Genomic DNA, 288,358 nt, shown 5'->3' on the forward strand with positions numbered 1-288,358 from the left:
AGCATTATTAGCCTCATTTAACGTGAAAGGGCTAAGTCACAAATATTATAAAATATCTGGCCCAAAGTATCCCTTGCGTTTTTTATTTCCTGCTGATAGCAGCTCTTTCCGTATACAGTTCCATTCAACTAGCAGAAAGTTCTTTTGAGGCTGCCCTTTTGCCTTTACTCAGAATGCCAATCATGAAATTTTAAAAAGTGTGTTTCAACCAAATTCACACCAATCTAAGGTAGGACATCAAAAAAGTAATTTAAGTGTTCAAGGACTTTTACAGTCTATTATACAAATTTGAGGTAATTGTATATGACACATGACAAACCACATTTAGCCAGTTCTTGTTCATACTTCCTAATGCACAACTGTAGGCACCTTTATAAAGCTGTTGTTTTTGGTATGTCTGGGAATTCTCGCAAACTTCTCACAAAATTCCAAACATAATTTTATTCCACCAGGTTGCAAGCCTAGTTATAAAGAGGCCAAATGTATGGGGGCATTTCTGTAGGCACTGGGATTTTCAAAATGAAAAAATAGATCAGGATGCTTCAGAACATAATAATAACAACAACAATTACAAGTGCCAATAATACAATAGTAATAGTGAGGAGGGGAAGGAGGAGTAGCAAGAGGGACAGACATTCTCCCTCTGTGTTTGGCACTCTGTTATGCTTTTTACATTCTTCATTGCCTCACTGTACTTTATAATAACATTAATGGGGGAGACTTATTCATACCCACTTTTAATGGATCCAGAGCAAGAGGTTTAGGGAAATTTACTGAAAATAACTTTTTTCTTGCCTATGAACTATTGCTCCAATAACCAGTATTCATCTGAAGCTAATGTCTTAAAAACTTTATTGTAGGTTCTAGGAGACTATTGAGAACTTACTACTTTTAGCAGAGACAGCTAATGGCTCTGCAGTATTGGTCTCCCTTTAATTATAATACTATTAAAACTCCAGATTTAAGTTGGGCCATTGCTGGCCTATTTCAGTTCTCTTAAGCAGTTGACAACTGTCATGCAGACCTTAAATGGATGTTTATAATAGATATTCATAATGTTCCAAAGGTAAAATAACCTCCGTGTCCATCCACAGGTGAAAGCATAAATAAGTCATGTATGTTTTAAAATAAATTAGGTCTAGCCAAACCATGGTGTCTCAGTGGTTGAGTGTGGACCCATGAAGCAGGAGGTCATGGTTTGATTCCCCTAAGGGGCACATGCTCAGGTTGCAGGTTCTACCCCTGGTGGTGGGCATGCAAGAGGCAGCCAATCCATGATTCTCTCTCATCATTGGTGCTTCTATCTCTTTCTCCCCTCCCTTCCTCTCTGAAAATCAATAAAAAATATATTTAGAAAAGAAATAAGAAGTTAGGTCTATAAAAAAACACTATGACAACACAAACATGTTGGCCTTGGTATTGCTATTTTGCAGTCAAATGCTCTACCACTGAGCTATACCCCCCGTATTGCTATTTTGAAGAAAAAATAAAGTTAAATTCTTTGTCAAGAGAAAACAAATGGGATTTGCTGACATGATGAGAAAAGAAAAATTAATAAAGAGTTCAAGATCTTGAGATTGTTGATTGGGTGAGTGATGATACCATTAAACAAAACAGGAAGCATGAAGATGGATCAGGACTACTGGGAGGACAGTGATGAGTTTAGTTTTTGTTGAATTAGATTGAATTGCTGATGAAACATTTAAACTGGGTTGCCCCATGTAAGGAGAAGATTGAGTCTGTTCAGCAACTGAAACAGATTCTTTATGAGCATAATATCTTTTCTCTAAAATTTTCTACAACCATTAGAGAAAGTTATGCATGTGAAATAAAGTCATAATGCAGTATTTAGGGTTCCCATTTGTAATGGATGATGGTTTTGTTTTTTGTTTGTTTGTTTTCTTTGGTTTTTCCTTTACCACATATGGAAAATATCTCTGGGTAATGAAATGATACTTCTTTGTTGTTGTTTTTTTGTACATTTTCAAGTTTAACCATTATAAGCCAAGTATCATAGTGACTCATGTGCTTTTTCATATAGTATCTATATCCAGAGAAAATGAAATACTTTGCACCTAACTATCATCTACTCATCCATTAGGAAAATGCAAAAATTTTTTATGTTAAACATAAATTATATGTTCTTCTCTTTTTATTCTTACTTTTGACAGGCAATCTATTAAGGAACTTCCTAAATATATATATATATATATATATATATATATATATATATATATGTAAATATATATTAAAATTGATTAATTTGAATCAAAATTATAAAAATGTTTGATTCAAGTTGTTTTGTATTTTAAGTTATGAAATAGCATTCAAATATTTTTACATTCTGATTTTATACCATAGGGTTATATAAAGTAAACCTCACAATGCCCTTTGTTTATATTTATGGATATGAACATTTCACTGGTTAAAAACCAAAAACTGAGCATCTGTATTCATTATCCAACTTCCTTACTTTTTGTTGTTGTTGTTACTTTTTAAGTCTCTTGTTCTCATTGCTGTTGGGATTTTTACCCCAGGTATAAATAAATAGGTGTGAATCCCGCCAATTCTGGGTGATTGATCTCTGCATTACCAGACAGCTCACAACATTATCTAGTAATTATACCATTCAGACACAGAGATTGTATTATTTCAAATTGCCTGGAAGGATAACAATTTATCAAACTTGCTGAAAGAAGAGCCTCTTTGCCTTAAAGTGATCACTTTTCTCTCTGTTCAGTTGCTTTATCTAATAGAATGAGTCCAGAAGGCTTTCATCTACTGTCTTTTCCTACTCCTTTCATTTTTATTCTCTTTGGTCATTAAGCAGTTGAAAGAAGATAGACAATGTTTCCTGTCATATTTTTATCTTACTCTCTGTCAGGACAACAGAGCTTCAGATTCTATAATTTGATACCAAAGCACAAGACAGGTTAAGCAATAGGATTTCAGAGTGCCTCGACCAAACTCATAGCTGTTCTATACCATTGAGTTTTCCAAGACACATTTAATTATGAAAAGAATGCTATAAAAATAAAAATACTATAAATCAGAGAGGTTAGTTTCTAATTGAATCCTGCTAAATTTTTAATGAGAAAAACATTATATATTTCTGAGATCTAGGAAAAGGAATAAAACCTAAATTACAAATTATGACCATGACTTGTCAGTACGAACACACTCTTGCTTCTCAAGGATAGTTATTTACTCTTCTTTTAGTTACAGTATAACTGACAGTGATGTTATGCACAGATATTTCACGTTGAATATTGGGACATTGAGAGATGGGAAAGAAATGGCCAAAACTTTGGAAAACCATGACCTAAAAAGAAAGGTTACAGATTATTATGAACCTCGTTTTCCAAAGGAAGGAATCATTGCCATATGATAAAGCAGAATGTTACTGGTTAATGTTTCAACTTGACTGAGCTAATGGGATGCCCAAGAAGCTGGTAAAACATCATTCCTGAGTGTTTGTTTGAGGGTGATTCTGGCGGAGATTAGCATTTAAATGAGTAGGACTGGTTAAAGAAGAGCGCCTTGAGGAATGCAGGTGGACATCACCCAACCTGTTGAGAAACTAAATAGAACAAAAAGGTAGAGAAAGGAAGAATTTGAATTTTGTTGGAACTAGGACACCCATCTTCTCCTGCCCTCAGACAAAGGCACTCTGGTTCTTGGCCCTCAGACTTGGATGGGGACTTACACCATCAGCCTTCCCCACAATATTCCAGCCTTTGGACTCAGACCCAGACTTAAACCACTGGCACCCCTGGTTCCAGGCCTTTGGACTGGGACTAAATTACATCACTGGCTTTCCTGGATCTCTGGTTGCTGACAGCGGATCATTGGACTTGGCCTCCACGACAACCACATGAGCCAGTTCCCGTAATAAATCCCTTCTTATATATCTACGTGTATTGGTTCTGTTTCTCTGGGGAACCCTGACTAATCCTGAGGGCTTTTCAAGTGTATCTTAAAACAGATGGGTTAAGGTAACTCAAGAGCTTTCTGACATTGAAAAGCTGTGAAGAGAGATAAAGGCAGCAAAGAATATTGAGAAGGAACATATAATATTAGAATGAAGGTTGCCCAACTCTGTAAATGTACCATAAACCATTGAATTGTACTCTTTAAGTGGGTGAGCTGTGGGATACGTATACATCATTTTTCAGTAAAGGTGTCTTTAAAAATATGTGAATTTATCACTTTCATTTAAAAATAAATTCTACAAATTCACTTTTCAAATATATGTTACCTTTTATTGCTATTTTAATCCCCCCAAAAGTTAAAATGGGAGGTAAAATATATAACTAGTATTGCCCAAAGGACTCTTAAGAAAATATGATGTGTAGCCATGGGATCTCCAACTGCACTCGAGAGCAACCTGGAGAGACTGTGACAGCTCAGCTCAGGTCAACTGCCTCTGCCACTCACCTTTTTTATAAGATATATATATATATATATTAAATTATTTTTCATGTTTGATATTGGCAGATCTAGCTTTAAATAAATTGCAGCTATTTATAAACACATTCTAATTAATGTACATTAATTAAGCATCATTATGTTTAAAATATAGCACTATTTTTTTCTTCCCTGATGACAAAGATCACTCTATTATATAGCTCTCTCTCTCTCTCTCTCTCTCTCTCTCTCTCTCTCTCTCTATATATATATATATATATATATATATATATATATAGACTTTTTAGTCTTGTTTCCCACTTTTGTCCTTACATGATATTATTTTACTTTCCCTCTTATATTCCCTGTGAGATGTCAATTATTAACAAGAGATGTGGTCCTACAAACAAAACTCAAGAAAGAAACAAACAAATAAAATAAGCAGCTGTTGTCATCACATATCTGTTGTGTCCATTGTCTAAGCTCAAGCTGCCTTATTTGTTACTGCAAAACAAAGTTATTTCTAAATTTCCCCAATTGCTCTACAGTATAAGAAATATTTTTGCATAATAAAGAAATAGTGGAGTTTCATACAGCACAAAATGTTGCTAGAGTCCATATCATAACAGTTAATAATTAAGATGCATTCCTAAATTATAAAATATATTATAGTAATCTCCATAACACCAAGATCAAACTGATTACATTGAAATTAAAAACACCTGGTGTTCCATTTGTCCTCCTAAGGAGGGTTTAAACCCAGACCTCCTCACAGGTTCTAGGAGGCCATGCCAAGAGGAAGGGCCCCCTTGGTGCAATTCAATGCCACTATGTATTTTTATTTTTTTAACTCTGACAGTGGCACTTGGGAGCATGCTGTTCCACAGCAGGTGGGATTTTTAATGCTCAGTCATCTTGTGACAGTGGATGGATCCAGCAAAAGCAGTCCCTCTGAGGTATATTTAATGTGAGAAAAAATCCTGGCTTAAGGCCTATAATTGTTGTAAGTGAGGGAGATAAAAGTCAATTTACAGAGTTAAATCAAAATGAGTTAAATAGCAGGCTGAGGCACTCACACTGAAATATATTTACACCCTTCCAATTTTGTTTGTGTTTCTAAACTTCACTTATAATCTTACTCTGTTATACATGCACTTTTATCTATCACTTTTCTTCCAAGGAATACAGAATGCCGTACCATCAGTCATCAAAATAGGCTTGGAAGACACAAAAAGTTATTGCCATTTTCCTTTTGCAGATAAAAAAGAAAATTGAAGGGAAGGCTAAGTGATTTTTCCTCCTAGATCTCTTCAAGAAGTCACTGGTAAAATCAAGAAGGGTTTTATGGTCTCTTGAGACCCACATCCACAAGAGTGAGATGAAACTGTGGGATAACAATATAAACAGAATTCAAATGAGCTGTCAATGATGTCCAAATTTCTCTGGCTCCTCTGTCAGGCACAAAGAAAAAAAAAAAAAAAGCTGACACTATTTATCAAAATGTGCCCTTTTGTGTTTATACTAATACATTTTTGAAACTGCAAGAGCTAGAACGAGTACATTTATCTATGGTTTATACATAATCATATTTTTAATTATTTATTCTCAAATGTACTGTTTTCCCCCATAAATTTCCATTCTGATTTCTCTTTTTGAATATTCACAATTCTGAATTCATAATTCTATCATTTTTAATATCTTTTCTGATTATGTTAAAATTACAGGGGGACTTTACTCTTTTCAGAAATGTAGAAAGACTCAATATGTAAAACTACATTTTACAAACATATATAGTTACCTTTGAAGTGAATTGACTATTTTTTGAATACCTATCTTTCTTTTAACAAAACAAAATGGGCCAAAACCAGTTTGGCTCAGTGGATAGAGCGTCGGCCTGCGGACTGAAGGGTCCCAGGTTCGATTCCGGTCAAGGGCATGTACCTGGTTTGCGGGCACATCCCCAGTAGGAGATGTGCAGGAGGCAGCTGATGGATGTTTCTCTCTCATCGATGTTTCTAACTCTCTATCTCTCTCCCTTCCTCTCTGTAAAAAATCAATAAAAATATATATAAAAAAAAACAAAACAAAACAAAACAAAACAAAATGGACTTCTGGTTTCAGATAAGAGATGTGGAGTTGGAATGAGTGTTGCTCCTACCTTTATAATAGGGGAAGTACTGGGCAAACTGAAAATTATCTTTCCTTAAAGCCATGAGAAAAAAATGACATCACAGGACAAGCAACTAACCTTAAATCTGAAGGGAGACGGGCATTTGCTGGGAGAAACAAAGTCCCAACATTTGTTTACTGGGGCAAATGCTGTGAAATGCCATCTAAGCCAGCAAAATGATTAAGCTAGAATGTTTAATAAATTGCTAAAGGCCAAGTGTTGAAAAGTGTAATAGTGTGACGACCCTGAAGTCTGCAGACATGTGTGGATGGCAACCTCCTGCAGGTTTCTCTCTTTGATGACCACCTGGTGCTCACAGAGAAGATGAAGAGAGGTTATTAAGCCAGAAAAGAGTAAAATTAAGTCAAAACTTGGATCCCTGCATAGAAATGATGAGCTTCAGAAATGAAATCTGTAATGATAAAATATACATCTTTTAATTTTAACTGCTCTAAAATAAAACCTTTGCAGCAAAAGTTATAACATGTATTATGTGTATAGCATTTGAAAAGTGAAAGGCTTCACTATCATGGCACAAAAATTGTGAGGGAATTATTTGGAATATACTATTACAAATCTCTTACAAATACTACTATTTAAGGTTGAATTCAGAATATTTCAAAATGTCTGTTGCAAACCAAGGTAACCATTTTAAAAACTTGAGGAGAAATAGGGATATATTGTCAGGGTAAATAGCGATATTGCATGATGGTCAATTCTCAGAACGTTTCAATCCTAATTATATATCCTATATAATAAAGAGCTAATATGCTAATTAGACCAAAGGTAGAACGACCTTCTGGAACAACCAACAGAGGGACCGGACAGGGCTGCAGCCCAGGTGGCCAGGGCTGCGAGGCAGCAGCCGAGGCGTCCAGGGCTGCGAGGACCTACCCTTGCATGAATTTCATGCATCGGGCCTCTAATGTGATATATAATTGAACTTAAAGTACATGGAATAAAAACAGATATGAAAGGAGGAACAGATAAATCCATAATTAGAGTTGAAGACTTCAACACTCCCCTTTCAGTAATTAATAGATCAATTAGGCAAAAGATCAGTTCAGATATAGGTGACCTGAACAACACTTTTGGCCAATGTGATCTATTTGACACTTGAACCCAACACCCAACAACAGAATATACATTCCTCTCCAGTGCACAGGGAGCATTCCCCAGGAAGGACCATCTTCTGTTCACAACTCAAATTTAACAAATTTAAAATAATTGAATCATACAATTTGCATTCTGAAAACATAACATAATTAAACCTGAAACATTAATTAAAAAAATCCCAAATATTTGGAAATTAAGAAAATATACCTAAATAACCTAAAGGAAAAATGGAAGTTTAAAGGAAAATTTAAAATATTTTGAAATAAAAATAAATTAATACAACACGTTAAAATGTTGTATGGGGTACAGGTAAAGCAGTGATCAGAAAAAAACTTACAGCATTAAATTCTTATATTAGAAAATAATATGTAAAATCTGTAACAAAAGTCTCTTATGTTACTATAAACTTGAGAAAGATAACCACGTTAAATACAAAGCAAGCAAAAAGTCAAGGAATAATGAAGACCAGAACAGAAATCAATAAAATCAAAAACAGAAAAATAGAGAAAATTCAATGAAAACAAAGTCTATCTCTTTGAAAAGACAATGCTATTGATACATTTCTAGCCAGGATGGCACTGAATAAATATACAGTTGACATTATACTTACGGTGAGAGACTTCCCAAAGAGAGAAGAGACCAAGAATGTCCCCACTTAGGACTTCTACATAATGTGATAAAGGTAGAGCTAGCCAGTGTAAAAGGAAAGAAAACACAGGCATATGGATTGGAAAGAAAATGTAATCTATATATAAAATATAATCTAGAAAGACATTGCTAGAATTAATGAATGAATTGAACAACACAACAGCATTCAAGATCAACATACAAATTTCAACCCTATTTCTGCATGTCGGCAGTATACATTAAGAGTACACTTTTATTACCAGGTAGGAAAACACAGAACTGTGCAACTAGTTGCAAAATGAGTTTAGATGAAGATTTTGAAAATGGTTTGTTGGAATAAAATTTATGCAGAGTAAACATTGTGAAAAAAATCAATACTTGTTTCCAGAGAAGGAAATGTCTCTTGTCATATCTGTTTACATCTCATTGCACTACATTATGTGGTTTGAAATGACTTAACATACAAAAAAATAAGACATTTTAGAAAACAAACACAAGTCATAATATTCAAGAAACACTTTTGTCACAGTGTTTTTATTTGAGAAATAAATGGATAAACACAGGTTTTTATCACTGCAATGATCAAAATAATATGAACTTAGCAAAGTCTTTTCAAGAATAATTATAAAATTTGGACAGACTTAAAATGACTAAAGAAGTTGATAATATTATCTGAAAACAGCATTGCATTCCGAAGGACCTATTCAGGTTCCCCAGAATAATCAACTTTCTAAAAGTCAACTGTGCCCTATAATATACCCTAAACATGGGAGTGACATCTATCATAGTTGCTGCCATGAGGAATTGGGTGTGGATGCCAAGGGGTGGGAGACCTTGGGAGTCAGTTTATAATTGTGCCTGCCATTATGCAAGGGAGAGAGTAACCTGGTTTACAGGTTTGGCTTAGTATTCAGAAATTTAAAGAAAAAGCCCAGTGCAGGAAAATGAAATGTATTATAATCATGAGTAAGCAATATTATAGGAGGGGACTCCAAATAAGAGGGATACGAAAAAATCTAGTATGAATTGCTCTGAGAAGAACGAGGGGAAAAGGTGATAAAAATGAAGCATATTAAGTAAAGAACAGACTAAAATTGATACACATAAATTCTTCTCTTTTACCCTTCCTTACATTTCAAGGACAGTGGATCATACCATAGTGCTTGGAATAAATAGTCAATAAATAGTTTCAGTATTTCTGTCTGCTCCATTCCTAACTGAGATACCAAATCAACATCATTATACTTTCACTTTCCACTATTTACATAATAAAACATTAGCTATTAAAAGGTCCCAAGTTATACTAAACAAGAATCTAACATTTTCAATTTTAAAAGAAAGGAAATGAAGGCCCAGACAATCTGGTACTCAGGTAATCTGTTACTCATATTCACTCATAAACTTAATTAGTCAGCTGTTTCCATGGTTCCTATATCAGGGATCTTTTAGCACTCCATGGTTACCACCAGAGTCACTGTATATGCATCTCATGGTTCATTTGATCTGTATATGTAAATACACGAACATATACACTACTTATGTGACTGTACATGGAATATACATGCAAATATATTCCATGCATCAGAAATTTATTTTAATACTTGTTACTATTTATCTCTTTATTTCAAGGTATTAAGTAAATGTACCATCTAATCCTATCTAATAAAAGAGAAACATGGTAATTAGCCATACCTCCACTACCCTTCCCATTGACTAATAAGGGCGATATGCAAATTAACTGCCAGCCAAGATGGTGGCCGGCAGCCAGGCAACTTGAAGCGAACATGAGGCTTGCTTGCTTCAGTGACGGAGGACTTCAACGTTCCCTGCCTGCTGCTGCTAGCCTCTGAGCTTGCAGTTTGAAACATTGTTACAAATATAGAAGCTAAACAAAACCCAAGAAACCTGCTTTCAGCGAGCCGGGATCTCAGAGCTGGAGTTGAAACAGTGTTTCGATTATAGAACCCAAACAAACCAGATACCTGCTTTCAGCAGCAGAGGCCTAAGAGTTGGAGCCAAGCCTCAGAGCTAAAGATGGCCCAGAATTAAAAAAGAAAAGAAAAAAGAAAAAAAGGAGCGTTTGGGAGCTTCAGTCACCCGCCAGCCTGAAAACAGCCCTCAGCCCCTCACCCAGACTGGCCAGGCACCCCAGTGGGGACCCCCACCCTGAAGGGTGTGTGATCAGCTGCAAACAGCCATCATCCCCTCACCCAGGCTGGCCAGGCACTCCAGTGGGGGCCCCTACCCTGATCCAGGACACCCTTCAGGGCAAACCAGCCGGCCCCTACCTGTGCACCAGGCCTCTATCCTATATAGTAAAAGGGTAATATGCCTCCCAGCACCGGGATCAGCGGAGCCACGAGACCTCCTGGCACCGGGATCAGCATGACAGGGGGCAGCGCCCAAACCCCCTGATTGCCCTGCGGCTCTGTGTGTGACAGGGGGCGGGGCCACAACCTCCCTATCCACCCTGCTCTGTTCGTGACAGGGGAAGGCACCCCAACCCCCTGATCGGCCCTGCTCTGTGCATGACAGGGGTGAGCTCCTCAACCCCCTGATTGGCCCTGCTCTGTGCGTGACAGGGTATGGAGCCCCAACCCCCTGATGGGCCCTGCTCTTTGAGTGACAGGGGGGAGCTCCCCAACCCCCTGATTGACCCTGCTCTGTGCATGACAGGAGGCAGCGCCCCAACCTCCCCATCAACCCTGCCTGAGTGTGACAGGGGGCGGTGCCCCAACCCCCCAATCGGCCCTACCCTGAGCGTGACTGAGGTTGGCATCGCAACCTCCCTATCCGCCCTGCTCTGTGCATGACAGGGGGTGGCGCCCCAACTCCCTAATCAGCCCTGCTCTGAGCCCGACCAGGGGCTACACCTAGGGATTAGACCTGCCCTTTGCCACCCGGGAGCAGGCCTAAGCCAGCTGGTCGTTTTCTCCTGAGGGGTCACAGACTGTGAGAGGGCACAGGCCGGGATGAGGGGCCACCCCTCCCCCCTGAGTGCACAAATTTTTGTGCACCGGGCTTCTAGTTGTACTATAATTGCAAAAATTATTTATGTCATTTCACATAACGAGTACATTTTTGTTATTGTTGTATGCTTTTTTTTTAATCTTTATTGTTGAAAGTATTACAGATGTCCCCTTTTCCCCCCATTGATACCTTCTAGCCTACACCTACCCCTTGCCTAAGGCATTCACCACACTATTGTTTGTGTCCATGAATTATGCATATAAGCATACTAGTACTAGTTCTTTGGTTAATCTTTTCCCACCCACCCAAACCCCTACCCTCAACCCCCTTAAGTCCTAAAGTCTGTTCCATTCTCCTATGTCTTTGGATCTATTTTGTTCATCCATTTATTTTGTTCTTTAGATACCACATATGAGTGAGATCATGTGATACTTGTCTTTCTCTGACTGGCTTATTTCACTTAGCATAATACTTTCCAGGTCACTCCATGCTGTCTCAAAGGATATGAAATTCTTCTTTTTTACACTTGCATAGCTTTCCATGGCATAATTATAGCACAGCTTTTTTATCCATTCATCTACTGATAGGCACTTGGGCTGTTTCCACATCTTAGCTATGGTAAATTGTGCTGCTATGGACATAGGGATGCATATCTTCTTTCTGACTGGTGTTTTGGGTTTCTTTGATATATTCCAAGAAGTAGGATCACTGTACTTTTTATATAGAGTATCAGTGAAAAATATGTTGATATATAAAAAGAAACACACAAAATTTTTAAAAATCTGGGATAAGTTAAACAACTAATGAACATCAATTGGTACTTCTTAAAAATTATTAAATTCATTAGTTTTTTTCATATTGCCCCTCATTTTCTTAGTCCAACATTAAATTTCAATTGCTGGCATCTCTTAACATATATCAGAAACCTGATTTTCCTAAGTTAGTGGTTGACATCAAACATTTTCATTATTTTGAAATTACAAATGAGGAATGCACTTATAATAAAATCTGAATTAAAGAAACTTACAAACTGGCCTATATTGAAATATCACACATAGCCTCAGAGACAATATAAAGATGCTCCTGTCAGTTGATCCGCCAAAATGCTTCTTACAAGATTTCTGCCTTTTAGACTCATCTACTCCTGATCTACTCCAGCAACATGCCATCAACTACCCAAGTGCAGGTCAGGGCTTTGCTACATATCTGTGTCTAGGCACCTTCCACATGCTTTTAGAACAGCATATATTTAGCTTTTCATAACAAGCATCACAATATATCCTCTCTAATAAAAGTATAATATGCAAATTGACTGAACAGTGGAACGACCATCTGGATGACCATCCGGGACCACGCTATGACACCATTGGTGCCACGCCAGCCAAGGTGGGTGTGATGAGATTGGTTGGGGGCCCGGACATCACCCCATGATCACCCTGCAGAGGAAGGCCCAGGCCACTGGCCTGCAGGACAATCAATTGGGGGGCTCCATGATTGCCCCAAAGAGGGAGGCCCAGACCACCGACCAGCGGGCTGCGGCAGGTGAGCAGGGCCTCCCTCTGTGAGGTAAGCCCGGGTCTCGGGTGCCAGAGGGAAGCTGGTGCCAGCAGTCAGGGGAAGGAAGGCCTACCCTTGCATGAATTTCGTGCATTGGGCCTCTAGTATATATATAAAAGGCTAATATGCTAAGTGTCCTTCCCACCTTTCGACTGGTCGCTATGATGCACACTGACCAACAGGCAGCAGAAGTTCAATGCAGGAGCTGCAGTGACGTGCACAGAGAAATGGCACCGCAGACCTGGCACCCAGAAAGAAACATCCAGCTTCCCCCAAGTGGGACACCACCCTGGAATGACACCCCACCAAATCTCAGCCCATGCTGCCAAAATCCAATGGTGCAAAATGCAACCCATCGCCCAGCCTTGAAACTGTAGCTTTGGGTACTGGGTAATGACATCACGTAGCAACATCCAGCTTCCTCTCCTTAGTGACTAGCCTTCTTGGAGTTCCAGGAACACAGGTGGAAACATTTTACACTTTAACCAAATGTCTGTGAAGCATTTTCCTGTGCCTCATCTCATTTGATCCTCACAGAAGTCCTGGAGTAGGTAGATAGGAGACTCAATGGAATCCTATTTTCTTTTTATTAGCTGGAAAATGGAGATTTAGAAAGCTTAGAAACTTGACCCGACTGAAAAGAAGTAAGAAATGGTGGACCTTGAAAATTACCTCAGGTTTTCTCACTGTGCAGAATATAGTCAAACACTGCTATAGTTAAATAGTTTACCCTTTGTTTTCCCTGCATGATCTACAATAATGATCTGCTTCATATTGATATTTACTGATGTGTTGCTGCCAGTTACCTGAAAGAGAAGTTGGGGTGCTTCACTGGGCTAGAAAAAGTTTAGCTACATCAGAAAGCAGGTCTAATTAAACAAATTTATTCTATATCTATAAAAAGCTAAGTTGACTCACACATGTACGATACATATAAAGCTCTCCCTGATGCCAATCATACGCGTGTGTTTCCTTCTGTCATTGTGAATCATGAATTTGGTTGCCACTTCTATTATAGAGAAAGGGTGAATAGCAATATTAAACTATTTCTTCTAATTAATTTCCTTTCTATGTGCACAAATTCATGCACCAGGCCACTAGTGTATGTGTGTGTGTGTGTGTGTGTGTGTGTGTGTGTGTGTGTGTGTGTGTGTATGGTGTCATTGTCCTGTTATTCACTGCTCCTTATGTGGGAGGAGCTACATCCTCAACTCCTGGCTATAAGCTTGTTCAAATTATTTGATTAAAGTAAAGGAATGTGAGCCAAAGTGATACTATCCCAGGTATTAGTTGAAACTTTAAAGTTTGTGTTTGTCTATCAGCCATCTTGCTCTGCCATGAGAGAAACCTGTTCCAAGTAGAAGCTGCTTTGTAAGTCTAGGTTCTAGACTGGGAAACCACAGGCAGCAAAATGATTGCAGGCTGACAGAGCTCAGCAGAACTGCAGCAGGCCAAGCTGACTTACAGCCATGAAAAAATGATGTGACTGAGAAGTAAATTCTGCTCTTGTAAGCCATTAAGATTTGTGTGCTCCTTTGTTACTGCAGCAAATTTGACTGATATGCAAGGCAACCAAATTTTTGGTGAAATTGATATGCTATTCTCTGTGAATTCAAATAATATTTACTTAGCCTCAGTGTTGCAAGCACAAGTATAACTCTGTGGATATAAAGATTTTTTAAAGAGACATCCTTTTTTATTGCTTATAATAAAATGGATATTGCTGTAGTAGAGAAACATTTACAATAGAATGTGATAAATGCCACAGTATAATTATATCCTGCTTTACATTTATGTGGAGTCAGAGGCTCACCTAACTCTACCTAAGACAGAAATACGGAATTTGGAGAAAGATTTGCAGAACAGGTAATAACTAACCTGAATTTTGAAGGTAAACAAAGGTTCATTGAAAGGACGAATCAAGGAAATATATTAGAGACATATGGTGACATAGGAATAAGAGTGAAGAATGGGATGTACATGGCGATTGTAAATCAGTCCTAGAAACCTGGGTTGTTGGTAGTTACTGTGCAAAAATGTCGGTCAGTGCCAAATTAAAATAGGCCTTTCTCATTGCACTAACGATCTTGCAATTTACCCATAAGATGAAAAATGGATTATAGATCCAGGGAGAAAGAGATAAGCGGATTCTAAAAGTGCATACAAGAATGGGAACTAAAACACTGTCATTGGGCAATTAGAGAAATAAGTTTCCTGCTTGCTTTGGAGAAGAAAGACCAGTGAGAATTTAGTTTCACTCAGATGCACAAATGTTAGTGTTAGCCAAGGAGCAGAGATGATATTGATGTCATTGCATCCACCCTGGGAGGCTAACCGGAGGCCCCACCATACTTCCCAAGTTCTTGCTAAGACACAAAATTTAGAAATCTGCACAGCTGAGCCAAGGTCAAAGTTCAGGAAAAAAGAGCAACACTGCAGCTTCTCTAAGTCACATTTTCCCAAGGGTAACCCTGAATCTAAGCCTAGGTCCTGTGATCAAGATAAAGGGAAGGTGACAGATACTTGCCAGGGGTGAGGGTGAGTGGAGGGAGGTTAGGAAGGAATTTTAGATATGGACATTTTTTCATCTTTGCATTATTTTTGTCCACATATCCAACACATTTCCCTCATAGATTTTTAACTCCACAAGGTTCATTCTAAATTTGTTTGAACCAAACAGGCACTATGGAAGCACCAATTGTATCTTGTTCTGGAAATATGGAATAAGCCAGAGGCTTGCACGATATTAATCATTAGGAAATAAAACATTTTATCTTACGTTTTCTCTAAATAAGATGGAGGAAAGGAGATAGGACATCTATGAGAATTGAGATCTGCCAATGGTTGTAGTGGTGAAGTGGGTAATTTATTATATAAAGAGAAAGGCTTAAACCTTTCTTAAGCAATACACATATTCAAAAGTATATATATTTTATGTCCTATTTCACAGAATAGGAGAAAGATAACATCATGAAGCTATAACAATCAGAGTAACAATAAAGTGACTTTGTCATCTCAAGGACTTGAAAAATATGGAGAACAGCCCAGAAGATTTTCTTGAACAACAGAAATCCTATGAATCCAGCCTTTAATGTATAACCAGACTTCCCTCGACACCAGGGTTGCTTACAAAAAGATGCACAAAATATTTCCTTTTTTTTGCCACCATCAAGGAAAAAAATTGATTTTTATAGAAACTGCTAGATCCAAGTTTACCAATAATGAGAATAATGACAAACTAACAATGTTGCAAGTTTTAAAATAGGAATTTATTACTGCTCCAACTTTCAAGTAAAAATAAAAGAAATAAGTGTTTCCATTTCCTATTTCCAAAGGATGACAAATTAATCCTGTTTCTGTCAGTGAAAATAAAGAAATGATTTAACTTTTCTGAGAGTCACTTGTTTAAAATGTCAGGAAAGAGAACTCAAGGAGGAGAAGGTCTTGAAATCAAGAAGACAGAAAGGGTTGAAGAGGAAAGACTCGCAAATCCACAAAGCATACAGCTGTCTTAGGAGGAACATTGACAGGAGAATTAGAAAATAATAATGATAAAAAAGAACCAGCGTGACTGGCTTGGCTCAGTGGATAGAGCTTCAGCCTGTGGACTGAAAGGTCGCAGGTTCGATTCCAGTCAAGGGCATGTACATGGGTTGCGGGCACATCCCCAGTGGGGGGTGTGCAGGAGGCATCCGACCAATGTTTCTCTCTCACCGATGTTTCTAACTCTCTATCCCTCTCCCTTCCTCTCTGTAAAAAATCAATAAAGTATATTTAAAAAAAAAAAAACCCAACAAAGTAAGCAGAGCTTTGATGAAGAGACATCTAATTCCAATTGTGAGCGGGGGCTCTGAGCTCCCCAAAAAGAATGGTGATAAAAACCAAGGCAGATCGATCAAAAATAGGAGACAGGGGAATGGCTAGCACATCGATTTGAGAGACAACCTTAACTCAGAAAGTGTGTGAGATCAGTACAGTACTGTCTGCATAAAGCATTGTGTGTGGGAGAAGGCATGGCCCATGGCTGAGCCTGGTACCCAAAACTTAAAGTTTTCTGAGTATAAAATTTCAGGCTATTCAGAGGTAACCACCACAACTTCAAAACAAGAACCAAAGGAAGTGTTTAATTATAATAAATTTTATAGAGATGTCTCTGTGTATGTGGGGGTAAGGTCTGCGTAGTTGACCCACATTTGCCTGTATAAACAGGGTGTGGAATTTTAAAAAAATTACATTTTATGCTCATAAATCAAATGAGATTAGAGAACTGCCAAAGATACAATAAATGGATGGAAGGATGTGATAAAAAGACGAGCATGTCCGTTATAACTAGTTTTATTTTTTTTCCTGCGCATGTCTTATTTTCTGCTTCACATCCAAAACTCCATGACAAAGAACACCTTCTGAACTGAGTCCTTTCTTTGGTTTTGCCTGTCAATTACTTTCTATAGCAGCTACTCGTTCTCTTCCCTTCCACAGTAATATTTACGGCTCATGAGTCTGGAGGTTAAGGAAGCAAGTACTTGTCTGCATGCCATGAATTAATGCTGTCTGGAGAAAATTCATTACCCTGTCTTCACACCCTGGAAAGAAATAATAATAACAAAATCGCTGTCATTTTCGGTGTCCTTTGCCAGCCGAGGCTGATGTGTAACAGCAGGTGCTTTAGAAAGAAGCAATGTCGGCACTTGGAAAGGCTGGCCAGCACAGCTCTGTCCTTTTTTGCTTAAGGAAACGGCATCGTTTCCTTCAATGTTGGACTGTCAAAAGGAATTTTTCCGGCATAGCTCAGGCAAACAAAGTGGCACAACATGAAAACAATTTCAGAACCAGGAATTGAAGAATTTGAGAACATCACAGGAGAAGCATGTTTAATGATCTGTCTTTGAATAAACTTGCCAATCATAAAATTCCCTGGCCTTTTATTATTTCTACTTGTTAGGGTTAAGGTTGTATATATCAAAGGCTGAGTTTATAGGATTTCTGTTGCTCAGAAGTCTTCTGGGCTGTTTTTCACTTTCTTCGAGTTCTTTTTGAAATGGCAATCACTTTACTGTTGCTCTGATTGCTATAGCATCATGATGTTATCCACCTTGTGACTTTTCCGTGAAATAGGAAATCAAATATGAATACATTACTTTTGAATGTGTGTATCTGCTTAAGGAGGGTTTAAGGCTTTCTCTTTATAAGATAAATTACCCACTTCACCACTACAACTATTGGCAGAGTATTTACTCCCAATTCTTGTAAATGTCCTGTCTCCTTTTCTCAATATTGTTTAGAGAAAACTTAACATAAACTATTTTATTTTCTTATGTTTAATACTGTGGCAAGTCTTCAGAGACAAGGCATGGAGGTGTGAAATATACACAGGTATACCATTGATAAATGTAAAAATGGAAGTTAAAAAGAGGAGATCTGATGCTAGACATTCTTTTCTTGATAAATTTTTATCTACACTAATAAAAGAGAAAAATGGTAATTGGCGTACGGCGATACCGTTTTCATTGGCTAATCAGGGCTATATGCAAATTAACTGCCAACTAAGATTGGCAGTTAACTGCCAACAAGATGGCGGTTAATTTGCATATGTAGGCACAATGCAGGGAGGCGAAAGGGAAAGCAGGAAGAAGCCCCCTGCCACTGACAGTGATCAGAAACCCAGGGGGGAGCTAAGAGCTGGGGGCGCCTTTGCCCTGCCCCCCAGCCATGATCGGAGAATCAGGCGCCTTTGCCGCCCTGGCCAGTGATAGCAGGAAGTAGGGGTGGAGCCAGCGATGGGAGCTGGGCACGGTCGAAGCTGGCAGTCCCGGGAGCTAGGGGTCCCTTGCCTGGGCCTAAAGCGAAGCCCACGATCGCGGCGCCCCCCGCTGCCACTGCAGGTCCCCGCTGCCCGGGCCGGACGCCTAGGCCAGAGGCGTTAGGCTTGGGCAGGGGCGGAGCCTGCAACCGCGGGGAGCTGGGGGTCCCCTGCCCAGGCCTGACACCTCTGCCGGAGGCCTCAGGCCTGGTCAAGGGGCCGATCCGGTGATTGGTGATCGGAGGGTGATGAGGGTCAACTCCTCTGGCCAAGGCATCAGGCCTGGGTGGGGGGCGGAGCCGGGGATTGGGGGGATATGATGGTCCCCTTGCCCAGGCCTGAAGCCTGGGTCAGAGGCGTCAGGCTTGGGCGGGGGGTGGAGCAAGCGATCAGAGGGAGATGGGGGTCCCCTGCCCAGGCATGATTCCTGGGTCAGAGGCCTCAGGCCTGGGCGGGGGCCAGAGCCAGTGATCGGGAGGAGATGGGAGTCCCCTGTCCAAGCCTGACACCTCTGGCGGAAGCGTCAGGCCTGGACAAGGGGCCGATCAGGCGATCGGAGGGTGATGGGTGTCAACGCCTGAGGGCTCCCAGTATGTGAGAGGGGGCAGGCTGGGCTGAGGGACACTCCCCCCCACCCCACACACCCAGTGCACGAATTTTGTGCACCGGGCCCCTAGTAACTATATAATTGCAGTGTGTTTCTTTGTTTGAAATTGTATATCTGTTGCATTGGGAATGATTCTTTTTCTCATTTAGCTCAAAGCTTGCCAGGTAACAAGAAGAAGCACCGAGTCTGTCTTGAGGACCAGCGGAGGAGAAACAGGGGCTACAGATAGCTAGCATTATTCACTTATCCACCCTCAATACTAGACATTTGGGTTGTTTCCAGTTTGAGATTATAATGATTAACGTTGTCATTAAAAACATGTGTGTACATGTATGTGTGTATAAATGAATGCACACACACATGCATTTAGGTTGAGTATATGCCTAGAAGGCTATACTTCAAAGTATACCTTGAAAGTGTGTAGGTTAGGCTTTAATAGATAATGACAGTTTTCAAAATAGTTGTTCCAGTTTACACTTCTACTGGCTATATTTGGCAGTTTCAGTTGGTCCATATCCTCACCAATACTCCCAATCGTCTGTCTTTCTCATTAGGGCCCTTTCGGCTCTACTCTACTGCTGATTTCTCTATTTTCAATCTGCACCAATTACCTTATGAGACTAAGATCCCCACGGAGCAAAGAGAATTAATTATCTTTCTTATTATGCCTGAATGTCTGTCTGTCTCTCCGTTGGCTCTGTCTATCAAAGCAAGCAATCTTTCCAAATCTTCAAAAATCATAATGTGAAGGAAATAAAGGAAACGGTATACATCCGACACCTCTTAGTATGGCTGCAGCTGTACTTTGAATATAAGAACTGCTTTGACAGAACACATTTTTACTCTTAGTTCTGGGACAAAGTATTTTTTCATGTGATGAATTAGATTTAGAGTTTCTGACTTACCTGTTCTTGAAATATTTTTAGCATTATGTTTATAGTCCCAGCTTTCCTCACTCACTCTGGTGGAGAAGGAAGGGATCCCTCACACCAACACTGTAATCGATTTACTCAAATATAACAGGTTTATTTTTATGGAGAATTGCATTATTTCATTTCAGAAAATATTCATTTACAAGAACTCTGCCACTTAAAAAAAATAACAGATTATAATTCAAATCTAAGCTATTTCTCTTTCAGATGTATGCGTGTTATACGCTTGATGAGAATTTTGTGCCCTCAACGACAAAATACAATAACTTATGAAATCTCTGTCATTGCTTTCTGAAGTTACTCCTCATTCTGAGTATATCTAGGGGTCACACCCTTAGGGGCTTTATGACCATAAACCCAGCAATGCACAAAAAGGAGCTCTTGAGCGGTGATAAAAGGGACTCCTATCACTCAGGAAATTCCTAGGGTTTTAGGAGTTTTGTGCCAGGGACCCAAAACAAAGACCACATATGTTTTCATTATACCCCAATTATATAAAATATTCTTATTATTTTACTACTAGAGGCTTGATGCATAAAATTCCTGCAAGGGGCTCAGCCCTCACAGCCCCAGCTTCATCTGGAAGTTTTTCTGGAAGGATGTCCAGAGGTCGTTTAACTGTCTGGTCTAATTAGCATATTATGCTTTTAGTATTATAGATACTTTCTTGGAATGTAGGCACCCACCATACTGTCAGGACAGCCAAGTATCTGTGTGGAGAGACTTATATGACGATAAACCAGGCTCTCTGCTGATTGCCTTAGCTCAGATAGCAGCTACCATGCAACACAGACTTTCAGCCATGTGAGTGAGGATATTTTGGATTTTCCAGTTATTCTTGCACTCCTTCCATACCTTATGAACCTGAAGAATGAGATCAACCTACAGATTTATGAACGAATACAGTGAAGGTTGGTTTAAACCACTAAACATTGGAGTGTATTTTCATGCAGTAATAAATTATTGAAACAGACTCTAATCAAATGTAAGTATGTGCCAATTTCTTCCTGGCCTCTTAGTTATGTACCATTACTCACATTTTCAATATCTGTTTCACTATATATTTCAATATTCATCTTGGTATGAAATTCATCTTAGACACCCCTATGCTTTTTTGTCTGGAAGGGGAATTTTTAATATGACCTTGTATAATAATGATCTGTGTACTTTATTATATTTCTGCCTCTAAAGTTATATCATTTTAGGGTACTTCTGGGTCTAGTTCATCTGAGAAGACTCCACCCACCCCCAGTAATGCCCTGCTCCCACACATCCCAGGACATTGCCCTCTATGTGACAGAAGCCAATAGATAGTTGTGTTGAATAGGATTAAAAGCTGATTCTGTTGTAGTAAACTAAGTAGACATCTTATGGATAATAGTTTTTACTCTATGTTACCACTGCTTCTGATAGTCACCTAGAAATAAAACCAGATTGCTGTGTTCTTTGGATAATCTGACCCGGGGAAATATGTCAGCTCAACAGCTGCTCTAATATTAAAGCTTAATGTCCTTTTCATCTTCTCTTGTATTGAATTAATTCAGGTGACATTGGTTAATAAAATTATATAGGTTTCAGGGGTACAATTCTATAATACATCATCTTTATATTGTATTGTAGGTTCACCATCTGGAACAGGTATTTTTGACCTTTGATCCTTGATATAAATCTAGCCAGAGTATCAAGTCACTTTAAAAATAAGGAATTTGTAGTCCAGGAAATTTAGAAAAGTGTTTAAAGTCATTCAATTACTAATAAAATAAACTAACTGGAACTTAGAATGTTATAACTCAATGCCTATGTAGTTGCACTGAAAGTCCATGATAAACCACCTCCAAAATGCATAAAAAAACTCCGAAAATGTTTGGAGGAGAGAAGAGCCAGATATTATGTTTTTAACTAAATATAGTACATAGATTCCTTCCAACCCTCAATTACTACTGTCCTCAAAGTAATTCCTCTCAATAGTCACAGATTTTCCATTTATTTTTCTTAGAACCCTTTTCCTGGCTGCAGACAGCTCAATTCTCCTTTTATCCTCATACTAGAAGCCTGGTGCACGAATTTGTGAATGCTGGGATCCAACCCCAGCAGGTCCAGGGGTTCCCAAAGGCGTAGACGAAGTCGGCGAAGAAGGGAGGACATGGAGACAGTGTTCAGTTGATCAGCAGCCTAGCCAGGATCTCCAGCCAGGATCTCCAGCCAAGTTCTGGTCTGGATCTCCAGAGAGGTTCTGCTGTTTATTGTCTTGTTACATCCGTATTTATACCAGTTGATTTTAATCCTGTCAATTTCTATTACAAAGGTTAGGGCGTTTCTTATCTCCATTCCAGAGAGTAAAGATTATGTAGCTTAAGCATGATTGTTTGTAGTTAAAGTGATTAACTACCCGCCTGGCACTTAGTTAAGGAGTTTCATCCCCTCCCTAACTTCAGGGAAAAATCCCTACCTGGGGAAACAACCTTTCTCGGAGAGGTGGCCTTGGTTAAAACACACAGCGCTAAGGGGAGCAAACATATTAAGAACACTATGCTATATACGCCAGGTCCCTTGAAACATATGCTGTGCAGATGTTTCTTTCCTGCAACGACTGTGTCAAGCAGCAAGGATGGACCGGCTTCTGGCATGTGAACCAGTGGGGTCCCTCAGACTGGCCTGCGAGATCAGGCCGAAACTGGCTCTCTGACATCCCCCAAGTGGTCCCGGATTGCCAGAGGGCACAGGCCAGGCAGAGGGACCCCATGGGTGCACAATCGGGGCCTAGCAGGGATGCAGAAGATTGGCCAGCCAGGGAGGGACCGCAAGAAGGCTCCAGGGCATGCCAGCTCATATCCCTCAGTCCTGATTGGCCAGACCCCAGCAACAAGCTAACCTACCAGTCAAAGCATCTGCCCTGGTGGTCAGTGCACACCATAGTGAGCGGTTGAGCAGCCTTAGCATATCATTAGCATATTATGCTTTGATTAGTTGAATGGATGATTGGACATTTAGCATATTAGGCTTTTATTATATAGGATGGTGGAAAGAGTGAATGAGCTCTCTGGGGTCTCCTAGATAAGGACACTAATCCCTTTCCTGAGAGCTCCACCCTTAGGTTAATACCATCCCAAAAGCCCCAGGTCCAAATAACATCACCTTTGGGTGTTAGGATTTCAACACAGGAGTTTTGGTGGGATACAAACAATCTGTCAGTAAATGAATAACTGTACATAAACTGAAGCAACATTTCTCATACTATGTGATATGTGCTATGATACCCAGAGAGACCTTGCAAAATGTTTCTTGGTTTTTCAGTAGATATTGAAGATGATGACTATCATTTAAACAGTTGAAAAAACTCCACAACTTTAGTATAGTCATCTTTATTTGAAGAAAAGATGTCGTCAGGCCTATCATGTTTGAAAACTTTAATAAAATTGCAGAAATATTTAATGACAAAATGACAAAAACTTTATAAACATATTTAAAAGAATATATTTGACTTTAAAGTAGATGAAATTTAAAAAAATAAATTATTTCCATAATCTACCCTCCAATATTTTTGGAGCCATTCATTGACTTCAAAATATTATTGAAAATATCAGTAGTGAATATACTTTCTTGAATTCAAAGACAGCTAGCGGCATTAACAATTGTAATAAAATTGATTTAAGCAAGATTTGAGAGATTCTCAAGTTCTCAAAAGCCTCTAAAATTATATTGATTAATAGTTTTAAATTTCTTCGCTTTTATAATTAAGCTTGACATTTAGCAAAATTTCTCAAAAGTAGTACCTTTGAGTATATAGGAACTTAAATATATGTTATCTTTTAACTCACATTATATATGTCCTAGCATTTTTTGCCTTCTTCTTACTCCATTATTTTCCTAAATAAGAAACCCAAATTTTTAAATTATAACACATGTTTTAACTTTATTTAATAATGTTTTATATTGTTATATAATCTATTTTTCAAGCTAAAGTGTTTTAAGAACCTGATGCTTTGCTATTTTTATTAATACAATCTTCAATTTAGCAATATTTTATGAATGGATACTGGTATTAATCTGATATACATAGCCAACTTTCTGAATTAATTAATCTCTAATAAACAAATTATTTGATACATGAATTTTTTGCTCATTATATAACTGAGCATACAATTATATTATAGTAACACATTTCAAAAATAGATTTTATAAAACACTTTGAAGTCACTAAAATTCTGCACATAAGGTTTCTATACGATACAAATATTTATCACAATCTTTACTTCAACTATGTGGGACTCGGAGTATGGTGGGGGAGTAAATATAATAATATCTGCTAGGGGCCTGGTATAGTGATATACACCATTCACACTTAATACAGAAAAGAGTCACATGAATAATGAATATTTGATTAATTCTGTAAGTCTCAAATCTGTGTTTTTCCCATCCCTTCCTTCCTCAGATCTACCTGGCCATCCTGCCTTGTGCCATGATTTATTGACCCATAGAACTTGTCAATATTGTAATTAGCTGAAACGTATTGTAGGAGATGAAAATTTTTCCCTTCTTCCCTTCTGTGTTCTATGGTTGGCCTAATAATTAAGTTGACATAAAAGAGATTAATAGGAGAAAAGCAAATTTCATTTCATACATATTGGAACTCATAGAAATATGTGATCAAGAAGTGAACAAAGCAGGAACCTTTTATACACATTAGACAAAGAAAGAATAAATTTGTGAAGAATTGACAAGACAACTGGATTTAGGCTTGGGGTAATAAATTATTGTAGAAGTAACATGGCTTGTTTATACAGCCTTCTCAGCTCTTTTTTATTTTTAAATGTTTATGTATATATATTTTATTGATTTCAGAGAGGAAAAGAGAGAGACAGAGAGAGAGAGAGAGATCAATGATGAGAGAGAATCATTGATTGGCTGCCTCCTGCATGCCCCCTAATGGGGATCGAGCCCACAACCAAGGTATGTGCTCTTGACCAGAATCAAACCTAGGGCCCTTCAGTCTGCAGGCCAACACTCTATCCACTGAGCCAAACAAGCTAGGATGCCTTCTCAGCTCTTAATCCCTTATTTGTGGAATCATTGAGGAATAGGGGCTTGAAAACAATTTTTTTTTTTTCTTTTTGTATTAGAGATAGAAAACCTACTAATTTTTCCTATTTAGGAAAATTCTCTACTTACTCCTTAAATGGTATCATCTCCTACTTAAGAAAGGTACTTTAAAATAAAAGAGAAATGTAAGTTATGCCGATTAGTATCACAAAGAAACACTACTAGTAGCTGTCTAGTCAAGTAAGTTATCCTGCTTGATACCCTGTGCCACCCACACTCATGCCCTCGGAAGATGAACACCTAAAGACTTTAATAAAACAAAATGTTATCATGAAGGATTTCAAGGCAAGAGAGAGGATAAGGACAAGACCCTTAGGATTCAATGTTTCACACACAGTAATATTAGTTTTCCTTTTTACAAAGCCAAGTAGTTCTAAAAGAGTTATAAATAGTGCCTCATAGCAGTTGTAGCTTGCATATGAAAGAACAGCTTTGAAAATATGTGCGTACTTTACAAAGGCCCCTTGGTTATAAATCAGAAACACCCATGTATCACAGACAGAAGAATCCTGTTGATGTCTGTGCTCATTTATCACCACACACAGAGTGGTCTACTCGGTACAGAGAAATCGGAATCTTAAGTTCTATGACCTGGATTCAAGAATCCTTTCTTCCATTTACCAAGTTTGAGAATTTAGAAAATTTATTTCATTAACTTAATTAGTTGGAGGGGCATAACTGCAATAACAAATAAAAACAAATATAGGATCCCAGCCCAGAAATACTTTAATTATTACCTCGTCTGAGTAAGTAAATGTGTGGCGCTTTAGGTCCCCTCCACGCAGTCATTCAGATAGCCTGGCTGACCAACGTGCTGTCATTTTCAAAAAAGGGCTTTCTGATTTCTGATTTCTTTAAAAGTTTCTATTCCAACCATAATAATAACAACAAAACATCATGGACAAGGGCTTATGGGATAGTTATAAAACTGCACTGGAAATAACACACAGTACCTCTACACCTATATGAAAATTCCGCTGGTCCAATTTAGTCATGTGGACACAATGAATTTTATAGGAAAGATAGTCCCAAGACCAAATCAAAAAAGCAAACAAAAACAAAACACAAATTTGAGTAAACTGCTATTACACTGCCACACCACCCAGACTCATTTTTCTCACAAGTATATTTAGAAAATTAATTCCCCATGAGCATTAAACTCAGTTAATCTACCTAGGAGTTTGGTACCTTGTTGGTGTCAAATATAGTTATTTTTTCCTCTAGTATGTCCTTAAATATACAAATGAGGAAGACCCAGGTTTTGAGTCCTCAGATTGTATTCTGAGCATATTCATAATTCTCTTTTGATTGAAGTGCTTTTGGAAAAGATATATAAATTGGGTCTCTGTTTAGTTTATACACTATTGTATCTTACTTAGGGTAACATGGAAAGAACAATTTGTAGGCAGAATGAATTCATTCTTCCAAATTTCTGGAGAAGTAGGGTCTATGTTTCACATTAAGTTTATCTTTACAAGGACCTAAAGTTCTCAGACTCATTGCCTTCGGTCCCAGAGAATCACGTCATACCTGGATATTTTAAACTTTCAAGTAAGCTTCTCCACATAGATAACCGAAAACTAGTCATATATGATACAGCCCAAGCCAGTGAAGAGCCGGCATGCTATTCCAATATTTTGGTAGACTTGTCCAAAATATATTCTGTAAATCACAACAGTTAGGGTCATTGCCTATGGATATCCTAAAATATTGTTTCATCCAATGCAATCATTTTAAATCACTTAATCTTGAAAAGGGATTATTACTAAAAATTCATATTATAATTAAATATGGCAAAAACATTTCTACAGTTAAAAGTTACAGGATTTAGCAGCTAATACACCAAATTCCTCTCTGAAATTCATAGAACTCCAAAAAAATAAACATTCATTTTGAGCAAATAGAAGTTCTGTAATCATTAGGTAATATATTTTGGGAAGGAACACACTAGAGCCATATTGCTTTCTATATTTTATCATCAGATTTATGTTTTTGAGAGAGTAGTATTAAAGTTTGAAGAGGACATTAAATTAGGTGGGTCAATTTTGACAGGATAATCCAAATCTTTATATAGTGAGATATGCTCAATGAGTATTTGAAATTGCTTTTGCTCATAATTTGTCCTGGCAGTTCTATAACTGAACCCTTTTGGGTATCTAATATCCAAAATTAAATTAGAGCCCATTGAGCAAGTAGACATGCCAGAAAATCAAGTGAATAAATCATGTTTCATAAAATAATCACTTAGGCCTCAAATGGAATAAAAATATATTGTTATAATTTCCTTAGAAATGACATTTCATTTCAAACTGTTGAATATACTTCCTTACCTCAATTTAATCCTTATATACTAGTGCAACTAATGATCATTGTATTAGTCAGTATCAGTTAAGCAAATAGAAACCAATCTAGATATACCAAGTAAGAAAGTTTTAATATGTGGACTTAGAGGCAAATAAAATTGTTGGAAGGACTGGAGGATTAAGATAAGGAAAGGTTTCGCTGGGTCTCCAGGAGTCAGGAAACAGTATAAAACCAAACCTCGTCCTTGGGGTGATCCCAGCTCCTGGTGCACTGAGGAAGAGTTTTAGGTAAGAAAGCCAGGGGCCCTGGGGCATTTTCACGCCTGCTGAATGCCAACATTGCCAGGAGGGCAATTACAGCTATTGCTTTCCTCACACCTTTAAAATATCAAGCTGGAATAATATGACTCAGAAATCCTCTGTAGTATTAGCAAAGTATGCAACAATTCTTTCTTCTTAAAGGGAGTTTAATCCACCTATGAATTTGTCAATAAATACTAAGCTATGTGGCTCCACTTTGATACTTCCTTTTCCAAAATTAGTCAATTTTTCTACACATCGTTTATTTAATAATCAGTTTCCTCCTAAATATTCATGATGCATTTGTTTTGACATATTACATTGTTTTTAAAAATGTTTCGACATGTTTTTGAGCTGTTTGTTCGAGTCTATTATTAAGTGGATAGTCAATTGATACACAAATAACACACCATTAACATTATTGTAGTCCATAAGAAAACCTAAGGAACTCTTTAAATTTTGTCATTCCATTTCTCCTGTTTCATTTTTTATGCAGACATTTTTAAAGCTTTTATTTAAACTATAATAAATATTTACTAATTTAATAGCTTCTCAGTTGTTTTTCTTTCTGTAACTAGAAAATTGTGCATCTTATTTTATAATGGTAATATTTAAGTTTAATACCTTATTGCATTTTTTAGAACTTAACAAGTTATATATTTAATGTAAAAGTAAAAATGATCAAAAAAGCATAATTATTATTAGAACCATAAAGGCTTGATTTAAAAACACTTAAATATTGACATATTTCATTTTATTTCTGTCAATATTAAGGAAAATATGTGTACTAAAATGCAATAGAAATATTGTTTCTATATTTTCTCTAATATTTTATAATTTACAGTTAAATATACATTTCAATTTCAATTATTAAAAGTCTCAGTAGAGAAATTATGGTACAATATAAAAATGTTCCATATTTAAATGCAATATTAATTAATTACCAAAGTTCCTCTTTTATAAAAACACTAGAGGCCCGGTGCACAAAAATTTGTGCACCCGGGGGAAGGGGGGGGTACCTCAGACCAGCCTGTGCCCTCTTGCAGTCTGGGACCCCTCGGGAGATAACGACCTGCTGGCTTAGGCCTGCTCCCGGGTGGCAGAGAGCAGGCCCAATCCCTAGGTGCAGCCCCTGGTCAGGTTCAGAGCAGGGCCGATTGGGGAGTTGGGGCTCCGCCCCCTGTCATGCACAGAGCAGGGCAGATTGGGAGGTTGCAATGCCACCATCAGTCACTCTCAGGGTAGGACCGATTGGGGGGTTGGGGCACTGCCCCATCACACTCAAGGCAGGGTCGATGGTGAGGTTGCGGCGCCACCCTGTCACGCACAGAGCAGGGCCCATCAGGGGTGTTGGGGCTCCATACCCTGTCATGCACAGAGCAGGGCCCATCAGGGGGTTGAGGAGCTCCCCCCTGTCACACACAGAGCAGGGCCGATCAGGGGGTTGGGGTGTTGCCACTGTCACACTCAGGGCAGGGCCAATGGGGAGGTTATGGTTCTACCCTGTCACACACAGAACAGGGCCCGTGGGGGACGGAGGGGTTGGGGCCCCGCCCCCTGTCACACACAGAGCTGCAGGGCGATCAGGGGGTTAGGGCGCTGCTCCCTGTCATGCTGATCCCGGTGCCGGGAGGCATATTATCCTTTTACTATATAGAATAGAGGCCTGGTGCATGGGTGGGGCTGTCTGGTTTGCTCTGAAGGGTGTCCTGGATCAGGGTGGGGGTCCCCACTGGGGTGCCTGGCCAGTCTGGGTGAGGGGCTGAGGGCTGTTTTCAGGCTGGGACTGAAGCTCCCAACCGCTCCTTTTTTTCTTTTTTTTTTCTTTTTATTCTGGGCCAGCTTTAGCTCTGAGGCCTTGGCTGCTGAAAACAGGTTTCTGGCCTTTGTTTACCATCTGTATTTGATACAATGTTGCGGTCTGGCTGGCTGAAGCTCAGCTGAGTAAAGCAGATTTCTGGGTTTTTTTTAGCTTCTTTATTCGCAACATAGTTGCTGAGAGTTGCAACTGAGAGGCGGGCAAGTCAGGCGGGGAACATTGGAGTTCTCCGTCACTGAAGCAAGCAAGCCTCCCTGTTCTCATCAGCTGCCTGGCTGCCGGCCGCCATCTTGGCTGCCAGTTAATTTGCATATCTCGGCCCTACTCTGTGAGTGACAGGGGGATTAGCCAATGGGAAGGGTAGCAGAGTGACACTAATTACCATGTTTCTCTTTTATTAGTGTAGATTATTAACTTCACATGTTGGGATAACCCTCAAGAATACTATAGCCATGCTGATTTAAAAGCAAACAAACAAAACCTAAACAGGAGAAAAAGAAATCTAAACAGTCCTAATAACCATCCCCATATTTCCCTATATTTTTTAAAATAAATTTAATGTTCTATAACATGATATTTAGCTATTAAATAAATTCTTAAATATTGACAGAGGGTTTGAACACCTTTGGTTCAGATAATATAATAAAATAAAAAATAGAAAAAATTCAGTAACATTAAAATTGTATAACCTTGAAAAATAATAGCTTTTATTCATTTATATAAGACTGATAATGTAATTTGAAATTTAAAGGCAGATTTTCTTCATTTCATTAAAGTAATATAAAGTGTCATAAATAAGTTAATGCTATTAAATGCAGTGTTCTCATTTATAATATATCAACTTCATAGTGTAATTGCTAGTGTTTTAAATATATTTATTAAATTACATATTTGTAATTTACTGAAATTATTTATTGTTAGTTTAATTTTTCTTGAATTTTGATAAGTAGAGGCCCTATATATTCCTATGAAAGAACATAAAATGTGGTTTTAAAATGTCTACTCTGCAATCCATTTAATAATTCAATTGTTTACCTTTTAACTTAATATCTTGAAATAATTACAGACTCACAGGAATTGGAAACATAGTCCAGAGCAGCCCTGTGTACTCTTGACCCAACTTCCCCCAAAGATAACATATTACATTACTGTAGGTACTATATCAAAGCCTGGATATTACACTGGTCAATCTAAATTGGAGTTCACCAATTTTTATATACATTGATATTGCCTCTGTGTGTGCGTGTGTGTATGTAGTTCTATGCCATTTTACCACATTTATAGACTAACATAACCACCACTGCAATCAAGGTTATAAATTATTCCATCAGTACAAAGAAATTCCCTAGTGCTAACATTTTCAAACCTACTACCGTGCCTACCACCATAGTCTGTGGCAACCATTAATCTGTTCTTTATCTATACAGTTTTGTAATTTTGAGAATGTTCCATGAATGAAATAGTGCAATATATAAAAACTTTTGAGGTTTTTAAATTTTTTAATTTATTTTTATTTAGAATAATTCCCAGGATATCATCCAACCAAGTTTTGAGTATACCAATAGTTTATGCCTTCTATGGGATTGGGGACCTGAGATGCTAAAAGGAAGCTGGGAGCATGATGTAATTCAAATCCCAGGTAGCTCCTGAATGGAAAGCTATTTTGTGTTTAAATTTTACTATCTTAGCATTTATAAAATAGACACCTTTTATTTAAAATATAATAACACCGATTACCTTCAGTGTTCTTAAACCAAAATATTTCCACACCTATACACATAACATGATTTATGTCAATTTTCTTTTAAAGTGCTTATTATGTTGGAAAAGGAAATCAATTGCTCATAAAAATGGCAGCTGCTTTTAAAAAGCTACGCTTCATGAGCTCTAAAGCAAACCCTTGGGGACCATCTAAATGCATATGACCAGGAGGGAAATCAGCCTGTATCTAATATTTATATTGGATGCCAGTTTATATTATCATTGACTCTTGTGAAAACTGTGCAGAAATTCTAACTCTAAAAAGGCTTGGCTTTTTTGATAGCTGCCATGCATTTTATCCTTAAAAATTAATAATGCTCTGAAAATAAACTATCATTAATAAAAAGGAAAAAGATCTGTCCATTAAATTCAATGACCTTAAAATGAGTCACTGCAGCTCATTGGATGTCTTCAGTGCCAGACATTCTGCTACAAGAGAAATTTGAGTAAGTGTGAGAATGTCCTGCTTTGAAATTTACCAAAAAAAACCAAAACACAAAAACTTTGGTGTTGCTGCTTAAGATCTAAAAATATTTCAGCTTTACTCAGTGTGGTAAGAAGCCTGCAAATCAACCCCCAATGATCTCCTTCTAATGCTCACATTTTCCCAAGTTCTACCGAGGTTGTTAGTCTCAGCCTGAGAGCATAAGGCGAAGTGATGGTGTATCACATGTGACTTTAAAGATTAGGTCACAAAAGACTGCAGCTTCTGCTTAGGCTTGCTCTTTCACTCCAGGTGACAGACATATCATGAGAACCGTCTGGGAGCCTATGATGAGGCTAATAGGCAAGAAACTGAAGTCTCCTGCCCACAGCCAGGGAGAAATTAAAACCTACCAACAACCACGTGACTGAGCTTGAAGAAGCTTTTGCAAGGCCTGAATGACCACAAGTGCAACATCGCAAGGGATCTTGAGCCAAAACCATCCATCCAGCTGTCCTCAGATTCATGACACACAGGGATTATTGTATGATTAATGTTTGTAGTCTTAAACTGCTAAATTGGGGAGTAATTTGATACATAGCTAATACATAGTCAATACAGATTGTTGTACCAGTGGAATGTCCCCATAGCAAACCCCAAGTTGTAGAGGTGACTGGAAATGGCAATGGGCAGAAATTAAGTCTGTAAGAACTCCGAGGAAAGACATAGTGAAAAATTTAGCCTTGCGTACACTATTCATAGAATTTGTACCGGTGAGGCTTTTTTAAAAAGTGAAAAAATTGTTGTTAGGAACTACATAAATGAAAAAAAAAGATCCATATTAGCAAGTGGCAGAACATTCAGCAATATATTTCCTGTAGTAATGTGAAAGGTGGAAAATGTACCTGAAAGGACTAGAAGATCTAGCTAAGATCACCAAGCAGAGTGTTAAAAAAAATGGCCTTTTTAAAAATTACATTTTTTTTTATAATTTTTTTTTAAATATATTTTATTGGTTTTTTACAGAGAGGAAGGGAGAGGGATAGAGAGTTAGAAACATCGATGAGAGAGAAACATCGACCAGCCGCCTCCTGCACACCTCCTACTGGGGATGTGCCCGCAACCGAGGTACGTGCCCTTGACCGGAATCGAACCTGGGACCTTTCAGTCCGCAGGCAGACGCTCTATCCACTGAGCCAAACCGGTTTGGCAAAAAAATTACATATTTTTATTGATTTCAGAGAGGGAGGGTGAGGGAGGGAGAGATAGAAACATCAGTGGTGAAGGAGAATCATTGAACGGCTGCTTCCTGCTTGCCCCACACTAGGGATCGAGCCCACAACCTAGGCATATGGCCTGACCAGAAATCCAACCACAACCTCCTGGTTCAGAGGTCAATACTCAACCACTGAGCCATGCCAGCTGGGCCAGAACTGCCTTTTTTATTCTTGCTGCTTATAGTAAAATGTAAGAGCAGAGTGATAAGATAAAGAAATGACTGCTAAACTTAAAGGACTTGGGACTTGGCTGGTTTTGAAGTTCCGCAGCCTCTCCAAGTGGCTAACAAGACCAAAATTAAGAAATGTTTTCCAATCAACTATATCCAGGCCATTCACATAAAGTCATGATCTAAAGTGATCTATGTAATAAGTCTTTAAATTCAAAGGGTCAATCTAGTACTCAGCATAACTTTAAAAAGTGACCTCCACCAAAGTATATACTAATGAAATATCAAAACACCAGTGATAGTGAAAAATCTTAAAATTATATACCAAGAAATAGAAATCTGCAGAGCATCAAACTGCTCTATAGGAACTCTAAAGATGTGTAAGGACAAGAAAACAACGCCTTTAGAATTCTGAAGGAAAAATAAGTGCAAAATAGGACTCAAAATGTTAGCTCCATGGAATCATTCTTACGACCACTATTGGAGAATTAGCTTAAAGAAAACATGTAAAACAAGAGTCATCTGAGAAATCATTAAATGGGGGATTCAGGAAAAGTAGGAGGGAAAGAAAGTCCCAGTGCAGCAGCTGTGGGGCAGTCTGAGAGCATTCCAGATTGAAGAGGGAGGCTGGAGAGATGGGGCAGATATATTTCTCAGAAAAAAAATTAAAAACCTGTCATTTATTTCCTTTGTTTAGAATATTGGTGAATAGATTGAATATTGATAATTACTTGAAACGTTGGGAAAGTCTTTTTTTTTTCCAAACTAACAAACTAAGTAAATGATAAATGAAGTACCTTTGAATTGGAGGGAAACTTTAAACAAATTATCTAAATTTATTGGTGGTGCTTTGATATCTATGTAATAGGTTACAAAACTTTGCAGCAACTCTCATCAACCACAGAGTCTACATTCCTTCCCACATTGACTCTGGTCTTAAGCATGTGACCAGCTTTGCCCAATGAAATGAAATAGCAAAGCTAACCAAGCAGTCCCAGAAGAACCATCAACTGATTCCAGACAAACTGCCAGTGGGCGAAATTATGAACTAAGTAAATAATTGTTGTTTTAAGATTCTAAGTTTGTGGGTGGCCTCTTATGCAGCAAAAGAACTAATACAAATGCTTTATTAAATGTAGATTCTTTAAAAATGGAGGAGTTCAGACACTTACTAGTAGTATCTTAATAGAACTTCCATTCCCTGGAGTTAACTATTTCCATGTAAGAACTAGACTGAATCTCCTCATATTACTTCAACTGCTTTCAGATTTTGAAAAAAATTTAAGGTTGAGAATTAGTAATTTGAGAAAATGGAGTGATGGGTAAAAGGAATCATGGGTCCTGATCTTTAAGAAATTTTGATTATTGGCTATATGAATTCACTTTGGCAGGAAAACTGATATTTCATATAATAATTCCTTTGGACTTTATGTGTCTGGACATTAATTTATAAATATATTTAAATTTCAAACTTTAATTATCCTGGGGATTTGAACATAACATGTATTTAATATTTAAAATCAAATATTGGTAATAGTATATTATTATTGGAGTGACTATTCATTGGAGTATCATAATGTCAGTCTCCCTACAAGTTACTGGTTACCTTTCGTAATGAATGCTGATCTGACCAGGAGGCCTGATTAGGCCCAGCAATGCCTATGACTGGTGATTCATCAACCTAGTTTGGGGCAAAGTTAAAAGGCCTATTTTCACTTTTTCCCCCCAAAGTTTAACCTCTATCAGCAATAAATTTAACCTTTTGACCTCTATCTCACATTTGCTATATTCAGACTATAAGTACTATATTGGTCATAGTAATCTAAGACTAACTACACACACACATACACACATACACACACACATACACACACGTATACACACACGCACACACACATCACTCATGCCACATATTCACTGCAAATTGGCAAGGTGTATCAGCTCTTCATAGAAATTCAGGACCCATAATGACTACGGGTTATGATCTTGTAACTCTATCATCAGAATAACAAAGTCTTTTCAACCATCATCTGACAGTAAGAGACAGCTGGAGAGCCCAGCACCAGTGGTAGACTGATTTGGTCTTTAAAGTGACACAGATCATTTATGCTCCTGTTTTATCATCCAGAAAAGTCACATGGTTACACCTAATTTCAACGTGGTGAGGAAAAATCCACAATCTCATTCTCAAGCTCTTCTTCCTTTAAATATCTTTATCCTCCTGCATCCTAAATTTTGCAACATCTTCAGGTATTCAACATCCTGATTGCAGAGAGGTCAGCCTGTGCAACAATGTGAAGTAGTCTTCTTTGTCTTGTCCACTGCTGTTGACACCATAGCTTAGGCTATAGTACTTGCTGGAACCAGGTGGTGGAAGAATTCATTTCATGTGGCACACTGGTATACAAATCCGGGTGTGGGGTGGGTTGGGGACGGGGGAGGGAGGGTTGAGTAGTAAATAGTCTCCAGGCCCCTTGAGTCAGGAATTTGTTACGCTAGAAACTTACTTGGGGGGGGGGGTGCAGCAAGTTGCTGCTTATACCCTTGTCAGCAACCTGGGAGAAGGGAAGCTTAGGACTCCAGAAGCCCGCCTTCATGTGCCTGTGGGAACTTGGTGAAATAATCATGGTAGTGACAATGATGGTGAAGATGGGGGATCATCTTGATATTTGCTCCTGTCAACTTGATGTGCCCTTCACTAACTTTTGTGTCATCTCTTCTTTGTCCCAGCAGTTGCATGTGCCTTTGAACTCAGGCTCAGGGAACTCTGATAATGAGTGTTTGTCTCCTTGTTAACAGTCACGCTGCTTGACAGGCTCCCTCTTCACACAGGCCCCTCCCTCTCCCAGAACTGCTTTGTATGATGGTTATGACCACTTAGATGAATCTTGAGGAACTGGGCATTTTTGTTTTCATCTTTGAGATCTCTCACATAAATTCTTGTACTGTTCTGTTGAGCTGCCTGGTGGAGTCACTAAACTCTGAGAGTAAGAGGAGTTTCTAGCGCTGATAAGAATCTGAAAACTCAATACATCTTTCTAAGCACAGCCTTAGTGTAAAAATATTTTTTTTTTAAATTGGAAATATTTTCATTAGGCTGTAAATCTACATCATTTAGTAGTTTAAAACAGTAATTGTGTGTCTCAGTACATTGTCAGTATAAATAGCAGATACATTCATTTTTAGGAAATAACAAAAGCATATAAATTCTGCTGCTTATGGGGCTTTCCAAATGCATTTTTAATGTACAATATTTATATTTTAAAGCAACAAAGCATCTCTGTAAGAAATACTGAAATGTATTAAATCACCATGCATATCCATAATTTAACTGACATTAAGCTGATGAATATATTTCTAAGATAATAGAAAAAATGTTTGGCAACCTTTTCTCATTTTGTTATACAGGACCGACACACTATTTTGAGGGTCAAAATTCTATCACATGTTAAAATGTTTCTAAAAATACATTAGAAAGCTTAAAGTGACAGAAGCAGAGAGGAAGAGAGGAAAGAAAGCTAGAAAAAAAGTATGACGGAGGAGTATACATGAAAGATAAAAATAATTAGCTTTATTTTATTGCAGTACCCTGATAAAGGGATTGGACCCATGTCATCATTTCACCAAAGAGGTTTATGAAAGTAATTCTGTTTGCTTCACTTGGTGTTTATTAAAGAGGAAAGAAAGTGATCACACTCTACTGTCAGCAAAAATTTAATTGTAGCAAAGCACTGAAGCTTAGAAGCACTCATTTTCATTGTTCAAGTTATCTTCCAACGTGTGAGGGAAGTAATCTGAGTTTGTTGGAAGTCTTTGAATGTCTATAAAGTAAGGACTATTTGATTTGTCACAGAGACAGTTCTCATCTGGAATATGATTGCATTTCTTTGTGTTTTGATCAGTAAATCTTGAAACCAGTCCATGTTTCTCAAAACTGTAAAGCTGGGCTTTTGTTGACTATAAATCAGTTATGCAGAGTATGATCCTCCTACTGGTATTGTCAGTTTGATTTAAAAATATCCAACATGTGCTGGTCTACCCTTCCCCCATAAATGGAAGCTACAGAACACTTTAATGGAGCTCCAACAAAAAAGTAGAAAAAGACGCATGTTTTCTTATTTCTGACCCCCATTCGGCTCCTTATCTTCACAGACACCCACACACAGACACAGGAGCATACATGGACATAAATACAATTAAAATCTGGCCACCAATTCAATGGTTTACTTATGGGAGAAGAGTGACTCCTGATTAAGTGGTTTTGTTGGTTAACAAACTAAGGTCATCTAAGCTCATTCTCTAAAAACCTGTATTAGCTTCCCATGGCCGTCATAATTCAAAACTGGGTGTGGCTTAAAAAACAACAACAACAGCAGCTTATCCCCTCATAGTTCTTGATGTTAGAAGTCCCAAATCAAGGTGTCATCGGAGCCGTGCTCCCTCTGAGACTTTGGAAAAAAACCCTTCTTTGTCTCCTTAGCTTCTGGAGTGATTGTCAGTCCTTGCCATTCTGAAGCTTGCAGATACATCACTCCACTCTCTACCTCTGTCATCAGGTGGTGTTCACCCCTTACATGTCTGTGTGTGTGCTCTCTTCCATCTGTACATGTGGGTCTTTGTATAAGAACACCCATCATATTGGATAAAGGGCTCAGCCCACTTCATCCAGTATGATCTCATCTCAACTTCTGTCAATACATCTACATCCACCCTATTTTCAGAGAAGGCTATATTCTGGAGTTCTGCGGGTTTCAACATACACTTTTAGTGGACACAATTCTACCCATAACAATACACCACAATTTTAGTAATTGGAACCAGCACCATTCATGACATGTAATCATCTTATAATATTATGTCCATCCCACTCTTCTGTAATGTTAAAGTTATTCTTTTGCTTAGGTTGAAAAACAGTCAATTTTGTAACTAAATATTCACTTAGCAACTGAGAAACTTTAATCTGTGGAGTTGGGATGACAACTTCTTTCTAAATTGGCAATTTCTTTATAAAAACTGCTGTAGTTCTCTCTCTCTCTCTCTCTCTCTCTCTCTCTCTCTCTCTCTCTCTCTCTCTCTCTCTCTCTCGTTGATGATGCCTAAAGGTACAGTAGGAAGTAAGGAAGTAAAACTTTCTTTTTTTTAAAAAAAAATATATATTTTATTGATTTTTCACAGAGAGGAAGGGAGAGAGATAGAGAGTTAGAAACATGGATGAGAGAGAAACATCGATCAGCTGCCTCTTGCACATCTCCTACTGGGGATGTGCCCGCAACCCAGGTACATGCCCTTGACCGGAATCGAACCTGGGACCTTTCAGTCCGCAGGCCGACGCTCTATCCACTGAGCCAAACCGGTTCCAGCAAGAACTTTCTGACTTTATGAGACCTGTTGGAAGGCAGCATTGTATGCTCTGGGCCTACTGGAGATTAAAGATTAAAGTTGAGCCTTTCCCCTGTGAGAGTTTTCCTGCTGTTCTTCAGAGGAGTCCCCACTGCGTGTGCCCTTCTGACAACTCCCAGACTTAAAAGGCAACTGCCCCCTCATCCTCTACCACATTACTGGTGAACACCTAGCTTCTGACCAGTGAGGATGGACAGGAGAGTGGTTTGTGAGTCATGATATGACTCCTCAGCATTCTTTTTAAGGGAAGCATCTTTGTCTGAAGCTTCATTTTGTAATGTTATTTTCTACTGAATTTGATGTGGCAGTTCTAATTTCCAACTTAACTCCATTTCACACACACACACACACACACACACACACACACACAACTAATTACACACACATGAATAATCGAGTTTTTCTCTTTTGCTGGTATTTTAGTACTTCCTGGACATTTTAAGGTTTTGAATTACATCTTTTTTATTGAAGAAATTTTATTTGTTCTATATGCTAACTTTAATCTCATACCTCATGTGAGCATTCTTCCTTTCCCCACACTCAGGCCTGCTCCATCGCCTAAAGATGACAGTGGGAAAATAGAAAACATCTGTTTTGCATGTGTCTCCTCCCATTCTAAATTCTGGCTCGTTAGAGTCAGAGCTGAAGAAGAAGGAATAAGAATAACAAGAGTAACATGATTACACTTAGTCGGTGCGATTTGCAGTTCCCTTTTGTCAATAGCCATCCACTGTCAGGTGCCCAAATGATATAAATTCTACTGATTACTTTAGTGAATCTGCGATCCCCACCATGTCCACACATCGCTCCCTGGCAAGGGCTCTGAATCCATCAATGCCGAAAGTTCTCTCCTAGGTCTCATTATCCCAACAGGCAGTTACCTTAGCCATGTCAAACTCTATAAAAGCAGGCTGCTCCTACTGCCAACCCTCTCTTCTGGCCCAACTATTCCAGGCTGTTTCAGATGACAACCCATGTTCTGGTTTCTCTTCAAAAGAAGCAAGGGCCCCATGTTAGCACTGTGGGCCACCCCCAGGAAACTCCTAGAACACATACCATGCTTTCCTAAGGAATATTTTGACTCCTGATGCCAGCATTTGCTGAGCCCATGATATCCTGCAGCTCAGCAAGCATCAGCAAAGGAGAGAGACCAGTTGTTCCAATTTGTGGAAAATAGTTCTTTGACATCTACCTTTGGGACCATAGAGCAAGAGAAATGCCTCAGAGAGGGGAGATTAAAAGTCAGAGTTCACTCTACTTTCTTGGAATTCTCCCCAAAAGACATAATATGTCTACTAAGGAATCTTCTGGAAGTATGTAATGAGATTAGCTGGTACCAGCCCAATTTTGTAACATTTTGCATATTTTTTGAACATCAAAAGAGCCAGTGAAACCTAAAAATTCAATTTTCTTCTGTTTACATATGGAAAACTACTAAGAGAAAAAGTGAATGTTCAGTCTTTCCTCTTTAAAATGCAATTGATCTAGGAAGATTATCTTCTAGGATTTAGTACTGTGGAGAATAACTGGAAGATCATTAAAGGATAATTCTGAGGCCAAGTTGGCTTTTATCTCTTTACATATGCATTTATTTAATGGCAGTCTTTGATTTTGCTGGGTTTGAATAAAAATTTCATCTACATATTGAAATCTGGTATGTTTTCATACATTTTTTCTGGGATGTAATGAATCTTTAGCAAGATAAATGTGGAAGTAATAAAGAAAAATAATACGAAAAGGTCTAACATTACAAATAGATGAATATGAAAGTCTGCCTTCTATTCTTTCCCAACTATGGTAATATTGCTGTCTATACTAGGTTCTCTCGACAATGGCAGTGCTGACATTTGGAGTGGACAACTCTTTTTGCAGAGAACTGTCCTGTGCATTTCAGGCTGTTTTGCAGGATCCCCTGCTCAATAGATGTGAATAGCATCACTCCTCTTCGTCAAGATGTGACAACTAAAATTATCTCCAGGAATTCTCAAACATTATTTGTCCCCTGGGGGCAAATTTGTTCTACAACTAAGAATCATTGTTCTCAGAGGGAACCATTTTATGAGTTTTATTTTCTAAGATCACAAAGTGATTCCTTTTATAACTAAAACATGCTTCTAACTCTATTTCAGACATACCAACCCCCACTTTCCTTTACTCTCCTTCCTGTATTTTATTATGTTACTAGAAAGTATTTCATTGTTACTGGCCTACGGGATCGGGCCCAAACTGACTCTCCAACATTCCCTGAGGGGCCTCAGATTGCGAGAGGGCACAAGCCAGGCCGAGGGACCCCACAGGTGCACAATCGGGGCAGAGGAGGGACACTGGCAGTTGGCCAGCGGGGAAGGGACCACAGGAGGGCTCCAGCAGGGAGTTTCTGGCCCATCTCACTCAGTCCCAATTGGCTGGACCCCAGCAGAGAGCTAGCCTACTGGTTGGAGCATCTGCCCCCTGGTGGGCAGTGTACATCATAGAGCAAGGTTGAGCAGCCTTAGCATATCATTAGCATATTATGCTTTGATTGGTTGAACGGCCTACTGGATGACTGGGCACTTAGCATATTATGCTTTTATTATATAGGGTAATTTTAGTTATAGTCCTACATTTTAAAGCTTATATAAAATAGCTGTCTTCCTTGATTCATTTTATACAGCATCCATGATGCCTCCATTATCTTCACCTTGCCTACATTTTTCTTCCAAAATTATTTCTACAGAATTACTCTTGCATTAGTTTATTTTAATAACATTTCAGGATTTTTTGGTACCAAGAATAATGAAGAACATATTTAGAATAGTTTAAAAAACACCATTCATGTAACTGCTATTGACATGAAGAAATGAATATTTGTAGCTAGAAAATCAAAGAGTACAGATACATACATAAAAGAAAGTAAAAACCTTCATCTCCACAAAAGCTCACAACAGAAACCAGTCACCCTGGATGACAAAGTTATCACAACAGAAGTAAACAGATAAAATAAAATACATACAGAAGGAAATACAATTGAATTTCTATTTCTTGAAAGAGAAGTCCCAACACTGAGGCCACATGAATAATCTATTGAGTCCCCAAATCCTATTACATTACTGTTTGTTTCATTTTCTGGCTAAGAAATCTGCAACTACTTCTACGAGGTACAGCAGCCTACTTGCAATTGGCTCAGCAAAGGGATTTCTGAATGGGTTTAGGTAGCTTCCTTCTCACTCAGTCTTCACAGGGACACCCTGTGAAAGCAGCAGGCTGAGCTTGCAGGACTCTGTGGCAGGACCTGGTGTGCTCATAGTGGAAGGTCTCAGGTATTGTCCTCTAAGCTTTCTGTGTTTGAATTGCTTTAGGATGTGTCTATATTTATAAAAGGCCTGAAACTACAGATGTCTTCAGTATCCTCCAAAGCCTAGTGCAAACAGGAACTATTTTCCTAAAAGAGAACAGTTATATCCTGAAAGCCCTTCATCTTTAAAATGCAATGCTTTGTGAGTTTTTATTGGTTCTTTTATTTTATTTGAGAGAGGCATGGAATACACAAAAATCATGAGATTCCACCAAATTCTACAATGAGTTTTGGATCTTTAGGCTCTCCATGATACAATGATGAAGAGAGCAGTACCTCACACTGGACCACATGATAGCAATACTATGCTCTGGTCTTCATCCAAATCTGGAATTTTTAAAATCAATAAATTTAAATCAATACTTTTATTTCCCAGGCAGCAAAGCAGATGTGTCAACTCAAATAAACATATCAAACATTATTCAGCTGTTTTTTGTGTGTTTTTTTTTTTTTTTTTTCTAATTGATGGAGTAATCAGGTCAATCAATGTGTCTTTAACTAAGGAGAGAATACCTTGGCATGGTCTTTACTCTAACACAACACCTCACACCCCAAAACTTCCCTGAGGTGGTAGAATCTGCTCTTTTCATAGAATCAATCTTTTACTCTCTAGTACACATGTGAATTAGCATTGTGTTTAGGGCATCAGCTAGTGTTTGTTTTGCAAAAAAAAAAAAAAAAAAAAAAATACCAGGGAGGATCTCTTTAATAAACAGTGGCAGCAACCCAGTCTGCAAGGCCTAGTGGTTGAGTATCAACCTATGAACCAGGAGGTCAAGGTTCAATTCCCAGTCAGGGCACATGCCCCGATTGTGGATTTGATCCCCAGTGGCGAGTGTGTGGAAAGCAGCCTATCAATGATTTTCTCTTATCATTGATGTTTCTATCTCTCTCTCTCCATCTTCTTTCCTCTCTGAGCAAAATCAATAAAAATATATTTAAAAAAAACAGTGGCATACCTGTGAACTGGCTAGATGCTTAAGATCCTGTTCACTAACTGAGGTGTAGAAATAGAGAGCTGACTTATTCCAGTGGTGGGAATGATCTACTGAGGTTAATCCTGCTACCACCTCTGCAACTTCTATTTTTCCATTCTCACTGAGATCAGGAAGCCCATATAAACTGAAGTTCTCCTGAGCATCCCCAGTCAAGAGACAAATCAGTCAGCAAAGAGCATTTCAACATGCTGGTGCTTTCCACACACATGTATTGGTCACACATGCTGAAAAAGAGACCAGAGTTCTTTAAAGAGATGTTCCTTGAGGGTGACACTAGAGCATACCCATAACAGAGTGTCAATTCCCTAGTTATTTTCTCCATATTTATCCAAGACTATCTGGCCCTTCAATTTACTTAAAATAGAGTCAGTGATTAATTAGTCCATGTTTTTGTATGAGCAGCAAGACAAAATGGAAGCACATTACTCACTCTTCATTTAAACATTTCAAATGCAGATGTTCTCATATATGGAATCATATTACTAGATTCAGATTATTTTGAAACATTCCTTAGAATTTCAGTTGTTAGTTTTGCTCACATATACTCAAACCCCTATGTTTTTATGAATATAATGTAGCTTTTTAATATTTCATTCTTCTATTCTTGAATTTTACTCTAGTCAGTATTTGACTTCAGGGACATGGTAGAATTTGATTCCAGTTGTTGGTTTGATGTCAGTAAGATATGGGACATGAAGAGACTATTAGCTCCCTGTTTTGAGAAATTACCTTTATAAGAAGAATGGTATAGCAAGATGAGGGTACCAGCTCCCTTTGATGGATAGAGCGTTATTTTGGTAGAGAAAATATATTCCAGAAAGAATAACAACATTTTTTCAAGCATCAAGTTAGACAATCATGAAGCTGTTGTGGCAACAACTAACTTTGCTAGGGTGCATTATATGAATAGAAATACAGGGCCAATAAACTGAAAGTACTGATGTAAAGTTGGCCTTAACTTTTGAATAACATTTGTATTTTAGTTACTAGGCAAGATATTGAACAGGACAGTGCCTGAAATAGAATTCTTATTTAGGGAAATTAATTTGACAAGAATGTGTAGGATGGATTAGAAAAGTAAGAAAATCCAGACAGGAACACCAATTAGGTAACTAAAACAATAGTGCTAGTGAGTGATATTGAGGTTTTAACAAAAATAATTGCAGTAGGATTGGAGAAGGTTGGAAGTTTAACACTTGACTTTTTACAGATAGGTGTAATTGATAAGTAATTGACCACTAAATGCTGGGAGTGTTACTTTATATTAATCCACTTAATATAGCACATTTACCAGAATGCTTTATTTAAACTTAGCATGGGAATAAGAATTAAATATGTAGCGGAAGATGCTCACCTAGGTCAAGACATGGCAGAAATGAACGTGGGAGAGGACATGTGTCAGAAAAGCATGGAGACTATGTGAAAAAGGGACTTACTAAGGGCTTCTCAAATTTATAGGGACATCGTGGTCACATGGGGTATTTTTAAAAATAAAAATGCAGATGACTGAATCTTATCCTAGACATTTAGATTCAGCAATTCTGAAGTGGTGCCATGGCATTCATATTTGTAAAAGGTCTACCTGTGATTAGGATGCACAGTCAAGGCTTCACTAATCTATGGAGAGGAGCAGCTAATGAGGAGGAATCCCAGTGGAGCACACAGACGAATCAGGCCTCTGTGCCAACCTGCTTTCCAGCTGAAGATCTGTCTCTACAGGTCTGCTGTGTTTCTATACGCAGGTCTGTTCCATAGTGTTTACTTGGCGGCTCCAGATGATTGCTCTAGCTTGACAGATTGAACTTCATGTTTCTGTGTGCATCTTGCTAACCTAATCCTGAGCCTCTGAACTGATAACATTAGCTTTGTAGCCAAGTGTCTAATTAGCCCAAGAGTCTTCCCTCTGTTATCAGGAATCTCAGGTTTAGTAACTTTATGCTGACTAATTTAAAAATGTTCTCGTAAGACTGACACAAGATTACTTCTACTACAGTTAACTCAGAAGATCCAAGTCTTTTGAGCTTATTTTCCAAGAGTTTCACCAGCTAAATTGAATTTTGGCAGCTTAATGTTTTTCTCAAAAGGCCATACATGTGTTCTTGATGTGATAGTATATATATCCCCCCCTGCACACACATACACACACACACACACACACACACTTTTTAAATTTGATTCTGGAATAATTAATTTGCCTAGCATGGGCTGGCAATATCTTTGCAGAGAATTGTTTATGCTTTTGGATTCACCATTAATCTTATTAGGTCAATTTATAGCAGAACTATTTCACAGAAGAAATGCCAAAAGGTAAATTTACCTTTTTCATTATAATAAATTATAAATCATTATAATCAATTCTCTATGTAATTTTTCCCCCTTTCAGCATGATCTTGGAAAAACTATTATTTTTATCTACTGTAGTAGTTGCCGATTAATGACCATAGACTGACTCTAACAAGGAGTTATGTTTTTCTTTTGCTGGAGGAATCCTATATAATAAAAGGCTAGTATACAAATTGTCTCCTCCGAGGGGAGTTTAACCAAAGGGGGCTGAACTGGCCAGCCAATGGCCCGCAGCCCCTCCCCCTGGCCAGCCTCAACCCCAATCAGCCCCTCCTCGCACTGGCCTGGTCTGATCGGTCCAAATTGGGGTGGGCCTGCCAGACCCCACCTGTGCATGGATTTGTGCACTGGGCCTCTAGTATTTAATAATATTTAATTTTTAACGTTTTTAGATACAGCATAAAACTTTCAGTTTAACACAATTCTTTTTTTTAAAATATATTTTATTGATTTTTTACAGAGAGGAAGGGAAAGGGATTGAGAGTTAGAAACATTGATGAGAGAGAAACATCAATCAGCTGCCTCCTGCACACTCCCTACTGGGTATGTGCCCACAACCAAGGTACATGCCCTTGACCAGAATTGAACCTGGGACCTTTGAGTCCATAGACAGACGCTCTATCCACTGAGCCAAACCAGTTAGGGCTTACCACAATTTTGAAGATTTCATATTGCCTTTCACCTAATCTCCATGCATGTATCTTATCTTTATGGAATTTGAGCTTGATCTAAAGCTAGGTTTAAATATGAACCATAAACAAAAGCAATTTATAATTTACAGAAAATAAAATGCATCCATTTTACGTGCATAGTTCCTTGAGTTTGACAGGTAAATACATCTATGTAATTACCACCCAAATCAAGGTAGAGAATATTTAGATCATCCTGAAAATGTTCCTTATGCCCCTTTGTATTAGAGTTTAATATAGACAAAAGCATAGAACATACATTATTCTATTACTAGCTTCTTTATCACCATCATTTTTTTTGAGATGGACCTATTTTGCATTTATCAATAGTTCATTCCTCTGTATTTCTGAGAAACAATTGCATCATAGGGATATGTTACATGTTTTTGGACATATTTATTATTTCTGATTTTTATTTTTTTAAAAATATATTTTATTGATTTTTTTTACAGAGAGGTAGGGAGAGGGATAGAGAGTTAGAAACATTGATTAGAGAGAAACATCGATCAGCTGCCTCCTGCACACCCCCCTACTGGGGATGTGCCCACAACCAAGGTGCATGCCCTTGACCAGAATCGAACCCGGGATCCTTGAGTCTGCAGGCCACTGAGCCAAACGGGTTAGGGCTTATTTCTGATTTTTAATTGTGACTAAAAACTTTTATGAACATTTGCATTGTCTTTATGTTGATATATGTATTTATTTCTCTTGGATATCTTAGGCAATTGTGTTGTTGTCTCTTTCATTTTTAAATGGTTCTATATGCTATCTCATATAATCTGAGTTCATTTCAATAAGAATATATTGAACAACTATTGCGTACCAGGCAATCTACTAGACACTAGATATAGAAAGCATACAAGTCAAAATTCTTGACATTAGAAAACAAATTCAGGAAAATGATCCAACTTTTAAAAATTACCAAATGTTGTGATATTTTCTAAAGAAGACTTAAAATATATATTTTTGAGGAAGGGAGTAAACTTTTCAAGAGAAAATGTCAATGTAGCTAACACAAGAATGTAAGAAGTACAAATTGGCACTGATACCATTACGAATAAAAAGTAACACATCTTTGGGCAACTGAAACTAAATTAGTAGCTGAGGATGCACACTCTACTAGGAGAAACAGTAAGGTTAGAATACAAGCAGAAGTTCTAAATCTTATTTAGAGGGAGAGATGATAGGAACGATTTTTCACAGTGGAGTAAAACAATCAGAGTTTTGTCTCAGAATGTTTGCACTGCCAACAGTATAGATTTGAGGACACTGATGATAGGAACCAAAGTCCTCTAAGAATTGATGCAATATCAGGAAGGTTTGTTGACTGATTACATGCACAGGAGAGTGAAACTCTTAAATTTCTTCTGCAGAACTCATTATATGGAGATGTTTTTTTTTTTCTTTTTTCTTTTTAATATATTTTATTGATTTTTTACAGAGAGGAAGGGAGAAGGATAGAGAGTTAGAAACATCGATGAGAGAGAAACATTGATCAGCTGCCTCCTGCACACCCCCTATTGGGGATGTGCCCGCAACCAAGGTACATGCCCCCGATGAGAATTGAACCCAGGACCCTTCAGTCCGCAGGCTGACCCTCTATCCACTGAGCCAAACCAGTTAGGGCTATGGAGGTGTTTTTAATAAATATTTTACAATATAAAGATAAAATTACCATCTTCTTATATTCACATGGAGTATGAGGTTTCTGGGGTACACCTGGCTGGTTATGTCTAGTAGCAATGTGGTTGTGTAGACTTGAATCTCAGCAGAAGGCTGTAGGCTCCAAAGGTGGATTTTAGACTCACAAGAATGTAAGTGTCTGATAAACCTAAATGTAAATGATTTAATACACCTACTGTGTGTGTGTGTGTGTGTGTGTGTGTGTGTGTGTGTGTGTGTGTGTGTGTAAAGATTGCCAGGGTGTTATCTGCATCTAGAAGGGTTCAGGAATCTGGAGAAAGCTGTGACATAAATTAATAAAGAGACTAGACATGAAATATAAATTTTGGAGGCATTTTTGGGGGAGCCAGGGGAGGCTTAGCTTTAGTAACTAAGTTTTTTGAATCTCTGGTCCCCTAGCTTTTTATTAACACATTTTGCCCTGTAGCAAAGCAGATATACATAGCAAAGGTAAGGTTTGGTAAACAGTAAGATTATCAGGTTGGGGGAACTGCCTTCAGCTGTTCCAGCAGCAGGTAATAACATGCAGATTTTCAGCCCTGCTGAAAGAGTCCTTTCAACCTTTTGAGGACTTCTCGCATTTATTATGACATGCTGGAATTAGCCTCCAGCAAACATGGTAAAAATAATAATGAGAGAAGCTTGGTTAATGATAGCAGAAAGGAGGCAAAGGAGCTTCAATGGACTGAATGTTTACATCCCTCCAAAATTCATGTTAAAATCTTAATGTTCAATGTAATGCTATGAAGAGGTGAATAGATCATTAGGATGGAGCCCTCATAAATGAGATTAGGCCACTTGTGACAGAGGACCCAAAGAGTTCTCCCTTCAACAATATGAGGACAGAGAGAGGAGATGGCCATTTGTGAACTAGGAATCATGGTCCCACCAAACACTAAATGATCTGGTGTCTTGATCTTAGACGTCCCAGCCTCCAGAACTGGAAGAAAAATTGTGTTACTTCTAAGCCACCCATTCTATCATATTCTGTTATAGCCATTTGAACAGACTAAGATAGAAGTAGATTTCAGAAAAGAAATTAAAAGGAGAAGCAGGTGATCCATGACAGGAATCACAGAAGACACAGTAAAGACTCAAAGTAAAGAGATGGTCAGAATGGCCAATATTTAAGAGCTCAATGAATTTTAAAATTATGATGATTAGAAAATCATTATTAAATCAATAAAGAAAAGATTTAGAAGAATAGCATGGATTCTTGCTACATACTCATCACACTGACATGTGAGTATTAGGTAATAAAGCTGACACATTAAACAAAGTGGTCATATTAAAAATATGTGGCCACTAGCTCATTAACACAGGATCATCAGAAGATTTTCAAGTAGGAAATATTTAAATATGATTATATTGTGAGAGACAAATTAAATAATAATGAGAACAACTGACTGAGATCAGATAAAATGGGTTATAATGCAGAACACTTGGCGAAATTAAATTTGGATACCATAAATGTTACTTATTTTTCATAGGCATGTGGTTCTCAAAGTGTTCCTCAAACTAGTAACAGCAACACCACCATCGAAATGTTCAGAAGTAAAACTTATCAAACCCCACCCCTGACCTACTGAATAAGAAAGTTTGGGGTTGGAGCCTGGCATTCTGTGTTGTTTTGTTTTATTTATTTATTTTTAATCTTCACTGGAGGATATTTTTCCATTGATTTTTAGGGAAAGTGGAAGAGAGAGGGAAAGACAGAGGGAAATATAGATGTGAGAGACACATACCCATTAGTTGCCTCCTGCAGGAACCCCAACCAGGACCCAGGCCAGAGAGGAGCCTGCAATGGAGGTAAGTGCCCTTGACCAGAATCGAACCACGGACCTTCTATCTACTGAGTCAAACCAGCTAGGGTCATTCTGTGTCTTAAAAAAACCCTTCCAGTGACTCTGTTGAACAATAAAGTTTGAATAAAACACTGGATTAGGGAAAGAAGAAGACAACATTTGTGAAACTATAGAGATTACAGTAGAAATAGAGGGGGGGGGGAAGATATAATAAGCTCAAATAAATTGTGCTTACTAGCTTCAAGGACATCTGTGAATTTAAAGATGGGGCCAAGGATGCATAAGATATAAACCCTTTGAGAGAAGTGATGAAATTCTTCAGTATTCACTCCCTGTTAATGTAAGAAGAATCTGGCTGCTGATAAGACATACGAAAGGATTGCTAAGAGTCCCTGAGTGTCCTGCTGTGACTTCAAAATGGCATCCTTCTTCACAGTTGATGATTTTTCTACAGAAGTTTTCTATGACTTTTGGCAATGGAGCAAAGCAGGGCCTTATCTTGGGAAATGTGCCAAAGAAATGCAGGCACTTTGACACTGCACTAATGACTGTTCCTTCTCTTCACAGCCCTCTAAATTCCAGTATCTTAAAAAATATGACAGTCCCTGTTGTAACCTTCTGTTTCATGATATGGACTAATTTGTATGAGTAGTGAGATCTTATGGGATTTAGATTCTAGTTGTAGGACAGATGGGTTGTAAAGCATGTGGTTCTCTTTAGTTAAATTGCTTGTAGCTGCAAGAACTCATGGCAATACTTGTTAATGGCACCATGCTATCTCACCACCCCAGAGCCATTATGTCTCCACTGAAATTGCATGCAAAGGAGTCTTATTTACCATGTGGAGCTGGACTTTTGGGGGGTATGTTTATTTCCTGCCTGACAGGCTGTAAAGATAAAACTTTTGGAAGCCTTATACAATATTTTGGGGACTGTCTATTAGGAACACAATGATACCTTCTTACCACTGAAATTATTTGTTTGCTTCCTTACTTAGTAAGCCACAAGTTTAATGTGCCTCCCCAAATCAAATGCTTTCTAGAGACCCAACAGAAGGGTTTCAAATAGCAAAAATCTTTCATTTTCTACTCACATTGTGTTCACCTGTTTTAGAGACTTTTTTATCACTGGACATGAAACACTTATAAAGTTGAATTTCATATAAACAAAGTTCTAAAATAGCTAAACCTTAGCACTCTGCATTAGCAGACAGGAGGACCCATGAAAATGTGTATTTCCTTTAGTATTTTACTTCTCTTTTTGTTATTGTTGCAGGTTTTACAGCTGGTCTTACAAGTTGAGAAAAAAAGAGGAATAACTGAAATGCTTTAGTTGATAAATTGTGCATATTCCAGCCATTTTACTCAATCAAGAAAATATTTGGCGACAAGATGATGGCTGGTTAGTAGAATGTCACTTTACCTAAAATAGGTGAATTAAGCTGGGTGTAGAGCTCATATTGGATTTCTATATTTTCCAAACTGACATTTAAATGACATTTTCAGCCTGAACGGCAATGACTTTTTATAACAGTCAAATTATGATGATGATTGCTTCCACATTCCATGTGTTTCCATTTATACATGAGCAATATGAGAGTGTCCACAGTACCTTATAGTCTCTCCATACCACATCTAAGGAAGTTCCTCGGTCTAAATTATTCATAAGGAACTTATCAGCTGCTAAAAAAATGGATGTATTTTCAAAATCCTGTATTTAGATCACTTAAAGGTAGTGGACATTTAAAAGAAAGGAAAATAGCAAAGTTCCAATACATATGTAAACAACAGACAAATGCAATAGAGTAGGGTTAAGTAAATGACTGATCTTGAAGGGAGAGGAAAGATATCAGAAAAACCAAACACATTAATAGGTAGTTTGCTAGTACAGAAAGCTGAATATAAAACAGTCAGTGCTTCTGGCTGCTTTACTTTCCCATGAATCTTTTAAAAAATGTTTCCTTTATTTACTATCTATTTCAGTTTATTTTCCAGATGTTAGCTTGAATTTTAAAGTATAATGAAGAAAAAAGTATAGTGCTAACACTTTGAATGATTTCAGAAAAGAAATGCTATTTAAAACATCTTACTATGGATTCTCACTGTCACAAATCACTCAGATTTATAGGAAAAAACATAATATTGCACAGATACAGAAAGACTATTAATGTTCCTTTGCATTTTCTTAATTTTCTTGTGTTGATAGTTGCTGAGACAAAAATGATTTGTAAATCCATCTACTTTCTAAGCTTGTATGTGATTAGTTTTGTACTTTTCATTTTAGAAAATATACGTATATGTAGTTAGGTATACGTATATTTTCTAAAATAAAAAGTACAAAACTAATCACGTACAAGCTTATAGGTATATATAATTTACTTTTTACTGTTGAAAGTATTACAGATGTCCTCTTTTCCCCCTATTAACCCTCTCCACCCCACTCCCATCCCCTCTGCAGGCCTTCACCACACTATTGTCTGTGTCCATGGGTAATGCATATAAGTTCTTTGGTTAATCTCTTCCCCTCCACCTCCCTCTGAAATATACAAGTCTGTTGCATGCTTTAATGTCTCTGGATCTATTTTTTTCAGTTTATTTTGTTCATTAGATTCCACATATAAGTGAGATCATGTAATACTTATCTTTCTCTGACTGGCTTATTTCACTTAGCATAATACTCTTTGGGTCCCTCCATGCTGTCTAAAGGGTAAGAGATCCTTCTTTTTTATAGCTGCATGATATACAATTGTGTAAATGGACCACAGCTTTTTTATCCATTAATCTACTGATGGGCACTAAGAACAGAAGGGTGCATATATTCTTTCTGATTGGTGCTTCAGGCTTCGAAGAATATATGTCTAGGACTGAGATCACTGGATCAGAAGACAATTCCATTTTTAATTTTTTGAGGAATCTCCATACTGTTTTCCACAATGGCTTCACCAGTCTGTATTCACACCATCAGTTCACTAGGGTTCTTTTTTCTCCATATCCTCACCAGCACTTATAGTTTGTTGATTTGTTGATGGTAGCCATTCTGGCAGGTGTGAGGTGGTCATTTTAATTTGATTATCTATACTAATAATAGCCTAGGTGGTTGTCATGCCCTCACACCATGATGCCCTCATGCCATCACAATCCCACAATCCATCACCAGGAGCCTGTGTGCACAGCGGGCATATGCGGGTGGGCAGAGACTCAATGCTATGTGCCCAGCACAGAGGTGGGGACTGACAGCTGCTCCATGTGATCAGGTCTGGGGATCCCATGGCTCCATGTGTTGTGGAGGTGGGACGCCTGGTTCCGGCTTACCTCTTTGGGGCAATCCATCAAGGAGCCCCGGGTGGGTGGACAGGGCCCACCTCTTTGGGGCAATCTATCGCAGGGCTCCCGCACTGTGAGAGGGCACAGGTAAGGCTGGGGACCCACCCCCCCCCAAGTGCATGGATTTCCTGCACCAAGCATCTAGTCTATGATAATTAATGACCTTGAGCATTTTTTTTTATATGTCTCTTGGCCATTTGTATGTCCTCTTTGAAGAGGTGTCTATTCAGGTCCTCTGCCCATTAAAATTATTATTATTATATATTTAAATCTTTATTGTTGAAAGTATTACATAGATCCTCCTTTTTCCCCAATTAACCTCTTCCAGCCTGCTCCCAACCCCCTCCCCAAGGCCCTCCAACCCCAATTATTTCTGAGGCTACACTATATTGCTTAATATATTTAAATCATGTATAAACAATATATAATCTGATATATATTGGTTATTCGTTACATTTTATGTGATATATACCTTATCTTAGTGGTTTATTTTTTCACAATGTTTAATCAATGCTTTGAGTTTTCATATAGGTAATTCAAATCTTTTCCTCTAGTTCAGTCCTATCTGAACTACATCAGTATAAAGGGAAAGTATGGGTTGAGGTTTTACATCAGTTTAATTGGTAGATCTGACTTAGTAGACAAGAGTCAGCACAGTGGACTATAAAACAGAAACAGAAGTAACTAAATTTGGACATTTTTTGCAATAAACATAGTGTTAAGGATATTTGTTTAATTACTTCAAAAGAAAGCGAATGCCAGTGGTGTGAATAAGATAGGAAATTTATTTCTGTTTCATGTTAAGCATGGCCTGCTAAAACTGCCGAGGTGATAGTGTCTTTGCTCCATAAGGTCAGGTAGACATCCAAGCTCCTTGTGTTTTGTTGTTCCACAGTCTCTGCTTCCCTGTTGAGACAGTCGCCATCATCATCCTATATAATAAAAGGCTAATATGCAAATTGACCCAAAGGCAGAATGACTGCCGCTATGACACACACTGACCACTAGGGAGCAGATGCTCAATGTAGCACAGTGGACTATAAAACATAGAAGGAGTGCCGCTCAGCCAGAAGCCGGGCTCACATCTGGTGAGCACAGTGGTGGTGGTAGGAGCCTCTCCCGCCTTCTCGGCAGCATGCTAAGGACCCCTTAGGGCAGTGATGGCGAACATTTTGAGCTTGGCATGTCAGCATTTTGAAAAACCCTAACTTAACTCTGGTGCCGTGTCACATATAGAAATTTTTTGATATTTGTAATCATAGTAAAACAAAGACTTATATTTTTGATATTTATTTTATGTCTTTAAATGCCATTTAACAAAAAAAAAATTAGTTCGCTTGTCACCTCAGACACGCATGTCATAGGTTCGCCATCACTGCTTTAGGGGATGTCCAACTGCCGGCTTAGGCCTGCTCTCCCTGGGGAGCGGGCCTAAGCTGGCAGTTGGACATCCGCCAAGAGTCCCACATTGCAAGAGAGTGCAGGCTAGGCTGAGGGAACCCCCACCCCAGTGCACAAATGTCGTGCATTGGGCCTCTAGTTTTTTATAATTGAGTCACTATATCCTGAACACAAAATTGCATATTATAAGTGGAAAGTCAGAACTTAAAATGATAATAATCTTCATATTTTTCCATATTCTCTAAAATATATTCCCTTATATACTAGTCCTATAAGATAGTTCTTGAAAAGTTTATCTTGCCAAATAGGTTCGGTAGACATTGTATACTGTATCTCTATTTTGATAATTATAAGGTAAATTAACATATTTATGAATATTGCTATACATATTCCAAATGTATTAATCACAAAATTCTTAGTAATGTATCTTGAAATACATTTCAGAAAATTGGTGAAATTCAAACTCCTTATTTTATAAAGGAGAATAACCAATGAGAACCAAGCATTTGTTATATGAGAGTTAAATAAGTCAAATGACCTAACACTGCATCCAGTGAATTCTCAACTTTTATATGGACAATGGTATTGATTTAATTCTGGGGTCAGCAAACTATGGTTCCTGGACCAAATCGGATCTGCTGCCCATTTTTATAAGTGTGTTTGGAACACAGTCATACTCATTCCGTTCTGTGTTGTCTAAGGCTCACTTTTCACTGCAATAGCGAATTGAACAGTTGCAACAGAACCTATATGGTTCACAAACCCTGAAATAGTTACTATTTGGCTCTTTACAGAAATACTGTCCACTCCTGATTTAATTTATTCAGCAATATTATATAACCTAAATATGAATCGGAATCTCAAGTACTCCAGTGTATCACAGGCCTACTTACAAAAGAAAATCAGTTTGATATGAAATTGAATTAAGTGCCAAAAACAAATGTTTTGGAAGCAGTAATTATTCTTTTCTCAATATAAGTGGTTTTTTACACAAAATGTATTGCCGAACATTTCGCCTGAATGAAATTTAAGATAGCTCAACTGGGTTTTATGTGTTACTTGAAAACCAGTGAACTCCACTGACACCATTATGTTAATCGTTGATTATATGGAGATGAATGAGGTATTGTACTTGCTCTGGACTAGCTCACTATCTAGCAGAGAAAATAAAAAGAAAATCCATCACTTATTATATAGTGACAAGACCTCTAATAATGTTCACCAAACTCTAAGGCAAAGGTATGCCACTATTCAGATATAGGCTTTCCTTCTTTTTCTCTAAATTACTTATCACATATATGTTAGATACTGTTCAATCACTTTACTCATATAATCATCACAACAACTGTAAATATAATGCATCTCAGTCTGAGAAGGAAAGGTTGAAGGGGGTAAACAAGTAGTATTTTCTTAGTTGAAAAGGTTTTTTTTTTTTTTATTGTTGACAGTATTACAGATGTTCTGCATTTTCCCACTCCACCAAGGAACAAAATAGTTCCAGGGTCATGGATACATGGAACAGACTGACACAGGGGAGGGGCAGGAAGAGATTAACCAAAGAACATACATGCGTATATGAATAGCCCATGGACACGAACAAGTATTTTACTTAGAACAGAATGTATCAATAGAATATTGTTATAACTTCTATATTATTAACGATGTTTCGAATCAGAGAAAAATAGAAATCCTGAAAATTCTGATACTACGTTTGACCCACAGTCAGACATCCCCCGAGGGTTACTTAGCAGCTGCCGAGGAGGCAGGAGGGCTCCTGCCACCGCCACTGCATTCACCAGCCATGAGCCCGGCTTCTGGCTGATGGGCACTCCCTCTATGGGAGTGCACTGACCACCAAGGGGCAGCTCCTGCATTGAGCATCTGCGCCCTGGTGGTCAGTGCAAATCATAGTGACCAATCATTCCACCCTTTGGTCAATTTGCATATTAGCCTTTTATTATATAGGATGATGATGGCTACTGTATCAACAGGGAAGATGAGACCTTTTAAATTTTCTAGACTCTTTCCACAGGGAGCTTCTTATAATCAATAGGTCTAGTCTCATTTTCTTTCCTCAGAATCTGATCTGATTTCAACTAATTTGGCAGGGGATGGGGGGAGTCCTAGCTATTCATTATAATTTATTGTAATTTTTTCTCCTTGTTATCGCTTCTGGAAGACACCATAATGATCTTCATATATTCATTTTTCTCTTCAGTCTTTTAAACTGAATTTCCAAGTTTTACTTGAATAAATGAGTTTCAAATTGAAGATTATACTCATAGCCTCCACTGTAGCCAGCCCTGAACATGTGCTTAAGTTCTGGAAAATCTGATGCTGGCTCCTTATCTCTGGTCACTGAATGGAAATTGCTTGTCCTCCAACTCTTCTCTCTCCTGTGGGCTAAGAAGTAGACATGGTTGTGGTGAATTATCGCTGGTCATGTTATGAGGAGACTGTGGAAGCAGATGATGGAACAACAAAACACAAGGAGCTTGGATGTCTACCTGACCTTATGGAGCAAAGACACTATCACCTTGGCAGTTTTAGCAGGTCATGCTTAACATGAAACAGAAATAAATTTCCTATCTTATTCACACCACTGGCATTCGCTTTCTTTTGAAGTAATTAAACAAATATCCTTAACACTATGTTTATTGCAAAAAATGTCCAAATTTAGTTATTTCTGTTTCTGTTTTATAGTCCACTGTGCTGACTCTTGTCTACTAAGTCAGATCTACCAATTAAACTGATGTAAAACCTTAACCCATACTTTCCCTTTAGACTGAAGTAGATTAGACAGGACTTAACTAGAGGAAAAGATTTGAATTACCTATATGGAAACTGAAAGCATTGATTAGATAGAAAGAGACATTCTTCTTATTTTCTGTAGAAACAGACATTATTCTTTTTCCGTGTTTTCTCAGATGGTAGTGCATATATTTTAGTATCTGCACGTACTTTGGCAGCAACTGCTTCTCTTTTTCTAACCTCTTTGGATCGTTTACTTCTAGGACTAGCAAAGGAGGAATATATTTGAATAAACATGTGTGACTGTGTTTCTGTGTATGTGCATTTGACTGCATAGCAATTTTCTGAATTACCTACTATTTTCAATTATCCATGCTTCTGTGCCCTTTCATCAGTGTAGATAATCAAGTGTTGAGTTTAGTTAACAAACGTGAATATCTAGGAGGCATTAATAACTCTTGCAAAATGCCTTACTAAGTATTATTTTTATGTTGCATGGAATTAAATAGAAATATTAGTGTACATGTTAAAGAAATATGAGGCAATTTGATTATGGCTCCCTGTAGATATAACTTTTTATATGAATAATAACAATAAAATCTTAGGTAAAACATTATAATTTTTATTGCAGTAAATAGTTTATCTGAAGGCTGTTACTTGAATTAATAAAATTCAAAAGCTGCATTTTATTGTAATGAAGATTCATTCACATAATTACTTATCTGCATAAAACTTTAGATTCAATTAGGGCATAGGCAATTCAAGTGCTATCAGGAATAATATTTTTTAAAAAAAAAATTAAAACTCTGATTATATTTTGATTTTATCTCTTTGCATCCAGTTTTATAAAGGAATACATTATATACATTTTGGAAATTGTATTGCTTTTTAAAAATTACCCTAAATGCCACATTAAAATCTTTAAAAATCAACTCAGTTATCAATACATACATTCATTTTGGAATATATATGTACATTATGGGTTGAGAAATGTCATCACATCCTTCATCACCACATTTTTTATGTCCTCCTGTGGTGAACACCTGTGGCTTGCTGGCAATGTGTTTGCTTCTCAGAACTATTAAGCACTCTATATTTTTAGAGTGGATCAACTCAGAGTTATTTAACACAGGTGTTTCTATAATTATGATATATTGGGACATCTACAGTGCTCAATAGCTTTCAGGTTCCCATTTCTGTCTGGGTAATGAAACCTGTCCCTTACAGAGTGCAGTTTTATTGAAGCATTGAGAGAAGGTTAAGCATAAGCTTGCTTAATTGACTTTTAATAAACTAAACAGATACTTCCTTTTAAATATTTGACATTTTGTAATATACAGAATGTTTGTAAGTTGATTATTTTCATGTGGCAAACCAAGTTATCTGAATAATTTTAAAAATATGACATATTATATTTAAAGACTACACCAGTTGTATTCTTACATTTATAGAAATTCTGAGTGCTTTTATTTTATGCACTATTGCATGTACACAGCTATTGAATACATTTATATATGTGCCAGACATACTTAATTTTTAAATTTTGAAATATAAAAGATACTTTCTTATGATGTCATTTAAAATATAATATGTACATGTGTGGGTTCATTTTAAGGCACTGTGTGCATAGAAACCAGTTATCTTCAGAAAATGAAATGATCAATCACAGTAAAATTTCCTAATCTGATTTTAGCTATTTTGAAACTGTGTTTTAAAGCTATTAGGACTCTACCATGGTCCATACTGAATTTTAGATTCTTGCCAATAGAAATATTTAAACGTGCCACCATCAAAAGCAAATATCTTTCTCACTGAAATATGAATTTATAGGGAGCTTGTTTGTGTTTAATAGCACCCTCATCTCATCTTCACTTTCATAACCAGCACTACCTCATCCCGATTACTCTGAAATGGAATTGAAGGAGTTTGCTCAAAGTCATTGCCAACACTAACAACACGGGGGAGGATTAGAGAACAGCAGCGGCCTGAGCCGCCTCACGTGGATGCCTGTATTTGCTCCGCAGTGGAGCTGCTGCCGGGGCCTTGGTGAGTGGTTCTGCAACAGTGATTCTGGTTCACTCAGGTTTGCGGCCCCTTTGCCTAAAGAAGTCACCAGATATGTAGGAAGCGCCTAATAAATATTGCCAAATACTTGTGTGGGTAAGTGGTAACAAGAAAGAATCCTCAACAACTTCTGTCTTTACAACCATTTCTAGAACATCAGTCATTCCCGCTGTTCTTGTTGCTACTGACAGTTGTACTGGCAGACACAGATGAGAATGCTCTCTAGAGAAAAGATAACAATGGATGATACTGGGCAGTTCCATACTGGGCAGGAAAGTAGGGAGCTTATACATTTGATGGACAATTAACATACAACAGGGATTTAACTATAAAATTAATAAGGTGGTCCTCTCATCCTCCTTTCACCTTCCTCCACTAAAAAATCCACAACTTTAATGAATAGTGTTTCTATAGTTCTAATAATTTAATAGCAGGTTGGAATTTTCCCCTGCATTCATGGGCTAACATAAGCCTGAAAAGAGAACACCATTTATTTTGACGACAATAATTTTATTATTATTATTATTACTAGAGGCCCGGTGCACGAAATTCATGCATGGGGGATAGGGGGTGGGGGTGGTGTGTCCCTCAGCCCAGCCTGCACCCTCTCCAATCTGGGACATTCCTCTCACAATCCAAGACTTCTGGCTCCCAACTGCTCACCTGCCTGCCTGCCTGCCTGCCTGATCACCCCCTAACCACTTCCCTGCCAGCCTGATCAATGCTTAACTGCTCCCCTGCCAGCCTGATTGCCCCTACCTGCCTTCCCCTGCTGTCCTGGTCACCCCTAACTGCCCTCCCTTTCCATCCTGGTCACCCCTAATTGCCCTCCCCTGCTGCCCTGGTTGCTCCCAACTGTCCTCCCCTGCTGGCCTGATCACCCACAACTGCCCTCCCCTGATGGCTTGGTCACCCCCAATGGCCCTCCCCTGCTGGCTCGGTCACCCCCAACTGCCCTTCCCTACCAGCCATCTTTGACCACATGGGGGTGGCCATCTTGTGTGTTGGAGTGATGGTCAATTTGCATATTACCTCTTTATTAGATCCTAGCGGCCCAGTGCACGAAATTTGTGCACGGTGTGTGTGTGTATGTGTGTGTGTGTGTGTGTGTGTCCCTCAGCCCAGTCTGAACCCTCTCCAGTCTGGGACCCCTCAAGGGATGTCCAACTGCCCGTTTAGGCCCGATCCCGGTGGGCAGTTGGACATCCCTCTCACAATCCAGACTGCTGGCTCCCAACTGCTCGCCTGCCTACCTGCCTGATTTCTCCTAACCGCTTCTGCCTGCCAGCCTGATCAAAGCCTCACTGCTCCCCTGCCAACCCAATCGCCCCCAACTGCCCTCCCCTGCAGGCCTGGTCACCCCCAACTGCCCTCTCCTGCTGGCCATCTTGTGTCCACATGGGGGCAGCCATCTTGTGTGTTGGAGTGATGGTCAATTTGCATATTACCTCTTTATTATATAGGATTATTATTATTATTATTATTATTATTATTATTATTATTAGGTATTTTTTTCTGCATTACTTTGGATGACATTTAACTTTATAAATGAAATTTCACTTAAATTTCTCCCCCTACCTAAAATTGTTTATGTGAATGAACTAAAAATAAAAGGCAGATTCTCTCCTCAGCTTTACTGTGGAACACTGAGCCCAGAGACCACATGGGAGAAGTGAGGATTACTCCCCTTACTCAAAGTGTCTGTTTAATTCCCTTATTGAACATCCTCATCCTAGCAGCCTTTATACATCTTTGTATATCAAAGTGTACTTCAGTGAAAAAGTATCTTTATAATTCTAAGTGATTGAAGGGAATAAATATGTCTCCCAAGTAATTACATTTTGAGTCATATCTTTAAAAAATAAGTTGTTTTCTATTAACGAGACTTCAGTGAAGTAACTTCAGGGAGGAGTAGTTATTAAAGAGTTTCAAGGGAAGCCTTTTCAAGAGAAAGTAGGAAAACATTGCCTAAAAAAGTTTTAAGAATTGTACTAGGACAGTGGTCGGCAAACTGTGGCCCCTTGAGTGTGGCTCTTCAACGAAATACCACATGCAGGCGCGCACGTACAGTGCGATTGAAACTTTGTGGCCACACTCAAGAGGCCAAAGAGCCACATGTGGCTCGTGAGCCGCAGTTTGCCGACCACTGTACTAGGACAAAAAAACAGCATTAAGAATCAATACTCGAGTACTAATGTCTCTTCCTAAGAAATGTTAAGTCCAGATACACTTATGCTTCTCTTTTCTCTCTTCCTCATAGAGCATATCATTTATTCATTTCAGATTAATGTAATTCTCAAATATCACTGCAGACATTTAAATATTTTCCTGCCATTTTCTCTGCTTGTAGTACATGGCTCCTGAGTCAACTTGCATCTTCAAACTTCAGGTGATCCTCATCTCTCCATTAAATCCTATTCCATATCAGACTCTTCCCTCTTTAATGTTCCTTTAGTCTTCCATGTATGTGCTTCCAACTTTACACTCATCAATGTTCTTGTGACGCTTCATTTGCTTTGCGATGCACTGGAACCAACTTGAGGCCAGGAGCTGTATCTTCTTTGCCTTTGTTTCTCAAGGACCACAAACATGGTATTAGTCAATTTTTGAACATATGTTAAATGTTTTGCAATGTTCTTATCTTTTTGGGGGTTTCTTCATAGTTTGTCAACTTTAAAAAGTTGAATGATTTAGGTTTTTTTTCTACCACTGTTTTTTAAAAAGAAAACCTACAATGCATATTTGTTACATGTCTAAATTTACATTAAGAGATTGTTTTATGAATTTGAAAATGTCTGTAATTTCTTCTTTTTTCTGCTTTCTCTGATAGCTTTAATGTTTTACCAAAACATATTTATTAACATTGAAGTTGAAAACAAGCAATTTGGGTACATTTGTTTGACTGGCTTGAGTGAAGGCAGAGGTGTTCTATTTTCTAAATAACCCCCATACTTTCTGTAGTTTCCTCTGCTTCTCATATGCATTGTTTTTTACTTCTTAAATTCCACTTCAGGACTTTTTAAATATTAGAAAACTCACAGAAGGACATGAACTCAAGCCATGTATGCAAGTATATTTAAGAATCTGTGTGCTGTCCACAAAACACACATCTGGTCCTTAATCCCAACTGTGGCAACTGAAACTGCCTGTTCTGCAGAAAGAAGAGATTAAGGCTCAGATGTGAACTTTTCCACTTTCAGAGAGAGAAACTTATTTAAGCAGCACAGTTCATTATGCAATAAGAAAAAAACATTTCTCATAAGCACAATGTAGCATATACTTACATGTCCTGATTCATCCTGTTAAATTTTTGTTCTCTTTTTTCAAATCAAAGCATAAATACTTAGCACATCTCATCATCTAAATTATAACAACAATGCCAAATCTTTATCTGTAGACTACAGTGCACCAAGTATATTTCAAGTATTTTCAGTGCATGGCTTGCTTATTTACATCTCACAACAAATGTGAGGTTAGGAATCCCTTTACAGGTCACGGACTCAAGATTTAGAAAAGGAAAAGAACACGGGTGAGGTGATAGAGCTAACATTTAAACCCAGAGAGCAAGATTCAGGTTCCTTGCTTTTCAATGAACTATCCTACTCCTCCAACACTATACAGATGATGTTGTGTGATACTGGGCCCACAATTTTACTAATGTTAGTACATGTTAATATTTGACATTAGCACCAAAGCAAATGCCTTCATACATACCATCAATGATCAACTCAATGGTGAACTGAGCAGATGGTTCATAAAGGAAATTTGACTGAAAATCCTAAATTGGTATCTTTTTCTTGACTAATTTAACTGCTGAAACAAATAAAGCAGCTTTTCTTTTCCTCTTTTATAGAGACTATTGAGTGATTTATTGCTACCCAAAGTTTTTTAGTGTGAAAAGTTTTCTAATATATTTGATGAATTGGGCCTAGGAAAAAAACATCTCTCTTAAACTACCATCTTTTTTTTTTTTTTTAATCAATTGAGTCTGATATAAGGTTCAGAGAGGAGTACTGTCTCCACTGGGACCACACATCTCTTGATCTAAGTAGTCTTTCTGGCTATCTTCGTCAGTTCACTCTCAGGATGGATTAAGGGGGTGATGAACCTTCTACCAGGAGTTACAAATGGACAGGGAGAGACTAAACATAAATTAATTTTTAAGCCAAAATGATACCCATTGTTTTGCCTCAATGCTAGATTATGTATTTTCTTGAAATAAGAAAGGAAACTGTTACCTCAAAAATATAGTGTTTATTTAATTTTTTTTCTTAATCCTCACCCAAAAAAATTTTTCAATTGATTTTTAGAGAGAGTTGAAGGGAAGGGGAGAGACAGACAGAGAGCAATATCAATGTGGGAGATGTGAGAGAGACACATTGACTGGTTGCTTCCCACACATGCCCCTACCAGGGCCAGGGTTCAAGCCTGCAACCGAGGCATGTACCCTTAACCAGAATTGAACCGCGGACCGTTCAGTTACCAGGTTGACACTCTCTCTACTGAATTGAACCCAGGATCCTTCTGTCTGCTGGCTGAAGCTCTAGCCACTGAGCAAAACCAGCTAGGGCTATGGTGTTAATTTTAATGTGGGGTCATTCAGAGGTGGAATACAATTTTAGACTCACATTTCTAAATGTAGAGAATTAGCTCCCTACTTCACGTAGTGGTTTAAAATATAAACTGTAACACAAAGGTATATAAATAAAATTATTTGATTTGATTGTGATTTTTGAAATGTCCATGCTCTAAAGCTTAATATTTAATCATCAGAATGCTCCTTTTAAGATACAAATGTGATTATGTCACTTTTCTTGAAAAGACCACAATGGTTTCACATTACACTTAGAATAAAACTAAGATCTTTCCCAAGATTCACAGGAGAATTTTGGAAAAATTTTAAAGTATTTTGGTTATCCCACCAACTGTGACACAGTAGTATTTTGTGTGTCCAGACAGTGGGACCTTCTGAAATTCAAAGACAAAGCACACAGCAAAGACTTGCCTGGCATGTTTCAGTATTTTTCATTGTCTGGCCTAGACCCTCACACTGCTTTAAATGTAAATTATTTTCCTATTTCTCAGAAAACAAACATTAGGAAAATCAGGTGAAGTTAGAACTGTATTTTCATCAGAACTTTGCCAAGCATCATTCACTTTTTGAGCAATCACATTCCCATAACCAAAAGTGTCTGAAGTGTTGCTTTGCCCATCCAGGCTGTAGCTACAGCTGCAGGAGTCGCTTTAATTCTACGTATGGGAGGCAAGCATCTGGAAGCTTTGGTGTGTCATAAAGTGCAGTTGGGCCTTTGTATTAAAATGCGGAACTTTATAAATAACTTAATTTTTTTCTTCATATTACTGTTTGGACATTATATTACCTTTAAAAACACTATGCATACATTGGTTAAATAATCTATGATTTTGTAGAGGAGAAAAAAAAAAACTCATCTGTTTCCTCTATTCTCCTAATTTATCTGGCTGGGAGCCTATGAATTAGACCAACAAAAGGCAGATTAACAAGAGAAATAACAAGAACAGGGTTCATTCATTTGTGCAGTGTGCATACATGCAGGAGAAACTCAGTGACTAGAAGCTAGGAGGGGTGGTTAGAAATATGGCCTATATAAATAGCATCTTAAGACAGAGCAACACATGTGTAGAGAAGTGACAAGACAAAAGAAAGGTTTTAGGCTTCCAAGGTGGCAACTTGTGAGAAGGTAAATACATGCCAGAAACTAATAAAGTAAGATTTGTTTGTGAAGGTTTATCTTGGTGCTGCCTTTCCGTCTTAATCATGGCCATAAAACCACCCCAGATAGGGGATTTACAGCGGTCCTCAGATATCAAAATTTCTGGTTTTAGTCAAGGAAGGAAAGCTCTTTATACAGCTGTTGAGTCTCAAATGTCTTCAGCTCAAAGTAAGTAGCATATTTAGGGGTGTCATGTTTTCCTCCCCTGCAGTACGTATGTATACAGGTGCATACACACATGCATACGTATCAATCATAAGCAAAGGTACTCAGTTCAACACTATATGGAAGCACAGCACTATCCCTTCTACCCCTAGGTACCTCTGTGATTTAGACTCCAACCACTCTTATTAGTTACTCAGCTCCGTATATATTATCCTCCTTGTGTATCTTGAACACATTTGTATATATGTTCCTAACTCAGGCTTTGTGCATACTGTTCCTTATACTTGGAATGCTGGTCCCTCGAACATTCACATAGCTTATCCCTCCCTCTTATCAGGTTTTTGTTCAAAAATCACTTCATCATATAGAACCACTTTGTCAGTTTAATCAAAAAATAGCAACTCAGTGGCACTATTTACTGTTCTTTCTGCTTCAAATATCCTCCAGTACCTATCACCAGTCTACTCCATGGTATGCGTTGCTTTGAGCTTATTCGATTTTTTTTTTGGAGGGGGTGTCTATTTATTCCCATGAAATATAAATTTCCTGAAAACCTAGAGATTTAATTTATCTATACTCCTATGTTTCATCATTGTTTTATATACTCAATTCTTTGCTTTTCTAGAGGAACAATGTAATGGGAGTGGAAAAGGGAACAGAGACAAGGAGAGTTTGGGGTAAACATTTTCCAAATGTTTTACTTTTATGGGGGAAACAGATTCATACCTTGTACAAAGGTAGGTCAAAAATCTACAATTATGACTCAAAATATCACCTGAGTGAATGCACAATCAGCAAAATGTTTTAAGCACAAATTACAAGGACAGGTAAAGATGCTGATGGAAACCTTTTAATGGTTCTATAGAAAAACAAAGTGACTTTTGTTTTATTGAAAGGAAATATATTAACTTCTACTATTTAAAAAATAAAGACAAATTACAGGGTATGGAGGAAGAGTTTATTGCATTTCTTCATACTGAAAGACTTCTGAGAAATAAGTACTCTCTTGAAAGGATATTGAAAAGCAGCATGTTAACTTTTGTAAAGAATATGTGAGAAAGATAATAGAGAGAAGGGTATAATTCTTGATCTAAAATGAATAACTAGGAAGTCAGATGTCAAAGATAGTGCATACCTCAAAGCAAGAAATCTATGGATTATTTTAACAGGTTTAAATTATATGTGTTAATGAGCATACTTTATGTTCTCTTTGAGGGATTGTGCCTGATATTCATAATACATGCCCATATCATGAATTAATAATCTTATTTATTCATGTATATCTGGAAGGCTTTTGGAAAACATAAACCAATGGTACAGTTTATTAAAAAAGGAAAAAGAAAAAAAAAAGAGAGATGAAAGATGAGAAGGAGGGAGAAAGAGCAGAGGCCAAACCATTTAAAGTGCTCTATAGCTTTTAGCCAGGAAAACTCTCACTCATTCTTTTGACAAAGTTAGAATATATCTGCCTCAGAAATTTTCCATCACTAAAGCATCGTCTGTCTTTCCTCCATTGTTCTATCACAATATTTTTTCAAATTGCTGTAGTACACAAATTCTTGCACAAAAATGTTAGGTACACAGGGTTGGGTAAAAGTAGGTAAGAACTCTGTGCCAAAGTGTGCTTGAGGAGAGCAAGTAGACTACAAGAATTTGTAAATAAAGAAGGCCAACAACTTGAGCACTTAATGAGATTACAGCAAAGTGCACTGTGCCATGGTGGCATTCTTTTGAGTTAATAAAGCTAAAATAATCAGAACCTGAATGTTTTTTGTCTATATGAGTAACTATAAACCTACTTGTGCCCACCCTGTATGGCTTTAGCCCACATCAGATATTAAGAAATGGAAAATGAGACTTTTCATGAACTGAAAGTATCATGGATTTACAATAAAATTGAGCTTCTGCTTTACTTGCTTGATGTGACATAACAGAATGTTGCTCAACTAACAAAATAGCAATGTGATTGAAAAATATTTATAGAATGGAAAATCAGGTGATGGCATAACAATGAGATAAATGTGTTAAAATGAGATAAATCTAAGTATCAAAAGCATATGATATATTATTTTGTTTATACAATTTGGTTATGTACTCATAAAACATTTATGTCACAAAATAGAAAATAAGAATACTGGTTATAAGCCAACAGATAACTAATCTAATATTATTATTATTATGGGGCTTTGCTCCCACCACCACGGTGGCTGCCTCACAGCCTCAGCTTCACCCGGAAGATGATCCTGAAGGCCGTTGGAAGGTCGTTCGGCTATCTGGTCTAATTAGCATATTACACATTTATTATTATAGACTAGAAGCCCAGTGTGGAATTCGAAGTTGCACGGTGCCACCCACCCTCAAGTGGCTGGTCCGGCCCTGCCTCCCTCCCCAGACCCACAGCAGCCATGGCCACTGCTGATCAGGCCCTCCCCCAGCGCAGGCGTGCAGGGGTGCAGAGTCCACTGCCACCCTGGCCCTGACACTGCATGCACAACTTCCTCCTGTCCGGTAGACCTGTTACAGTGTCCTGGTTAATTAGCATATTTCTCTATTATATATATATATATATATATATATATATATATATATATAGCCTTAAGTAACCCTCATGACATGGAAAAATTGTAAATATCTTATCATATTTACACAAAATGTTCAAGCAAGTTGTAATAGCTGCTATTATAGTGTTAAAAGGTTGCTTAATCAATAAATATCTTAAATATGTTCCTTTGCAAATAGCAGTACTAACATAGCCAAGCTCATTAACAAATGATTTCCACTTAGACAAGAAGTTGTTCAATTGCTGTGTACTGCTGATAAAATATGATATTAATATGACTTCAAAATATGTACATTTCTTCCATGAGAACTATAATAAAAACCCTCTAGATTTGGCTGGGAAGATTCTAAAATCATTGTAAGACATTTGGTCCTGTTCAAAATGTCCACAGAAAGATTTGGTCCATGCCAAAAGGTCCTTATACTTGGTCCTGCCCAAACATCCATACTTAAAAAACATCCCTGGGTCAAATAGCCAAAGCCTTTACTTACAGTTTTGGTTTACAGGATCAATGCATAAAAATACTATCATGTTTTATTGGCTATTTCCAGTAATATCCCTTCTTGTTTGGTAGGCCAGCTGGTGATGGCACATGGGGATAGTAGATGGGTCTTGGTTTGACGCTTGCAGAAGAGAGGGAGTTCTATAACTGTGGACCAAATGTCTCCATGGACATTTTTTTAAAATATATTTTTATTGATTTCAGAGAGGAAGGGAGAGTGGAAGGAGAGAAACATCAATGATGAGGGAGAATCATTGATCGGCTGCCTCCTGGACAAACCCTACTGGGGGTTGAGCCCACAACCTGGGTGTGTGCCCTTCGACTAGAATCAAATCCAGGACCCTTCAGTCTGCAGGCCAACACTCTATCCACTTAGCCAAACCAGCTGGGGCTCTCCATGGACATTTTTGAACAGGCCCAAATGTCAAGGACTTCTTGGCGTAGACCAAATGTTTCTCTGGATGTTTTTGGCAGGATCAAATGTCTGCTAATCACTAAAATTGGTGGGTGTGTAATGCAAGCAAAAACATAGCTGAAAATCCAGATAATTGTGTTTTCTTGAACAGCATTTCAGTGTCACCATTATTGAATTTATACACCTAAAGCCAAGTACTCTGGTGATTTTGTAAAGAAACAAGTAGAGCAAATATAAAAGAAATGAAAAACAAAATCAGCTGAAAGCAGCAGCCTTAAATCTACTTGGGAACACATTCAGAAGGCCTCTTCTGCAAGCAGTGTATAAGCTTCAACTTCTCAGATTGCTTAAATAAAACTCATCCCACCATAGATGATATCTAAAAATTCCTATGTTAAAGAGAAGACTTAATCTTAGACAATCATTATTAAAGAGAAAAAAAAATGCTCCTCCCCTGATCTCAGATGAAGGGGCACTTATATTCTATTTCAAATGTGAACTATAGGTATGCAACAGAAATCTAGCAGGTGACAGTGTGGAAATTGCTGTTCTTCCCTATAACATTAAGCTTTTAACACTTAAATAGTAAAATGTTTAAATGTTAAGTAATACTCATAAAAAAAGTTTGTTAAATTTCTTATTTATCCTTAGAAACAGAATTGTTTTGTGTTGGTTATGTTTGCCCTTACTCTCAGCTTTGGTCAAGACACAGGCTTTGGATCATAAATCCAAAAGAAATAGAGGAAAAAAGTAAAGCCTTACACACCTTGTCAAAGAACATAGCTCATTATTTTTACAATGTAGGGTAAAAAACTAAATTAGCTCATCTAAAAAAAGTTTTACATGTTCTTATGTAACCTGGAGGTTGAACAACTCTTTTTGAAGCATCCAAATGCAAATGAATTTATTTTTGTCACCCATTGCCCCTTTAAAATATACTTAGTGAGGTAACTGTCAAGGCTCTTCTGCTCACTCAGATAAAATTTGTTCTAGGGAGACTTTACATTTTTACTACAGACACAATTCAGTAATTAGAATGTTTAGTTTCAGATATTAATCATGTCTCTTAAACTTTGATTTAATAGCATATTTTTACCACTTACATTAATACCAGCTTGTTTAAGGCTGGAAGCTTTTAGGATTAAAATTATGGGTATAGTTGGCTTTTCTATTTACTCATCTAAACTCTCATAAACTTTCTCCCACCCTCTTTTCTAGATGTTGTTTTTAATGTAAGGATGGTTCTTACTTTAGCAATCATTCCAACCAGGGATCTGACATATTTGGGGAAGGTTTCCGTCCTGAGTTCTCCTGAGGTTCCCTGCTTGCAACCTCTCTCGTGCTATTCTCTTAACTCTATTCTAGGTGTTTTTTATTGTTGTTGTTTTATCACTTTCCTGAGCTTTGAATATACACCTTCTACTTCTTGCTGCTGCATTCCCTCCAGGACTCCAGGTGGCGCTATTGGACAAAAGTCAGAACAGCTTTCTCCACGTAGTTCACATTGGCTAGGAGAGAACCCTACATATTCAGAGAGTATATATACATAGGATGACCCCAAAGTAGCATCATTCTCCAAAGAGTCATCATTCTCCAAAGAGTCATTTATTTTGCAAGAGTTCCAAGATAGGAGTCATACCCTAGTCTGCTCTACCTCCCAAAATAAAGGCATCACATATTAAGCTCTCCTTAGATCCCTGTCAGAGTCTGCACCCCATAAGAATGCTTGAGTAGTGAGAATGAGAAGGGAAAGGAAAATATATATATCATTTTTATTAAAAATTGTCTTCCTTGTAATAGCTTCTCCCTGCAAATCTTCTCTCTTTCCTTTCTTCCATCTCTTATATACTTGAGGTGAGAGGATTCAAAACATTAAGATACATTTATTTTTATTATTTTATTATTTTTTATTTTTTTATTTTAAATTTGCAATGCATATTCTACAAATGCTGGTTAATCTTGGAATTTCAAATCTATTGTACATTAGAGTCATAAACAAAATCTCAAACTTAACAAGCTATTATAATTTTTTAAAAAATCCTCACCTGAGGATATTTTTCCATTGATTTTTAGAGAGAATGGAAGTGAGAGGGAGGGACACATAGAGAAACACTGATGTAAGAGAGATATATTGATTGGTTGCCTCACACAGGGTCCAACCAGGCTGGGAATTGAGCATGCAACCAGCGTATGTGCCCTTGACCAGTATCAAACTGGGGACCCTTCCATATGAGGGCTGACTCTCTATCCACTGAGCCAAAATGGCTAGAGAAACAAGCCGTTATACTTTAAAAATCTTAATTGTATAATAGTGAGATGACACTGGCTTCAGAAGGCACTTTGGATGTCTAGATGCACTTCTTAGAAGCATTTTAGCATGAAACTCCAGGAGATAAAAGCAAGCATGAAAGAGTCAGTCATAGAGCAAAAAAGACAACTTGTTCCTGACAGTTAGGATCCTGGACTACATATTTCATTGAATGAGAGCTAATCTGCAGATATAAAATAGATCCTGAAAGATATACTCATTTATTTCATTTTTTCATTCATCCATAGAGGTAACCATGAATATCTTATATGTAACAAGCTGTGAGCTGCAACACTGTTCAAGAATACCAAACACTAGTCATATTTTCAGAATTAGTTATAATACTTTTTTCATGAGAAGCTCATACAATATTTTCCAAGCTTTCTTATAAAAATAAAAAAGTGACATTGTAAAATGTGCAAATTGGCATCATAAACATGTTTGCCTTTTTACTTCCTACCTAATATTATTGATTTAATTTCATTTTTGTAAATTATAATTGTTATTTGAGATGTGCATTTTTAATTCAATTAGTTATGATTCCCTTGGGTTTTTCAAATGAGAATTCAAGTAAACAGAAATATACAACTCTTGGAAACTACATGAACTTTTTAATCTATAATAATAAAAGCATAATATACTAATTAGACCAGAAAGCCGAACGACCTTCTGGACGTCATTCCGGATGTCCTTCCAGACAAAGCCGTGGTGGCAGGGGCTGAGGCAGAGGCAGTTAGGGGCAATCAGGCAGGCAGACAGACAGAGTGGTTAGGGGTAATCATGCCAGCAGGCAAGCGCTTAGGGTCGATCAGGTAGGCAGGTGAGCAGTTAGGAGCCAGCAGTCCTGGATTGCAAGAGGGATGTCCCATTGCTGGTTCAGGTCCGATTCCTGTGGACAGGAATTCACAAGATTCGGCAGTCAGACATCCCCCAAGGAGTCCTGGATTGCAAGAGGATACAGGCTGGGCTGTGTGACACCTCCCCTCACCCCCCACACATGATTTTCATGCACCAGGCCTCTAGTGCTAATATAATCATATAAGTAGTTACACATATTACTGAGTCTCTCTGTACTCTTATAGCCTTTTGTATGTGTGTGTCTGAAGTTAGTTGAGACCCAAAGAATAGCTTGTTATTTCAGTCTGGTCACATAATTTTCTCAGCAGATGATCACTTCTCATTGGTGGTATCACATTAATTTGCATGTTTATTTTTTTTAAATCTTTATTGTTGAAAGTATTATGTATGTTCTCCTTTTTTCCCCATTGACCCTTTCTAGTGGGTCCCTACCTCCCATCCCCAACCCAGGCCTCCACTACACTATTGTCTTTGTCCATGGATTATGCATATATGCATACAAGTTCTTTGGAATTTAAATTAATAATATATAACAAACAAATTAGTTTACATTGGAAACTTCCAATTTCCAAAATTTTGATATTTTCTAGTGAATTGCTTCTGCTCCACTTCTTTTATTCAGGGTATTTGAAAGACAAGTCACTAACAGAAGAACTGTTCTAACAATGATGGATACCTAAGCTAGGTTTGAGCAATCTAATTTCTCACCCTAAGAATGTATGACTAGGACAAGCTAATTATGGACTGGTCATGGAATGAAAGACATACAGCCATGAGAACTATGTACTGGTAGCTTTTATCAATCATGAATATAGATAATCAGAAGAGTAGCCTGGAGAAAAGAAAGACTAGAGAAGCAGACGAGAAAGATAAGAAGTAAAAGACAGAAATGTAATTCTAAGTGCTCTTTATCTCATGGCTCTAATCCCTTCCTTAGTGCCCCTTGCCTTTGTGTTCCATGCGATGCTACTATGGCCTTACAATATATATTATTTATTGTCTTGCCTTTACTTTCTTGAATTTACTCTGTTATTTTCAACCAAAGAGGGCAAGCTAATTGTAATCTAAGCTTTTAATAAAAGCCTAGAAAATAAAATTTATCTACAGCAACATACTTACCAGATCCACTGTGTGACTCTGGGCAAGTTCCTTCAACTGTCCTGTATAAAATGCAAGCAATAGTATCCCTACCTTTTGTGACAATTAAGCCAATTAATACATGTAAGATGCTTACAAGAGTGCATTTATATAGTAACTATTATATGTGTTGACTCTTGTTTGTACCATCCTCACTTCGTAAGAATTTTAAATTTGTCAGTTCCATATAACATGCCACATTTTAATGCAGCAGGAAGCAATAGAGTCCATGAGATTGTACTACTTTCTTTTCCTATGGGAGTTGGTTAACAGTGCTTCTTTAAGGTGGGGGAGAGGGATAAAGGAGAATATGTTAAATAATTACTCATAAATCAATGTTTTTATCTGACAGATACAATTTTTTTAAAAAAGTTGAAAAGTAACTCTTTTAAAAAAACTGCCACGTTTTAGATTGCTGTTTCTAATATGTACTCCCTTTTCATTCTGGAAATAAACCAAATAAGCCTCAATAATTATAAGGTTAAAAAGTAACAGTTTTTAAATAGGTCACAATTCCTCTCCCTGGTTTTATGTTCAACACCACCTGCTGCTTTAATATAAAAAGACATTGAAAATGAAAATAGTTCACTATTAATGAAACATGTAGTCAAGGTCACAGTAAGTTCTTGTCCTCAATGAAGTACTTCCTTTAGATCCAGAGCCTTCCCTTGAAAAACTGATGTGTTCAGCTTTAAATAATAAACCAAATTGGTCTTGTGTCAGAATGTAGGCCAGGTGGCCAGAAAGATAACATGACAACGTTAGGAAGGAATTCCCCACTCCTTCATACCTTATGAACTAATTCTTTCATTCCTCCTCAAATGCTGGCAAGCAAAGCAGGAATGTTCTTCTGAGAGCATAGGAGGGAAAAAGAAGATTCCAACACATTATGGCAAACTCATGAGTGAATATAGCCATACATTTCTAAAGCCAGTCCAAAGTGTGTTGCCCTTATTCTTTATTGAAAAAAAAAATTATATATATATATATATATATATATATATATATATATATAATCTAATAAAAGACAAACATGCAAATTGACCATACCTTCTTTATGCCTTAAGCCACGCCCACCAGCCAATCTGAGCAACTGTATGTAAATTAACCCAACCAAGATGGTGGCCGGCAGCCACAGAGCTGGAGAGAGCAGGATGCTTGCTTACTCCAGTGATGGAGGAAGCCATCCTGCTGCTGGCTCTCAGCTCCACTCAAAAGCAACAAAGTTTCAATTATAGAAGGTAAATAAATCCCAGAATGAAAAAAAAAAGGAGAGGCTGGGAACTTCCATCGCTGATGGGGTTGGCCAGCCTGAAAACAGCCCTCAGCCCCTCACCCAGACTAGCCAGTCACTCCAGTGGGGACCCCCACCCTGAAGGGGGTGTGACCAGCTGCAAACAGCCATCAGCCCCTCACCCAGGCTGGCCAGGCACCCCAGCGGGAACCACCACCCTGATCTGGGACACCCTTCAGGGCAAACCAGCCAGCCCCCACCCATGCACCAGGCCTCTATCCTATATAACAAAAAGGTAATATGCAAACTGACCCTAATAGCAGAAAGACTGGGAATGACTTGTTACTATGACACGCACTGACCACCAGGGGGAAGACGCTCAATGCAGGATCTGCCCCCTGGTGGTCAGTGTGCTCCCACAGGGAGAGCTCTGTTCAGCCACAAGCCAGGCTGATGGCTGCCAGTACAGCGGTGGTGGTGGGAGCCTCTCCCACCTCCTCAGCAGTGCTAAGGATGTCCGACTGCAGCTTAGGCCTGCTCCCCACTGGCAAGTGGACATCCCCCAAGGGTTCCCAGGCTGCCAGAGTGATGTCTGATTGCCAGCTTAGGCCCAATCCCCAGGGGAGCAGATCGAAGCCAGCAGGTGGTCATCCCCCAAGGGGTCCCAGACTGTGAGAGGGCACAGGCCAGGCTGAGGGACTCCCCCCTCCAAGTGCACAAATTTTTGTGCACTGGGCCTCTAATATATATATAAATTTTACTATATATTTACATGTATATTTTTCTCCTGAATAAGCAATGTGAATAAAGAATCTAGGGATCCTACCTCTAAGCTGCTCAAATTATGATATTTGTCATAATTGGAGTAAAATTTAAAATTACTCGGAATAAAATTAAAGTATATAAAATAGATTTATGTTATGTATTAAGCTAACATTTTCTTTCTCCAAAGGAAGTTGCTTGGAGATTTATGAACTTGCCATCAATTGCTGTATGCAGTCCTGTCTGTAGAATCGTCACACTTGTAATATTTCTCTGATGGGGGCTCATGCAGTGTTCCTCCTCTGTAAAATACACTGGCTGAAAATGAAGTGTGTCTATGGCCATAGATGTTCAATTGGCACCCAGGCTGCTTGGACTATGGATCCACAAGGAGTGGCTTCCCTAGGAACTGAGGCCATATTAATTTTATATTGCTGTTATAAAAATTACCACAAACATAGAGGCTTAAAACCAGACACATTTCATATCTTAGAGTTATGTAGGACTACTCTATACAGGCTTCACCAAGCTAACAGCAAGGGGTTGGCAGGGCTGTGTTCTTGCCTGGAAGTTCTGGGGGAGAATTCATTTCCTTGTCATTTTCAGCTTTCAGAGTCCACCCTCAAGTTCTGACTCAAGGGCTCCTTTCTCCAAAGTCAAAAGAGCAGATTGAATCCTTCTCACATGAATCTGACTTCCTGTTCTGCATTGCTCTTCCTCTTTTAAGTGGTAACATTGGGCCCACCCACATAATCTGGAATAATCTCATGTTAAGGTCAGCTGTTTGGCAAATCTAATTCCACCTGCAACTTTAGTTGCCTTTTGCCATGTAACGGGTCATACTCACAGGTTCCTGGGATTAGGAAGTGGATATCTCGGGGTGAGGATATGCATTATTCTGTCTCTCGAAGGGACAATGTTGACTTTCTGTGTTGTTTAGGTGGTGCTGCTCAAGGCTAATTTTCATAGAAAGGGTAATCAATTTAATAACTAAATATCACCTTTTGATAAAAAGTTACACTAATGGATATAAAATGGAATCATTACTTGATATTTGTGTAAGAAGCTGGTTACTGTCAATGAAATGATAGTAATTATGGAAAAAACTTTCATTTTGAAGTGGAATGAGTAGCAAACTGTGGATGCAATTTACTCTATTTATTGAAAAACAAAATAATGAATGTTATATGCAGCATTCGTGATTCTTTTGATAAACCCAGTTTGGCAGTCTTCTAAACAACCAAGCAAATGTTGAATATGGCCACATAATAAAACCGTTGAGAGTTGTTTAAAGACACGCAACTAAGGTAAGTTAAAGGGGATGTAGGAAAACTAAACACAATGTTGAATCAGGCAAACAAAATAAATCAGTTGCTAATTTTAGATTGAAAATCAATGTCGTCTTCTTTAGATACCTTAACAAAGCATGCATCTAGCTAACAAATAGATGAACACAACACTTCAGTTTTAGAATTTCCATTTTTGAGAATCACTTCAACTTAGTCATTATTTTGCTAGCGATATATAAAAAGTGAGCATTTGTAGTAACCTTGTATAGCAACATTTTTGGTCTTCTGCTCATTATAAGCTAATTATGAGCATTTACTATGTATGAGAAACAAAAATTTTACACACTTTAATTCATGTAGTCTTCAAAGAATTAACATTAGAAAGTCAATATTATCTCCATTTTATAGATTTAGATACTGAAGCACAGAATGATTAAATAACTTGTTTAGGAATGCAGTAAAAACTAGATCTGGCATTTCTAACCCACATACCTTGGCTCCACAACATGAATTTTAAGCATACTCTCCTGCCTTCTACATGGGTCACATGCAAACTTTTTCCCTCTTATTTGTAAGGTGCCTTACAGTTCCTGCTGTTTAGAGTTTTGAGCAGCTATTCTGCAGATATATATCATGTAGATAAACTATACTAGCCTATATAATAAAAGTGTAATATGCTAAGTGTCTGACTGTTCATTTGACCATTCAATCGACTATTCCACCAGTCGCTATGATGCACACTGACCACCAGGGGGAAGATGCTCCAACTGGTAGGTTAGCTTGCTGCTGGGGTCTGGTTGATTGGGACTGGGTGAGATGGGCCAGACATGCCCTCCTGCAGTCCCTCCGTGGCCAGTGGGCCCCATTGGTCATGATTGGGACAGGGCAAGATGGCCCTGATTGGCCCATCGCTGTCCAGGCTGAGGGATCCCACTGGTGCATGAATTTGTGCATGAGGTCTCTAGTATTATATATGACATATGAGATATACTGTATAATATATGTATGTTATTCATCTAACTACTATATTTTCAACCTCAAAAAAATAAAGACTGCATGTCTTCCAAATGTATACGGCACATAAGTGTTCCTCAGCTGGGAGAGAACAAAAATTTCACCTGGTGGCAATCTACTGAGGCTGGCTTGGTATTCTTGGAATTGGGACTAGATGTACATACTTGCCATCACTCTTACTCAGTGTATAACATACAAGCTCAATATGATCAGATATTAATCTTCTATCGCTTTAACAAAGTATCATAAACTTAGCAGGATAGAACATCATTTATTTTACAGTTTTCAGGTCACGGGTCCAGACTAGACTAGCTGGGTCCTCTGCTCAGGGTCTTTCCAGGCTAAAATCAACGCATTGGCAGGGACTGGAATCCCCATTTAGGCTCCAAGTCCTTTTCCAGACTCATTGATTACTGGCATTATTCATTTCCTTGTAATTTTACAGCACCAGGGGCCCTCAGCTCCAAGAAGCCACCCATTTTTTTAGGCCCCCATGGTCTTCAGAGCATGGCAGCCGGTGGTCTCTGGGCCAACAGGGGAGCATCTTTCTGATGCTTCACTTTCTTTTAAAGTCAGCCCGACCCAGGAAAATCTCCCTCTTGATTAAGGTAAAGGGAACTGTTTAGTGACCTAATCACAGGACTGATATCTCATCATAAACTCAAGAGGAGAAGATTCCACACAGGGTACATCAATCAGGAGCAGGAAATTTGGGGTGTCAGAGAATTCTGTCTACCGCAGATCATTTTCTCAAATTTGATACAAACATTACAAACCTCCCTTCTTCCAGGTGACCATATTTAAAAAGGATTTAAATCTTAAAAATCAGAATTCTAATGGGTATAGTTTTAATGTCCAGTTGCATGCTTTTCGTGTGCTTTTCAGATGTAAAATGCTAACATATATTTTTGTCTACTTAAAAATAGTGTTTTTTACCTCTGCAGATGTTTCCACCATTGAATTTCTCCATTCCTATTCTATGCCAAACTGTCTCTTGACAACTTAAGTATGAAAAATAAATAATTGCGTGTTTTTTTTTTAAATTTTGTGGTAAATATTTTAACGCTGAATTTTATATGTAATTAACATATTTTAACATATTTAATGTTGAGACTTCATTCTGTTTGAAAATAAAAACAAATGATCCATGTTAATGAAAAATGAACACAATAGCTTAAGTGGGATATAAAACTTCTAAAAATTTAAGGGATTAAATGTATGTTACTTAATCAAAAATGCTCATCCTTTATAAAGGATAGCTAAAGGATCATAGGCAACTCAAAATATCAGAAAAATCTAATCATTCTTTGGAAGTCTCTGAGAGTGAGAAACTTAGGGTCAGTTTAGCATGAGTAATTAAAAAAATAAAAAAAAAAATATTGTCATCTTTTAGATTTTTGTTTCCAGTCTTCAAAAATATTTTCCCAAGGTGAATGAATTCTTTCTCTGACTGTTAATTGTATGCTCACTTTCTGGATGCCAGTGGGAGATAGGACAGCAAGGAATATTTTCCAGGTTCACAGCAGGAACCAAAATAACATTAGCTGAAATGTGGAATTGTCTCCCCCACAGGGACTGGGAAAGCCGGGGAAAGCCTTATGTATTTTAGCACCTTCTGTGATAATTTTTTAGAATTTGGTATGCCACATTACAAATTTCACCTGGTGGCAATCTAGTGAGATGACATATGGCCACAGCAGATGCTTGGCAACAACTTGACCTGGACTGGAAGTTCATTGTAAAGATAAGCAACATTAGCACTCCTCCTTATAGTTGATAATTTGACTAAAAATATATCTATTTATTATTCAGAGAGCATTATCTTGGATTTTTTGAGGATGCATGTTGTTTATAGCAACAAAGCTTAAATAATTTGTATTGTTCAAAGAAGGTAATTGATCCTCATGAAACAATATTCTCACATTTAATTATCTGTTTATAACCTAGTTCCCTAATATTTAGAATATCATTTTCAAGACACAATGCAATCAACCCAAGCCACCACAATCTTTTTATCTTTATTATAGTTTTGCCTTTCTCAGAATCTCCTATAATTGGAATCTATTGTGTGTAACCATGTCAGTCTATCTTCTTTTACTTAGCAATATGCATTTAAATTTATCTATGCCTCATGACTTGATAGCCCATTTCTTTTCATTGCTGAATAATATTCAAGTTTTGTTTTGTTTATTCATTCTCCTCTTGAAGGACATCTTGGTTGTCCCCAAATTTGGAAATTTTGAGTAAAGATGCTCTAAACATTCCAAAGGAGTTATTTTGTGTGTGTGTGTGTGTGTGTGTGTGTGTGTGTGTGTGTGTGTATACTAGAGGCCCGGTGCACAAAAATTTGTGCACTCAGGGAGGAGGGGGGGGGGCCCTCAGCCCAGCCTGTGCCCTCTTGCAGTCTGGGACCCCTTGGGAGATAACGACCTGCTGGCTTAGGCCTGCTCCCGGGTGGCAGAGGGCACCAATCCCTAGGTGCATCCCCTGGTTGGGCTCAGAGCAGGGAAGATTGGGGAGTTGGGGCGCCGCCCCCTGTCATGCACAGAGCAGGGCGGATTGGGAGGTTGTGATGCCACCCTCAGTCATGCTCAGGGTAGGGCCGATTGGGGGGTTGGTGCACCGCCCCCTGTCACACTCAAGGCAGAGTCAATGGGGAGGTTGTGGTGCCACCCCCTGTCACGCACAGAGCAGGGCCCATCAGGGGGTTGGGGAGCTCCCCCGTCATGAACAGAGTAGGGCCAATAGGGGAGTTGGCGCACCACCTCCTGTCACACACAGAGCAGGGCGGATCAGGGGGTTGGGGCACTGCCCTCTACCACCCACAGAGTAGGGCCGATCAGGAGGTTGGGGCACCACCACTCTCACACTAAGGGCAGGGCTAATGGGGAGGTTATGGCTCTACCGCGTCACACACAGAGCAGGGTCCGTGGGGTGGGGGGTTGGGGCGCCGCACCCTGTCACACACAGAGCCGCAGGGTGATCAGGGGGTTGGGGAGCTCCCCCCTATCAGGCACAGAGCAGGGCCGATCAGGGGGTTGGGGCGCCTTCACCTGTCACGAACAGAGCAGGGCCGATAGGGAGGTTGTGGCCCCACCCCCTGTCACACACAGAGCTGCAGGGCGATCAGGGGGTTTTGGCGCTGCCCCCTGTCACACTGATCCCAGTGCCGGGAGGCCTCTCAGCTCGGCTGATCCTAGTGCTGGGAGGCATATTACCCTTTTACTATATAGAATAGAGGCCTGGTGCATGGGTGGGGGCTGGCTGGTTTGCCCTGAAGGGTGTCCTGGATCAGGGTGGGGGTCCCCACTGGGGTGCCTAGCCAGCCTGGATGAGGGGATGATGGCTGTTTGCAGCTGGTCACACACCCTTCAGGGTGAGGGTCCCCACTGGGGTGCCTGGCCAGTCTGGGTGAGGGGCTGAGGGCTGTTTTCAGGCTGGGACTGAAGCTCCTAACTGCTTCTTTTTTTCTTTTTTCTTTTTTTTTTTTAATTCTGGGCCAGCTTTAGCTCTGAGACTCCAGCTCTTAGGCCTCCGCTCCTGAAAGCAGGTATCTGGTTTGTTTCGGTTCTATAATCGAAACTCTGTGTCAACTCCAGCTCTGAGATCCCAGCCGGCTGAAAGCTGGTTTCTGGGGTTTTGTTTAGCGTCTATATTTGTTACAATGTTTGAAACTGCAGGCTCAGAGGCCTGCAGTGGCAGGCGGGGAACGTTGGAGTCCTCCGTCACTGAAGCAAGCAAGCCTTATGTTAGTTTCAAGCTGCCTGGCTGCCGGCCGCCATCTTGGCTGGCAGTTAATTTGCATATCTCGCTGATTAGCCAATGGGAAGGGTAGCAGTAGTACGCCAATTACCATGTTTCTCTTTTACTAGATAATATATATATATATATATATATATGTATGTATATAATCTTCAAAACAGTTGAATATCTACAAGTATAATTGTATAATTTCTGGATCACATGGTAAAACTATGCTTAGTTTTGTAAGAAACTGTCAAACTGTCTTCCAAATTGACACCTTTTTGCATTCCCATCAGCAACGAATGAGAATTCCATTGCACTGCATGATCTTATCTTGTACATTCTACTTCTCTTATAAACCTTAAAATTCATAGTTATTATTTTTCTTTAGGCAGTCATTCTCTTTAAAAACAATTTAAAGAGAAAAATATCCTTTTATATTTACTTGCATATTCCCCATTTATATTCTCTTTGATAACTTATGTGCAACCGAGTTTCTATTTGCTATACATTTCTTTAGGCATAATAACTTCTTTTAAGTGCATCTTGTGCTATAGATCTCTTGGTGGCAAATCTCTCAGCACTGGTTTACCTAAAATATTTCTTTATTTTCCCCCATTTTTGAAGGCTATTTTCAATAAATATAGTGTACTGGATTGAATTTTTAAACATTTATTCTGGCATGTTAGTATTTTATTTATTTGTCTATAGAATAGTTTCAAAAGAGAATCAATAGTATTTCTTTTCCCTCATACTCTCACCCCTGTGTTTATATATATTTTTTTCCTACATGCTTTTAATATATTTTTCCTGGTATTCAGCAATTTGACTATGATGTGCCTAGGTATAGTTTACTTTTATTTGTATTTTGTTAGACAGATAGTCTTCTTGGATCAATGAGTTGATATTTTCATGAAATCTGGAATATTTTTAGCTATTTTTTCCTCAAACATTTTTTTTTCCTTTCTGGTCTTTCCACAACCCCAAATGCATACTAGATGGAAGATTGCTTATTATCACTGAGGCTTTTTTAGTCTGTTTATCTTTTTTATTTTTTCCCTGTTTTTAAATTAGAGAGTTTCTCTTGGTCTGTCTTCAAGTTTACTGATCTACAATAACCTACTATTAAGCTCATCCAGGAATTCTTCATTTCAGATATTGCCTTTTCCAATCAAATTTTTATTTGATATATTTTTACAGTTTTAATTTTTCTATTAAAATTCCCCATTGCTTCTCTCATTATGTTAGTTTTTTCTTACTCTCTTTAACATTTATAATCACTTGATTTTAATTTCAACAACTTTGTATCTCTACTTGTGTTTCTTTTGACTACATTTTTCCCTATTTATGAGCCCTATTATTCTGCTTCTTATCCATCAAATTTTTATGGAATGCTGGACATTGTGAATTCTATAATGTTGAGAACAAATTTTATTGTTTTCCTCTAACAATTCTTAAGTGTTTTTTTGTGTTTTTTTTTTGGGGGGGGGTCAGTTCATTTAATAATGGGTCAGCTTTATCTGTAGGATATTTGGTTTTAGCTTAATTGGGGTAGGCCTATAAGACCTCTCATTTGAGTCACCTTAATTCCTAGGCATGGCCTTTCAAAGGGTTAACTAGATGCCTGTTGTATTCAAATAGGTCTCTGGACTATCTGTTTGATATTCTTACATGTCTCAGAATACTGTGCAGTTTCCATTGCCCCAGGTAATTTTTCTGGGTCAACTCATGGAGATTTACACTGCATATTTACAATGTCAAGAACTTAAGAAAACTCCTATACTAATTTGTGGGTTTTCTGCTCGGCTCCAGGCCCTCCTCTCTGGTATTTTGTCACACAAATCCCAGCCAACCTTGCAGCTATAAGCTCCATTTTCTACATTCTCAACTCTTAAAAAAATTAAAATTAATTTGAAAGAGAAAGAGAAAAAGAGAGAGAGGTTTGTTGTTCCACTTATTTATAAATTCATTGGTTGATTTTTGTATATGTCCTCTCCAGGGAATGAACCTCCAGTCCTGGTGCATTGGGACAATGCTCCAACTGAGACAACTTGCCAAAGAACATTCTAACCTCTTCAAGACTTCTGTACTTGACTTCAGCACCAGTCTCCTACTCAACTAAAGTCTGGAAAACACCTCCAGTCAGAATGCTAGGATCACCTTAGTGACTTTCTTTTTTTCGGATATCATAAAGCAGTGTTGCTTATGTCCAACATCTGAAAATGTCTCTTTACTATATACCTCTATGGGGGGCGGGGGGGAGTGGGGCGCTGGGGAGCTAGTCTGGTGCCATTATATCCTGAAACAGAAATCCCACAGAGACAAATTGAGACAAATTTTGACTTCTATTAGAGATAACTCAATTTTCAAAAATTTAAGTATTTTGCTAAAGGTTACAAACCATCATTAGAGAGGAGTCACATATCCCAAGTGTCTGTTGCCCAAGGTAGCCTTACAAGAATATGCTCCCACTTCAGTTAAATGGGTCTACCTCAGATTCTTAGAATCTTAGAATAAAGCACTAGACAAAAGTTATGCCCCTTGAAACACTGTACTATAATCCAGTGAACTGGATATAAAGAACCAGTTAGATATGGTACCTTAGTGACATAATATATTGTTTGAGGTTAATATGCCTATAAAATGTTAGATATGTGTTACAATGAAAGTATTTATTTATTTATTTATTTATTTATTTATTTATTTATTTATTTAAATCCTCACCCAAGGATATTTTTCCATTGATTTTTAGAGGGAGTGGAAGAGAGAGGGAAAGACAGAGATAAGTATTGATGTGAGAAAAGCACATCAATTGGTTGCCTCCTGCACAAGCCCTGACTAGGGCCCAGGCCAGGGAGGAGCCTGCAACGGAAGGATGTGCCTTTGACAAAAAATGAACCTGGGACCCTTTCCACAGGCCAACACCCTACCCACTGAGCCAAACTGGCTGGGGCTGAAAGCACATATTTTAGAGTAAGTGTATACTTAATTCAATCACTCCTGATTTCAATACCGTACCTACATGCAAAATGTTACAGTTACAATTAAATAATTAGGAAAAAAATACACGGTACAATAGTCTCAAGTATAGCAGTCAAGCCTCTGGGATTATTAATTGCATTCATTGCCATTATTAAATAAATCATTGAGTCTTTTAGATGGGGAAGGAATTGAAAAATGGAATAGGACAAAGCAAGCATTCTGACATTGAAGAATTGATATAAGTGCTATTAATAAGTGCTATTTGCTATACAATTAAATCTATTTTTACATAACACCTAAGATTAATATAACATTATAAAACACTTAGGAGAATACAAAACACATAGAAACCATTTATTAAATGCATACCCTTATTATGAACACATCGTCTATTAACAACTTTTTTTTCAAGGTTAATTCCAATGTAAATCAGGATTACTATGTTAAAACCTTTTATTCCAAGGAATGATACCTCAATAATTACACACATTTTTTGCCATAGCATATGAGGCGATATTTATTTTTATAGCTGTGTTAGTTTGAACGATGATATGTACAATTAGTTTTTACCTTCATGATAGCTACAACGTGTGTGTATGTGTGTGTGTGTGTCTTTAATATTACCATTTAGACCATGGTATTTGAAAATATTTCAGAAGAGGTTTACAATTTTGATACCACTTACCCATCTTTTTAAAAAGAAATGTATTCCATCTTTTCTAAGATTGAACTCAAATGACAAGAATAGTAATGGAAGCAACTTATCAGCCTCAAAAACATCACTGCTACAGAAAACACCTTTGATTTGCTCCACAGTTTCTAAAACTTATGATATTCTTGGAGGGGGCTAGAAGGGAATATTTCTATGCTTCCAAATTCAAGAGAACTTGAATACAATAATAGAAAGAAGAGAAAAAAGAAACATATCTCATGCATTGATGTGCAAAGGGCCCCTGTACTTTAAATTGTAATGAGCTGAAGTAATAGATCAAGTGGAGTATACAGCTGTGTGTGTGGGGTGTGTGTGTGTGTGAGAAACAGTCATATTTTAAAAGCAAATATTGGTGTAATAAAAGAAAAAAGCTAGGAAGCTGATGTGATCAAAATACGTGTCATAGTTTCCAAAGAAAATCTTATTTCCATCAAATTAAGAAGCATAACTTCAGAGTAAGTGCAGAAATTAAAATTTTATAAGGGTCAGTTTAGTCCAGTATCCACATGCTGTAACCACTCGATAAAATCACATTTCAATTTTACTTACTTGGGCATAAAGAATGGAAGTACTGTACTATATAAAATAAAAGAAGTAAGTGGTAAAATTGAAGTGACCCTCCTACAAAAAGAAAAGTGAACAAATATTCCTTCTGGGCTATTTTATATTTCTCTTATCTAATACTTAGAAGTTTATATTTCTCAAAACATTTTAATTCTCTCTCAGACACACACATTTTTAGAACTTTGACTACTTACAAAATTCCTGTGAAATACCAAGAGAAATTGGACTATTTTAATTTCTGTTTTATAGAATGCAAAACTGAAACCCAGTCCTGGCCAGTGTGACCCAGTTGGTTGTGGGTTGAATTCATGATGAGGGCATATACCTATGTAGGTTGTAGGTTCGTTCCCCATTCAGCTCTCCCTCTTTCTCCCCTCTCTCTAAAATCAATAAGCATGCCAAAACCGGTTTGGCTCGGTGGATAGAGCATCAGCCTGCGGACTGAAAGGTCCCAGGTTCTGTTCCGGTCAAGGGCATGTACCTGGGTTGCGGGCACATCCCCAGCGGGAGATGTGCAGGAGGCAGCTGATCGATGTTTCTCTCTCATCGATGTTTCTAACTTTCTATCTCTCTCCCTTCCTCTCTGTGAAAAATCAATAAAATATATTAAAAAAATAATCAATAAGCATATCCTTGAGTGAGGATTGAAAAACAAACACAACAAAAAACACTAAAATTCAAACAAGTTAAAGGTTTGCCTTGTCTTCATAAAACTGTAGTCAATAAATCATGAACAGGCATAAGAGATCAACCAAAGGACTTGCATGCATGCATATAAGCATAACTAATGGACACAGACAGTAGGGGGTGAGGGCATGTGCTGGGGGGTGGGAGCAGCTGGGGAGAGGTCAATAGGGGAAAAAGGACACAGATGTGATACTTTCAACAATAAAGAATTTTTTAAAAAAGAAACTGTACCTAAGTGCACTGTGCCTCTGTGACATTCTTTTGAGGTAATAAAACTATTATAGCAATCATACAAAAATAAATAAGTCACGAACAAAAATCAGCCCTGATTTTTTGTTTTGTCTTATTTTTCATTACCACAGAAAAAGGGTGCTGTTATAAAAAAAAATCCCTGCCTACTACATGAAGACAAACACTTTTCTATCTCATCATTTAATGGTCACAATACCATGTGGCTGTCAGAGAAGATACACTTTGTTAATGAGACATCTTATGTAATTTGCTGGAATTTCCACGGGTAACTACCAAGTCAGAACAACAATATCCACGAGTGAATTTAGTATGAAGGATCAGTCTCAATGGGTTTTGGAGTTTTATGAAAAAATAAGCTCTGAAGGAGGCAATGCCTTGCATGGCATAGAGCCCTTAACTCCACCTGGGGCTTCATCTTAGCCTTATAATCCCTGTGTAGTGAACTACCATGGACATTCTTGCATCATGATTTTGACTTTGCAGTTCTCATATTTGAGCCTACTCTTAGTTTCATATTTTGTGGTAATTTTGAAGAATCTCTGGTAATTTTATAGAAATGTAAGAAAGTGAAGAAAACGATATGGGTAAAATAATTGTTTTTCTTTTTCTTTTGATGTCAAGCATCTCTTATATCTACTGTATACTTGATCTGGTTATGCAGTGCAGCCATGAAGAGGAACTTCCCAAATGACAAAGCCAAGTCTTTTCAGGATGCAAGTAAATGTTTACTACATTTAAAAATATAACCCAGTAATCCCACTTCTAGGATTATATCCTAAAAAGCCAGAAATACCAATCAGAAAGATCATATGCTCCCCTATGTTCATAGCAGCACAATTTACAACAGCTAAGATCTGGAAACAGCCCAATTGGCCATCAGTAGATGAATGGATTAAAAAACTGTGGTACATTTATACTATGGAATACTATGCAGCTGTAAAAAAAGAATATCTTACCCTTTGAGTCAGCATGGAGGGACTTGGAGAGTATTATGCTAAGAGAAATAACCAATCAGAGAAAGACAAGCATCACATGATCTCATTTATATGTGGAATCTGATGAACAAAAAGATCCAAAATATGTAACGGACCAACTTATTTCAGAGGGAAAGAGGAGCGTGGAAAAGATTAACCAATGAACTTATATGCATATATGCATAGCCCATGGACAGACAACAGTGAGGGGAAGGCCTGAGGAGGGGACAGGAGGGGGTGTAGAGGTGGCCAGTGGGGGGCGAGAGGGGACAGCTGTAATACTTTCAACAATAAAAACAATAAAAATAGACTTTTAGTGAAAATTCACCTAATATAAATGAGCAAAGAAGTCCATTTAGATCAACTCCATAAGTTATTCTTATGTAGGTAATTGTTTTCTTAGCAGTGTGTGTGTGTGTGTGTGTGTGTGTGTGTGTGTGTGTGTGTGTTTAATATTCTTCACATTTGACTTAGAGCAGGAAGCAGAAGGTAGCAAGAAGGACCTGGAACATTTTTCCACATGCCTGCATAAAGTTCTGAGAACCTTTGAAATTTTAGAAAACTTTTAGAATGACTTCATTGGAAAAGATAGTAAATATACATTGAAGTTGCTAGTACTGATTCAGCATCTGTTTTTTCCCCCCAATCCAAGTTGAGTTATTTGGGAGGATAGAATATAGCATGCAATTCCTATATGCAAATGCAGAAGATTAGGGAGTATTCAATAAGTGCACAACCACAGTTGTAAAATCTCCAAATTTGCCTTGCAAGTTACAATGAGAGCACATTCCCTATCTCTGTGGTGTTTGACAGGCAGGTAAAAGAAATGGCCACTAAATAATGGCATGCATAAAGGAGACAGGTATTTCAGAGGGAAAAAAAAACACATATATAGAATGGAGAACAATTTAGAAAACATAGAAGTAGTGAGGACAGAGCTGATTGAAGTCAGTTATACTTCTATGGAAACTTTAGTTCTTTAATTAGAATAAGTTCCAAAAAGTGGAAGCATTTTTTCAGTTCTCCTATGGCTCAGAGTAAATAGTTAGATATCATTTACCTTAGTACACTGAGCAGATGAAAAAGAATCCACAAGCTTATAAGACCAAAGTGGTCTCTTCTTCAAACAGAAAGCCTCCGGTGACAGCCAGTGTTGTTTGCTTTCTGAGAATTGCAGGAGGTTAAATGAATCAGACGGTTAATGGAAACTAATTTCTCCAGAGGCAGATACTTCCAGAGAGAACCTCAACCACAGATGAAAAAATTCCACCTCCAGAATCCATTAAAATACAGCTTAATCTAAATTATTATCCTTCAAACTCTGTAAAAGTAGTTTTGTTCAAAATCAGAAAACATGAAGCCATTCACTAATTCTGGTTGAATCCTTGAGGAAAAGAATCTTTACTTGCCTAATGTCAGGACTTGACACTGGATCCACAATGAGCTAGCGAATCAATATCACATTAACTACACCTATAAATAAGTGATTGTTTATTTACAAAACATGTGCATAGCCTGCTTTGTAAATCAATCCTTATCCTCTAATGGTAATCTGTACTAATCATAGTGGAACAGTGAATACAGGGAGTAAGGTCTCATTTAATACCACAGCTATAGTATTGGTACTAACAGCCTAGAAGTCTCCAATCAATCTATTGAAATCTTATCTCAGCTTTCTGTCTAGTATAGGTTAATAATCTAATGACCCTCTTTAGAAACTTTTTAATACTGTAATCTCTCTAAATTGGTATTCTTAAAGAAGATTATTCATATAGATTATCAAGATTATTCAGGTTGCTTAATATTTGCCAGTGTCTTAGTGAGAGCAAAGACCTACTTCCTTCATATTTAAATGAGACTACTTCAGAGGTAGAACATATTTTTAGTAACTGTTTCTTAAGCAGTAATAATATAAAACTATGTTCTAACATTTAGTTTCACAACCAATAATAGGCAAGTTTGCCAGATGAGATCTGCATTAAGTTCTTAGTTGACCACATACAATAATAAAATCCAAAGTGGCGATAAAAATGAATTTAAAACATCTTACTATCTAAATTAGCCATGGGATAGTGATATTCTTTCAAGCATTTGATTTATGAGAACAGATAATCCAATCATTCTGAATATCCCAAATCCCATTTTAAACTTGGCAGTAAAAAACATCTCTCATTCACATTTTTCTATTACAAGGGTTGGGGGACAACAATTAAGTGTTAATTAGTTGACTTCTCACATTTGACTTAGATAAGATTTGATCAAACAACTAAAAATTAAGTCAAGGTCCTAGAAAGAAAGACCCATGTCTCCAGGTACAACTCTCAGCTGCAGTCAATGCCTGCATCCCCTGAAAATGATGCTGAGGTCAAATGTAATAACACTGGATGCTAAATTGAATTGCCTCAAGACAGCATGTAAGTGTAACCCAAGGTATCACACTGCCCCAATAATTTCAGTATAACTTTGGTGTACAATGATATGGAAAGGGATATGGAAAAATCATATTTAGGAACTGCATTGGTCTGCTCAGGCTGAGACAACACAGTGCTACAGATGGATGGCTTAACCCTTTGAGTGCCAACCAATATCCTAGGAACTATGCTAAAATTGCCAAGGCGTTTTGAGTTCAGGTTTTAATTTTTTTCCCACATAAAGAGTGAACTACTAGCATCTAATAGTGACACTGCAGGAGGAGCGCGATCGCGCTCCCGGCACTCTAGGGCTTAAACAACAGGGCATTGCTCACAGTTCTGAAGGCAGGAAGTCCAAGATCAAGACACCAGCATGGTCAGTTTCTGTTTTTTTCCCCAGAAGCTGCCTGCCGAGGTCCAACCCCAGCAGGTCCAGGGGTCCCCAAAGGTGTAGATGGAGTCGGCGAAGAAGGAAGGACACAGAGACAGTGTTCAGTTGATCAGCAGGATCTCCAGCCAGGATCTCCAGCCAAGTTCTGGTCTGGATCTCCAGAGAGGTTCTGCTTCGAATCTCCAGCCAGGATATGTGTCCATGTTCTCTTGCTAGGTTCTCCAGGTCCTCCAGCCAGGTTCTGTAGCCATGTTCCCTCGCTAGGTTCTCCAGCCAGGTTCTGTCCAGGTTATCCAGCCAGGTTCAGTCACCAGGTTCTAGTCAGGTTCTCTTGCCAATTTCTGTAGTCAGGTTCAATCCAGGATCTTTTGCCATGTTCTCTCCAGCGAAGTTCTTTTGTCTCTAGAGAACGTTCTGTGTGTAGGTTCTGTGCTTCCTGGTTCTGTCTTCTCAGTTCTGTGTTCTAAGTTCTGAGACTTGCTGTCTTGTTACAACTGTATTTATACCAGTTGATTCAATCCTATCAATCTCTATTACAAAGGTTAGGGCGTTTCATATCTCCATTCCAGGGAGTAAAGATTATGTAGCTTAAGCATGATTGTTCATAGTTAAAGTGATTAATTACCCACCTGGCACGTAGTTGAGGGGTTTTATTCCCTCCCTAACTTCAGGGGATAATCCCTACCTGGGGAAACAACCTTTCTCAGAGAGGAGACCTTGGTTAAAACACATAGTGCCAAGAAGGTGAGCAAACATATTAAGAACAGTATGCCATATATGCCAGGTCCCTTGAAACAGCAAGCATGGACCGGCTCCCGGCAAATTCCCCCTTTTTTATTTTTTAAAAGCAGGCATTAAAAAGAAAACCCCGAAATGCTCTCTTGTATCCATTTTAAGAGTAGGATTGGCGCTTTCCGCTATTACCTGAGGCCTGATCTATCATCCCAGGGAGAGCTTGCCAATCCTGCACTTTCCCGGGGTGGAAAGGCTGCAGTGGGGTTAAGGATAAGGCTCCTTGGGCCAACCTCCTCCCATGCCTTTACATTTACCTTTCCTTCCTCAGAAAAGCATGGACATACTTCTTGTATAAAAAGTTCTGTCTGACTGGGAGTAACCTTAATTCCTCTGCTAGCGAGTATATGTGTTAAAAGATCAATACAAAGTCTTCTTTCTTTGGACTCAGTATGGCACATCTTCTCAATCTAAGTTCTGTACTATCCACCTTCTTACCCTACTTATCCTCTATAGGGGGGTCTGAAGTACCCTGGTGGAGTCCTATCAGTCCCGAATGTGGGGGTTCTCAATGGAGGGGCTTACCTAGGGGAATCCTGTTCCAGGGGTTCCCAAAGGTGTGGACGGAGTCGGCGAAGACTATCCACCCTCTTCCTACGGTGGAGTCCTATCCGTCCTGAGAGTGGGGCTTACCTAGGGGTCCCTGTTCGGGCGCCAGATGCCGGGGTCCAGCCCCAGCAGGTCCAGGGGTCCCCAAAGGTGTGGACGGAGTCGGCGAAGAAGGAAGGACATGGAGACAGTGTTCAGTTGATCAGCAGCCTAGCCAGGATCTCTAGCCACGATCTCCAGCCAAGTTCTGGTCTGGATCTCCAGAGAGGTTCTGCTTCAGATCTCCAGCCAGGTTCTGTGTCCATGTTCTCTTGCTAGGTTCTCCAGGTTCTCCAGCCAGGTTCAGTCACCAGGTTCTAGTCAGGTTCTCTTGCCAATTTCTGTAGTCAGGTTCAGTCAAGGATCTTTTGCCATGTTCTCTTGCTAGGTTCTGTCTCTAGGTTCTGAGGCCAGTTTCTGTCCAGGATCTTTTGCCATGTTCTCTCCAGTGAAGTTCTTCTGTCTCTAGAGAACGTTCTGTGCCTAGGTTCTGTCTCTCTTGGTTCCGTATTCTAAGTTCTGTCTCTTGCTGTCTTATTACATCTGTATTTATACCAGTTGATTCAATCCTATCAATCTCTATTACAAAGGTTAGGGCGTTTCTTATCTCCATTCCAGGGAGTAAAGATTATGTAGCTTAAGCATGATTGTTCGTAGTTAAAGTGATTAATTACCCACCTGGCACTAGTTAAGAGGTTTTATTCCCTCCCTAACTTCAGGGGAAAATCCCTACCTGGGGAAACAACCTTTCTCAGAGACCTTGGTTAAAACACATAGTGCCAAGAAGGTGAGCAAACATATTAAGAACAGTATGCCATATATGCCAGGTCCCTTGAAACAGCAAGCATGGACCGGCTTCCGGCAGCTGCCATCTTATTGTGTCCTCACATGATCTCCTTTGGACACTAGAGTTGGGTAGAGAGAGAGTGAGCACAGACAGGAGAGTGAGAGATGGAACTCTGGTATTTCTTCTTTAAAGGCACTAATCATATCAGATTGGGGACCCACCCTTCTGACTTCATTTAACTTTCCTTAGAAACACCATTGCAAAAGTCAGCCAAAATGGGGGTTAAGGCTTTAGCATATAAATTTGAAGGGGACACAGACATTAAATCCATAATAGAAACTACATGATTTTTATGTAGAGCAAGTATATGCACCTGCTGGGGAGAAGAGAAAAGATGGTTGTTTCAATCATTGAACTTGTCTCTTTGAACAACCTGAAATACCTCCTAAGTGCTTATGCTGCATCTAGTGGAACTAGCTTAATCTAAGAAAATAATAGTCCCTCTGTGTCAAATTTTCATTTTAGGCTACCTTAAAAATAAAATGCAACTCACTGTAGCTACACAAATCTTAGAAAATTTCCAAATAACCTCCCATTTAATATGGTCTGATGGTCAGGTCAGTTACACTTATATATACTTTTATATGGCTTTAAGACAACTATTTTTCTCTAACATTGTGAAATGGATTGAGTAACTGAGCTAAGTCAAAACAATTCAACATGTGAATGTAATGTTTTCTAATAAGGAAAGTGACAGAAAGTGTAAATTATTAGAAATTTCACCATGGCTTTTATTTCTTACTTTGCATAAAGAAATTAGGGCAGCCATGATATTTTATATTAAACAGAATGATTTCTCCTATGACCCTTAAAAACAGTTTATGGACCATGTACTCATGATCTAGAGTGACCACTTTAAGATAGTAAATAAAATACTCTCTACCAATGATATAAAAATGGAGATAGATCTCAAACTGGAATTCAATAACCTACTTTTTTGAGTTATTCAGGTTAATTGTAAACTCTTGTAAATAAACATGACCTACATAAAATAAAATATGTCAATTATATTAATGAGAGTATTAATAAATATGAATATACACTCTATAAATGTATTGAGCTAAGATGTTACAATGCGATGTGCAGGGTTTAAGTATGGGTATCTGCACCTCTCTATATATGAATTTTCTTATTTAAAAATGAGAATGACCCTTTAGCCTATTTAATAGGATTACTGTGACAAAGAAATGAGATAACACATTTAAAGTGATAAGAACAATGCTTAGCATATAGGAGGTCCCAGAACAATGTTAAATATCATGATCATGTCCATAGTGATCATCATTCCCACTACCACCTCCATCAGCATCATCATCATCGTCATCATCATCATCGTATCATCAATACCACCACCGCCACAACAATAAGTGTAACAGGTGATTTCAGTCTCTGTATTTGCCTTTGGATAGAAAGTAGTCCCACCGGATATATCACAGGCTAATAAGAAAAGAACAGAGGCAAACTTAATAAGCAAATAATCCTTCTCTGTCGCTTGGAAGCTAAATGCTATCATGCTCCATTGCACCATTGAAGACTTCATAGCAATTCAAAGAGAAGACTGCTCGGAGAGTGCTGAGTCACCTCTCGGCACAGGTAGGCTGAGGAGTCACTCCCACTCTCCCCTTAGTTGATTAAAAATATTAAGCATTGGAATATATGCCTAGTCTTTAGTTTGCATGTATTTTTGTATTATTTACATTAAAATAGTAGCATTTAATCCTGAAAATTCAATGAGAAATGTTTCACTTTAAAGGAAGAGCTGCCCTAGCTGGTTTGGCTCAGTGGGCAGAGCATTGGCCTGTGAACTGAAGTGTCCTGGGTTTGATTCCGATTCCAGTCAAGGGAAAGTACCTCTGTTACAGGCTCCTCCCTTGCCCAGGCCTTGGTGGGGAGCATGCAGGAGGCAACCAATCAATGTGTTTTTCTCACATTGATATTTCTCTGTCTTTGCCTCTCTCTGAAATCAATGGAAAAATATCCTCTAGTGAGGATTAAAAAAATAAAAAATAAAGGCAGAGCTATAAACCATATAAGTATAAGAAATATTTCAATAATAAGAGGAGAATCACTTGTCAAAAAAAGGAGTTTTCCTCTTCTTGCTCTATCCAGTGGTCAGCAAACTGTGGCTCACGAGCCACATGCGGCTCTTTTGCCCCTTGAGTGTGGCTCTTCTTAAGCCTTAGGAGTACCCTCATTAAGTTAATAACAATGTACCTACCTATATAGTTTAAGTTTAAAAAATTTGGCTCTCAAAAGAAATTTTAATCGTTGTACTGTTGATATTTGGCTCTGTTGACTAATGAGTTTGCCGACCACTGCTATACCCTAAGATAGAGAGGGGAGAAAAAGTGTTGTCTTCAAATATGTGAAATCTTCTCTTTACCATGAATGACTCCATTTTGAGGGAGGTTTTTGCCCAGTCTAAAGAAAATACCTTAGAACCATTATTCTCATCAAACACAAAGTACCATGATAACAACAGTTCTACGATCAGGGGCCGTATTTACCTGCAGCTATTGAACACAGTGGCTTTTATTTCTAGTTCATAATATCTTCTTTTTATCTGGCTGGATGCACAGCTCTCTAATTTAACTGATTTAAATGTCTGTATGTCCCCATGATTGACATGGTGAATTTAAAGTTTTTACTGGCAAAATGAGTGAATAAGTGTATTTTAGAAGTCAAAGAATTATGATTCAATGTATTACAGGAAAATTATAGCATCTTTATATGAACCATTAGTATTTGTTCTGTTTTTGATCATTCTTGACAACAACATTATCTAGTAGAATATATATCAAAATAAAAATCAAAAAACAAAACAAAATTGCTTAAGTAGTAAGGGAAACCTCAAAGATATATCCATCATCATTTTAAGAAGTTTATGATCATGGACTTAGGAAAATTTTAAGTGTTTTTTTTCCTAATTCCATAAAATTAAAAGATAACAGATCTCAGCTACCGAGTCTAAATCCAATCTATGCACATAAAAGCAATAGATTGAGTACCATACATTTATGTCCTTAAAAGTATTCGAATACTAGGTTAATTAAAGTAAACATTATTCTATTCTTACTTTATAAATGCTTACTGTACTATTGAATCTTAATAAATATTTAATCATATTAGGAACCATGGAAGTGACAAAGTCATTTTCCTTTTATAGAAAGAACTTTTTAACTAAAGTAGAGAAACTTGATCTATAAAGGCCAACTGTTCTAAAACGAGAGTATTCAGAACCCATAATCTTTAAGAGACCTCCAGAGCAGTATCTACATTAGCATTTAAATGGAGTAATATTTTTTTGAAACCAGTACCTCTGTTGAAATAATATGGTAGATTAACAGAAAACAATCTGTTGAGCTACAATGTGACATTTTTTCAATAAAATACATAATCTACTTCTAAGAAAATGCCCAAAATATATTTAATCCATTGCTTTTATTTAATTTTAATTCCGACTAAACTTTCTATTTCTCACTCAGGAAAATTCCTTCAAAGCTCTTCTCGATTAGAACCAGGAAAACTGACAGGTGTGTGTGCTTCTATGTAAGATTGCATATGTGCGTAGCTGTAGATAAATCCGTGCAGTTTCTTTAACTAAAGTTTGTATTATGAGAAAGGAGGATTGAAGACTAAAATTAGATATGCTTTGACAGTGCTCTTCAAGCTTTCCATAGAAAACTAAAGTAGTGACTGTTTTCTTTCTAATTTAATTTGATGTATAGGTCAGGGTTGAGTTGTCTTTTGTATATTGTGCATACAAGGAAGTAGAAAAAGTTCCTTTATTGACTGAGAAAGGAAAGAAGGAACTGTGCACATGTATGTGTGTGTGCACGTGTGTGTGTGTGTGTGTGCAAAAGCAAGTGTGTCATCCTTCTTGGTCCCCACCTCTTATATTGTCCTCCTTTGCCTAATGGATAATTTTATTTCTTGAAACAAAGATTTTTAAATACCAATTTTTTTAATACTAAATTTTCTAGGGACTAAATAGATTTAATAAGTAAAAAAAAATGAAGAAGGCTAACTATTAAATTTTTTTCTTTCAAATAAAACTGTAAAAACTCTTCTAAATAGAAAGTATATAAATATCATAGGTGATCTATTTTTTTAAGAAGTATAGAAATTTCAAGGCTATGTTATTCAAATGGTGAGTTAAGCAATCGATTTGTCGCATGCTATTACTAGAGTTTATATTTGCTCAGTGAAATTTATTCAGAATTGGTGGAGGTTGTCTGTTGGACATTAGATGTGAATTTGAAACAATGTTCAGATGGATTGAATACAAAAAAAAGAAATGGATTTAATTTTCTTATCTTTGCTATCATTTCACCATCTAAATACTATATCATTTAGAAGTTTATTTTTAGTTCAGTGTTTTTGGAAAAGTGTTTCAATTCAAAGCACTATGGATAATTTTATCATAGCATTAAGAATCGTGAGTCTATGTTCTGAATATCGAACAAAATATAATGAAAACATTGCATCCTCCAAAATTCTAACCTCAAATTAGGTATACAAATGACATCTTATTGTTATTTTGTTGTGTTTATTTTTTAAAGCAATTAACAATCCTGACACTCCTTACTTAAAAAATGAGACAACTGCTCAATTCAGAAAAAACTGTTCGACAATGCATATAATTGAATGGCATTAAGTAATGACCCCTGGTCTGTTGTTTAGGGATAAATTATTCTTGGTTCAGTAGGTTATACTTATTCATTTTAACATAGAAAAGTATGTATTTTAGAAGGTACCATAGTTATTTAAATGTTTCAGGAACTAGACATAGATAGTGATCACAGTGATTATATGCACCAACTTAATAATATTAAGAGCTCATTTCATTTTTTTAACATTGTGCCTAGATCCTTGCACAATTAAACAAAGAGGACATTAGACTGAGGTGGCTCTAATGCCAAATCAAAACCTAAGCTGGAGTCAATTCTGTATATGCACTTTAGCGGGGAAAATGAAATTTGAGAACTACCAGTCATAAACAGCAGACCAGACTTTCCCACATAAGGCAACTATTTCAGCTACAGCCAATCAAATAGCTTCCTTGCTTTGCTTCTGATTCTGCAGATTTCAAGAATCAGATGGAGCAGATACTATGCATGCCTTTCTTTCTTCTCTTTTCCAAGTAGAATATTTTATTCCTGTTTTTTTTTCTCCTGTTCCATCATTGCATATTTAAGATGTGTGTGTGTGTGTGTGTGTGTGTGTGTGTGTTAGAAATAATCTATAATTATTCATAGATCACTTTCCTGAAAAGAGAACTATATGATACAGATTACATTGAGCTTCTGGATTTGATCTGTGGAGACTGGATGATGAAACTTGGTGTTGTCACTCTTTGGTTAAACGTGAGGGCATGCCGTGGTAGAGAAAGGAGATGAAATGCGATATCCAAAACCTGAGATGGAGGAGATGCACAGGAGGGGCATCTGGCCCTCATTAAACTATGCTATTAACAAGAAATGGTTTTAAGGCACTGAGCTTTGGGGGTTTATTAGAGCAATTATTATGAATTATCCCAATTAACACCACAGATACTGGTGACAGTATTTTTTTTACTGGTGTTTAGAGCAAAATAACCCGTTTTGAAAAGTACGATAAATATATGTAATTATTGTAAACTCTGAATATTTAGAGACTTAGAATTCTCTGTACACAGTAATATGGATACTAATTAAAGAGTATGGTCAGCCAAGAACATGAGGAAGTGAACATGAATAGCATGAATTGGGCACAGAAGATCAGTAACAGGAGATAAATTCAAAACAAAAGAGAACAGAGTGAGTTAGTGCCGAGCTTTAAAATGCCATAGTTAGGAGAAAATTAAATTATAATATCTCAACTCACATAGCCTATCATTTAAATGTTTGTGCCTATGTAATTGATTTATTAAAATATCTAGATCCTACCATTACTCTTAGGTTGGGATTTTTTTCTCAATTTATATACATTGTATTACATATTATAACTTCCATTGTTCCCTATTTTAACATTTTCATTAACCTTGTTATTAAAAAGTATTCCAAATATTATTAACTGTTATCTGGTAGACCACATCTGATATTTGCTCTTGGGATAATATTACCAAATTGGCCATAGCAATACTGTCAATGGTGTACACTAAAGAAGATCATCTTTCACTGTCCATTACACTCTAAGATGTTTAAAGATTTTTAAGGGAAGTAATATTTCATACGTGTAGAATTAATCTTATGACTAATACATCTTATCTTTTATATTATTTTAAAAAGTGTTATGAGACAATACAAAGCAATTCCTTGCTTTTTCAATGAAATATCCCAAATGCCTAAGCAATATTAAAACGAATAGTTTGTTCCTATATAATATATGCTCATCAATAGGAAACAGGGCACACATTTCATACTTCTCTGCTCTCTTTTCTAGCAATATCCATTGGTTCTGACAATGATCAACTCTATTTTTTTCTCTATGATAATAACATCATTCTTTGACATTGTCTCATTCAGAAGCTCATATTATTGTCCAGGCTATTTGCTATAAATATGTTACTAAGTCTTCCTTTGGAGCATTTGGAATAGCCTGGTTTAATTGTCTAAGAATATACACAAAATCAGAACATGCAAAGCCATACCCAGTATCTGAACTGAGGTCACAATCATTGGGCTAACATGCTAATGGAAAGTGGGAAACTAATTCAGGCTTCTGTTCCTTCCATTTCTTAGGTTCATTAATCTTGCTTGTGGTGAGAATAGAATGGAGCTTGGAAAAAAAAAGTTCATTGTAACTATCTTTAGAGGACAAGGAAAACAGAAAATTAAGTTAAATATTAAAGAAATTAGCAACAAAATCATTGCTTTCATCTCAGATTATTCTTTCTATGTAATTTGAATCATTTAAAGACAAAATTGCTTAACTAAAAATGCAGCTTTGGATATTTTGATTCCTCTTTTGAGTCACAGTTACCAAATTTTTATTGTTTGGAACCAGAGAATTTGTGCCCACCACCATAATTTATGAAGTTTAAAATTGAATCGTGCTTTAATTTGTACTATTTTTTCTCAAGCATTGCAACATCCTCCAAAGAAAGCTGTTATTACTCATTTCTTATCATTTTTTCTTCTATGCAAGGGAGTCTGATGCTCAATGGGGAAAACACGTCCATAAAGTCAAGGCATTTAATAATTCTCCAGTTATTATATTGGTTTTAAATTTTTTTAAAAATATATTTTATTGATTTTTTACAGAGAGGAAGGGAGAGAGACAGAAAGTCAGAAACATCGATGAGAGAGAAACATCGATCAGCCGCCTCCTGCACATCTCCCACTGGGGATGTGCCCGCAACCCAGGTACATGCCCTTGACCGGAATCGAACCCGGGACCCCTCAGTCTGCAAGCCGACGCTCCATCCACTGAGCCAAACCGGTTTCGGCATGGTTTTAATAATGATTTTACTAGAAGACAGTCCTGAACTTACTTGAGAAACAGAAGTTTTTAGAATTTAAAACTTGAAATATAATAGCATAATTTAATTGAAAGGTTTGCTTTTCAAGAAGCTTAAGGGTTAGAAGAAAATGGATAAGTGAGTTTCTCATAATTGATGATTTAATGTGCCATCTGGTTAAACAAACAAAAAAAAAAGTCATGGTATTTTAAAGTGTATGAAACACAACTGTTCCTTTTTTGAAAATCCTATTTAATAGCAACTACACAAGTATCTATCAATATAATTCACACAATGTAAGTTCTATGATAGGAATGGGGTCTTCTATGGCTCATTGTCATATTTTCAAGGAAATTAATACCACAAAGTAGATGCCTGATTAATTAATGCCATTTAAATTTTAAGATATTTGATGGATAATAGGAAAGAGCCATGGGTTTAAGTTTCTATAAATTCAGAGTTGTATTCTACCTTGCACAATATTATCAGATGAAAATACATCGACTGGTCATCAATTTTCTTACTTATAAAATGAAGGATTCTACTGTTGAATTTCTATAGCAGCTTGAATACCAAAGAAGTTCTGGCTTCATCCTCAAGATCTCCACTTGCAACAATATGCGGTTGATAATGATATGACTCCTCATCTAATGGCCAACTGTCACACTATAGATATAGTCTTCTTTCCTTCTCTTGCCCTAACACCTGTCAATAAATATATGTTTGGCCCTAACTGGTTTGGCTCAGTGGATAGAGCGTCGCCCTGTGGACTGAAGGGTCCCAGGTTCGATTCCGGTCAAGGGCATGTACCTTGGTTGAGTGCACATCCCCAGTAGGGAGTGTGCAGGAGGCAGCTGAATTGATGTTTCTCTCACATCAATGTTTCTAACTCTCTGTCCCTCTCCCTTCCTTTCTGTAAAAAATCAATAAAATATGTTTAAAAATAAATAAATAAATAAATAAATAAATAAATAAACAAACAAACAAATAAATAAATAAATATATTTTTGGTATCTGTAAGAGTTTTTAACAGGCTCATCTCTCCCCCACAGAAGCCATAGAGGAAGTTGGACTGATGTTTGTTTGTTTTTCTCTTCCTAAATACTAAAGAGAGTTATTAAATTAGTACCTGTGTTGAAAAGGGAAACTTTCTTTTCAAATAAATCAAACTAAGAAAATGGAACAGAAGCAAAAGAGGGTTCTTTAGGGAGCTGTCCCAAAAATAAATATTATGTAGGCTTCTTAGAGATGTGATAAAGTGCATTTTCTGCCTCAGGAAAAGCACTTTCTTTCAAATAATGTGAAGTTTATTGAGCCATAGTTCAAATCTATGCTAATTATTTTTCCATGTAGACAGTTTATATAAGCTATCCTATAACAAATTAATTTCATAATCCTTACACCATTACACTTAAATGAAACTTGATATTTAGTTAGGAAGATGTTTCTCAGTGAAGTGATTGATTTCACTGTTGGGTGCATGAGGCAAGTATGAAGGTAACGTTAAAAAATACTATTTTAAAATTCTCTTCATTTGATTAAATTTATACACAGGATTATGTAAAAAATTTCATACACACTATGAAATTTAACACAATATTTAAACATTTACTTTTTCTTTATATGTATTACAATAAGCTTATTTCTAAAATTTGACAAATAAGCCAAATGAACCCCCATGTGTGCATTCTTTTTGATAATGTTTCTTTTATTTAATTTCTTTTCAAGTTGATATTTCATCAAAAAACATACAAAATTAATTTAAGGAAACTAGAATTATGGGGTCAAGATGATATGTATTTCATTTGAGTGGAAAACACATCTTTCTCTGATTCTCATTTGATAATCTTTAAAGTAACTTAAATAACTTCTGTTTTTTAATCTATTTTATAAAAATAATTATAATATTACATTTAGCTCTTAATGAGCTTTAACATTTCCTTGGGCCTTCCAAAATGTATGTGCCTTATTAGGAATAGTTTGGTTTTACCCTTTTACTCTTATAATAACAATTTCAGGTAAGGTTGCAACTCTGCATTAGGAGATTAGAATCGTAAATTAAAATCCTGGCTCTACTGAAGGAGACGTGTTTTAACTACTTACTTTCAGGTGCTTTTGATTATAAAATTATAACCCTAAGGCCACTGATTAACAAAAAGAAAACACAATATATTCTGTGGATTTACTATGCTTAAGATCCTTTGCTAGGACAGGGAAGGCCTAGGAAAAAGATGAAATATATAATAATTTTTCTCACATGGCCTTTGCAATCAATTGGGTAAAATATATGTTGAGTGTGGATTGAACATGGGGGTAGCCAATCATTTCCAGATAACTAATTTCAAAGAGCAACCTAGAAGCAGAAATATACTTTGCTTGCAAGAGTCTCTTTATAGTCTCCTATTATTTAATTGCTCCTCTTTTTACTTGTAATCTGGTCTCCATTTTTATGCTCCCATGATCACTTCCTCACTCCACCACAACTACCTGAATATATAAAGCTCATTCCTGCCTCTTGTGCCCTTTCCTCTGAGTGGCTTTTTCTTCCACTGGCATTTTTCAAGTGACATATTTACTTTTTAGAAATCACTATAATAAAGAAAACAAAGACCTGCCTTCAGAGGTACTCCAGTACAACTTTATAACAGTTCCCTGTGGTTTAAATCTATGTGTAACATCAAGAAAACTGAGGTAAGGAAATACTCCACTTTATCAACCATCAGAGAATGAATGAGAAAAGCAGACACTATCCAGGAGGAGACTTGGCTCTCACAAAACTTTCTACCTCTTTTTTGGCTGACAAATTCGGGGTAATTTTAGTGATCAGTTGCTCAGGGTTTGGTTTGCCTCTCTGGTGAAAACCATGGTCTTGTCACTGGGTCAAGTTCATTTTTTTTTTATTCAGAAAATATCTGATTACCAATATCACACTGAGGATCTTAGGTCGGCAACTTGGAACCTAAGAACCTTGGTTCATCTGGGTGATTTTAAATAGCAGACAAAACTACACAAAGCACATTTTTTTAACCTAGAAAATTAACTAAATCGTTCTTTAAGTACTTTTGAGTAAATAGAGGTTATATTAACTTACTAGAGGCCTGGTGCACAAAAATTTGTGCACTCGGGGTTTCCCTCAGCCAGCCTGTGCCCTCTCGCAGTGTGGGACACCTCAGGGGATGTTCACCTGCTGGCTTAGGCCTGCTACCTGGGGAATCAGGCCTAAGCTGGCAGTCAGACATCCCCCTGGCAGTCCGGGAGCCCTCGGGGGATGTCCACTTGCCAGCAGGGAGCAGGCCTAAGCTGAAGTCTGACATCCTTAGCGCTGCTGAAGAGGCGGGAGAGGCTCCCACCACCACCACTGTGCTAGCAGATGTCAGCCTGGCTTGTGGCTGAGCAGAGCTCCCCCTGTGGGAGCGCACTGACCACCAGAGGGTAGCTCCTGCATTGAGCGTCTGCCCCCTGGTGGTCAGTGTGTATCATAGTGACCAGTCATTCCCAGTCTTTCTGCTCTTAGGGTCAATTTGCATATTACCCTTTTATTATATAGGATAGAGGCCTGGTGCATGGGTGGGGGCTGGCTGGTTTGCCCTGAAGGGTGTCCCAGATCAGGGTGGGGTTCCCACTGAGGTGCCTGGGCAGCCTGGGTGAGGAGTTGATGGCTGTTTTCAGGCTGGCCACACCTCCTTCAGTGTGGGGGGGTCCTGCTCATGTGCCTGGTCAGCCTGAGTCAGAGGCTGATGGTCATTTTCAGGCTGGCCACAGCCACGGGCTGGAAGCAGGTATCTGGGATTTATTTATCTTCTATAATTGAAACTTTGTAGCCTTGAGTGGAGCTCAGGTCCAGCAGGGCAGGTGGGAAGCTTGGCTTCCTCCATTGCCAGTGGCAACCCAAGCCTCCTGCTCGCTCCAGCTTCGTGGCCACCATTATCTTAGTTGGGTTAATTTGCATATTCACTCCTGATTTTCTTATGGGCGTGGCTTGTTGCTGTGGCTTGTGGGTATATCGGTGGTAGGGTCAATTTGCATGTTTCTCTTTTATTAGATTAGATTTATAGCTTTTTAGAAAAATAGGACAAGCTTACAAAGTTAATATCTTACCCTAAAATTGACTCAAGAACATAATTCAATAATTATTTTATAAACAGCAGGACAGATTCTTCAAAGTAACTTCAAATTATTAGCCTAATTATAAGTTGTACAAAGTAAATATAATTTATAGAAAGAAATCACGAAGATTCCCCCCTTTTTCAAAGGAACACTACTATGTTTTTGCATTATTCATTTTCCATTTTTTCCAATGTATTGTTTATAGGTTTTTCACTAATATGTAGTGCTTTTTTATTAGACTCTCATTTATAGTAACAGTTTTTGTCTAGTCAAGTTATTGTAAATTCCTTGGGGTTATAGAAAAGATCAATTTTCTTTCTCCACAGAGTAACTTGCTTAGAGTTTATATCACAATAAATGTTTATATCTATAGAATTAAAAAGAGGTCATAGAGGAAAGTACACTTGGCTATTTTGAGTCATTTACTCAAACTCTAATTTTTCATAATCATTGAAATATATTAAAATACTATTAATTTGCACCATTAATCATTCCATGCATATTATCAGTAAAAGCATTAATTTTCCACTGGAGTAAAACTCTTCATTCTTCAACAGATGAGGTGCAATAGTGAACTCCAGCCAGAATTGAACTTGACAAATCCACCCCAGTTCCCTAGCAGCAGATACACAATCTGATTAGTTCTGACACCAAGACCTTTCTAGTAATCTAGAGTTTGATGTCTCATGCAAGTTATTGTTTAACATTCTCACAGAAGGTGAAGTAGCAAAAAGAAGATTAGTGATTTGGGACACCAGTAGTATATCATCAGCAATATCTCTGACAAATAAAAGTCATTAGTTTGCCAAAAAATTTTAATGAAATCATGATTAATAAATGCTTCTCAAAGGTCTTCATCAAAGTCAAGGCATTTGGGTGATAAATGTAAACATGCAGACTCTGCTTTGCCAAAAGCTGTGTGTTTCACTTACACAGCTCCACTGATTGATCTGTCCATTATTCTAATACATAATTTATCACATCAAGGGGGATAATTCATTATGTTCATGGTATAACTAGGGAGTTCTAAACAGGATGCCTATTTACTGAAACTCTTCTTTCCCCTCTAGAGACTTGAAAACATTTTTTTAAAAAATAGCACTTTGAGAAACAAAACAAATATAAAATCTTATCATTGTAACTTGAGAGCTTTTTGACACATTATTTCCTCAGGTAACATTTCTACTGCCCTCATTGTTTTCATTCCTTAAGATGGGTGTGTCTGTTGTTAAACAGAAATGGGATGGTACCCAAATCACTGTTAAATAAAAATTCTGTGCTTATATTGCTTGAACCATAAATAGCAGTATGTATGTACCATTACTTAAAAGCTCATTGAGTTAAATTACAGATTATGGCATTTCTCTGCTTAAAATGTACAACGTAGAATAGTATAGCACATTTGACTTCAAATCATTCATTCGTTGGTGCAGTCATCTGCATGACTCAATTCTACTGCTCTGTTTTGAGGGAATCTCAAATTCAAATGAATTTAACTGGTCCCATGAATATCTTATTAGGAAAAATACATGCTATTATTGAAGATAATAGTTATGGTGATGGATAGGATATTCCTCTGAGTTTGTGATGTTACCTGATTTTTAGAAAGCTAAGAATTTGAATATAACTTTCAGATTAAACAGAGAAGGAAGTACTACAGAAACGTCCTTACATTTTTAGACACAGAGTGAGAACAGAAGACTGAGCATACTGATTAGTTGAAATTTTATGCCTCCATAGTGTACAATCACTCAGCTGCACTTTCTTCCTTCTCATCAGCAGAATCATAAAAAAAGGCCAACATTCATTAACTTTTTTAATTAATGGAAATGCATTTAAGACTTTGCAATTCTGGATTACAACTTCAAAACTATATTTGCTGTCATGAAAAAATTAATCTATTTCAATCTAATTGACAGAAATTATGTACCCATTAAAAGGATCAGTTCTTTGACACTATTTTTGAAAGGATATTGTAAGTATTAAGTAATTTGAAATGGAATATATTTACTTGAAGACAGTATATAATTTAGGTAAGTAAAGCTACTAGAAATTACACCAGGACACAGCTCACTGCAGGTTTCTGTCCACAAGTTTATGCTGTTTTGTTTTTAATCATTGAGTAGTATTATAATCAAAAGACTGGAAGTGAGCAATAGTCACAATATTAGTTCAAGACATTTTTTCTACACCTAAAATGGTTTTATAATCCTGCAATCAAAACTGTCTTATTGACTTTGATTCTGCATTCAATAAATTTAGTGGCTATTTTGATATAGAATCAAAGCACTTTGGAGGCTTCTGAAACTTTACAAATCCTACCCTAATGCCTGAAATTTGAAATTTTCTTTAGTTACATGTTTGCTTTTATAAATGCATTACTTTACATTTTAAATAGACCACTGAACTCATTATTCGGTTAGGGATTTTCAATGCAGCCAATGAAAATTCTAAATATTTCAAATATTTTATTATTTTTAATTTATTTTTAAAATATATTTTTATTGATTTTAAAGAGGAAGGGAGAAGGAGAGAGAGATAGAAACATCAGTGATGAAAGAGCATCATTGATTGGCTGCCTCTTGAACATCTCCCACTGTGGATCAAGCCCACAACCCGAGCATGTGCCCTTGACCGGAAATGAACCCGGGGCCTTCCAGTCCTCAGTCGAATGCTCTATCTACTGAGACAAACCAGCTAGGGCCAAATATTTTAATTTAGTATAGTTAAAGCATATGTTATTTCCATCTATAGATGGATTAGATTATATAAGTGGTATTTACGTTGCTGTTCAGTTCAAATAATTACTAGGTGTCCTGCTCTTTCGGCTCAACTCACTGTGCCTTCTTCCTGACTTGTAGTACCAGAAAACCAACACTTCTGAGAGGATCTATTTGATTCCTTCCATAGGTATGTTGTCTGTGCCTCTAAATGATCATGTAAATTATTTTAATTGGGACAGTAAAGAACACAGGTCACCTGCAGCTTCATCCATAATGTTATAGACTGAATGTGTCTCCCCACAATGTACAAGTTAACACTCTGACCTCAATGGGATGGCATTTGGAGATGGGGCTTGAAGGAGATAATTGGGTCATGAGGATGGAGCTCTCTGAATAGGATTAGTATCCTTATAAGAAGAAGTAAGAGAGCTAGCTGGCTTTCTGCCAGGCGAGGACATAGGCAGACACCAAATCAGTCTACACCTTGATCTTGGAATTTCCAGCCTCCAGGTCTGTGAAAAATACATTTCTGTGAAAAATACATTTCTGCTGTTGATAAACCACCCAGTTTATGGTATTTTACCATAGAAGCCCAGACTGACTAAAAAAATAATGTTTGCGGAATTTTGCACAGCAGCAATTTAATTTTATATCACTGGAATTTAACAGAGCCCACAGTCTATAAAAACGCTCTAATTATTTAAAATATATATATTACCCAGTTTAATCAACAAATGCATTCACTTTGAGACAAGCACATTATTATGTGATAAAATATTTCTGAATGGATCAAAGATATGCAGGTAGTCAGGACATTTGTCATCAAAGACAGTGCAGTAGAGGGGAAAGAGTGCCCTGAGTTGTCCAATCCCTAGGTTAAAGTCTTGTCTTACTCTCTAAATGAGCAGCCTTGAGTAATGACCGACTCTCTCTAACCTCCAGCGTCCTGTAAAATGATAGGTTAATTTTATCACCGAGATAACTTTTAAAATGGCTAATGTGTAAGGAAAAAAAGTTGACTAATGTAACCTTCAAGTAACACTTGAAGTAATGGACCTGTATCTAAAATTCATAGATTATTTGTCTTTATTTCCTAAAAGAACTAAAATGTGGTTTTAAAAACAAATAGAACAAATTAAAGACCAGAAAGTGTTCCTTCTTTATATTTATGGTGCTAACAATAACCAGAAAGCAACGATGACAGTTGATAAGAGAATCTCATTGATTTTTTTTTCTCCAATTACGTTAGGCAGATTCTGTTCATTCACTCTCTTAAATGGATATAAATGTGAATCCCCAGCGGTGATTTTAACGAGATTTCAGGGAAAGGTTTCCGTATCACTGCACTAACAGGATTTGCATGTAGTTGACAGCTGTGCCACATAAATTAAATAATATTTTATTGATGTGTTAAAAACATGCCATTACACAAAGTATAGCAAAGTTGATGTTTATTTTAGATGAAATAGAAAATAATAAACATTTGCCCTGAACCAAATTTCAGTATTTACTAGCAAAATACTTTTTTTTATTTGATTCTGTGTTTTATTTTTTATTACTCAACCAAGGACATGCTGAGACAGAGAAAGGGGGAGGGGGAGAGAGAGAGAGAGAGAGAGAGAGAGAGAGAGAGAGAGAGAGAGAGAGAGAGAGAGATGGGAGAGAATCATAGATTGACTACCTTCTGCACATGCCCCAACAGGCATGGGACCTACAACCTGGGTATGTTGCCAGACCAGGAATTGAACCTGCAGCTGCTCAGTGCAAAGGTTGATGCTCAACCCATTGAGCCACTCTGGCAGGACTTGTTTTATTTTATGATGTGTGCTTTTCCCCAGCAACAAGAAAATAATTATGAAATTTCAGTCACTACAAAATAGGTGTTCTTACATATGTCTTTGAAAAAGTTTACCTGAATGGCTATTTTAAGGTTTAAGCAGGAAACTAAACAGAATATGAGAAGACTTGAATACTAGTCCTGAGTTCATTATTAACAAACTATATTTTTTGCGTGTGAATTAAATACTCACTTTCTCAGCCTTTGGGTTTCTTATTGTTAAAAATAAGATCTTCAAAGGCCCCTGCCAACTACAAAATTCCATAGTACCATAATAATTTAAAATTGAACAGAATCATACTACCAAGGAAGAATAATTTACATAGGAAATAGCTTAAATCAGGGAGCATCTTGTTCGCAAAATGTTCATGTATTTGTTGCCGTCTCCCATTTGCTTTTCAGCAAGTTAGTCAAATATGATTCATGTACTTATCTAAAATGTTATGATCAGCACATTTTATAAAGCAAAACAAAACAACAGCAACACCCAGAAACATTCTTCATTGGCTTGCTCAGGAAAGCAAAGCAAAAGTCACATTTCTGTTGGCCAGTAGTATGATCTACTTTACACATTGAATGACCCTCTTTCATAAAATGAGCTCAATAAGCTATCAGATTTTGCTAAGGAAATTTCCGGACCCCAGGAAGAGCTTATGACTACAGACCAAGACAAAATGCATTTCCCAAAATAGGAAAATATGCTTCGATATTGGCAATTGTTATGCTATAAAAACAAAGGTCAGCCTTCAAAACATCAAGAACTAAGGCTGTGATGGTAAAAGTGGTAAAGTTTTCTACTTAGCACACACATGAACTAACACACATATGATCTGGTACACGCATGAACTGGTGACAGACGCAGAAGCCACATTGCTGATAGCTCTTATTTCACACTTAGACTGCTCTGCAAAATTTGGCAGCTAATGCAGTTTTGAGAAAGCGAGGAAGAGTGAGTGAACTCTTCTACCCAAAATGCAAAGACCCAGATACAGGTAGAGATGAGTTAGATAGAAATTCGGATCATTTGAATTCTAAAGTACATGGATCATTTAAATTCTAAGAGTAACATTCTAAAGTATCTCTTTTCTATCAAAATAGTGACGTGGACAATTGTATATCTGCATACTTTACATTTAAATAAAACCAGTTCCATCATCTGCAATGGTGGTTTTCTAAACTCTACAAGTGGTACATCCCATAACTTGAGTTTAAAAAGAAGATAAAGTGACCACTACACTTAAAAGAAAATAGATCTATGGGCACTTATAGTCAATTCTAGTACATCTATATATTATAAAATAGATATATTATTAAAATTTTTGCATTACCTTATGAGTGGAAAGATTTTGTTTTTTGCTGAAAAGTTCAGGAGTGTGTCCAATGGACCAAGAAACAGGAAATATTATAATGCTGACTTAATCTATATTGAAAACCTGTTTATCAATTATCTTAAAGATAAATTAGGGAAGAAAAGGCAATGTTAAAAGTAAAACAATGTTTTGTTTAAAATATAAAAGAAACATCCACTCAAGAGTAACATCTTTGAAAGATAAGAGTTCTTTTGCAATTTTCTCCAATGTGTCCTACTTGTCAATCATTGACAAAGATGAATGTATTTATGTGATAATCACTATGATATCGACATTTTCTGTCACATTTAGAATTTGCCCCACATAATCACAGCAAGTAAGTTTAAGAATAATGACAAAGCTAGTATATGATTATCTGCCCATTACATCCAGATACTGTATTTTATATGTGGGAGCTTCACACTTGCAAGACAACTCTTGTCTGCAGTAAAAAGCACAATAAAAAGGTTACAAAAGTAGAGTCACAACAGGGGCTGTTGCAATCTTTATGCCCAAGATATAGAGAGGAATACCTAACAGAGCTGAAATTCACTTTGTTTCAGTATGGTATTGATCTTCTTTGACAGTGTTTTGAGTATTATATCTCATTGCTTTAGAATTCTATAATTGGGAAAAATGATGATATTTTGTGACAAAGGAATCTAGACACTATGTAAGAACAATAACTTATTTGCCTGTATGTACTAATTGCTAAAATGTGCTGTAAATACATAATTTAATTTATTTAGCACCAAAATCAGGGGAAGTAATATGATAGGTTTTGATCTTTTTCATTTCGCAGATTAGGAAACCCATGTTTTTCAGGAGTGTGGTCCCAAGATCTAAATTCTGCCAAATAGTAGGGGCAAGAATTAATTCCTGTGGTTCTCTCCATGCCTCAACTATTCCCCATGCCCATCAGCACACTAAAATCATCTTTAGTGCACTACATATGTAAAATGCTCAGTCATTATCCTAGACTAATTAAATCAGAATCTCTAGTAGTGAGATCTAGGAATTATGATTTATTTAAAGCTTTAGAAATAATTCTTATCTAAGAACAGGGTTAAGAACCATCACCGTTTATGAGGTATTCTGACTACAATTTCAGTTCTTCAATTCTCCCACAATGCCTTTGATAAACAACACCTGAGCAAAAAACAAAACAAAACAAAAAAAAAAACCAAAAAAAAAAACAGGCCTAACCAGAAAGAATACCCAACCTTTGACATAGGATATAATAATAATTCACATCACAAACATAGAGCTGGACAGTCTAGATATAAACCAATACAATGGGAGAAAATATTTGGAAATCATATATCAGATAAGGGGTTATATTAAAAATATTTAAAGAAATGATACAACTCTATGACAAAATAAAAAAGCTGTGTCAAAAATAGACTGAGAAACTAAATAGATATTTTTCCAAAGAAGACATCCAAATGACAAGCAGGTACAAGAAAAAATGCTCATATCACTAATCATTAGGGAAACACAAATCAAGCCCACAATGAGATATTACCTTAGAGCTGTCAAAATGGCTGCCATAAAAAAGACAAGAGATAAAAATCATTGGCAAGGACATGAAGAAAATGGAAGCTTTCTACATTGTTGGAGGAAATATAAATTGGTTAAGTCACTATGGAAAGCAATATAAAGGTTCCACAAAAATTTTTAAAAAGAAATCTACTATGTAATCCAGCAATTCCACTTCTGGGCATATTCAGAGGAAATAAAAACAGGATATTGAAGAAATATCTGCACTCCCAGATTTATTGCACAATTATTCACAATAGCCAAAATATGAAAACAACTTGTGTCCAATAAATAAATAGATAAAGAAGGTGTAGTTTATATATTTAGTGATAGATATGTTAACTAACTAAATTGGAGGAATTCTTCACAATATAGATGTATATCAAGTCATCATGATTTACACATTAAAACCTCACAATTCTATTTTTCAGTTATACCTCAATAAAGTTGAAAAATAATCTTTTAAAAAAAAATAATGGAAGAGGTTAAAATCACCAGGCTCCTAATAAAATACTTAGGTTCAGATTCCCCCCATGCCCCTTCCCCACTTCATAACTACATTAACCAGTAAGATTGCAACTCCTCATTTTCACATAATTGGCTTTCACAAAATTGTCCAAGTATTTTTAGACACTATTTATGATACAATTATTTCCATGTCCAAAATCAAACTAGTGATTTTCAACTATAACAAAGTTCTAAGATTTCTGCAGCTTCAAAAAGTTTTAAAAATTGATAAACTAATTATTATATTATGGTTAATTGGGAAGCTAAACAAATTAATAGGTAATATTGAGTAACAACATCAGAATTCTACACATCATCAGATATGTGTGTACAACAGACTGACAAGGAACTTGGAACATAGATGGGAGAATTCAATAGTTACCTAATAGAAATTTCAGAAACAAGATTAAGTGGGAGAAACAGCATCAGCAGTATTTGAAAAGGATATTGCTTAGAATTTTCCAAATTTATAAAAAAGTACAAATCTTCACATTTGAAACAAACTCTAATGAGTGAACAGGATAACTAAAAATCAACTCTTGCCCACAAAGTTTACAATGACACTTATAATACTAAAATTGCAGAATACCTACAAATGAATAACTTCATGAATTTTTCCAAAGAAACAAGACCAGAATATTAAGTGATAATTTTAAATGTAGAAGAGCAATGCTAACTAGTCCAGAATGTCATACCCAGCTAGTCTACCATTCATTAATAGAGGTAAAACAATGATACTTGAAGATACAGAATATCTGAAACCTTAAAACACATGCTATCTTATTGAATGAACATAAATGTACTTCAGTTTAAAGAAAATTCATCCCAGAGGAAAAGTATATAAAACAATTTAAAATGTAGCATTGACATTAATAGATATGTGAATAACGTGAATGAACCATTTCTAAGAACCATAACTAAGTAGAAATGCATGCTCCCAATTATGGTGTTCCTCTTTAGCCACATAAAGAAAATAATAATGTTGATAATGTATATAATAGAGATAACAGGTTTTGGTGAGAGAGAAAAGTATGTGCATATGATTAATAAATTATGTGAATATTCTAAGTTAGAGATGGAGCATTTGTTTCAGAAATGACAAGAATAGTAAAGAGACAATGCATTTGATGATCAGAGTTAAATCTAGACTGTTAATCAACAAAAAGACATATTAGAATTAAAAATACTAGTATTTAAGATCCATTTAATTTGCTAAATAAACTACTAAGTTAAAACACAATTATATTTCAATCCTTTATTTCCATGTATGGTAGTTTGAGTATCTTTCTATATTTTATATTTCTATTCAATTATGTCTTGCAGGGACAAAATAGTCAAAAGAAGCTTGTTATTGAAATGTGATGAGGAAATATGACTCTGCGCTATATCAAGGAAATATGATGGTAAAAACAAGCACACTTTGTTATTACAAGCATTTCTTTCAAAATGGAAGCCTTTTACCTCTAGAAAGTATTTGTTTTACCTTTAGGAGTTTATGCACCCTGTGGAGAATGAATCCACAAAGAATGTAACCTTTCTTGGGCCTCCATTTTAATCACACACTTGCCTAAACGTTTTATTCCTTGGAGGCATTAGTCATTCTTAAAGAATACCTTATTGTAACCATGAATACATTGGGTTTGATTTTGCAGATAGTTTTGTTGGGGGTGTTATACTCAAGCATAATGTACACATAGTACATTATGTTTATATTGTGAACACTGAAAATGAACAGAAGTCACAGAATTGCAATCTACAGGCTTTGCAGACAACTCACACATCTATTATTGCTTCATTAAAGCCTATAAATATGATCAATTATGTGTGTGTATGTATACATATATCTTCAAAGACTTTGATTATTCATAGCTGATATGATTGATTAGCTGCTAAGGAAATGAGTTTAAAAACCTTTTCCTGAGGAAAGCAGAGCAAGGAAAGTTGCCCATTTTCAACTATAAAAACATCTACAGACAAAAATATTCAAGGAAAGGCAGGCTAGAGTACACCAAAAGAACTAATGTTACTCATAACACTGATTTTTAAATCAAATATATAAAAATATTTACTTCTATCCTCATCTCCAATATTCCTATGTATTAGTAGGTCTGTGTCTGTGCTTCCAAAGGAAAAACAGTTAATGGAAGCAGCTGGCACAGTTAGTGTAGCATCATCCAACTTAATCCCTATAAAGCATGACAGTGGTTGAGCATCAATCTATGAGCCAGGAGGTCAAAGTTCAATTCCCAGTCAGGGCACATGCCTGGGTTGCAGGCTTGACCCCCAGGAGCGGGGGTGCAGGAGGCAGCTAATTGATGATTCTCTCTTATTGTTGATGTTTCTCTCCCTCTCTCTTCCTCTCTGAAATAAATAAAAATGTATTTAAAAATAATAGATTACTTACAAATATCATAAATAAAAAATGCATACAAATTTGAAAATTTAGATGTAATAGACCAATGTCATGTTTATGAAAACACACAAGGATAGAAAGCCCTTTATCTATAAAATCAATAAATGAAAACCTTCCAAAAAGAAAGCATCATATACAAATTATTTCACTAATTAATTCTACGAAGCATTTAAGGAAGGAATAAAGTTCATTGTCTAAAATCTCTTCAAGAAAATAATGTCACCATAATCTGGATTATAAAATCAGACACAAATACTACAGGAAAGATTACAGATACTCTCTAGGAAAATACACAAAAAATCCTCAACAAATCCAACAATGTATAAAAGGGGTAATTTACCAAGACAGAGTGGGATTTATTCTAAATATAAAAGGCTGTTTCAACATTTATACTCTCGCCCTAGCCTGTTTGGATCAGTGGATAGAGTGTTGGCCTGCGGATCAAAGGGTCCTGGGTTAGATTCTGGTCAAGGGCAAGTACCTAGGTTGCAGGCTCCTCACTGGCCGGGCCCCGGTCTGGGCTGGTGCAGGAGGCAACCAATCAATGTGTTTCTCTCACTTTGATATTTCTCTTTGTCTTTCTCTCTCTTTTCCACTCTCCCTAAAAATCAATGGAAAAATATCCTTGGGCAAGTATTAACAACAACAAAAACACACACATTTAAACTCTATAAATGTACTCTACCATATCAATAAGTTAAAGAAAATAAATCTTATGATTAAATTCATTGATGTAGATAAAGTACTTGAAAAATCCAATACCAATTCATGATCAAATCTTCACAAATGTTTCAATTGAGAAATGTTCCAGAAAATACCGGATTAGTTGTTCTCAAAATCATCCAGACCATCAAATAAAAAGGAAAGTCTGAGAAACTGTCACCGACAAGAGGAGCCTAAGGAGACACAATGAATAAATACAATGTAACTCCCTGGATGAGAACCTGAAACAGAAAAAAGACCTTAAATAAAAACAAGGAAATATGAAAAAGTTATGTTATTTAATAATTACTTATTGTTATTAGTCCATGAATTGTAACAAATGCACCATATTACTATAAAGTAGAATACTAGGAGAAATGGAGTGTGGGCTACATGTGAAATCTACTCTGCAATTTTCTGTAGATTTAAAACTCATCTAACATTTTAAATATTTTATTTCAAAACAGTCCACAGAAATTGGAATGAATGAACTCACATGTTTTCTTCAAATATTTTGCTTTTTAAAAATATGTCAGTTTTGCCAAACAAAAAAAATGGTATAATTGTTGAAGGTCTGAGGGATTAATTAATTTGGGGGAATGAGGAGAAAAAATTTGAAATATGGGATAGTAGTATTGCAGCTGACAAATACATTGTCAATTGTTATAATTTTTTTAAAAGACAGCTTTTAATTTTGCCTTTAAAATATTTGCCCTTAAATGAAAAGACCTGTAATTTTGCACTCCACTACCAACCTACTAGTATTTTTTAACCTAAAATTTTTCTTTATTTTTACATTTCAATTTTAAAATACTTTCCAACACTAAATGATTATATTAGTGTACAATTATTAAAATACATTGGTCTTACTTTTTAGCATATAAAAGTGTGTGTGTGTGTGTTGGCAGAATATGTATTTTTGTCCACAGATTCTACGAATTACTCATAGTTTTTAAAATGTCCCAACTCATAGAGTGAGGAATAAGTTTTTTATACGACTACATCTTCGAAGGTAGATTCAAGTAGATTTCCTCCACATATTTCACAAGGAAAAAAAATAGTTATCTATGGATTAATTATTACTTCATTGCATTTTATTTGCTCCATTTAATCCAAAAGGCATGGGATAAAATCTCACATACTGAATGGTAGAAAAGAATGGAGAGAGGGAGGGAGGGAAAAGAGGGAAATGAGAGAGAGAGAGGGTGTGTGTGTGTGTTTGTGTGTGTGTCATGCCTTTGGGGCACTGGCACAACTTTTATTTTTTTCCTTGATACCATGTGAGTAAAAATGCATTAATAAAATGAATTGAAATGCATAAAAGAGTATTGATCAGTATTATATTTTGAAAAGAATACATTGGTCAGGTTAGTTGAAACTTACAGATAACACTGTTCTACCCAAGAGTGGAGACTGATATTGTGGCTTTACTTATTTTCCGACATTGCTTTCTAAGATGGTAGAAAGTGAGGACTGATGATATTCTTAAAATCTAAGTAAAACTATCTCATGAGTTAATACTCTCAGCTTAAACCAGCAACAGCTGTTGTCCTAGCCTATTTTAAAATACTCTCAGTTGAATATATAATGCACTACATTCCAAAGAAGCAAGTCTCTCCCAAATCCTGATCTGGCTTGCCTTTCTCTTCCAGTCTCATACCCTTATCTGTGCTTCTGAGAAGCATAAAAAAGAAGAAGAAGAGGAGGAGGAGGAGGAGGAGGAGGAGGAGGAGGAGGAGGAGGGGGGGGGGGGAGGAAGAGAAAGGAAAGGAAAAATCTAACCTTTTTGTGACTTAGTACTGAAAGCAATCCATCATCTTAATAACTGTCCTCAGAATGTTTTTCAAAATGCCCATATCTATAAAAAGGGTAAGGACAGAAATTAAGTGTATGAAATATGTTCTAAATTCTAAAATGATAATAGTGTTTGTAAGTAAGGAATGAAGTTTGAATATGATAAATAATGTTCTTGGCTTAAGTTTATTTTGGAAGTACTGCTCTTTAGGAATGATACTGAGTTTATAAATTATCTATAGTTTAAAGTCCCGTGGGCATATATAACATGTTTTCTACAATTTTTTAGATTGGAGATATTTATTGATACAAGATATAGATTTACCTATTTTCCTCATGAATACATCCATGTTTATGGTCAAATGAAGTAGCCTATACTTTTAAAAATAAAATATGAATAATATGCAACAAAATATTTGGCATATTTTAAAATGGAAAAAAAAAACATGTTACCTAACATATCTGTTAGATAATATATTTGTTGAACATTACCTAAAATGTAATAACTAATGTTTTTCATAAAACTTGTTGAAAAAATACCTTTGAAGTACGTTAGCTTTTTTTCCTCATATTAACTATCTGGTTACTCTTGTGTTTTTGCTGCTGATAGATAGATAGATAGATAGATAGATAGATAGATAGATAATAGATTAGATAGATAAGTAGATAGAGTTTGAAATATAAAAATTGAATAATTTTCCCTATTTTTCTATGTACCTGTAAATTAGGTGAATAATCTCCAAAATAATATTTTAGATGGCTATTCTTCTTTTCAAATTTTAAAACTTTGTTAGATAAAAACTGTGTATTTAGAACAGAAATCAAAAGTTGAAAAAAGAAATAAAAATAAAAATTTTGTTGTGACCAGTTTTACAAAACACTATGGATTAATTTTTACTTTCACACCATAAACTTTATATCTGGGCTGAGGAATTCATTGTGTTGCAGGTTAAGCAACATTAAATTTTAAAACACCACCATGGTTTCATCCTATGAGCATTTGAGAAACTTTTATATTTTAGCCCAGTTGCATATTTAATGGGCTACACTCTACTAAGCAGCAGCAGCATTATGAAACTTCTGAATAATTGAAGTCCATGAGAATGACATACAGGAATGTTATTAGGATTTTTCATTTTTTATTACAGACAATTAGACACTGATATGCTAATAACTTTGGAGATTGTGCATTTATCTGCTTAAGAGAGCAGGCAGGAAAAAAAAAAGATCTGTGTTCTATGCCATAGAATATAGTAGCATAGACATAATCACAAGCAAAATTTCAAAGATCCTGTTTACTCAGCAGAATAAGAGGACTTTGGAGACAAGCGGTACAAATGCTTTGGCTGTTATTCCCCAAGCCTCATAAATGGCATTAGTAGATACAAGATTTAAATTGCTATTCTTAATAAATCTGTATCTTTGTGATAATTTATGGCTGCTCAGACAAAACAGAGACATACTGTTTCAAGACCTCGTGCAATGCTTTTAGGGTCTAATCCCCAAGGACTGTCACTGGAGTTTGAAAAAAAAATATGCATTGGTATCAGATAAAGTGCTAATGAATCATCTAACCCATGTATCTGTTCAAAGTTAGCAAAAACAATTATCTTTTATTTATCAGACCTTATCCCTCAGGTCACATTAGGATCTGGGCATATTGGAGTACAGCCCGCTTCCTCTCAGGAAAGCAGTTCCACATGATTTAGATGTCTGAATCTCACATTGTGTTTTCTTGCTTTTGAGTTCTTTGTTCTCCCCTCAATCCTCCTTTGATACACCTCATCCATTCATACACCATATCTCTATCAGCTCATGAAGTCACACATGTGATAGAGGTGTTAGCTGAAGCTACAGTTGGCTTCTTCTGAGGCCTTTCTTCGTGAGAATGCAGCCATTCTCAATGTGTTCATGAGTAAGATGGAAAGATGGATGTTTGTTAACAGATAATAGTAAAATGAAAATGATTAATGGCACCAAATTTTGGAAGTTCCCAAGCAGACACTCTTCAATAATCAATGCTTTATAATATAAAAAATTGCTGAAGTTCAATAAGAGTTATGGTGAAACCATCTCACCTAGTAGCTTCTGTAGGGCCATCATTGTCATTTATACACAATTTTCTTATGTAATACTCAGGGCAGTCACATGAAATGACCATCAGAACTGCCTGAATTTTGCATATTGAGAAATAAGTTTTAGAAAGACTAAGCAGTATTCCTGACAGCATAGAACTAATAATAAATGGAAGTCTGAGTCTGTTGGTCCTCAGAAAATGTCTTCATCTGTAGTTATAGTCTCCCATATGTATTTAAGTGTACATATGCAAATACACAAATTAGTAACTAATAATATCTAACATGTTTATTTTAATGTAGAATTTATTACAACAAATATGTTTTTTTTTCTAATGGCTGGAACCAGCTAGTTTGCATCTACATGGGAAAATACAAAACATCAGTATATGTTGCCATTAATTAAATGAGCATGAGTTGCCTGGCTGGCATTGCTCAGTGGTTAGCATTGACCTACGAACCAGGAGGTCACGTTTTGATTCCCAGTCAGGGTGCATGCTCAGGTTGTAGGCTGGGTCCCCCATGTGGGGCATGCAGGAAGCAGCCAATCAATGATTCTCTCTCATCATTGATGTTTCTATCTCTCCCACCCTCTCCCTTCTCCTCTGAAAGCAATAAAAATATATTTTAAAAATGAGAATGAGGTTTATACTGGATGGGCTTAAGTTCTGGAGGGTTTGAACTCTATCATGATTCTAACATTACCCAGAATGGGGGCTCTAGAATGCTTCCTAATCTGATCGTGCTATCCTTCAGCTGAATTTGAGGAAAATGAAAAAGTATGAATGCATTCTGCACTAATTTTTCCCATTCCTATTATTTCCTTTTAGTAAATATATTTGATGAAAGATCTAAAAGAAGAACATCTGTAGGAAGAAAAGGACTTAGAATTCTCTTCCTAAGTATTTTAATTACAATTATGTTTCTGGAAGAGATCCTGTCTTTTCCTTGGTTTCATGAATGGTTGAGACTTTCCATTTCAGGTTATGAAAACAATTATGATGGTTTATTTAAAAAAAATGTCCACTCCTCTTTACTTCATCTGGAAGTAACTGAAATGACTTCTTCAAAGTTCTTTATTTTTTCCCTTTGTTGTTTGCTTTCGGCTTTAGCTCACCTATTGGTAACACTCTGAAGAGGAATAGCAGCTGCTAATTTTCACCTGATAAGTTACATATTGAGGGAATAAAAACTAAAGATTTCACAAATTGCCAGAGAATAGAACCAAATAAAAACAAAATATGTTCTTCTGAGTTCCATCAATGTTTATCAACCGTTAAATTTCCTTTTTTGTTTTGTTTGGTTTGGTTTCAAAAGGAGAACTCCCCTTGGCTCCTTAGGTGTGATTTATAACAAACACTAAGTTTAAAATTAGTTTTTTGTTGGAATTTGCCAGAGTCAAGTCCCCTTAGGAAATTAGTACTCTCACTTGAACCTGAATGGTCTGTAGAAGATGAATTATGGCTCAAAGCAAGACATCCATTAAGGGAAAGTTGAGAAGAATTGGGGAAATCAAGGAGGTGGCAAGAACAAAATTCTGATTTAATTTGTTCAGCCAATTTCTGAGAGGACTGAGTCTCTCATCCACAACAGGAAATGCATTTACTTATAAATAAGTAAATAAAGTATCATCCTTTAACAGCCACATACATTCTTCGTTTCCCTTAGGAGAAAGTGAGCAGGCTTCCTTACAGAGCTTAATTCAATGGCTTCACACTCTTTTCAATTCCAGATTTTAGAATCAAATTCAAGCTAAAATAATGTATGGATAAAGTTAAAGAATGAGACAAGTGCAATCATCAAGAGGGATTGCCCTCAATCAAAGTTTATCTCCACTTGTGTAATTTATACCAAAGTCACTAATTTCTACAGCAGTGAAGTGGTTAGGCTTTGTTCTGTTTCTTTGAGAGATAGGTGAGCAGTGCTTGAAATGCTTTTAGATATTGCTAGTTTAAAAAGCATTTACCAGAAGTACTCTTTTAAAAGCACTTTCCAATATACTAATTCTAATAAAAATTTAGAAAAATGTCACCATAAAATAATGAGCGGAATAAGATCAACAATGTATGAAGAGATACTACTACTGGTCCAGTAGAGGGAGGCTTTGAGATTTTATTTAATTTTTTTGTCCACTCAGTTGTTGTATGTGGATTTATAAAGGGAGCCTAATACTGAGGTTGTCATACCTCTCCTAGGTTCCCTGGCATTCATACTATCTCACTGATAGGCATAGATAGTTTGAGGTTAGCTGGTTTATTAAGAGTGGAATCCCCTTTCTATACCACGTCCTACTTGGTAACTCCAAACTCCTCAAATCAAACACATTTAAAGCTAAATCAGTTTTCTTACACATTCCCTATCACCACCTTTGTCCACTGTTCAATATTATCTGTCGAGTCACATATGCAAACACAATTAGAGGTCATCTCCCAACTCTATATCATGAGATAAAGGTGATAACTAATGTATTCTCTCCAGCAATTAACACCATGCCAAGCCTATAATAGTAAACTATTAAATAGTGAAGTATTAAATGTGTGGAAGAAGAGAGACTGAGAAAGGTGGCTCCAAATTATGCCTTAGCAGTGATGGGAATAAAGTGAAGTCTAGGTTAAGGGAGCTAACTAGAGGCTTTGAAGGAGTTTAAATAGGCAGAACATATGTGTGCACAGAGGGACAACCATGTGAAGACACCGTGATAAAGCGCCGCCTGTAAGTTCAAGAAATAAACCTGGAACTGACTCCCCACTTTGGCCCTCAGCGGAAACCAACCAACTTGAATCTTGTTCTTCTAGCCTCCATAATTGTGAGAAAATAAATATCTGCTGCTTAAGCCATACATTTTGTGAGCCCAGCCGTGGCAGACCCACACAGATTTCAGGATGGGATATAAGTCTATGCAGGGAGTATATGGCAGTTAGTATTTCTAAAGCAGAAAATTACCACTATAGCATTTTTAAAAACCTGGCCTGCTACCTAAAGAGTGGGATAGAGTTCAGTTTTAAGTCCATATGCATCATCCTAAAGAGAAAAAACTATTTGATGAGAGGTTGCTGCTTCCCGTCAAGATTTAAACGCAATTATAATAAAACCATGTTTATTTGCACTAGAGTTCGCCGGTTAAACAAGTCAATAAATTTTTGGGAACACAGGAGAAAAAAGCTGCCATGTTTACTTTTATTTCCACATTAATTGTAGCGCTGACAGAGGAATGACAAAGCGATAGCCTCAGAGACCACTAAAATCATTTCATTCACAAAATGGGTGTTTTATGAGTAAGTGCTTACAGACTGTGCTCTGTCAGGGGGGTTGCTCAGGGCGCAGCAGATGGCCACTGGAGTTTGACAACATCTGTTCACTCTCTCTGCCTCCCAGGACCATACTTTATCTGGCAAGAACCAGGAATGCGGGGTAGTTTTGATAAATATAATTCGAATAGTGTCAAGGTGTGAAAACATTTTTTACTAAATATTAAAGGCTATCTACATTGTATGAAAGAGTAGCAAAGGCAAGGTCAGGAGTTAACTGATGTTTGTGCTTATTCAAGTAACTCACAAGTTAACATATATTTGCACTTCAGAAATTAGTTTGGCTATCAAAAATTGCATTTTATTCCAAACACTACAGGACCTTAATTTTCTAAAATAAGTTTGGTTTATACAAATAAGTATAAAAACAGAATTATAAAAACATATACAGAATTAAATATATTTTAAAGCCAGGCCTTCAGTGGGGTATTTTTTTTTCCAGACCAAAAACAACTGAACTGAAAATATTAAGTGCACCTGCTGGAAAGTAGTTAAGTATTAAGGTTGGCAACTGTAGAAATAACATGTCTGCCTTTTAGGGCTTTAAAATATTTTTTGTTTGTATTTTTGTTGTTGTTATTTTTTTAATCCTCACCCGATGATATTTTCCCATTGATTTTAGAGAGAGTGGAAGAGAGAGGGAAAGACAAAGGAAAATATCGATGCGAAAGAAACACATCAACTGGTTACCTCCTGCATGGAGGTCCCAGGAGGAGCCTGCAAACGAGGTATGGGCCCTTGACTGGAATCAAACCCGGATCCTTCGGTCCACAGGCCGATGCTCTACCCACTGAGCAAAATTGGCTAGGGCAGGGCTGTGGGAAGCATGGGACTTGATTGGAAAGCCTGTAAGGAGGATTCTCCGAAAGGTCGGGGGCCTCTGCAGGGACCTTGCTGAAGGCGGAAGCCCCTACCTTGACTTTTCCAAACAAGTCCACTCCCCTGCATTGAGCGTCTGCCCCCTGGTTGTCAGTGCACATCATAGGGACTGGTCATTCCACTGTTCAGTTGATTTGCATATTAGGGTTTTATTGTATAGGATTTCATTAGAGTGAAATGAGCCAAGCTTAAATGTGAAATTTAATGAGTTTTGATAATTTATATACTGTTAACACAGAACATCTTCATCACCTTAGAAAGTTACCATGTGCTGTTTTCAATCAATAGCTTTACCCTCTACAGAAGTAAACATTATTTGTTTTTCATCATGGGTTACTTTTTCCTTTTCTAGAATATTATAAATGGAATCATACCACATATACATGTTTGTACCTGTTGTGCTTTTATAAATGGTTTAGTTATATAATTGGTTGACACAGGAAAGCAAGTGTAAGGACTTCATTTTATGATTATGAGTTTAGATGTAGATGTATTAAAACAAGAAAAGACATCCATATGCAAGTAGCCATTGACAAGTGGATTCATCACATTAATTTATGAGTGAAGAAAGAAAAGGTGAGAACTGAGAAATAAGACATGAAGAATTCAGATGTTTAATAAGGTAGAGAAGGAAACCTGCTTCAAAATAGTCAAGGAAAATATGGGCTTAGAAACTATGAATCCCTGACATTTTTGCTGGTTGAGCATAGAGAATTTGGAAGATAGGGGGAATTAAGGCAAGAATAAGGAATTAGTATTACAAGATGTTATTTATTAGATAGTATTCATTTTGAAAATAGAGATGTGGTTTGAGGATAAAATGGAAGCAGCAGGGTTAAATGGTTATCTCTATGTTGATTGTTCATCAGCTTGATGAAATTAAAAGTTACAAAGGATAAGAAGAACCAAAGCATAGAGGACTCAGGTTGGGCTATAAATGAAAAGATAAGTGAAGAAATTGCCTTTCAGATGTAGGGCAAATGCCTTTTGGCCTGAGGCTGGAAAGTAGGAAGAGGGAGCTAGGAAAATAAAGAATGAGGGCACACATCACTTCAGATAGCTTTGATTTCTCAATAGATGCATTGATTCACCTGTTGCATTATGATATGTGAATATAAAACTGACAAAAAAAAATGGAAAAGTCTTTGAATAAATATTGTGGAAGTACAGCCAAAAATGAATGGGATTATTATCAAAATATGTTAGGAATTAATCTTATTCCTGTATCTTTCAGAAAAAAAAAAGAGCTTAACATGTTGATCTAGTATATGATTTTCATGAGATTAGCATTCCATATATAAAGGACAAAACTAGACCAGATAAAGAAGTATTCATAATGAAGGAAACTATCCTAGAAGAAAGCAGAATCTCATCCTTTTTCTTCCTCCTGACTTCATAGGAATAATTTTTAAAATAGGTTTACATATCATCTCATCAATATATAAGTTTAAAGAAATCACCATTCTGATAGAGCATTCCTTTAAATTGTAACATTCATGGATAGAGAATACTGATAAACAGTAATATTATCCATTTTAGTAATGATGAACTATATACATAATTAAAAGTATATGCCAAAAAAAGTATATGCCAACAATCTCTGTATAATTAAATTATTATATAAATTGAACTCTGCATAATTTCTTTAAGTAACGTGTTATAAACCTTCAGTTGTGACAAGGCACCATGCTTGGTACCATCCTCTGTATCAGATCAAACAAACATTTCCCATGATCAATATCAAGTTAAATGTATAGAAGTTATTTTGAATTCCTTTGACTACGTAAACCTGATCACATGCAAAATGTTCCTTTCATACTTAAGGAGATATGACTCTTGCTGTGCGGTAACAAAACACATGGATGAGCACTGCACAGCCACGAAAGGCTTCAACTTACCTTCCTTTTCTCGAGAACAGGGAACCCATGATTAAATGTTGAAGGATAAAGGTGTGGAAATCTTTAGATTTAAAAATTAAACAAAAAATGCTCAGCTAATGTTGTTGACACTGTTCACATTAATATGGGGATTATAACTGAGAAGCTAAGTTAGTTCAGTTGAACAACTCTGGTTTGAATTACAGATTTAGTACATATTCTGATATTAAAAAGCAAAAAATAAAAATTATATTTCCTAATTTTAATATCTTGGTTACATTTTCTATAAAACGTCCTCTTTTTATGTCAAATTTATGTTTCTAAAATAAAAATTATGCTATAAATTAAATTTTTCCTTTTATTCCTGAATTTCCTTTTTTTAACCTTTTCTCTTTCTTCCTGCCTTCCTTTTCTTCCCATTTTTTTCCTTAGAGGATCATATTTTTTCTCCATTAAATATATTTTCCTTATCTCCCACATGGCTTCTGTTTCCCATGGTAGCATATAGGCTTTTTTAATCAAAACTTCTTATAAATGCTTGTCTCAACTATTAGGTGCTCCTTGGAAATATATAATAGTGAGACATGAAAATTAGTTTAGAGCTCCCTTCACTATACACCAGACCCACTGTCATATGAATGACTGATTGGGTCAGGTCCAGACAATAACATTAGAGAATCTTTTAGTCATCTTTGCTTTCGAGAAAATAATAGCCATCATTGTTTTATCATAATATATGTTTGTCTGTTAGCTTTCTAGACATTGAATTGGAGAATGAGTACTGAAATCAAACCATTTGGATCAAATCACCTTCGCTTTTTTATGGAATTAGGAAAGGCAAAGCAATGTGGTTCCTATCCATTTTTTTCTTCAATAGATAAAAAATGAAGACAATAAAAAGGAGAGAGGTTACCTATGATATATTTTCCTTGGTTGTTGGTTAAAAATAAAGATTATGCAAGGTTTTCTCTACTTTATAAATTTTAGGTGGTAGTCTTTTAGTTCAGTTTAAATTAGCACTAATATAATAAAATATGCAATGTAAAACCAGGTCTAAAAGAAATAACATGAATGAATAAGTATATATAAGGGAGATGAGATATTATAGTATAATCAAAAAAGGTCATTTTTCTTTCTTTGTAACTCTGCATTTGGGGTAGTAGAACCAAGTTGCTTCACTCATTGGTTTTGATATGCGTTTACGTATATTACACTGAAGGACTTTGAGACTCAGAAATGGATTTCTCCAAAAAGGCTCATATGATTTACATCATGCATTCAGAGTTCAGTTCAGGATCAATGCTTTTATTACTGGAGAGGCTCTATCACTTTCTGGAAGCAATAGTTCCTGGAATGTGAAAACATTTCACATTTGATATTGCTGATAAACTAGAATTTATGGCCTATATTACTTGGCACTGAGAACCCATTGTCCCTCTCCAGGCTGCCCATTTTCCTGACTTCAAAGAATCAGTTTTCACTATTTAGCTAAGTTACATCTGAGAGGGTTGCCAGAGTTTAGGAAGGACTTACGTAGCTTTCCTTACCTTCACACAGAAAGAATGAGCCAGTAACATTTACCATGAATAAATCAATAAGATTGATGTACTAGAAATGCAGTTTGAAAAGGGCAGAAGCCTTCTAAAAGCTTTGGAAGCTAACTTTTAACTTTAGAGAGAGAGTTAAAAGTTGAAATTCACATAGTGGGATTCTAACCATTATCTTTTTTCATGTGTATAAAAGAACTATAAGTCACTGGAATTTACGGCAACAGTAAACCTTTCCAAGAGATGAAGAAACATAATAATTATCCATTAGTGCCTCAAGATGTTTATGCTATAAGAAAAAGCTATGCATTTTATGTAGTGTTCATGTATTGGTCTGGAATTTGAATAAACCTTAGCATATGACAATGATTATAATAGAGCTATAAGAGCAGAATAATTCTGTCTATTAAAAATGCTGTTCTATACAGAATGGACTTCCTTTAATGAAACAAAAAAATAAATAGTAGATATTTATTTTCCAATAATCAACAACAACAACAACATAATATTTTCTGGTTGAATAATCATCTCAAGATGGATTTTGGTATGGATATTTATAAAGCACTAACTAGTAACATCAATGATATATTTTTTGGTGTACAGCCCTTTCCTAGATATACTGGAATAATTACTTAAAATATTTTTGAGAATGCAATTTTTGTAGCTATCTTAGTAGTTAGCAACTGCAGAATACAAAATAAAAACTGTAGAATATTTTCAAAATGTTTTATAAGCAAATTATGTTCTATATCTAAAAGCAACAATATAGTGATGCAGCAGATAAAAGAGCCAATTCATTAAAAGAGTCTTATTCAGAAGAAAGGAAATGTAGAAATACTTGTTGGTAAGGCTGAACACAGCTCCCAGAAAAGTTCATTCTTATAAATCAAACTGTGCAAGAATTCCCCAATACTAGGCCAACAGCATTTGATTTCAGGCTTCTTGATTCCTTAAGCAGAAAAACAGATTATTTGAGGTCTCTCTGTTTATTTGTCAGATGGATTTTAACCACAAGATAATTCTATGAGTTTTGAAAGTTCTGTTTTAGTCGATACAGAGTGGATAATAGCAACAGGATTAGTAAAGAGGACCGAATTGAAAAGTTAAGAGATTTGTGAGGTGTGTTTTTTTGTGGGGGGGCGGGCACATTTAATTTTTTTTTTAAATTTCTGACGTACTATATTTATAGCATTATTTTAGATTCTGCAGAGAAGGGAGGTTGTGGAGAGAGTGATACAGGTATAGAGTATGGCCAGTGTCCTCTAAGAAACCTATATTATTTGGAGGAATCAACAAGTGCACATTAATGAGAGTAATTAAAAAGGAAAACCAAGGAGCATGGATTGAGAGTAGAGAAAGATAGATTATATGCTACCATTGAAAGTTTTCACATGGCACAGGAAATTCTCCTATACCTGAAGAACACATAGAGCTACGTGGATAGGATTAGATCCCATAAGTGGAAACCAATGTTTGTATTATGTCAACAGCTATTTTTTTTTTTTTTTTGAGCAGAAAAAGAGGGATGACTGGGGAAAAGATTCATATTGTACTTGTATCAGAAAAAATTTCATGACATATCCAATTAAGAATCTCTGTTCTACTAGCAAAGTTCCTTTTTTTCTTCTACCTGATTTATCTTTTCCTTCTTTATTCACTTAAAGAGCTGCTATTTTTTTCTGCATTCTCCTAAACAAATCAGTTTTCACTTCTGGCTGGCATACACAGCTTAGCAAACATAAACCTGGTGGTTCATTTAACATCATCTTCTAATACATGCTCTCTTTTTTTTTGGGGGGGGGGCTTATGACCCTCAAGAACCTTTCCCAGGGGCCTTATCAATACATTCATTCCATGATATAAGTGCCTCCCTAAGGGACACATTTGCTGCTGGCATTTGAAGACCTTCTCAATATGGTTACATAGATACAGAAAACCTCTACCATTCAGCTTCTTGTGAGGGAAGGGAGTTTTGCTGGTTAGAAACTCCTTTGCATTTTTCCCCAAATTTTAACACTTATTCATATAATGATTATTGGTAACCTAAGGTCTCAGAAATGAAACTACTATGTTATGGCAATCTCTCCTCCCCACCCTCTCTTCTCTTTCAAATTCTCTGTCTCTAATACAAACAAAAATTTATTCAAACTATTGAAGAAAGAGAAAATCCAGATTCGAAATGACGAGCCCACTCAATAGTTTTTAGAGAAAGGATGAGATAGTGAAGAAAACAGTGACAGAGAGATGAGAGGAATGAAGGGTGAGTAGCTAGCACCTATTTAACACCTACCAAACTTCATGATTTGACTAGGTACCAGGGTCAATATGAAGGATATGTTTTTGGTTTGGTTAATTGGACAGTTGTTCTGGGGGTTTCTGTTCACTATAGTACAGAGTACTGGGAGGGGGATCATTTAGAGAGGATGGATAAATTTATTATTAGAAATGCTGTGTTTAAAGTAATGAAACAATTGATAAGTACTATTATTATCGGTTCTCAGGTGAAAGCAGACTTCAGGCTATTTATTCACATTTTGATTTCCTGGTGTTTAGTAATAAGTGAAAGGCAAATGAGTATGGTCCTATCAAATGGACAGGTAAACATATAGAGAAGGTACTTTATGAATTTCTGGGAAACAACATTGAAAAGGTGGATACAAGAGAAAGAGCGTATAACATAAAATAATGAAATAAAATGAGATTTAGAATATGTTACAATAATAATAGGAGAACCAGGGATATGCTTTTAAGAAATTTATAAGAAAGGCTTTTCAAGAAGTGGGAATATCCAGTGGAGAAAGATGCTAGGAGAAATTAGGGAAAATCAAGACTAAAGCATTCATTGACTTTGCAGTTAGAAGAATCCTAGGGATTTAAGGAGACAAATTCTAACAGACCCTTGATAGATGAAGTGAAATTGCAATGAGTTGAGAGTAGTGACTGATAATGAGGAAGCGAGGACAGGAGGTAATCTTTCTTCTAATGAATTTGTCTGTGAAAGGAAGAGGGAGTAATTTTCAAAAAAGAAACCAGAAACACACAATGGAGAAAAGAACGCCTCTTCAATAAATGGTGCTGAGAATATTGGAAAGCCACATTCAAAAGAATGAAACTAGACTATTTGTCATGTTACACAAATATAAACACAAAATGGATCAAAGAACTAAATATAAGACCTGAAACAATAAATTACATAGATGAAAATGGGTACTAAACTTACAAACATTGGTCTCTAAGAGGATTTTATTAATTTGACCTCAAAGGCAAGGGAAGTGATAACAAAAATAAATGAATGGTTCTATATCAAACTATATCACATTAAAAAATTCTGCATGGCAAAAGAAATGATCAACAAAACAAAGAGACAAACAACCAAATGGAAGAAGATATTTGCAAACAACACTTTCAATCAAAGCTTAATTTCAAAAATATATGAAATACACATGTAACTCAACACCAAAGAAAACAATCCAATTAAAAAAATAGCCTGGCTGGTGTGTCTTACTGGTTGAGTGCCGACCCATGAGTCAGAAGGTCACCATTCAAATACCTGTCAGGGCACATGTCTGGGAGTTGTAGGCTCAATCCTCAGTAGGGGGTATGCAGGAGGCAGCATATGGATCATATGCTTCTCTCTCATCATTTTTTCTCTCTTGCCCTTCCTCTCTCTGAAATAAATAAAAACATATTTTTAAAAAATGGGCAGAGCACCTGAACAGATGCTTCTCCACATTTAAAAGGTGGATACAAGAGGAAGAGAGTGTAACGTAAACTAATAAAATAAAATAAGGTTTAGAATATAATACCATAATAATAGGAGAACCAGGATCATGCTTTTTAAGAAATTAAGAAGACATAAAAATGGCCAACATCTATATGAAAAGATTCTCAACTTCACTAGTTATTAGTGAAATGCAAATCAAAACTACAATGAGATATCTCACACACCTGTTAGAATGGCTATTATCAATAAGACAAGTAATATGTGTTAGAGAGGTTGACGAGGAAAAGGAACTCTCATTTACTGCTGATGGGAATGTAAACAGGTACAGCCATTATGGAGTACAGTGTGGAAGTTCCTCAAAAGACGGGATATTGACCAGAACTGCTCTGCATATGCTTGGAACTGAATGGAAAGACTTTGGAATAGCTGTGGGGGTAGAGAGACACCAGCCACCAAACAGACGCGCTGTTTCCGGTCCTGTATTTTTTGTTTTGTTTTTTTCTTAATATATTTTATTGATTTTTTACAGAGAGGAAGGGAGAGGGATAGAGAGTTAGAAACATCGATGAGAGAGAAACATTGATCAGCTGCCCCCTATACCCCCACCGGGGTTGTGTCCGCAACCAAGGTACATGCCCTTGACCAGAATCGAACCTGGGACCCTTGAGTCCGCAGGCCTACGCTCTATCCACTGAGCCAAACCGGTTAGGGCCAGTCCTGTTTTTATTTTTAAAAACCGACACGCAACAGTGGAGCCTGACCCCTCCCAGGAGGGGTGACTCGGCCTCCCTCACCTCAGCACCCCACGGAAACCTCTGTGTCTGGCCCCGGAGACAACTGAATTCTTTGTATATTTACTCCCCGCACCCTCCTGGTAGCTGGTCTTTGTTTCTCCCCTTTCTGATCCATGTATTGCCGGGGTCCAACCCCAGCAGGTCCAAGGGTCCCCAAAGGTGTAGACGGAGTCGGCGAAGAAGGAAGGACACGGAGACAGTGTTCAGTTGATCAGCAGCCTAGCCAGGATCTCCAGCCAGGATCTCCAGCCAAGTTCTGGTCTGGATCTCCAGAGAGGTTCTACTGTTTATTGTCTTGTTACATCCGTATTTATCCCAGTTGATTTTAATTCTGTCAATTTCTATTACAAAAGTTAGGGCGTTTCTTATCTCCATTCCAGGGAGTAAAGATTATGTAGCTTAAGCATGATTGTTTGTAGTTAAAGTGATTAACTACCCGCCTGGCACTTAGTTAAGGAGTTTCATACCCTCCCTGACTTCAGGGAAAAATTCCTACCTGGGGAAACAACCTTTCTCAGAGAGGTGACCTTGGTTAAAACACACAGTGCTAAGGGGAGCAAACATATTAAGAACAGTATGCTATATATGCCAGGTCCCTTGAAACATATGCTGTGCAGATGTTTCTTTCCTGCAGCGACTGTGTCAAGCAGCAAGGATGGACTGGATTCCGACAATGTATATCATATTATGTGAGATATCATCTGCCTGAAAAAAGACCTTGTGTGGATTATTGAGAACATTGTAGCTGTTTCTGTGTTTTTTCTTACCTTGTAGTCTGGTTCTGAATTAAGAGAGGACAAAAAGTAATTATGATTTAAAAAAAAAAAAAAACTTTCATGTGGAAGTTCCATATGACCCAGCAACCTCTCTCCATGGATAGATGACTGGATAAAGAAGATGTGATACATATATACAATGGAATACTACTCAGCCATCAGAAAGGATGAAATATTGCCACTGTGACAATATCTATGGATCTTGAGACTCCCATCATGCTAAGTGAAGTCACACAGAAAAGTCAAGAACCTTAGGATTTCACTAACATGTTGCATAGAAAACTAAAAGCAACAAATGAACAAATAAGACAAACAAACAAAAAACTCATAGCCACAGGCAACATATGGTTGCTACCAGAGGGAAGGGAGGGGGAGGGGGAGGGCAGTAAAGGGAGGAAAATATGTGGTAAAAGAAAGAAACTTGACTTTGGGTGGTGAACACACAATAAAATATACAGATTATGTATTGTAGAATTGTACACTTGAAACCTATGTAATTTTATTAACCAATGCCACCTCCAATGAATTTAATAAAGAAGAAAATTTAAAAAAATAGATTGCTGAAATTATTTAAAAATGACTTCATATTGGGGAACCTGACACCTGTTTTCCATCACTGTGGAGAGGTGAACTTGTTTTAAGTCTTTGTTATTTTGATCATGAGAGGCTTACAAATTAAGGGCAGAAGCAGGACATCAGAAATTGCCCATGTGGAGTTACAATGCACACACACACACACACACACACACACACACACACACACGGAAGGGGGAGTAAACAGAGTAATAGAAGAAGATAGAAGTTCAAGAAAACTTTCATGGGTGAGGTTGGGTGTTGAATGGAATGGGATTCTTAAAGTTTTGAGAAAAGTATACTGAAATAATAATTTAGGCATAAAAGTTTCCATTAAGAAGTTATATAAATGAAGAGAAATAAGATATTGATTATTACTATTTATTTAACTGATATTAAATGTATATTTCCTATTTCTCTGTGACTAAAATCACAGAAGTCTGAATATCAGAGACAATTCTTTTTTTATATATATATTTTTATTGATTTTTTACAGTGAGGAAGGGAGAGGGACAGAGAGCTAGAAACATCGATGAGAGAGAAGCATCGATCAGCTGCCTCCTGCACACTCCCCACTGGGGATGTGCCCGCAACCAAGGTACATGCCCTTGACCGGAATCGAACCTGGGAGCCTTGAGTCCGCAGGCCGACGCTCTCTCCACTGAGCCAAACCGGCCAGGGCCAGAGACAATTCTTTAATGACTAATTTGAAATTCACAGTGATGCTAGTGAAGAGGACTCCCCATTTGATCAAAATTGTTAAATTCTGAGAACTGCAAAATCACATAGTATTAATGTTCTCCAATAGTATTTTTTTGCATGATGTGTGTATGTGCCCTTGATAGATATAAATCACTCTGCCTTTTGAACACAGGAAATTGCATCCCATGGTCTCCAGCTTCAATGTGCTGAGTACTATTGTACTTAGACCATCACAGCGCACAAGCATAGAAATACCCCCTTTGCTGTCTAAAGCAGGAAATATGTGGCTTAATCATCATCTGAATCAGGCAAGCTTTATTTTGCTTTTTATGTGACATATATCCTCTCATAGTAAATGCACAATTACAGTGATTTTATGCAAAAGACAATTCTAATAGTTCTATGAACCATACAATTCATTGAAAAATTATTCAGCTTTTATTTTTGGACAACAAAATGGTGGTAGAGATGAATAAGTGTATATAGGAAGATTCTAATCCATGTAATATATTAATTATTTTTCTACTCTGTAAACAACTAAAATGATACATGCATATATATTTTATTCTGTTTACCTAGTTTTGCTCTATTTTATAAGGATATATATTTTCAGTGTTTCTATGGTACCCATCCCATCTTCTAAATTCTCTCAAGAATTATCTAGATACTCACTTCGAGTCTATTGATTTGAAATTTCGCCTGGAGTGCCAACATGATATCCACTTTCTCAAAAATGAATTAAGTATAGTAACTGCCATGTCTCCATGCTCCACAGAACAATAAGAATTCAGAATAATGTAACCTTTATGAAAGAATTGCTCTCCAATGCTAAAACAATGGTTTAAAATCATTGGAAACTTGGTTGAGTTCTTTTTCTCAGGAGCAAGGCATCATTTTGCCCCTTGCTTTCTTTATGTCACTATCATAGCAGTGCTTATTCTCCTTGCTCTATATGGAGTTATCCAGACCAATAAAAGGAAATTTTAAGAATTTAATAACACAATTATGGCCTTCACTATTAAGTGTCATAAGTCTGTCAAAACCAAAGGCAATTCCTTTATCCCTAACACTTGATCTCAAGGCACAGACTCTGATGTCCTTCATAATGCCAAGAAAGACCCTGGCACTACTACCCAAGGCTGAGTTATAACCATGCTGAACAAATACAGGGAACAGAGGTGCACATTTGAAGTAAGGTAGTCAGGGGTTCAAATTCACTTACTGTTGACAGGACAATTTTCTTTTCTCTAAACTACCTCGTCATTATTTTTTTTTCAGAATTATTGCTATAGCTGCTTCATAAATCACTCTGCCACCACCTTTGCCTACAGATAGCATGTTTTCTACACAGTAACCAGTGTGGTTCTTTAAAAAACACATAGACCACTTCATATCAGCTCTCCACTCAAAGGTCACATGAGGCTACAAGTTTCCATACTCCTTTCATCTCTGACCTATTCCTCTCTCCACGTTCATTCCATTTCAAATACAATGACTTCTAGGATGGCCTTTAAATATCAGGCAAGTTCCCACCTTAAAGCTTTTCTCTGTCCAGGATTCCTCTGCCTAGGATGATGTTTTTCCTCACGTCATTAAACTTTTTCTCAAAAGTCGCATTTTCTTTGAGACCAGACCTACTATACTGTATAAAACTGTAACCCCATCTTCACTGCTATTCCCTCTTATCCGTTTCATATTCACCTTCTAATTTACTATGTAAATTAGTCATCTTAATTCTCCTTATCATATGCCTCTTCACAATAGAATGTAAACAACACAAAAGTAGGCATATTTGAGTCTTTTGTTCCTTTTTGTACCCCAGTGCTTAATACAGAGCATTCAATGACCACTTGATAAATGAATGAATGAGCATACTACAAAAATTAATTTAGACAATAGTCCCTTTAATTAGAAAAAATGTTGAAAATTAGTTAAAACAGACTATATTTTAGCCCAGTACTGGGCTCACAGAGAGTTGTAATGTTGGCCATTATTGTGCTGCTGTCACTGATGCTAATTGTCATCAATGAAAGGTGTATAGGCAGTGTTTGAGCAAATGAACCAGGAAAGCTGCTAACTAATACACATACACATGTCAAACTCATGTACACACACTGCACACACATGCACAATCTTTGAAAGGCATGATGAAGCTTGATTTTAAAGTGAAGTGACTCATGATGGTATTTTGTCAGACCCTGGCAAAGAAATGATTAATAACTTGTGAAGTGATAACTCTGAATCAGGCATTGGGCAGCATGTCACCTTATGAAGCAGTGCTCTGGAGTCACCAGCAAATCAATCTCTCTCTCTCTCTTTCTCTCTCTCTCTCTCTCTCTCTCTCTCTCTCTCTCTCTCACACACACACACACACACACACACACACACACACACAACAGCTTCAGTAAGATATTTTTATACATCTACAAGGTTGATGTATCTTGGAAAAGTTATTTTCTTCCCTTTATAAGCATTCTATGGAGTACCAATGAAGCTTTTTTCAGGATGCATTTCTTCCATCTCTGTTTGTTCATTTATTATAAAATTCCTGAATTTTTTCTTTATTATTTTTGAGATTGTAGTCATTGATGTGTCTTGCTGCTTCACAAAAAATATGTGATTATAAGAAAAAGTACAATTAGGTTGTACTAGAAATTACATGTCTTTTTAGTTACTATGTAAGACTACCTAAGCATTCACTTATTTAATCAAAGAATTAATTTTCCTTTCATTTTAGTGTAGAAGATCCATTAATGACATAGAATGAAGTTTTCATTTGGTTAATTACTTGAATTCATATCTATCATCAGGAGCAGATAGCTAAAGCTTTTAAGTCATGAAAATAAATTTATTCTCTGTGCATGTGAATCAGCTTGGAAGATCTAGGTTTAAGTACTGGATGTATAAAAATGGAATGAAATATAGATGCCACATAAAAAATTCTAGGAGAATAGCTCATTTTCATATATAGGACAGTATTTATATATTCAGATCTTTAATGCTTTTGTCAGTGTTTCTTAGTTCTGGGTTTTCTCTTAAACTAAAAGGCAATTGTCTTTAGTTTCCCCTTGTATTGGAATGTGAATTTTTCTCTACCATATTCATTACATTCACAATTAGTCTCCTTAACAATATCTGTGACATTTAAAGGCTTTTAAGTTTGCTTTTACCCAACTAAAAAGAAAAATGTAGTCATTAATTATGGTATAAGTCCAAATGTTTTATACAGATTTCCTTTATATGTAATGTCTCCTTTTGCTCTATGTGAGATCTGAATGGTTAATGAGAACTTATATTCACAAATAATTTTAAACTGAGCACACTATGGAAAACTGGATCTCAGTGACTCCCAAGCTAGTTTTTATAATGAGTTCATTTTACAAATTGTGTCAGATGATGACCAAGACATAGAAACAACTAAAGTGTCCTTTGATGTATGATTATATAAAGAATATATGATGCATACATACAAAGGGATATTACTCAGCCATAGGAAAATCTGAAATACTGCCATAAATTTTGATATAATGTATTTTTGTCTCAAGATATTTCCTAATTTTTTTTTAATTTCTTCTTTGACTCATTGGTTGTTCAAAAAAATATTGTTTTAATTTCCACATATTTGTGAATTTTCCAGTTTTCCTTCTGCTATTGGTTTTCTTACATTAGTAAGGAAAGACAGCTGCTCTGACTTCAATCTTATTAAATTAGTTTAAGCTTCGTTTTCTGACCAGTCCTTTGATCTGTCCTCAATATGCGTGTCCTAATGCTGTTGGGGACAATGTTCTATATATGTCTGTTAGATCCATTTGGCCTACAATGTTGGTCAAGTTTGTTTTGTTGTTGATTTTCTGCATGGTTGAATCAGTTATTAAAAATTGGTATTTTAGGCCCGGCCTGTGTGTTCAGTTGGTTGAGCATCTTCCCATGCCCCACAAGTTCACTAGTTTTGATTCCAAGTCAAGGCACATGCTTGGTGTTGCAGGCTTAATCCCAGTGGGGTCCTGCAGGAGGCAGCTGATCCATGTTTCTATCCCTCCCTCTCCATTCCTCTCTTTTTAAAATAAATAAAAACATATAAAAATGAGCATTAAAGTGCCAACCTTGGAATACAATCAAATCCTATTACAATAATCATCTCAAAGGTGCTTTGTCTGAAACTGAAGGAGGAGCCACAAGGAGTATGTTGTGTTTTGGTTTGGTTTTTATTAAACTCTGTCAAGCTAAAGAGCTGAGAGGAGCTGCAAGCACTTTTCTCATGGTTAAATATTCATTCAATTAGCAGATCTTGAAAAATGTAGAACAGGAAATAATTCCCTTCTTAGTAAGGGTTTTAACTTTTGGACCCAGAACTCAATTCTATGGGCATTTATCAAGCAAATAATAAAAGTGAGCTGGGTATAAGAAAATCTCATTGCCAAACCATCATCACTATTTCTGTTTCATTAAATGGAGGTATAAGCATATTACTTTGTACAACTGTGTATAGTATAAGGAATTGTATTTTAAATTGGAAATCTTAAGTAGAAACACCTGAAAATAAAAATGCCTACTTACATTTTAATTCTATAATACTTTCATTAGCAACAGAAAATATAATCTTTTTTTTATATACACTAATGAGTTAAAGTTGGATCTTGTATTTCATGCTGCATGAATTTAGACTTGCATCTTTTATCTGGTGGTGGTAATGTATACTTTAAAGCTTAAAAAAATAAAAATATGCTCTTTAAAAATAGAGATATTTGAGGGCTTGGTATGAGATCATGACCAATATTTTTTTAGGTTATTTTTAGAATCCTGGCCGCCAAACAACATCACAAATAATTGTCAAGAGTCCTTTCTCAGTCTTCAAAATAAATATCATTTGTAATGTTCCATTTACCTAATCAATATTTATTGAAAAATGCAAACACATCAATTTTATTTAATTATTTCATAAACCATATGTGAAATTTAGATTTTAACTCCATGCTTAAAAAATGTAGCTCAGATGATTCATCCATTTACCAAATCAATGTTGAGCACATATCTTGTGCCAAACATTATTCTAGGCCAGTGATGGCGAACCTATGACACGTGTGTCAGAGGTGACACGCGAACTCATCTTTTTGGTTGATTTTTCTTTGTTAAATGGCATTTAAATATATAAAATAAATATCAAAAATATAAATCTTTGTTTTACTATGGTTGCAAATATCAAAAAATTTGACACGGCAACAGAGTTAAGTTAGGGTTTTTCAAAATGGTGACACACTGAGCTCAAAATGTTTGCCATCACTGTTCTAGGTATTCATCACCCCTGCACTTGCCAGCCTTGAGCCGGCTTCTTGCTGAGCAGCACTCCCCCTGTGGGAGCGCACTGACCAGCAGGGGGCAGATGCTCAACACAGGAGCTTCCCCCTGGTGATCAGTGCGCATCATAGCGACCGGTGGTCCTGCGTTTAGTCAATTTGCATATTAGGTTTTATTATATAGGATAAACTTCTTAATGGGTGCAAAGTGGTAATCACTGTGATTTTGATTTGCATTGTCCTAATTAGCAGTAGTGTTGAGAATCTTTTCATGTGCTTATTAGCCTTTTGTATATTTTGGAGAAATGTCTGTTTAGGTCCTTTATTCATTTGTGATTGCTTTGTTTTATTATTGTTCTTGTTGACTAGTAGGATTTCTCTATGTATTTTAGATATTAATATCTTACTGATACCATTGTAATAATCTGGTTATTACTGGAAAGGAGTGAAAGGGGGGAGACCAAACAATATAGGCATGCCAAAAAGCTACAATTAACACTTATCGGTGGGGAAAGGGTTAGACAAAGGCAATTTGGACTCATACTCAGTAAGGTCTGAGTAACATGGACTAATTACCCACCAATCACACCTGCAAACAGGAAATTGGCCAGGATGGTTGTGGCCACTGCAAAGGCTTGAAACTTAAATATGTAAACTTCCAAACAAAGGAAGTTTGATTTCTCTTGTCTCTCTCTGTTGGCTCCAGAGCAATGGGCCTCCTTGAGACTTCTGCTAAGGGGGCTGTACTCCCCTGAGAACACATGGTGCCTGGACACGATGGGCGCCAGAAAATGGACTAATGGACTTTAATTTGGCCTGAATGCTGAACCACACCCGGCTGCAACATGGAATGGAAACTCTGAACACTGGCATTGCTTCTGGCTCTGCTGAACTCCCAGCTGCACCTTTTCCAGGACTGGCTGAGGACAAGGACCTTTGGAACCCACCTGAAAAATATAACAAGTATAACTCCATGCCAATAAAGCCTTCTTCCACATTTCATCCTCCTGTGCAAGTCTTAGAAAATGTGTTTTCTGAAGCTATCACAAAAGCCTCACACCTACTTGGCCCTTTAATTCCTATATGATTTGATTTTTTTTTTCCATTCTGGGGTTGCCTTTTACTCTGCGGATAGTGTCCTTGAATTTACAAATGTTTAATGTTGGTAAAGTCCAACTTGTCTATTTTTTTTCCTATGTTGCCTGTGCTTTTGGAAATATTTGTGTCCATACCCTTTTTTATCACCATGATTTATCCCCATACTAGTTTCTATACCTCATTTTTAGAGGTTGCTTTTCAACAGGATGTCTTGAAGCCCCTTATCTATGTTTCAGGGAATGGAGAGGAAAAGCATAGAATGGTAGGAAAAAACAAACAAACAAAAATACAGCATTTTAAAGAATGCAAAGTCAATCTAACTTGCAAGGAACCCTGGGAAATGTAGTGTCTGATCACAACTTTCAGGTCAACACTAATAAAGGGGTTGTATTTCAGAAATGTGTTCATTTCCTAGGGCTATTGTGACTAATCTAAACAACATAAATTTATTGTTTCACAGTTTTGGAGGCTAAAGGTCCAAAATCAAGCTATTAGCAAGTCCATGCTCCCTCCGCAACATGTAAGGGAGAATGCTTCCTTGCTTCATCTTGCCTTCTGGTGATAGCCATCAATCATTTGTAGTCCTTGGTTTGTACTTACATAATTTTAATCTCTGCCTTCATCTACACATGGCATTTCCCTGTATGTCTCTGTTTTTCCATGGCTATCTTCTTTGTAGACACCAATCAGATTGGATTAAGGGCCCACCCTACCCAAGTATGGCCTACTCTTAACTAGTAGCATCTACCACAAACTTGTTTCCATATACAAGTACATTCTGAGGTACTGGGCACTAGGACTTCAATGTATCTTTTTTTAAGGGAGCCACAATTCAACCTTCTACATAAAGGAAATGTGGGAAGAAGATGTATTGGTGGTAGATCAATAATCTTTCTTGTGGTCCTAATGAGGTCCAAGGAGAATTGAAATTATTTATTATGCTTCCTTGTGTTTTTTTTGTTTGTTTGTTTGTTTTTAATTAAAGCAGGTTTCAAGTTTGGAAGAAGAAAAAATATGTGGTTGAAAATAAATTAGGTAAAATAGCCGACACTTCTTTAAATATGATGTGATATTTAACCCATAACCTAGTAAAAATTAATAAGTGTATTATATTTATTGAGAAAAGGATTCTTGAAATAGCACTTCTCAAACTTTATTTTTTTCAATATGCTCCATATGTACTTAGTGATTTAACATTTATAAATTCTCAAGGGTAATAGATTATTTAATTAGGGATGGTTCTGCTTTTGATTCATTGAGATAACTAGTTTAATCTAACACTTAAAAATAAATTAATTAATCATCAAAACTTTTCTCATAAAGCTAATAATTTAATTATTTTTATTTGCCCAGTTTGGGAGGCAATTGTTTTACCTTTCTTCTGCTGAGAAAGGTCTCTTTTTTTATAAGTTTGATCTGAGAAGCTAAAAAAAGAAAAGTTCTGCCTTGTCAAATATTAAGAAGAAAATATGAGAAATTATTAATTTTAATGCAGTTACACCAGTAACAGTGAGCTGTGAAAGGTTTTACTTTTATAATAGAACTAATTTAAGAAGTAACTATGGAAAAGTTGAAACCCCATGAGCTTGTAAAACATACTACTGTAATTGTCTGCTTTCTCTTTCGTTCAGGGAAACAAAATCACTTTAAACAAAAGTATTTTAAAAAGAGACAGACCTCCCTCCCCCATATACAATATCATCAAACCCAGGAAAAGTCAGTTTTTTTAATGAATATAAAATAAAATCTAATGAAATGAATGACATTGGCTAGCATCATTTCTATTTTTTCCATCTTTTAAAAAATATCTTAATGCTTCACTTTCTAAAATAATAATCCTATGTAATAAAGAGGGAATATGCTAATTTACCCTCATGCTGTCACAAAGATGGTGGCGCCCACAGCCAATAAGGAGGGAATATGCTAATTGACTGCCCCACTCTCAAAGATGGCGGCACCCACAGTCACAAGATGGCAGTGCCCAGTCTCCTTAGCCCCACTGGGGCAGCAGGTACATGGTGCAATGCTGGGCCTGGCTCCAGGCAAGCCCGGCCTTGCAGCATGCCTGCCTCTGGAGTTCCCCAGTTCCCTTAGCCCCCCAGTCTCCCAGGGCCAGCCAGAGGCACAGACAAGCCTCAGATGGCAGCTGCACAGCCACCCAGGGACAGCCAAGGCTCAGGTAACCAGGGCTGGCTGAGTCTTGCGCTGCTGGCAGTGGCAGTAGCAGATGTGTGATGGGGGTGTTGCCTTCCCCTGATCACCAGGTTGCCTCCATCCCTGATGGCTCCTGGACTGTGAGAGGGGGCAGGCCGGGCTGAGGGACGCCCCCTCCAGTGCATGAATTTTCATGCACTGGGCCTCTAGTCTAAAAACAAAACAAGCTTTAAACAATGGCAACTGGCATTGTGAGTAAATTGCATATTTTTGTTCCCACATACAAAAGTTGTTTCTACTTGTTCTACATAAAAAACATGCTTGTTTCATTAATATAATGTAATAAATACAACATTTATTTCAAATATTTTGCTTATAATCATTTAAAAGTTAACTTTTGAAAGTAATTGAAATAGTCTTTAAATGGCATTTTATTGCAATATAATTACCAAGAATTCTCATCAAATAGTTATTTGTCAACTTGCTTGAAGCAATATAAACCTCTCATAAGGAAAGCAAATAATATGGGGTTTAAAGAGAATAATTAATTATTAAATTTCATATATATTTTATTAGGTTTATTGAACAATAATGTACAGGTAGTAATATTCACTCATTTGATGTATGGTTTCACACTATTAAATCGTATACAATTGTAATATTTCTCACTATAATTAAAATGGACAAAATGCCCATTACCCAAATAAATGATTTCCTTATACTATCAGTTTGAGTCATTCCCTTCTATTTCATCTAGCCCCATGCCACCACTGGTAAATGTTCTATCTATATACATTCACATTTTCTAAAATGCCATATAAATGGAATTATGTAAAATGTAGTCTTTTGAGGAAGACTTTTTTCATTTGAGATTTATCCATGCTATTGCACATTGTCAATGGTTAATTTGGTTTCATTGTGGAGTAGTATTCTATTCTGAGATTATACCAAAGTTTGTCTATCCATTTGCAAGATGAAGGACATTTGGATTTTCCCCATTTTTTTGTTATTAGAAATAAAATGACTTATAAATATTCATATACATTCATTTCTGTGCGACCATAACTTTCAATTGCAGCGGTTCTCAACCTGTGGGTCACAACCCCTGAAAATACATCCTGCATATCAGATATTTACATTACGATTCATTACAGTAGCAAAATTACAGTTATGAAGTAGCAACAAAAATAATTTTATGGTTGGGGGTCACCACAACATGAGGAACTGTATTAAAGGGTCATGGCATTAGGAAGGTTGAGAAGCTAAAGTTTAGGGGGTGAAGAGTACCTGTGAATGGCATAGCTAGGTAATATAAATATATGACTAGCTTTATAAGAAATTGCCATACTTTACCAAAGTGGCTATGCCACCAGGAATGTAGGAGAGTCCTGGTTGATCTATGTTCTATACCAGAATTTTTAACTGACATTTTAATTTACATGTTTTTGCCATTCTACTAGGTTTATAGGTTATAATTTTTTAATAAAAAGTAACAAGAACAAATTAATTATTACAATGGAGCAATTTCTTTGAGCATGAAGAATAATGTTTAGAAAAGTAACTGTCTTATGTTCTTAAAAATAAAACTAGTCCTTCCCAGAATAAATTAATGTTTTCATTAGTCATAGTAAAGTATCAATTCAAGCTATTTTATCATTATATGAATTGATAAGCTTTGGTGTCAAGGTATCAGAACAGATCAGAACATCTAGGACATTGGTTATAGCTGTCTAAACATACCCACTGTCATTTCAGAAACAGCACATCTGTCTAAAACAATATTTGCTTTACTTTTTCAAGTGGGAATCCATTTTTTGTAATTAAATAGAATTAAATTGAAAAGAAGTTTATTCATTTCTTAAGCACTGTAACATTTGAATCAATAAGTGAATAGATTAGAGTAAGGTTTAAATTATAAACAAAATTATTACAAATTTTGAACTTCAATGTTGAGTCAACAAAACAAAATCTGTCTAGAAAGTAAGGTAAGTAAAAATTATCCTGATCAACAGTTGCGTTTCTAATATCAATTAAGAAACAGAAGGCAACATTTCTAAAGACCATTGTCTAATTCTAATTTTTGGCCAAGTTTTATCATCTTAATTTCATCAGTAATAGTGTTACTCCTACATCATGATTTTATCCATTTAGCAGATTTCCCTGAATGTAGCACTCAAAGAGGTGGCAGCAGCAATTAAAAGTTGGCAAACTACTACCTCAAGGTCATTTTAAAATTTCAGGAATCCAACATTTTTCAAAAGCCTTCCCAAAATATGATAATTCCATTTTTCTAATGTTTACATTTTGATCACATGTACAAAAATTAGTTACTTGAACAAAGAAAAAATATAACTCAAGCACCTTATGGGGGAAATACTTGAAAAGAGTTTCAACTGGACTCTTCCTGAAAATTCATTTCTAAATGAGTTTTTCACTAATATTGTGTAGAAATTTTTGAGGCAAATAATACCAATGACAAAATAATAACAGAGCTTGATCAACTCTTAAGGGTAGTCCTAGTTAATGGTTTCTATTAATTCCCACATAACTAAAAACATGTTTACTGAATATGAAATATGCAATTTAAATTATTTAAATAATTAATTTAATTAATTTGGTTACTTTTTAACATAATTTTATAGAAATATTAAAATATATTTACTAATGAAGATTATTTTTCAGTTTTAAATTATAGTTATACTCAGTTCATGCAAAGGTATGCTCAGAAAAGGATTTTTATCACTGTACTTTTCTTCTTTGCATGACCATAAGGAGAAAATTATATAAGCATTATACTGAAACAATAAAAAATATGTTTTCTTGAAAGTTACTGACTAGATTGCTCATGCAAAAATATTCAATGGAAAATTTATTAAATTTCCATATTTTTATTATCTAAGTATCTGTTAATGAAGGAGATTATGACTAATTTTAGTGCTCCAGAGAGGCTTGAGTTTGGTGAAATATTTTTTTATGCTCTAAGACTAAATTTAATATGACAGAATATAAAAAGGGCACAAAGACAAGAGATGCTGATACCTGTCAAACTCAACCAAGTTAATTAGGATAAACTGACATGCAGGAAGTTGTGTCAGATAATATATCACACCTTAATTATGAATTTAAGAGATGTGATACTAACTTCACCCCAATCATTTATTATTGTAAAGTTCTAGCTATTTCCACGTGTGGAATTTGAATTTGTTCATCTATTTGATAATTTTAAAAGGGGCATAAAGGAGAGCATTATGCTAAGCGAAATAAGTCAGTCAGAGAAAGGTAAATATCACATGATCTCACTCATTTGTGGAATATAATGAACAATATAAACTGATGAACAAAAACAAGATTCAGAGACAGAGAAACATTGATCAGACCATCAAACCTCAGAGGGAAGGCAGGGGACAGTGAGGGGAAGGGGGAGAGATCAACCAAAGGGCTTGTATGCATGCATATAAGTATAACCAATGGACACAGACACCAGGGGGGTGAGAGCATGAGCGGGGCGGGGTGGGGGGCAATGGGGGAAAAGGACACACATATAATACCTTAATTAATAAAGAAAAAAATAAAAATTATATTTTGATGCATAAAACTACATGTTTATGCCCTTGCTCATAAATTACATAAACTAACAAAACAAGTAGACCTATAAACCCTCACCCTTACCCTAATATTTACCTTAGAGAGGAGACAAATGAAAAAAATGTTTATACTTATTAAAGACAAAATAGAAATAATTAATATCCAAAAATAGAAGATCAGTTTTAACTTCAATAGGTATTACATAATATTATGTTGAATATTGCATATTATTTCTCTATTATATCGTAACTGAAACTTGTAGCCACATATTTAGTTTTATAGAATTGAGACTGAATTCAAAATTAATTCTAAAGCAAGTATCCACTGAGAGTTCTTCATCTAAAATTAATTATTAGAGAGATATTCTCACAGGAAAAATTTCTCAATAAGCAAAAATGACTGAAATTAGTTTTATTAATGTTTTGCTGTTATGGCTAATATGGTATGTAGAAACAGAGAAGGTCTAAAAAAAGAAATTGACATTGGAATTGATATATTTTAACTCTTTAATCTTGTAGTTATAGAATTAGTGAGTAGAAAGGTTAACTTTGTGAATCGAGATTGCATATTTATTGGGTTGTTGAAAAAGGAATATAGTTTTAAGCTAGATGTGAGCCTGAAACCTGCTCAGCTATCATGTAGCTATATGACATAGGACAAATTACTTAGACTATCTATTAAAGCCTAAAAATATGGGTTATTTGGAGTATGTGCCAGACATTATTATTAACTATGCCAGAACAATAGGCAAAGACCAAGACTATTCCAGAACAACTGGGAATTAATGATCACCTCACTTATAACTTCTTATCTTCCCTTTCTTCATTTGGTACAGTTGACATCCAGAGATAGAGTCTACCTAATCAAAATAAATTTTGGAAATAAAGACTACTTCTAGAGGCTGTATCTACTTCAGATCATGTGCTTTCCATGTAGATATTATAGAGTTTGGAAAAAATTGGGAATGAAGCATGAATTATTTACTTATAGGATCTATAGTACCATCCTGAAAAAGAAAAATCTTTGGTGTCAGCTGGTCAGTCTGAAAGCTCAACAATGGCTTTCAGTCATACACAGCTCAAAACCTTCTCTGCCTATAGACACAATGAGGATCATTACCAGAATATCATGAAGAATCTGAAGTATCTGAAATTTCTGATACCTTATAATTCATGTACTATTTAGGAACCTGGAGCAGGGATAACAGAGAATAGAGTAATTAGAAAGCCTATTCCTTCTGACTACTCAGACATATTGTCTGCTAATGTTGAACTATTTCTGACCATCATTGTGAACCTGATGGAAGACATTTATGAGGAAACTAGAGGCCCGGTGCACAAATTTGTAGACCGGTAGGGTCCCTAGGTCTGGATGGTGATCAGGGTCGATCTGTGGGGCAACCTGCAGGGTGATCAGAGCCCCCACTCTCACCCGCCTTGGCCTGGCACTGCCCACTCACCAACCCTGCCCCTTGCCTCCCCTGCTGGTTGCCTCCCTCTGTGGGGCAACCGGCAGGGTGCTTGGGGTGGGGGTGGAGGGGCGCTCGCACCCACCTTCGTTGGCCTAGCACCTCCTGCTCACTGGCCCCGTCCCCAGCGCCACTGCTGTTCATGGCCTGCGGGCTGGGGGAAGCTCCTACATTGAGTGTCTGCCCCTTGGGGGTGAGTGCTCATCATAGCGGCCAGTCGTTCCACAGGTCGTTCAGCTGTTCAGTCAATTTGCATACTAGGGTTTTATATAGATAGCATATGCATGTGTTCTTCCTATTACCTCTCTATTACTTATTTTTTAAAAAAATACTTAAAGTTTACACTGTTAACTTGCCATGCTTGGGATGGGTGAATTACCAGACTAGGACTTTAAGGTAGTTCAGTGAATACTAACCACCACCATCAACTAGCTGAGAAAATGGAATAAGATATTCCAGGTCACACAGATACTGCCAGCAATAAGTTTGTAAAATAGCCTTTGAAGACAAAATTACCCGGTGTATCTGCTGCAACCTGTCTCTCAACAATTGCCCATGGAAACTTCAAAGTCCATTTTTTACAGATAGCTAGAGCTAGCATTTCCCTGGCACAGAGCAATCACCTTGCTGGTGACTTGCTTTTCCTCTTAGTAGATATGCACATCATTGGACCAGGACGCTGTCTCCAAATTCCAACCATTCCACGTGCCATAATGTCAATCACCATGAATCCTGTGTTTATGCACCCACACCCACAGCCTCTTTCTCTCTTGTTTAAATGAAAGGAATTCCCCTGCACCTCTGAAGACAAGGATGAATACTTGGGTTGAATAAACCTTCAACTGTGTGTTTTCCAGGTCTTCACTTCTCTCTCACCCATCATTATCTCTGCCAATTGGAAAATAAAAATGGACATACTACCATAACCTGTTACAGTGTATCTTATTATTTTAAACAGAGATAGATATTTCTGTCTAAATTTCCTTGTGGTCTCTGTTGCCCCTGTCTGTGCCATTACTTGAACGTTTGTTCGCAGATGTTGTCTTCCCATTTCTACTTGCATTTGTTCTTCAATATCCTTCATAACTTCTCACCTGGAAAATTGCAACATGCTCCTCTTTTTCTCCTCACTACACCAAATTTATTTTCAACTAACCAGTCAGTGTGATCTAAACATTTTAATTACGCTATTGTCCCCCTGCAATTGATCCACTCAATAGCTTCCCACTAAGCTTTCAAAGGATTTCATAATTCTTTGTGATTGAAATCTGCTTGCTCCATCATTGTCTCCCTCTCATAATCCCCAGATACACAGGTATGTTTTTCCCTAAAACATGCCAAACTTGTTCTAACATAAGAATACTGTACTTGCTGTACCTTCTGCTTAAGACTTCATAATAGCATCACTCTCTTTCACCATTCTGACCTCAAATCATATTTCCTCTGAAGAAACTTTTCTGATCACTCTAAAGAACTACTCACCTGCAGTATCTCCATATTACCCGTTTGATTATTTATGCCATTCTCCACTGTCTGATATTATTATGTCTCCAATTTAATAATTTCCTGCGTCTATGGAATAAGTTCCAAGTGGAGAGAGGCGGCTCTTATTTATTGTTCACAATTTCCTCCCAAATGTTTAGGACAGAACTTGACATCTGATAGATACCAATCAATATTTGTTTGAAAAAAATCCATTATTTTATGTAAATGTTAGGTAAATATTACATAATTACATTAAGATCACATGTGAAGAAGTATGGCTAAGTTAAGCATGTTTGAGGGATTTCTTTTGTCCAAAATTAAACCATGGCAAAGAAGTATCTTCTAATTTGTTAACAAATTATAAAAGTTGTGGGTTAATCAAGTTATTTTTCTTCAAAACTTAAAACATATTTCACATACTTTATAACACGCCATCTCCTAGGAAATCATAGAAAAACTAACAACAACAACAACAAAACCCTCAAGAAAACAAGGCTACTATTTCTTGCCAACTAATCACCATCTGCCTTCACTTTGATGACACACTGCCCATTGTATTTACCTAAACCCAAATAAAGTGTTATATATTTTGAGGTTAAATATGCTAGAAAAGACAGACTTGTTCCAAGATGAACAGTGTAGACTTTTGTAGATTATTGTTAAATGAATTTCCAACAGTCATGGAGTAAATTTTAAAGATAATTAAACCTTCCAAAATGAGTATGGATCTTTGGAGACATACTAAGTGTTTTACTTAGAAATATCTGATATATCCACAAATGTCCTTCTTATGAAAGAAAGTAGACACATTTAATTCTCAAGTTGATATGTGAATCAGTGTCAACCCTAACATTTTTGGAGAAGTTAATTGAAATTATATTCAGGAGGTTTAGTGCAGCGGAGGAGTTACAATGCCTGAAGTTAGCCATTTGGAATTGCACTGAAAACAAAAACAAACCTAATGGCTGTTAAATAGCTAGTTTCACAGGGAGAAGAAACTATATTATCAAACAACAACAGCTTTTAACAGAGGATAATTTATAATAAAAAATGTCAGTTTGTTATTTCAAAAGTACTGAGAGATGAATAAACAATTGTTATAAAACATTTCCATTTTTAAGCACCCAGAGAAAATAATGTGAACTTTTGAACATGAAAGTTTTAAAATTGAATTTATTAACTGTAATGGAAACAAATTATTTAATATCCCACTCTCTCTTGCCACCGAGTGTTGTAATACAAAGTGAAAACATAATAATGGTATTGGAAGTGATGAAAATGATTCAGTGATCAATAGAGACAGGACTAATTTAATATTGGGTTATCCATCATACATGTTAACAAATCTGTACTGCAGATGTCAATTAATTGACAAGGAAAATATTGAGCATTTAACTGTTTCATGATGATAAAAATATTCTTCTTTTGATATTTATTACCTTGAATTAATGACACTGCTATTTGAACTTCCCAAGAAAATGTTACATATCTTGCACTCTACAAATGGATCATGGGTGTTATGTCTTAGTCATTTCCATGGAGGGAAAATAACCCATATCCTGGAATATTGATGTTTGCTATAGCAATGTTTGGTGGTTAGGAATTTATGAGAGATAATGAAAATATATGTTATATAAATCTTACCAAAAGAAAATTAAAAATCTATAATAATAAAAGTGTAATATGCTAATTAGACCTGATGTCCTTCTGGCTGAAGCCAGAGCTGCGAGGGAAGCCTGGGTCCCAGGTGCCAGAGGGAAGCCAGGAGAAGAAAGGCCTACTCTTGCATGAATTTCATGCATCGGGCCTCTAGTTAAAATATAAAAGTATTTTGTTTAACTTGCTTACAGAAGGAGAATGGAAGAGAGTTAACACTAAATAACCAGCCACCATATTACTATTGCCTGGCGAGACATTTTATATCTGTCTCATTGAATTTTCTTCACAACCATGTGCATTACATTTTATACCCAGTTCATGGTTGATGAGAAGTTCAAAATCTATGGGATTTGTCTGAAGCCACTCTGCTGGTTAATGGCCCAGCTGTGGTTTCTATGCAGTTCTTCCCAAAGCGCACAGTGTGGCATCACCTAAGCTTGTGGTCTCACCCAGGGCCTGGTGGGGAGAGGAGAGTCAAGTACTGAGCAGGAGGCACCTGCTTCAGTCATTAGCTAGTGGGACCAGGGAGCAAGCAATCTCGTAGTTTATACAGGACACAACAAATATAAAGCTGTGGTCTTTTCAGGGCACTATACTAGTAAATCTCTTTAATAGCTGAATATTAATAGTCATCCCAGCTGCATAGCCACTTGAACTCCCTCTCATCTCTGAGATACAGACTGAGTGGACTAATCTGGTAGGACTCTCTACAGAGAAATTTGTCTGCACTGTAACAAAACAAGAACTCTTTTCACCAAATAGTGCCATGAAGCTGTAATTAGCAACAGAAGCATTACATTCAAGTAGATGGCAGACCAGCAAACATAAATCACAGGAATATTTCTTAGGCTCCTAACATTGGTATTCATACCTCCTGTTAACAAACCATGATGGAAATGGCTCATACATATAGAGAAAAGTAAACACATATATATTGAACCTATTATTTGATACCCTATTAATTTTTGCTGTTACACATATGGATACTTGATGTGCAGTTCACTCCATTATTACTAAACATGTGTTGACTTATTTCACATGTCATTATTATGCAAATGGTATACAAAGACACTAAACAAGCCTTTCAATATGTTTGTCTTTCTCTTTGGATTCATTCTCTTTGGAGGATTTTCTAGTTACTCTAAGTTTGATGATGGAAGTTGATTTTAAATAGATTTATGCCCAATAGAAAACTACTGCTTGTTTGGTTACATTGTGGCCAACTGAAGAAAAAAAAAAGCCTGTTTCTACCTAAGGCTATAATTCAAAGTCAACTTGTAAGTCTATCCTTTGGAGGTTTGGTGGATTTTATATGCTAATATACTGCAAAGTAGAAGAAAATTGTAAATATCAATAGGCCTAACTACCTGGTATATATTTGCAATTGCTGAGCTATTTTCAATATCCAAATATCTAACTTTAAGGATTTCCTTGTACTGTAAATATCTAACAACAATATATTAAAGGAAAATTTTATTTATGATATTCATTTCCAATTCTGGATGCACATTACAAATATGCACATGGATTGCATTATGGTCCTCATTTAAATTGTGTATTCTAATCCCTTGTTTCTCCTACATGAGTGTCTACCACACTGACACTTATTAACCTGCAACTCCCACTCTTGTTTAATACATTCCATCGTCCTGATGCCCTTATGCTTCCCAATATTATCCTTAGCTATTTGCACAATGATTGCACTATCAATCATTTATTTTCTTCAATTTAGTTTTGCAATTTGTGGCTTTCCCTCTTTGTTATATTTGTAATTTCACGTCTTCTCTAGGCTATAACTTTCTTTCAATATTAAAGTGTAGATCCATAAAGTGTTTATGTATGGGCACACACCATGTACACATGATTTATTTGGCTCTTCATTTATAATAATCATGTACAAATGATTATTGAAATATTACTTAGTTCTATAAATTAGGGCATAATTTATAGAACTAAGAACTCACTGGGAGCTTTCCTCTATAGAAGCAAACAATGAAGGAACCACATAAACACACACACACACACACACACACACACACACACACACACACACGGAAACATATACTCCCAAATAAAACTTATTTTGATGTGAAACAATTTCTTAACCATGTACCTATTTATGTAAACTACTCCACAAAATATTACTCCAGTAGTTTATGTTTCTAATTGCATTCTGTTCACAAGGAAATCAATTATTTAAAACTTTAACCAAATAAAAATATCACAAAATAGGCTAACCAGTCTTATCAGTAATGAACTGAGCTGGAAATAAAAAATGGTGGGAAGTAGAAGGTAGGAGAAAGTTTTTCCTAATGAGGTTACTTAACTAAAAAAAAAATAAGCCTGTAGCTTGTGATTGTTATTCTAAGTGTTTGTCTTTCAATGATAGGCGAGCAAAAGGTTTGAAACTGCTTGTTTATTGATTGTTTCACCTCCCACCTGGGGTATGTAACTACAACCCAGTTTTTACAGGCAAGAGAGCAATATAGTCATTTGTAAGTATGCAGGGCTGTCCTTTATTATTTTAGTTCTCTCCCACCTTCCAATGATATTTGTTGTGATTATAAACTTGTGATGTATTCAATTGTCTGATAATTTATTTAAATAGCCACATGAACTTGAAGAAAACACACACACTAGCTTAAAGAGTGTAAATTCAACTGCAAAAAGTGATTATGTAAATGTTTTTAAAGAATATGCTTATAAAACACACTAAGGTAAACATTTGTGAATGTCACTGAAGTCAGTGATCCCACAAGCACAATATGCAAATATGCATAGCATATGTAAATCAAAGTATTATCAATTTCAATCAATTTTATGCTAGCATAATTTATATGTAATAAATATATCCATTTACAAAAAACAGTTGAATTTTTTTGGCAAAGTGTATACCTGTATAACCTTCACCATAATTAAGACATAGAATATTTCACACACCCCAGAATATTGTTCTTGCCTCTTTATAGTCAATCCTCTCAACACCCCTGATTTTGGGCAATTTGGGGTCTCATTTTCTTGTCTCTATAGATTTCTTTTTTATACAATATTATATAAATGAAATCACACTTTTTTTGTTTTCTCTCTGGCTACCTTTTTGTTGAATAATGTTCTGAGATATGTCCATGTTTTTGTGTGTATCATTAGCTTATTTTTCTTGCTAAGTAATATGCCATTGTGTTTATGGATTATGATTTGTTTTTTAATTCACAGTTGATGGGTACTTGGTTTTAATTCAAGCCTATTATGATAAATAAACTACTATAAACATCCATCTACTTATGTTTTCATTTCCTTTAGATAAATAATTATGGACTGAATTGAATTGCTGGGCCATACGATAAGTGCATATTACAGCAAAATGCCAAAATGTTTTCTAAAGTGGTGCACAAATTAGCATTTCTACAATGCAAGTATGAGTGTGTCTGTTCTTCCAAATGTACTTCACCACTTACCAATTTATTTTAGCCATGGTGGAGGTCTGTAGTGGGATCTTCTTGTGGCTTTAATTAACATTTCCCCAGTGACTAGTGATGTTGACAGCTTCATGTGCTTATTAACCATCCATATATATATATATATATATATATATATATATATATATATATATATATATTCTTTATATACACTAATATATACTATATATATTAGTATATATATTCCTCCTTGACTTTGAATTAACTTTTTATTTTCTTATTTTTATGTGGTCCATTTTTATCAACTGTCTGGATTTACAGTAAAGCTTCTTGGTTCCACTTAAGAAATGTTTGCCAATCCCAAGGTCACAAACATTATTACTTATCTATTTTTTTCTAGAAATTTTAAGGACTTAGGTTTTAAGTTTAGGTCTTTTTTATTTCTAAGTAAATTTCTGTGTGCTTTGAGGTAGAGGTATAGGTTCACTTTTTGTCCATATTCATATCAAATTAGCACTATTTATTTAAAAAATTTAAAACTCTCACTTTTTCCTACTGAATTTCCTTTCCCAATATATATGTATATCTTATATAACAGCGGTTCTCAACCTGTGGGTTGTGACCCCTTTGGCGGTCGAACGACAGTTTCACAGGGGCCGCCTAAGACCATCCTGCATATCAGATATTTACATTATGATTCATAACAGTAGCAACATTACAGTTATGAAGTAGCAACAAAAATAATTTTATGGTTGGGTCACAACATGAGGAACTGTATTTAAAGGGCCAGAAAGTTGAGAACCACTGTTATATAATAAAAGCCTAATATGCTATGTGTCCAGTCGTCTGTTCAACCAATCAAAACATAATCCTATCTAATAAAGATGAAATATGCAAATTGACCATCACACCGTCACAAAGATTTTGGCGCCCATAGCCACAAGATGGCTGTGCCCAGTCCCCTCAGCCCCACCGGAGTCCCCCAGTCCTTTCAGCCCTGCCGGGGATGGCAGGCCTGAGGTCTGGCCTCTCCTTGCTCCTGCCGCTGGAGTCCCACAGTTCTTTCAGCCCAGCTGGAGGGGCAGCAGGCATACGGTGAGACCAGACCCGCCCTCAGCCCCTCAGCCACCCAGGGCCAGGCCGAGGTGTAGGCAAGCCTCCGATGGTGGCTGCCCAGCCGTCCAGGACTGCCCAAGGCTCAGGTAACCAGGGCCGGCCAAGTCAGTGGGGCAGCAGCAGAGATATGATGGGGCTGTCTTCTTCCCCTGATGACCTGGTCGCCTCCCACCCCTGAAGGCTCCCGGACTGTGAGCAGGCCGAGCTGAGAGACCCCCTCTCCAGTGTATGAATTTTCATGCACTAGGCCTCTAGTATGCTAATGATATGCTAAGGGTGATCAACCTCTCATTATGACGAGCACTGACCACTAGGGGGCAGACAGTTGACCAGTCACTATGACATGCACTGACCACCAGGGGGCAGACACTCAATGCAGGAGCTGCGCCCTGATGGTCAGTGTGCTCCCACAGCACTGCTCAGCCATAAGCCAGGCTCACAGCTGGGAGCAAAGCAGCAGTGGTGGGAGCCTCTCCCACCTCTGTGGCAGTCAGACATCCCCCAAGGACTCCTGAACTGCTAGAGGGCACAGGCCAGGCTAAGGGACCCTCTCCCCCCGAGTGCACAAATTTCATGCACCGGGCCTCTAGTGTATATATAAAAGCAATCACTTGCTATAGAAAAAAACCCATAATATGTTGCTATTATTTTTGTGTTAAGTAATTAGTTATTGTACAGAATATATTTAAACTAAAAAAGAAACCCCTTTATATTTAATCATTACTTATTGTTTCCAGCATAAATTCAATATCAATGTCATATTATTTTATGTTAATACCAAGAACTTGATTTAAGTGTTCTTTTATTGTAAATCTCCCTCTGAAGTCTTTATGGGAGAATCCTTCCAGGCCTTTCCTGCTTTTGGTGACTCCAGAATTTTTTCTTGACTTATTGTCCATCTCTGCCTCTACCTTCACATGGTCTCGCCTCTCTTTTCTCCTATGTGTGTCTCCCCTGTGTGCCATTTGTGAGGATGCCAGTCATTGAAGTTAGAGCCATCACAGGCAATCCATGATGATCTTAGCTCAAGATCCTTAAGTGCTGAAGGGGTGATGGCATAAACATATATTTCAGAGATCTACCATTAAACCCACTATAGTCCTGTTGTGCGTTTTTTCAGTTTATTATTTATCTGTGTGCTTCAGCTTTAATAGTGTTTATTGTATGCTTTAATTTTATTGATCTACACTCATCATAGTCTAATTTGCATTGAATCTGTTTTATGTTTTTTTTCATTTAATTTATATTTCAAGTCTAGAATTTCTCTATGGTCTTTTATACTGTATTACATTATCTTCTCTTTATGCTTATCATTTACTTTAAATTCTTGAGCATATTTATAAAAGCTGTATTAAAGTCCTTGTCTGATGATTCTTCAATACTGTCATAGTGCCTATGTGTAGAAGACTGTGGGTGATTATAAAGCTCATGTAGTGTCCCCCTCCTCTCAGTGGTCACAGTTCTGTGCTGTCTGTTGTACAAAGTCTAAAAATATTTGTTTCAGAAATGTAGCCCCATTTTTTAGTTCTTTATAGCAGAAGTTTATTCCAAGTTACTTCTTCAAACAGACATATCTATTTCTATCTATCTATATCTACATCTAGATATAGATAGATATAAATATAGACACAAATATAGACACAGATACAGATACAGATATAGATAAGATGGAAATATTTTTTCTCTTGATATTTCAGAGTTAAAGTGATTATACCATGATGAAAAATTTTCATTTTATCAATATACTATATTTAAAAGAACAAGTTTAAATGAGTCTAATCCATGAGTAAATCACCAGTGACACATGTAATGATGCCCATAGTCAGGACCAGTACACTCATAGAAATATATATACTACTGGCTGCCAATAGGGGAATAGGAGGTAGAATTCTATGTGTGCAAACTTTATTTTCATTCATGTTTGCACTCACAAAATAAACATTTACATCATGGGGTTGCCAAAAGGAGAAGAGAGAGAGCAATATATTGAAAACCTATTTGAAGAAATAATGACAGAAAACTTCTCCTACATGAAAATATATACTCATGAGTCCAGGAAACACAGAGACTCCCAAACAAGAAGAACCCAAGGAGGCACACACCAAGACACATCATGATTAAAATTCTAAAGGCTAAAGACAAAGAGAGAATCTTAAAAGCAACAAGGTAAAAGCAGTCAGTTACCTATAAGAGAGGGCACATACAACTGTCAGCTAATTTCTCAACAGAAACTTTGTAGGCCAGGAGGGAGTGGCAAGAAATATTCAAAGTGATGAATAGTAGGACCTACAACCAAGATTACTCTACCCAGCAAAAGCAAAGCTATCATTTAGAATTGAAGGTCAGATAAAGAGCTTCACAGACAAGAAAAAGCTATAGGAGTTCATCACCACCAAACCAGTATTACATAAAATGTTGAAAGGTATTCTTTAAGAAGGAGAAAGAAGAAAAAGAAGGAGAACAAGAAGAAAAATATATGAACAATAAAATCGCAATAAATACAATTGAATCTAGAAAATCAAAATAAAAGGAGGAATCTAATGAACAAAATAAGCGAATGAATAAAAAAGAACCAGAGGCATGGAAACTTGAAGCAGGCTGAGAAATCTCAGAGGGAAGGTGGGGGGGGGGCATGGAAAAAAATCAGTAACATATGTATTACCTATAGACACAAACAATAGGATGGTGAAGGCCTGGGATAGGGTGGGAACCAGGTGGAAGGGGTAATGGGGAAAAAAGGGGACATCTGTAATACTCTCAACAATAAAGATTAAAAAATAGAAATAATACAATTAGAAACAAATTACATGTGATTCTTGGTACAACTGATTAGAATACACTTATATGCCTCACCATGAAGGTTGGAAACTTTATGTGTACTCTTAACTAAGTACACTTAAAAATACAAATTTTGACAAATATAAGAATTAAAATGATACAGAAGAAAACTGAATGATTGTACAATTTGTTAGAATCAAATGTTAAGTTAGTCCTCTCATCCCTCTATGTCCCTCTATTAGGATTAGGTTTGATTGTAGGAGAAACCACACAGTCTTAGTGAGGCTAAAACACAATATGAGATAGCTCAAAAACACATCTGAAACTAGGAATCTTGGACATTATAGAAACTTGCTACTATCACCAGGGACCGTAGCTCCTGACTTCCTCATCTCATGCCCTCCAGTGCACCTCTTCCTTCAGAATGTTAGCCACAGCTACAGCCATTGCCATAGACTTCTAGGCAGAGGAGTGGAAAAGTAATGGCATTTTACAAAGGTTTCCCGAAAGCCCTTCACATCAATTTTTCTCATATTTCACAATCAACATTAATACACAATAACACTGGCCTGTAAAAGATCGAAATGTAGTCTTTTATTCTGGGCAACTGTCTGCTTGTTAAAATGTGGACTTCTTCCACTAATGGAAGTGGGACAATGGATATTAATGTTTTGTGTCAATTTAATAGTTTTCTTCATATATATATATATATATATATATATATATATATATATATATATCTTTAAGAGAGTACATATCTAATGGATAAAATATATAAATTTGCAATGCTGACTTTATGACATAGTCCAGAAATGTTAAAAAATTATAAATGTAACATTACTATAATCTAAAGAAATCCTGAGAAGCATACCAAGGTATTTATAGGTTCACATGCATTTTGAAGGAGGGATTAAAACTAAGGAATTTCTTCTTAGCTTCAGAATTCTTAAACAACAGTTCAGGAATAATAGAGTGAAACCTAATGTAGATGACACCATTATGCAGTTTAATAAAGATATAGCATTCCTATTACAGGAAATCAGTAGGCTTATTGAATCTTTTATTTATTTTATGGTTATAACATAGCTACATTAAATTTCATTCTATTAGCAAACGCGAATATGTTTTCATAATTAAAAAATAAACATATACTGGTTAGGTATGTGACCAGGGTTTCAAGAGTTACCACTATTTAAGATATTGCAAATAAAGGAACATAATTTCTCTAATATTCTCTCAAATTTAATTAGGCGCCAGTAGGAGGAAGGAAACTGTCATGAGCTGGGATCTAAGAGAAACTGAGGACTGCACGTCTTCAGCCGTAGTTTTAATTGCACTGCTCTCTGGGTTTATGCAAGCCTATGATGAAGCAACGCCTCTACATCCACTTTTGATAGAAAGTAATGGCAATTGTTTCAATAAAGCACTAAAGTATCAGAATATAGGGCATCCAAAAATAAAAGACAGACACTTTGCATTCCACCTGCTTCTTTGAATCTTGCATTCTGTTCCTCTCAGGGTGTTTTGTCTCTCATCTTAGGAGCCCACATAGCAATGTCACTGGCAATTAGGGCATGTTGACATACCTGACATCCAGTTTAGTTAATACTGGGTCAGACTGAGAGACGCAGAACCACTGTGAATACAGCAGAGAAGGCCATGTGTGCGAACCCGCGGGATGCTCTCCAATTCCCAGGATACTTGTTAAACAATTCTAATGTCAGAACACCAGCAAGAAAACTCTAACAATCACTGCTAATAAAATACATAGGTGACAGATTGTTTTGAGAGCTAATGGGTTAAAACATACTGCCATTTCTCTCTTTCTGCAATGGATTCTTTCCATTGAGCTTACAGTGAGTTTAAGATTCAGAGAGATGACAACAATTAACTTTATCCAGTATTATTTGGCTAATCATTACAATTATTATTTTTTGACATGGTGCAGTATTTACTTAAGCTTCATCTGTAGTAATTCATCTGATGTCTGTCACCTTTCACCAGAACTTGCAAAGTGGAATTAGTTGTTGCATTTACAAACATACAATAAAGCACAATGACACACGCTGCCAATGCAAATTATTGCCAAGAGCAGAGTAAAAAGCAAACCAAGTATTAATATTTGTGCATGGTGGTAAAAACTGGTGACTTATATTGTTGTTGTTTGTTGTTCTATATATTCTATATATTTTTCCAACCTATACCTTATGTGTACACATTTCAATTTTTAGGCATTCAATACTTTATATCAGTGCTATTTAATTAATAAGAAAATTATTTCATTTTAATGTTTTCATTCTTAAATATTAAAATGTTTATCTTTTTATACAATAACTTGTTTCAAGCTGTGGGTTCATCCTTAGTATTACTGAACTTAAAAAGGTTAGTTAAAATTTGAGTTCAAACAACATACCAAGTTCTCTACTAGTTAATGTAAAGAGAACAAAACATATGTGAAACAACAGGTATTACTGAGAGTTATTGAGAATTTTGAGGCATGTTCTATTCTAGAAAGTGGTTTGGTGCTTACAAATGGAGTGGGAGGTATAGTCACTCAAATCTTAGTGAAAATAACATTAAAAACCATTAAAAACAAAAAAAGTGATTACAATTAAAAAAAACTTTTATTATAGAACAATTCTAAGTTTACCAAAAGAAATTTACAAAAGTGATACAGAAAGTTCCCATATGCCCACACCGAGTTTCCCTTGTATTTAATATCTTTCATTGTTAGGAATACATTCTACAATTAGTCAACTAGCACTGATTATTAACTAAAACCACACTCTGCAGATTTCCTCAGTTTTTATCCAATATACTTTTCTCTGTTTCAGGATTCCATTCAGAATACTACATTATATTTACCTGTCACATCTTAGGTTCTTCTTGGCTGTGATAGCTTCTCGATTTTTTTTTTTTTAATAACCTTGACATCCGGGGGGAGTATGATTTCCCTCAATTGGGATTTGGCTCCTGAATTTTTTCATGATTGGACTGAATAGGTTATACCATTGTTCTCTGGCTTATGGTTGGATTTAGCTAATGGAAAACTCAAATCAGAAATCACAGGGGGATGAGGTTGTGTTTTGTCCCACCGTTCTCTCCACATGAGGAACTTGGCTTGACTGTATCTGTAGCAGCTGTCTCTTCAGTTCTCAGGTTCTGTAGTCCATCCCTCTCCTTACCATCCCCACTCTTACTGTTCCTGGATTACCTTATTACCCCTCAGGATTCCCGGCCCCTCACACATGTTTGTAAACATTCCCTTCACTAAACCTCTCTTGAATCATCATAATGAAGGTACGTCGTGCTTTCCACTGGAACACTGGCTCATACATTTTGAATCAATTTAGTTTCTCTTGACATTGAGACACAACTGCCTTTATAATGTATATTTACGACACCATAATACATTATATAAGAAATAATTTCTTGATATTTATTGCTAGTCTTGGATTAGCACTCTCATGTCTTTGAAGTCCTTCAAATTCCACAGAAATTCAGGAACCTGGTGACTGAGTTGTCACACACAAAATCCAACTACCCTGTATGCACCTGCATCATACAGGCACTTCTGTCAGTTTGAGCTGGGCCCAGCATTGCAGCCATTCTCTCCAAGCCACTAGACATGTGAATGAAGAGATTTAATTTACAATTAAGCCCATATGTCAGGTGAATACCGCATGTGATGTCATCACATCTAATGTGATTTGCATGGTGCAGAAGAATTAACCAGCCCAGCTCTACCCAAATGCCTGACCTATAAAATCATGAAATATAATTTTAAAAGTTGCTATTTAAAGCCCTCCATTTGGAGTAGTTTGCTATGCAGAAATAGAAAACAACATCAGAATCAAGAATCTAATACTTGAAAGAGGGATTCTTCCTAAGGTCCTCAACCTATAGCATTGCTTTAGGGATGGAGTGAGGGCAAAAGCTATAAGGGTCTCAAGAGGAATGATAGTGAAAGCTCAAAAAGCCTCAAGAAGATTTAATAAGGGCTTTTCCTTCAAGTTTCTAATCAATAAGGAAAATATGATTGGAGCCTGGAGAAAAGAGGACAGGACCTTTGTTATGTGAGGGAAATTTTAGTGACATGGTCACCTGTAGATAACTAGACAATGCTTAGACTTTAATTGTACAATGTGTTTAAATTTTGGTTAGAAGGCTTTTAAAGGTGCATGTTTTGATGTAATACAAGGCACACTAAACATGACAGCATTATTTTATTTGTGGGGTTGTATTACAGTAAGTATTTAACAATAGAAATACATACGTGTGACTTTAAAAAAAACCTAAAAGTGAGAATGTGTGTTATAATGGTATTTTGTAAGTCGGACAAGAATGTCTCACGGCTTCTAGTTGATTTGGGTAATGCTAGCCTCCTTGACTTCATACACCTCCTTCCCTTTGTGTTGATCTTCAACTTCTTTTAAATTCCTTTCCAGCTAAACCAGGGGTGGGCAAACTTTTTGACTCGAGGGCCACAATGGGTTCTTAAACTGGACCGGAGGGCCGGAACAAAAGCATAGATGGAGTGTTTGTGTGAACTAATATAAATTCAAAGTAAACATCATTACATAAAAGGGTACGGTCTTTTTTTTTTAGTTTTATTCATTTCAAACGGGCCGGATCCGGCCTGCAGGCCATAGTTAGCCCACGGCTGACTGCTAAACACTTCATTATGTCACTTGGATACACAAATCAGTAATCATAATCATTAAATATTTTAATTATGAATTAAATCTAAACAATACATTCTTCTATTGCTTGTACGCATTTCTAACCATGATGGTAATCTATATATATAAAAGCCTAAGGACTGAATGACTATTCGATCGGTTACTATGACATGCAATGGCCACCAGAGGGCAGACACTCAACGCAGGAGCTGCCCCCTGGTGGTCAGTGCACTCCCACAGTGGGAGTGTTGCTCACCTGACTGACTTTCCCTGGAGGCCCACCAGCCTGGCAGCAGCCACTCACTCCCTCAGTAGTCCTACAGGTCCAATCTCCAGAGAATGGGCCAGGCACACACAGACCAGCACTGCCGGCATGATCCCGACAGTGCCACTGGCCTCCTGGAAATCAGCCTCGGACACTGCAGCTGCTTCCCATCCTTAGATGCTCTGCAAGGAAGAAACAATATAAAAGCGGCCACCAAGTGGCTCCCAACAACTGGCGTGAATGTCAGTGGGACGGATCCAGGTCCTCGGGCAGCAAGGGCATCCCACTGCCTCCCCCGGAGGGCTAATCGCATCCGGCCCCCTCATCCCTCTTGGGATGGGCACTAGATGCAGGGCTCAAGGCTGGCGAGCACTGCTGTGGTGGCACAAGCCTTTCTTCATCATGACTGACTGGGCGGGAGCCCACAGCAAGCACAGTGGGGCCGGTGCGAGGGGAGCGGCAGTCAGGAGCAGCAGGTGGCATTAGACTGCCGGTTTTGGCCCAATCCCCACAGGCCATGCTGAAGAACCCCACCTGTGCACAATTTTGTGCACCGGGCCTCTAGTTATCATATAATTATGGATTCTGGGTTGTAAGATTCACTGAAAAAAATTGAATTGCATTTATAGGCCAGTATTACAGATATAAGAAATATCAATGTGCTTAAAATTGTATTAGCTCTTCTAATAGTGAAACAGTGTCTAAATCCATCTTTAAAATGTTCAATTTAGCCGAAACCGGTTTGGCTCAGTGGATAGAGCGTCAGCCTGCAGACTGAGAGGTCCCGGGTTCGATTCCGGTGAAGGGCATGTACCTGGTTTGCGGGCACATCCCTGATGGGGGATGTGCAAGAGGCAGCTGATCGATGTTTCTCTCTCATCGATGTTTCTAACTCTATCTCTCTCCCTTCCTCTCTGTGAAAAATCAATAAAATATATTAAAAAAATGTTCAATTTAGCTGAAATATTTTTTGTAAAGTAATCAATGTGTTTACTGAATGATAAAGGTGCTGTCAAGAAACTAGTGAGACTCAAAGTTATTTGGAAGATATAATATGGGTCAGGAAAAATTCACCAACTTGAACTTTACCATCATTAGTCAGATTTGGTGATAAGATAAAGGAGAAACATCTGTTTGCATTTTTAAGGGATAAGAGTGAAGTAAGTAGTTGACCTTATGAGTAAATATTGAGAAAAAAATTGGTAAAACATGTATGTACAACAGATGGTACAAAGCCTTCTTTGATAGCCTTGATTCTGATTTGAGAGAGTTTATAAATATTACTAGTGCCCCGGTGCACGGATTCATGCACATTGAAAGGAAATTAATTAGAAGGTGGCTGGCAGGGAAGGACTGGGTGAGATGGGCTGGACACACCCTGGAGCTAACCTCCCATGGTCCCTTCCCAGCTGGCCACACCTGGGGTGGTGCCACCGCTCGAAGGATATCTGTGGACTAAGTGGGGTCCGTCTGGCAGGTGGGGTCCCTTCACCTGGCCTGAAGGGATTGGGCCAAAACCGGCTCTCTGATATACCCTGAGAGGTCCTGGATTGTGAGAAGGCAGTTCTCAGGCTCCCTCCTCTCTGGTTCTGGGGTGCATCACCCAAGAACCACACTGCCAAATCACTGCAGCTCAGTAACTCCTGCATTGAGCATCTGCTCCCTGGTGGTCAGTGTGCATCATTCCTACAGGCCAGTCAGATGGTCAGATGGTCACTTAGCCTTTTATATATATAGATAGATAGGAGTTGAAATAAAATACAGAAATCACTAAGAAATAATTCTTCAGTGATATCTAAGTAAGTGTAGTTTGTTTTGTTTGGCTCTTGCCTTTCATCTACACTTTTAAACTCACTGGAAAATATATATGGTGCATGCTAACTATCAGCTATTGTTCAGCAGAAGTAGGTAACTTACAGCAATCATATTAATCATCATTAAAATTTTGAAAAATAGACACCAGGCTCTGAAAAGAGGGCATCCTTGAAGAAAAGTCCTTGATGCTGAACAAGTTTTACTTATACAAATGGCAACCTATTGAGTACAGAATAAATGAGGTAATTACCATTCAGTTTTACAGATGGAAAAGCTGAGTCACCAGGAGGTTAAATGACTTGCCCAAGGTCAGAAAAAGATATTAGCATTATGATGTAGTTCTCCTTATTCTCTTTTTATTTCTTCTCTAGTATTTTATCTAGTATAGCAAAAAGCTTTAAAAAATAAATATCCTCCACATACACAGCAGGTTCATTCTTCCAATTTAGAAAGGACACAAAAACAATAAAAGCAAGTTTGGATTCTTGTTTTATTTTTCTTCCTCCCCCCCTCCCCACGTAAATATATTTTACTCTTTAATTACTATGTCCTTGTCACTGCAGCAATTGGTTTGATTTGTTAATGTCAGGAAGACAGCAGAAATCAACTAGAATACAGGGACATTTTTCACATTAGTTCATTAGAAAGTTAAAGTATGTCAATGGAAACCCCACTAAACAAAATCCTCTTTCTCTTCTGAATACTAATTTATATAGAAATCACTTTGTAGACATGAATTACAGAAAAGCCAGTAAACTACAATAAAAATAATTTTGACATTACATTACATAAACTCCTACAACAAATATATTTCTAAGTGGTTAGTATTCTGCTTTACATATTAGATGAAATCTAATAATAATATTAACTTAGTGTGGCATACATGGGTAAATAATACTCAGATGTCACTTAATATTTTATGGAATATAAAACTGGTTGGTTGTGTGTTTTAAGTTAATTTAAATACAACTAGTAGTTTCACATAATGTTGTGTTTATAGGTGTTGTGAGAACCAGTCTATTCTATCACATATGAATTCACATCATGGATGAGGATGGTTGAGGATGAAATTATAGCTTTTAAATAGAACCTGAGCCTTAAAAGGATAGCTCAGATGGTTGGAGCATCACTCATACACCAAAAAGATCCATGTTCCATTTCCGGCCAGGGCACATATCTAGGTTGAAGGATCAATCCCTGGAAAAGATGCATAAGGAAGACAACCCCTATATGGGCGGCAACCAGTCAATGTTTCTTCTCTCTCTCTCTTTCTCTCTCTCTCTCTTTCTCTCTCTCTCTCTCTCCCTCTCTCCTTTTCTCTCTCTCTCTCTCCTTTCCCCCTTTCTCTCTCTAAAAAAATCAATGAAAACATATACTCAGATGAAGATTAAAACATAAATAGAAGCTGATTTCATCACTCTATCTCTAGGGAGCTGCATACATAAATATTTTCTCCCTTCTTACATGGTTGTTTACCCTAGAATATGTCAAAATATACCTTCTTGCTATAGTATCTATAACTAGATATATAACTCTATAAAAATTCTGTTTTGGAAATGTTGCAAAATATGTCCATAGGTATTAAATTTATACAAACATGTACAAATCTCCATCAATTTGTCACTCTTGTCTTACTCAAGGGCAGATGATTTCTTCTCTATGGCATGTCAACACATACCCCGAGGGTCTAGTCACGTATGTCAAAAGCACACAATATTTTTATAATAACAGTAATGTTTCTATTATAAGAATCAGACTTATGGCTAAGCAGGATGATTCCCCTAACAACATTCTGGCTTGCCGTGGTCAACAGCCAGAATATACTACAGGTATAGGGTAATCACTACCCTACCATGATAATTTGCAATTAAAGTTAACTTTTCAGCTCCTTTTTATCTTAATAACAAAAGCTTTTTTGCCCTCATTTCTTGAAATATATTTTCTTTCCCCTTGGCTTTAAGTTCACTCCCTCCACTCTCTCTTGGTTTGCTTTCTATCTCTATGTTTATTCATTCTCACTTGGTATGTATGTGCATGTATTTTATTGTGTATTTAATTATCTTCTGATTAAAGACCCTTAACTGTCAGCTTCTGTCTTCTCCTTTCTTATCTTCCTTCTCTATAGCATTTACATGCAAAGACCATCAAGGATTTTCTGATATCCCTAAATTTATAGCTACAGCCAAAATTTGTTTGCATAACACTTCTTGGACACTTTACAGGTATCCCAAACTCAAAATGGCAGTGATTGACTTTAATATCTGTCAACTAAAATATTTTACTTTTCCTGTACAGTTATCTGAGAGAATGGGTCCAGTAACAGTGATATTAGCTTTCACTACATTATGCTACATAAAAAGAAAACCAATTTATTTATTCAGGTACCTAAATTAAACGCCTGGCTGTCATCATTAATCTCTTTTTCTCATTATATCCCATAGTCAATTAGTCAAAAATCTTTGTTTATTGTTTTCTTTTAATAACTCCCAATTTCTTCACTCTTTTCTAGTTTTACCACCACTATTTAATATACCATTAACCATCTCCAGTCTGAATTACTACAATAGTTCCCTAAACTGAATGCCCTTTCACCCACCCTGACTCTATACAATTCGATTCCTCCGGGTAAAGTGACAGTTCTACAAATCATATCATTGCATTAAAATGTGTATATTTGGGCCTTGCTGGTGTTGCTCAGTGGTTGAACATTGACGTATGAATCAGGAGGTCACTGTTCAATTTCTGGTCAGGGCACATGCCCGTGTTGTGCACTCTAGCCCCAGCAGGGAGCATGCAGGAGGCAGCAAATCAATGATTATCTCTCATCATTGATGTTTCTATTACTCTTTCCCTCTCCCTTCCTCTCTTAAATGAATAAAAATATATATTTTTTAAAAAGTGTATATTTGGGTTAGACAGAAATACTATTTCCCAATATTTCTTCTCCCTGAAGGATTATAAATTTCCAGGTCTGTAAATCCAGATTTTATCCTATGACTTACTTTAATTAACGAGGTAAGTGAAAAATATTTGTAGAGAGAGGTAAGTTTAAGGACCAGTATAATGTTTATTATACTTTCTCTTACATCTGCCACAGTGGTTAGTATTGTCCCTCAAAATGTTTGTATTGTTGATCCGCTAACCTGGGCCTTGAGTAAGGAGACAATGACAGAGCCCAGTAATGCTCTGGCCTCCTATGAAGATCAAAAAATGCCTCTATATTGTTTACAGGCACTGAGACGTTAGGGGTTTTTATTATCACAACATAACCACTTTTACATTGACTAGGCAACATTTGGCCTTTAAGCCTTGAAGCCCTTATTAGGTTTAAGGGATCCCCTACCTTATAAGTCTTGAAAAATAAACTATGGCTCATTGTGTTAGTCAGGATTCTCCAGATAGATAGATTGGATGAGGCTCACCCATTGTGAAGGGTAACCTGTATTTTCAAAAGTCCACCAACTTAAATGTTAATCTCATTTAAAATGCCTTCAGAAAAACACCTAGAGTAATGTTTGACCAAATAGCAGGGTATCAGGTCTAGCCAAGTTGACAAATAAAATTAACCATTATACTCATGGCAACAGGAAATGCTAGGATGAATCATGGGATATATCTGACACAGACATTGAACTGAGAGTCACTGAGTTGAGAGAAACTATCTCAGAAAGTTGCTTTAAGCAATATCAAATCTCTTTTGTCAAGTTTTTCTAGGTCCACTGTGGTGGGTCCAGCTGTACCATTCATAGCACAAGAGGCATTGGCAGTGGTCAGATTTTGTACTTTCTTCCTTGTCCTATCCTCAAGACCTATTCTCTAGATTTCTGGGTGGGTCTAGGAGGAGATATACATACATCTGTATCTTCCTGTTTTAATGAAATACAACTGGTTCCTATTACTAAAAACCATGGCTTATTCTTATAGAAATCTTACAAAATACATTGGAACTTAGTACCAAATGCAGTTTTTAGAGTTTTGTAACATAACCAGTTCATTTTGTAGCATTCCACTTTTTGCTTGATTTCTGTGTTTTAGCTTTTGTGTATCTTTTTCTGTCCTGGACTACCTCTTCTACTATTGACTTACTAAGTACATCAAGAAGGCTTACTCAAAAAGTTTAAAAGTCACTGGCCCTAGAAACCTTCAAGATAAGGTTCTTCTGTTCCCTCCAGTTTGGGCCATTTTTAGTACCTCTGTAACATTTATTTCTATCCAAGAAGGTTTTGCTTACATCTATCAAACACATAATACTGTATTATGTTAATGCCACAAATTTGGGACTTCATTAAAATTTAAATCTCTGAGGATAGAAGTCATCAAATCATTGTCTTTTCCCCAGCCCCAACATAACACCTAATATCTGGAACATGTTTAATTATTTTTAAAATACATTTTTGAATAAATGAAAAATGTATCACAAAAAAACTTAATAAATCAATGACAGTGCAAAGATAAGAAAAGTGAAAGAGACAGAGGATTAAGAGGATCAGAAAGTATTATTAGAAAAGCCCACTTATCCATAATAATAAAAGCGTAATCTGCTAATTAGACCGGACAGCCGAACAACCTTCCAGACGTCATTTCGGACGTCCTTCTAGATGAAGCTGCTGCAGTGGGGGCTGAGGCAATAGTCGTTAGGGGTGATCAGGCAGGCAGGCAGAGTGGTTAGCAGAGATTAGGCAGGTAGGCGAGTGGTTCCGGACATCCCCTGAGGGGTCCAGGATTGCAAGAGGGTGCAGGCCAGGCTGAGGAACCCCTCTGCCCCTGTGCATGAATTTCATGTACCGGGCACCTAGTAGTATTATAAAAGTGAATTGGATTTGGGTATGAAAAGATGGTGAGGAAGAATGTTATTCATTTTCTTCTAGAAATTTTAATCAAGTACACATGGATAATTTATAGAATTATAATATGTTCCACACAAGAAATATTAGGAATATTCTTATAAAGTAGAAAATCTTCATTACAGATAAATCAGTGATATTAAACCATTTAGAACCTTCAGTTTATATTGATAAGGTAAGACTTTATAATGAGCTATTTCACTAAATCTGTAAGTCCTCAGTAAAATTGGACTTAGGAAAAGGAGAAAGGTGAAAAGAAGATAGGAATGGATGAATGGTTAGACCACTATGCTCTGTAATGTTTACTTGAAATGAATTACTGTTAATCTTGCTCACTTAGACAAGCAATTGTTTAACTAAACTGATTTACTGAACTGACCACTTGCTTTAGCTATTGTTTCTACGTTTTTGTTACAGAGGCAAAGGGATTTTTGATTGGCAATGGGATTGTCATTTTGACTAATGCATTTATTAAAGGGGATCAAGTAATGATGATTGTTACTTTTGCTTGTAGAAAAGTTATGCTCCTTTGGATTTCAGGGAGTCATTATACAGAAGGAAGAGATATACAGGGTGTCCCAAAAATGTATATACACTTAAGAGCTGATAGCTCAATTGATGTATTAATGTTTCTTTCTTTTCCAATTTAACCCATTGAAATTAATAATTATTCAAAGTGTGTATACATTTGGGGGTCACCTTGTCTATAGTCTAATCAATAAATGGTGCTGAGAAAATTGGACAAATGCTTGCAGAAAAATGAAACTAGACTACCTTCTTACACCACATATAAGAATAAACTTAAAATGGATTAAAGACTTAAATGTTAAACTCAAAACCATAATAATCCTAGAACAAAACATAGGAAGTAAAATTTCAGACATTTTAAGGGTTCTATTCTAATGTGGTACCCTTTTAAGTATATATATTTTTCTCAAGTCATTGAAGAATGATGTGTTAATTTAAATTTATTAACCTATGCATTTGAGAAATGAATCCAAAGCTGGCAGCAAGAAACTAATAATAAAATAATTTATCTTTCAGTTTTGTTAATACAAGAGTGCAAACATTTGTTGGAGAATTGAATCACCTTATTAATCAATTTGACTATAACCTATCATACTGTACTCTTTCCATCCACCCAAATTAAAAAAAAAAAAAGAAAGAAAGAAAGAAAAGAAAACTGTTGGAAGCATAGACTCATTAGGATACACAGATAATGCTAGGTGAGAAAATAAGTTTCTTTTTAATTTCACTTCTATGTACATAAATAAGCATGTACTAGTATATAACTATTAGATGGTTTTCATTTCCAGAGTTTCTAACTTAAGAACAAATTATGAAAACAATATGCAGCCTTTTCTAGATACATCAATAAACACTACTTTTCATTTAAATTTATTAGTTTAATTATTTAGATGAAGTGATAAAAAAATACTCATCATCAGCTTTCTGTTGGATAGAATTATAATGACCAAAGCCAGCAAGCATTCTTTTCAATTTGTAGGAAGATAGAGAAGGCAGTATTGCCTATGCAGATGGAGAGACTGGTGTGGTACTTTGCAAGTGCTTATTTTATCGAGGACATAAACACAAGTTTGGGATCCAATAGCAGTAGATGAAGTAAAGACACATGTGTATTAGCATAAAATGGTAGGAATCTGAATTAGATTAATGGTAATCATAATTTTAAAAATAGTGTAGGGGATACTGGATGTATTACTAAGGAAAAATTAGCCGGACTTTATAGCTAGTCAATTTTGTTATTGCATGATTATAAAATGGGGTGATGATAGAATAAAATATGAAATGAAGAAAATAATTTGGCTAGGGTGATAATAAAACAATTGTCTCTGACCATATTGGAACAGACTATTTTAAAAAGACTCAGATCCTGGGTGAGCAAATTAATGCCTAATGTTGGCATGCAGGAAATGCTGAATGAATGTGAATTGTTTAATAAATAAAAGCAGCAAGCCATAGGATATAATTACTATTGAGGTGTTATCAGATAATCAGATAATACCTCAAGCAACCAAAGTTTTGAAAATGTCCCTGGATATCACCACTAGTGTGCCAGGTCCAGAAAGCCAACTAAGCCAGGTCTTAGTTTACGGAGCTATATCTCAACCCTGAGAGGTGAGGAAGTATGCAATTTGAATTTCTGTGCTGGCCATGCTAGGATCATCTGTGAGTGTACAGTTGACTTTGCTTGCTCTCTGATTTGCTGTATTCTTGCTGAGTCTGAGGCATTCCTCTTCTCAGGCATTATTTGTTGTCAGGAGAAAGCTAGGTTGCTATAGGTAAGTATTGATTCTTGTGCAAAGAGAAGAGAGAAAATGATGAATATGATGTGACAGGCAGGTACTGAAGTGGAAACTGCAAAGATATTTCCAAAGGATGCTGGATTGAATTCAGGCGACCATCCAAGGTGATGGATATTTTAAGTTTTTAACGTTTCACATAAGAGGGGATAGACCCATACGGTCTATTACAGGTAATTTAATAATTAAAGGAAAATAAAATACTCTAACTCTTCAACCAAAACCAAGCTAATGTAACAATAATAGTTTTCATTTATTAATTATATGCTTTTCCAATAACCTGTTCAGTTCTCATAGCAGCCATATGAGGTAGAATTGATTACAAATTCATCTAGCTGAAATGGAAAATGAGAAGGTAAGTGACTTTCCCATACCATTCAAGATGAAACTGGCAGAAGCAAGGATCCAAATTTATGTCTGCCCATCCCTAAACCCAGTGATTTTATTTCTGAGCTATTTTGACTTCCCACCTGGAGAAGCAACTACAGAGAATATAATTTCTGAGAAGCAGAAAAAGGATTTGCTCACAGAAAACATACCCCTGCCTGCCAAGTGATGCTGAAAATCCCCTTAACAGGGTGTTAAATTCTTTGCTTCCACAGTCTGAGATAAGGTTTAAAATAAAATGCAAATAAACTTTAGAAAGATAACATTCAGGAGGAAATTCATGAAAAAAATATAAAATCTTTTTTGTGAGCAGATCTGTTGAGGGAATAACGATGATGCACCACAAGGCATATACAGGAGGGGCAAATGAGAGCAATGGGAAGAGAAGGGGACAGTGGAAGACAGGGACAATAAATGCCCTGTCTCACCACTATTCTTCTCTGAAAGTCTGTCCTGAATTTTCTTCCTGGCATGACATTAGGATATTTAGGAATATGGCAACAACAGAAAGAAAAAAAGAAAAGAAAAAACCCACACACACATTGTTATATTTTTGAACTCTGAGAGAGGAATAAAAGCAATAATACTTACAAGAATATATTTAACTCCCCAACTTTGATTTCCTGAGAACTGCTACAAAGCCATAATGCTACCCTCTGCCTTCCCCACCTCTATATTCTTCTTTTCAAAAGCTGTGCATGCAACTGTGCTCAGAGAGGCATTTCTACCTGCCTATGTTGTCTCTGGGAAAAGAGGCAAGTTAAAAGAACGATATTTTGCTGCGCCTTTAGTATCAGAAAGTGTACACAGCTGCTACAAATATGCTACAAGGGCAACATCTGGAAAGAGAGTTTCCCTGGTGATTAAATCATTGCCATTCATCTGCAAGCGCAATATTTTTCTTATAGCTTTCCCTCTTCGTTTTGCAATCCCCAGTTCATAACTCAAAAAAAAAAAAAAAATCATGCTTTAACTATACCTGCACTGCTTCTACATTTGGAATTATCTTCAAGTTTGTTTGACAGAGTGTTTGATATTAAAACTGAAACAGTTTTGATACATTTTCATAGTGCTTTCTTTTAACATTTGTTAACTGACCTTAGATTAAAGGATGGGGTATATTTAATAACTGAAGGAAGCACTGAAATTTCACCTCAAATTTTGGTAAATGCATGAAAAATGTCTATGGGAATTTAAATGATCAAATAGGGAGACCTAAAGGGATGCTAGTTTACACTAACAAAACTGGAAGTATTTCCAGATGAAGTTGGAAAGAAATCTTTAGGACTCTAATTTTTCTGCCAAACAAACATGCCTCATCAACGTGAATGTAGAAACACCTCAACTGTGAGAAAAAAGTAAAATAAATATTCCTGTCTGTGGAATTTCAAGAACTGCTTTTATCAAGAGAAATATAACAGGAAGATCCTTATTTAAAATGATGAAAAGGTAAAGTAGAAATAAAGCAAGAGAGCAGTATATTTCAGAATGAATACACAGGCTCCCTATCAAATAAATGACATAATATTAGGCTTAAATAAATGCGAAGGATACATATGTTTCCCTGGAGCATTTCATTAACAATAGCGCATTGTGAGTTCTCAAAAAATAGATAAACTATGGGATATTGTCCAAACTTACTGAATTATGGAACTACTTTTCAAGAAACTAGAAGAACTACCATTTATAAAATACTAGAGGCCTGGTGCACATAAATTTGTGCACTTGGGGGGGTTCCTCAGCCCAGCCTGTGCCCTCTCGCAGTCTGGGACCCCTCGGAGGATGTCCACCTGCTGGCTTAGGCCCACCCCCTGGGGGATTGGGCCCAAGCTAGCAGTCAGACATCCCTCTGGCAGCCAGGCAGCCCTCAGGGGATGTCCACTTGCCAGCAAGGAGCAGGTCTAAGCTGCAGTCGGACATCCTTAGTGCTGCTGAGGAGGCAGGAGAGGCTCCCACCACCACCGCTGTACTGGGAGCTGGCAGCCTGGCTTGTGGCTGAGAAGAGATCCTCCTTTGGGAGCACACTGACCACCAGAGGGCAGCTCCTGCATTGAGTGTCTGCCCCCTGGTAGTCAGTGTGTGTCATAGTGACCAGTCATTCCCAGTCTTTCTGCTGTTAGGGTCAATTTGCATATTACCTTTTTATTATATAGGAGTTCCTGGCCAGCCTGGGTGAGGGGCTGAAGGGTGTTTGCAGGTGGGTCACACCCCCTTCAGGGATGGGGTCCCACTGGAGTGCCTGGCCAGCCTGGGTGAGGGACGATGGCTGTTTGCAGGCTGGTCAAGCTCCCCCCCCCTAGTGGGGACCCTCACCCAGTGGAGGTTTGGCCAGCCTGGGTGAGGGGCTGATGGCTATTTTCAGGCTGGCCACACCCCCTTTAGGGTGGGGGGTTCGCACTGGGGTGTCTGGCCAATCTGGGTGAGGGGCTGAGGGCCGTTTTCAGGCTGGCCAAGCCCCCCGGCGATGAAAGCTCCCAGCCTCTCTTTTTTTTTTATTTTTATTTTTTTATTCTGGGATTTATTTACCTTCTATAATTGAAACTTAGTAGCCTTGAGAGGAGCTCAGAGCTGGCCAGGGTGGGTAGGAGGGAAGCCTCCTGCTCATTCCAGCTCCATGGCCATGGCCAGCTGAAAGCAGGTATCTGGGGTTTATTTATCTTCTATAATTGAAACTTTGTTGTTTTGAGTGGAGCTCAGAGCCCACGGCAGCAAGTGGGAAGCTTAGCTTCCTCCATCATTAGGGCAACCAAGCCTCCTGCTTGCTCCAGCTCCGTGGCTGCCGGCCGCCATCTTGGTTGGGTTAATTTGCATATAGTCGCTCTGATTGGCTGGTGGGCGTGGCTTAAGGCATAGCAAAGGTATGGTCAATTTGCATGTTTGTCTTTTATTAGTGTAGATTTTTATATGCTAGGCATTATTAAGTACTTTACATATCCTATTCTCTAACCACTGTATCACTCCATGAGCAATGTCTTTTTATTATTTCAGTTTATGAAAGTGGAATCAAGTCCTCAGTGATGAGGCAATTTGCTCAAGGAAATCACAGTGTTAAGAAACGAACCCCCTCTCCCATATTCCCATAGCTCCTCTCTTGCCTACTCTGCTCTATTACCTTCAACAGTATAACCTGAATACCGGCTCAATAGTATATCAGTTGCTGAAAGAAATGTTCACTGATACTTATGATCATTTTGAAGTATCAAGAACACTCTCATGAAGGAGTTAGGGCAGTGGTTCTCAACCTTGGCTGCACATTAGAATCACCTGGGAATCTTTTTAAAATCCTGATTTCTGGGCCTCATCCTCTGGAAATTCTCTTTGTTACTAATGTTGTGGCCCCACCCCATAACAAAGAAACAGAATTTCTGGAGGTTGAGGCCCAGAAATCAGGATTTTAAAAAGATTCCCAGGTGATTCTAATGTGCAGCCAAGGTTGAGAACTGCTGCGTTAGGGTGTTAAACACTCAGTACGTATAGCCTATTGCAATTGAGTTATTAGCAGTGTCTCTATTTTCAGGTGGATAAACTTGTAATCTATATAAGGACTTCACTGTGAAATGGATGAACACTTCAATTGTATTCAAATGCACACAGTTTTCCATGTAGTATAAGACTAATATTAACTCTTACCTTTGGACTTTTCATCCAACATCCATTTCAACAAGAATACAACCATTGAAGATAATCCAGTGTTTATAATACAATGCAGATGCCTTTATTCATAGATTTATATTAGGCCAAAAGAAAATGGAAAGAAAGGAAGCAGGCAAGAAGGAAGTGATGCAGGGAGGGAGGACAAGAGGGATAAAGGGAGTTGATAGGGTGGAAGAAAGGAAGGAGGAATCAAGGGATGGAAGAAAAGGAATTCAAGGAGAATATTTAATTTCTTGTATTTAAAAATGTTAAGAATTTGTAAGTCAATGACTAATGTAGCAAATATATTTTTTTTATTTACATACTAGAATGTTATACCTTTATTTAAAAAATTATTTAAATAAATCATTAGCCTAAATTATTATTATTTAATATTTTCAAGGTGTTTGCACACCCATTACACCAGGCCACTGAGAGCTTTGCACTGATTCTATTAGCACAAGTCTTATAAAATGGACATTTCCATTATCTTTTTCATATGTTTGTACCTCATAGTATCTTGATTTTTTAAAAATTTCTTTATTAAGGTATTACATATGTGTCCTCATCCTCCCATCCTCCCCCCAGACCCTCCCACTCATGCCCTCACCTCCTGTTGTCTGTGTCCATTGAATCTTGATTTTTTTTTTAAGTTTAAAATAGTTTATCACCACTGCATATGACATTTTGGGCATGATGTATTTTATGCAGCATTATGTCTCACTAAAAAACTAAAGTAATAACAGCATTATATGTAAGTACTAGAGGCCCGGTGAACAAAAATTTGTGCACTCTAGGGGGGGGTCCCTCAGCCAGGCCTGTGCCCTCTTGCAGTCTGGGACCCCTCGGGGGATGACCACTTGCTGGCTTAGGTCTGCTCCCCGGGGGAATAGGCCCAAGATGGCAATCAGACGTCCCTCTGGCAGCCCGGCAGCCCTTGGGGGATGTCTACTTGCCAGCGGGGAGCAGACCTAAGCTTCAGTCAGACATCCTTAGCGCTACTGAGGAGGCAGGAGAGGCTCCCATCACCACCGCTGTACTGGCAGCCATCAGCCTGGCTTGTGGCTGAGCAGAGCTTCCCCATGTGGGAGCGCACTGACTACCAGGGAGCAGCTCTTGCATTGAGCGTCTGCCCCCTTGTGGTCAGTGTGTGTTATAGTGACCAGTCATTCCCAGTCTATCTGCTGTTAGGGTCAGTTTGCATATTACCCTTTTACTATATAGGATAGAGGCCTGGTGCATGGGTGGGGGCCGGCTGGTTTGCCCTGAAGGGTGTCCTGGATCAGGGTGGGGGTCCCCACTGGGGTGCCTAGCCAGCCTGGATGAGAGGATGATGGCTGTTTGCAGCTGGTCACACACCCTTCAGGGTGGGGGTCCCCACTGGGGTGCCTGGCCAGTCTGGGTGAGGGGCTGAGGGCCGTTTTCAGGCTGGCGGGCAACTGAAGCTCCCAGCCTCTCCTTTTTTTTATTTATTTATTTTTTATTCTGGGATTTACTTACCTTCTATAATTGAAACATTGTTGCCATCACTGGTGCTCCCAGTTCTGAGGCCGTGGCCAGCTAAAAGAAGGTATCTGGGGTTTGTGTAGCTTCTATAATTGAAACTCTGTTGCTTTCGGGCTCAGAGCCGGGTCACGGCAGGCAGGGAACCTTGGCTTCCTCCATCACTGGAGCAAGCAAGCATCCTGTTCGCTTCAGCTGCGTGGCTGCCAGCCGCCATCTTTGTTGGGAGTTAATTTGCATATCGCCCTAATTAGCCAATGGGAAGCGTAGCGGAGGTATGGTTAATTACCCTTTTTGTCTTTTATTAGATAGGATACTTCAACCCTCATAGCTGTTCATTTGTGCCAAATATTTTAATTATGTCCTAAAATCATGAATTTATTATTTATATTTTATGACTTTTGCAAATGAAAGATTTTGAAAAGCTTAACTTTCTCAAGTTTCCATGTTCCATTTTAATGCCAGTATAATACATTGAACAGAACTTCAAAATAGATACAATTTCTATTGCAGCATATACATTTGATAAAGAATGCAATGTACACTTGCTTTGTAACTTTCACAAAATTTTGTAACTTTCCCAAATTTTCAGAGCTATCTGACATTATATTTCAGTAAAAATGGCTGTTTCATTACTTTGTTTTCTGTTTTTTTTGTGTTTTTTTTTAAATTTTTTTTTTCAACGTAAATGCGCACTTTTTTTTTGTCTTTACCTTACTTAGCTGGTAGTTGAAACTAACCATCTCTAAATATTCTCAACTTTCATGAGGTGTTATAAAACAGGACGCACAAAATTAAAGATTGTTACACATCAGAATACCATAGGTTAGTAAAGATGAAAGAAAAATTTTAATGATCTGGTAGCCTTCTCTTTAAAGTATCCTTGTTTTGTGCTCATGTTAATAATAGATTTTGATAGGATTGTCCTGAAATAATCAGTCATATTTAGCTTTACTCCTTTAGGTTTAGATATGAAAGATCAATGTAAACTTCATTGCATTACTTTAAGCGTTAGAAGAAATTCATATATTTTTAAGCAATTGAGAGGTTTGGAAAGGTAGACCTGAGATTTCTGAAAAGAATGACAAAAAGGAGAGCAATCTACCATATGAAGGCATCATTAAGTTATTATTAGAGACTTTATTATTTATAGCCTTTTGATCCTTTGTAATGAAATTATAGTGATCTCATAAAGACACTTATTCATAATTCATAAGAATTAAGCAAGACAATTAAATTATTATTCCTTTATTAATTATTTTAAGGTGCTAATATTTACCTTAAGACCAACTTCCTGACAAAAGTCTTTCTTAAATTACTCACTGGTGTTTAATTCTTGTCCACTTTAATTTACATTTTGGAAGAACTTAAACTTTAACAATCTGCATAATTATCATTAGATGGTATCAAAATTGCCATTTACTCTTTATTGACCACGTTATTGAACATCTATAATTAATGCAATATGTCTCTTAATTTATTTTATGCTGTGTGGCATTATAACATTCTTATATGACCTCCTAGTGTGCCTGCCCTATTTAATCTTCTAGCCTTAAGTGTGAGTGGTATTTATAAAATGTGATGGGATATCACTGTGATAATTATGTTATATTGTATGGCACAAAGAATTATAGTCTCAGTTGACTCTGAATTAATTAGAAGGGATATTATGCCATGTGAGTAACATCCTTGAAAGGAGTAAGAGAGATTCTCATACCAGCCTTAAGAAGCAGAGTGCTATGTTTTGAGAGGATCAAAGGACAGGGAATGATAGGCAGCCTCTAGGGACTAAAAATAGCCCCTGCTGACAGCCAGAAAGATAGTGGTTACCTCAGTCCTACAACCACAAGGAAAGAAATTCTGTCAACAACTTCTGAAATTAAAAGAGATCCCTTAGTCCAGTGATGGCGAACCTATGACACGCGTGTCAGAGGTGACACACAAACTCATTTTTTTGGTTGATTTTTCTTTGTTAAATGGCGTTTAAATATATAAAATAAATATCAAAAATATAAGTCTTTGTTTTACTATGGTTGCAAATATCAAAAAATTTCTATATGTGACACGGCACCAGAGTTACGTTAGGGTTTTTCAAAATGCTGACACGCCAAGCTCAAAAGGTTCGCCATCACTGCCTTAGTCTCAGGTGGTATTCAAGACCTGGCTCAATCTTTCATTACAGTCTGTGACACCCTGAGCAGAGGGGCTAGTCAGAGAGCACCTAGAATTCTCACTTACAGAACTGTGATACAATAAAAGCAGCTTATGTATCACTCAACAATGGAAAACAAGCTCAACATTCTCTTATTTGGGAGGAATCTGCCACTAGTTGAGTCTTGGTGAAACTTTGAACAATTCAGAAAAGATGATATGATGAGTGTCATGTGGGAAATTGTGCACCATTTTAGCACACATACCCACAAGCAAGTGCCCACTGATAGCAGAACATCTTTGCTCCTAGAGACCAAACTTTACTTAATGGGTATATTTTAGGACATGGGAGAAATTGAAAAGGTCCTGATTAGATTCTAATCTGATTCTATTTTCTATGACGATACTAAATTTAGCATTACTCTTAGTTTCCTTGTCAAAGATCAATGCCTGGAGGAATTACAGAAGGAAACAAACAGATAATTATGAGAAAACAGTTAAGTGACAGAGGTTATGGTTAGAGAGGTGGTTTTAGATTACAGCAGGAGACAATCAGGAACCACTATGACAGAATAATATAGCACAATCAAGACTGGAGGCATGCTCTCTCATTTACCATATCCACTTTGGACCATAAACATTCACCCACTACCTACCTGTTTGGTCTCTACTATCTCAGCCCCACCCCACCACTGGCTTTAGACAAATAGTGCCACCCACAATCCATCAGGCAGTGCATTGATGCTCTGGTCCATGAGTCCTTATGAGTAAAATCAGGACATATCTGACCTCTGTGATTTAGATAGCAGAGAAAAATGGGTGGGACTCAGTTAACTCTAGGCAAATGTTCTTACTACTTACTGTCCTCCAAACTGCTATGACCATTGAATTAAAATTCGAAGTCTAGTCCTTCCTAAAACCACTTCTTTATTGGGGGAAAAGGATGAAATCTTGATGTGAGTAGTTAGAGTGAGAAATGACAGTGTCTTTTTTGATGCTTGAGGCTTTTTATGTTGAGCCCAGTGATCCCCAGCATGAAACTGAGTGGTGACAGGTACTGTGGTCTGGCCTTTTCCCTTATGCTGATAAATAGCCAATGTTACCAATGGATTTCCTCAATGATTCCACCTAATCCTCTCAATTGGCAAGCAAAGTTGGTAATATTATGATGCCCATTTTGCACAAGAGAAAACTAAGACTTAAAGTGGTTAATTAGTTTACCTGCTGCAGTAGAGGAATGTGAACTTAGGCTGCCTTACTCCAGAACCTGGACTTTTAAATTCTCACTGTTGTGCTCTTAATCATGGTATTTATACACTGAAGCACACGGGAAAAGGTTGAGGAATTAGGGGAGATAAAATGACTTCTGTTTGGTCGTACTGAGTTTTGGATTTCTGTACAGCTTTCATATGCAGACTTATAATAGGCAACATTAAGGAATAGCTTTATTCTGATATGCAATAGTAGAGGAATTGGTGTTGATTGGTAAGATTTGAGAATGACTAACTAGCACACAGGTGGTAGAGGAACCATGGTGTGCAAAAGGCAATTTCAAGAATGTAGATTGTAAGTGCATAAGAGGTTTATAGACCAACAGGGGAAGATTAACATTTCAGTGACAGGTGGGAAAGGAGAAAAGAACTGAGGCTGGGGGGAAAGTGAGGGGAATAAATAGAAGAAAAACTAGAATGGTATTACCAATATGTAAAAAATCATTTAAAATGAAGAATTTTTAGGATTGAAAATGCCACATAAGGGCCAAGGGAAATGAGTACTGAACAATGACCTTTGGGTTTGGCACTTACATGGACGCTGACTTATTCAGAAAGAACATTGTGGAAGGCGTTAGGTGGGCAGATAACTCTCTGTGAATGAGGTTTGGAAGGAGAGAAAGTAGCAGCTACTGTATTTAAAAAAAAACTTGTCTGTGAATGGGAAGGAGAAGGAGTGATTATATAAGTCTAGAGGAAAGTGGAGTAAAAGAATGGCATTGTTTTAAAAAAGAGAGAGGTATGTCCTCTAGTCAAGAAGGTAAGCCTGAAAATACAGAAAGGAAAGAGGGTTGATGGAGAAAATTCCTGATGAAAAAGTAAGATATGGAATCAGCACACACACAGCATCAGCCATTGTTAGGAAGAACAAGACGCAAGGGAGACTTGCAATGAGGCATAGGGTAGGTATACATAGGTTTTTAGGTTGAGGATAAGAAATATGAAGGATTTTTACTCAATAATCTCCGTTTATCTGTGGAAGATAAAGCCAGTTTCTCTACTGAGAGAGCAGAGAGATACACAGGAATAGGACAGATACCTATGAAAACTTATAAAAATTTGGAATAATATCTCAGGGGAAGAAGAAAGGAAGCTGTTAGCCAGGGACCAAAAAGCATCGGAAGATGCTATTTCATCCAGTCATGGAGGTTGAAGTGGAGATACTATGATTGACCAAAGATTTAGGACTGGCCAAAGGTGAGACCTGCGGTTGGGACTTTTTAAAAAATATATTTTTATTGATTTCAGAGGGGAAGGAAAAGAGAGAGACAAAAAAACATCAATGATGAAAGGGAATCATTGATTGGCTGCCTCCTGCACACACCACACTGGGGATGGAGCCTAAAATACCAATGATGAGAGTCATTGATTGGCTGCCTCCTGCACGCCCCCCCACTGGGGATTGAGCTTGCAACCCCGGCATGTGCCCTTGACTGGAATCAAACTCAGGACCCTTCAGTCCCCAGGCTGATGCTCTATCCACTGAGCAAAACCGGCTAGGGCAAGGTGGGACTTTTTGATGAAAGAGAAGATACATGCAATATAATCCTAAATGATGGGTATTTTACTGAATAAGGAATACAAATGAATGGAAGGGATCACATTACTAAAGAGTAGGTTTAGGTCAGGATCATTTTCAGTACATGGTTTGGAAGTGAGTTGCAAAACTGGAGTAGTAGTGAAAGTTTAAAAAGTCAAGTATGTAATGGACTTTGAAGCTTTATAATAAAATGGTCATCTGAAATGGTGCCACAATCCTCTAGGAATAGAACATGACTTGAGTTACACATCACGCTGCCAAACACCTGGTGAAACCCAGTTGTCTCATAGAGGAAGATACAACAGGATTTCCCAAGGCCAGAGGGAAAAAATATTTTTGCATAAAAGTGGAAGAATAATATTTTTGGATTTTGCACTTTGATCCTCAGGGCCTCATCCCACCACTTGATATTTCAGGGAGAAATATTCATGTTGTTTGTATTTGGGGACTGTGTTAAGTTAAAGGCTGGGTGACAAACTACAAAGCCTAAAATACAGGCCCCAGGGGGACTCATCAAAGATGAGAATCACAAGAGCATTCCTTGAGCTGATCCCAAAGGAAACTTTCTCCACCTCAAATACTTCTCTGAGGAATGGTTTTCAATGTAGGTACAAATATAGAACTCTTAGCTACTCTATTTAAAACATTTTTAGAATTTTATAATGGTTTATTTTTCAGCATCTAAATTTAAATTTTGGGATAATGCTCATCTCAGCAACTTAATATCTACAGCCAACATACATAAATTAGAACACAAAAGCCCATGCAGCTATTTATTGGGTGAGAAAATCTACTAGATGGAAAAATCCCAGAATAGAGTGATTGTAAATCATATATTTGTGCACAAGAACTTAAGTTGTGCAAAATATGCTATTCCATCAGCAAAACTCATAGCATTTATAGATCAGTAAAACATCTTTGAACGTTTTTCAGATATCTGGCTTAGCAAAAACTTGAAAAAGCACTTCCTCATGTATTTTTGTACTGGATAGTAAAGCCTATGAATACTTCACAAGGCAAATTTAATCTTCATTTTTTATATCATCTATGTCAGCCCCATCCATGTTGAATTTGTAGAAAACATTACCATTTCAATCATACGCTTATTTTGAGAGGAAAGATTATAGGATGTCAAGAGAGTAAGAGGCATTAAAGGTCAGAAGCTCATCCACACAACTGGGCAGACTTTTTTATGTGTAGAGTTGTCAACAATTAACAACAGTGTTCTAGTTCAACTGTACCTTTGTGAGCCATGGCACCCGGTGACCTTTAACTCTGCTGCTTCATCATAGTCAGCCATGAGGTTAGGCCGTGTTAGAATCATTTCTGTGGAAATGAGAAAGTTTATTGTGTTATCGGTGGAACTGAGTCTCCCCTCACACTCAAACTCATATATTGAAATCCTAACCCCCAGTACCTCAGAATGTGACCATATTTGGAGACAGGGTCTTAAAAGTGATAATTAAGTTAAGATGAGGTCACTCAGGTGGGTCTTAATCCAATATGACTCATGTCCTTTTTAGAAGAAAAAATAGGACATAGACATGCACAGAGTTAAGTATATGTGAGAACAGACAGACAACAAGCCAAGAAGTGATGCCTCAAAAGAAATCAACCCTGCCATACCTCGATCTCAGAATTTTGAGCAAGTTTCTGTTGTTTAAGATACTTTTTTATGCCCAGCTGGCTTGGCTCAGTAGTTGAGCGTCAATCTATGTACCAGAAGGCCAGGTTCGATTCCTGGTCCTGGCACAAGCTTGTGTTGTGGGCTTGATTCCCAATGTGGGGTGCTAAGGAGACAGCCAATCAATAATCCTCACTCATCATTGATGTTTCTATCTCTCCCTCTCCCTTTTTCTCTGAAATCAATAAAAATATATATTCTAAAAAAGATACTTTTATATGGTAGCCTTTGCGAACCGGTACTGGAGCTAAAATGAAAGCAATCCCTAAAAAGCCAGTATTCTCTTTGCAGGTCCAGTTTTCAAGACTCGTTCTGCCTTGCCAAAGACAGCCCAGTTATCCTAACACAACAGATTGATACAAAGAGTTCATGTAGAGAGCTCAAGGATGCTGAAGGATCTCTGTGTGTCCTCAAATCCTTTTTGCACTATTTTTGCCCCTCATATTTCAGAAGGAGGGTGTGAGAAACAAGCTTAGCATTCCCTGGGGCAAAAGGGGTGGGTAAAAGAGAGAATTTAAATTACCTGCTAATGAGTAAAACTCCTTGGTGTATAAAGCTAAACTTTAAGTTACTAATTCAAAGATTTTCTGTGTAATGTATGAGTTTGGAATACACTCCAATTTAGTGTTTAGGGCATTAGGAAAACTCAGAAGCACAGCTTGAATGCATTCTAATTACAAAATTAAAAGATGGGATATGGAACTACTTAGCATGCCACTTACATACTTGCAAACAATAATGAGTGTTTCAAAATAAGCAGCAGTCTAATAAAATTCAAATGAATGATTGTTGGGTTATGGTAAATAGCAAAATGTTATTTCCTTATCTGAAAAGCAGTACATAGAATGACAGCATGCCAAATATTTGTCTGCAAATGTCAACAATATAGTAAGTCCCAGCAGTCTTTTGAGGGATTACAAAACAGATAGAAAATGACTCAGCAGTAAAACAAATAGTTTATATTGGTAATTTTTTAATGGAGAAAACATTCTTGTCAGTAAACACTAACTTGTTCTCCCTGTCTGTTACTGTATGCTGTGGTGAAATCCTCCTCTATTGCCACTCACTTAAACTGTGAGAAACGTAATGATTTTGTTGTGAAGTAAGAGAGGATGTCCACTTACCAAAGTTATGGGGAATAAAACCAAGAGGTCATGGTTCAGTCAGGCACATGCCTGGGTTGTGGGCTAGGTCGCCAATAGGGGGCATGCAGGAGGCATCCAATTGATGTTTCTCTCTCATCTATGTTTTTATGTCTCTGTCCCTCTCTTTACTTCTCTCTCAAAAAAAAAATCAATAAAAACATTTAAAAAGCTAGTTTTTGGCTAAATCACAGAACAGTATTAAGTACATGGCATACCTCCTTGTTCTAAGTGCTAATCATATCATGTCACTTTCCCAATTAAAAAGTGGGAGAATCTACATTTGTTCAGAGAAGACTCAGAGCAAATGATTAATATTTTGGAAATGCCTGTATGAGATAAAGTGTTGAAAATTTTATATTTTTATTTTATTTATTTGTTTGTTTATTGATTGATTGATTTATACTCACTGGAGGATATTGTCCCATTGAATTTTAGAGAGATTGGAAGAGAGAGAGAAAGACAGAGAGAAATATCGATGTGAGAGAACACATCAATTGTTTGCCTCCTGCACATGCCCCAACCAGGGTCTGGGCCTGGGAGAAGCCTAAAACCAAGGTACGTGCCCTTGACCAGAATGAAACCTGGGACCCTTCCTTCCACAGACCAATGCTCTATCCACTGAGCCAAACAAGATAGGGTGAGAATTTTATATTTTTAAATCACATAATAAACATCCAGAAAGGTAGGCATTTGGAAATTTTATTTTACATCTGACAAGCCTAAAATGCAGTTAGAAACCAAGAAAACCAGCTGGTTAGTCAGGGTTAGTTAGCAGGATTCAATCAAGAGCTCCAAAGCTCATGCCTATTTAAATTCACTCAGACATACTGAATATTTTGTGCAATAACTAACAACTATGCCAGGAATTTTATTTTGGGGAATTTTTTTTTTTTTTTTTTTTTTTTTATTGCAGACAGAACAATCTTATTTTTGTAGATTGGTTGAGTGAGTCTCTCCTGTATAATCAGAAACTGTCAGTCAGCTGTGATTGAGCACAGCTTTACCAGGTCATAAATGCCAGAGCAGGATGAAGAGAGGAAGTGGGAGAACTGTTATTGACAGTCTTAACAAGCTTGGATCAATTGATTTGTGTAGAAAATTCAATGAAACCTGGCTGACCAGAGCCTAGTTGACATCAGAATGAAGTTCAATTGTTAATAGAGTTTGTTGTTTAGGATCCCTGTTGGCCAATGTATTGATCAAGTATTTAAACCCCCTTTGGTTTAGATCCCAGAATAAAGATAATACCATTACTTATCCACATATATTAAAAGTAAAAACCATGTACAAAGGCATAACAAAAAATTTAGTTGGTAAAAATAATCATGCAATTATGTTTGCATACAGGTACAAATAACAATAAAGTATATTAAATTTTTCTTAATAAAATGTATCTGAAAAGATTTGTTTTACATTCAATTCTATGGAAAAGGCCTAAAAATAGTAAAGGATCATTTCCTCATGGTCTTCATTTCCAGTTTTGCCACCAGAATTCCATAAAAATTCATAAATTATTTTAAAAATTATTTAGCACAATGGTTAAAAAATAATTGCCTTCACTAATTTTAATTAAATCCTATTTAAGTTGACTGACTTTAAAAAAAAAAAACCTATTTTGATATGCTATTTTATGTACATTCCCAATAAAATTCTATGTTATAAATTTTAAAATTAATATATACTGAGTGAACATATGACCAAAGTAAACACAGACCCTTTCAACTTAATTCTGCTGTTTTTTGATCCATTAGCATTACTCATGGCTGAGCTTCCACACATGAAGAATGGGATCCAGTACAATCTTCCATACAGGCTCAGAACATCTTATCTTAATTACATTTTATATTGCAAACTGAAATGTAGTAATATTCATGTGGTGGACTTTTAATGAGCTTGGTCAAACACAAGCCTAACATTGGATATACCTGATATATATATATAATTGAGAGTATGCATTTAATAGCAAAAGGTAGTGAAATCATCAGAAAGTAGGTTTGCATAGCTGATATAAAATACATAAATATTACTTCAGCTTCTTGTTTTCAGGTCAGTTTACTTTCTAGATTCCACATTTGACACTATAGTCCTTATTTTAGTCTTCCACATTTTAAATTTATTTAAAAGAACGATAAAGCAGAATTAATTGCATTCCTCTCTGGGTACCATTGTTTTGTTTGTTTTTTTTTTTTTTTAGTTTTTTTTTATTATTTATTTTTTATTGTCTAAAGTTTTACATATGTCTCTTTTTTCCCTAATTGACCCCCCCCCCCCGCCCCCAGCCATTCCCACCCAGGGCAAGCCCCCACCGCCACAGTGTCTGTGTCCATTGGTTATGCTAATATGCATGCATACAAGTCCTTTGGTTGCTTTCTAACCCCCCCTCCCCTACTATTTGCCTCTACATCGATCTATTCTTGTTCATCAAATTATGTTGATCATTATATCCCACATATGAGTGAGATCATGTGATATTTATCTTTCTTTGACTGGCTTATTTTGCTTAGCATAATGCTCTCCAGTTCCATCCACGTTGTTGCAAATGGTAAAAGTTCCTTTTTTTATAGTGGCATAGTATTCCAATGTGTAGATGTACCATAGTTTTTTAAAAATATATATTTTATTGATTTTTTACAGAGAGGAAGGGAGAGGGATAAGGAGAAACATTGGTGAGAGAGAACTATGGATCAGCTGCCTCCTGCTCACCCCCTACTGGGGATGCCCACAACCAAGGTACATGCCCTTGCCTGGAATTGAACCTGGGACCCTTCAATCCACAGGCCAACACTCTATCCACTGAGCCAAACCGGTTAGTGCAGTACCATTGTTTTTTAATCCACTCATCTGCTGATGGGTACTTAGGCTGTTGGGTACCATTACTTTTTGTAGCATATAACTTTTAAAAAATTTGTAGACCATGTAAACAAAATGAAGGATGAAAAACCACATGATCATATCAATAGATGCAGAAAAAGCTTTGATAAAATCTATCATATATCTATGCTAAAAACTCTCTGCAAAGTGAGAATGGAGGAAACATACCTCAACATAATAAACACCATACATGACAAATCCACAATCAACATCATACTCAATGCTCAAAAATTAAAAGCATTTCCCTTAAGATCAGGAACAAGACTTGGATCTGCTTTTACCACCCTTATTCATCATAGTACTGGAAGTCCCAGCCATAGCAATCAGCCAAGAAGAAATAAAAGGCATCCAAATTGAAAGGGAGGAAATAAAACTGTCATTATTTTCTTATTTAGATTTAAAGTTGGTCATTCATTTGTTTACAGTACCAATGTAGGTATTGACACAGCCATAAGTTTAATAAATCTTCAATAAATTAATGAGCAATATGTCTAAGAAAAATGCTGTATATGGATGTGTACCTATTTATTTAAACTCCAAGAGTACAAACTACATAGAATATACCACATTGCATAAGAGATTTTTCTTCAGAGTAGGCACATAGGAATAAGCCCTCAAGTATTTGTTGAGGCAACAAACAACTGAATAATTAAATCAATATGATATCTATTATCTCTAAATGATCACAAATATTTCACAAAATTACATTATGTGAAAAATATTACTTGTACTCTATTAGTTCCATATCAATCTATCACCCACACGTTAGTTTGAAAAATTTTCTGCTCTAAGATTTCATTAATAAAACAGGCTTCAGATAGTATAATAAAATGTTATTCTAATGGTCCCCTTAAAATTTTTGAAATCCAGGTCTTTTTAATCTATTCAAGAATTTCACAAAGAGTTCAAAGTTGTTCAGAAGTAGTATTTATACAATGATAAGATATAAAATAGTTGAGCTGTGCACATGGAGACTTCATGAACCTGGTGAACCTTTTTATCAAATCAGTTCTGTGAAACCTTTGCTTTGCTGCAGAAAAAGGAGACTTTCAACCAGTGTTAATAATTCCGCAGAGACTAATGGAGCCAACTACAGAGAAAAGCACTGCTCACTTCATGACTGAACAAGGCTCAGTCCCTTCTTAAGGAAAGCATTAATTCATACCAGCAGAAAAAAAATTTCAGTAAAACCATCACTCTAGGTTGTAGGCTATTAAAAAAGGGGGGGGGGCTATTTGTTATGAGTTCTTTCTGAAAGAGCTTGAATAACTAACTTCAAATATTGGACTATTTGCCTGTGGATTGTGAATAATGACACCTGAGTCATTTTAATTACATCATTAAAATTCCCAATAAAATAGACATGGGGTCTTCAGCATACATCAAACATGACCAGAGCTAAAAACAAACAAACAAACAAAAAACAAAAACCAAAGCCAAATTGCATAAAAGAGAAATAATTAATTGCTAAGAAAATATAATGAAAAAATTAAATAACAATACACACTGAATATTTAATTAATGTCTCTCCCAATGTGTCTTTACATCAATTTTGTTGCTTAATAGCAAAATTTATGGCATGGGTCATGTTTTTGAACATAAATGATTATCATAATACATGGGACATAAGAGAGAACCTTTCTATAAAATTAGTGTCACAAAAATTTTAAAATTTGTAGAATAAATTATTTTATATACAGGATCTCAAAAAATTTATATCAATTTGATATTAGGCATAACCAGAAAGAAGACTTCTGGCTAAGGAAGCACTTAGAAAGGTGTTTCGTTTTGTTTTTACTTAAATGAAATGCCCACTCCAGACACAAAAAAATTGTTTCCATTATGACCTCTGAATTAACCAGCTACACCAAATAAAGCTGACAGTTTTTTATTTGGACTCTATTGTGACAAAGAACCAGTTAAATATAAGCATGTATTTCACTGGTAAATTAATCTAATAATACAAAGAGTTGGGAATCCACATAAAATTTGTTCTAGAGCTGACATAATGTGATTTCCAAAGGTTGTGTAATAACAAGAGGTTTACATAAGTGAAAAAGTCATGATAGTAAGATACTTATGTTTTAACACCCCCTACCCCCATTTTTTAATGCTATGTTTGTCCCAGAGTAGCCGTGAACCCCAGTATCTGAATTCGGTGAAGCCACATTCACAAAATGCATACAGTTTATGCAAGATGGGGCAATAAAGTCAAACAAAAGCCCAGAAACTTTTGGGTCCTATGACAGTATCTTCAACTGTCTGCCTGCCCTCCTCAGCCGCTGGGGGAATTCCAGAGTGCACTCTGTCAGAGTGCTCTCATCCCAGCAGGACAGCTTGAGACACAAGCTGGTGACTGAATGAAGTGGCCTTTCTCTAGAGGAGGACCAGACAGCTGGCAGGGTCACTGTGCCTTTGACATCAAATTCACAAAGATCTCTCCTCTCTTCTAATTTCATCCATTGCCTTTGAACTAACTATCATATGAAGATCAACTACAGTGCACTTCATGACAGGAAAAGATGATAATCATAAACAATAAATGAAATAGTTTTCTTCTGTTAATAAATCAGAATTCCTACCCAGTAGGATCTCTATCTCTTTAGATAGAGAGTATGATCTGGTATGTTGGGATTGATTTTTTTTTTAAATTCTGTAGCAATTGCTTAATTTTTTGTGATTCTATGACCAAAGAAATGATTATTTCTTTAAATAAAAACATTCAATACTTTGTACAATTACTCACAATCCTTGTTTTAAATGCAGAATTCCTCTATTGATAAAGAATGAAGTTTCCTCTAATTCTCTCAGAAAAGAAAATGACTCGTGCTTTATGCACATAACCTTACAACTTTGTGACTGAGCCATTCTTTGCTGCTATGCTTTTTACCTTGATATAAAAATGAGAGTCAGATTTTAAATTCCTTTTGTTTCAGGGGAATAATATAAATTCCACATAGGGCCTTAGCTGAAACCAAATCTATTCATGAGCCAAATCTATTCATGAGCATATATATGGTCGCTACCTGTGTAACATTATGAATAGAATTCCTGGTTGCTACAACTTGATGTCTTATAATTTCTGTAGAATAGTGTTTCCTAGATTTTTGGGATTTTGAACCATTTAGAAAAATGAGGAGCCACAAAGGCACATGAAGTTGCATTTTTTCCAGGTCAGTGTATTAAAAATAAAAACAAAAATGATTTATTTATCACCAATATATCATAAGAGAGGTATCAAAAATTAGAAATAACAATTGTCGTACTATGAAAATTTTTCAAATCATAAGACTTCATTTTTAAGAAACACTCTCAAATCATCTTTCTGATTTACCTAACTTCGATGTCAACTTTGTCATGAATTGGCACTTTTCCTAAGACAGTTAGGAATTTGGGAACCAGAGTCTTGGCTTCTCATATAGTTTATGAATATTGAATACTTCATACATTACGGCCTTAAACATGTACATGTGTTCCCTGGCATCATTTATTGAATTTAATGATCGCATATGAGCTGTTTTTAAATTTCATGTCATAACTGTAACTTTTGGAAAATTAAGCAATCGTTACCTAATAGTTTTTACTTTTTCTGTTGCTTTTACTTTTCTATCGACTTCATCCTCTCATTTTGGGAATTGTAACCTTGAATGATATTCTGTTTAAGATGATTAATATAAATTCAACAAAATTACTTAGAGCAACTGCTCTTAATGATTCATTAGGTAAGTAATTCCAAGAAAAAATAATTGGAGATTTGTAAGTTATAACAAGATCTAGAACTAAAAGTATGTATTTAGTGAAACTGCTTCATTAGGTAGACACACTGAGAAGATAGACCAAACCTTGACCTCTTTTATACCCTATGGGCAACTATTTCTAGTATTTTTTATGGATACTTGCAGTTTTCTTTTGCAGTTATAAGCAAAATGCATGCTGCATATTTTATATATTGACCTTTCTTGCACAAAACTAGAAACTATAGTTCTTTGTATATGCCTTTTTGCACTTAATAAAAATACCTTAAATGTATTTCCGTATCAGTACATAGACAATAACGTCATTCTCTTCACCCTTTAATGAAGCATAACAAGCCTAGAGAGATATAGCTTTGCATATTTTATGCAAATGAAGCCATAAGTTTGATGTTTATTGGCTGACAACGTATATATTGGACACCTTTATTTAACAGTTAAATATTCACATTCATTTTACTTTCTTGTCATTCCAGGAGCGATGTTTTTTAAAAATAATATGATAGGAAGAGTTCCAATTTGCTTGTTGTTAAAGGTGAAAAACAATTGCCCATCCTACAGCTACTTGGTATTTCCGGTAAACCCCTATTAAATGTGTGTACTGGAAGACACAGTTGCTCTGGAGGTCTTGCCAGTAATGATGAGTAGGCAGGCATACACTATTGAAAGATATGGAAATAACTAAGACAAACTAATAAGTTCAAGTGTTTTAAAATCCTACGTGTCATTTTATTTAGACTGATGATTCCACATTGACTCAGAACATATGCCCTGTTTATGAAGCAGTTCCACGCGAATACCAATGTTTCACATTAACAGTCCAGGAAAGTCATAGAGTGGACTCCTAGCTAGAACAATTATAGTTTATTATTGAGGAGTTTAAAAGCATCCTTCCTGTCTGAGGTAGCTGAGTTGTGTTCCAGGAATGTCACAAATGAGCTGTAGGACTTGAGGAGCAGTGTACATCTCCTCCAAGCTCCAGTTGTCTTATTTGTGAAATGGGAAATTATTTCATATTTAAGTGAGAAATGGATGTTTAGCAAAGAACCTCAAAAACAGTATACATTCAAAATAAACAAATGATGATGAAGATGGTCAGCCCCAATGAGGGCAAACATATTAATAAAAATAGAGTTAAAACTGTAACTAAATCATGTATGAGGTTAACTCTCTCTAAAATTTGCATTTCTAAGAAAATGAACTTAACCCTTAAACTTATGTTTAACTCAGATAAAAGTAAATTTTTTATAATATATTTTTAATATGAGATGAGTATTTTATTGAAGATTTTTTCTCAATGTAATTGAAAAAGATTAATTTTAATAATGCTACTGATGCTAAAGTATAGGGATGATAAATTTTAATAAAGATATAGAAGTAATTTAAAATAAGATATATACTTCTATACATAATAACTCATAAATATTATATATACATATTAGATATATGTGCTTATGTATATGTGTATATAAAATTTCAGTTCTTAGAGGGAAGACAATAAGTAATGAAAAGATTTCAAAATGCCAGTGTGAGGCTTTATATATCTTCTGAGAGTAAATAATTCATTTTATTGTTATTTTTAAAAATCTTTATTGTTGAAAGTATTACATAATTCCCCTCTTTTTCCCCCATTGACACCTTCTAACCTGCCCCTGACCCAGATGTCATGGCATTTGTATGCTATATTGTACCACAATTTCTATTAGCCTCAATGCTGTTTCTTAAATGTGCATCGAAGAGTATATGACAAAGTGCTTAGAAGTGTATTGTACTTTTACTCATAATTTTATACCCATGAATGTAGGTGGTCATGGAATTATTCCTTTCACTAGGGGAGTGAGGAAGAACTCTCATTGGTTGATTTAAGGTGATAGTTACAGAATCTCGCCACAGAGAGAGTTCATGGAACAGAAATGGAGTCAACTGGACTGGGGGTAGGAAGGAGGATACAGCACATATGATGTTCCTGAAGCAGGGAGCGTGTAGTTTGTATAGGAATATCAGGGTTAGCACTTATTGAGTGATAGGGATCATGGTATAAGCTATGAGAACCATACATTCACTTTTTTTATTCAAGAAATATCCATTGGCTGCTACTACTTGCTCTAGGTACTAGATTAGAGTAGTAACAAAAAGATCAAAGCAATTTCCCTCATGGAGCTCTCAAAGTTACGAAGGGACATGATAAATAAATAAATAATAAATACATACATTGTCCAATGGTTATGAGTGTTATGGATAAAGTGAAGTAGATGAAGAGATGGAGAGTATGAGGGAAGGTTTAAGATTGCTATTTTGAGATAAGTGATAAGAGAAGTCCTTTTTGATGAGGTCAACTTTGAGAAAAAATCAGAAAGGAGAGGAGTTAGCTATGAAGATAACTGGCTGAAAAATATTCCAGGCAGAGGAAACAGCAAGGGTAAATGTCTGGTGGTCAGAACATGGCTGGTGTATTTGAGAATCAGAAAGACTGAGTGTGGGTGGAGAGAGTGAACCTGAGAGAGGAGCAGCAAACAGCCAGATCACAGAGAGCCAACCTAAAGGGCTGTTCTGAGCCTCTGGTTTTAGCTCTAACTGCAGGACTTCTAGCAGAGAAGTGATATAACCCAAGTTACATTTCAAAAGGCTCTTTTTGGTTGCTATGATTGCTGGGGAAGTGAGATGGAGAGGAAGTGAGAGAAAGAAAACCATATTGGAGTGGGTTCAATGGGAAATGGAAGTGGAGACAGCTGGTTTTAAACATAGTAAATGACATATTACTTGACAACTATTCAGAGTCCAATGGTTGTCAAGAGCAGAGGGAGGGTTTGGATAGAAATACAGGCCTGGGGAGTATGTGATTAGTTAAGGTGGAAAGACAGATATAGGTGGCTTGCCTGATACAGTGTAGGGAACTTGTGAAACATCTTTTCTGAATGCTTCTGTGTATGTCTGTGTTTTCCCTATAGAATTGGACATAAATTCACTATTGAGGTTAAAATGCATGGAGGAGATTTTGGAGAACTGCAGTAAGAGGAAATAATGTAAAAAATATTGGTTAGGAAAGGTAGAGAGAACATTTAGCAGAGAAACACAATATATATGTGGTCATAAATATACAGCACAGGCTCTGAAATCAATATTCCTCATGGCATCCTGGCTCTACCACTTAGTGTCTGCCGCCAGGATAACTAGTTAAAACCCATACGCTTCATGCCTGGCTGGCATGGCTCAGTAATTAAGTGCAGACCTGCGAACCAAGAGGTCACAGTTCTATTCCAGGTCAAGGCACATGCCTGGTTAAGGGCTCAATCCTCAGTGGGGGGTGTGCAGGAGGCAGCCTATCAATGACCAATGATTCTCTCATCATTGATGCTTCTATATCTCTCTCCCTCTCCCTCTCCCTCTCTGAGATAAATAAAAATATATTTAAAAAGTACATAGGATTTAGTTTCTTAATTTATAAAGTGGGAAGAAAAATAGTACCTATATCACAGTGTGCTCTGAGGATTTGAGTTACCTCTCATTTTATTTTTAGAATAGTTCCTTTCATACATGATGTACTTAATACTTACTTTATGTTATTATAGCTAAGTGCTTATTATTTTATAATAATGCTTACTATTTCTGTAATGCCCTTTGCCCCTATGTTTTAAAGTGCTTCCAAACTCCCTGTTTGCTTTGATTTGAATATCAGGAAAAAAATGGAAGAAAAATTTGTCAGGATTCAGCAGACACCCAGGAAAGAGTTGATGTTGCAGGCTGAAGTACGAGGGCAGTTGGGAGGCAGAGTTTCATCCTTAGGGGCCCTCAGTCTTTTTTCTTAAGACCTTCAACTGAGGCCCACCCATACGCTGTGGAGTAATCTGCTTTATTCCATGCCTCTGATTAAAACATTAATAAAATATTAAAAAAACACATTTATAGTAACATCTAGACTAGTGTTTGACCAAAAACTGGGTAGGGTGGTTTAGCCAACTTGACACATAAATTTAATTATCACATGGTATAACCAGAAAAGAGACTAGAATCTAGGTCCACCAGTTATTATTCTTTTGCTCTTTTCCTTATGTCATGCTCTATAAATCCAAATCAGAGTATTTGGTATGCAAATTTGAGTTTTCCTGTCATTTCACAGAAATGCTTCTAGAAATTTTCCTACACTTTGATCAAAATTTAATCTTGTATAATAAAAGAGAAACATACAAATTAACCGTGCCTCAGCTACACTCAAGCCATGCCCACAAGCCACACCCACAAGCCAATCAGGAGCAAGTATGCAAATTAACCCAACTAAGATGGTGGCGGCCATGGAGCTGGAGTGAGAGGAGGCTTGGGTTGCCCCCAGCGATGCAGGAAGCCAAGCTTCCCGTCTGCCTTGTCTGGCCTTCGGCTCCACTCAAGGCTACAAAGTGTCAATTATAGAAGATAAATAAATCCCGGGGGGGGGGGGGAAATATAGAAAAAAAGGAGAGGCTGGGAGCTTGGGTCGCTGGGGTCCGTGGCCAGCCTGAAAACAGCCCTCAGCCCCTCACCCAGGCTGGCCAGGCACCCCAGTGGGACTCCACCACCCTGAAGGGACTGTGGGCAGCCTGAAAAAGGCACTCAGCCCCTCACCCAGGCTGGCCACACCCCCATGGGGTGAGGGTCCCCCCTGGGGGGCTTGGCCAGCCTGCAAACAGCCATTAACCCCTCACCCAGGATGTCCAGGCACCCCAGCAGGATGCCCCTCCCTGAAGGGGGTGTGGCCAGCCTGAAAATGGCCCTCAGCCCCTTACCCAGGCTGGCCATGCACCCCAGGGGGGACCCCCATCCTGATCCGGGACACCCTTCAGGGCAAACCAGTTGGCCCCCACCCATGCACCAGGCCTCTATCCTATATAATAAAAAGGATAATATGCAAATTGACCCTAAGAGCAGAACGACTGGGAATGACTGGTCACTATGACACACACTGACCACCAGGGGGCAGATGCTCAATGCAGGAGCTGCCCTCTGGTGGTCAGTGCGCTCCCACAGGGGGAGCTCTGCTCAGCCACAAGCCAGGCTGATGGCTACCAGCACAGCGGTGGGGGTGGGAGCCTCTCCTGCCTCCTCAGCAGTGCTAAAGATGTCCCACTGCAGCTTAGGCCTGCTCCCTGCTGGCTAGTGGACATCCCCTGAAGGCTCCTGGGCTGTAAGAGGGATGTCTGACTGCCAGATTAGGGCCGATCCCCCAGGGAGTGGGTCTAAGCCAGCAGGTGGAATCCCCTGAGGGGTCCCAGACTGCGAGAGGGCACAGGCTGGGCTGAGGGACCCCCCAAGTGCACAGGCCTATAGTAAAACTATAAAAAGGTAAATATAGTGTGGAAAGGATATGTAAATTAAAACAAACAAATGATATATAAATAACTATTAACAAGATACTGTTTCTTTATATCATGTAATCCTCACCTCAAACTTAAACTGTTTAGTATTGTGAGTTCTGTATTATGGAAAAGGAAGTGGATATTATGGGAAGTTATTATATGTCTCTAGAGCACACACACAAGTCTGTAATTCAAATATAGAAATCTGTGATTTCAGAGTCTAAGTGCTTTCTATTTTGAAATGTTCTGTCTCTTGGTGGAACTTGAAAACAGGATACAGATTTGAGTTCAGGCTCTACCAATGGATAACCATATTACCTCATATATCCCTCAACTAAGTCCCAATTTCCTTCTTTATAAATGATAAAAATAATATCTGTGTATCTTAATCTGGTAGTAGTTTCTGAGGTCCAAATGAAAAAATTGATGAAAAAGTTCTCCTAAACTTAAATAAGTCTTCATATGTAGTTCTTAACTATTATTATGGGAAATAAGATAAGCTATTTCCTTGTTATATATTATTTGGATGAATTATTTAAAAAATGAAGCTTCATTACTATTGCTGATCTTGGAAACTCACATAATTTGAAAAATGGAGGGCCTCAGGGTTCTGCAATTTACACCGATTATTGTCACCTCTATTATACTTTTTAAAAACAAAAGCAAACATTAATTTGATTAAAGGTAAGAAATGTTGACTACTTGATAAGAATTCAAGTTTACATTCAATAAATTGCAACACTGTCTTTAGTCCCAAAGAAAAATCCTTACAAAATACATGTTAATTTTAAAAGATATGTTTTCAGCTGGAAGCTTTTGCTCTGCTGACACACACCTGCTACACAACGCCAGAAGCAGAACTGGACTCAGATGATTAATAGACATATCTCACCATCATTTCTACAGGGTGGGCCTGCAGGGCCTAGTCGTTTGGGATTTATTTAACCTCAGTTCTGTGACAGGCCAGCAAGAGCCAGATAAATAAAGCAGCTAAAATGAAGACGTAATTCTGCAACTTATTTGAGATTTTTTTTTAAGTAATTTTCATTTCTCCCAAATGTGATCAATATCTCAGAGACTGTTCTCTATACTTGATTTCAATAATGAAATCCATAACTATTAAATTAATAAAGTCATTCAGCAGTAGAAAGTACAAGAGCATTCTATTATTTGTGGTTAATGATACTTTCTGTGGTCAAAACTTTTTGTCTATCTGAAGAAAATTAATTGCTAGATATAAAAATTATCTTATTCTAATTATCTTCCCTAAAATATGTTAGTCATTTTGATATACTATTTCAGTGCTGTGAAAAAGAAAACTTGGTGACATTTACATACTAAAATTTCTATACTTTCTTTCCTTTCTATATTTTACTTATACAAATTATATTTCATCTTCCCTGTTATATACTAAAGAATATTAAACTATATTTAGTTTATAAACAAACACATGCATACACACTTCCACACAGAATGAAGAAACTGAAATGAAATTTATTTTGGACAACTGAGTAAACTCTAACATTCTAATTAATTTTGGTTTCTTAAAAAGTGTGAATTAACAAAAAGATGAAATTATCCTTGGTCATTTGCTCAGTACTATTCAAGGAAAAAAAGTCTCATAAGAATGTCCATGACATTCTACTCTTACAAAACTTCTTCTCTTGATGTTTTTTTTATTTTCTTTATTGTCCTGCCTACAAAGAAAGTTTTATATACCTTTATCACAATCTTATCTATACTACAAACAAAATAACAAAATCAAAAACACCTAGATGGAGCATAAAACATACCTTAAAGGTGTGTGACCCTCAGTTAGTTACATAGCCATGGTTTCATATATAGAATGGGAAGGTAAATATCCCTCTTGAAGAATAACACAGAGAAAGTAAGTAAAATATTTGACACAATAACTGACTCTAGTAAGAACTCAAAGGCAGACAGAATAACAGGAAACTCAATGAAGATGATGAAGATGAAGTATTTTGCTCAGTTGGAGATGTGCCTTCTTCACTGTGATAATCTTTATTTTTTTTTATTTTTTTGGTTGATCCTCACCTGAGGATATTTTTTCCATTGATTTTTAGAGAGAACTGAAGGGAGAGAAAGAGACAGAGAGAGGGAAACATCAATGTGCGACAGGCACATCGATTGTTTGCTTTTGCCTTTGCACACACCCCAACTAGGACCAGGATTAAGCCTGCAACTGAGGTACTTGCCCTTGACTGGAATTGAACCCAGGACCCTTCAGTCTGCAGGCCAAAGCTCTTTCTACTGAGCCAAACAGGCTAGGGTGCTATGATAATCTTTAAAATACAACCCTATACCTTCATTTAAATAATCATGTGAAGGACAGAACTAGCCGCCCTCTCAATCTTATATTGCCTGCTTATGTTATGTGAGAAGTCCAACTTTCAAAACCTCTAACTGCCTTCAATCTATACTAATAAAAGAGATACATGAAAATTGGTATCACTCTGCTACACCCACCAGCCAATCAGAGTGACTATGCAAATTAACCCAACAAAGATGGAGGTTAATTTGCATACTCAGGCTCAGAGCGAAGACTGAAGGCTCTGACCGGAGTGAAGACTGAAGACTGAAGACTGAAGACTGAAGACTGAAGACTGAAGAGGCTCGGCTTTGCTACGATCATAGCGGAGAAGCCAAGCCTCACTGTGGCCAGACAAAAGGCCTGGGTCCCAGGTGCCAGAGGAAAACCGGTGGCAGCAGCCAGGGAAGGAAGGCCAATTGTGAAAATCTTCGTGCAATGGGCTTCTAGCATTCACATAGTATGCCATAAAGCTTAGTTTGCTTTTTAATCCCGATTTCTTGACAAACATCTTGACCTACTCCATTTCCACTGAACTGCACAAGTTTCCCTGGACATAACCAGACCATTTTGTTTCCATACATCTTCATCACATGGTTGCTTTTACCTGGAATTTTCTTTCTTATACTTTTGCAAAACTTACACCATTCATATTGAATTCAACTTGGTTTTCAATAAGTTTGAAGTCTTTCTGAAGGGCCTCTACTGTAATTAGAACTCTCTATTTCTTTATCTTCTTTCTCCTAAACACTCCGTTCTTACAATCCCTATCTGATTTCACTCAACTGTGTTGCTTAAATAACTACCTCCACATTTATCACTATTTTAAGGGCAACCTTATTTCATTTTGAAATTTAAGTACCCCTGTAGTAACTAGTACATAGGAGGGCTAAATTTTAAATTTTAAATAAATAAGAAATTTTGTGTAGATTGGTGCAGTTACAATTACAGAAATGAATAAAACAAAAGAAACTTAATGCATGAAATCAACATATTGAGGAGGAAGGCAAAAAGGAACTTGAGAAGTAGCAGCAGAGCAAAGGAAAACAAAGAATCTTTTGCAACAATAAATGCATCACCTCCCTTGATGACTTCATGCATGTCTAATCCATCAGCACATATGTAAGTTCTACCTCCTAAATGTGTCACCAATGTTTTTTCACTTCACTCCACCTCTGCTTTCATTGTACATGGACTGCAGTAATATATTTCTATTGTATTTTCTAGCTTTCAATCTCACTTATTCATCCCCCAAAATCATATTTCCATATTCAGACTAGGATGAATTTTATTAAGCATGTGTTAATTCATGTCATTCTCCTGCTTCAGGTCCATCAATATCCCTATTATTTGTGTCCAAGAATAAAATCAATATTTTAACCAAGGCTTACATCTCTAACTCCATCTTCAATGTTCCCTATCCTAATATGGCCAATATTACTATCATGCAATGTAAATTCTGTAGTTATTCCTAACTGTAGCTCCTTTTTGACATTTAGGTCTTAGCTTAAATTAGTTTCTCCTCAGAGACAGTTTTCCTGAACACCTGTTAGGATTGATTTTGGCTATACATAACCAGTGTAAAACAAAGCCAAATAAATGAAGATTTGCATAAAATGAGCTTCCCACATAATATACATTGGCAGAGTAGGACTGAGATGGTGGCTAGTTCACTTGATTATTTAGGGGAAGGAGGAGGGGTTGTATTTTAAAGATTATATCCTTGCAAAGGGGGCACATCTACAACTGAGCTAACTTCTTAACACAGCTTCTCCAGGGGCCTCACAACACACTTCCAAGTATTTGTCATTGGCCTGAGCTTGGTCTCATGCAAAGTAAATTGGTAAAAATAATATTTAAACTTGGCAAGCTAAGTCAGAGGTCTTCGTGAAAAAAAAGTTAAGTAGATGTCAGGTCAGTAGTGGGCAGTCTTTGTCATGATTCTGTATATAAATTATCACTATTTCCTACCTTGTGTATCTATCCATCTCTCACCATTATATCATACTGTCTTATTCTAGTTCTTGCATAGGACACACTCATCTCTGAAACTGCTGCATGTATTTTTATACTGTCTGACAACCTTGAACCAGTGCCAATACCACCACAAGTCCATGTCCATGAAGCCCAGGCCTCTCTCCTTAATCACCATGTATCCCCAGTGTCTTGGACATCACCCCATTTAGTTGGCCTCAATTCCTATTCCACAAATGAGTAAATCATCTAAAACATGTTAGATCTTCTATATCTGAGATTTTCTGTGCTTTAACATTTTTCATTATTTGTATAATTTTATATTAACTAAAAATAACTGAATTTGAATAGGCACAGAGGTTAAGTGAATTTGAATAGGCACAGACCTGGCACTCCCTGGATTTTAGTTCCAAGAACAAGTTTATTTCTGCAAACAAATGTATTTTTGTTTTCAAAATAATTAATTAACAACAAAATGAAAAGTTTTTAAGTAATTCCCCTAGTGCCTCAATTTTTCTAACTAATTTTATTTTGTTGTTGTTATAAATTCCCAAACAACAACAACAAAAACTTCTCACTCCTTGTTACATAAAGAATAATAATTGGTTCCCACAGGGTTAACACACATTTGACTCAGTATTTGGCATCTGAAAAGAAGTACATTATTTGTAAGCTATTTAAGTCTTACTCAGACCAATTTGGACGACAAAAAATAATACTACATTACATAATTAAGGGAGGGGTTGAAAAAGCTAACCTTGGGGACGGTGGTGTTGCCACCGGGACTCAGTATTAACTAGAAATGGAGACCTGAATTCTGTCATGACTTCAGCATTCAGCTGTCATTGTCTTGAGCACCAGAGAAGCTTACTCCTCATGGAGTGATAGAATTTCCAAGAGGTCCTGATGTTGATATTTTAAACCTTTTTTCTCCTATCGGGCAAAACAATCCATGAAATATTCATCAATCATACCCAGTGTCAGGTTCAGGTCAGAACAAGAGGGTCATCCAGGACTCATATGGTGCGAGCTCAGAAGAGAGCAGTTGTCAGAATATGGGGGCAAAGAGGGAGAAATTGGGCAGGTGGCGCTGTCACAGAACAATGGCATTCACTGCAACAACAGACATATACGCATGCATTGTGATTTCTCCTACGTCATCCTACAAAATTGATAAGATATTCGTTCTCAAAAGAACATAGGGTTAAGCGGCACATGTAGTAACATAAATGTTATGCCACTGATATATATACTAATGCATGGATTAAGTTCATTTAAAACAGTGAACCCATAATAATGAAGCAGTTCTAACAGTGCCTGGTAGTAAGTTGTATCTAGTGTTATAAGCTAACATTGAGTCCCTCACACAGAGCTTATCTCTGCTTTCATATCAAACACTCACATACTCATACTCCTTAAGAATAACACCATATTAAAATACAAAACAAAAACAACCTGTGTTCTCCGTATTGCTTTGAGTTCCCTAGGGTATTTATTTGGGAGGCCTGTGTCAACAGTTACATCCTTAAATCAAGAGAGAATCACATTAAGCCCTGCACGCAGTAAATGCAAAATCAACTGAGTTTGTATAAAATTGTTAAAGTTAGTACACAGTAAGATAAAACCTTTTTTTGATTTTGTCAAGTGATAATTAAATGAAAAGCCTGATGATGTAAAAAATGAGTAAATGTGGCCATTAAATATTTATTAGAATATTGAAAGATTCAAAATTGCCTTCTAGTGTATGACTAGAAATATTATGCATGCATATTTTACATTGCCCTTAATATTTCTATTTAGATATTTCATAGTTCGGGAGTATTAATAGTGTATCTGCACTTTTTCCTCTGCTTCCAACTCTGAGCCCAAGATTGTTTCCATCAGGGAACTAACATTCCTTTCCAGAACTTTGCTTTACCTCCCTCTTTTTTACCACACATCCCATCTTACTAAGAGACCAAATCCATATTTAAATACTAATGTGATAAAAATATATTTATCAGGAAAAGAAAGTGATATCCCTTATTTCAATTCAAATTGATGGAGACATTTCAAATTTTATCTGGCACAAGAGAGCATAGTTTGCAAATAATAAGTTGGAAGAGAACCTCCGGAGCATACTGGCGTACGCCAACTGGAGGCTGGATTTAAATAATTAGTGAAATCACCGTTTGTGAGCTAGAAATAGGAGAGTTTCACTCTGCCCAGTACCGCTGCAGTGATCCAATCCAGAGGGCTGGTCTTTCAGGGACTTTCAGATCCACCGTCTTGACTGAGCCACAGGGAAATTTTACCTTCAGAAGTTGTGTCGGGAAAAAATGAATCATTAGGAGGAAAAAACCAAAATTAACAATCTCCTCCAGGAAAAGCAAGACTTACTAATGAGCACAAAACATGAGTCGGAGCCAATGTTTTGTTTTGTTTCATTTTCTGTTTTTAATCACAGGATGTGGCATAATCTCTTTACAAGTCCACAGTGTTCTGCCTATGCACAGCTGTCAACTTGGGATGAGTAGGATGCAGAAGGAGGTAACCCCGGGGAATTGGACACACCGCCTTGTGACTTATTTAGAAGGCAGGAGGGGATAGAGGAGTGCGCAGCATTTCCAACTAAGCAAAATGTGAGGCTTTTTGGAGCTCTGCAAGATAACCAAGATGGAGGAGAAATCCGCCAGTGCTGCTTGCATTAGCTCCTTGAGGTCTGACTCTATGAAGACTGTTTTCAAACTGGAAACACAATGGCCAGCTATGAAATTAATGTCAATATTTCTTCAGCGTAAAGAAATCAATTTTCTCATAATTCTCGTGGCTTGATGAAAATAAATATGAAACTTTCTTTTTATACTGGTCTGCCATTTAAAATCATTATTTATGTGGATTTTTAAAAGACTACTATATAGTATTTTCTGTGTTTCACACGTATTTTATTTTTTTCACTTATGAGTTATAAGTAAAAACGTGTAACACAGTTTACAAAGTGTTAATAAAATATTTAGCCATACAAACATCTCTATCCTGTTTTTACAGAACCTTATTGGGAAATAACTGAGAAAATAAAAGATAAATATTACGGAATTTTCCCTTTTAGCCCTTTCTATTTTTACAGTATACATATAATGATAGCACTCTTCTCTTCCATGACAGCTCATGGCATGAGTCAATCAATACTAGGCTCATCACCACTTGTTCGCTAGGAACTTTAGTACAATTGTGCTACACAATTGTACTGATCTACAAATAAATGGCAGATGGTTTGACTAGCAGTTTTTTGGTTCTGTAGAAATTATAAAATGGACCTAAATATTCCAAAGGACCATACTTCACTGGAGAGTAGATGTTTCATCCTCAACTGACACAAAAAGAAAGTAGAATAGTAAGACCTGATATTTTTCTTAATCAATAATTATATCTGTAGGCCCATATGTTATGATTTTTAACAGGTATGTTCTTTTTAACTATTAAAATGTCAATATTGGTAATACTGCATTTGGGAAATCAATATTAAAGAAAGTTTCAGGCAAAAAAATAAGGACTAAGAAGAATCATAGGACCTATTACTGTAACAACTCATTTTCATTAGGAGAGATGGTGCATACTGTAGAGAACCCAAATAGGAAGTGGTGTAAAAAATTAAACAAGAACATGTCGATACAAGTTCACACGAAGAGAAATGTGCCATCCTGCTTCCATACATTGTTTCCCACCCTCTACACCAGCCGTGGGCAAACTACGGCCCGCGGGCCGGATCCAGCCCGTTTGAAATGAATAAAACTAAAAAAAAAAAGACCGTACCCTTTTATGTAATGATGTTTACTTTGAATTTATATTAGCTCACACAAACACTCCATCCATGCTTTTGTTCCGGCCCTCCGGTTCAGTTTAAGAACCCATTGTGGCCCTCGAGTCAAAAAGTTTGCCCACCCCTGCTCTACACCCTCGGTAAGAAATTTGTGGGTTTCAGCATCAAGGAATTAAGTGTGTCTGCATAAATCCTATAAATTTCTCAGATAAAGTGATTTTTTTTCTATGATGGGTTGGTCAGTGTTAAGGCAAATGATGAGGCATATAATGACAGGAGCCCTGAGGTTATATGAGATAATGGAAACTAAAAGTTGGGTAGAATGTCTTTAGTTTCTTTATCAAGATAAGCCATTATGGTTATTTACATAAACTAAAGAAATTCAAAAGAATAGGGGGTAAAAATGATCATGTGACCATATAGTTAGATATCCAGGCCTGCATGTTCCAAGCAAGGTTATATAATTCTATATACCAGTTATATGGTAGGAAGAACATACAGTGTGTGAATTCAGAAGTCAAAATGCATTTCCATTCAATCAGAACATGTAGCAAATGAACTCTCAAATAAGATAAATAATCACCAGCAGCAACAAATACTTAATGATCATAGCTATTATTTATCCTTAGAATTGCATTTCAGCTAAGGGATACAGGGGCAACAGTCTAAAATTATCAGGTTTCTAAGAAATTATCTAACCCTATTATGCAAATTAGTATTTCTTCTTTCAAAATGAAGGTATCTTGTTAACATTTCAGAACATTTAAAATCATTTTCTTCTATATAAACATAATCTATTTAATAATATGTTGTTAGGAATAATACACTTTATTACATATTTAGATTTTTGTCCATATACTAGTCAGTTGTCCATAAAAAAAGACCTGCCTTTTTTTTTCCCCCTCAATGGGCAAGAAAGAGGGAGAGAACATAATCAATTTTAATCATGGTAACAATTTTGTTCCATAATTTAAAATTATTTTCTTGCCTAAAAATCAACTGTGAATGAATTAAATATATTTCAATTTTCTCAAGGCAAAAATGTTTCCTCAAGCAAATTTCTTACTTTTCCCTGGGCAAATAAATATAACTCCCAAAGATAGTTTTTAATTAAAAGAAAAACTGGAAAATAATGGCCATGGTAATATTAATAACATATAAAATATTATAAATCCACCCCATCTAACTGTCAAATTAGCTTGAATCTACACTAATAAAAGACAAAGATGCTAATTGACCATACCTTTGCTACGCCCATCAGCCAATCAGAAGAGTATGCAAATTAACCCAACAAAGATGGCCATTAAATTTGCATACTGCAGGTGGGGCCAGCAGTGCCCAATGCTGTCCGTGGGATTGAGCCTGCCCTGGGTGACCCTGGGAGGCGGGGCAGGCACCGTGGGGTAGGGCCTGCCATCTGCCACCCGGGGAATGGGCCTAAGACAGCACATGGTTATCTCCCGAGGGATCCCAGACTGTGAGAGGGCACAGGTTGGGCTGAGGGACACCCCCCCCTCCCGGACAGTGCACAAATTTTTGTGCACTGGGCCTCTAGTAGGATTATATTTGGCATTAAATAATTTTTTCATTTATTTTTACACCACTTGTGTAGGTCCAACTGGACTTAGTAACTGTCAGTGCAAGATTTCTTTTCTTTTGGAAAATAATGACTCAGACATTGCTGTCCTCTGATTTTTCTTTTTTCTTTTTTTTGCTTTTTCTTTTTCTTTCTTTCTTTTTTATTTTTATTTTTTTTGTTAATCTTCACCAGATGTTATCTTTCCATTGAATTTTGTGTGTTTGTTTTACAGACAGAGTGGAAGGGAGGGGAGAGAGAGACAAAAAGAATTGTCCATGTGAGAGGGACACATTGGTTGCCTCCTGCAATCAAGGTAGGTGCCCTTAACCTGAATGGAACTCAGGATCCTTCAGTCCATGGGCCGACATTCTATCCACTGACCCAAACTGGCTAGAGAAGTCTGCTGATTTTTAACTATTTTTTTTTTACAATTAATCCATAGACAACAGCTACAGCAATAAAATGAGGCAGTCATCATTTCTTATAGTGTATAACAGAGAAGACGGGTAAAATAAAAACTATATCTTAGCAGGTGAACTTCTTGATTCAATGAAAGCTCTTAATCTCTTAGCTCAAATTCATTAGCAGTTTTTTTTTAAGTTTTATTGCTTATAGTATTACAAAGGGTATTACATATGTGCATTAGCAGTTTTAAAATAAAGCAAATGCTGAGGGAATTTTGAGAGTGTTTTATTGTTAGTAATATAAAGTTTCACGGATGGCTCTTATGACCTTTGAGATAATTAGCAGCATCTTTGTATTTCTAAGTCGCTTTTAGGCTTCAAGGTCATTTTTATATACTCCAAAAACTCAGAATGTCAGCTCTAGTCAAAAGAACAAGGTTTGATAAGCTCTGACAATTTATTCACTATAATACTCATCTTAGGCGAAAACACAAGAGTAATAAAAATGTCATAACTATGGTAGCTTTCAAGATTCACTCATTGATTCCTAGCACAAATTGACCTTCTAGCGCATGGAGGCACTATCTTTGGCTTTGTGGGTATTAAAAAATGAATAAATCACAGAATCTTCCCTCAAGGTGCTTACATTTAAATATGGAAAATGTACCTTCCTCTGTCAATTGTTTGACACTTTAGAATCTTGTTGGTTCTACAATATTCAGAAGAGTTGCTGATGTGAAAAGCTGTGCTTTTTATGCATAATTCACCTGCACCCCTTTACAGTGTCTTTCACTGAGTGGTTTAAAAGAGTTGCACACATTTCCTTTCAATTTCATTGATACAAAAGAGATGGTATTTAAGGGCCATGGAGTCTAATTCTTTATTACTACCTGTTTAAGAAGTAAATGAAGACGCTGTTATTAGATTCCTGAGGCTGCTGTAACAACTTATCACAAACTTGGTGGCTTAAACAACAGAAATGCTTCCTCTCAGTTCTGGCCGCCAGAAGTCCAAAGGCCAGATGTTGAGAGGGCCACCCCCACCCATATATTCTAGGGAAAATCTGTCCCTTGCCCCTTTAGCTTTGCTGGTGGCTGTTGGTCTCTTGACTCGTGGCTGCATCACTCCAGTCTGCTCTACCCCTCTTCTGTCAGAATACATGTAAGGGCACTTGTTATTGCACATAGAGCCCACCTTCACAATCCAGGGTGATCTTTTTATTTCAAAATGTTTAACTTATTTCATCAGCAAGCATTCGTTTTCCAAATAATTTAACATTCCTAGCTTCCAGCAACTAGGGTGAGGGAGTCACTATTCAACTTAGCAGAGAGGTAAAGAAAAGAGGGGGTCTTGTTTTTCACCATAGTATATCCTCTAGGAAGATAGAGGTGACAGATTGAATAGCTTTAGAAACATGACTGCTCTTTCTGAAAATTGTAACAGATTGTTTTCTCAGGTAGAAGTTTTTGCTTGGTGGATAAGGGCATGCATTTTCTTCTTTGATGGTAGCTAGACTATGATGTATTCCAAATAGCTGTCAGAAATTCAGTACGAAATAGCAATATTTCAGGAACTTAGAGCTATTCACCTTGGGCATACATGTGAAAAAGCAATAGTCTCACAGTTCATGCCAAACTGTGTCATCAACAGATTTTGAAATAATCAATACTTAATCCCTATAGCTCTAAATTTTATCCCTAACGCAGGATCACTCCTTTGTTGAGAGTCTCAATCGGGCATTGGCAAATAAAGCTCACATGTCAATCAGAGCTCCTACCTCTTTTGTATATATAGCACATGGACACAGAATGCTTTTAGATATTTAAATAGATGAAAGAATTAAAAGAATAATCAAAATTTCATGTTATTAAGAAAAGTTTCATTAGAACACAATTTTACTAGTCATTCAATGTATTTTCTATGATTGTCCTCACACTTCAATGGAAGAGTTGAGTAGTTGCAACAAGAGAGTTAGGCAGTATCTTCAGTTTTGCCTCTTGTTCTGCAAATCCTAAAATATTTCATCTCTTGACCTGTCTTTGCTGATACCTGTCCTAGATTTGGAGCTATGAGGTTATTTTGTAGCAGAATGTAAAGTTTGGAGATTCCTTGCATTTTATGTAATTTACATCAATAAAATAGAAACATCTTCTCTTTTGAATATTAAGTATTACAGAGAGTGAGGTTATGTTTCTTGACTTACAGAAAAATTCTGACTCTTTCTTTAGAAAAATGCTGGCTAGCTTGCCCTAATTTTTAGAAAATGCTGTCATACCTACCATTCAGAATTCAAAAACAAATGATAAAATTCTATTCCAACATTTATGTCAGATATTCACTTCCACATTTGGAATGCTAGTGACAAAAAATATTAATCTCAGAACTTCAAAATTACTTCAGTAAAGATGGTGTCTTTGTGAACATGTGTGTGTGTGTGTGTGTGTGTACACTCCAGTGTTTTTAATCTTTAATTTCTTTATGAACGTTTGTTACTTTTTACTTTTTTAAAGAGTATTTTTATTGATTTCAGAGAGGAAGGGAGAGGGAAAGAGATATAGAAACGTCAATGATGAGAGAGAATCATTGATCTGTTGCCTCTTGCATGTCCCCCATTAGGGATTCAGCCCTCAACCTGGGCATGTGCCCTTGACCAGAATCGAACCCAGGACCCTTCAGTCCATAGGCCAACGCTCTATCCATTGAGCCAAACCGGCAAGGACAATATTTTTTTTTAACTTTAAGAAATGGTTAATGACTATACTTTCCTATTTCTGAACTAATTAAAGTTATCAATATTTTAAAAATGGCCCAAGTTTGTATTTATCTATTCACTCCCTCAAGTTGCAGGTACAAGTAAAATCTGAATTTGTTTTGCTCCAAAACATATTTAGAGGTATAGTTAATAAGTGCCATGTTTTAAATATAATATCTTAATTATAAATATTTAGTATTTTTAAATTTTAATAATTATAGGTATTTTTAAGAAAAAAAGAGGCAACAAATTATTTTTAAAATCTTTTATGGTACAATTTGTAAGAAGAAATGAATGGTAAGATCACATAAAAATGGATAATTTATTAATAATAATTAAAGGCTAAAAAAAGTTCAGGGATGGATGACTTTTCTCAAATGAGAACATATATATATATATATAAGTGTGTAGTGTATGTGTGTATATGTATGCATATGCAAATTTTAAATGTAAACAATTGTGCATGTCAGAAAAAGCATGCCATAAAAGGGGGAAAGAAACACTATGTACTTAATTATAACAAGAAGAATTTAGAAAATAACTAGTATTTATCAGGTAAGATACCATATACAATTAAAAGGACAATTTGGATGTCATTTGGTAAAAATATAATAGCACATAGTACTGCTTTAATGACTGCCTTGATTCCTTTAGTTTTTATATTTACTATTATTGTTTAATTCACAAAAGGCCAAAGAAGTACATATGTACCAAGAGACTTGATAAGGATATTCATTACTGTGTTATTTTAAAAAACAAATCATTGGAAAATTGTAAAAAATCAAGAGAAATAGATAACAAACTGGAGGCATCTATATATATATATAAGCCTAAGCGACTGAATGATTGAATGACCAAACAACCAGTCACTATGACGTGCACTGACCACCAAGGGGCAGACACTCAACACAGGAGCTGCCCCCTGGTGGTCAGTGTGCTCCCACAGCCAACCTCCCATGATCCCTCCCCCCAGCCAGCCAAACCTCCCATGGTCCCTCCCCCTGGCCAACCTTCCATGACCCTGATTGTCCCTATCACCAGCCAGGCCAAGGGACCCCACCCATGCACGAATTTGTGCACCAGCCCTCTAGTATTCATATAATGGAAAATTATGCAATATTCAAAGTTGGATAAACAGCTACAACTATGAAACTCTGTCCCCATGGTGTGAAAGCCACCATAGAGGGCATATAAATAGATGGGTGTGGATGTGCGTCACCACAATTTTATGATGTACATTGACATTCTGACTGCATGTAATTCTCACAAGTCAGGAGCCATCATTCTCCATTAATCTTTAAAAAATGTAAAAACGATGCTATACAAACACCTGCAGAGTGGGCCTTAGTTTGTCAACCCCTAAAATAAAGCCATGTGTAAAAACATATACTCAAAAATCAATATCCTGAGTGTAGAAAGCAGACTGAGAAAAGTAGGGGTATTTGTCATCTTTCCATACGGTATGCTGCAATAACAAAAAGTCTTCAACCTAGTGTCATTGAAACCATGCTGCTTATTTCTCATTCATGTCTCACATCAGGCCTGCTGCCAGTCTAGGGGATATATCCTCTATCCTGAGATGTTGGGTAAAGGAATAGGGTTTAGAATTTAAGACAAACCAAATATACTATGCCCAGTCATATATATAGTAAAAAATAGAAAAGTATTCACTATACTACAACATAATCAACTTTGACTTAGGGTTGGAAATTAAAGGAATGGACTTGGAAAGAGCAACAAAGTAAATTGTCATTTTAATAATCATCTACCACTAAAGCAACATTTTTTAACTTTTATTATTTGTGGCAAGAGTTCAGAGGCCGTGTTATAGGAAAAAAATCAATATTTTATTTCAGTTCTATATGGCATTCTATTAAGCTAATTACTGTATTTATCAATTTTACTTCTATATTTCTAAATTTTTTAAATTGCATCTGTAAAAAAATAAATAATTTACATTGCTCCATAACTAAGACTAACTAAATGTTGTGTAGGTTAACTTAAAATCTACTAGAATTAAATTACCTTTACTAAATTGTCTGAATAGAAGGGTCTGTGGTAGCTTTATATTGCCATTTTGTCCAAGACTGGTTTACAATTTCTAAAATTTTGATGTAGAACAAATGTTTAATAGGTCTTGTTTGTGGTTAGTATGGAGAAGCTCACCACCTTTCATTTGTATTCTCTTTCCATAAGATCCTGCCCACTATGTCATTTCCCTTAACTAGTTATGAAGAGAGCTTAAGTGAACTTCCCATATTACTTCTAAAAATGTGTAAATAAAGTAGTGATGCCCAGCCAGTGCTGAGTGTGCGTTTCTTTTCTAATAGACAATTTAAAATTAATGACAAAAACTTGAAGGTTGTTATCAGCTGTGCTATCAGCTGCATATTTAAAATATACATTACATTCTATAGTCATCTTTCAAAGCAGTGTACTCTTTAACGTTCCTTGAGAAAACTGATAATCTAGGAGCATGAATAAATACGTGTCTCCAGATCTTAGAAGGAAATTATTCCCTTTATGATTAAGTCTAGAAAAAGAAGTTTGTGACACTCTCCTTCTCAAGACATTAAATCTCAGTTCCATATCAATCAAAATAGTATGCTAGTGTGCATTTTTGCAGGTGGCATTATTTCACAGGACCAGGTTTCCATTCAATTTTACAGCAACCATTGTGCTTCCCAATCTTAAAGCTTTTATATGTGATTTTAAAATGTATTTTGTTCATTTTGTTTTCCTTATTTTGCTGCTGTCAGCTGAAGTACCTGGCCTTCCACCCCCAATTCATTCTATAGGAAAACTATTCTCCTTCTGTTTAGGAAAACTGGTCTCAGGAAGAGCCACTCTATAAGTCCCCCAACACAAGCTGGGGAATTGAGACCTGGTCTTACCTGCCCAAACATTTCTAGTCTTTGCATTTGATTATGCTATTTTCTTCACCACTGTGCCAGAATAGCATAATAGTGACATATAAAAGGCACACAGTATATACTATAAATATTGGAGGAATAAATGGATGGTTGACTCTTCACATGAATTTAATACTCTTTTAACAAATCAATAATTAGAAAATTGTTCTGTGGGTGATTACATACCCTCATCTCACGTATAACTGAAACATATTTGAAAAGTAGAAAATGGGAGTGTGTGGGGAAGTGTGAATATCATCTAGTTCGAGATTGCTACCTATCACTTTCCTAATCATTTTATAAATAAATCATCTTAAGATTTAGAAAGACTACATTCTTTTATTTTATTATTTTTATTCCTCACCTGAGGTTATGTTTTTTATTAATTTTGAGAGAGAGAGAGAGAGAGAGAGAGAGAGAGAGAGACACTGGTGTGAGAGAGAAACATTGACAGTTTAGTGTTGCCTGCCATACACACCATCACAACAGGGATATTGAACCCCCAACCTCGGTATGTGTCCTGACCAGAAATTGTACATGTAACCTTTTGATGTTCGGGGATGACACTCCAACCAACTGAGCTATCCAGCCAGGGCAGAAAGCCTTAATTCTTTTAAAAGCACCAATCAATGACTCTGCAAATTTAAGAAAATTATTGTCTTCTGAAACAAACAATTAGGAGAATATTTTCCAAGGAATGCTTTCTGAAGTCTTCTTATTTTTGATTTACATATAAGTGCATGGTTTTTACTTGTACTGAATAGGAGTATAGTGAAAAGTATGTCTATTCCATCTCCCCAGAATGAAAACCCCCACAAGTTGAATTTTTACGTAGTGCATGGTTTTATTGTTATTTTTTGTATGAAATAGTCCCTTTAGCAACATAGCAATTAAATGTAATCAAATCTTAACATTGGTTTTCCTGCTTAATTTGGCATAGCTTTAAAATTATATTTAGAAATTTCATGTATGTATTCTTCCATTGGACAAGTGAAACTATACTCTATAGTTTGTATGCAAAGTGTTCTTAAGAAATGCCTCATTGAAACCACATTAAAATTACAACTAAAATACAGAAAAACCATCATTCAGAATTGCCTGGAATCTGGCTGAATGGAAGTCCTACAACTCAAGAAGTAAAGAAGAAAGTACATGGAGACTGGTAGGAGGGGTGGAGGCATGGACCAGGCTGGTCGTCCACCCACCTGTGGAGTTTTTAAATTGGGAGGATACCTCTGCTATGGAGGTCTCCCAAGAGAAGCAAGAGATTCTAGTCCCACACCAGAACCCAGGGTTTCAGAATTATTTGTAAAACCAGCAGGGATTGTGGCTGACTGGCATAGAGGCTGCTGGCATCCCAGGCAGTTCCTCTTAAAGGGGCAGTGCATGAACTTATACTGTCCCACTCCCTCTGAGCTCCAATGCTGGTCATGGCATTAAGGGAATCAGGGACATACGGTGAGGAAATGGATTGTCTGGCTTCAGGGCAGGAATTCAGGGTCAACTTTCTCCCAGACAGGGGTCACTATTCCTGTGCTAGGACCTCCCCTATCAGGCAGCTGACTGGCAGCCATATCTGAGTTTCCTTTAGTTTGGCTCACACTGTTCCCTCCACACTGGTGATCTCCTGAGGGCCCACCCCATCCAATTTGCAACTCCACCCAAGCTTCTTTGTGGTGGCTTTTCCATATGAATGGCCTGTTCATGGCTCAGATTTCAGACTTTCCTAAAATCTCTCAAACAAGCAGTAGCTGATGTCAGCATGTCCCATTCCTATCAATAAGAGGTCCAAAACTGGGCACTAGCACTGGGCACTTGCTTCACAGCTTGGCCTCACCTGGACACTTTCAAAACCAGAATAAGTTATAGCCATCTGTAAATTGCTCTGTAACTCTGGCCAGGTGGACCCAGGCAGTGGCTGACTTGTAACTCCTGGGAGGGCCCAGAGCCACTGCACCCAACAGATAGCTTCAGACTATACCAGATTATAACTCTACATATTCACAAGTGACACACTCAAGGGGTAGACTCAGTGAGCACCAAAGCCCCACTGAAGCAAGTCCTACTCCATATGGGTGTCTCCTGCACAGCAGCTCTCCCACTATAGTTGCATCTGGTCCTCACAGCCAATTAACCTGTAGGTCAACTCCTCCTAGTGACACCAATAGCAATCAAGGATCAACTACAACAAAACTGTGCACACAGGGGCGCACCTAGAGTGCCCAGCTCAGGTGACTGGGGAAGCTGAGCCACTGGGCCCTGCAAGACACCTACTATACAAGACAACTCTACCAATTCCTAGAGACATAGCAGCTCTACCTAATACTTACTAGAAACAAACACAGGGAAGCAGCCAAAATGTGGACACAAAGAAACATATCACAAAATGAAAGAACAGAAGAAATATCCAAAAAAAAGAAAAGTTATAAATGAAATGGAAGCAAGCAAACTACTGGATACAGAGTTCAAAACAATGGTTTATAAGGTTGCTCAGAGTTCTTAGTGAGAGCTTCAAGGATCTTAGTGAGAATTTCAGAGACATGAAAAAGGACCAGTAAGAAATTAAGCATATACTAACTGAAATAAAGAATAATTTAAAGGGATTCCACAGTAGAATAGGGGATTCTGAGAATCAAGTCAATAATTTGGAATATGAGGAAGAAAAAATCACCCAATCTGAAGAGCAAAAAGAAAAAAGAGTCCAAAAATATGAAATGAATACCTCTTTGTAGTAGATGGCTAGGCCATCAAAGCTTAAGTCAGTTACTTACATTACAAAAAGAAAAGCCAATTCTCAAACTTACACTATAAATTACTTTTATTTGGTTGGTGGTGATACTGGTATAAACAAACCTACTATGCTGCCAATTATATAAAAAATAAAGCACCTGCAATTATAGTACTAAGCTATACCATCCACATTTGTGTTAGACACTCTATGAAGTTTGTACAATGACAAAATTACCTAACAACTCATATCTTAGGACAGCTCCCCCTGCCCCCCCATCATTAAGCAGTGTGTGAATGTATTATTAAGGAATTTCTTCCAAGAAAAGAGGATCATTATTTGATCTACTTATTAGAAGTGTTTCATAATAGCCCTGCTGGCAAGGCTCAGTGGCTGAGCATTGACCTATGAACCAGGAGGTCATGCTTTGATTCCCAGTCAGGGCACATGCCCAGATTCCAGGCTCGATCCCTAGTATGGGGCATGTATGAGGCAGCTGATAGATTATTCTCTCTCACCATTAATGTTTCTATCTCTCCGTCCCTCTCCCTTCTTCTCTGAAATCAATAAAAAATCTATAATAATAAAAGCATTGCCCTAACCTGTTTGGCTCAGTGGATAGAGCGTCAGCCTGCGGACTCAAGGGTCCCAGGTTCGATTCAGGTCAAGGGCATGTACCTTGGTTGCGGGCTCATTCCCAGTGGGGAGTGTGCAGGAGGCAGCTGATAGATGTTTCTCTCTCATCGATGTTTCTGGCTCTCTATCCCTCTCCCTCCTCTCTGTAAAAAACCAATAAAATATATTTGAAAAAAAATAAAATAAAAGCATAATATGCTAATTAGACCTGACTGCCAAATGACCTCCCAGACGTCCTTCCAGATGACCTTCCGAATGAAGCCAGGGCTGTGAGGGCTGAGCCCCTTGCACAAATTTCATGCATCGGGCCTCTAGTATATTTTATAAAAATGTTTCATATTTTTCAGAGTGAACTGTTAATAGATATGGATTGATGAGATGCACACAGCATTATTAGTTTAATAAGTGATGCCCATCCATTTCCAAGAGCAGACATGGGTCCATTAAAAACAATAATCAAGAATTCTGGTACTAATTTTTCTAACAAATTTGTTTTTTGAGTTTTTTTGTTTGTTTTTTGTTAATCCTCACCTGATGATATTTTTCCATTGATTTTCAGAGAGAATGGAAGGAATGGAGAGAGAAGGAGAAAGGGGGAGAGAGAAAGAGAAAGAGAAGAAAGAAACAATGTGAAAGAGACACATCTTTTGGTTGCCTCCCCTCTGTGCCCTGATTGGTGGGGGGATCAAACCTGCAACCCAGGTATGTGTCCTTGACTGGGAATCAAACCCACAACACCTCAGTGAGCAGACAAACGTGACACTCTAACCATTGAGTTCCACCGGTCAAGGCCTAATAAGTTCCTTACACCTATATAAAACTATGCTATTTTTCATTTCAGGTCTAAGCCGAGATCTACTGACAACAACTTATCAGCTTAGATGATTTTATAATTATTACTAAATTTTCATGAATAATTTATGAAATGTATTTAACTCTGCTCCAATTCATTTAATTAAGAGGAAGCCGGACAAAATCTTAAAGTTACTGAATTGCTCTAGCAAGCTAAGAAAGCTATATTAAAACAAACTCCTTTTATGATGAATTGATGAATTTGTGACAAAAATTAGTAAGAAAAGTACACTAACTAGAAATTCTGTTGTTATAGCTGTAAAAACACATTAACATTTGTAAATATAATACCAAAACATTCCCATATCTTTGTTTACTGATATACACCAACTTTTAACATTTCATGACATTTCATATACAAACACACACACAATGCACACAATATTCAATATTATCAGTTGGTCTTTTTCTAAATCAATTGAGAGAAAGTTGTTAATATTTTATTATTCCCCCAAAACAAAGACATTCTCCTAGTAACCCATTTATAATCTTCCAATTGAGGAAATCAACACTGATACACTCTCCTATCCAATCCAACAACCCCATTGATACCGTGGCACTGGTCTGTCTCAACAGGTATTTTTCCTTTCTGGTTTAGTATTCCTTCCAGAAGCACAGGTTACATTTAGTTGTCTTGTCTCTCTTCCTCTAAAATGGAATTGTCCCTCAGTTTATAAACCACCCCCCCCACGCCCCCCGCCCATGGGAGAAGGGAAGGGGTGTTAATCCCTTGGAAGAATGATGTTGTGTGAAGCTATAACTTCCTGGTAAAGCCTCCCAGGTGACCATGCTTACAATGTCTGACCTCCCTTTGCTCTCTTCCTTTTATTAATATTAACTAGCTATTTATTATAACACTTCTACCCCTTAACTCATACTTTCAACATTTTCTTTCTAGATTAGTATAAACGCATGCATTCTTTTAAATGCTTACTTGTACAAAAGTGAGTTCATTACTTTATTTGCTTAACATTGTTTTTTGTATTTATTTTTTTTCTTCTGTATTCATCTATTCATCCTCAGTGGAGAATATCTTTCCAGGGTCAGGAAGAGTCTGATAGAGATAAATTTGCTAAATATTTACTTCGCATCTTAATATTCATTCAAATTGTGGGATACAAAATAATGTGTCTGGGAAGAAATTTATAAAATCAAATTCTTTTCCTTTAGTATTTGCATAAAGTGCTCATTATTTTTTATTAATGCTAATACTGGTGAAACTAATTCTGAAGTCAATTTGATTCTCATTGCTTTGTAGATCATTAATGTGTTCACTCTACCAGCTTTTAGGATTTTCTCCTTGCCTTAAAAAAATTATCACTTTGTTTTGAAAAGTGTAGTTGTTTTTTTGTTTGTTTGTTTATTTTTTGTTTGTTTATTAATCTGATTGATGCTCAGTGAAGTCTTTTAATTTGAGGATTCTATCTTCCTTTTATAGTGGGAAACTAGCAGCATTCATTGCTTTAATAATTTCATCACTATCTTAATCTTTATTCTATACTCTGAAACTCAGCCAGAGAGAGACTGGCACCTCTGTATCTACTCTTCACCTCTCTTCCCTTTTCCTATTTACTTTCCATGTTGTGTTGGTGTGCTGGGAAAATTTCTCCCTCTAATTTTCCACATCATGCTGGGGTCCTGCCCCAGCAGGTCCAGGGTTCCCCAAAGGTGTGGACGGAGTCGGTGAAGAAGGAATGACACGGAGACAGCGTTCAGTTGATCAGCAGCCTAGCCAGGATCTCTAGCCAAGTTCTGGTCAGGATCTCCAGCGAAGTTCTGGTTAGGATCTCCAGCCAGGTTCTGTGCCCATGTCCTCTTGCTAGGTTCTCCAGCCAGGTTCTCCAGGTTCTCCAGCCAAGTTCTGTAGCCAGGTTCTGTAGCCAGGTTCTGTCTCTAGGTTCTTCAGCCAGGTTCTCTCGCTAGGTTCTGTCTCTAGGTTCTGTGGCCAGTTTCTGTCCAGAATCTTTTGCCATGTTCTCTCCAGCGAAGTTCTTCTATCTCTAGGTTCTGTGTAGGTTCTGTCTTCTAAGTTCTGTCTTCTAAGTTCTGTGTGTTGCTGTCTTGTTACATCTGTATTTATACCAGTTGATTCAATCCTATCAATCTCTATTACAAAGGTTAGGGCGTTTCTTATCTCCATTCCAGGGAGTAAAGATTATGTAGCTTAAGCATGATTGTTCATAGTTAAAGTGATTAATTACCCGCCTGGCACTTAGTTGAGGGGTTTTATTCCCTCCCTAACTTCAGGGGAAAATCCCTACCTGGGGAAACAACCTTTCTCAGAGAGGAGACCTTGGTTAAAACACATAGTGACAAGAAGGTGAGCAAACATATTAAGAACAGTATGCCATATATGCCAGGTCCTTTGAAACAGCAAGGATGGACCAGCTCCCGGCAACATCATTCATTTTTGTTCAGCTATATGCATTCCACTACTCACTCCACCTATTAATTTTTAAGAATTTCAGTAATTGTATTTTTCATTTCTAAGATCCTCAGTAAATTCTTCACTTAACTGCCAATTCTTTTCTTTGTAGACATGGCACGCTAATTTACATATGAGTACATATACTGAACTTAATTTCAATATCCATTTTCTTTGGACTTAACAATCTGTTGCCCCTGGTGGTCCTGGCTCACACCTCACTGATGTGAAAGTTACTGCCTGAGAGTGCATTTTTGCAGTTGAGAGTACCCACTAGAGTGTGGGCTGTCACTGCTTGTGACTTCCACATTAGTGAACAGAAACAAATACACTGGTGCTTGTTTTCAGCTGAGAGGAAGAGATGGATAAGATGTATTATAAGATCTATTTTATAGACCAAAAGCTATTTTTTGGTCTTAAGTTTTCACAGCATTTTCAACCACCCAAGAACACGGTTTACCCATTAAACCCTGGGAATAAAAGTAAAACAAACAAACAAAAAAAAACCCACTCACTAATATTTATTGATTATTTGTATCCCAAGTTCAATCAGTTATCCTCCAATCAAATATATATTTCACATATTTATATAGCACACTGTTAGGCAGCTTTCAGAACACTTTCACTGAGGCCCACAGAAAATCATACAGTGGATTTTGTGGATAGTGATTCTATTTTGAAGAATGGATGGCTAAATTTTATGATAAACTGGATACTTTTTATTTTGTTCTTAATCCTCACCCTAAGATATTTTTCCCATTGGTTGTTTAGAGAGAATGGAAGGGAGGGAAGAAAGGGGAGAGAGAGAGAGAAACATAGGTGATGTGAGAGAGACACATCTATTGGTCCCCTCCCTCATGTGCCTCAACTGGGGCTGGGGATGAAACCTGCAACCCAGGTATGTGTTCCTGGAACCCATGACCTTTTGGTGTGTGGGCCCACACTCTAACCACTGACACACACCAGTCAGGGCTGGACATTTTTATTTTGATAATGTAACTACTGGACATACTTTAATGTTTTTTGAACACTCCACATTAAAAAACTTAGGCAAACTTTCAAAAAAATGTGCTAATCACCTAATATTTTCCAAACAATTACAAATTCCTACAATATGAATATGAAAAGATTTAGTCTCACATTGTAAATATGAGGAAATTTAAAAATACAGTTAAACTAAAGATCATCTCTTAATATCAACAGCTTTTCTTAGTTTGGGAGTAAAAATCTATGTATACAAGTATCTTTGTTTAATCAGTGTAAACACTGGCCTTCCTGTCTCTGAAATGTTTTCATGAGAAAGTATAATATTACTTTGACAGTAATATTATAGTCTATAAATATTCCTTCCTTTCTCTTAGTATGTATGCTATAAAGTTATAAATAAACTTCATCTCTTTATGATCATCTAAAATTCTCCTTACTTGTTTTCTATCCTTTTCTGGTACTATGGAAATAATACCCTTCATATTTTAAAATGTTTATGTACAAGTTCACAGAAATTAAAGTGCACATTTTTGCCCTGGCCAGGTAGCTTAGTTGGTTAGAGCTTAGTCCTGATATAATAAGGTCACAGGTTAGATCCCCTGTCAGGGCACATATAAGAATTAACCATTGAATACATAAATAAGAGGAATAACAAATCGATCTCTCTCTCTCTCCCCATCTCTCTTCATCTCTTTAAAATAAATTAAAAAATAAAGTACCCATTCTTAACATAGTATAGTTTGATGAATTGGGGGCCATTATTCCAATTAAGAAATATTACATCTTCTTTATCCCCAAAAAGTTCTCTCCGACTATTTTTATTGTCAACCAGCCATACAACAATTGCTACTACCATAACCAGTTTTAACTGTCACAAAATTTCATATAAATGGAATTATAAAGAGTATATTTTTCAATGCCTAGTTCTTGTGTCAATGTAATTTCAAATTAATTCATACTTTGCATGTAACAGTAGTTGATTCATTTTTATTGCTAAATGGTATACCACAATAGTTACGCTTTCATGTATTGCTGGGCATGTGTTTTGTTACCCACCCACCCCATTCTGGCTATTAGAGATATAGCCACTATTAAATTCACATAGAAATCTTCGTTCAGACATGTTTTTCTTTCTTTTAGGTAAATAGGAGAATTGATGAATCAAATGGCAAGTGTGCATAACTTTATAAAATACTCCCAAACTGTTTTCCAAAATGATTGTTTCACTCACTCCATACTTTGTCAACTTGCATCATTCCAGGTTCTTGTGGTCCATTTGGATTCTTCTTTTCGTCAGTTATCCATTCAAATATTCTCTCTATGTTTTAAATTATTTCTACATTTTTATAATTGAGTTGTATGAATTCTTTATATGTTCGAGATTGAAATCTTGCTCATCTGTATGTATTGTGATATTTTCTACCAGTCCATAGATTATTTACTGGTATTTCATATTTATAATGTGGCCTTTCTTTTTAAGGTATAATGTATTTATTAATGTCTAATTTATATTTTGTTTTTACTTTACCTACCCCAAAGTTTCAAAGACATGCTAGTCTCATAAATAATTTAAAGTGTTTTTTTTTCCTTTTCTATTTTCTGAAAGAGTTTATGTTGGATTGACATTATTTCTATGTTAAATGTTTGATCGAATTAACCAGTAAAATAAATTGTACATGAGATATCTTTGTGGGAAAGTTATTGATAACATATTCAATTTCTTTAACCATGATATTGCCTTCAAATATTCTAATTATTTTGTCCAAACTTTAATAAATTGCATCTTTCAAGGAATTAGTCTATTTTATCTTTGTTGAATTTCTTGTCATTAAGCTACACATAATATTCTTTTACTATGATGCCAATATCTGAAGACTCCATAATGGTGTCCCTTCTGCAATTCCTGATTTTGATAATTCATGCTATCTATTTTATTTGTTAACACAACTAAAGATTTGTTACTTCTTAAATCATTTTAAAGATACACATTTTACTTACTTATTACTTGTATATTTCAGTTTAGTTGTTTTCTTCTCTTATAAATATAGTTTTTTTTTATTTTTGTTGGGTTTAATTTTTTTTTTTCCTCTAACTTCTTTAGGTATAATCTCAGAACATTAATTTTTAAACACTTGCTTTTTTCTAATATAAGTGTTTAAAGACATATGTTGTAAGGACTGTTTTAGGACTGCAAGTACTGTTCATTTGCTTGTGGCTAAAAATATTTTTGTTTTATCTTCATGATTTAATTTTACACCCATAGTTTTTCTTAATTTTCAAGTATTTAATTATTTTGACATAATTTATTCATTTCTATTTTAATTCCACTGAAGACAGAAAATGTATACCTTACTCTAATCCCTGTAACTTTGTTGAGATTGTTTTATGGCCCAGCACATGGCTAATACTTATAGGAAGAGTTTGACTCGTATTTCTAACTTGATGGGATGTGAACTCCACAATCCACTGACATGAGCAGAAGCTGAACTTTCTCTCCAGCTCTGTCAGCTTTGCAGTGGTTCTTTTCCCCCTTCATTCTCTGAAGAATTGCTCGCTTGTTTACAATTCTTGGATCATCTACGGATTTGAGATTTTATATAAAGTTTGTGGAGATTGTCCCTCTGTGGTTCCCTCATTTCTGGATTATCTCTCCTCATTTATTTTTCATATTAGTGCCCCCAAACATTATCCTCTGACTATGCCAAAAAAGACAGCCAATGTCTGCTTGTTTCTAGCCTTCTTATACCATAGAGACAGTGAGGTGCTCTCAGAGCAAAAGTGTAATAAACATAAATCTCACCCAGTGTGAAAACCCTCTGCCTAATTCCACTCTGCCTGCTTGTAATCACCTGTTTGTTCTAATAAAAACCCTCTGTAAAGCTTTCCATCTATTGTTCATAATTTGTCTGGAGCTTATAATGGTTATTTCAGGTAAGATTAGTGTGATAAAAGCTACTCTGCTTTTACGGAAACCAGAACTTCCACACTGAGAGTATCTTCTACTTAGTTAAAATAATAAAGGATTATAAGTTTTGAGCAAGTATAACCTCCATTGTTATTCATTACAAAATGTATTTAAACCCACATAAAGATGGTTTGACCTCAATTTTAACAGGTTTTTCCTTATATCACTTCTTGAATGTCCTAGACTAAACAAATTCTCTAAAATGTGTTTGTTTGTTTGTTTTACATTTCTGGGTCCCCAATTTATTAAATGTATAATACCCATATAGAAATGTTGGAAAAGTCTTATCAATCAAATCATATAAAGGAAATATCCCAAGGATGTGAAATCTGCTTTAATTCTCAGTAAATTGACATTGAGGAGTTTTTTTTGATAGATGACTGATATATGACAGTGTTTTCACAAAGCAACTTGCAGGTCAGAAGCAATATTTTGTTTTGGAAAATAAATAACAAAGCCTCACTCATATAGCTTTAATGACATTTTCTTAGGTAAGAAATATCCCAAACACTGCCCTCAAACCAACAGTGAAAATATATTTTTTGAAATCATAGAAATACTGTACTAAGATATGTCAGATACCTGTGCTAAGTTACAATGGCTGGTTAGAGATTTTGAAAGTTTAATTTATTTTTGTCAAGGTGGGGTCATACTTGAAGAACAATAAAATAATTTATCTCATGATAACCACAGAAATGTCTAATAACTGAAATATAACAACAAAGGGTCAAATATTACCTCTCAAAAATGAAACTTTTTCTTTAATCAAAATCTCTGTGCATGGTACTCCCTCTCCCCAGTGCAAGTCGAAGGTCTGTGTTAATTAACATTTTGATATTTCATATCTCTGCATCATCTAGGTCAGCACAATTAAAATATAGACAGAAAACCAAGTTATAGAATAAAAGCATGGAAATGAGAGGATATCATCTAAACCACCAAGGGGGTCACAGACAGTAAATAACATATTTTCTGGAGGTCTACAACCAGTATCATTCATCAGAAATTAAAAGTTTTTTTGTCGTCAGTATTCTTGGACTAGCCTCCTGAAATCCGGGGCATCGACCCCTTATTGCTTTGTTCTAAAAGGACATTCTGACAAATTTACATTTATAAATGTGAGTGTAAAAAGCGAAATTGTTTTCATTGCAACATTTTGCAACTTCCTTAATTCAGGTCCTTACTAATGAAGTCTTAGCTACAGGAGGATTTACCATGAAACTAATAAAGTATAAGCTTCTGCAATCCTCACTTTTATAGCCCCTTTCCAAGGTCTTCGATGGGCAGGCCCTTATAATATATTCACATGTCCATCGAATTTTACAATATTTTCAAATGTAAGTCACTTTATTGGCAATACATGAACACTCTACTTTTTTCTACTTTGACCTCTCAATGTAGCACTCGTCCCCGTTGGTTGGTGGTAGACATTTTAGGGATCCGGCTTAAAGCAATGTTGAGTTGTGGATATATTTGGCTTTAGATTAGGGCGAGTCTCTACTTCCTCAGACACAAAAGTGGAGATGCTAATGCTTTCTATTCCTAAATGTCACTCATGGGCTGGAGTAACTTACATATAAACATATTATAGATGTCATTTGTATTTATATATAATATATTGCATGTTGTAGATATTTATATCACAGGAATAATTACTACTATTTATTTCTTTAAAACCAACCAGAGGAACAATTATATAAGTTTAGAAGTATTAACTACAAAGAATATAATGATATTCCTAAAACAACAACATAATATTTATTGACATGTAGTCAATCACAAAATGAGAGTAGTTTATTTGCTTCAATGTTCCCATGAGAATCAGAGTCAAGTAGCTAAAGAATAAACCAATTTAAACACCTCACTTGCCACATGAATTGGCAAAAAACAAAAAAATCGTGAACCACTGAATATTTCTTAATATTAAGCATTACTACCTTGATATGATTGTGGTTGCTTCATGGGACCCTACCTTATCATGACACCATATTAGCAACATTATTTATGCATTCTTTTAGATTATATTAGTTGCTTCTCCCACAGAACTGAAATGGAGGCTGAAGTAATTTAAAAATACCCTCAAATACTAAAAATACTGCTGTAAAACCTAAGAATTTGTTTTTCCAATATCGGTCAGCAAACTCAATTTACCTTTTAGTAGAATTGAGTGCTGGAACAGTTCCCACTTGAATGACATTAGCATTATCTTTGATTGTGGTGATAATTAGGTCTGCGATCTATCCTGAGGTCCTACATCTGGTAAATGATTTTCTTGACTGAGTTAGGTCCCAGTGTCAGCAAGGACGACAGAAGGCACTCCATGCCTCAGGGCATCTCATCTGGCCACTTCTCTTGACCTGTGAACGTCTACACAGTAGTGTCTTGTACTTTCACCAGCTGCACAACACTGTTTTGGATCCCTGTGTGACCTCTACTAAGTTACTGAGTATGAATGAGCAGTTAGCGGGGGCTGGTATATCTACTTGGAGTGCAACCAATTCATTACAGAGGTGACTGAGATCATTTATGGGAGTATTTTTTAAATTGTGTCAGTGAATATCTCACTGTTTGAGATGGAGAAGGGATACATTAAAATATGATTATGAACAGTAAGTAACACTTAGAGGAAAACTCTTTGTATCAATATACATAAACTGTCCACAGGAAATATAGGGTAATATATAGAAGTCTGCCAGTATTACAGTGGGGTGCCCAAGGGAATTGGTTATTTTTCCTCTCTGATATTGGCAACTCCTCAAGGAGGACAAAAAACAAACAAAAATAAAAAAAAAAAAATCATTTCTCTGGCATCTCACAGTAACATTAGCAGATTTTTGTTTTCAAAATGGAGAATTGGAGGGTCTATCTAGATCTAATCATCTATCTATTTATCATCTATCTATAAGATATAGTGCTGAGAGCTCTGCCTCCTTGGGAAGGTATAGTTTCCAGAATTCTTCAATAGGCTTTTAACACAATAATTTGTTCATAGACGTGCCATGACATCTTATCAAGGTATTCACTTATCATAAGTTGCTGCTACCAAATGGGCCCATAATGGAGAATGAAATGGAAAATCTAAAACTCATTAATTCATTTTACTGTTTTTTTAACATATATTTTTTCATTCTGTGTTAGGTAAAACAAATGTTTGCAGAAGGGTAGCAAAACTAGTCACATTCAAGACTTGTGTAGCCCCTGTACACAATAATTCCTTTTTTAAAAAATAAAATGAAGAAAACAGAAGACTGTAAAAGTATATAAAAATTAATTGACTTTTTAAATCTGTATTTAAAAAAATAAGATGCTTCGTAGTATTTATTCATCTGCATGGGTGTGTTTGAGTGAATTCCAAACCAAAATTTAATGTGTTGAATTATCTGTCAGATGGAAAAGTGCATACTGATTATTTCATATAACTGAAAACCATCAGACTGAAGTTTTAAAGCTGAAAATAATATAATTATATAGTTCTCTACTGAAGACTATTCAAAACCTACTTTGCATTTCAATCAATTACATAGTTGAAGGAAGTCTTTTATTGTTCTTTCACAACAACTTTTTAACTTAAAAAAGAAATTTTATTATTTGAAAAAATGTGAAGACTGGCTCACATGAATGGGCCTCTGATTATAGACTGTCACTTCCTAGCCTGGTCAGGATCTCAATATTCTTCCTACTTAATTTTTCTAAAATATATTTCTCTAATTATTTACTGTGATCATTGCAATTCTTGTACCACCCCTATTTCTATAATAAAAGTGTACTCTTTCACTAATTTATTTTCAATTTATATCATATATAAAATATGCTAATAAACACAAAAATATATTCAAAAGTATATTTATACTTTTACATTTTCTTCTTTTATATATTTTTTCCTAAGATGAGTTATTTTAAGTTTCATGTTATTTTGATTCTAGAAAGGACAAGAGAAGTCTTGGTTCCCAGGACATATCTCCTCTAAACTTAGTAGCAACCCATTTGCATTACTGCCAAAGCCATTATCCATCATAATGTGCATGGTACCTCTGACTGGAATAATAGAATCACCTGCTTTATAGACGTATAAACGTTTCTTGGGGGGTTTACAATCTGAGGCTAGAGAAATATCACTGTCTAAAACCCTACACTAAGAGAGTCTGGACCTGAGCACATGTGTCCTGAATCTCTGAACAGCAAATAAAAGCCAGTACATTTAAAAATCACATAGAGCCCTGACTGGTTTGGCTCAGTGGATAGAGTGCTGGACTGCAGACTGGGAGGTCCCAGGTTCGATTCCGGTCAAGGGCATGTACCTTGGTTGTGGGCACATCCCCAGTGGAGGGTGTGCAGGTGGCAGCTGATTGATGTTTCTCTCTCATCAATGTTTCTAACTCTCTATCTCTCTCCCTTCCTCTCGGTAAAAAATCAATAAAATATATTTTTTAAAAAGTCACATAGCATTAGAAAAGGTTTCAATAATAAAACTGGACAATTTCACAGTAGGTTTTGAAAATGCAATTTATTTCACTGTTTGCCTATGGATTTAGATGTCTCTGATTACTATTTGTAGTACAGTCTAAGCAAAGTGGCTGATGATAGCTAAGGCTTCTTGGGTGCTTACTACACCAGTGATGCTCTCCCAAACCCGAGGAGATAGTTACTACTAGTATGCCCATTTTACTTAACAGAAGTTAAAAACGCCTCTAAGAGGGCACAGCGGGGAAGAATTGGAACAAAGGCAATATGGGTGCACTGTGGACACCGTGCTCCTAGGCAGTGGGCTAGAGTGCTGGTTTTCCAAGGAGACAGTAAAATCATTATAGGAGGTCCAGGAGAGTTGGATTCACGTACTTTTCCTTCTAACTTTAATAATACACAGCATTTAAGATTAGCTAGTACTTATTAACACAGTAACACAGTAAGCCCTTACTTAATGTCATCAGTAGGTGTTTAGAAATGTGGCTAAATTACATATAACGAAACCAGTTTTTACTGCAGGCTAATTGATATACACAAGAGTTATATTCCTAAGGGCATCTCATCTCTGTTATAACAAAAGGGAGCTATTCAAGGATCTGCTGTGCAGATGTTGCTTATAGTACTTAGTTCATGTCACAAATTAAGATATTTATTAAAATGCTTAATGAATCTAGATAAATGGCTTTTCAATATAAGCCCTTACCAGAGAAACATTTTGGTTGTTCCATTCACATGTTCCCTTCAGAATCAGACAATGTGTATTTCCCGAGATAAGAAAAGCTTTGTAATTCTCCAACTCAGTAATTTTCTCCTGAGCTGCAACTATGTCCATTCTAAGAAGAGAGTTGTTAAAGCCAAATTAGTCATTCTAAGTGTGACTTTTTGTTGCTAACATCTGCAAGGTATGTAGAATTAAATGGAGAGGGAGAAATTAGGAGATTTACTAATTTCTCTATGGCTACACTCCTAGTGGGTTCATCCTTCTGCAATTTTACCTTTAGCTTATTTTATTTTATTTTATTTTATTTATTTATTTTTTTCATTAAATCTTTATTGTTCAGATTATTACATTTGTTCCTCTTCCCCCCCCATAACTCCCCTCTTCCCAGTTCCCGCCCCACCCTCCGCCCTCACTCCCCACCCACTGTCCTCATCCATAGGTGCACGATTTTTGTCCAGTCTCTTCCCGCATCTCCCACACCCCTTTCCCCCCCAAGAATAGTCAGTCCATTCCCTTTCTATGTCCCTGATTCTATTATAATCACCAGTTCATTCTGTTCATCAGATTATTTATTCACTTGATTCTTAGATTCACTTGTTGATAGATGCGTGTTTGTTGTTCATAATTTGTATCTTTACCTTTTTCTTCTTCTTCCTCTTCTTAAAGGATATCTTTCAGCATTTCATATACTACTGGTTTGGTGGTGATGAACTCCTTTAGCTTTTCCTTATCTGTGAAGCTCTTTATCTGACCTTCAATTCTGAATGATAGCTTTGCTGGATAAAGTAATCTTGGTTGTAGGTTCTTGGTATTCATCACTTTGAATATTTCTTGCCACTCCCTTCTGGCCTGCAAAGTTTCTGTTGAGAAATCAGCTGACAGTCGTATGGGTATTCCCTTGTAGGTAACTGAGTTTCTTTCTCTTGCTGTTTTTAAGATTCTCTCTTTATCTTTCGCTCTTGGCATTTTAATTATGATGTGTCTTGGTGTGGTCCTCTTTGGATTCCTTTTGTTTGGGGTTCTCCGCGCTTCTTGGACCTGTAAGTCCATTTCTTTCACCAGGTGGGGGAAGTTTTCTGTCATTATTTCTTCAAATAGGTTTTCAATATCTTGCTCTCTCTCATCTTCTGGCACCCCTATAATTCTGATGTTGGTACGCTTGAAGCTGTACCAGAGGCTCCTTACACTATCCTCGCATTTTTGGATTCTTTTTTCATTTTGCTTTTCCGGTTGGGTGTTTTTTGCTTCCTCGCATTTCAAATCATTGACTTGATTCTTGTGCTCCTCTGGTCTGCTGTCAGGAGTCTGTATACTATTCGTTATTTCAGTCCATGTATGCTTAATTTCTAGTTGGTTCCCCAATATAACATCGAGGGTCTCATTAGTTTTCTTGTATATCTCATTAAGTTTATCGGCGGCTTCTAAACAGTTCTTGAGAGACCTTAAAAGTGTGGTTCTGAACTCTATATCTTCCATTGACAATTTTGTCCTGTTTCTTTGTCTCCGCATTTTTTTATGCTTCCTTGGTGCACCCCCTAGTGGTCTTTGTGCGCAGTCTTATAGTTAAACCTTGATTGTTGTAGCTAATACCAGGGAGGGTTTGACCTCCAGGCCAAGTGGCTATGAGAATCAGCTGTGTCTGCAGTGAGAGAACTTCTGTCCTCTAGGGAGGTGCTAATCTAGTCTTTGCCTGAGGCTATCCGGCAAATGCCTCTGTGCAGGGCTTGGGCGGGGTGGGTCGCACAGGATCAACAGGGTGGGCCGGAGAGAGCAGTTATGGCGGCTCTCAGTCCTGTCCCCAGGGGCTCTGCCTCTCTGAGTCCCAGCACCCGCTGCAAAGCTCGGAGAGAAAGCTGCACTCGCTCTGACCGAAGCCAGACAGTCCCGCTTCTCCCGTTTGAGTCTGGGTCGCTAAAGACTCGCCTGTATCTGGAGCTCAGAGTCTGTGACTCCCTCCCGATTGAAAACGCCAACCGCGCCTTCCGCTGCCAGCCCGCTCCGCACACTCTGCACCTCAGAATTTGACTTCAGCACTGCGCCTCCTCTGAGTGTCCTTATGCGTTTCTCTTTCCTCCTAGTTGTAGTACTTCCACTCAGCCAGAGTTCCTGTGGTTCTGGGTGATGTCCGTTCCGTTTTTTAGTTTCACTTTTGAAGTAGTTGTTCAAGGCAGCAAACTCTGGCGTTAACCTATGCCGCCATCTTGGTTCTCCCTCCTTCCATCTTTTTCACCTTTAGCTTATTTTATTTTTCCAAATATATACTTATCAAAATTCCACCTATTTCAAAGGTATGGGATATTTGCTCAGAGTAAATAATGTGTGTGCGTTATTGTTTATTTTCTTGATATTTTGTAACATATTGCAAAAGTGATTCTTGCAAGGCATATTATATCTGAAAATACTTAAAGGATAATTGATGTGGTGAATCAAATATAATAAATGGATTCACACTCTGTGTAGTATAATTATTTTAAATTAGAAGAATTATAAGTTGGGTACATTGGTTTTCAGTTGAGCAAGAATATTCTTTTCTTGTTCAATCAGGCAAGTAACACACCATAATTAAATAATGTTATAACATAAATGCTTCAATTTCCAAACAGAGGGGAAGAGCATATAAAATTTGCCTGAAAGTCAAAAGAGCATTCAGATTTCAAGCAAATATCAAACAATTTCCATTATATCAATAGTAGGAAATAATGTCTCCTCTGAGAAGATTGCATTCAAAGAGCTACCACATTTTTTTGTGTTTAAATTTTCTATCCTTTCATTTTAATTATTTATCTCTTCCCTGTGTGAAACCATAGTTTATGATCAATGAGGTCCCTCCGGTAAATATTAAATAGAGCAGTATTCTTACTGTCAATAATAATGACTAATATGTTTTATTTCATGGCCCTCATGTTTAGTAAAATAATGTGTCATTAGCACGATTTTTTAAAAGAAATAAAAATGTGAACTGGTAATGTGGGCACCTGATAAGTTGTCATTGTGAATTCCTATGTCCATTTCTCCTTATAAGACTGCAAGTTCCTTATAACCAGGGACTGTGTTTTTGACCATTATATTCTTGATAAACATTTAATAAATTAATAGATTACCATTATGCACTTTGATTTCCTATCAATGCGCCTTCTTCCTCCCAAGTCTCTTTTTCTGGATACAATTTATATGTTTTTTAAAGAGGTCTCATAATGAGTAAAAAGAGTGCAGTACCCAAAACAGATAAAACCATGCTGATTCCACTTCTTAGCAATGTGCTTACTAAACTGAACAAGTCAATGTAACTCTCTAAACCTCAAGTTTTCACCTAAAAAATGAAGAAAATAATACAGATTACATAGTTTTGCATTAGTATTAAAATAATTAGCACCCGCAAATTGTTTGACATATAGCAGGCATTTGGTACATATTAATAATATTCTTTAGTATTGTTGTTTTTTCATGTTTCTAGAGAGATTATTTTTCACAGTGTTCTGGTCACAGATAATGCTCCAACCATTCTTCAACTAAGCAAAACCTTTATAAACTAAGTGTGACCTTTGATTATGTTATGGATTGATTATCTACATCATCCCAAAATTCATATTTTGAAGTCCTAACTTCCAATGTGATCATATCTAGAGGTGGGAATTTTGAGTGGTGATTAGGTGAGAAGGGTGGAGCCCTTATGCATTGTATTAGTGTCCTTATAAAAGAGACCCCAGAAAGTTCCCTTGTCCTTCTGCAATGTGAAGACAAAGTGAGAAGGGGGATATTCATGAACCAGGAAGTGGGCCCTCACCAAACACAATTACTATTGGCACCTTGATCTTGAACTTCTGAGTGTCTAAAACAGTGAGAAATAAATATTTGCTGTTAGGCCAACCATTGTACAGTATTTTGTCAACAATAGTCTGAATAGAGTAATACATCTAGCTTCAGCCATGACTTCCAAATAGCACCATTTCCCCACATAGATTCATAGTTATGAATCATTCTCATTGAGAAACACCAGATTTTTTTTAATATTAAGCATTTATCTTAGTAGGTTCATTTATTTATATTTAATACTAGAGACCCAGAGAACGAAATTCATGCGGGGGGCGGGGGGGGGGGGGGCTCAGACTGGCCTGCACTCTCTCACATTCTGGGACCTGATCCTGCATTTGGATATCCCTCTCACAATACAGTTAGACTGGCTTCTAACTACTGGCCTGCTTGCCTGCCTGATTGCCCCTAACCCCCACCTGCCTTCCTGATTGCCCCTAACCAACTCTGCCTGCCTGCCTGATGCCCCTAACCACTTGCCTGCCTGTCTGATGCCCCTAACTGCTCACCTGCCTGCCTGGTCACCCCTAACTTCCTCTGCCTCGACCCTGCACCTGGGACCCAGGCTTCCCTCCTCCAGCCCACTGCAGGCAACCAGAACCCGGGCTTCCCCCCCTCTGGCCGGCCGCAGGCAACTGTGACCTGGAGAGGCATTGCCCAGGCCCTGGCTTTGTCAGGAAGGACATCCGGAATGACGTCAGGTCTATCTGGTCTAATTAGCATATTACTGTTTCATTTGTATAGATTCTTTTTACATTTACATATTATTGGTGCACCAATAATATACTGTATTCTGAAGTAAACAAACTCTAAAGTGTAATCATTGTAACAATGTATAATTTCATATAGCTTCTAACCCATTAACTAGGTAGAACCCTGTATGGTTACAAAGGCTCATTTATACTAAATTCCCTTTGGAGGAAATGAAATGAATGAAAAAGAATGCTGGCATGCATGAATTAGAAACACTAGAGAAATGCTAGAAATCCTCCCTATATTACACTCCTCTATAGTTACACTCACTGGAAATGAAGAGTAGCTCCCAGTAGATTTCTGGAAGATTTTTTACAAAAGTGATAATGATATAAAATGTTAGCAACTGCAGTCTCTGAAATTTAACAATGTATTAGGAAACTTCCAATTGTTTTTCTTTTGGAAGTTGTCTCTGAAATTTCCAACTGACATTATATCTAAAGTTACTATGATGAGTAGTTTCAGCTAGCTTCTAAAATGAAAATATGCATATTTGTATAGGCAAGGGAGTTGACAAAGCCTTATTCTGAGGACTCATGAGGCATTGATGTGTATCAAAAATTATCTAACTATATCAACAAAAAGAATTGTTTTATATTTGCATTAAACCTACTTTTTAAACACATAGATGTTTTATTTTGCTAGCTGTGAATGTTTTATTTATTTATTTATTTATTTATTTTAATATCAAGAAAATGAATTAACCATTAAACATTTATTCTATCACCTATCTATTATCTATCATCTATCTATCTATCTATCTATCTATCTATCTATCTATCTATCAATTATCTATCTATCTATCTATCTATCTATCTATCTATCTATCTATCTATCATCTAGTCTCCAGAACAAGTCAGGTTAATAGCATAGGCCCTCTCTCATCATAAGTTGATACAGTGACAAATATGCTGCATCCAACAGACAAGTGGAGCAGAGAGGAAGTTCATAGAGGGAAGCAGTAGAAAGATGGGCTTGTTTTACTCCCTGAATCATCTGCTGAAGATGAGAAAGATCTTTGCCCCCAATTTAGAACCAAGCTATTCAAAACTTTCCCTAACAATATCAGCTGTATTGAGAGAATATGCATATCTTCAATATATTCTATATCTCAGCTAAATTGTCTATGCATTAACACTCTTATACCTGCTGCAATGTCTTCCTCTTCTATCCCATATTCTTGCCCTCTGTTCTTCCACTCCCTTGGTTAATGTTTCCATAGTGACTTAAAAAGTGAACCAGTGTGAACCCACTTAGCTATAAGAGGAGCTAAAAATACAGTGTAACTCAGTGAATAGACTTAAGTGAAATGGAAAATGGCAATAATGATGTCATGAAATGCTCAGCTTTGATGATATTCACAGAGCAGAAATAATTATTTGTTCAGTTTAAATGGCACTGTTGTTACTCTGACTTTTTTTACTGCTGTATTAAAGTTTTAACTAGTATAGTAAAAAGAGATAAAAGACTTATTTTAGCTGAAATTCAATTAAGCCTCTCAATTCAATAAACCATAGCCCTAAACATTTGTAAATGAATAAAAGTTTAATGTTTGAGTAGATTCCACTATGTAAAAAAAAGTTATTTTAACTTAGGAAAAATTCAAAATCCCTAGAATAGTGTAGGACATTCTTAATTTAATGCAGCCTTTCTAGAACAGTATACTACATTCTTATCAAAGATAGTCTCACATTTTAGATCCCTGATCAGGAATATTGTGAAAGTCAGAGAGCTTTAAAGGCCATGGACAGTGTTGCTAAGTGGTTAGAGGGATGGCCCACACACCAAAGGGTCTCAGGTTCCATTATCAGTCAAGGACAAGTACATGGGTTGCAGGTTTGGTCCATGGCCTCAGTCAGGATACATGTGGGAGGCAACCAGGAACCCAAAGATGTGTCTCTCTCACATTGATGTTTCTCTCCTCTCTCTCCCCCTACCTCCCTCTTTTCTACTCTCTTTAAAAATTAATAGAAAAGATATCCTAGGTGAGGATTAACAATAACAACAAAAAGAATCTGTCTTCTTTCAGAGGGCAGAGGATGCGTTAGGAAACTTCTTCAAAGGCAAACCATGCAGGCTAAAAAGTTGACAAAAATTGGGAAAGTGGCTGACTTGGAAATGTTTCTCCATGCTTTTAGAAAAACATACATTCTTTCTTTGTGAAAATTATCTTCTTTTTGAAGGCTTTTTTTACATAGAACTTCACAAATTCCTAATATGTTTACTATTTCTAAGACATTGGGTTATATATGACTTAATCACTATGAACCTCTTCACCATAAAGTGTATAGAATAATGCAATCCTTAAAAAAGACATTATAAAATGAAATGAAACAGTTAAGGCCTTAGTACAGAATATAGCACAGTCAATGAGAGGCAACTTATTACTATGAAAGGTTCAAAAAAATTTTTGAAGAGGGTTTTTTAATAAGTGACTTTTTTCTACATAAATAAAATTGCACTTTTCTAATGATTTGAGCACTGTCACATGTGAAAACTAATTTTTCAAACAATATCAATGAGCATAAATACAGGAGAGAGAGAGAATATGAATACAGAGATGAAAATAAAAATCAGTAACCTAGTAATAATAAATGGCCAACAAAAGATTTTGGTTCAGAGCTGAGTATGAATATTTTTTACTGGAAATGCATTCTGTTTGCCAAATAATTATGAATTCATTATTCCCTTGGATTACAAAATTTGTTAATTTTCTGCTTAAAAGAATTAGAATATTAATATGAAATGCATGCTTTGAGGATTAACTATCAAAGTTGCTATTAATTATTGAAATTAATAAGTGGGTAAAGGACTATGAATATTTCTGTTACCAAAACACATTAGCTTTAAAAGGATAAACTGCTAAGAAGTTTATGATGATGATTATTTAATAAAGAGTATTTATAGCATTGTGAAAATTCATTTTTATTTTATCTGATTCAAAAATGATGCAAAGCATTTAACATCAAAATTACTTCATCACCATGAAAATCAGGCCTCAGATCAATTTTTAAAACCTATTAACTTCCTGGTTGATATATATATATAGTGGTGGACTGGGCAAAAGTAGCTTTACAGCTATGAGTACACAAAAGTTTATTCTTGAATTTTCATTTATTATTTTATATTTTTCTATATAAACAACTGCAAACCTACTTTTGTCCATCCCTATATATTATTTGCCAATTACATAAGTATTCATAACACCTAGGTTGTCCAGTCTTTAATAGGTATTAAATAAATGGTACTGCTGTATATTAAACTCATTTCTTTTCATAGTTAAGAAAATTTTATTCTTGGAAGAACACCTATTTAACAATTCTTGTTTGTGTGCACAAAAAAATGACCAATTAAAATTTCATTTTTACTAAATAAAGATTATCCCTTAACTTTATTTATAGTTTCATTTGAGAAGATCTATTAGTATTATCTTAACTATTGTGAGATTGTAGTTAAAGAATATATACTACATATAATAACCATATTTTAATTTTAAATATACTTTTAAATTCTTCTTCATGTAATTAAATTTTATCAAAAAGCTGATGCATTGCAAATGTTTTGTTCACACAAAAATGCATAAGTTCCTCTTTACTTGTTTTTCCTATTGATTTTTAGAGAAAGAGGAAGGGAGAGGAAAAGAGAGAGGAAAAAACATTGATGTGAAATGTAAGAGGGAAACATCAATGGGCTGCCTCCTGCTTGTCCCCTTACCGGGGATTGAGTCTGAAACCCAGGCATATGCCCTGACCAAGAATTAAACCAGCAACCTTTCAGTCCATGGGATGAGGCCCAACCAACTGAGCCACACCAACCAGGGCATGAATGCCCTTTCTAATGTTCTACTTTAAGCTTAAAGTATAATCTTATTTATGTCAATTACCATTAGCAAAAAAAAATAAAATTAAAGATAGAAAATACTCCTGATGTTTTTTTTTTTCCTTTGTACATTTGGATTCCTTTGTGCAGAGACTTGGAGGGAAATAATAAATAGAAGAGAGAAAAAATAATAAACCCATATAAAACAATATAAATGCTATAATCCTAATACATAGACTCTGTAAGAGAATCCAGGCCTTCATCTTATTTCTCTTTGAAGGTTGCTGCATTCCTCCTTGGATCATGAGCAGGCTATATGTTCTGTAAAATAAGTTTCGGTGACTTGAAAGACATAGCCACCAATCTTTGACTAGAATAGAATATAGGGGTATTGATTGGGTGCATATTAAGAGTTAAGAACAGGAAGTGTTCATTATGAATGCTTCTCAAATTTTATTGTGCATTAAAATCACTTGTAGGACTTCTTGAAACACAGATTTCTGGAGCCCAAACATAATGTTTTTGACTCAACAGTTAAAGTGTGGCACCCATGAAGGTGCATTTCTTTTCTTTTTAATATATTTTTATTGATTTCGGAGAGGAAGGGAGAGGGATAGAAAGATAGAAACATTAATGATGAGAGAGAATCATTGATCGGCTGCTTCCTGCACACCCCCTACTGGGGATGGAGCTTGCAACCCAGGCATGTGTCCTTGACCTGAATCAAGCCTGGGACCCCTCAGTCCGCAGGCAATGCTCCATCCACTGAGCCAAATCGGCTAGGGCATGAATGTGTATTTCTAACAAGTTTCTAGGTAATGAAGATATGGCTAATTCAGAGACCACAGTTAAAGAAATATAGAACCCTATAACCTAACCTACTAAACCTCAGGGAGAACTCTACAAATGAAGCTGGGATAGAGAAAAAGGAGACAGGCACACGCACACACAATTATTTAGAAGCTAATGTGAAAAGCTCCTTTCAAAGAAATTATCAGAATGGATTCAGCTATAATCCCATTGAGAAAAACTTATGGGAATTGAACCTAAACATCTGATCGCTCTAATTTCCTACTCACAGAAACTCAATACTAAATAATTTTAAGGTTTATATTTTTTTCTTCAACCCTGATTCAGTGATTTTCAAATAGCCATTTGGGGTTATTTAATTAAGCTCCTAAGAAACCTGCATTTTGCCTTAGCTGGTTTGGCTCAGTAGATAGAGTGTCAGCCTGCAGATTGAAGGGTCCCAGGTTTGATTCCAGTCAAGGGCACATGCCTGGGTTGCGGTCTTGATCCTCAGTAGGAGGCATGCAGGAGGCAGCCGATCAATGATTCTCTCTCATCATGGATGTTTCTATCTCTCTCACCCTCTCTCTTCCTCTCTGAAATCAATAAAAATGTGTTTTTAAAAAAGAAATCTGCATTTCAATGATTATCTTAGGCAAAACTGATGGAGCTTCCTATGGGCACGCTTGGAAATAATACTTTAATGTAACTATTGTATATGAACCATCTGGTAATGCAGTAGCTTAAATGGTTACTTAAAAGCTCCAGATGATTACATTTTCACCTATTTTTTTACCAACTGAAATGTAAGGGAATGTTGGGTTCACGTCTTAAGCCTTTTTGTGTGATTTCTAGATACCAATAAAGTGCTATTTATACTAAGCACTCCATAAAAGCAGTAATGGGTACAGTTTTCCAGGCTTGTTAGCCCTCCTAGAAAGTAGGAAAATATTTTGCACCCCTATGTTTTACCTAATAAATTTCTAAACACCTGGTTAGCATAATGCCCCTTCTCTATGTTAAATACCTAACCTAAAGCCTTCAGCAAGAGATATAAAAATTTTTGTGCCTGTGCCCTACATATATGGAAGTAACAAAGAGAGTGCAAAAATAGACAGATATACGGTGAAAGTTGTGTAAGTTGAAACAAAGAAAATGGTTTCTATTAAGTGTCCCATTGGTGACCTTTATTTGTGTTATGTTGCAAAATAAACAACATAGATGTTTACTATTCATTCCTATGTTCTCCCATCTGCCTGAGAGGTCTGATGCTTTGTATTTAGTGACTTATCAATGAACATTTTAACATAGCACAAAAAATGTATATTCAACTCCTACATCAAATGCAATCTGAACATATTGGAGAGAAGTTTAGCAAATTGAAAGGGTTACTATTTTCTCACCAATATTTAAGATTTGTCCAGAAAAAAAAATTACTTGATTGGCAGTGTTTCCCTGGTATTTATTTAAAACCAAATCTCTCAAACCATGTTCATTCTGTTCAAATGTAATACATGTTATATATTTATTTGCCAGAAATTAAAATACCATATTTAATTTGAATGGCAATTGAATGACAAGTGGTAAGTGTCTTCAGGGGAAAACTGTTTAACAGAAACATATTTTGAAATTTTTTGAATCAATTATTATTTCTAACACTAAAATGTTCATAGGAATGAAAGATAGATGAGATGGAGATAAAGGCAAGTGGTTTTTATGATATTATGGGGTTTTGCCTTGTTTTGTTCTATGTTTGAAAAACAATGACATCTGTCTAAAATCTGTCAATATGATGGATGGGAAGCATAAATCACATTATCTTATGTCAACACTCTTTTCAGAACAATATTTTAACATAAATTCAGTGCCCTGTCATGAACGTGACCCTTGAGAATAATGAAGAGAGAACATGAAACATTCAGCTGGATTCTATTTCTATAGTTATTTTTAACCTCTTCTGACTTAGGAAACCTAAACTTTCAAAAGAAATTTCAAAGATATAAACTATATCCTATACACATTGAAAGCTGTTAATATACCAAAATAAAACGTTAAGCATTTATGCTACTTTAAAGTTATATCAGCAAAGACATTTCTAAGGAAAACATAGTCTAAAGTTAATGAAATTAAAGAATTTAATGCATAACTTTAATATTTTGGTTGAAATATATTTGAATGAATTTATAAAAGCTATTACAATTTTAAGAGCATTTTGACCAAAGTTTTAGAACTAATAATATTTAGTAATTTATAAAATGTTCCAAAATATCACAAACTTGGTGACTACTGAGGAGCATCATTCAGAATATCAAATATCTATATATATAAAAGGCTACTATGCAAAATGTCCCCTCAGGAGTTTGACTGGGAGAACAGTTCGATCTGTCGCTATGACTCATGCTAACCACCAGGGGCAGCGCAGAATATGGCGGGCAACCAGCAGAAGGGAAGGAGGCAGAGAGCCGGGGAACTGATCGACCCTGATCGCCTGCCAGGCCTAGGGACCCTACCCATGTACAAATTTCTTGCACAAGGCCTCTAGTGTGTGTGTGTGTATATATATATATATATATATATATATATATATATATATATACATATATATATCTTTAATCTTATAGTGTTTATAAATATAATAGATGTGACCTAAATGTGTGTTTGGTAAAAATTTTTTTTTTTCCATTCGAGTAGTGTCTCTTGCATGGGCAAGACAACTAGATCTGTATTTGTTTAGAGAGTGTTTTTAAAGTTTTAGCATATATTATTGAATCTTAATAAAGTTATTCAGAATTTTTATTGGTGTATTTGAGCTTCTTCACCTGAATCGCCAAACTCCCATACATTTGAATGTGTCGGCTTTGCCACTGTGCGCTGGGATGGGATGACCCGCTCCTGTCCATGACATTGAAAGAATTAATACCAGACTATTCTTAAGTTAGAAGAACATAGCCCCCTCATGCTTCTACTAAACTCAATTATTTCACTACATTGAGTAAATCAATTGGTGTGCCTGCCTGCCTGCCAACAAAACTACGTGGAGTTTCTTTCCTTGGTCTCTACGTCTCTCCCAGTTATCCTGAAGCAGAGTTAAGCATGGCATTCTCCTCCTTTAGTAGTTGTTATGTCTAAAGGAAATTAACCTCAATTGTCATGACAAAAAAAAAAAATAATAAAGTGATATTCTGATAGTTTTAACCACATTATAATGAATGGAACTAGCACAAATTTTCATTTAGGCACTGAAGCATTATTGTTATTTTTTGTACTTTTTTATTTGTTCATTACTAAGTCACCTGACTTAAAATATTTGCCAGAAAGGAAAACAAAAATCCACTTCATTGAGTTTTAATAGCATTCTGCCTAATCATTCATGCAACAAAAAAACTTTGGCCCAGCAGGCGTCGCTCAATGGTTGAGAGTCCACCTATTAACCAGGAGGTCACTGTTCAATTCCCTGTCAGGACACATGCCTGGGTTGTGGACTTGATTCCCAGTGTGGGATGTGCAAGAGGCAACCAATCAATGATTCTTTCTCATCATTGATGTTTCTACTTTTCTCTCTCCCTCCTTCTCCAAAAGCAATAAAAATATATTTTTTTAAAAAAGCACAGAAAACAGCCTGGCCGGCATGGCTCAGTGGTTGAGTGTCAACCTAGGAACCGGAAGGTCAGGGTTCGATTCTCCGTCAGGGCACATGCCCGGGTTGAAGGCTCCATCCCCAGTGGGGGGGCCTGCTTGAGGCAGCTGATCAATGATTCTCTCTCATCATTGATGTTTCTATCTCTCTCTCTCTCTCTCCCTTCCCCTCTGAAATCAATAAAAATATATATTTTTAAAAATATTGTTTTTCATGGGTGTGATCACACAAAATAATTTAGATGCTTGAACTCTGTTAACCTCACAGTACTTGTCTATTCATTTCACCTTGTTAATTATTCAAATTTTACACTGAAGTTAGCTATACACATAAGTCCATTAAAAGAAAATAATACTTTAATTATATTCAGTAATATGGTAACTAAGCTATAACTAAAATACAGTTTGGATTCAACTAATTCATCTAATCTTTATTTTATATTTTTCCTTCCCTGATGAATATTTACAATCTCTGTCATAGATTTCATTTCTAAAATCACAACATAGAAAAGGTTATAAAATTAGGTAAAGACTACTTATATATCTTGTAAAAAAAAATACGGATTTAGAAATAACTCTAGCAGTCCTCATAGTTTCACCTAAGAAAGGCAAGTGACTCAGACAAACAACCAGTCCAATCTGAAATTCCCAAGACAAGATGTATATTAGGTCAGGTAGAACAAGCCTCTGTGATGGATTGGCTATTACTCTGCAATGAATGCAACTATGGTTTCAAGTGAGTCTATGTTCCCTGGATGTTCTTACTGAAATTCCCAAAAAGGCTGCAGTCACTTACTGAACCATAAAGGTGACAATAACCTTGGATATAAAAAATAATACTAAGATATTGGGAGATGTAATAATATAAATGGGGCAATCTGCATAACTTCATTGAAACAATTTATTCCCAAGATAAATAAGAATCAAGGAATATTTGGATTTAATTTACAGAAATGTATGACCAACATGTTCTCTCAAAATGGTCTTCTTGATCTCTTTATAAATGTGTAAAGGATAATATTAAAGAATAGGGTGATACAATTTAGTAATATTTATGAGAAGGATCACATGAATACTAGTAGCTTGTGTGTACTGTGTAGAAAACAATTCAAGAGGGAAAGTAAATTACTGTTAAATGAAGGAAATGCAAATATCATTATTCATGCCTCAACCTTCCCCCCCCCCCCAGTTCCTCATTGCACCCCACCCTCTCCAAGTCTGAGGAACATGCATTATAGCAAAGTTACAAGAGTAATTATATTATCATTTATGTGGAAATAAAATCGGAGAAAATATAAGCCTACAAAACTTGTTTTAAATGACTTATTTGTTAAGGGTGACAAGGGAAGGAGGTATATTGAGAGCTACTTGATGTGTGCATAGGTTTTTCCAAGGTCTTCTTGCCTTCCTGAGTTTAATGTTGAGGTGACTGTCTTAAGTAACTGCCTACCTCAACAGCCATTGAACAAGAGTATAAGGGAGCTTATTCAGTATCACAGGAGATATCACCAGAGTTAGAATCTTGAATCAAGATATTGACACATCCCAAACTACTTCCAGTCCATCTCTTAATTCCTACTGTTAGTAAATTGTGGTGATAATAAGTTTCTCAGCCATTTGGATAGTTTTGAAAAACGTTTCTAAATTGAGCTACTACTGAATTAGAATGGAGGATCTTCCTTTTATTTCTTGGCGGGCAAAGGGAAAAATAAATTAATAGTGGGACTTTAATTTCAATATTTTAATGTTCTAATTTTCTGGTGGTATTCATCTTTCCACATGCTATGTCACTGACTGCACATCCAGCATAAATCCTAAGGCAGGAATACTTGATTTATTTCATTGCTATGGGCTGCAGTGTCTCTGAGAGTATTTTCATTGTCCTAAAATTCAAAGAACAAAAACCTCAGGAAAATGCATTCAAGACTGAGGTAAGGATAGAAAGACTTTGAAAGAAAAAGTTATCAGTTCTTTGCTTTAAACATGAGGGGTTGCTTGGATAACAACTGGTGATTCTATGGAGAAAATGTATCAAAATCAAGTAATTGAGGACAGCTCATTGCTGACTTCCACAGCATATCTGGATTTAGAATAAAGATAAGCTCTATTAGGGAGGAAGGCATTCAAAGAGATGACATTTATTAGAAGAATTCTGCTTGAGAGGAAAAACAGGATATCAGGTGAAGCACATCTGAAATATTCCCTTCAGCATAAAAGCTGAAATCACAAATAAATTACATTCGGACAGCACAATTCCAGTGATCCATATCACTAGAAGCCATGTGATCACCTTCTCAGTGGTAGGATCATTATTCTTATCAATGCTCACAAAATTACATTAACAATTTATTAGAACACATGCAATTTGAAAGCCTTAAAGTCATGGGCGAAGGGTAACAACATTGCCATCCTCAGGCACTGATGAAAACCAATGGCACCTAAAGAAATGGAATCAGAAATAAACATTCTACCTCTGGGGAGGGAACAGGCCTATGTGGTGGGCCCTGAACTACTCAGGAAAGGGCAGGAGGTCTAAACAGACCCCACCATAGACCAGGACCACACTGCATTGTCTAAGATGAAGGCTTAGCCAGAGGTACAATACAGAAGAGAGCCTAAAACTTAGAGGGAAAAGGAGGAATTATAGAAAAAATATATAATAACCTTGGCAACCACCCTTCTCCCACATGTTAAATACAGGACTCCTAAAGAACTTGAATACTGTGGTGAACTCAGTTATCCCATCAACTACAAATCTCAAAACTAGCTTCTATCTTAATTAGATTAGCCCCTCTCACCCCACATATTAAAATCCAAGTAGAAATATGTTCAGGTCCAGGCATAAAACTTTACCTTAACTGTAACTGTAAAATCCCCCTTATCTTTTCCATATAAGGTAATATAACTTAAGAAATAAGAGCCCATCATATACACAGATGCCACACTCCAAGGAGAGGATTATATAAAGACTAGAGGCCTGGTGCACGAATTCATGCATGGGTAGGGTCCTGCTGGCCTGCCCTGATCAGGGCGATGGGCAGGGCCAGCCAGGGGGAGGGGCTGTGGGAGGTTGGCTGCCTCCTGTCCCCAGTGGGGATTGGGGAGACTAATCGGGGGTGGGGCTGGCCAGGGGGAGGGGCCTGGAGAAGACTCACTGAGTTGGAGCTGAGCCTGGGCCCTAGGCTTCCTAAGGAGGACGGCCTCAGCAAGAAAACAGAAACCACCAGAAGGCTCTGCAAACCTGCCCTGAGCTCCCTTTGGCCCGGCGGACTCAGAGCTGGTGTCTCTGTGTGCACATTAGACACAGCCCTCACTTGCCTTTGTCTGTTGGTCAAATCTATTTCATCAAAAAACTTGTTCCCCTTCTTCTCTTTGGGCCCTGACAACAAATGCAGGCCAATTGGAAGACGCCAGCCCCAGTGGCAGAGCCAGGCCCCACAATCACCTGGAAGTTAGGCCTAAGAGTACTGGGTGGCAATCTCCACTGAACGAAACACACTATTTTAGAGTCTTTATTCTCCCCTAAAATGTGCCCAGCTGCTCCTTTTAGCCAGGATAGACTGAACTAAGGAACCAAAGACCAAGTTTCCTTTGAGGTGGGATCCACTAGGAGCCAGCTGGTGGCAAGGCCCCTCATAGGTGTGCCTTCCTCCCAAGCTCGGGGTGCTCTGAGCCGGTCCGATTCTGGCAGTGCTAGGTTCTGGACTGCTGGTGCAGCAGCAGGTCCACAGGGTTTCTCTCCACCGCCTTCCTGGCCTCCCGAGCAGTACCCTCCAGCCCGGCATGCCAGCTGGCTGTCGCTAGAGCCGGACTCTGTGAGCGAAGGAGCTGGACCTGCAGGTGGCCAGGCTGTGCCCCCAACCCCACTTCTCAGTCTTGCTCATGTGGATCAGGCCAAAGCCCACTTCCCAAGACTGGTGCCATGTGGGGAGGATTGCAGCGGGGAGAGGGATGCCCTGGCCTGCCAGCCTTGGTGACCATCATCTGGGTGCCCAGCTAATTGAATTCATCCCACAGAGCCTTCACCTCAAGCTGCACACTCATACTGGCCACCTTTGCGTTCTTTACTAGTGCCTTGCAGGCGGCTGCACAACTGGCCCTGGAGCCCTCAGGTTCTACAGCAGTGCTGGTGGTGGCCCCTGTGGTCAGTGCTTCATAGCGACCTTCATAACGACTGGTCCTTCCAGTCAATCCGCCATAAAGGCATTGGGCTTTTATTATGTAGATGTGAGTCCTTGGCGGGTGCATCTTGGAATTCTGCAGATCACAGTATGAACACCACTTATGTAAAAATCTAACACACAGTAGACGATTAAGTGGCTCCTATTCCCATTCATGGCAGAACAGAGCTAGTGCAACAGCATTAGGCATCTTCCTCTACATACAAGATTGTGGTCAAGCCAAATTTTGACCCAAAATAATAATATTTGACTGTTGTATAAATCCCTGGAACTAAACCCAAAGAGAACTTCATTAAAGGAAAGGAATTATAATCATATATCTTTTTTACTAATTTAAAAACAATCATCAGGTGATTCCTGTCATTCATGAAAGGAGTAGTTGGTAAGAATTGCAAGCTGAAAGATTAATCTCAGACCAATCAATATCCAAACTTTTAATTTTGCTTGACTAATTTCATTGCACATTTGGAATTTGAAGCCACGTTTACTGTGTTACATTTGCAAGCTCTTACTTTGTCTAGATAACTGCAAACAATTAAGATTTTTTCTCTGTATAAAAAGTACTGGTGATCTAGAAATAATATTCCACAATAATATTTATTCACACTTTATTAATAACTAGAGGCCTGGTGCATGAAATTCATGAACTTGGGGAGGGCGGGATGTTCCCTCAGCCTGGACTCTGCATCCTCTCGCAGTCTGGGAGTGGGCTTAAGCCATCAGTTGGACATCCTCAGCACTGCTGCGGAGGTAGGAGAGGCTTCCACCACTTCTGCTGCATTAGCCACCCATGAGCGTGGCTTCTGACTGAGCGGCGTTCCCCTTGTGGGAGCACACTGGCCACCAGGGGACAGGTCCAGCATTGAGCATCTGCCCCCTGGTGGTCAGTGCATGTCATAGCAACTGGTCGTTCTGCTGTTCAGTTGATTTGCATATTAGCCATTTATTATATAGGACTAGAGGCCTGGTGCACAAAACTTTGTGCACTCGGGGCGGGGGGGAGAGGGGTCCCTCAGCCCGGCCTGTTCCCTCTCACATTCTGGGACCCCTCGGGAGATAATGACCTGCTGGCTTAGGCCTGCTCCCAGGTGGCAGAGGGCAGGCCCAATCCCTAGGTGCAGCCCCTGGTCGGGCTCAGAGCAGGGCTAATTAGGGAGTTGGGTCCCCACCCCGTCATGCACAGAGCAGGGCGGATCGGGAGGCTGCGATGCCACCCTCAGTCATGCTCAGGGTAGGGCTGATTGGGGGGTTGGGGCACCGCCCCCTGTCACATTCAAGGCAGGATCGATGGGGAGGCTGGGGCGACACCCCCTGTCATGCACAGAGTAGCACTAATCAGGGGGTTGGGGAGCTCCCCCCTGTCACGCACAGAGCAGGGCGGATCAGGGGGTTGGGGCGCCGCCACTGTCACACTCAGGGCAGGGCCAATGGGGAGGTTATGGCTCAACCCCATCACACATAGAGCAGGGCCCATGTGGAGGGATTGGGGCACCGCACCCTGTCACACACAGATCCGCAGGGCGATCAGGGGGTTTGGGCGCTGCCCCCTGTCATGCTGATTCCCGTGCAGGGAGGCCTCGCGGCTCCACTGATCCCAGTGCTGGGTGGCATATTACCCTTTTACTATATAGGACAGAGGCCTGGTGCATGGGTGGGGGTCGGCTGGTTTGCCCTAAAGGGTGTCCTGAATCAGGGTGGGGGTCCCCACTGGGGTGCCTGGCCAGCCTGGGTGAGAAGATGATGGCTGTTTGCAGCTGGTCACACACCTTTCAGGGTGGGGGTCCCCACTGGCATGCCTGGCCAGTCTGGGTGAGGGGCTGAGGGCTGTTTTCAGGCTGGCAGGTGACTGAAGCTCCCAACCGCTCCTTTCTTTCTTTCTTTTTTTTTTTTTTTTTTTTTTATTCTGGGCCAGCTTTAGCTCTAAGGCTTGGCTCCAGTTCTGAGGCCTCTGCTGCTGAAAGCAGCTACCTGGTTTGTTTGGGTTCTATAATCAAAACACTGTTTCAACTCCAGCTCTGAGATCCCGGCTGGCTGAAAGCAGGTTTCTGGGGTTTTGTTTAGCTTCTGTATTTGTAACAATGTTTCAAACTGCAAGCTCAGAGGCCGGCAGCAGCAGGCGGGGAACATTGGAGTCCTCCGTAACTGAAGCAAGCAAGCCTCACGTTTGCTTCAAGCTGCCTGGCTGCCGGCTGCCATCTTGGCTGGCAGTTAATTTGCATATCTCGCTGATTAGCCAATGGTAAGTGTAGCGGACGTATGGCTAATTACCATGTTTCTCTTTTATTAGATAGGATAATGTGTTATTATGGGCAAGGCCTCTAATTCAATTTTTTTTTAGGTAGTTAAAGGGAGGGGCCGAATTTTCACTTGAGCCTGAAGTTAAAATTGCCCTTAGCTCAAAAATCTGCATACCACTGAGACACATCTTGGTGAGGTTCATTTTGAACCCCCACACTGTCCTATTATGTGTATAAGTATTGGGAACCATCTTATCTCTTTAGTGAAAGGAACCTTTTGTTATGTTACAATGACTAACTTTATCTCATGAGTTGTGTTTTGGCTTCAAGCCTGTATCCAGCATTGATGCAGCAACCTCAGCTCTTCTGTTCAATATTTACCTGGCATAGTTTTTAATTTTATTTTCTCTAAATCTTTGTAGATTTTTATGTATTAGATAGGAATAGCTCATGGACACAGACAATAGTCTGGTGAAGGCCGGAAAGGGGTGGGTGCAGGGTGGAAGAGATCAATGAGGAAAAAAAATAAAACTAAAACAAAGGAACATCTGTAATACTTTCAACAATAAAGATACATTTTAAGTAAAGGAAAATATCTTAGTTGAAAAGAGTTTTATGTGAAATAATATAAGTAATTGCTCTACACTGTACTTTATATTCTCAACTCCTCTCAAAGAGATATTAATTGACCCTATGTTCACTTAATGCTAATTGACCCTATGTTCATTGACTGCAGGACTGACTTCCGCCATGCCGACCCAGAACTGACTGCTACGGGGGCTGCAATCAGACCCTGCTTTTCTCTCCTGGCCTCTGTCTGGGCCTGATCGCAGCCCCCTCAGCAGTCACTGCTGGGTCTCCTCAGCTGAGGCGCCCGCAGCCGCAGCACGCCTGACTTCTGGTGTTCGGTCAAGCCTTCAGTCATTAGGGACCCTGGCTCTTTATATATATAGATAATAGTTAGCATGCTACAGGGAAATTACTGTACCAGCTAACAAAGGATACCTGATAGGCATAGAGTCAGGCTTTGAAATCTATTTGTATATATGAACGTTACATGCAATTTTAAATGTAAATGTAATTTACATTTATTTATTTGTTTATTTATTTATTTATTCATTAATTTATAATGAACTAAAAAAATGATCTGTGTTCAGAGAATCTAATCTAATAAAAGAGAAACATGCAAATTGACCGCACCTCTGCTATGCCAAAGCCACACCCACCAGACAATCAGAGCGACTATATGCAAATTAACCAAAAGAAGATGGCAGCCGGCAGCCATGGAGCTGGAGCAAGCAGGAGGCTTGGTTGCCCCAGAGATGGAGGAAGCCAAGCTTCCCGCCTGCCCTGACTGGCTGAGGCCTCTGCTCAAGGCAACAAAGTTTCAATTATAGAAGATAAATAAATCCCAGATACCTGCTTCCAGCCAGCCACAACTGGGAGCTTGGGTGGCTAGGGGCTGTGACCAGCCTGCAAACAGCCATCCGCCCCTCACCCAGGACGGCCACACTCTTATGGGGTGAGGGTTCCCACTGGGGGGCTTGGCCAGCCTGAAAATGTCCCTCAGCCCCTCACCCAGGCTGGCCAGGCACCCCAGCAGGGTCCCCCATCATGAAGAGGCTGTGACCAGCCTGAAAACGTCCCTCAGCCCCTCACCCAGGCTGGCCAGGCACCCCAGGGGGAACCCTACCCTGATCCAGGACACCCTTCAGGGCAAACCAGCCGGCCCCCACATATGCACAGGCCTATATCTTATATAATAAAAGGGTAATATGCAAATTGACCCTAACAGCAGAAAGATTGGGAATGACTGGTCACTATGACACACACTGACCACCAGGGGGCAGACACTCAATGCAGGGGCTGCCTCCTGGTGGTCAGTGTGCTCCTACAGGGGACCTCTGCTCAGCCACAAGCCAGGCTGACAGCTGCCAGTACAGCGGTGGTGGTGGGTGCCTCTCCCGCCTCCTCATCAGCACTAAGGATGTCCAACTGCAGCTTAGGCCTGCTCCCCGCTGGCAAGTGGACATCCCCCAAGGGCTCTTGGGCTGCCAGAGGGATGTCTGACTGCCAACTTAGGCCCAATCGGGGAGCGGGCCTAAGCCAACAGGTGGTCATCAGGCTGGGCTGAGGGACCCCCCTGAGTGCACAAATTTTTGTGCACCAGGCCTCTAGTAAAGATATATGTTCCAATTGTAAGGATCACAGAAGGTCTCATGGAATTAGTAAGGAATTTTAAGATTGTATGATTTGCAGAATTAGACATATAAAAAGAGCATTCTGTACATGGATAATTTAATAAAGAAGGGAGGCATAAATTATAATTGAAAAACAGCAGTTTGATTGGGAATAGTAACAAAGAATTATCACTATGGTGTATGTAGAAAATAATTTAACCACTACTTTCCCAAGGAAAGAGCTCATGAGAAAGACAACAGGTGACTAGGTATTGGTAAGAAAAAGAAAGTACAGTTTGAGAGTATTTTACCAAACAAACTCATCATTTTATGTAAAGTAAAATTCAGTAATTTTCATAGAGAGGGTTAGGAAGGCAGATGAATCTGTGGGATTTAGGGGCATTCAAAAGTTAGAAGTAAAGCCTGGCCAGGTGGCTCAATTAATTGAAACATTACCCCATACAACAACATAGTTGTGGGTTTGATTTCCAATCGGGGCACATACCCAGTCAGTTTGCAGGTTTTATCCCAGGTTGGGGTGTGTATTGGAGACAGCAGATCAATGTCAATGTTTCTCACACATCTTAATGCCTCTCTCTCTCTCTCTCTCTCTCTCTCTCTCTCTCTCTCTCTCTCATCAATAAGAAACAAACAAAACATATCCTTGAGTGAAGATTTTTTTAAAAGTTAAAAGTAACTATTTTTGGAATATTAGCCATCATTTTGAGATTAATAAAAATATTTCTGAGACAACAAGATTTAAAATATGGTGAGAGATTACAGTTGCCTTTGAATTTATTTAAAAAAGATTTACTTTTTTCCCCTTTAATGTGCAGTACCCTAAGGTAAGTATGTAATAAACCAGTAGGGTTTTACCTAAACAAGTGTTTGACCCTTCTCAAAAGAAAAAAACCTCTGAAAGGCAATTAAGGTCAGATAGATGCTAAGAATATATGAAAACTGGGAAGGGTAAATAAAGAAAATTTGAGGGAGGGAGTAATTTTTATAATTTGAAGGTTAAAGAGCTTAGAGGCAAAGTGATGTTAAACAATGGTGAGGTACAGGGTTAGTCTAACTATAAATATTTCAAGTTCTAAAGAGACCAAAGCTAATTGAGATGTACAAGGACCTGCAAGGTCAAAGAACAGAAAATACCAACATCTTCATTGAAGTCTCTGAAATATTGGAAGGGTAAAGTGGGGAATTATAATCAGGCATGTTAATAACTGAATATAATGGGAAGAGGTGGCTAGACAATATCAATATAGTTTTAAATGTTGCTGCTCAAGTAGTTGGTGTGAACTTCAAAGGAAAAAGTGTTGAAATATTGAGAGGATTAATGATAATTTGAAAAATCAATGGAGAGCTTTGACTATCTATCTTAAGAAAGGGTGGATGGAACAGGAGAAAATAGAATATTTAATCATTAGGTGTGCTGCATGAACTATATAATCTGTATGACAAAATTAAATGGTGAAACAATTAGTAAAGTGTGGAACTCACTCTTTAGTGGTTAGAAGTAGTGTGGGATTCTCTAATTATAGAGTGTTTATATGGAAAGGTAATGGACTGTTTATGATAAATACTTTGAAGGAAAGTTTAAGTGAAAAGGTACAGAATAATATAACAAAAACTTCAAGATCTAGAGAAAGAGGCTTCTTGAGCAAGATATAGAAGTAATTTGAGAGAAAGTGAGTAAAGCCCACTTTGAGAATTATCAGACTACAGTTGTGATAGCAGATTGGACATAATATTTCATATACTTAGCTTTTAAATGCTGGGCTTATTGAACAATATCTATATGCAACTTATGTGGCACCTTTGCCATAAAATATCACTTTACCTAGTGGATGCAACGACTCTTTGAGGAGATTCAAATAATTGTATAATGAAGTACAGAGAACAGATGACGTGTTAGCTTCTCTACTCTAAGCAACTTCCTTATTTTAAAGTTAGGGCTGTACTCTGGAACAAGTGATATCTTAAATGGAAATACCAGGTAGAAGGTTGAAAGATTACACCGTACTACATAAAGAAAGGGTGAGTGTTAGAAAATAAATAAAGCTAAATCATATTCTTATTTTGCTTATGTTTGATTGACATAAAAGATAATCTAGCCCCAAAGCAATAATAGTAACAATATTTATTATTTATAGTACTTGCAAAAGTTAATGTCATAGGGAGCAGAAGGGAGGAAGTATGAATATTCTGTCCAAAAGTCTGCAGTACATGTGATCCACTTTTAAAGCTTTTGTGAACACATTTTAAAAGACTATATAGTCCATACCAAATATAGAATGATATGTAAATATTATGAGCACAAATTTCATCCTCTCTATTGAAAAATAAATACAGTGCACTGGCTATCTTTAGAATTAACTGAGTGCTACACTTTATAATAAACTGTACAGAAAATATGAGTAAAGAGATGTAAAAATAAATGCCAGTGTGTCTATATAAAATTCATGGCATATATAATTATGGGAAAGTAAACATCAAAGATTAAGTGTCATTACTGTTTTAATTAACATAAATATGTTTGTAATTGCTGAATTTTTGAAATATTATGTACAGGGGAAGGATTATATTTAAAAAGACACTTGGAACACACAGAATGGGATCATTTTTTTTAAATTAAATAAAATTTTACTCTTTAATCTAAAAACACTACAACTTTTTCACTTCTTTCTTTTAAACAAGACAAGAAAGCCTTGCCAAAACAATTTTTTTGAAATTACTTCAAATTCAGTGTAAATTTGTATGTCTTTAGAGATAAATAAATGAAATTATATCATAATGCAATATGGTGCAATCCTATATAATAAAGAGGTAATATGCAAATTAACCCTCATGCCCTCACAAGATGGCTGCCTATGACCAGGCCGGCAGGGGGGTTAGTGAGGGTTGACCAAATGATTGAACAAGCAGGCTGCGTGGAGTGACCAGGCCAGCAGGGGGGAAGTTAGGGGCAACCAGGCTGGCAGAGGGGGGCAGTTGGGGGTGACTGGGCTGGTGTGGGGGGGCAGTAAGAGGTGACTGGGCTGGCAGAGGGGACAGTTAGGGGAGACCAGGCCGGCAGGGTGGGTGCAGTTGGGGGCGACCAGGCCAGCAAGGGGACCATGCTGGCAGGGGGAGCAGTTAGGGGCGATCAGGCCAGCACGCAGAGGCAGTGAGGGGCATTCAGGCTGGCGGGGAGGGGGCAGTTAGGGGCGACCAGGCAGGCAGGCAGGTGAGTGATTAGGAAACAGCAGTCCAGGATTGTGAGAGGGACATCCCCCAAGGGGTCCCGGATTGTAAAGGGTGCAGGCTGGGCTGAGGGACACCTGCCCCTGTCCACAAATTTCATGCACCGGGCCTCTAGTAAAACATAATAGCACATAGCAAAATAACATAATTCATAGACTTAAAATGAAAATTCTGCAATTGATTTTTTAAGCATATTCCAAATTGTTTTTATAAGTTGACTGAATGTGAGGTGTTATTTAAGAAAAAGTGTTCATAGTTACAGTGTATACATGTGCAACATATGTACACATGTATCATAGGTTATGTAGGACTTGTTTGATTATGAAACAAATCCATTGGTCATAAAGATGATGCTGCAGAATAGAATCTATAGAAGCAACACAACAATCAAAGTAAGACAAGACTTGACCTTACGACTAATCTTTGAAATCAAGGATTTTCTCTAACTTCTGAGGGAGATACAAACCTCCAGAATCACAAGCAATAAATTATTATTTATCACAATTGTTCAAAGCCAATTTATAGTATTTAAAAATTACTGAAAAGTTTATGGAACTGCTACTAAAACAGGATAATAGATAACTATACAGGGTGAGGCAAAATAGGTTTATAGTGGTTTGTATGGAAACTGATACAATGATAAATAAATAATACAAAAATAAACTGTGTTTTGCATCCTCACAACTGTAAACCCACGTTTGCCACACCCTGGATTTAGTAAATAGAGTTGAACATCTTTTCTTCAATAATATATGAGTTGAACCCTAGCCAGTTTGGTTCTGTGGATAGAGCGTCAGCTTGCAGAACATAGGGTCCCAGGCTCAATTCTGGTCAAGGGCATATGCCTGGGTTTCGAAGTCAATCCCCAGTGTGGGGCATGCATGAGGCAGCCAATCAATGATTCTCTTTCATCACTGATGTTTCTATCATTCTCTCTCCCTCTCCCTTCCTCTCTAAATTCAGTAAAGATGTATTTTTTTTGAAAAAAGAATGCGTAAGTTGAACATCCTTCCCTCAAGAATATCTGATAAATAAATAATTATATTTAAAAAAATGGATGAACCTCACCAATTTGCTTTTTCAATGAAGATAAAACTTTTACCCACAGGAATTCAAACAGAAATCTATATCAGAATGTGTATCTTTTATTTTAAATGCTACTGTTCAGATATAAGAAATTATGCTTTAAGGAGAAATTACAAACTATGATATCTTTTTTTGTTCCCACAAATAATTCCAAATGTACAGAGCAACTGATCTTTTAAATTTTTTTTATTGATTTCAGAGAGGAAGGGAGAGGGAGAGAGATAATCATTGACCGCCTGCCTCCTGAATACCCTGCACTGAGGACCAAGCCTGCATCCCTGGCAGGCGGTTCATAGGCCAACACTCAACCACTGAGCCACACCCGTGGGCAAGTAACTGATTTTTAACCAGTGTGTATTATTCAAAGATAAGAGAACCAATGAAACTAAGGTACACATTTTAATGTATTATTTCTGCAAAACTATTGTAGTAATAATAAGAAGAAATAAAAATAAATAAATCTGGTGCTAAACAGAATAAATAGATAAATTGATGGCAATAGTCACATGAAATAATAATTTTAAATGTACTTTCATACTGATATAGAAAAATGTAAACTGTAAAATCAGACTCACAAGAATCAGAGATCTTACCCAGAATAAAACTTACTAATAACTTCAAAAGCAGTCCAATATACTATTTGAGCCATAACCTAGTTATATTTAATATTTTAAAATTCTTTGTACATTTGAATATACATATAGCAAGTACCTATGAAGCAGAGTGGGTACCACTAATAATTTTCATCTGTCATCTCATTATTTTAACTAGAAATTATACAATTTTAAAATTAGTACTAGTACATAATCAATAATGATATGCTTTTAACATTATCCTTGTGTAAATTCAGTTAACTTGACCTAACCAGTTTGGCTCAGTGGATAGAGCGTCAGTCTGTGGACTGAAGGGTCCCAGGTTCGATTTTGGTCAAGGGCATGTACCTTGGTTGTGGGCACATCCCCAGTGGTGGGTGTGCAGGAGGCAGCTGATTGATGTTTCTCTCTCATCAATGTTTCTAACTCTCTATTCCTCTCCCTTCCTCTCTGGAAAAGGTCAATAAAATAAAAGTAAAAAAATTCAGTTAACTTTTTAAGATTCTTTAAAGAGAAAATATATTTTATTTTGTTTACATTTATACAACCATTTGTTTATTTAGTTACAAATGTGATATTTGTTCGTTCCTGTGAATTTGATATGTAGAGCTTTTATAGAATGTCTACCTATACAGTTTCATTGTATCCTGTTTAATATTTTGCATTTTTTTAGAGACACGTAATGAAATTTTTGTTCCTGGCTTCTTATGAACCTTTAGATAAAAATCTAATTATATTTGGGTCCCTGTTGCTTAAACTTCTTTTTCTTCTTCCCTCTCACTTGTAAAATGCCCTTTTCACATTAAAAAAAAAAGTTCTTTTTTTTAACCTGGTTTAAAGTTGGCCTTATTTTACTAATTTGGGTCAATGCATCCATTTCTGTCAGTTTAAATGGGCCTTTTCTTTCCCAGGTGAAGTGGCACCGAGCAGACGCTGGCTTAAACGAACAATTTTCAGGTCAGTCTTTTCTCAGAGACCCATTTTGTTACATGCCCTCAAAATCCATCTTCTACTTCAAAGAGTCCACATACCATCATTGGCAATGTTCTAGAAAAAAACCTTCACTTTTAGGCTGTGTGCTATTTTACCCCAAATTAAATAAATTGTTCATTTATAAAGGAAATATCTAAAACAACAATATATTAGAGATATCATTATCAGGTAAAACAACTTTCTTTATGGCATTGTGTCAGATACAGGCACAAAAAAGATGAAAAAGTGAAACACACTCACTCAGATCTTTGTCTACTAGCTGAGATTAAATATATTCACAACCATACAATACAGAACATCATACAATGTAAGAGAATAATATACACTACCTGTGAGAACTGACCCACAAATGATAGGGATCAATACCATTCTTATACTTTTTTCGTTGTTTTTTTTGTTGTTGTTTTGTTTTAGTATTGCTCACGTTACTATGTATACATTTAACAGGCATTCAACTGTCTCCTCCTTAGGGGAACCCCTTAGACAAAAATTGGCAAAAGACCAGGCTTTTCATGGTCTAAGGAGGCTGGAGTGATTATTTGCTATGGCAATACTCTTTTGGATTCTAAAAGTTAGTTTGTAAATCATAACCAAATTTCTACTTTGTAAACACATCCGATACTGGCTGTGATTCAGTGACAGGACCATGGGTATTGTAAGCAATGGGCAGCAAAATGAGCAGGAAGCCCTGGTGGTGACAGTGATGAGTAGCCTTCAGAATGGAAGGCCGAAGGTTCTCATCACACATCTGCCTCTGTTTGATTGCACTCTCAGTCTACAATCTATTTTGCAGATTCTCTTTCCTTTCAAGCTCCCTTAATTGCTGTTGATCTCAGGCTTACTCCTAACTCACTTCTTTCTGACACTGCTCTCTGCTCCTTAGGGAACTGACCCATACCCTACTGAGGCAGGCTCCTGAGACTCTTGCCTCTTGGTGTATATACCCTGTGCAACACTTCCCCTTGACTGGGGGCCAGGCATGTGAAATAGTGGGATATCATTCCTCTGAGCCTATTACATAGCCAGTATATTACATCCCGCCCCCCAGTGCCCTCAAGGAAAAATACAAATATCTTAAAATAGTTTGCAGGTTTCCTTGTGACCTCGCTCCTACAAATCTCTCAATCCTCATATCTTCCTTGTCCTTCTTTTTAAAAATTTATCATTACTATTGATGTCCTCTTCCCTCACTCCATTGATCTCCTCCACCCCACTCCCACCCCCTCCCCAGGCCTTCACCACACTATTGTTTGTGTCCATTCATGCATATAAGTTATTCGGTTAAAAAGGACTAGTTTTTAAAATGCTGCCTCTTTTGCTTTTGGAATTTAACCATACTATTCCTTTCTGTGCTTTGGACATGTGTTTTAGTTTATCTAATGTCATGTCTAACTTCAAATAAAGCAGTATATTTCTTGAATGACACTGTCAGTAACTCATCCTGTTCCATTGTAAGATGCCGGAAGCCGGTCCATCCTTGCTGCTTGACACAGTCGCTGCAGGAAAGAAACATCTGCACAGCATATGTTTCAAGGGACCTGGCGTATATAGCATACTGTTCTTAATATGTTTGCTCCCCTTAGCGCTGTGTGTTTTAACCAAGGTCACCTCTCTGAGAAAGGTTGTTTCCCCAGGTAGGAATTTTTCCCTGAAGTCAGGGAGGGGATGAAACTCCTTAACTAAGTGCCAGGCGGGTAGTTAATCACTACAAACAATCATGCTTAAGCTACATAATCTTTACTCCCTGGAATGGAGATAAGAAACGCCCTAACCTTTGTAATAGAAATTGACAGGATTAAAATCAACTGGTATAAATACGGATGTAACAAAACAATAAACAGCAGAACTTCGCTGGAGATCCAGACCAGAACTTGGCTGGAGATCCTGGCTAGAGATCCTGGCTAGGCTGCTGATCAACTGAACTCCGTCTCCGTGTCATTCCTTCTTCGCCGACTCCATCCACACCTTTGGGGACCCCTGGACCCGCTGGGGTTGGACCCCGGCATCTGGCGCCAGAGCCGGTCCATGCTTGCTGTTTCAAGGGACCTGGCATATATGGCATACTGTTCTTAATATGTTTGCTCACCTTCCTGGCACTATGTGTTTTAACCAAGGTCTCTGAGAAAGGTTGTTTCCCCAGGTAGGGATTTTCCCCTGAAGTTAGGGAGGGAATAAAACCTCTTAACTAGTGCCAGGTGGGTAATTAATCACTTTAACTACGAACAATCATGCTTAAGCTACATAATCTTTACTCCCTGGAATGGAGATAAGAAACGCCCTAACCTTTGTAATAGAGATTGATAGGATTGAGTCAACTGGTATAAATACAGATGTAATAAGACAGCAAGAGACAGAACTTAGAATGCGGAACCAAGAGAGACAGAACCTAGGCACAGAACCTACACAGAACGTTCTCTAGAGACAGAAGAACTTCGCTGGAGAGAACATGGCAAAAGTTCCTGGACAGAAACGGGCCTCAGAACCTAGAGACAGAACTTAGCGAGAGAACATGGCAAAAGATCCTGGACTGAACCTGACTACAGAAATGGGCAAGAGAACCTGACTAGAACCTGGTGACTGAACCTGCCTGGAGAACCTGGACAGAACCTGGCTGGAGAACCTAGCAAGAGAACATGGACACAGAACCTGGCTGGAGATCTGAAGCAGAACCTCTCTGGAGATCGAGACCAGAACTTGGCTGGAGATCCTGGCTGGAGATCCTGGCTAGGCTGCTGATCAACTGAACGCTGTCTCCGTGTCCTTCCTTCTTCGCCGACTCCATCCACACCTTTGGGGACCCCTGGACCTGCTGGGGTTGGACCTCGGCAAATGGTGCCCGAACAGGGACCCTTAGGTAAGCGCCCTGCACTCCGGACGGATAGGACTCCACCGTAGGAAGAGGGTGGATAGTCTTTGCCCCACAATCGGGACGGATCGGACTCCACCATAGGAAGAGGGTGGATAGTCTTCGCCGACTCTGTCCACACTTTTGGGAATCCCTGGAACAGGATTCCCCTAGGTAAGCCCCCCCCCCCCCCCCCACACACACACACACACACACACTCGGGACGGATAGGACTCCACCAGGGTGCTACAGACCCCCCTATAGAGGATAAATAGGGTAAGAAGGTGGATAGTACAGAACTTAGATTGAGAAGATGTGCCTTACTGAGTCCAAAGAAAGAAGACTCTGTATTGATCTTTAGATTAAGAAGATGTGCCATACTGAGTCTAAAGAAAAAAGACTCTGTATTGATCTTTTAACATATATGCTTGCTAGCAGAGGAATTAAGGTTACTCCCAGTCAGACAGAACGTTTTATACAAGAAATATATCCATGCTTTTCTGAGGAAGGAAAGGTAAATGTAATGGCATGGGAGAAGGTAGGCCCAAGGAGCCTTATCCTTAACCCCACTGCAGCCTTTCTACCCTGGGAAAGTGCAGGATTGGCAAGCTCTCCCTGGGATGATAGATCAGGACTCAGGTAATAGTGGAAAGCGCCAATCCTACTCTTAAAATGGATATAAGAGAGCATTTGAGGTTTTTCTTTTTAATGCCTGCTTTTAAAAAATAAAAAAGGGGGAATTTGCCGGGAGCCGGTCCATGCTTGCTGTTTCAAGGGACCTGGCATATATGGCATACTGTTCTTAATATGTTTGCTCACCTTCCTGGCACTATGTGTTTTAACCAAGGTCTCTGAGAAAGGTTGTTTCCCCAGGTAGGGATTTTCCCCTGAAGTTAGGGAGGGAATAAAACCTCTTAACTAGTGCCAGGTGGGTAATTAATCACTTTAACTACGAACAATCATGCTTAAGCTACATAATCTTTACTCCCTGGAATGGAGATAAGAAACGCCCTAACCTTTGTAATAGAGATTGATAGGATTGAGTCAACTGGTATAAATACAGATGTAATAAGACAGCAAGAGACAGAACTTAGAATGCGGAACCAAGAGAGACAGAACCTAGGCACAGAACCTACACAGAACGTTCTCTAGAGACAGAAGAACTTCGCTGGAGAGAACATGGCAAAAGTTCCTGGACAGAAACGGGCCTCAGAACCTAGAGACAGAACTTAGCGAGAGAACATGGCAAAAGATCCTGGACTGAACCTGACTACAGAAATGGGCAAGAGAACCTGACTAGAACCTGGTGACTGAACCTGCCTGGAGAACCTGGACAGAACCTGGCTGGAGAACCTAGCAAGAGAACATGGACACAGAACCTGGCTGGAGATCTGAAGCAGAACCTCTCTGGAGATCGAGACCAGAACTTGGCTGGAGATCCTGGCTGGAGATCCTGGCTAGGCTGCTGATCAACTGAACGCTGTCTCCGTGTCCTTCCTTCTTCGCCGACTCCATCCACACCTTTGGGGACCCCTGGACCTGCTGGGGTTGGACCTCGGCAGTAAGAATTTCCATAAAATAGCACTGCACTGAAGGTCTTCGGAAACACTGACCATGCTGATCCCAATTTTCAGGGCAGCCCTTGGTGGTCTTTAGCTTTCAGAGTTCTTCCTCCCTAACACAGGCGGAGGCCCACATTCTCTTGGGATATAGTTTACTACATCTGGCTTGGCTCTTCCAGGCAAGAACTACCTATGATTCAGTGTGATCCCTAAGTACTAGTCACACTTCCCAATGTCAAACTGATCTCCTAGAGGGCTTGCTGTCAGGAGGTTGAATTCCAGAAAACTACCTGCTAGCTAGACGGTTGACATCACAGGGCATCAGTTATAATACTATTGTAATGCTTAATGATCTCAATATTTGGCTGTAAAAAGAAACGCTAGTGTAAACTTTTTAGAACGAATGCAAAAGCATATAAGAAATTGATTAATTGACCTAAAGCAAATCTAAACCGATGTCTAAAAATTATAAAAAAGAGGCCTGAGCACAAACTGGATGAATTTGGCTAGCTCAAATTCTGCAAGCTTCTATACTTACTCTTTTTCAACTTTCTTAATCTGTACAATGTTTTAATCTATAATGGCAGCATTGGAATAAGTAATTTCTATATAGCCTTGAGGGGCATTGTTTATCTTTAAGGCCATAGGCCTAATAAAAAGGATGAAATAATAGATATTTTGATCATGGGCTCTCCTGATACCCCACCATTCATCTCATTTAATAAGCTATGTACTCTGGTTACACAAGGTAATCTGTTATTTAGTGGATGTTAAAGATGACATCTGCTTAAAAACCAAATTACATAAAAGGAAAACATCTACTAAATCTACCATTTCAATTGTTTGAATTGCTACACCAGCTAGAAATAGGAAGAAGTTTCATGTATTCTCAAGACACATTTCCTTCCTTTTAGCCTTAAAAAAAATGCAAAGGCTTCTTCCACCACAGAAAAATTGTCCCTTGAAGTAAAAAGTGGTTAAAAATGATAGCCTCCAGGGATCAGAAAGAAGGAAGGAATATATGTCATGCTTTTCCCTTCTCTATTAACTCCAGTCAGCTCTTCACAGTCACATTCAGTCACTAGTCATTGAATGTTGACCATTTCCATGGCTAGTGCTGAGAAAGGAGCTTAGGCCAGGAGGCACGTATACCCAGCAGTGAGTGATGGACAGCAATGAGAGGTTGCCTGGGGGGAGTATGGGAGAAAAAGATGCACATACTGTAACACACACACACACACACACACACACACACACACACACACACACGAAAAAACCCTACCAAAATGATTGATTCTCAAGTTTCTAAGAAATTCTCTTTGGTACTAAGCTCTATAAATCAGGAATTCCTCCCAAGCAAAGTTTCCTCATTCTGTTAAATCACAGTTGATAGATTCACTTAGAATTCATATCACTGCTGAAAAAGTAAATAGATTTGAATCCTTTGACTCTGAGTGGAGCTACATATGCAAGAGTTCTTTTCTTGGCATCTTGTTTGCACTGCGTGTGTAGAAATGACATGCTATCTTTTTGCTCACAGCCAGATATCTGCAAACATAGGTCCCCTAACCAGAGGCTGCAGTAAATACACACCACATGGGTACTTACATAAAAAGTAATCACTGGGATGAAACTGCCACTGAGAGCTATTTGCAATTGTAGATGTTAACTGTATATAAACAATATTGCTCTAGCTTACTATTAACATTTTTTATGACTTTTCAGTTATATGAATTAAAATTTTCTGGGACTGTTTTCTGTTCTCCCATGTGACATTAAATTATTATGTTTTGCATAGTTTATATCTTCATGACCATAGTGGTCTGTTAACCAAATGGCACATATTAATGTATTCAGTTATAGCTCCTTTTAGTCAAGAGCTTGTCCAAGCTCATCAAATGCATTCCAGAATTGTTAGGAAAAAACCACACAATATTCTTTCTGCAAAAGTTAGGAGATGTTTTGCCGTTCATCAACAAGGTTTTCTTTAAAAATGAAGAAAATATTTATATTTCATTAATATTGTTATTGCCAGGGAGGAGATGAATTTCGAATACTATTGGAAACAGGTTTGGTGGCTTTTCCACATGTATTATTCTAGAATTATTAAATTTGTGTTGATTGAAAAACATTTCAGTACACATTTATAGTTTTCTAAGTTAATCTATCAGTGCATAAATAATAAAGTCTACTCTATAACTATATTGGCATTAAAATATAGGAGAACATTTTTATAATACTCAGTGGTCAAAGAATAAAGCCAGACATGAAAAGATTGTGCACTTGACTACATGGAAATCAGAAACTAGGTCCTGATAATAAAACAGTATTATAAACATACCACGGTCTACTGCATTTTTATACTCTTTCATTGGAATTCTATTATGAATTAACAAGGTAAAATTAGTACCAATATTGCTTTTTTTCCTATATAACTACAACTCACTATCAGTTTTCATAGAACAAATGTAAAGTTTCACTTCTTTCTGCCAAAATTGTTTTCTTTTCTTTCCTTTTTTTAGTTTTCTAGTAAAGAGGAAACTATATATATGCATTTTGAGAATTGTCTTAATTCTTCTGTTCATGGTATAAAGCACATATACATTGTCCTTGACTTCTCCAATAGTGTCTCTCAGGGGCCTGTAATGTCCGAGAACTTGCATATTTGCAAATGCTCTGAAACTAGCACTTAAATGCTCAAGTCATAGGCATAGAATAGGAGGTTCCAATAAGGGGATATGACAGGTATGACAATATTTTTATATGATAGCAGTATTACATAGTAAATTTGTTTATATATAAAGATATCTATCTATATAAAAGGCTAAGTGACCGACCATACGTCCATCAGGCCATCCGACCAACCGACCAGTACATATGACATGCACTGGCAATTTAAAAACAAATGTTGATTCGTGCATGCACAATACCTATAAAGCTCACACTGGTGCCAATCTAGACAGAGTAGAAATATTCCTACCTGAACCCGCTTTTGGACCTGGTCAGTTATATGTTGCTTTCTCTCAAGTTCGAAGAACGTGTGACCTTAAAGTTAAAGTTGTAAATACTTCATCACAAGGGAAATTAGTCAAGCGCTCTGAAAGTGTTTTTACACTTAATGTGGTATTCAGGGAGATATTAGAATAAGTTTAGTCAATTTATCAGTCATTGTTTTTATCAATGTTGTTTTTATATCATGTCTTAGTTGTTGTTATATCATGTTGTTATTGTTTATTTATTAATCAATTTATATATTATTTTCATATACATTTTACTAGTTTTCTTTCATCTCTGACACTTCTATTCTAGTGAAAGGGCGAATAGTGATACTAAAATATTTCTTCTAATTCATTTTCTTTCAATGTGCATGAATTCGTGCACTGGGCCACTAGTAGTATTATAATAAAAAACTACATTAAAGATCAAGATAGTTTACATGGTTATTGGTTTCTAGAAAAATAAAATTCACTGAGCAATGATTTAATTCTCGTGTTATCCCTGTACCTACATACATAATTACAAAAATATCAGTAATGTTAGTGGGTTGATTATGTCAAAATTAATGATCAATACCTCCTGTTTACACATTCAAGTCACATTATATTTTAGTATTCTACATCAAATTAACAATTCTGATAGGAAGAATTTTATATGTGTTCTTTCTAATCATGTTATATACTGTTCCAAAAGTGTGTGTGTGTTTCAAATTTTTAGGAATATTTTTCTATAGCAACATTTTGCAAATATTAACATCTACTGATCATTCCAGAAATGATGAAGTGTAAATAAATGTCACACTGTAAAATGCTTCAAGGAACAAGCATAGGAAAGTATCTTCACAAACTTCACATAGGCAAAATCAGTGAGAATACAAATAACTTAATTTTAAAATGGGAAAAAATTAAACAAGCTCCTCATAAATAAATATATCCAAATGGCCTATGAGTACATAAAATGCTTTTTTACATCATTAAATAAGCAAAATGCAATAAAAAATGCAAAACGATAATATTATAGGGCATAAGGATAGCTAAAATTTAAAAAGGTGAGCCCAGCTGGTATGGCTCAGTGGTTGAGCACTGACCCATGAACCAATAGGTAGGTCACTGGTTGGATTCCTGGTCAATACGGCAGGCTCACCTTGATTCTCAGTAGGGGCATGCAGGAGGCAGTTGATAGATGTTTCTCTCTCATTGATGTTTCTGTCTCTATATTCCTCTCCCTTTCTCTCTCTCTCTCTCTCTCTCTCTCTCTCTCTCTCTCTCTCTCTCTCTCTCTCAAAAAAGGCGAGGATACCAAATATTGGTGTGAATGTAAAACAATTGAAACTTTTATATATCTGGTGAAAATTTAAATTTGTTTAATTATTTGGAAAACTATTTGACAGCATCTAATAGTTGAACACATACCTATACTCTCTGACCCGGGAACTCCACTTCTAGGCATATAAGATAATTTTATTTTTTTTTTACTTTAAGTCATAGACATTAGTGACACATCCACAGCAAAAGTTCATACTTTGTAAAGCTTTTTTTCTGGCTTTTCTTTCATATCATTTTAATTCAAAAACTCAGGAGTATAAATTTTCTCAAAATATATAAAACTTGCCTTTAATTTGAACTATAAAACTTTTGTAGATGTGATAACTTATTTATCAATTATTCATTTTCTTTACTAATCCTAACTATTTCAGAATAAAAACATTGGGTGATAAGCAAATTGAAGGCATACTGTGTAGAGAGGCAATGCATCAAAATAATAGCTCAACATAATTTTAATGTAATTTTAAAAGTCCCCCTATGCATATATACATAATCCAAGGACACAGATAGTGAGTGGTGTGGTGAAGACCTGGGGACTGGGTCAGGTGTAGGTTAGAAGGGGTCAACGAGGAAAAAAGGGAACATATGCAATACTTTCAACAATAAAGATTAATAATTAATAAAATTATCATTAATTAATAATTAATAAAATTATTATTAATTAATAATTAATAAAATTTAAACAATCTCACTAGGACATCAAAAACTATTTATTCCAAGTATAAACCACAGCTAAATATAAGTCACAGTCTAACTTCTTACAATATTGTTCTATAACATTTTTCTGCTTTCCTCTACCATAGCTGATCAATAATATTTTCTTCTTCCAAATTATAAAATATACTCCAATCAATTCAACCAAAACACAATCCCCAATCCTTCTCTATTTCTCTTTTTCTCCCTTTTCCTCCCCCCTCCCCTTCTCTACAGTGTTCTTCCATGCGTGATTTTATCATCCTAACCTTTGGACTGCTATGCATTATCACTTCCCATGCTCCTTCAATTAATGATGGGTAGAGTGGTAGCCATGGGCATTTTCATAGCATCAGGTTGATTGAATAAAGAACCATAATTAAAGCCCTGATGACAAAGACTGAATTAGCAATGAACTTATATACTCTCTTGAGACAGATATTGGGAGTTTCTGGGTGTTTCCTATCTCCTAGAAAGAGAAAGAGAAAAACATTTCATGTCTGTTGATCCTTGCAAGTACTGCGCCCATTTTTCATCAATATGGGAAAAAAGGAAACAGAGAATGATAGCAGACAGAAGAAAGTGTCTAGTCAAGCAACCCTAACTTCTTCCTGCCAAAGTTCATAATTATTATGTTAATTTAAACTTCATATTGTTCAAACAAGAGAGTTGAAAATTAATGTTTGCAACGGAATGCTTCCTAACTGAAATAGGAAATCTTTACAACAAGGCTGAGCAGCAGGGTCTGTTTATTAGAAGAGCAGGATGAGACCAGATGGTTCAAGAAAAAGGGTAAGACCAGGTGGGTCAAGGAAAGACAAGGTGTGAGGAAAATGATAAATCCTTCCATAAGAGTCTGGAGAAGTAAGGAGGAAAATATGATAAAATGTCCTGCAACATTTTGTGTTTATAATACAATAAAATGATTAGATGATTCAATCAAATAAGTGCTAAAGGTGTTCTCTTTTTAATCATCAAATGAATATCAGAATTATATATTAACTTAAATTCATATCAAATAGTCCTCTTTAAACATTTTACAGATTTTTAAAAAAAGTATAGCTTCATTTTATATAATCCCAACATTCACCTATGGGGTTTTAGCTTTTTCTTTCTATATTGATAGATATCTAAACAGCTTCAGTAATAGGTCTTTAATTATCTCAATTATGTAATAATGAAGAAAAATGAACCTATCTAAATGAACCTATCTATTATTCAGTGGCAAGAGTGCAGTTTAAATGTTTGAAAACGTGCTTTCTTAGAACAAGATAAAAATAATTACACTTGTGTGTTAATGGGCAAATTACTTTTATGTGGTCAATATTGTTTTAAACCTCACAGTTAATTAATTTATAGGCACAAGAATTTCTTAAAAGGTATGACATGCTATATCTTATTTGACAGGTGAAATGTGGTCATTGTTGAATTCTCAAGGGAAGATTTTAAAGAAATACATTTTGATTAATTTTGCTGCATTTTGAAAATAATTGGATTATGTTTATACAATAAGAAAGTTATCAGATGATGTATGTAATTATCTATAACTATCTGATAGAGGAAATCAAACCCTTGGTTACATTTTACTGAATATTTTTCTAAATAGCCTGAGGCTGACTTGCATATTTAAAATAACAGAATAAAGCAGAAATTTCACAAACATCTATATATATAAAGAGCCAGGGGCTGTCACATTCGAAACAACTGAACAGATGACCAAACAGTCTGAGTGGGACGACAAGGCTGGCAGGGGGGTTAGTGAGGGACGGCCAAACACCTGAGCAGCAGGCTGTGTGGGATGACCAGGCTGGCAGGGGGGTTAGTAAGGGATGAGCAAACGACCGAGCAGCAGGCTGCATGGGGTGACCAGACCGTCAGGAGGAGGGCCATGGGGTGACCATGCTGGTGGGGAGGGCAGTTAAGGGAGACCAGGCTGGCAGGAGGGCAGTTGGGGGCGACCAGGTTGGCAGGGGGGCAGTTGGGGGTGACCAGGCTGGCAGGGGGCAGTTAAGGGTGATCAGGTCAGCAGGCAGAGGCTGTTAGGGGTGATCATGCTGGCAGGGGGGTCAGTTAGGAGCAATCAGGCAGGCAGGCAGATGAGCAGTTAGGAGCCAGTGGTCCTGGATTGTGAGAGGGATGTCCTACTGCCAGCAGTTGGACATCCCCCGAGGGGTCCCAGATTGGAGAGGGTGCAGGCTGGACTGAGGAGTCCCTCCGCCCCCATGCATGAATTTCGTGCCCCAGGCCTCTAGTATGATTATATTAATCAAGGAGATGAAATATTCAAATGCATAAATACCCTAATTTTAAAATGTATACTTGGTCTTGAGAACATACAACATTAATTATTTCCTAAAGTTTATCACTGCCATTTATTTTATCCATGGGTTTTAAATATTGAAGCTAATAGCAACAAAAACGTCTAAGTTATGTTAGGAGACCAAAGATGTTTGAGAGCCTTTACTCCTTCCTGTGTTGGCAATAATAGTATGAGAGGGCACCCTGTGTGGAGAGGGTCACTTGCAGAAAAGAGCCAACTTCACAGGTAGGGAGAAACAAGGTTAAAGACCTTGGCCTTACTTTCCCTTACTTGGGTCTCCTGCTAGATGAAAAGGGCTGTGGATTTCATCCATGTACATCGCACTCTCAGGAACAGATCTGTGAGGAGACTGAAGAAGCAGATCTATGTCGCAAAAAAAAAAAAAATCACTGTACATAGAAAAACTCTCTTTTAACTTAAACAGGCATAATATTTTTTTAATGTGCTAGACTTAGTTTTCTATATAGCATATCACGCTTTAGGTGTTTTGACAACTTTCAAATAATGTTAACTTGACTACTAACTAAATGAATTCATTTTAGTTAGGAAAAATATATTGTTACATATGTAATCCTATATGCCATCATTTAGCCCTCCTACATGTAGCTATAGCATGCACACTGTATTAAAAATGACAGTTTGCCATGATAACTTCTGAAATATATAAAGTAAATATAACTGAAACCTTACATTAACTTTCAGTAATGTATGCCACACTCATATTTGCTCACATATGTCAATGATTTTGAGGATTTAGTATGTATGGTATTGTGTACTTATGCTATCTTATTATGTGATTTATAGATGCATACTGCTTGTCTTTGTTAATTTGTGGTTGTGTGTGTGTGTGTGCTTCCATTGCTTCCCACGTTTCTTCTCACCCATTGGAAATTTCTTTTAAATTTGGATCTTCTGAACAGACCATATGTCTTTTTTAGTTTTGTTTTCATTGATATTGAAACATTTTTTTGGTATATAATCCTTTCAGGTCTGTCATGTGCCTTTGAAAGCTTCATTAGTTCTTTTAGGCTACCAGCAAAGTACTACTTCAGTGAACCAAACGGTCCCCTTGTCACCTGAAATAGTTTATTCAGCTTCTAAAATAGCCCAACTTGCTCTCAAAAAATTGCTTACTGCTGAGAGGCTGATTATGAGAAAGAAAGCACAATTCATGGAACGTTATTACTTGCCAGCGGTTCAGTCCTCTCTTTCCCAGGTAGAAGCTGAGGGAATTCACAGGAGGATCCATGTGAGTCTCCATATAAACAGTGAATATACATCTTTGCCAAAGAAAGCAGAACACCATTAACCTCCATGAAAATGGGGTGTTATGTTTATGTACAGAAGTAAGGACAGAAATAATATGGAGGTTGCCCTAGGCTGTGCAATGACTTGTATATGGTTAGACACAGGGCAAGAGATGTTTTTCAGAAAACGATGAAAATGGAAGATATTTAAATTCACCAGGGCTGAGGTGACTCCAAAGAATAAAATATGGAATGTCACCTATGATGAAGGGAAATTGAGAATCTTTCAACAATGCAAGCAACACAATTTAACTCTTTGAACAAATAGATTTGTGGCATATGTTTATAAGGGAAGAATTTCTAAAACACAAATTAAATTAATAGTTAATTATTCTGAGATATTTATCTTTCAGGTTCACAGGGCATTATTTTCAATCATCAAAATATTCTCCAACTATTTATTGAGGTTTAATAGTGTTTAAATTGATATAATGCTGCAAAGCAAAGAGACAGATGTTCTGCCCTAGAGTATCTTCCTCTCTAGGAGAGTATATGAAGCTCTTATGTTAATAAATATAATTTGAAATAAACTTGCTAAATGTTATGATTATTTTATGATGGAGAGGTATGCTATATATTTACTCCTCTCAAAATAACATCAATTTTATTACAAAAATAATTGATTACATTAATTCTAATAATAATAGCCTTTTAGGTAAGTGAGAAAAAATCTTATAGGAGATTTTACCACTGATTAAGAGATATTAAATATGCTTAATTGAAATAAGAACTATATCACATACTAGGGTTTGACATAGATCAAAATTAATTATATTTTTCAATTCCTACAACTTGTCTCTACACTCTAGGAATGGACTGAACAATTTACAGACTATGCATTGCTCAAGGTTCTTCTCAGCTATGCTGATATCCTTCACAGTGTATTTATCTATCAATTGATTGATCAATTGATCTATCATGTACCTGTAAATCAGCTATTTACACATTTATTTAAGTAAAGCAGAGATTAAATTTAGCATATTAAGTTATAATTTTGGGCAAGATACAAGAGAAAGTTGAAATCCATGATCAAAACTCAGATAGAGTATTATCAAGACAGGCCTAAAGAGATGTTACATGATTACATAAAAGTGACCAAACTTTTACACTAAATTGTTTTTCACTGAATAATGTATTTTAGACAGTATCCCTAACAGGTATTATGGATTTAGCTCATATATTCAGAAAGTAGCAGAATAGTGATGTACCATAATTTACATAACTATACACACTTGATAGATGGATTTGTGGTATCAAATTGCTATTGTTTGTATTAATCATAAGTGGTATTCGTGATTATAAAGTCAACAAATACCTATGAGTATATTTTGTAAGTTGTTGTTTTCTCAAGGGCTTTGTACATTTTCAGTTTAGGTAAATATTGATAAATTGCCCTCAATAAACGTTACATTTTTTCAACACAGTTTTTAATATTATATAAGAATTCCTGCTTCTCACACTGTTGGTAATAATGGTGATCACCAAAAATAATTTAGCCCTAGCTGGTTTGGCTTAGTGGATAGAGTGTCGGCCTGAGGACTGAAAGGTTCCGGGTTCAATTCCAGTCAAGGACACATGCCTGGGTTGTGGACTTAGTCCCCAGTAGGGGGTGTGCAGGAGGCAACCAATTGGTGATTCTCTCTCATCACTGATGTTTCTATCTCTCTCTCTCCCTCTCCCTTCCTCTCTGAAATCAATAAAAATATATTTAGAAAGAATAATAATAATAATAATGATTTAGTTTGAATAGAAAAATCCCTGAGTACATTATTATTTGCTTCTTTGCCAAGAAACTTCTGATACAATATCAGAAATATGCTACACAATAAAAACTTTATTTTTTTAATCTTCCATCTTTATTAAGAAGTAGCAACAGAAAAAAAAAATAACAGAAGGGGAACCAGTTGAAACCAACATAGGCAATCTAATGCAAAAATATCAAAAGCTGCCTGTGATCATAGCCAGATTATTTCAGTAGGAGAAGGAGTTCCCAGATCAGGTGTGCCCTGAAAATCCTATAAGAAGCTCAAAGGAGGTGAGCTTTATTTTTGAGAGCACAGATATTAGGAGGTCAAATGTTGGAACATCGGTCACTTATATGGCAGCACCTGACAAGCAAAGGATTTGGAAGCCTTCCTCTCAATGACCATCCTGTTTTTCTTCTCTCCACCATTTAATATTTCTCCCAGCTCCCCACACAGACATCTACATTTTATACATCACCTCTATTTTTTTCTGCTTGTTTTTATTTCGAGCTTATTTGAGAGTAATACCCACACACATCAACCTCTCTATATGCTCACAAAAATAGATTATTAAAAGATTAGTCCCATGACAGTTCAAATTCATTCTCCCAACCTAGTCCTTAAAAGTAAATAATGACAACAAATAATAGTTGTCTTTTGCTCACTACTGCCTCAGAACAGCTCTTAGGGGTGAGGGTTATACTTTCAGTACACACTTAATTTGACAAGATCAGAACCAAATAGCTTTTCTGAACAGTCCTGATTACAACATACTGTGCTAAACTCTTATGCCTAACTGTGTAATCAAATACACTATAAACTTTTTTTTCTGAATTGTGCAATGCCCTCTATACAAAAAGAAGTTGATAAGAAATATACAATTACAAATGTATGCACTTTATTTGGGAAATACACACATGACTTTACACAAGGCATTTTGATCAGAATCTGAGGAAATAAAACTTTAAGCACAGAGCTGAGCTTACAAAGCAGTCTATTACATTAGCACATCATTACCAAACACCACAAAGGAAAATAGAGCAGTGATCTCAAAACCTGGCAATTTATGCAATGTGTGCATAGCCAGATATGTAAAGTGATATTTCCTAACAATAGATCTAATGGAGTAATATTACTGACATACACAGTATATTCTAGCATATCAGTTAAACCAGGACCTTTTCCCACTGATAATAGGTATGTCAGTTTTCACTGAGAAATTCTAAGACTTCAATATTTTTGGTTTAAGCACCTGTTCTGAATCCTTTTATCTCATCTGTGGAAGCAAATGTTACAGAATAAATGAAAACTCTCCAATCAATTTTAATATAGGACAGTGTCCTCATGAACTGTTGTTAGACACATTAAAAAGAGCAACTATTTGCAATTCCTAAAATACCAACATGAAGAGGGAACAGTTAGTTATAATGTCTACTTATTCTTTCTTCTATATTAAATTTATATTCTTGTACTTTTATATTATATATGCAAATGCAAATAATATATTCTCTAGAACAGAGTTACTGGGGGATGAAAAGTCACCCCAATAGTCATGTAGAACAAGTGATAATTATTTTCAAAAGACACCTTTTCCAGCAGCCTAGAATGTTACTGAATTATTTCCTCAGTGAAGCGACAAGGAAGCATGAACAATTTGAGAGTACCACTGTGTTGTGAAAATAAAATGGGTTTAGAAGCAAAGTGATTTGTCTTACATTTGATTACATAACTTTATATGTGCTTGTGTGAAAATCCTGAACATTCCTAGTTCTCAGTTGTATTCCCTTAAATACCAATCATTTTTATATCTAAACTAGAGGGCCAGTGCATGAAATTCATGCACTGGGGGGAGGGGGAGTGTCCCTCAGCCCAGCCTGCACCCTCTCAAATCTGGTACCACTCAGGGGATGTCTGACTGCTGGTTTAGGCCCAATACCATCCCTCTCACAATCCAGGACTGCTGGCTCCCAACTGCTCGCCTGCCTGCCTGCCTGATTGGCCCTAATCGCTTCTGCCTGCCAGCCTGATAACCCCTAACCACTCCTCTGCCAGCCTGATCAACATCAAACTTCTCCCCTGCTGCCCCTATTGCCCCCAACTGCCCTCCCCTGCTGGCCCGGACACCCCTAACTGCCCTCCCCTGCTGGCCTGGTTGCACCTAACTGCCCTCCCTTGCAGGCTTGGTCTCCCCCAACTGCCCTCCCTCCCCTGCAGGCCCAGTTGCCCCCAACTGCCCTCCACTGCCAGTCTGGTCACCCCTAACTGCCCTCCCCTGCTTGTGGAGGCCATCTTGTGATGACATGGGGGAGGCCATCTTATGACAAAATGGGCGCAGCCATCTGTGACCACATGGGGGTGGCCATCTTATGACCACATAGGGTGGTCATCTTATGCAAGGGTGTGATGGTCTATTTGCATATTACCTCTTTATTATATAGGTAGGATGATAATTTAAATTTATACATACATAACTCTGTGAGTGTAGAGATGTTGGTAAAGTTCATTTTATTATCTCAAATAATGGTAACGACCACACTCAGTCAACATTATTAAAAATAAATCTTTGAGCCCTAGCTGGTTTGGCTCAGTGGCTAGAGCATTGTCCTGCAGACAGAAGTGTCCCAGGCTCAGTTCCATTCAAGAGCACATGCCCAGCTTACAGGGCTTGATCCCCAGTAGGGAGCATGGAGGAGGCAGTCGATCAATGATTCTCTCTCATCATTGATGTTTCTATCTCTCCTCTGCCTTTATCTCTGAAATCAATAAAGATATATTTTTAAAAATATTTGAAATTGTTTAATGTTTGAGACTTCACTAAATTAAACACAATAATTTATCAAAGAATCTACCCTTAATATCCTACACAGTCACAAGACAAAACTGAAGGGGACCTAGTTACACATAAGTAGATTTAGCTTTTCATGCAGAATTTATCATAAACATAAAGCTTTAAACAGATACAGAATGGATAAAACGGTGGATTCATAACATGAAAGAAAACTGACAGTCTTTAAATCATTTACAGTAATTAAATAAACAAGGGAAACTTTTTTCTTTAAATATATATATTTCAGAGATGAAGGGAGAAAGATAGATAGAAACATCAATGATGAGAGAGAACCATTGATTGGCTCCCTCTTGCATGCCCCACACCAGGAATTGAGCCCACAACCCAGGCATGTGCAGTCACTTCATGGTTCATAGGTTGAGACTGAGCCACGATCTGGGCACAAAAGAAACTTTCTTAATCACCATACTATTAAGACTAAATAAATGCACATCTTATGAAGATGACGGGCTAAAGAAAAATATGTTATTTTTTATTAGCATCAAATGAAAACAACTAAATAATAAAAAGTTTTACTCAGTTTTTCTAACAAAGTATGTCAAGGTCTTTATGAGGAAAACGACAAAACTCTGTTTAAAAATATAAAAGATAAAAAAGTAGAGATATTCCATTTCATGAATAAGAAGACTCAATCTTGTTAAAATGTCAGGTATCCCATGTTGATTTATAATGTCAATAAAATTAAAATAAAAATCCCAGCAAGTTATTTTGTTGATATTGACAAACTGATTTCTAAAGTTTGTATGGCTATGCAAAAGACCCAGAATAGCCAATAATATTAAAGAAACAGAACAAAGTTTGAGGATTGACTCCACTCAACCTCAAAACTTACTATAAAGTTATAATAATCAAGACAGCAGAGTACAGTATTGGTGAAAGAATAGACAGATAAATCAGACAAAATAGAGAGCCCAGAAATAGATCTATATACATTTAGTCAACTGATCTGTGGCAAAGGAGAAAAGGAAATTCAATGAAGATGTGATAATCCTTTAAACAAGTGGTACTGGAGCAACTGAATATCTACCTGCAAAAAATATTAATATGGACCCCAAATGACATCTTTCACAACATTTAACTCAAATGAGTTGTAGACCTAATATAAATGCAAAACTATAAAACTTCTAGAAGAAAAGATAGGAGAAAATCTAGATCTCTTATGTATGATTATGATTTTTTAGGTACATGATTCATGAAACAAACAAACAAAAAAGTTAACTTGTACTTTACTAAAATAAAACTGTAGTCCTACAAATGAGATTATTAAGAGAATGAAAAGAAAAAATACAACTTGGGAGAAAAAAATTGCAAAATAAATTTATGATAAAACCCAAAAGAGTGAGAACACCAAATTCCAGTCAGGAAGTAGAACAATGGGAACTCCTATCCATTACTGGTGGGTATGCAAAAATAGCACAGACACTCTAAAGACAGTTTGGCAGTTCTTACAAAGCTAAACAGTCTTACCAGACAGCCCAATAACTGTGGTCCTAAGTATTTACCAAAAGGGGTTGTAAACTTATGCAAATACCTGCACACAGACTGCTTATAGCAGATTTATTCACAAATGCCTCAAATTGGAAACTACCAAGATGTGGGAGAATGGTTAAGCAAACTATGCTGTACCCATACAATGGAATATTATCTTATATAATACAGAGTTAATATACAAATGGTTGTCACGTCCTCATGCCGTCACGCCTTAACGGCTCAGACACTCAACACTGGGGAGAGAGGAATGGGGACCAGCCAGGCTACGGCCCGGGAGAGGGACAAGCCGCCCACCCCTCAGTCTCAGGCGCCAAGCTGTGCATGCGCCTGTGGCCAAGGAGAGGAACAAGCCACCTGCCCTGTGGTCCTGGGCACCAGTGCCTGTGGCTGCAGCCCAGCAGAGGAACAAGCCACCCACACCATGGTCCTGGATGCCTGTGGCTGTGGCCCAGACAAAGCAGCCCGTCCACGGTCCCCTGTGGCTGTGGCCAGCCCAAGTGAAGCTGGCCTGGGTCCTGGGTGCCTGCGGCCAGACAGAGGGAGGAAAGCCCGGGTCCTGGGTGCCTGCGACGAGCCGGAGAAGGGAATCTTGGGTCCCAGGTGTGAGGCGAGGCAGAGGTGGTTAGGAGCAATCAGGCCAGCAGGGAAGCAGTTAGGGGCGATCAGGTTGGCAGGGGAGCAGTTTGGTGCGATCAGGCAGGCAGGCAGAGGTGGTTAGGGGCAATCAGACAGGCAGAGGTGATTAGGGGTGATCAGGCAGGCAGGTAGAGGGGTTAGGGGTGAACAGGCAGGCAGGCAGGTGAGCAGTTAGGAGTCAGCAATTCCAGATTGCAAGAGGCAGTCGGACATCCCCTGGGGGGTCCCGGATTGGAGAGCGTGCAGGCTGGGCTGAGGGACCCCCCTCACATGCACAAATTTCATGCACTGGGCCTCTAGTCCTATATAATAAAAGCATAGTATGCAAATTGCCCCCTCTACTGGAGGTTTGTCTGGATGTTCAACCAGGGGGCAGGGCTGGCTGGGGGAAGGGAAAGAGGCCCTGGCCGGAGGCGGCAGCAGGTGACCAGGGGAAGGGAGGGACTACCCAGCAGGCAACCGGAAGCTGCTAGGGACCTACCAGTGCATGATTTTCATGCACTGGGCCTCTAGTTTAAAAATAAAAACAATGAGTTGTCAAGATGAAAAAAAAAATAGAGAGAAAACTTAAACGCACAGTTCTATGTGAAGGAAGCCAGTCTGAAAGGCTACCTACTGTATGATTTCACCTATATGACAGTCTAGAAAATAGCAAAACTATAGAGATAGTAAAAACCAGGGGTTGTCAGAGGCTTGGAGAACAGAGAATTTGTGTGGTGAAACTATTCTACATAATACTATAATAGTGGATACATGGCATTATGCACTTGTCAATACTTAGAAATACAAAGAGTGAACCCTCATGTAAACTATGGGTTTTAGTTAATATTATATCAGTATTGGTTCATCAGTCGTAATAAATGTATCACACTAATGCAATACGTTAGTAATGGGAAATTGAGTGTGAGGATGACAGAGGGAGTATGGGAACTCTCTGAACTTTCTGCTCAATTGTTCTGTAAAACTGAAACTTCTCTTAAAAATGCAGCCTATTTAAAAATATGTGCATTCTACTAATAACTTGCCAAAAAATTAGCTTAAAGCCTGGCATACAAGAATAAGCAATTATCTGAGGAGTATGTATAGTTTTTAATATTTATAAAAGTGTGAAATCAGAGAAAATCTAGGAACATTTGCCAGATTAGTAGCAAAGGATGGATAAGGCAGGCTTTTCCATTTATAGTACTTGCTGTGTTAATATAAAAGGAGACTACTGCAAAGGGAAAGGGGATTTATGCCCGGAGAACAAAGCCCTGTGAGTTCATCACCTTCATGTGTGTCTTCTAACAGTCGATGAAACTAAATATGTCATGGATTATTCAGATCAACACTTTGAAAATCAACGTACTCCCAAAGCTTGTGTCCCTTTTCTGAGTTTCCCCAGGGTCTATACCAAAAGTAACATTTGATCTCTTGAATAAACAGATAGTGTTTGTTTGTGACTCCAGATCAAAGCTAGTGCACAGATGGAGCATCTCATGGGAAAGGATGTAGAAAAGATCTGTGGCTTATACTAAGCTGGCTCTATATTTTCTGACTTTCTGTGTGTCTCTAAAAATCTACTAAATCACCTAGTTATAAACATCACTGTGAAAAAATACTTTAGGCAGCTCTTATTGCATTTAATCTTGGGGGTGGGGAAGAGACAACTTTTAAGTGTGTTGTTTTCATAAAAGCTTCTCTCTTGCTATCTTCAATAAGCAGAATCCTTATTTTATTCACATTACCTTGCATAGCTATGGGGAGGTCATATTGGTTATGGTTATGCTTATCAAAAGCACTTGGTAATGTCCCTAAGGATGTGTCATCGATTTACTAATGACAATTCTGAGACTGCCTTTATCCGGAATTGGTAAGAGACCGCCCATTCTGTGCGTATGTGTGTGCACACTTGCTTATAAATGGATGTATATTGCTAAGGTTGATACTTGCTTGCCATCACCAGCCATGACACAATATTAGGCACCTCCTAAAACACACACCATGCAATCAAATGGCTCCAAGAAGAAATACCCATAAATGGGACACTGTGAGCTTCCTTGAGAAGAGCGTTGCTATGGGGAAATGTGTCTGTGCTCATAAGATGGTACTGACAAAATGATGAACTTTTGGAATACAAGTCATTGTGAGGATGGGGATTGCCTGAAGTAAAAATCTCACAGCATGGTGGTGAGAATAAAAGGTTATCTCTAAATCCCACAGCTCCTTACTAGTTTATATCTGGAGTCTGGGTCACCTGCCCTCTAGCTCACTGTTCATTCTACTAGATTTCCTACTTTTGTTCCTGGCTTTTCACCAACCAAATCATATTTGACAAGCACCACTGAGGGTTACCATTGCACCTCACTAGAGTACATTCTCCAAGCATCGCAAACCAAAGGGAAAATGGGATAAAGAAGGTAGAGAAAAAATAAATCCTTGGGGTCAAAGGAAAGTACAAAAGGCCATGCCTTTCCCAGGGCTACAGGTATCACTAAATGCACAGAACTCTGAAAAAAAAGCAGCATTCTGTGCTACTAAGGTTACTAATTTTGTCTACACTGACTATATTGATCTAATATTGTTGTTATGCCTTTGTCTTCTGGTAGTCCAGATAATCAATGTTTCAAATCACAGTGGTGGCAGATGGAGTAACAATTTGGAATATGTGCTCTTTTCTTCTATATAGAAAAGTAAAGAGTCTTGATACAGAAAGACCTGCTCCTGTAAGGGGCTCATCATTTATGGCTACAACTCTCATTGAGTTTGCATAACTCCTTTCCACATCCAGCTCAAAAATATTTCCAGCACTACAGCACTACAGGTCTCCTAATTATCTCTTGTTAATTCTAATTCTATTTATTCTGTCTATGATCTATAAATAATCCTTCATTAAACTTTCCTCAATGAAGCCATTTAAGTTTATTATCAATTCCCAGCTAGGAACTTAAGTCCTGCAATAATAATACCAACTACTACCTCCATCATGATACCACCACAAATACTAGAAAACTAGTGATGCTATAAAAACTGCTAGTACTAGTATTGTTACTACTTTAACTACTATCATTATTACTATTATTACTGCTCTTGCTGCTTCTATTACTATTACTGAAAGTACAATAATACCAGCAGTAATATTAATGTCATTGTGATGAGGATGTAGTAGAAGTAGAAATTATACTTACTACTATTTCCTTCTGGGAAAGAAAGAACTCCAGCATGATAGCTTTTAAATTTAGGGCATCACCCAGTTTCTTTTATTTTCTTATATTGCCCAACAACCACGGTAATGATTTCCATTTTCCTTTTCCTTTAATAACTGTCTGGACTCAACTTACCTTCTAACCTTTTATCCCCACAAGCACAGCTCATTGCACAGGAGAGTTTTTTACATTTAATTCAAATGAAGAGAAAGAAATCAGCTGGTGCCTTAGGATCATACTCTTATCTACCTGGCAAACCAACCAAATAAGGTAGGTGATTAAATTGCAGCGAGGGAATTATCATAGGCAAGAAAATAGCAAGGACATTAGGCATGCTCAATGGCAATAAAGTGCGAAAGGTGTGACTGACAGGTGATGTTAGTCACACCGGTCACATTCTTTCTGATGAATTTACCATAGTTTCATCAGGGCCTGTCTTATTATGCAATAAGGCAATATACAGATCAAGTATCATAGAAATGTATACTTGAAACCTACGTGATCTTATTAATCAATGTCACCTCAATAAATGTAATAAAGAAAGAAAAATAAATAAAATAACAATAAAGAACAAAAACTGGTGATCTAACGTTGGGATTTAATAACCACTTCTACATTAGATGTCATGAGAAAGCCCTGCATCTGTGTAAATAATCAGGATTGCGGATCCTACCTATGTGTATTTGCCAAGGATTTTGTAGTCAGCGAGGTGCTGGTAAATATCACAGGCTGGACTAATGCTATAGGAATGTAGATCCCTTGCGACACTAGCTGACATTTTATCACACTGTGAACATTATCTTTATTAAAAAATACTGTTGTTCTCCCTAACTGGTTTGACTCAGTGGATAGAGCATCGGCCTGCGGACTCAAGGGTCCCAGGTTCGATTTTGGTCAAGGGCATGTACCTAGGTTGCAGGCACATACCCAGTGGGGAGTGTGCAGGAGGCAGCTGATCGATGTTTCTCTCTCATCGATGTTTCTAACTCTCTATCCCTCTCCCTCCTCTCTGTAAAAAATCAATAAAATATATTTTAAAAAAATAAAATAAATCTATAAAAAATACTGTTGTTCTAATAGTGTGCTTTATATTGTTTTAATATTTTCTACCTTTTAATTCATCATTATTTCAAGCTAGATTCCATCCAAGAAACATCCAACTTATAATATAAATGCAATGACATATATATATATATATTTTTTTTTTAAAACCTTACCTTCTGTTTAATTCATTTTGCCAAACAAACACAGTGAAAACTTTAGTCTGACTAAATGTACAGAAAATAGAATTTGTAACCAGTAGCAAACATAACAAGATAAACCTAAGTCCCTGGCAAGCTGGGTCTCCATCAGCATGTCACCTAGATCCCCTTGTAGATGGCCTCCTAGAGAGGGAGGTCCTAGGAGGCAGAGGCACAGATCTGCCAGTTCCCATCAGAATCACAGGCTGCACCTGGGAAAGAAAAGCATGAAAAGGAGAACTGATGTCACTTGGCTCCCTGATCACTACACACAGAAGAGTTGTCTCTGATTGCTGGCAAACCACAAGGTGTTGTCTTCCCAAACCCATAGTCCTTGGGCATCCCACCTGCTGTATATATATATATAGTATATATAATATATATATTATATATATATAATCTACAAATAACATATAAATGTCTTAAGTTAATGACATTAAATTTTGTTATTAAATCTATTGTCATTTAAACCAACTTTAAACATTCCTATATTGCTATATTGGGCATTAGTTCTCAATGTTATTAGGAGGCATTGTTTAACAATAAATTGCCTTGCTCAAAACTCTTGGTCTGCCCTAGCCGGTTTGGCTCAGTGGATAGAGCGTCGGCCTGTGAACTCAAGGGTCCCAGGTTCGATTCCATCAAGGGCATGTACCTTGGTTGCAGGCACATCCCCAGTAGGGAGTGTGCAGGAGGCAGCTGATCGATGTTTCTCTCTCATCGCTGTTTCTAATTCTCTATCCCTCTCCCCTCCTCTCTGTAAAATATCAATAAAAACATACTTAAAAAAAAACTCTCGGTCTTCTATATCTTGATAAAAATCAATATTATAGTCACAAAAAATAAATCAAGCTTAATATTAAAATTCCTTTGAGTGCCAAAGATTCCATAATCTGTCCTTCAAAACCAAGATGGCCATTGATACAGAAAAATCAAACAAAAAACAACAACAAAAAACACACACTGGAAGTAGTTACTGTTGAGATCCACATGCCTACTTCATTCCATTTGGCAAGTTTAAGTATTTCATTGTGCTACATACGCCTCCTTTTATGTGGTCGTAATTATGACAGGCACATGAATGACAGTATTAAAACGATCCTTGTTTGGGAATCTTGTTATTTTGAAGCAGCTGTCAAAATCTCCAGTCTCAGAAATAATGAATTTCATCTTAAAACCTCCCGTGCACAGTTTTTGGCAATTTGTGCTCTCCCTCCCTTACTTTTCCTTTATGGATCCTGCCATTATAATTCCTCAATGACTAATTTATCTGGCCCTAACCCAATTTTCTCACATATATTCCCTCAAGATGTCAATATAAGGCCTTTTATCTCAAATAAAGAAGTGATCCTAAAGTCATATAAACAAACATTTATTGAGAAATCCCCCTTCTTAAATTTTAATCTATATCTCTTTTTCTATCATCCCCTTCTCTCTCAAGCATCTTAAACCTTGTTGGTTTTGGGTGTTTTTTTTGAGCCTGGGATAAATTGATAATCAAAACTAGACATACCCCCTGCCCTCAAGGACTTCAGAGCTTAATGAACAAAGACCATCCATTACATAATCGCACAAATACATGCAAAAAACCATGATTACATGAACTGTAAGATTCTGATTTGGTAGGCTTATTATTATTATTTTTGAGTACTTTATAATTCCTTGTTTTCTGTATTACATGCATTTCTCTTAATAAATTAGCTGTTTACCTTAGTTTTAATATTTTGAAGATAACATGTCTGTATTCTTTGGTTATGCTCATAATTTTCTATGCCTTTGAGTTTTTACTAGATTTGCTAAATGTGTACAGATTTTTAGCCTTTTTTTCTCTCAGCCATTATTTCTTCATATGTTTCCATTAACCCATTCCCATTCTCTTTTTTTCTTATGTTTTTTTTTATTACATACATGTTAAAACGTTCTATTTTGATCCAAATATCTGTTATGCTCTTTTATTTGTTTCCCTCATTTTGTCTTTCTGCACTTTGGGGTATATATTTTCTACTGACTTATTTTCTAATTGACTACTTCCTTATTATGCAGACAGGTGTTATTTTCAATTATTATTGCATATTTTTACTAAAATTTGTTTATACTCTTGAATCATTTTCTGACACCCCCAACCATGTAATTTAATTACTTGGCAATTTAATTGTATTATTTTTAAATCCTGGCATAACTGGATATACTATGGATTTGTTTCTATTGTCTGTTATGGCACATCCTTTTTGGTCAATTCTTATCTTTTTTTGTATGTGACTTTGTTGGCTTACTTGGTTTTTAGATAGCATGGGCGAAAGAATCTCAAGATAGTATCCTCTTCAATCAGGGCACATTTATTCTTCTATGAAGCAAATGGGTAGGCACAGTCAAACTTACACAGGTTTGCACTAAATGGAAGTTGGCCTCAGTGTCTTTCAGGATTGGCCATTTCCTCAGTAACCTTTATATTTTCATGTCGCCCTTTATGGTTCTGATTAAGAGTACGGGGTGACTATCAAGACCCGACATCTTTAATGTGCTATGAACACCATTTTTTGTTTTCCATCCCCACGATGTTTCTGACAGTTCTTTTCACTCTTAAAGACATCCAGTCACTGATTTTCAATCATCAAATGACTTGATGAGAAAAGCCACACTGAATATTAGGTTCATTGACTGGACTTCCACTCTCTGGGATCTTGGCATCACAATCCTTACTTCCTGCTTTCCTAGTTATTCTCAGCAGGAGAGTTGGTTATAAAGCTGTTTAGAACCATTTCTGGAAGCATGACTTCCTACCAGCTTCATTTTTCTTCATTGGTTTGTCCCTGGCACATATTACGCATGTACTGACTGGCTCCTTTCACAGTAATGCAGAGGGGCTTTATCTGCTGTTGTGTATATTCCCCCTCTCTATGCTATATTCAAAGGTTTGCGAACACTGGTAGTCACATATGAAACAGGTAATACATATTCATGAGAGTGGAATTCAGGCAAGAGGTAAGAATAGCCTATAGCAATTGAAAAAAACCTGAACTTTTGTACTCTTGAATGGCTTCATCATACATGTGAACAGTTCAGTAGAACTCTGCCTGATCAAGTGGACCAGTGCAATGTTTATATTGAAAGAAGCAAGACTAACACAAATCATGTATTAATGAAAATTGTGATATTAATGTGAAATCATGTTGTGCAGCACAGGTAAATATACACTGACCGGCCAGATTATTATGACCACCCCATCAGTACTTCATTGACACTTCCAAAAATACTAAATATGGAAAACTTCCTAAGCAAATACTCTCAAGGTTTTATTATTATTATTATTATTATTATTATTTGCATAACTAATTCACTTCATTGTACTGATGGGGTGGTCATAATAATCTGGCCAGTCATAATAATCTGGCCACTCAGGATAGATATATATTAGGACTTTTTAAAAAATCCTCACCTAAGGATATGTTTATTGATTTTAGAGAGAGAGGAAGAAAGAAAGAAAAACATCAATGTGAGAGAAATGTTGATTGGTTGCCTTCCATCTGCACCCTTGGAAATGAACCCACAATCTTGGTATGTACCTTGATTAGGAATTGAACCCACAACCTTTTTGTAGTATGGACAATTTGGTGTACAGACAATGCTTCAACCACTTCTAATGAATGAGAAAGTTCATATCTTTCAAAATGTAGACACATAGGCTAAAAAGGCTAACACATATATTTTTTTAAAAAAAGAGTATATCAATTTACATTGCATGCTTGTATTTTTCAAACTTTTGATCACAGATACAAATAATAAATTCCTTAAAATTATTCTTGGTTCACAAATATACGCTTCATCTTAGCTATGTGCTCACCCATAATAAGGATTCAAAAGTACAATTTTTAAATTTTAATGCCTACCATTTTCATTTTTTACTTTAAAAACAATAATTTTAAATGAGAGAAAATAACAACTTTAAATCATGTTAATTTTGACAGAAACAACATTGTTCCAAAGGCTTTCAATGAAGAAATGACAGTAAGATCAAAGCACTAGCCACACCATGCCCAGTGGCTGCCTTAAGCAGCATCGATCAGAAAATAAAGGGCAAATTTTAAAAATGCATCATGTGTTTTATTATCATGGAGAGATACATTGGCATAAAACTTGCTATTTACTATTTTAGAAAAACTAAGCAATAATTCACTTAAAATATTACTGACCAATACTTAAAATGCACTTTTATGAAGCTGATTGAAGTAGTAGAATAAAATGAAAGCAGTTACATTTTAGTAAAAACAACAAACCTCAAAATAATAAATGAACTCAGAATTCAAATGAGGACAACAGGGAGAAACATAAAGTAAGCCAATATGCATAGGGAAAGGGAATTAATAAAGTTGAAAGCTGAAACAGTTGGATTAGCTCCCCCATATATCAAATTTGAAAAATCAATTTAAAGAATTAGATATAATTCTGGCATCAATATCTAAGAAATAATTTTACAACACACAATAAAAAACGATAATTGAGAAATGGTACAAAATGTCATGTATTTCAGCATGTGTTTGAAAAGTTCTATGAAATTAAATTTTTATAAGTATGCATTTTAGAAAATTGTCTCAAGAAGAGATAGGAATCTGGACAAAAAGTTTTTTTAAATTTACTATAAAAACAGGTAGTCTGATTAATTTTCATGACATCACGTTTTTGACAGGCTTTTGAACTTTGTGCACCTGTGATAATCATGAATTAACTTATGAAACAGTGAAAAATAACATAGGAATAATCACAGATTTAAATGAATTATGATTCTCAAAATATTATGATAAAATATAAAGAATGTAAATAAGCTATATGTTGTACCAATCATAGAAATTCAACTCTCTTTAATGGTTAATTCTGTGAAAGTTGATAGATTTAGGAAAGCAAAATCTCTCATAATCGCCCATTTCTCCTTATCAATGAAAACCATTGATATTTTTGCCTTCCTCTGATACCAATAGATATAATTTGTTATGTTCAAAATGGTTATAATGGGGCCATAATGTAAACAACATAATTCTTCTGAGAAATTTCTCATTATTTTTCAGGACAATTAGAGTATGTACTTGCTTAAAATCCACCATTTGCAGAACCTTGGGGGAATGTTTTAGAGACACTGGCATAAAGCAAGGTTGAAGAATAATAAAACATTTATTTCATTAAGATATAGTAAATGCAAGAGAATAAGAGTGATACTCTAAAATATCAATGGAGGGTAAATAATTAAGGCTCTGGCAATTCCAAAATTTAGAAATATTTTAAATAGGTAATAGAAAGCTATTTTATAATGCATCTTGGGAAATGAATTTAGGAGGCCAGCATTTTGTTCTAGAAAATTTAGCCTGGTTAAATTATACACGCTAAATTATAAAAGCAAGTTAGAGAGGGGTTTACTGCCAGTAGGAAAACTAATACTTGAGTCAGTGCATACATATATGTGATCTGTATTAGTTGATAGGAGAAAGGAAGAAGAGATGAAGGAAATAAAAGAGAAGAGAATGAAAGAGAAGGGAAGGGGAGAGGAGGGCAGGAGAACGAAGAGAGGACAGGAAATAATAGGAGAGGTGAGAAAATAAAAGGGGGGGGGGCGGGGAGAAACGCCAAAACAAAATAGAAATTATTAATTTCTTGGCATGCTATACTTTTAAGATGTTATAAGAACACGTAACTTTCCTTGGGCAGTTGTGACAAAGCTACGGTATTTTAAAGGCTGAGAGATTAAGACTGAAACTAACGGAGATGAAAAATCCAAAATCCATCTTTACTTTGCCTTTCAGTCTTCTTGAATTCTCCTCTAGTTCATAGTTTCTGCATTGCTTTTAACTTGCTTTAACTTCAGTATAACGTCCTTGTTCATTTTAAATATTGTCTCTGCCTTTCAGTCTGAGTTCCTAGCACACTTGCTTACTTTACTGAACACTGAGCTTTATCATCCAGTCTTCTCTAGTCTCAGAGAGACTTTATCGCCTGATTGTCTTCTTCCTCTGCTCATCTTTCAACCCCGGTACTTTCACTGTTTGCATATTCTGGACTTCCATCCTCCTCACACTTACGGAGCTGAAAAAAGTTGCTGTATTTTTCTCTCAATTTGCTGTCATTTCCACCAATTTCTCTTACATTAGATACTTCACCATGGCAACTATGATTTGGTCATTTCCCCTACTGTTTTTGAATATCTGTCGATGAGCACTACAATGAAATTGGAATGAATTATGGAGAATATATTGTACTCCATTGCTTTGTCGAAGCTCATAGATATTTTTAAAATATGTATTTTTTTTTTTATTTCAGAGAGGAAGGGAGAGGGAGAGAGAGAGAGAGAGAAACATCAATGATGAGAGAGAATCATTGATTGGCTGCCTCCTGCACACCCCCTACTGGGGATTGAACCTGCAACCAGGCATATGCCCTTGGAGGGAATTGAACCCGGGACTATTCAGTCCACAGGCCAATGCTCTCTACACTGAGCCAAGCCTTCTAGGGCACAGCAGTAGACTGTTACCAATTTTTCATTATCTTAAACTAAGTATTTTCTAGAAGCTACAAAAGTTTTAGCTACACTCAACTTAAAAAGGTTATCTGCAGTAATACTTGACAATGTATTTATTTTTTTCAGCTTTAGCTTTAGTAAAATTATATTGTTTCCATGTTCAACATATCAAACTATAGCTTTTTAGGATTATAATCATATATATGTTTTTATTGATTTTTAGAGGGAGAAGAAGGTAAAGGGAGAAAGATAAACACTGATGAGAGAGAAACACAGCTCAAGCCCGCAAACTAGGATTAAACCTGTGACCTCTTGGTGCATGGGTCAATGCTCAAACACTGAGCAACACCTGTCATATACATACATACATACATACATACATACATACATACATACATACATACTAGTGGCCCGGTGCATGAAATTTGTGCAGGGGGTGGGGGGTGGTCCCTCAGCCTGGCCTGCACCCTGGCCCCCGAGGGGATGTCAGACTGCTAGTTTAGACCCAATCCCGCACCAGCAGTTGGACATCCCTCTCACAATTCTGGACCACTGGCTTCTAACTGCCCACCTGCCTGTCTGCCTGATTGCCCCTAACCTCTCTGCATGTCAGCCTGATCGCCCCCAACTGCCCCCGACCCCTGCTGGTCTGTGGGTGCTGGAGAAATGCTGGAGAATGGAAATTAGGAATTGGGAGCCATTTATTTTCATTACAGTTTGGGCTTTAGTGACTGACTTCTGGGGAGGCCCTCCTTCTCTCTGGACCTCAGCTGCCCCAACTATAAAGTGGGGCTTGGATAACTGGCCCCTTCCACAGTGACAACTGGGATTCTGTGAAAGCTCTAAGCAGCTGGGTGTGGCCCTGCCCCCTGGGTGCCCAAAAAGGCCCAGGCTGGAGTCACACAGGGAAGGGCTCCAACTCCACCCAGACTGTGATCTGAACTTCCCAAAAAACTCCAGGTCTCCCTTCAATGGCATGTACCCTGCGATTGCACCATGGCTGGCACTTCCGCATCGCGGGCCCTTCCGCTCAGGCAGGTGCACACTCCACCCCTGCGCCTGCACTGCTGCCACCGCAGAGGCACTCACGCCCAGGGAGGCTGGGGGCTCCCGAGGCACCTGTGGGGGGGGGGGAGAAGGAAGGAGGATTGCAACAATACCTCTGGGAGGAGGCAGCCGGGGCAGCGGCAGTGGTAGTGGCAGCTGGAGGCAGAGGCTAAGGCATAGGAGGAAGTTCCAAGACACACCCCCTCCCACTGTCCCCAGCCCCGGACAGGCCCAGCCCCATGCCATGCAGCATATCCCGCACCCCAGACAATGCAACCAGCCTTTACCTTGCAGTGCCAAGCTGTCCCCCTGGACACTAAAACTACTTATCCCGGGATAGCTCACGCGGGCCGGGAGCAAACCCGCAGACAAAAAGTGAAACTTCGGCAGGGCGGGAGCGATCCCACCATCCCCATGCTCTCCCCTCAGTCACCCATGCACTGCCCTGAGAGCTGGAAGCTGATATCAGGGGCCTGAATTCCTGACTTTGCCTGCAAGCATTTGTCCATGTAAGGTATGGGAAGATGGGTGATCGGGAGCTGCGCGGCGCTGCCTGCTGGGGCCGGGGTCACCAGGGCGGGCAGGGGCTGTGCCAAAAGGTGGGCACACAGCAGACATTTTATTTCCTGGAAATGAGAGGAGGGGACCTAGGGATGCGAGGTGTGTCTGCTGGCTTCGGCCCCAGCAGCCCAGCGCTATGGCCTCACAGGGCTGGGGTTGGGGTCTGGACCCCCTGCGGGCTTGTGTGTCCACCGGTTCCATGACTCCAGCCGGCGCTGCCAGGTTTGTGGCTATGGGTGCCACCATCTTTGTCACGAAATGACTGTTAATTTGCATATTGCTCTTTTCTTAGCTGGGATATAAATAGTATGAACTACACTTAAGCCCAAACATAATGCTGATCCCCTAACAACCTAAAAATCCAAATATTGCATAATGTGGTGTTCTAAACTTTATTTCAATGAAATCTAAGATAGTGTGGGCTATGAGATATTTGGATGCAAATATTTCTACATTGTATGTCTGAGTTTCTGTTTTCCCGAAAGGAACGAGTGGTTTTATGGAGATACTGCTACTTATCTGATACTAAGTAGCTGAACTACTAATGTTAACACAGAAACCGGAGTTTCTCATTGTAACTATTACAAAGGCAGAGACTGAATTAAAACATTCTATGTATGTCTCTAATGCAATATATTCAACATTAATAAATACACAAATAAAGGAAATTATTGCAAGTGAAGATACTTTACTGGATGTTTCTACAATGAAATTTAATTAATACCCATTTTATTCAAAATTGAATTTCTTGTCAAAAAAGTTAATAGAAACATCATAAATCAATATCTGTTCAACATATCAAACTATAGCCCAGTAGAATGGCTGGAATCACAAGACTTGTGACATTTATGACTATATAGACTTAATTTGAAAACAAGAATGCACTATAAATACTAATACAGTATATCTAAATTTTTTCCCATTTTCCATACCACAAGAGAAAGTGCAGTTGGGCTGAAGTAGTTTTTTGCCACTCTAATGGCAGTCATATGTTCAGTGTTACTGGTTCACAAGACAAGAGCAGAAATGTTTTGTCACTTTTGTCATGCTCATTTCCTATAAATATTTTCCTATCTAGGACTACTGAGAAAATCTACCCTCTTAAAGGATTTTTCAAGACCAATCATGTGCTGATAAAATAGGTTACAAAACTGCTCAGAAAGCAATGTATTAATTTATTTTTCCCCAGGAATAAATCTCACCACCGTAGAGGA

General features: G+C 37.1%; 1 non-coding gene across 1 annotated transcript; it reads left to right on the plus strand.

Moving 5' to 3' along the window:
- Positions 1 to 4,314: 4,314 nt before the first annotated feature.
- LOC118657192 lies at positions 4,315 to 4,450 on the plus strand. The gene has a single exon (XR_004967917.1). It is a non-coding gene; the product is annotated as a small nucleolar RNA SNORA44 (small nucleolar RNA).
- The last annotated feature ends 283,908 nt before the right edge of the window (positions 4,451 to 288,358 follow it).

Source organism: Myotis myotis, unplaced genomic scaffold, assembly GCF_014108235.1.
Source record: "Myotis myotis isolate mMyoMyo1 unplaced genomic scaffold, mMyoMyo1.p scaffold_m19_p_5, whole genome shotgun sequence".
Lineage (NCBI taxonomy): Eukaryota > Metazoa > Chordata > Mammalia > Chiroptera > Vespertilionidae > Myotis > Myotis myotis.